The sequence below is a fragment of the Phoenix dactylifera genome, chromosome 15, assembly GCF_009389715.1.
Source record: "Phoenix dactylifera cultivar Barhee BC4 chromosome 15, palm_55x_up_171113_PBpolish2nd_filt_p, whole genome shotgun sequence".
Classification (NCBI taxonomy): domain Eukaryota; kingdom Viridiplantae; phylum Streptophyta; class Magnoliopsida; order Arecales; family Arecaceae; genus Phoenix; species Phoenix dactylifera.
This window is the reverse complement of record NC_052406.1, coordinates 5,930,502-6,165,213: the sequence shown is the minus strand read 5'-3', so window position 1 is coordinate 6,165,213 and position 234,712 is coordinate 5,930,502. Positions and strand designations below refer to the sequence as shown.

Here is a 234,712-nt window from a genome sequence, read left to right as displayed (position 1 = left end):
GCAAGTGTGCAGGTGCATGCTTGAGTCCTCATAATGCAACAGGCCAGGATTTTGTTTGGGCTTGTGGGCTGGCCTGACGAGGCTAGGGCCAATGGCTTAAACGTGTGATACACGTGATGGGCGGAGGGAGGAACACTCCGGTTGAGAGTCTTTTTCCTTGTCCGACTCTGGCGGACTCCAGGAGTCCTAGAGTGATCCAAAGACCAGCTCACAATCCCATTCTTCTCTTTTTTTTTTAGAGTTGCAGGTCGCATAGTACTTGGCTATGGTTGAGATTACAAGTGGAAAGAATGAATAGATCGATAGAGTATCACTAATATTAGTTGGACGATTTAATTTTGTAATTGGTTCAGCTTTGTTATTTGGTATGAATTGAGATCATTATTGTTTAGTGATATTGAGATTGAGATAAATTTTCAGTCCTTGCATATTCTTTGGGGCTCTACCCTATAGAGTGTGCGGCTGTTTTACGTGCTCGGACCCGAGTGTTGGGTTCGAGGCGTGACACATAATATATCAAATTGTTCCCTTTTACGAAAAATAGATAATTAGAAAAACAAGTTAAAGCGGAGAACGGGTTTGTGACTCTAAAATTACATTATCTTGTGAGAAAATATATATACTCCAACCCTTTAATTTTTCCTTTTCTTTTAAATAATCAGATATTCTCAATTTTGTAATGGTGAATAACATCCAAAAATGGCATTCCTTCTGCAAACTAGAACATCGTGAAGTCATGGGTCCTGTGATGATGGTTATGACTTTCAACTTTCATGAGCAGGTGGATGTTGGCAAATTAAATTTGGTTAGAAAGCGTCAAGAGGACATTGAATTACTCTTATTCAGGCATAATGGAGCTTATTCGAAAGGTCAAAAGGATGTTACCTTCTTGGAGACTGCTAGTTCCTGAGCACTCCAAAGCTGTTAAACTCTTTCCAAGGAAAAATAGAGTGAAACAACATTTGTAGTTGTTTTGCTTCTGCTGGCAGAAGCATATTTCTTTTTTCCTTTTCTCTGTACTTTAAGCTCAAAAAAATCCTTTTAGGCACTGATTTCTCCAAAAACAAAATTATTCTTCCAACTTCTTCATCACCGTGATAGAATGAGGCTCCCTCTCGAACATATCTTGAGATTGATATGTTTTGAATTCTTGCTGCACAAGCAGAGACCCAATTTTGTAAACTCGCAATTTGTAATGGTATCATGCAATGGAGAAAATAAAATACTATTTTCTTAGTGCATCTAACTGCACCCTAAGTTTCAATGAGAAATGGATCTTGTTGAAGCAAATAAATTGATTAAAAAGTTCTTCTTGAGCAGCCAATGGACTTGAGTCCTCTGCTTGGCACACCTAACGATGGAAGAATAATATCGTTCTATTTTACTCTAATAGTTCCAAGAGTCATATAGATCGCGTATGAAAGTGGTTATTGTATGAACCCACAAAGTGCATTCATCCACATAAGCAGATATTTTCCTAGCCATGTCCTGAACCAGAAAAAACATAGGATAGGAGAAGTGAAAAAGCGCAACGTATTAACATGCACAACGTAATAACCAATGCAAGGCCCCTGTATCTTGCAAAAGTTTCACACACTAAACCATAAAAAAGTTTCTTTATAACATGCACAACGTAATAAACTATTCAGAAGACTTTCAACCCAATTCTCGTGTTCTAAGAAATTGTCTCCTAGGTACGAGATGGCAATGTGAAACGACAAACTATGCTCCATAAAATTTCTATGTGGGCACATAGAAGTTTATTCAAGCCCATACATGTCTGCATGCATGGTTTGTTCAAGCCCATGTACAGTTGGAAAAAAGAGTTTCTTCTGTAACATTATCACATGCACGCCGGAAAGCACCAACGTGACCCGAGTCTAATTGGTCGGTAGGTAGGGTGCCATCGAATTGGGCTGGTCGGATATAGATCGGGTCGAAACTTATATTTATATCAACTTAGGAGAGATATTGTAATAATGGAAAGAGAAATTATATTCGATGCTATATACATTACATCAACGGCATCAACGGCGCACCATACCAATCAGATTGAGTTTCATTCACAATTCTATGGCTTTAGGGATGTCTTGGATTATCATTTTTCTTATCTTATCTTGGATTATTTCTGTGGTTTTATCTTGAATTATTTTTGTGGTCCACTGCAGGTATGGTATATGTGGTGTAGGGCATAATTTGTCACTGGAATTGTAGGCAGGCATGGGCGGTTGAGTGAATCCTTGTCACATTGAATTGGAACGGACGAAAGCCCACGTGATTAGACAACACATCTTCCAACGGCTCACATTCCATGCTGGGCTTGGTCCTCACATTTTGCCTGATAGCATTCACTTTGGATTTTCATCCTACAGTTGGCGGCACGATAAGATATAAAATATCAACTTTTATTATCTTACTTGAATTGAGGTAACGTATTTTAAGGTATTAGTTTATGCAATATAAAATTTGGTCATTTTACTTACTACAAAGGAAGATATTTTAAGTATATTCGAGGTTAAATGGAAGTCCAAATATGTTGGTTAATTACTTTAAATTTTTAGGCTAGCTATTTTGATATTTTATTTACTGCACATTAGTTATCATTCAATATACGTGCAACCACTACCAAAATGGTAGCACGGTTGGAACAGAGCTAAGATTCCACCAAAGTGGCCCAGGTTCGAAACACCCGTGCATCGATTAAATGCGGAGATCGGATGCCCTTCGCCTGGTTTGCCCGGTGGAGTTGCCATCTGGTCCGCCGGTACTGAGGTGATGCTAGGGTGACGTACTCACACGTGAAAGAGCTGCCATATTGGTGGGGCTCTCCACGGGTCGGATAGGGTATGATTGTATTGTCTACTTGCATCGAATATTCTCTAGTGGAAGGGAGGCCCAATAGGAACTGCTATGCTTGTGGGGTTAATTCTTCTCCCCCGTCCTTTAGATATATATATATATGAGCAACTCGGTCTATTTATAAATCTTTGGGCATTCCATCTCAACTCTAGGTAAACTGATATCTCGGCTTAGATGCTCCATGTTTAAAACCCTTGATGTGTGGAGGTGTGTTTCACACATTCAAATATATATATATATATATATATATATATATATATATATATATATATATATATATATATATGAGCAACTCGGTCTATTTATAAATCTTTGGGCATTCCATCTCAACTCTAGGTAAACTGATATCTCGGCTTAGATGCTCCATGTTTAAAACCCTTGATGTGTGGAGGTGTGTTTCACACATTCAAAAAAATATGGGTGAGGTTGTTGGAAAAGAATCTCTCATGGAATTCCATAAATTAGGGGGAAAAAAATCAGCGAGTCTCTTTCACCACAACCTCCAAGGTGTTCTTCGTAGAAGGTGCTCTTTGTTTTATTGACTCATGTTTGTAGTTATTTTGACCTTTGTGCCTAGTGTTAGACATAAGTGGCGATGTGCAGTTTCCATGTACAGGAGGAAATAAAGACTTGGGACTCACATCATTGACGCCAATTTCCAAGAACTTACTGGTTACACTAGCTAACCTTTTTCACCTACTACAACTTTCTTTTTATTATTTTTTTTGATGTTAGTAGTAGTTATGTTAAGTTTAGGGAACCATATCTCTCCATCTTTATTTTGAATTTAGAATCTCTCTGTATAGCAAGCATTGAAGAGACGAGCATCAATCAATGGACCAAAACTTAAGGGGTGCCAATTGGGTGGCATTAGACAATATACAGGATGGATTAGATAAATTAAAAATTTATCAATCCGAATATGATCTATTTATTAAATATGTCAAAAATCTAGTAACGAGCATGACTCTTTTATTAAACAAGTAATAATGTAGCTCAATCTACAATAATCTAAAACAAATTAAACTGGTGATATGCTGCTTATTTAACGGTAAGCCATTATGACATCCAAAGAATATATTTTGAAAGGATGTAAATTGTAATCTTGATTTTCATGTTGCAACTTGACACATAGTTTAGGGTTGAAGGGTTGTTTTTTTTAGATAATTCAAAGCATTTTTAGGGTCAAAATGATCCATTTCTCATTAATTGATCACCTAAAACCTAATTGTACGTTCTTTTAGAGCATATTTTGGATATATGCAACATTTTCCGTATCTAAAACATTCCTAGCCGTGCATGTTGCCATAATAAATATACTTGTTCCTACAAGAAGTTTACTCAAACACAAGTTCTAACAAATTTACTCCCTCAAATTCTCAAATGCATAAAGTAGGAGCATATCAGTACGCTAATCAATCTTAATTGTACCATTTGTTTGAATAAATTGCCTGTGATGCTTTATGAGTTGGGACCCTCGATCTCCAATATTCTAACTAAGACTGAACAGGAAATTAGATCCAATTACTGACCAACAGCCATTCATATATGCATTGCAAAATGGCTCATGATTGAGCGACCCAAGGATTAAGATATTGAACCTCTCTAGGTTTTTTTGGATAAAAACCTATCTGGTTCAATCACAGAGACAACGAGCAACAAAAAAATGGAAGCGAGACGGGATCCTCTCCAGTTTGGGATGAAGGGATCCGTGTCTTCTCGTCCATCCAAGAGTCCGACCTCTAAATTTCCATCCATATATCGCGCGGAGGTGGTAATTGAGACTCCCTACGCAGTTCAATAATACGCCATGACTCCCGGAAAAGAGTTCGCATCTTCTCATGTGCGGGTCAAAGTTTCTTCCAGTTCGCCCACCCACCCGAACTGTGTGCCATGAATTCCAGGAGATGGTTCGATCGGCATCGAACTGGACAAAACTAGCACAAACTTTTTAGCCTTCTTGGTTGACATTATCAGTCCTTTCTTTGTAATGTTATATCACGTAGGACAAAAAGCTAAGGGCGACGTCGCTCCTACCATAACCACGTGAACCGATCTCATTATATCTCCCCCAGCAGCCAGAGCCAGTATTCTACTCCTTTCCCTTATTTATTTAGCAAAATATTAAAAGGATTCCTTTATTCGAGATAAAAAGAGATCAAGCTTTATCCCTCTCTCTCTCTATCCCTCTCCACCTTACTCTCCTTTTTTTATCTACTCGTCTGCAACCTGGAAATAGCTTTTGTACACTACTACTGCATGCTACAGAGTACCCATTAATTCCAACAGCTACATACATTTCCAACTTCACAAAAATTCCAACCCGGCCCCTTCCTCAGTCAACACTATTATTCTCCTCCTGCTCGTCCTCCTCCTCCTCCACCACCTCCGCCGTTTAGGTCCAGTGCTCGGAATAGTACCAACTGAGAGTGGCCGCATGGTCATCTGAGAAGAAGCTGCTGCATGGCTCCTCGCCGCTAAGAAATTCTGTAAGAAATAATAGGACAGTTGAATAACTAGTTTGGCTAACTCACCAAACCTTACACTGTTCATTCAAATATATAGAGTTTCAGAGAGAGAAAGCTTTAGTGTTTCAGAAAGAGAAACAGTTTAAAAACAAACTACTGTTACAACAGAATATTGTTATAACTGGAAGAAGCTGCTCGTGGGAATACTCCTCAGACAACTCATGGGAAGAATAATCCAGTGAGTAGCCACGTGAAGGGGAGAACCTCGAAGCTGCTGAGCCGTTGGGAGGTTGGGAGGAACTGCTCACTAGCCGTTGGAAGTCTGCTGAGAGGAGGAGTCATCCGACGAGAGTAATGGTTCTAACACCCCCCGGCAAACTGATGGGAGGGGACAAACCATCAGTTTGGATCGCAAGAGACCGAACCGAGAAGCTGAAAGACCTTTTGTAAAAATATCAGCCACCTGATCTTGAGTGGCAATGTAGTGAACATCAATGTCTTTGTTCACAACCTTTTCTCGGATGAAATGATAATCAACTTCTATATGTTTGGTCCTAGCATGGAAAACCGGATTGGATGCCAGAGCTAGTGCACCGATGTTGTCACACCATAAAGTAGGAGGGGATGGCAAGGAAATTCGAAACTCATGAAGCAACATCCTGATCCAGTAAAGCTCAGCCGTAGCAAGAGCCATGGACCTATACTCCGCCTCCGTGCTGGATCGAGACACCACAGATTGCTTCTTAGCGCTCCAGGAGACAAGATTCTGACCAAGAAAAATGCCATAGCCACTGGTGGAACGTCGATCATCAGGATTGCCAGCCCAGTCAGAGTCACTGTAAGCATGTAAAGTGACAGATGAAGGTGAATATAGTAAACCAAAGTCAATGGTGCCTTTGAGGTAACGAAGAACACGTTTGGTAGCAACCCAATGTGGTGTTCTTGGAGCATGCATAAACTGGCAGAGCTGGTTGACTGCAAAGGAGATGTCTGGACGGGTGATGGTGCAGTATTGTAATGCACCAACGATCTGACGATACTCAGTAGGATCAGATAACAAATCACCATCAAGAGCAGAAAGCTTCTGACCAGACGCGAGCGGAGAAGACAAAGGCTTAGCACCTTCCATCTTGGATCGGAGCAGCAGATCAAAGATATACTTGGATTGTTTCAGATGTAACATGGTGGAAGTTCGTGAAGCTTCAACACCCAAAAAGTAGCTTAAAGTCCCAAGATCCTTTAGAGGAAAGCAGGATTGTAAGTAAGTAAGTAAATTCATAATGGCACCAGAATCAGAACCGGTGACAAGGATGTCATCAACGTAAACTAACACAAAAAGAGAAAACCCCATAGAATGAAGAGTAAAGAGGGAGTAGTCCACAGAGGATTCAGTAAACCCAAATGCTAGTAGCTGTTGAGAAAGCTTTCTGAACCAGGCCCGGGGAGCTTGTTTAAGGCCATAAAGGGATTTGTGCAAACGACAGACAAAGTCTGGATGGGAGGAATCAACAAATCCCCTCGGTTGCTCCATGTATACCTCCTCATCCAAAACACCATGAAGAAAGGCATTGGAGACATCCAATTGGCGAATCGGCCAATTAAAAGAAACAGCAAGAGCCAAGATAAGCCGAATGGTGGATGGTTTGATGACCGGACTGAAAGTCTCATGATAATCAACTCCATCCTGCTGGTCAAAGCCCTTGGCAACCAACCGGGCTTTAAATCTCTCCACAGATCCATCAGGGCGTCGCTTTATTTTGTACACCCATTTGTTTCGAACAATGCGATGATCTGTAGGCCGTGGACATAAGGACCAAGTGCCATTTTGCAGTAAAGCATCAATCTCCATACCCATAGCAGCGCGCCATTGAGGATGAGAAACTGCCTTTGTAAAGCATGTGGGTTCAGAATCATGGACAGTAGAGAGAGCATGTAAGGGATAACGGGTGGAATGAAAGACTTTGTAATCTGGGAATTGTTTGGGTTTGGAGTTGCCGGTTTGAGAGCGGGTTACCATGGTGTGGCGAAGTGGGAGATCAGAAGAGGTATTGAGTGAAGTAGAGAGTAATGAGTCTGGTCTGGTGGTAGGTGGAGAATAAAAGTTGGTATCAGCCGGAGGAGTAGAAGCCCCTTGTAACAAACAATCTGGACCAGAGGTGGGTGAATGTGGAGGGAGGGAAATATCTACCAGTGAAAGAGTTGGGGAAGTAGAAGGAGAAGTAGCAGGATGTACCACGTGGTTGGGAATAAGAAGATTACTAGTAGGAAGCAAGCTCCGTGGGTTGGCTGAGTGCAGATCCACCACTGATGCTGGAAAAGAATGCTCATCAAAGATAACATGACGAGAGACAAACACGCGACCAGTAAGAAGATCAAGACAACGATAACCACGATGATTGCTAGAGTAACCTAAAAAGACACAGCGTTTGCTTCGAAATGCTAACTTGTGGGCGTTATAAGGTCGTAAGAGAGGATAGCAAGAACAGCCAAAGATTCGTAAATCAGAATACTTCGGAAGCTGCCGAAAAAGCAAAAAATAAGGAGTGGTATGGTGTAAGACTTTGGTAGGTAAACGATTGATTAAAAACACTGCGGTTTGAAAGGCATCTACCCAATATTGTGGTGAAAGATGTGATTGAGCTAACAGAGTAAGACCCATTTCTTGAATGTGGCGATGTTTGCGTTCAGCAATCCCATTTTGCTGGGATGTATATGGACAAGTTAAGCGATGGTAAATGCCATGATGAGCTAAGAACCCAGTAAACTGGGTAGACAAAAACTCGCCACCATTATCAGTTTGCAACTGTTTGATGCAACAAGAGAATAAGTTTTCGACAAGAGTTTTGAATTTCACAAAAGTAGGAAATACATCAGACTTATGACGAAGAGGATACAACCAGGAGAAACGAGAAAAATCATCAACAAATATGACATAAAATCGACAGCCACTCACTGATGGTACTGGGGAGGTCCAAACATCTGAGTGAATAAGAGCTAAAGGGACTGTGGACTGTCGTGTAGAATCGGTAAAGGGTAGATGCTTCCCTTTGCCAAGTTGACAGGAAGAACAAAACCCCAAATGCTTAGAAGATTTATTGACAGAAAGAAGTTTGAGACGCAGCAGATGTTCTAGAACACTGTTGGAGGGATGTCCTAACCGTGAATGCCAAGTATCAAGGGATGAACTGACACCTAAATTGGCAGTGAGGCATGTTAACTTGTTTTGAGAGCTCTTTTGATCAGCAACTGGGTAGAGTCCATTCTCAACCTGTCCATGGAGTAGTGTTCGGTTTGTTTGATTCTCCTTCACAGTAAAATCACACTCAGTGAGTACAAAATAACAATCATTGTCTAGGCAAAATTTGTTGATTGACAGTAGGTTTGTAGAAGCAGTAGGACAATGTAAAACGTTAGACAAATTAAATATGGAATGTCCAACGTGAAGGAAGGAGGAACCAATGCTTGTTATTGGCAAACCTGAGCCATTTCCCACAGTGACAGTATCACCTCCTTGAACCTGCTGTTGGTGTATGAGATTAGAAGCCTCAGGGGTAATATGTGCATTCGCCCCACTGTCTGCATACCAGACTTGATGTTCATAAGCAGAATTAGCCTCAGCGACCATTGCTGCAAGATCAGATGGTGGAAGGCGACCTTGATAGGAGTAATCAAACCTGTGGTAGCAATCAATTGCAGTGTGCCGTGGTTTGTTGCAAATCTGGCATACAGGAGTTGTAGTATTCATGTTTACATTGAGTCGAGATGCAAACTTTGGTGAGCGATTGGTGGGACCTCCAGTTGGAGTTTGTTGTTGTAGCCGAGTGATATTGTTCTGAGGTTTTGGCTTTCTTATGAAATTTGAAGGCTTTGATTTCATAGCTGCCATGGCAAACTGAGCATTATCAGAATGAAGAGAGACATTCTGAATATCAAGCATGGACTCATAACTCAACAGCTCAGCTTGAAAATCTTCCAATGAAAAGTCTTTGTCTCGGGAGGCAAAGTTGAAGGAAGTCACAAACGGATTAAATGTTGGATGCAGACCACCAAGAACATATGAGATCAGATCTTGATCATCTACTGGTTTTCCAGCAGCAGCAAGTTGATCTGCCAAAGACTTGGCGTATTCAAGGTACTCCATGCAACCTTTGTTGGTTTGAGAAAGAGTTTGAAGTTGACGCCGGATATGGGCAAGGCGAGATCTAGATTGAGAAGAAAAACGGGTTGCGAGAGCACCCCATACCTGCCTGGAAGTATCCAAGCCATAAACGGTAGAGATAAGTTTTTCTGAAAGTGAAGACAGGAACCAACTCAGTAAGCATTGGTCCTTCTTATTCCATACTATAAACGCCGGATTTGATGAGCCATCAGGAAGAATGCTGGGAGGACATGCTTCAGAGCCATCCACAATACCCAACAAATCATGGCTTCTAAGCACCGGTAGGAACTGAGATCTCCAAACAAGATAATTGGAGCCATCCAGTTTTACAGAGATAAGCTGTGCAATATTGGGCATGAGAAATGGTAGAGAGGAATCTCGTGGGGTGAAGGAAGAAGTGGTTTCTGAGGCAGCCATTTGTGAGAAGTATGGAAGCTTATACCAGGATCAAGCGTGAGCTTTTTAGCTCTGATACCATGTAAGAAATAATAGGACAGTTGAATAACTAGTTTGGCTAACTCACCAAACCTTACACTGTTCATTCAAATATATAGAGTTTCAGAGAGAGAAAGCTTTAGTGTTTCAGAAAGAGAAACAGTTTAAAAACAAACTACTGTTACAACAGAATATTGTTATAACTGGAAGAAGCTGCTCGTGGGAATACTCCTCAGACAACTCATGGGAAGAATAATCCAGTGAGTAGCCACGTGAAGGGGAGAACCTCGAAGCTGCTGAGCCGTTGGGAGGTTGGGAGGAACTGCTCACTAGCCGTTGGAAGTCTGCTGAGAGGAGGAGTCATCCGACGAGAGTAATGGTTCTAACAAATTCATCGTCTTCGGTCTTTAACAGCTGGTGTTGAAATCCCTTTTGTTGCCTCGAGTCGGAATTTAGTAATGAGGGTGGTGAGCATGGGAAGGATGTGGAGTTTTCGAATCCGATGGCGGCCGAGAACATCCCGGAGGCAGTCGACGACGACATCCTGCGATGGTCATGCGGGCTGTTCTCGTCGTTGAGGACAGCGCTCGAGTCGCTGTCCGACGACCCGTCTTTGTACACCGGAGCCGGTGGCTCCCCCGAGGCCTTGTTCTCGGATTCCGACACCAGCGGTTCCTCTTTCACCGAGGAGAAGCTCGCGCTCTCCTCCTCTGCTAACTTGTCTTTCAGCATCTTCATCTGCAATCCATCATCAATCCATCACACGATACAAATAAATTCAATCAAAATTCCAGTCTCTGTCTTTTCAATTGTCTTTAAATTTACATATACATATATTTTAGTCACGGACCTCGGCGAGGAGGGCCTCTTTGTCCCGATGGAGGCTGTGGAAGTCGAGGCGGAGCGCTTCATAGCTGCCCTTGAGGGCGGCATAGTCGCGCTCCAGCTGCTTGGTCTTCCACCGGGCGCGGCGGTTCTGGAACCAGATGGCGACTTGCCGGGGCTGGAGGCCGAGCTCGCGTGCCAGCCTCACCTTTCTATCCGGCTCCAATTTGTTCTCCACCTCGAAATTCTTTTCCAACGCTTTAACTTGATACACGCTCAGGCGGCGCTTCTTCTCCCGACCGCTGCCGGCGGAGGAGCACATCTCCCCGTCACCGCACTCCTCCTCGTCCAACCCGTCTATTATTGGCTGGAATCCTCTCTCATACATCCCCTTCGCTTCGTCTAAATCATTTCAAAACGTACATATAGTCTAAATCTAAAAGTTTAAATAGCTTCATCTAACTTGAACTGTAACAAAAGATGCAAGAAAGAATTTGTAATGTACCACCAGTCGGACAGATGGGGATCAGAGAGTCTGAGGTGCTGAGCCGCTTCATGGTTGCCGGTATGGTTGGTTTTCAGCCCAATACCAACAATAGATTTGTGATCTGGATGTGTAAGAGGTTCGACGGAATAGAAATGGTGCAGATATATATCAAAGGCTTCACACACTCTTTCTCTCTCTCTGCTGAAGATTATTGTTGTTTGTGTTCTCAGCGAAGGTGGCGAAGAGAAATTCTACACAGCGGCTGGGGAAGCAGCTGTGTGGGGGTGAGAGAGAGACTACAAGAGATGGAGGGGTAGGAGGGTCTGTTCCATGACCCATCTTTTTTCTCCTTCCCCATCTTCTTTCCCACAGAGCCCATCACCTTAGATATGTCGACCCTCAGTGGGAACCTCCAAACATCCTCATAGCCCAAGAGGAAGAGAGAGAGAGAGAGAGAGAGAGAGAGAGAGAGAGAGGTTTGGAGAGGGAGCTAGGAAGCAGAACTGAGAGCTCGGGGGTGCGGAATCTCCAGAGAGTATAAATAAAACTCTCACGGGTTGGGGTTAGGTGGGGCCGGGGTTGGGTAATGAAATGTGAAACGAGATGAAATTCGGCGCAATGGAGCTTGTTTTATTCGTATGTATTATTTGCTTTTTCAAGTTGTTCATAAATTTATAAGCTCGCATATTTTATATTATTATATTACATGGTTTGGGCGTTTTGGGAAAGAGGATATTTTGATGAAAGCAAGGAGTCGCAAACTCCATTCCTTTGCAACACCCTCGTTATGCCTTCCTCAAGCTTCAAGGCTTTTGTTTATGCAGACAATACCTTTATACCCTTACTATACATTTAGCCTACATTTGAAAGCAAATTAATGAATTTAAACAAAACTATGCTCTAACCTTTTCAATCTAATTATTACAAAGACATTAACTTTAGCATACATAGAGTATGTCATTTGCTTTTCCTAACATATAACCGGAATTTATCCTGGTTGTTACACTTCTGTACTCAATAATTAGAGATTATAGACTCGATTCTTGAATGGTTTTAGATGGAGGGTGGGACAAGAGATGGCCAGGGTTTAGAGGAAATGAAATAAAAAACGAAATAAAATTTGGTAATTTTATTCATATTATTTATTTATTGAGTTGATTATAAATATATAATTTTGTATTATTACATTATTATATTATATGGATGTGGGCGATTTAGGAAAAGAGGAGATATTTTTGATGAAAACGAGGGTCACAGTCTGCATGCTTGTGTAGCATCCTCAATGTGCCTTCCTACATTTTAGAAGTACCTCAAAAGGCTTTTGTATATACATAGGCAAATATCCATTCTTGCTTGTCATTTTATTTTCAACTGGGTTCTTATCCCTTACTACACATTTAACTTATATTTGAAAGTAAATGAATTTAAAAGAAACCTATGCTCTATCCTTTTCAGTCTAATCACAAAGACATTGACTTAGTCATGAATGGAGTATAACATTTAATTTTTTGAACGTATAACTACGGCTTGTCTTAGTAGTCATACTTCTATACTTCATAATTAGAGATTTTAAACTCAATTCTTGAATGATAAATTTCTAGATATATGAATCTGAATAATTATAATCTGAATCCCCCCCCCCCCCCCCCCCCCCTTTTCACTCTACTTGTTTTAATTAAAGAAAATCTTAATAAACTTTAATGTTTAGTTATGACATTACAAAATTATCCTTTTGAGTACTTTTTTTAAAAAATGGTGAGGCTTTCAAGTCTTTTAAGGAGAATTCTCAGTTCCATACCTTCTTGAACTAGTTAGTCTACAAATAAATATTTTTGTTTTCAAGATACATCAAGCAAAATAGAGGTGAAATATGTACGATAAAATTATGTTTTTCTAGAGTTTGGGTTGCACTATAGATATATTAAAGTATTGAGCTCCTCTACATGTTATATATATAATAGGTGCATGAAAAAATAATCATGTTAATATCCTAAATACTTCTCTAAGATAAGGCTTCTCACTTAAAGTCGCTCATATTTAATGAACTCTTAATCTGTTAGTTTCTTACAACAAGTTAGCTTAGATGCATTTATCAAATGTTGCCCCTTATGGGTAAACCTTAGTAACAAAATAGAAGTTCGCTTAACCCAACAAGAATAGTGGAAGGACGCTATTTGCTGCATCTCAACCAACAACATTCAAGGTAGCAACTTGGTTGGACCACTTTGCATTCAAATTGACAACATTAGAAGAATTGATCCTCCTAATTAAAGCAAGCAGTAGGTATGACAAAAATGTCATAATTAATGTAAACTATTTTCCAAATGGTGTATACAAGTGGAGAATACTATGTTTTGCTCTAAAGAACTTTGTCACCACTGTAAGCAAGAAAAAATTTAATTCAAAGTTATCAACAAATAAATCTTGATGCTATATAGCCTTGATCAATAAAGAGTAATATAAAAATCCAAAGGCGAGTTGATAAATGAATAAGTCGTAGAGCAACAAGCTCCTTATATTACATTAATTATATAGCTTAAAATAATTATGCATGATTCTTTCTCAAAATAAAAGAAAAACATTCTATATGTCTTGCAAGCAACATTAAACTTAAGCTGAAATCTATTAATGTAAAATACAACATCTAACTGATATATAGACCGAGTGATTTGCACATATCGTGTTTCTTAGGTCAAATGAAGAGCTTCCTAGCTAAGGCAGATATTAAAGCATCTCTTCACAGAAAATTTTATCATTACATGTGTTGGATGAAGAAAGATTTATCTATACAGATATATAAATAAATAAATAAGGAGTGTAAAATAAATATCAAAACTTATTTCAGTTTTCAAACAAGAATTTTTGTATAGGAAAGTACCTTTAAAGTCAACCATCACCTCCTAACACACCAGGAAACTTAATAACCAATCCTTTGTTTGATTTCCATTTTATATTCAGCCCTTACACAATTATACAGCATTATATATTTACACCCCCAATACAATTAGGCTAGTGTCTTGCATACAGTTATATCTGTTTATGTACATAGTTATACACACACACACACACATGCAAGTATATAAAGAAACAAAGACTAAGCACACACATAAAATGGCCATCAAAATCAAGAACTGAGAACAAAGTTCTTATCTAACAGAATTAAAATTAAAATTGTAATGAAGAACAAAACAGCTCGAATATTGCACTGATATCATACTTACTTTGCTTGTGCAACTTAAGAAAAAAGATGTAATAAATGTAAGATTGTGAGATGGAAGATGAAGAGAAGAATGGATGGCATCAATTTTTACATACACTACCAGAAAACACGCGTATAGTGACGGAGATTCCCGTCACTATACCGTGTTTTCAGTTACTAATATGGAATTTGTGACCGGAGCTCCCGTCACTGACTTCGTTACAAAAACACGCGTCGCTAAATTCTCCGTGACGGCGGCGATTCCCGTCACTAACCTCCGTGACAGAACCGCCGTCACTAAGCCGTTACAAATTTAAGAATTAAATATTTAAGAAATTATGTATTTCCCGTCACTATCCAGTTGCGGAGTTAGTGACGAAGGCAACTTGGTCACTGATTTTGTCACAGAATGCGGTCACAAGTTTGGTCACTAATCTGTCACGACCTTTAGTGACAGATTTAGTCGTCACAGACATGGTCACACATTTTGTCACTACATTTGTCATTAATCCCGTCACTGACCTAGTGATAAGTTTACGGTCACTAATTGGTTACAAACGCGCTGAGCAAAATCAATTTTTATTGACCAAAATCCTGTCACTAAGTTTATGACTGCTCGTCAATAGTTGGTAAACAATTTAGTAACCAAAATTTGGTCACCGATCACAATCTAATAACCTGGTACATTTGGTACATTGATTGGCACATAATAATAATAACAATAATATCATTAATAGCAAAGGCATTCGACATTACGCAAAAGTCATTTTAAATGTCATTCAAAATTGGCATCAACATGTCCTGAATCCATCAAAATCAAAGTCTAAAAATATGTCATAAAGATCAACAGAGATTTCATTCCTCCTAGGAATGCAAAGACCTATCATCTAAGGCAAAAACAATTATAATGAAGCATGATCAGCAGAACCAGAATCACCATTACTCCCCCGATCTGCATACCTTGGTCCAAAGCCAATCTCTTCTCTCATCTTTTGAAGAACCTCCTCTTGCCATTTTTTCTTTTCCTGCTCAAGAATACGTAGAAGGTCTTCATGAGTGTACAGCTCTGGAGCTTGACTTGTAGAGGTGGAAGCAGATGATGATTGCCCAATAATTCCAGTGAGATCCTCTAGGGGACTAAAGCCATAGACATGGCCATGAGTTGGGACACCAGTTGCCTCAAACCACAAGTCATAATCACGTGGAGGAGCATCTGAGGTGGAGGCATCACCATATTTTTTGGAGTATTCAGCTGAATACTTTGCCTGCCAGTTGATTTAAAAGAAGAGAAAAACATTATGGTGGATCAAACAAGAGATAAACATGAGCAAGCTCAATAATATTTATGAATCATAGAAAAATTATACTTACCATGACAGCTTCACTTCTCTTATCTACATATCCTCCCATGCCTTGCTTTGTCTTATGCATCCGATTAAAAGATTCAACTATTGTTGGCTCCCTGCCTAACTTTAATTTCTACAAAAGAGAAAAGAAAAAATTCATTAACATATAATGGGCTAATTTAAGATGACTGAACAATAATATAAAAATTATTATAGAAATCTAATTGAATAAAGATATGTACCAATCGTTCGTCATGATTGACAAATGTGATTGATCCTCCACAGTGTTTAGAGATGCTACCGTTCTTCATGGTGTTTCTATTATTTTTGTTGGCTTCTGATTTCTTCTTCCATTTTGGGGAGATCCAAATATCAATTAGCTTATTCCAATTTTCTCTAGAGATCCAATTAGGGGGTTTATCACGGGCTTTGTTTAAATCTCCTTTGATTGATCCAATTATTCTCACAAACATCAATACTTGTATACTCCAACCCCAACTTCCGAAGCATCTTCTTTGATTGATAGAAATCAGAGGGCAGCTTCTCACTTTCCGGCAACATATTCTTCACTATTTTCATGATTCGATCATAGCAAGATATACTCATATTAAATTCAGACTTGCAATTTAATAATTGACTAATAGCAGATAACTTAGAGTGTTTTTTACACCCTTCCCACAAAGGTACTTCTGCATCTTTCAACAAAGAATAAAAATCTGCAGCATCCTTGTTTGGCTCTTCCTCATGATTAACTTCAAATGCACTTCTCAAATGAAGTTCCTCTTCTGGACCCATAGCTTCCATCACCATGGTTCTATATTGCTGACCATGTTCACAACCAACATCCATTGATGTGGATGCTTCTACTGCACTTGTACTTACAGGAGCAACTGCACCAAGTAACTCCCCATGTGCAAACCATGTTGAATATCTCGGTGTAAACCCCTTTCTCAACAGATGAACATTGACCGTATCACGGTTAAGAAATTTCTGGTTGTCACATCTTATACAAGGGCATCTAATCTTATCACCACTACAATACTCTAACTGAGTAAATGCAAACTCAAGGAACCCTTTAACTCCATCACAGAACTCAGCTCTTATATAACCATTTTCACTAAGTCGGTGGTACATCCAATTACGATCAACTGACATAGTTCCTCTAAAAATCAAAAAAATAAAACAACATAAGAAAGCCTAGAAAATATTAGAGAGATGATAAAAAAAGAAAACAACATAAGAAAAACCGAACCATTAAAAACACGAAAGGCAAGATCGTAAAAAATGTAAAAGAAACAAAAACTGGTATGATATTTATGAAGATGAGAAGTTATCATAAGCATGACAAAAATAAGTCATTCAATCTTGTCCCAGCATCATTGACATTAAGAAGGCATTCAATCTTTACAAAAAGCTGAACATAAGGAATTAACCTTTACAAGTTATCTGTTCATTCATCTAATACCAGCAATATTCAAAAAGCATTTAATCTTTACAAAGACAAGGAATACAAGTCAAATCATCCAAATTTACATATGGAATACTATCTGCTTCACATAGAACAAATGTGAATATACATGATCGCCTCTGATGCTAGGAAAGCATGGTACTTCTTAGCAAGCTTTTTGACCAGCTTCTTGATTGCACACTGGAAATAACTCACAACCATGAAGCAACACCACTTTCCACCACTTTCCATTATTCCTTGCAGATGAACAATGATTGTAAAAATGAATAACATGACGAAAAAATTAAAATCCATGAACTTTACATAATCCCAACCCATCAACCCTCAAAATTACAACAATAATCAGTGAAGCAGTCTAAATATATGCAAACCATTGGTAGGACTAACAAATGTGTCAGAATAAAAATGCATAATATTAAGGAGCTCCTCAAGTACAACATTATTTTTGTCTATTTTAGCAACAGTAAATTCGACACAGTGCCCGTATCATGATTTACCCAACCAAGTGATGTGTCCAAGTATCATAATAAAAGCAGCTACTCAGATATATCAAAGTTTCTTTCGTCTATTTTAGCAAAAAAAAAAAAATCCCTCCTCTCTTTCTCTGTCTCCCGTCTCCACCCAAAACAAAACCACTGTCCCCACTCCCCACTCTCCCACTGTTCCGAGCTGTCTCGCTGCCCCACCACCTCTCTCTCTCTCTCTTTCTCTCTCCGGGCTTGGGCAAAATCTACCGGGATCGAGCTTGAAGAGGAGGAGGAGGAGGAGAAAACTCTTACCGGTGACTGTGAGTCGGTGACCGGAGCCGCGGAGGTTGCCGTCCGGGGGAGAAGGACGCGAAGAGCCGCCGGCCGGTCGTTGAAGAGGCGACGACACCGAGAGGAGGCGGCTATCAGGCTCTCAGCGAGGGAAAAGGGGGGGCGGGGGCGGCGGCGGCGGCGGCTCTCAGCGAGGAAGGGGGGCCGGCGGCGGCGGCTCTCAGCGAGGGAGGGGGGGTGCGGCGGCGGCTCTCAGCGAGGGGGTGCGGCGGCGGCTCTCAGCGAGGGAGGGGGGCCGGCGGCGGCGGCTCTCAGCGAGGGAGGGGGGGTGCGGCGGCGGCTCTCAGCGAGGGGGTGCGGCGACGGCTCTCAGCGAGGGAGGGGGGGCGAGGGAGTGGGGGGGGGGGGGGCGGCGGCTGCTCTCAGCGAGGGACGGGAAGGGAAGGGAAGGGAAAGGTTAGGGTTTTGGTATTTAAGTCGGTTTGCAAGCCAAATTGTATATAGGCTGATTTGGGCTAAATCGTGATTTGGGCTAAATCAGTTTGCAAGCCAAATTTCATATCAAATTTTTTTTTTATTTATAAGGCTGATTGGATGGGACTTGCAAGGCAAAAATATTTTTGAACTATAAAGTATGGTAAAAAAATTCTATAAAGCAGGAAACTTGCAATAGGGGTGCAAATGGGTCATGGCCGACACCATGAGATTTTAAAATGAGAAGAAGAAATTTGAGTTTTATAGAGAGCGATTGGAATTTGGATTATCGAAGAAATTTGGGCGGAACGGCGGGCACACTTAGTTTCATTTTGGATATTCCTCCTTTTATTTTTTCTTTTAATTTAGGTTTACTCAAAAATAATATTTTTAATATTTTTGGAATTAAAAATTAAATTTGGTGACAGAAATTTTTGTCAATAATCTGTTACTGCCAAAAATAATCTTTTAAAAATTTATAAATACTAGGGTTACTATATTTGTGACGGCTGCATTTGTCACTGTCTGGTTGCAATTTTGGTTATCATATTACTGACAGATACCCCGTCACTATGATGGTCACTAAGGTTTGGCGCCCATCCTACCCGCGCATTCTGTGACCGGTCTGTCACTAAACGGTCACTAAGTTTACACCACGGTGACCAAATTTCTGTCGGTCACTAATCCGTCACAAATAGTAACTGATAACGGTCCGTCACTAATTTTCCGTCACTATACGCGTGTTTTCTGGTAGTGATAGAGATCTATCTAGAGAGTTGAATCAGATTGTTTCCCCAAAACCATGTTGCATCCATGGTTGATGTTCTTGCTATACCTAAGATTCTCTTAAACTTTGTTTACGAGTTCTTGAGAAGAAGATAATTTATGGCATCAATTTTTGCATAAAGATCTTTCCACGAGAGCCGAATGAGATTTTTTTCCCAAAATCATGTTATGGCCATCACTTTTGTTATTGCTATGACGAAGATGCCCTTAAACTCTTAGTTTATGAGTTCCATTATAATCATACACTTCTTTAAGAATTAAGAAAAAAATTGTTGTAATAGTTTTTCTGATTCATAACATATAACGCAAGATATGTATGTCAGCAGAAGGTAGATTTATCAATTCCTATTGCATGTTAATTAGTCACATGCACCTCCTATGCACGAACTGTTGTTTTAATTATTAAACTAAAAAGACTAAAGCAGCTGGTAACTCCAACCAAAAACATTTATTTAAATAGCATGCAATATATGAGCTTAATCTTAATGATTTTTCTTTTTAGTTTGTTACTGTAGTAACATACGAGCGAACAATGATTGATATTGAATGTAAAATAGTTCAAAGCAGTATAATCAAGTAAAATTTAGCAAAAACATGTCAGTACAAAAAGGTGTTTTTCGAATCTTACAAAAAAATTAATTGACTGGTTTAAGATAATTATGTTCTTGCTTATATGGTGAACTTTATTAACCCAGTATTAATTAGTATGTTTGTGAGCTTAATATCACTTGGAGGTGAACGTAAGCGCACAATTTGGGATCCAGTACGCGGGCGTCTAGAAGAAAAGGACGGAAAGGAGCGCGATGGTGGAGCTGATCTTTTCCCTTTTTTTATTCAGTTAATCGCCGAGAAGATTATGTACCCAAAAAAAAAAATCGCCGAGAAGATTCGGAGTGGTGTCAGCGGATCGCGCCGTTTCACAGAGGGGAAGAGCGGGGAGTTCGGCGCGTCGGGTTGTGAAAAAATCCTAATTAGTACCGTGTTTATCTTTCTAAAAGCATATTAGCAAAATCTAATCACCATCGCATGGCATTTCCATTTTCCAAACTCATCGTTCATTAATAAATAAGATATATGCATGGTGGGTGCCAGGTGCCAAATGTCAGTCTTTTAAGCATCTGATTTTGATCTAATGGATCAAAATTGCCCGCTATTGTTTATTTCTTAAACAGTATATATATATATATATATATATATATATATATATATATATATATATATATATATATATATATATATATATATATATATATATATGTATGTATGTATGTATGTCAATTTTTTTATATACTTAGGTATGGTAGTATTTGTATTATACTGGAAAATGTCTATAGTACTTGCATGTCTATAAAAAGAAGGAAAGCTGTTTTATTTTAGAAGCCTTTTTATTTTTTAATTTTTCGGGTTCATGAAGATCTTTTATGAGCCTTTTTTTTTTAATATCACGGTCAGTGCTAGTGGAGTCTATAGGTGCAAAAAAATAACTATAAGTTAATAAATTAGCCGTTTACCTGCTTCTATATTGAAGCCTTTGCATCTTTAGTTTATGTGGGAAATTAAACACAGTTTATGCCCAACTTTTTTTTTTTTGCTTCAATAATATTCTATACTTTAAATATTAAATTACGAAAAATATAGATATCTAAGGTTTTATGTGGCAACATTTTTTTAATAGAAAAAATTGTAATAAAGAAAAAAAATGCACCTATGCAATAATTTAAAATTTATCTCGTAATCTCTGGTCACTTGGGTTTCGTTTGGTTTGCGGAAAAAAAAAGAAGAAAAGTGTGGTCAACGAAAAAGTAATGAGATGCCTCTTGTTTGGTTGGAGTTTTCAAAGAAGAGATGAAAAAATTATATTTCTATGGGAATATGATTCCCACATTTCATAGAAAAGTCTTTCTCATGAGAAACATGGAAAAGTTACTTTCCCATGAGCCGGAAATCATTCCATTTTTTCTCAAAAAGGCCCTTCAATATTAAAGAGGCATTAAAGACCTACTTTTTATTAAGGTGTAATAGGAATTACACATAACTTTTTCAGAAAAGTGGATGGTCAACCAAATATAAGTACTCTGGAAATCTGTCACTTTTCATGGTCAACTAAACATGCCAAAAGTATTCTTCCAGACATCCTCTTTCTAGAAATCTGCTTCCTAAAAATCATTTTCGTAGGAGGAAAAATGCTTCCCGCGAACCAAACGAGCCTTTAGAGGTTAATGAAAATTTTGTGAGGCTATCTAGTTAAGTGTTTCTCTAATTCTCTCACACAAAAATCAAGAAAAAGCTTGGAAAACTGGATTTTTGTGAATGCATTGGATCTGGCAAGAAAGAGCATCTATAGGAATGGAAACAGGCTGGGTATGGGATCTGGCACAATTTTTTGTTAACTGACATCCCTGAAGCTCCGCCAAGGTGATCTTGTCCGCTTTACTTATTTATCAACCAACCATTAAATTAAAATAGAAAAGAGTTGTACTCCTTTTTTTTATTTAAGCATCAAAATCATCAATGTAAATCAAATTGAGCAATTAAACAGATTACAAGCCATAAAATGTAGTGTTTCTTTCCTACGTAATATTTCCATGCACTACCCCCGTCTCGAACCACATGCATGCTTCCTTTACTTGAGGTGTGCTGTATTGTTAATTCTTAAACTGACGCCTAAATGGAGTCAATTATAATGAGAAGCTTGCCAAGTCCTTCAATGTTAAACATTGAAACATTTTATGAAAGGTATTCATGCCTATTCTGTAGACCTGCATTCCTTGGTTGTTGTGCTTGTCTTAGTTTTTTTTTTTTTTTTTTGCCACTTGAATACGGTCTATATCTAACATGTAAGTAGTAGATAGGAAGGAAATGGTTTGTCTAGAACGGAAAGGTAGGAGGAGGAAGTTGGGTGGTGAGACTTGCCAAGGCCAAAGAGGAATGGTGTGGGTTGGAGCTTTCTTGAGTGGTTCCAACTTCCGACACCCACTCACCTTTGTTAAAATTGACATGGGAGGTGTCCGTAGTTCTCCATGAAAGGGCTCCAAGAACAAAAAAAAAAATAAAAATGGTGCCTTTAATAGTGATAGGTTGGAACAAAAGCTTTGATCAACTATTATATACGCCATATTAGTTTACATGCATGCATGTATTCAAATGAATTTTCTTTTTTTTTTTTTCTCACTTTTTCCTCACTGTTGGTTCAAGCCTTGTTGTTAGTCGATTAGAAATTAGAGCATGTTAGTCATAAATTGATGAACCCTCATCTTTGACATGTAATTGCTCATCAGAGAAGTAGCTCTCCCAATCTCATGGCTTGCAATAATATTTCTGTTTTGCATGTTGGCAATTGACTCAAAAAACTATGTAAGAACTTACATTAGAATCTTCAGACATTCGAGACGTCTAGGTTCTGTTTTACAAATATTAGTCAGCTTTAATTATTAACTGTTTAGATAAGTTTTATTTGACTGGATATAGGTTTGTAGCATCTTGAATGTAATTTGTATGTGCCAAAAAGAAAAAAGAGGCTGAACTTAGACTGAACTAATGAATGGAATTACAGCTATTTCAGTAATAGCATCCAAGCATTATTATTAGATACATCTTATCTCCTATTCATGAATCTACAGCGCTTCGGCATTGTGATCTAATACATGATTAATTATACAGCATTTATATTTGTGCATTTTAGGCCATCTGTTTTATGGTCAAGTAGTGATGGAGGATGTGGACACAATATTTTGTATAATTTATTTTTGAGTGTTTTGCATGAATACCCTTCTAAAAATTCAAATTTTCGTGAATACCTTTTTAAAATTTATATTTATTTATGTACCCACATAAAACACTGTTTTTGCACAAATGCCCCTAATATAATGGTTTTTCTAATACTATTAATAAAAACCATATTTATTTTAATTAAAAATAAAATAGAATTTTAAAAATATTTTTTTGTCCTCCATCGTGATCGTCTTATAAATATTTTTTTACACATCTACCCATCAAGGGTATTTTAGTCATTTAAATTTGAATCATTAATTTTTTAAACAACGTTAGATGACATGGTTATATAGGCAAAAATAAGGAAAAAAAAGGTAGAATGGTAAAATAAGTGACGAGGATATACATGTAAATATTAATTTTAAGAGGGTATTCATATAAAATTTGATATTTAGAAGGGTATTCATAAAAAAAACTCTTTATTTTTCACCACGTCAATCATTATTGATTGGGCATCAAATCTATCTTTACAGCTGTCAATCGTTCACGTTGTTGTTTCTCTAATCAACATGAAGCTTTACAAGCATAATTTTTTAAAAAGAAAAGTAGCCTATGGCCCATAGTGCTTGGAAGGTGCATATCACAAAGTATTCATTAGTAGCCTTCTATATGATCAATGTGCATTATATAACTTACTACAGCTTATATTGTTGTCCGATCAATTCACTAAGGGATTAAAATGATCTTGTTGTGTGTCCCTACCCCTAATTACATGCATATTTAAAGTAAGCAAAAAGTAAAATTACTCGTTCTAAATAGATAGTGACTTAATAGAGTGGATGCCCCTTTAGACTAAACCAACTCAAATTTTTACTCTTGTAGTTAGAGTTGGGTCGCGAACCACGAGTTAGTTCCCTATCTTGGTCACCCTTCACCTTTTCTCCAAACTTCTCACACTTTGTCCTGCGTGAATCAAGCAAAACTGGACTCCACCATCATAGATTTTCTACCAATTAAACCCAACAAAATCTAAGTGACGTGTTGTACATGGCATTTAAATCCAATCTGAGCTCAATTTAATTTAGACACAACCTAACCCGAATCTATCAACTGGATGTGTCACTTCCTAGCCCAAAGCATGAACGACTTTGGACCATATCTAGGCGTCGTGGCAGCAAACTCTGGACATTTGCAAACGAGTTGCATAATGTTAAATAGCTGTTAATTATTAATCCAGCAACTTAATATTAGTCAATCACTTGGTGGGGTCTTTTTCTTTTTTCCAGCTCACATAGCCTACCATCTTTTACCTAGTGTGTGCTTGGGAAAACTAGATGCTATAGGTGAGAATTTGAACTTTGGTACCATCATGGCTTCTCTTTGTTGAAAAGCAAAGGACGATGCTTGAAGAGTGGTGTGGAACTCCTATACTACGTTTGTTGGGGCAGGTAAGGCATCGAGTATTCTTTCTTTAGTTTGTCTTCTTCCACATATGGCTTTATCTTTGCGTGTGTACTTTTGGTTTCCTTTCACCATCTTTAAGAAAGTGAGATTCTTTTTGAGTTTAGGTATCATGAAATATATAAAATTTAGAAAGAAAAAAATGGGTCAACAAAAAAATATAAAAATATTTTTATTTGGTTAAAATTTTTAAAAATAAAGATGGAAAAGTAGCATTTTTATAGAAATAAAATTTCAATATTTTATGAAAAAATCATAAAGGATATTAGAAAGTTACTATTCTACCGGTTGTGAATTGTGGTCTTTTTTTTCAAAAAAATACACTTAAACTATCCAAATCTATGGATAAAGTTTTTATTTATTTATGGCATAATAGATATTTTATATAACTTTTCTAAAAAAATAGATGCTCAACCAAACATAAGCTATTCTGAAATATGTTATATTTTCATGATCAATCAAATATGTTAAAATCATTTTTTTTCAAGCATCATATTCTCAAAAATTATATACTCAGAAAAAAAAAAGTTTAGTAAAATATTTTTTTTTCTGTGAATCAAATAAGTCCTAAGTGGTTGATATAGCTGTAGTCACATTCCTCGCAGCTCTAAAGACTATAGAGAACCCTTGATCACCACCACAGTCGAGTCCCCATCTAATGTTTGCAGGCCATGGGGGTTTTGTTTGGGTTCTACTTGGTTCCGGATGTGGGTGTGGGCAAGTTGTTCCATTGCAATTGATTGCTAATACTATGTGACAGCATGAGATGGGGTAGACGAAAAAATGGGACCATAAACGTGTCATATGAGTATGGCCCTCATTAAATAGCGTATCTGACTTGGACCATGGTGTAAGCTGCCCCTTTCATCTTTTTATTGCTTTCTTCTAAGCTATGATCACTAGTCCAACCATGTTGTCTGATGGAGTCTCACTATGTGGGTAATAATTTCTTTAAGGGAAAGGACATGGAAAATTCATGAGCTTATGATATGTTGCAGTCCATGATCCTATAGTGCGAGACTCCACATGCTGAAGATAACTTTCAGTAATTGGCCAAAGGGGTCAAGAAAAAACTTAGGAGTTATATCAAATTGATAATCAATATTGAACATGACTTTACAACGAAGATATCGAGACATGGATAAGAAGAAGATCTAAATTTATATTGACGGGTCAAGAAAAAGGAGAATGGTGAAAACAAATTAAATTGATGTTCACAAAACACAAATATCTAATTGAAGCTGGGCACGGAGCATCTTAGAGCATTTAGGTTTAATGTCCAAAAAGAAATAAATTAAAGGCATGCACCCCCACTCTAAAATCTTGGAGATTACTTGTTTGCCATAGAATCTTGGTTTGTAATTTCCCACTCCCTCAAAATAAAGGGATCTCATTGCCAATTTAGCTATAACAACTTTGATGTTGTGACTCCTAAATTTAAGATAGGGCTTTTTGCATGTATACCCTTCTAAATATATGAAATAACATGAATACCCTCGTAAAAACTATTTGTATGTATATCTTTCTTCTTCTTTTTTTTTTCCTTTTTTTGCATCTAATGTCGTTAAAAAATAAACAGCTTAAAACTACAATAACTGGAATACTCTTATGGGTAGATATGCAAAAAAAAGTTATCAAGGTATACACGTAAATAATAACTTTTTGAGAGTATTCATACAAATTTTCATATCTAGAAAGGTATACATTAAAAAAATATATTAAAAAATATTAAAAATTGGTTGGAACTTGCTAAGTCTTTTATGATTCAGTTGGATCAACAAGTCAAAAAAAAGATTGAGCCACATTGTCAATTTTTTTTTAAAGATCATGACTCCGTCAAATTGAATATCAAGTGATCATTTTAGTAATAATTTTCTATTTTATTTTGATATAATTATCATTATTGAATTTATGATATCTATATATTCTTCATTATTTTTAAAATATTAAAGACTACCAAATTTAAATTAATTATAGTTGCTTAGATTAGTAAAATATTTTTTAATGATTTATAAATATTGAGTTATTATTTGTTTTTGAGGCGAGAATTTTATAAAAGCAGTATGAATCATTCTATAAGAGTTGATATTAATATGAGATCACATAATAATATTAATCTTTCTTTACCACCTTTTCTATTAAAAATAATTAAATTATTTTATTGAATTTTCATCATTTTTATTTTTTTAAGTGTATTTCCTACTAAATGTGCGTAATTGTATGAATACCCTTACAAAGTTGCTATTTGCATGTATATTCTTATAAAGTTTTTTTTTTTGCATATCTATTGTAAGGGTATTTCAGTCATTTCAAATTTAAGTCGTTTATTTTTTAACGGCATTAGATGGTACGGGTATATATATAATAAAGAAAGAAAAAAAAGGATATATAAGTAAAATAAGTATTTATGAGGGTATATATATAAATATCAATTTTATGAAGTTATTCATATAATTCTGTATATTTTGGAGGGTATATATGCAAAAAAAAAATGCTTTAAGATATTTTATTTAAAATAGATATAGATATTAAGAAATGATCGTATCTCAAGCGAAGAAGAGTTTGCTTTCAATCTACCACAAAAGGCTAAACAATTGAAAAAGGCATATTTCCTCTTGTCTCTCGTGTGATGAAATAATTTGTGATGGGCAATCTTTAGTTAGCATGAAGATAATTTAGGAAATTAACTTTTTATATTTCTTCCATACCTCTTTGTCGGCCTTCTAATCGAACCATGGGTTATATGGATCAACAAATATTTGAAAGTATTTCTCATATATTTATAAAAACATTTTTATTCAACATCATTAAACTATGCATAGAATTTTTTTAATATAATATATGGTCACTGTTTGCTGAGAACTTGCATAGTGGCATAAGAATATCAACTTTCTTCTATATGAAAAATACTGAGATGAGATTTTATTACTGTTTTATCTCAAATTATTACATTTTATATGCATTTTGTGTTGCCCTCCCCTCCTCGCCTGTCCCTGATTAAAACTAGTGTTTACTGCAAAGCTCAACCTTGTACCAAATATTTGGCTAAGAACATCTAAAAGATTGTTGGGTTACCTAGGTATGTCCATCTATTTTGTTTTGTTAGTTACCCTAGCAATGAAATACCATAACATGAATCATTTTCCTTCATGAATTATGAGATACTAGTCAAACAAAGAGGGCTTGACATTTGAACTATGGGTTTTGAACTTTTGATATAGGGGTGATTTGTCTCGTGAGAGAAAAAGTGGACCAACCTTCAAAGAAAAAGCTATCACCTTGTTATATTTTTTTGAGTTAGCGTATGAAATTTATGAATTGCTGGAGATTCAGTTACAAGCTCTACCTTTTTGCCAAGTGTATATCCGGTCAACAAACTAAGGGCTCGTTTGGTTCGCAGAAAAAGGAGACAAAGTGTAGTTAACGAAAAAATAAAGAAATGCCTCTTGTTTGGTTAGAGTTTTCGAAGAAGAGCGACGGAAATGTTGTATACCCGTGAGAATATGATTCCCATGTTTTATGAAAAAATTATTTTTCTGTGAGCCGAAAATCGAAATATTTTTATTTTTTTCCAAAAAGGCTCTTCAGCTATCCTTATTTGATCCAAAACATTAAAGACCTAATTTTTATTAAGGGTATAATAAGAATTAAACATAACTTTTTCAGGAAAGTGGAGGGTCAACCAAATATAAGTACTCTTAAAATCTATCATTTTTCTCTGATCAACCAAACATGTCAACAGTACTTTTCTATATATTCTCTTTCCAGAAATCTGCTTTTCAGGAATCATATTCCTATAAGAAAAAATACTTTCTGCGAACCAAACGAGCCTTAAAAAAATTCCAAAGCGGAAGCCTCGCCATTAAAAGTGACGCGCATTAGATCCTTAACAACAGTACCTCTGAAGTGGGAAGCTATAAAGTCTCCTCTTGAAAGCCACATTGAAAGGTAGGTGGGGGGACTCTTCTCCTTTGAGAGCAAGATGTGGTTGGGAATGCGAGATTTATCAACATGTAATCATTTATACATAGATATATATATATACACATTGGACAATATCTATCTATTTTTAGCCTCTGCAATTACATTAAAAGGTGCAACTGTTGAAAGCTGGTATCAACCTCATCAAAGACGAACTCAAGGATTTGAAGACTCTGTTTTCAGCTCGCCATACATATCCATAGGTTCTGATACTAAATAATAACTTAATAATGCCTATAAAGGTGGACCACTGGACTACATGATAAGACCACTTCAAGGGACCACCAGCACAACCTACCTCCTTCCTCTTCTACCTGTTAGCCTTAAAGGTGGAGAGACCCACATCAATTGTGACTTCGTTCAGGCCTGACAACAACCCCACATGCATGTCCATCAAGGCATCAACACCATATATCGCTTTCAGACAAGATATGTCTTAAGGCCTCTTAGTTTAACTAATGAAGGATATCATTGTGCTTCGCCAGCCATTATGGAGGCCACCTAGTAGTACATAAAAGCCTATATCCTGAGGGAAACTGAAAACTAGGTAGCATTGGCAGAGGCAGAGGATTACTTGCTTGCTAAATGGAACCTTGGGAAGTTTTAGCTAATTCAATGACTATCTATTTGAATAAGTTTATGACTTGCTCTTTATTCACAGAGGCAGAGAATTACTTACCCATGTGGAACACCAAGTCTGCATGGATCTGAGCATGACAAGTAGGATATGCTGAGTGTGGTCTATACAAAGAATGGCAAGATTCCCACTCCAAATGAACTGCAGTATCACACTTCCTATTCTTCCGTGCGCTCGCACGCTTGCAATAGCATTTGTATTCCTCTGAAGCAAATCAGGTGACCATGAGACTCAAGTTTTTTTCTTTGACATGAAAGAGGTAAAGACCGCACAGATCTCAAAATACTCTAAACTCCATCATTCATCCACCTGCTTAGATCTCAAAGCAAGCAGTAGATATATCTTTCGCGCGAACGATACAACCCGAGCCTCTAACCATGTTGCACCTTTAAGTTAACTAAATAGGATTCTGTAACAACCCAGGACCTCACCCAAAATGGCTAGCCGGAAGGTATTATTTGGGTTCCTTGATCCTGTATAAGTACCCAAGATCTACCCAGCGAATAACCGATGTGAGACTAAACACACGCCTGCACGGGTCCTCACATACTCCCCCCGTTCAAGCCCTGACGTTCTCATCAGGTTAAGGGTTCAAATCCATTTAAATCTAATCACAAACACCACGATCTGTCTGTGGTCAGCCCCAATGGATCCGTGCTGCAGTGTTCCCTAGTCCATATAAGTTATAGGCTGCGTCCGCTCTGATACCATTTGTAACAACCCAGGACTTCCCCCAAAATGACTAGCCAGAAGATATTATTTGGATTCCTTGATCCTGCATAAATACCCAAGATCTACCCAGCGAATAACCGATGTAGGACTAAACACACGCCCGCACGGGTCCTCACAAATTCCCTATCTGTTGGCTTGGTAATCTACCACCTCATATTTCACCTGCACCATGCTGCAATGCTTGAAGCCATCACCTGCAGGCCACAGTCATTTTCTTCCCCCAAACCCAAAGAACCGAGTTCATTGCATCCGAGCGCATTTAGCTCATTTACAGAAGGCGCATTTCTAGGGTGATGACCACTAACTTTAGGGAGACAGACCTAAAAAGCTATGGCTGCTTCACAAGTATAGTTTTGAACCTAACCTCCATTTTGGGTCCATTTGGTTACAAGCAAGTAATTAGATTTTCATATTGCTACAAAACAAAAAAAGAAAAGAAAAGAAAAGAACAGATTTTCGTCATCACACATGGTAAAGCAAATGCGATAACTGTACTCATATGCAGTTGTTTGGCTAGCTAGTTGTAGCTTAGCTTACAATGCTTAATTGGCTGTCACCAGCTCTCATTACATGTATGCAATGCAATCCAAATGCCATTGAGGCAATCTTATTCCCTTCAGCTTAACATAGAGGATTTTGATAAATTGAGTTACAAGAATTTAGGTATTGCACTGCAGCAGCAAGACTTTTGGCGACTGCATGATACAATCGAGCTGTGCTGCACCGTACCAGACTGCTTAGTACACTAGGCACGTATACTGTATAGATACACATAAACCAGTAAGGCTTCGTATGGTAGATATCATGCTAGGAGTTTGATCAATATTTGAATCCATAGTTAAATAAATATTACTAGACTAAATCAATTGTATATCTATGCAGACATAGGAAGTCCCTTAATTACACTAATAGGTGCTACTGCCATTCTTAGTTACATATTAAAATAGTCATTTAATATGTTGTATAGCCTCACTTAAGCTCTCCACTTTAAAGAGCAATTATTCCTTTTACTTTTCATTTTTGTTTATGCCATTCTATTACAGACTTTATTCCATTCATGGAGACCATGGTTTTAAATAAAGACAGTCAAAATAGATCTTAAAGCAACTCCATTCTAACAACCATCCAGGTGATGATATCACTAGGCTGCAAGACAAGCACGATAATTGCGAGCAACTTGTGTTCAGCTTAAAGTCTAGGTTGTACAAGCTCTCTTGATTGGCGGAGTCAAGCTTAAGCCTTTGCCTAGCTTGTTTTAGTATGGCTCAAAAATGTTTAAAATATACATAAATGAAGAATATGTATTTATGTAATTTTCATTAATTTAATATGTATATATACATATTTCATTGTAAAGTATATATTGATTATAATTTATTAATTAAAATTATGTTAAAAAATATAAATGATGTTTATATTTATTTATTAAATAATAATACAATTTATAAAAAGAAGAATATAATTCAACTAGGAGACTAAGGCATACCATGATATTTACTCAATTTATATTAAATGAAAGACTTGGTGGAGCTCAGTTTCTCAATAAATTCCTTAAATGAGCTCTTCATTAACATCACTAGTTCAGCTCAAAATTTTTTTAGCTTGTTTTATTTGAACCTATAACTATAACTGATACACCGAAATTATATAACAATCATAAATAGCATCCTTTAAATATATCTTTTTTCCTTTTATGTAATATTAGTTTTCTTTGAATCAAATCTGTAATGTTTATATATATGTATGTGTGTGTGTGGTGAAAGGGCTAAATGAAATAAATGTATAATAACGGACAGCAGCGATTAAGCAGGACAGAAACCACAGTGGATAGAGATTGTTCTTGTGAAGATTCCCAAAGAAAAGCTCATCTTTACCTTGGTGACCGGACACTGCTATGAAAGCAAAAGCTCTTTTTCTCTTAGCTCCGCTTTCCAAGCTGGCAGAGGAATCCAAGCAAAGTTCACAAGCAAAACAAGATGTCCTCTCTCTGCCCACAAGCAATCGATTGCGAGCCAGCTTTGGAACTCCATGCAGCGCATCTACCCATTCTTTCTTTCCACTATCTTTATAGGTTTAGGAAAGCGATGGCTTGGTCTTTTTCCCACGTCTCCTGCTAGAGCTTGTGTTAGCCCCCCACCTAATGGAATCCTGCATAGAAGAAAAAGCTGAAGCAAAGAGAAGGGGAAAATAAAGAAAAGGAGGGAAGGAGCTATTTGGTTTACATGGGTGTGTGTCATGTGGCCAGAAAGCCTAAAAAGAAGGGGAAAGATGGACTACCTCTCCATGTCTCTCTCACCTTTCTTTCCCTTATCATACAAAGCACAGCCAAAGGTATTTGGGTGTCAAAAACTTTAGAAAAGCTTGGCCGGTGAACGAACAAGGTTTGGTTGGAATTCTTATGCCATTTGATAACAGGTAAGGTTGCCCGCATGCTTTGCGCAAGATAATTTCTTAAAGAACAGAGAAAAGTTCCTGAGCAAATGAACAGAGAAACAGGTTGAGCAAATGATACTTTGCGCAAGATCATCATTTCAATGGCCTTGATTTCCATCAGTAGAGGGTGACTATGTAGATGTCAAAGCATATCACCTAACTCACTAAATAACAAGCAAACCGTGAAATGGCAGAGACGAGTGAATTCAGGCTTCTACTTGTGAGACTGTCCTTCATTCCCATATGTTCAGTTTGTCTTTATCCTTCAAACTATATCATAAAAATTTCGTAAATTATTTACAAATTCAACTCAAACCATCTCATTAGCCAACTTTACTGTAACATACAAGAAATTTTAACATCATATTACTAAAACCAATTAAAAAATAACTACTGTGTCCTAAGAAACCTTATTAGGAGCTTCTAGTGTATTATAAATCTCAGCATTAAATGAAAACCAGGTACCTTGTTGAAAACTCCATGCCTACTAGACCACTGATCCAAAATGATGAGATGTTTCAGGAATCATTTTTTGGGGTTGTAATAGTCATTTGATGAGCAGAGACTTGGTGCGCCCATCGTAATGACTGCCTCAGACCAGCTTGTCCAAGGCCCTTAAGATAATAATAAACATAAATAGAAGAAAGCACTCAACAATGACTATAAAGAAAATGTTTTGTGCTCATTGACACCAAAAGATATGCAAATTCTTATGATCAATCCAATGAATAGAACCACTTGGCAGCATGAACATGTTATTGTGCAGCAATGGGATCTAGGCTTAGATATATATCTTCTGAAATGTTTTTCACTAATTATAGGAACCAAAGGTGAACAGATAGATAAATGAAGTCATTTGAAACTTTTTCCAGAGCCCAAATACAAAAATTCTTGAATCGTTTTTGTGAAAGAACTGTGAAAGTGCCACCATCCTCAGTCAACTGAGGAACTCTTCATGGAAGAAAAAGTGACAAACATTAATACCATTTCAATAGTCCGCTTCTGTCTATAATCCACGTCCGAGAAACCAAGGTAGCAGCAAAAGACAGTGCAAACTAATGACTGACTAAATTTTCAATTTTTACAGTTTCAAGTGATATATGTATTAAGAACAGGAGAGCAGCTGTAGGGAACAACCTCAAGGCGTGTAGTTAAGATGTGCTCAGCACCATAGCACAGTAATTTCTGCTCCTAGGATCTTTATAAAAATATTCTTTGCAGAACTTGATTATTAAGATTTAATATATACATATATAGCATGGCTAGGTTTCCTTTTGTATAGGGAGTTTAATGCATGACAGCAGAAAAATGCATCGATTGTTGTTTTTGCGACCATAGTTTTTTTAAAAAAATCTTCTAGCTCCAGCATCTTGTTTTTAATAGGTTTTTGAAAATAGTCTATGTTAATGTTTTTCACGTTCATATTTTCTCGCAGACATGGAATATAAATCACCCAACTGAATCATCCTTTGAGGTCGTTTCCCACAAACGAAACCCTTTCACCTACAACACATATGTTAACTTTAAAGAAAGTTGCATGTAATTAAGCAAAAAAAAAAAACAGAAGAAGAAAATCAAAAGATAAATGAAGATAAGAGTGTATTTTGCTAAAAGAAAATAATGGAGATAGAAGTGCTGCTTCGAACAAATATCAAGAGATGCAAAGCTCTCTGAAGGCCTACCAAAACAACATTCATTCATCTGAACCTTCAATGAATGCTGCTACGCATGCATCATCATTTTCCTAAGTGTTTCTAATGACAGGCATAAAAAAATGATATTACAAATAAGAAGTAACTATTCTGTAAAATGGACCCTTGTTAAACTCCAAACTGCATTGCTGCTTGTTAAAAAAAACCTGGACCCCTCCCACAATCCCATTTTCATGACTAATTTCCAAATAATTATTGTCTAACAGCCACAGGCTCCTTGAAATGTCTAAGAGGCAGAAAAAACATGACATGTTACTTTTGCAAGTGATTGTGACAAGATGATGGGAACATAATACATGTAACCATTGCGAAAGGAGTACCAGCATTACAAATACAAAGAATGACTTCATGTGTTTTCGCTTCTTTTCCTCACTCTTCAAATTCTACTACCATATCCAACTGACAATAGGAATTAGATTTCTAATCAGTTGCTGAACTGAAGAAAAAAAAATTACAGTAGGAAATAGATCAACTAGACTAAGCCTTTCAATGTTTACATTGTGTTGTAATGGGATTTGCTGACCTTGATTTCATCAGCTCCCCTTCCATTTCTGTATCAATCACTAGGAAATAACAAAGTTCACTGACAGATACATTATGCATTTCAAGGAGACGATCTAAGAAAGAGCTCAATCAAGAACCTTCTCAAACTCAGTCAAAACTTTGCTCAGCCATGTTACCCAGGGCAGAACATGAATCAAGATAAGCATTAAGGAGCAAGTTGTCCACAACATTGGTGCCACATCAGCCCTTCATTCAATAGACTTGCTTGGAAAAAGATGCTTTAATTGTGAAATGGGATTAATGATTATCCAAGTCATTTTCTCCACTATTGTAAATATCCTTGACCGGCCTCATTCTGCAATTAGTGTCACTTATATTTTTTCACATTATTATAAAAGCATGAAAAACAAATATTATAGATTTTTTTTATTCCAATCACCTGAAAACTAAACCAACCATAATGTTAATTTAACACCACTGCTTACCTTCTGGTGTTTTTCTAGAATCTAGTCTGTATATGACCAGATTGCTGCATCCAGTGTATTATGTCGTGTAAATATGGAATATAGCTTATCAGGACTAATCATAACAATGTAAACCTATGAAAATTATCATCTACTCAAACTAATTTAGATAGTGCGTGGGATAAAGTACAAAACTTATCCATTATGACACATGTAAGCAACCAAGCCACGCAACTTTATGACGTTTATTTTCAAGTTCCCCCAATATAAAACTCTTATCGCTCATATGTTCTCTTCTTTATTTTTCCTTCTCTTATGTACAACCTGTTAAGTTTCCACTATTTTATGTGCATACTTTAAAACAGAATATTACCTATCTATCAAATAAACATGATTCACTCATCCGCTGTGAGTTTACAGGCTATCAATTGCCCTCTCATGCATAATTGAAACAAGAACAAAGTTCATCAAAAGACAAATTTCATTATGTTGGTCTAACACATACAAGGTAGGAGATTAGACTGCCGCTAGAAATATGAAACAATGTGAACCCCATTGATTGTTTCATCAATAATTCAGATAATAAAAAATTGTTCTAGTCTAGGTAGAAAAATATCTCATGGAGCCATGATAAACATCGCCAATAATGAGGGTGTGTATAGATATGGGGAAAGCAGAACCACAAATGACATAAAAAGCAATTAAAGTTCAGATTCCCATGTCATCAACTAGGAGGCGCGATGATCATATGACTCAATTCCTTTCCATCATCAAAACTTTGAAGACCACAGAAAAGAAGATAGAAATGCTTCCAGAATAAATTATGGAGAAAAATCCTTTGGTTTTGGCACGGAGAAAACTTCCTCAACTTACAAAATCACGAACCTCAATACATCCCCAAATATTTCCACTAGAAGGTTCTGACAACTCCCCCAGATCTATTAATCATGACCGTCATCAGGCCCAGCCTGAATACATCAAGAAGCTCTACATATCCCACTGTGAAAAACAATGAAGAGAGGTTTTGAGAGTCATTTCACCCACATATATCAGCATGAAGAACACATGCACATAAGACTTTTTCTATAAACACAATCAGCAAACTGATGTCAAAGGATCTGATTCAGGGTATCAAATTAAAAATATAGAAAATTTATCTAACAGATATTGGAAACATTAATTTAAAGCTTGTTTTCCACATTTTCTGCACTTCATTTTAATATCTATGTACAAGTACCAGTAACTAAAATACTAATTTTCCCATGCCTCACCAAGTTTTTCAAGATTGAATGATGATTTTGAAAAATACATGGTTTTTTGGCAAGTTAATCATAACTTTAGAGAGCAAATAGCAGTGTACAAAAGTTAAAAAACAACATACTTTCTTGAACTCAATATAAGAGAACAGGAAAGGAGAGTACCTTACAGCAGCCTGACCACCATTATAATGTGTTAGTGCACCAAAAGATTTGTATTATAGGCTACAGCCAGTGCTGCCTTCATACCAGGAACACCAGCTGCTAAGTGCATGGCAAGATATGCCAAGTAGAAGGCTCCTACATGCCCAGTCTGACTTGCAAATAGGTAGTGGATGAGAAAGTAGGATGGCTGAAGAACACAGAATGCTGCTGTCCGCCTCAGTGAGACAGACTGATGAGACTTGGCCACACAACCAGACATCCATGTCACCAATCCCAGATTTGTAAGCTGGCCAGCCATTCCAACTAGAATTGCAAACCAAGCCAAAGTATCCCATTCAGACTTTTCACTTAGGCAATCATCCCAATCCAGAACACCCAGAAGCAGAAGGAAGGATAAGCCAAGCACTGCTGCAACAACACTTGCTGCAACAAGAGCCTATATGTGCAATAACTTCTACGCATTGAGCTTCTTAACATAGCAAATATGCAGCAAAACTTTACAAAGTTATGTCCTCTGGCCAAGTAATAATTGAAAAATGTAAGTATATTACTTACAAAACTATATTTAAGTGAAGGCATCTCAACTTCACTTTACAAGTGCAATAGACTTCTGGTGCCTATTACCATGTGACTAACATTTATGCATGAGTGCTCCAAAATTTTTTATGTGAAAAATAGCAAGACATTTCAAAAATATATTTAACCAATGGAAAAGTAGAATCCAAAAAGTCAACCTCAACCAGATACTTGTGGCTTGTTCTTGTTTACCCCTAGGCTGGTCTTTACCATAATCAATTAATGAACTTTGATTTCATTCATCTTATATTAATTAATAGAAATATAAATATATAAAACTACTATCCCTAAATAGTTGGGAAGGGCTAGATGATTATGGTTATGGTATAAAGGGAAGTCTTGTCTTAACATCATCAGTATCATCGTTGTTCACAAATATGGAAAAACTTGAATTTCTGTCTTTAACAAGTTTTCAGTGTTGACCAGAAACTATGATCACGTAGACCAACTAACAATCTAATATTGATAAGTCCAGCGTGCACGGTGCCAAGCTGGGGATAACATAATATCATTAGCTGACACCAATCCACACAACTAATAGAATAAAGCAACATTCTTTTGTACCATATCAAAGGATTCCATCAATTAAATAATATCATAATTAGTTACCCAAATACCCAAAAAGGAACTGCAAGAACCACTGTCCCAACCATGACCCATTCATTCCTTGTTCCAGCTTTTTTGCAGCCAAAGCAGGTGCCTCTGGTGTAACTGTCACTTGCAGGGCAAAAAAATTGTATAAGATATATGGAGTAGCTAGAAGAGAAATGATGGCAAGTAAACTTGCAGTTTCGAAACATGATATTCATGGACTTTCAAACCTAACCCCAAATTCCTCAGTTAATTTAAGGCATAACAGGTTCCGAGCTGCAGCAGTTCAGAAAAGGGCACTTGAGTTACCAGCTAGCTGCCATGCACCAAACAGAAGACATGAATAAGTTGTTAAAAATAGTACAATAACAGCATCATGAAGAAATCCAAAAAAAATGTGAATGTCATTGCTAGGAGCTTCAATGAATTAACCCCCCTCGGCATCATATGATATATAATAAATAAACATTTTACATCTCTCCCATTATCAATGTGGCCCTCTTCAATGTTGACCACAAAGCATAAATATGCATCTCAAAGTAACATTGCTATTAGAAGATAATAGATGAGAAATGAAATTGCAAAGTACATTGTGGAGTGAGACTTTCTGTTGACAATTTATAATCCAAGGAGTTGCTAGATGACTAAAGGTTCGCAAGGATTGTCACAACTCATGGGAGGACGAAACAGAGATTACTGGCCAAGGAAAAACTTATGAAACCTCCAACATGGCTCATAGCTCTTTGTTATGTCTTTTCCTTCTCTTTTAAAAGACAGAGCATGGCACCAAGGTTACCACTTTAGTCCCTTCAGGCTTTTGTTCTTGTGTCATAGTTAAAAGGCACTCAACTCCTTGTCTCAACCAGTGGAAATATCTTCTAGTTCATTTTTAGTCAGCCCCAAAGTGCCCAAGAGAGGCACAAGACTGCCGCTAGCCTAAAATCTAGAAGAAAGTAAATATGGCCTTAAGCCTATCCCTTCCACCAATTTGAACATGATTTGCTTGGGTTAATCCCATTGACATTGCTACTACCAGCAAACAGTGTATAACCGTCCAAAAGTCAATCAACTTCCTATTTGATCACAAAAGACTCCTAACCGCCCCAAAGGATCCAGTAATAGAAATCAATTCCAAACTTGAAGGGAAGCCTATAAGGACGCAATTCATCTCTGAAGTCATTGACCTCATGTACCAGAGTAGACCAAATCTGAACCATAGTAGAAACAATATATAGATAAAAAAAGCCATCTAACAATTGTCAAATCATTTAATATAAAAAAATTACAATGAAAATATATGGTTAGTATAAGTGCTTAAGTCATCTCTCATAACATGTTTTTCTTTTTTATTTTGTTAATCAAGCAACTGATTAGTTGAGTTGGTTAGGCACCTTGCCTTTCAAACCTTTACAATGTCACAGAAAGGAACTTTGAATGTGGAATTCACTATAAATGTGGACAACCGCCGCAAGTGGTTTTGTTTCTGGTGCAACTGTGTGGGTTTGGGTGAGGGCATATAGCATGAGTCAGCCTATATGGCTTGGATGTGCAACCTCAAAAAAAAAAGGCCCTGGGAAAACACATGCACAACTTCTTCTTCTTCTTTTTTTACATATTATACTGGACATAAAAGGACTTTCTACAACAAAAGGGACAGCATATAATTTGGTAGCGAAAAATAAGTCGTAGAAGCTAATATGAACTCTGAGATTATAGACCTTAGAAGTGAGTAAATTGCTCTTGAGTAGAAATGTCAACATCTACAGTTTGGCTGTGCATTTTGAAATGTTCAGTTTCTGATTAGACCCTGCAGCAACTACATTTTAGACATAACGTGAATCTTGATTAGTGAACTGCGTCATAGCATACCATATCATATGCAATCATGCAGTGTTTATCTACTCTTCCAAGCCTTAAAGTTCGAGACACAAAATTGTTATCATTTTTGGATAATTGAAATGACGATGAACAGCGAGCACTCTGTCAATTACGAAAATAAAATCAAGAATATGGAAAAAAAAAACTTTTCTTTCTCTTTTCTGTATATCACAATCAAAGGAAGAACCCCATGGTCATAACTAAAACTGTGGCATTAATGCAGGTGTCCCTATGCAAATAGTAGCCTTTTTATAGGTTTTGCATGTCAAACGTAAACCTTGATCCCCGGAAAGCCTAATAATTCACAAACAAGCAAGATATTACTGTCAAGGAAAGTATGTATCATTACTGTAATACATGCCAAGAAAAGACCCTAACCTGAAACATGATCAGATAGGAACCGAGATTCTTAAATGAAGAGTCCCCAGGCCTGCTTTTGGCGACCCAGGAAGTCGGTTCTGGAGCATCGCCGGCGCAATGAAGTCCTCACTGATAGTGAGACTATGCCTTTGCTGTGGTGTCCCCCCCAGTCCACATCGGCCAGGGGCCAGGTTCCCTCCGATACGATTTGTAACAACTTGGATTCCTTGGCCCTGTACAAGTATTCAAAATCTACGTACTGCATAGCCGATGTGGAACTAACTACACGCCTGCATGGAGATCACTTCATTTGTGAAGGCCCGAATGCCGCCGAGAAGCTTGACGTTTTGGTGACGACAGAGGCAGTGAGGCCGAGGAAGGCCCAGATTCCCACCGGCAGCGAGCTCGGAACGAGTCCAGCGATGGTGGACAGGAAGATCGCGAGGAGATGCCAGGCCTGCGGGCTGACCTCGACCGGCCCGGGGCGAGGGGCCGGACTGCGAGGCCGATGGCAAGGGAGATTGCGAGGGTGGACAGGTTTCGCCCCTTGCGGCCACGCTGGCGGCGGGGGAAGGTAGGGTCTGGGGCTTTCTCCGGCGAGGAGGCGCCGCGGACGGCGTAAAGGGGGGGTTTTGGGGCTCGGCGTTGGTGGAGGTGGCGGGGCGGGGGCGAGGAGAGCCATCTCGCACACCTTAGGGCCTATCCTAAACGTAAACCATCTGATCTTCATCGAACGGCGACTAGTAGACCCAGGGAGGCGAGAGGGTCCGCATAAAGGGTCTATGCGGACACAATCGCATAGTTCTAGTTAGTTATTATGCCTAAACAGTCCGCATAGTTCTATATAGTCATTATGCGGAAACAGTCCGCATAATGCTTAATAGTTATTATGCGGAACCCGTCCGCATAATTCTGCATAGTTATTATGCGGAAACAGTCCGCATAAATACTATATGAAGAAACGTCGCATAGTTATTATGCGGAAACGGACCGCATAAGTCTAATATGCGGAAACAGCCCGCATCAATATTACATGCGGAAAAGTCGCATAGTTCTACAAAGTTATTATGCGGACATGGTACGCATAAATCGAATATGCGGAAATGGTATATGGGAAATATGACCGCATAAACTATTATATGCGGCTCTCCCCGCATATAATAATTATGCGTACTGTTTCCGCATAATCACTATTTTGAACTATGCAACCGTTTCCGCATATACGATTTATGCGGACTGATTCCGCATACTACATGCTGAACATGCGTACATGTCTGCATAAAATATTATATGCGGATCCGTCCGCATAAAATATTATATGCTTGCTGTGGCTGCCTCCACATAGATTCTATGCGGACTACTGTGCCGGGGCGATGACGTCGCGGCCGTGGATATAGAATGCATGATTTGTTTCCAATTGCTGTCAGTTTAAATTTTCTGAATTAAATTCGTTTTTCGCAGATATTATGTGATCTAGGTGCCAGGACAATGAAGCTGATGACCAACAACCCTGCAAACTATATTGGGCTTAAAGGCTATGGTTCGTGCGTGGCAGGCTGGGTTCCCTTGTAAACTCCGAGACAGAGAGCTAAAATGGGGCACATCTATAGTTACAGATTACGAAGACGCAACCACCAACAAATACAAGGTCCTTTCGTGCAAGCAGCAAAACTTGAAGATAAATATTGGCCATACTATTTTATGGTGGTCAACCAATATTCTGTACAATTTCCTACGCAGTGGATGTGTAACAACTATCTTATTAAATGAGCTTCATGACAAAAAGCTAAGCTGCAAGATACTCAAGGATACATCTGAATGTCCAAGTATTACATGATGTTCTAAAATTTTACATGGCTTTATAATTTATTTATCAGTCAAAATTTGTCGCATTAGGTGTTTGGTTGTGCGGTAAAATTTCATAAAAATCCCTGAAACCATGAGGTTAGAATTCTACTTAGTCAAAATTTTCAAGTTAATGTTCTTCACTCTTTGTTTATCTTCTAACTTTTTCCCCCAAATTTGAATCTTCTTGTCAACAACCAAGCACTTTCGAGAAAACATTTTCAAATTTTGAAATAAAAAAAAAAAGAAGAAGAAAGGCATGATCTGCTACAGTCCTAAAGTAATAAAGAATGAAATTTGCACATGGTTTTCCATAAAAAAGGAAAAAATACAGACTTTAAAAGCACGTAAATGTGGTTAAACATAGCTCTGTGGGAACTCTTAAGATTGACAGTATAATTACAGAAACCAAAAAAGGAGCTGTGAAGGAAAAAGAAATCAGCAAGTAGCCAGCGGCATGTCTGCATAAGGGTGCATGGCTATGTTCTAAGCTATTTACTTCTAGACAACTTGATGTCTTCTGGGCATTCAACCATCTCATCCTTGAGCTTAAGGCGGGGTCAGCATGGAAGAAATTGCAAGCAATTCCAAAGCACCAAAATTGCGACAGAAAGAAACAAAACTGAAGAACTAGACATGCAATGCAAGTTTCTTTCCCAAATTGCGTCTCACTTATAGTCCTTTGCTTCAACAAAAAAAATATAATGCCACTTGGTATGAGTAGCTGATAATCAACAGAACAATCCAAAAAAAAAGGACAAAAAAAGGGTATTCCTACTCAAGCAGCATATTAGGAACAAATATATGCTGCCATCTACGTATCCATGAAAGAATTGCCTTTTAGATCTTCTCTAGATTGAGGAATTGCTAAGCTGTTAAATGGTTGGTCTTGTATCAGAATACTTGCATCTAATTTTGGGATGATGGGTGGAGCACACAGCAGGCAGAGATGTCGATGCCAGCAACCTCCATGGCATTGCAAACCCACTTTGGGACATCACCCTTGGGGAACTGTAAGAAATTCCCAATATCAATCATTTAAAAGCTAATCAAGAAAAAAGGATAAATAAAAACAAGAATCATGAAATTTGGCACTACTACTAGATTTTGTGGATGGGCTATTGCCTTATCATTCATATGAAATCACGAGTAATCTGAATAAGTTTCACAAACCTCAAAGTTCACAATGATAGAAATCAACTTTAGAATGATTTTAAGAAGCAAAATTCAGAGAACAAACTATTTAATAAAGCAAAATATGGACCGAGTTTCCCTCGCAACACTAAACAGTCTCCGTGGGTGAATGGGTCCTTTTTTTTTGTGGTGGTGGTCGGGAGGGGGGGGGGGACACAATAACAATTTCTAAGTATTTTAGACATGACTGATACATTAGAAAAGGAGGACACATCAATTTGATCACATATCTATTTTTTGAGTAATAATGAAGTGAGATACTTCCCAGGAAATACTCAGATGTGGCCAAAAGCAAACCTGTGCTCGTAAAAATCCTTGCACGAACCTACAACACAAAATCAGATCATGAAACAAAGAAAATCAGTCATCGGTATGGACAATTACAGTTTAGGTAAAATAAAGCAAGCACGCAGGGAACATACTGTGGGAAGCATCCCTCAACTATTGACATGTGAAGGTCCCTGCTAAGCTGCAAAAGAATATTGGAAGCTAAAAATTATGATGACTGAAGTCCAGAATATGTGTATCAAGATGAGTTGCAACTTTACCCTCATCATGTATGATAAATTATGATATGACAGAAGTTGGGAACCCATAGCATCTTTTGTGACAAGGCAATGTATGTAAGCTCGAGTGTAATTTTTACAAACCTGCAGAGAAGATTATATGACATACGATAGCCAATATTAAGGTAAGCCAACATGCTATTTTTAACAAGTTAGATTAGATAAAGGCTTACCATACATGAACATGTGGGATCAATAGGACGTTCATCACTGGCCATCACTTTGTGTTTCAGCTTCAGAACTCCCTAATTGGGAGATAACAAAATTCATTATCACAAGTGAACAACCAGACCCCCCTCATAAGATTGAGGCATAAAAGGGGCTCCAGCTAGCCTCAGAAATCATTGATAGAACTTGAAAAACAACTATCAGAAATGAAATTGATGAAACTTGCATTTAGATGTACAAAATGTAACTTCAGCTTCTAGGACCAGTGCTAGAACTAAAGAGGCAGTCACATTTTGCAGTCACAAGGAGTGATATGGATTCTACCAAAACATTTGCATCACCAATAAACTCAACATGAAAGGGTATCTTGAACTAAGCTAGAAATCCTACATCAATATGGGGCCAATTAGTGAAAAATATTGAACCCACCAATGTCTGAGTGCATAATTTATCGCTTTCAAAATGATGTCAACCCTATTTAAATGGTGTGAGCTTTTTGCTGAAAAAACTTAATTTGCAGATAATCATTTGGAAGCCAAGATGTGCCTATGATCTTTGGCTAACGGCTAAAAACCTGTTTCTCAATGATGAATGCAAATATGCAATTAGCTATTATTATAACTAACCCTCCTCCCTCATCATCTAGACTCTTTTTGAATCTACAGGAATCTTGGTGGGCTGATTCTTGGTCGAATGAATTTAGATTGCTGCAGAAGTAGGTTTTTCTTCATTTTAGCCAACTAACTTCCAAGGACCAATGGTTGGACCGTAGGACTGTCTGCTTGTATAAGTTGCCCAGACACATGAGGCCAAACGAGGAAAATTCTAAAAATAATTGAGAGCTGTGAAAGGAAAAGTAACATAAAATAGTTATGCAACCCACTTTTCTTTAATTTGTTATTCTTAAATTCTAGAATTGACCACCAGATTTAACGGGTAAATATCTGTATATATCTGATTAAATCTGCCTGAGAACATCAAGTTGAGCAGCAGCCAGCAGGCATCTCGTTATATTAACAACAAAGTCTTACTAGGCAAAATAGACTGACATCCATTTGTGTGAAATCTACTCATGATCTACAGAATCTAAAATATCTTCTCATCCCCCAGAAAAATAATTTAAAATATCTAGAAAGCAAAAATCAAATGTTTTAGACCTTTTACCTACTAAAGTGGTGGCTCCAAAATGCATAGTGGGCCATATATATTGAAACCCACATTGTTGACCATTAAGCTGCGCAGTCTTAAAACAAATACAGCTCAATATGCAGTGGGTACACAGAAATTCGACCAGACCATTTGTCTTGTTATTGAAATTGATGTATCCTGTTGCAGCTGGTGTGGGGCTCAATTCCTACTGGAAGTATGGCAGCTCAACTTCTCCTTATATATTTAAGCATATGTATGTTGTTTTATACATATTTTGCACGTATATGGAAGAGAAAAAAAATGCTCCAGCCAGAGATTTAAGCATTTTTTTTTTGAGAGAAAAGTTGGGAAGCCCACCTGCACTACAATTACCCAGGCCCAAATTCTTGGAGATGCACCAAGGACTCAAACCTAGAAGCTTTGGTTGCTAAGCCAAGGGGTACAACCATTGTGGTAAGGCCTAGTTTGCAGATTTAAACAACATGTCATTTGTTATTAAAAATGTAGAAAAATGTCCCAGTGCTCTTTTCTAGTTTCATTAGCATTAACTTCATTGAGGGAAATATGCCATCACTGCCCTAAAAGTGCAACAGGGAAAAAAAAGCGCCAAAAGTTGGCAGACTTTTTCCTAAACTTTTGCCCGAAAAACATTCCCCAGATGCAAAGTTTTTGCCGATCGGTTTTGAATTCAAGTGGACCCACGTTTTAAGTGATGATACTTATCAAACAAATCTTACATAAGAATATACCAAAATCCATTGCTTGCTATTTTTATAGTATTTCATTAGGATCTTGATGAAGCAAATCATATTTGATGATAAAAGAGTTATATGCATGCCTACCTCAGGTACTAGTGCTGTACCAAAGCGTGCAGTACGTGTAGGATAAACACAGTCATACATGTCTGCACCCAAAGCACTGCAAACTACGATATCAAGCGGATAGCCAACACCCTGCAAAGTATGTGCATTTATATAAAGAAGAAAAAAAAAGCTCCAATATAAATAAATAATAAAAAATAAAAATATGATGTGTATACAAAATTTGCACCATCACATAGCGTGGTTTATTTTCAGGAAGTGCAGCAGCGCACTGGGCAACAACACGCCAGAAAGAGTCTTTATCTTCACCTCCTAAAAGACCACCTATAGCATAGCTGTCATAAAAGCAAGTTAAACAAATCAGCTCCTTGATTGTCAAAAAAATATTTTTTTGGTAAAAAGTAAAGCATCTAAGCAGAAAAGAAGATAATTTGCAAGATCTGCATTTTAACTCTTGATAAAATGATAAATGGATTCAGAAGAGTAGGAGTGGAAAATTCAAAACCCTAGCGAAAACGTTGCCCTCATGGAGATGAGTCTCCATGAATAATATAAAGTGGTGGATTGCTGTTGTCTATAGATTTTCTTCTTAAAAAAGAAATAGCATTCGAGTGTTATAGAATAAAGATGTTTGGCTTAACTAATCAAAGCATGAGCACAGGAGTTTCGATACTTTCCACAACCAACTCTCAACCCCATGTCAGCTCTTTTTGTTGAACTTTGTACAGGCAGCCTCCATAACCATCCTAACCTAGGTAGTGTAGATAAAGACAAGATTTTCTATCTGAGATGCTTGTGAAAAGAAAAGAGATGGATAATCATGCTATAGAGTATCAAAAATGCAACATCTGGAACCACTTGAACAGAAGAAGCAAAAGGCACTGACAAATGGGACAATGACATGACTAAGGCACAAGAGATCTGACATAGAGTTTTCAAGTAAAAATAGAGATGGACTCCTTGTTAGTAGGATGAATGTTACAAGTATCTCTGAAAGTATCAGCTGTGTGATAGTTGATGATCCAAGTATTTTTAGTTACATTTGAGGTTTATGTCTGTCTAACTTGTGATAACATGTATTAGAGGCAATAAGCAATATTTTATCTCATAAAAGTAGTGAAGCAGCCTCATCCTTATCTCTAACTAATGTTGAGATACTCAATATTAGAAGGTCAATGAAGCATTATCTACCAAGTTCGACTTCCCCTCCTTCAATCCCAAATCTCCTAAAGAACAGATAAAGGACCTATAGGCAAAAAAATGAAATTCTGCTAGCATAGGCATGCTGGCTAGCGGCTAGCATGGCACATGCCATGCCATGCCATGCCAAAGCTTATCAAGGACAAAGAAAAGACTTTTGGCTTGGTATTGAGACCATACAAACCAGCATGGGTCGATACAGGTTGGCATGCTTGGTATCCAATACTGACCTAAGGTTGGTTGTTGGTATTGACCTGACATGATGTGCCAATTTGGCATGGACCAGCACACCTAGATCTTGCTTATAAGATAAAAGAATTACTGATAATTCATTGAATCAGCAACATAAATTAGTTATAGATGGAAGAAAAGGTGATCAAGTCAAATTCACTCCTATGTAAATGAGCAACTAGCTCAAATTACAGAGTAAATATGAAAATGAAGTTCTAATTACTAATGTAATAATGCCCGACAACTCCAATACCATCAGTACATTAGACTAAAATACCATAAGATATAAAACACCACAAAACTATTTTTTCTCTCATAACACTTCAACTAATTTGCTAAAGAATTTCAAAGAAAATTTCCATAGATTATAATAGGCAGGAAGCAATGGAATATGGGAGGTTATCGACATACCCAGCTAAATTCCGTTCGACCAAGCCCCTCGCACATATATCTCTGGAAATAAGGGTTAATTAGTCATGACATTATAAGCTTCAATATCTAAGGATACTATATGCATCTTGCTACTAAAATTTCCAAAGTTTTCAAGACATAATATAACATCATGATCAATAAATATTCACCTGAGAACTGGATCTAATCCTCCTTGAACAATTCCAAATAAATTCTGCACATCAGGTTTCTGATGAGCTGCCCTTCAATATAGCCAGACAAGCACCAAGAAACACCATTTTAAAACTAGATGAGAGATTTACCTTGAATGATTAAAACATCCTTAACATTTAGTTAATAACTTAATATCATATTCTTGGTCAAAAATCTAGTTTATCAAGAAAAATGAATACATTTGGCAAACTATACATGATAATATGCATTGAGAAGATCTTATACAAAGGATAATGAAGAAAGGATTAGAAAACAATGATTGCATGTAAAATGTGAAATATCTTGCGCTGATGAAATGTATATTGAAGTAGAGGTACTATGTAAACATTTTTCTTTGTTTCTATTAACAATAGATTAGGTGACTTTTTTTTGAGTAGAATGGGAGAGTGAAGCCCAGCCAATGTGATAAATGAAAAAAGTGGAGATATTAGAGACCAGAGGGAATTGGCCATATATCAGTTTCAACTAAAATGGGCTTGTCCATACTGGGAAACCTGAATCATACTGGTGAATGGCTGTCCCAGCTACCCCGGATCAGACCAATGAGTTATCAGGCCTTGGGATGGGCCTGGGACTATGGTACATGAAAAACAAGGTTGTCTGGGTCTGTACCTCCTAGGATGCACCAAGACGACCAATACCCAACTATCCTAATACTTAGGATGTCCTGGCATCACAGCAATTCATCAGGGTGCCTTCTTTTTTCCCTTGTGTGTTGTTTTTAATGGTTTTTTAGAGTTCTTTCAGCATTTGCTTATGTCATACTCTAAGATAATGGGATGTTTTGAAGAGTTTACTGTTTGCAGTTTGGTCTTAGTCTCCAAGCTAAAGGCTTGAGGAGAGACCCTGAGGAAGAAAGTGCTCATACCAAGGGCATTACAAAGCCAATAGCAAATTTGTATTTTATCGATACTTGAACCATAAACCCAATCATAGAATCAAAAACCTCCTCTAATCCTAAATTATGACAAACCAGCCTTAGAAACCTCTAAACAGTCATTAGAAAAATAAACAAAATCAAAAAATAAAGAAATCTAAAAAGCTTAAAAAATGGCATCCTCGTGAATCATTAGGACCGGAATCAATCCCTAGTGTCGGGATGGTATCGTTCCAATATGGTTCCCCATCGAAATTGTCTGGGATCAAGAGATAAAACCTTGCATCACAAGAACTATACTTGTTCAAACTAATATTCCGTAACTGAAGATCCACATTCTTTTTCCATAAAGAAAAAGAAAAAATTACCAAGTTTTAGCACACCCTCCAAGATTCAAATATTCACCAATTTATGTATCCATTCCTTTTTCCATTTGTTCCTTTCCAACAAATTCTATTGAAAGACAAGCAACTTTTTATTGATAAATAAGGTTTGCAATCCTTCAAACAAAAATTTCCAATTAAGGATCCACATTCTCGTTCAAACAATGGAAAAGAAATAACTTAGCTTCCAAAGGCTATCATACTTCTGTGGCATTCTATATCTTCAACAATTTGACTATATGCTACATATTTATTTGGAAATAGCAAATGGTTTCTGATTTTAGGCCACTACTTTAGGTGACTAACTATATAAGGCCCATAATCATTTTCACTTCCTCTCTTCTGTTAGGTTGATCAACTTCTTGTTTTTTGCAAATGCCTCCCATAAGCACATCCTCCTCACTAAGACATAACCACCTTTATAAAACTATTGATATTTCAGTAAGCACCTCAATATACTCCAGCTTTTAGGAATTTCCTGCATCCAAGGTTGTTGAAGCATCGAACTATCTATGCACACGTACAATCCTGCATGAATGTTAAGAGAGCATGATGTTGGGAGTATCAAAGGGGTATATGGAAACAACACCCCCCCCCCCCCCCACCGGTGCAAAAAAAAAAAAAAAAAAAAAAAAAAATTGATAGCAAATTGGCTCATATATACAAATCCATCCTTTAAATACCCTTCATATGTCTCATGCATTGCCCCCCTTTATTTCCCTACTCTTTTCTCCTCAGTACAAATAGCATGTCACAAAATGAGTGGTTAAGGACAGTTCAATGCAGTGCCACCAACCACCTTCAAAGAAACTAGGTGCTTAACAATGATGCACAATTGTGCCTGAAGCCCTGAATATAAAACAAGAATTCACAAACTTTCATTTATGGGACCACTCCAAACATTGTACTTGAATAAGTTTTACTCTCTGGATGCAACTTTTGAAGACTTATCACAATCCATGTTGACAACCATGGTATGTCATGGTGCCGAATTGGGCATTACAGAATGTATCGCATCATACCGATTTGGTATCAGTATATGGTACAGAGAGTGTACCGATACTCGATACGCTAAACTGGCCTCTGTACCGAGCATATCGACATAGTGACACGGTGGCATCAATATGGGGCACGGTACCAAGATGGCATATCTTGCTGACAACCATCCTAGAAGAAGATGAGGTCATCTCCAGGCCCAAACCTAGAAATATTTCCAAATAATTTCCACCAAAAGATATATAACTTTTCAAATGCATGCATTTGCTAAAAATTCAGATTAGGCTCCTATTGTACAATATAACATAACGCATGCAAAACTCCCATTCCCTCTCAATGAAACAAACATGCCAGAACTCATGGAAAGAAGGAAAAAAACTATGAAAGTCTTCCATCTAACAAAAAATTGCATAAGTAGAATAGAAATACTAAAAAGAAGCAACAACATCAAAGTCATAATAAGCAAAAAGAAAAGCATGAACATTGAAACAAATTAATTAACTCCATCTATGGCATCAATTTCATAAATGATTATACCAGCTATACATCTGTCTATCCAACGAAGAGTTCGGTACATAGCCTCCTCAACTCGTGGACCTGTAGTGGTGGTCTTCACAACATCATCAAGGGCCATGATAATATCAGCTCCAATCTTATTCTGCAAAAGTAGTTTACAAAATATATAAATATACAACCCTTGTGAAAGGTGAGAATAGACGAATAAAAATAAAAAGATAGATTTTCTTTAAACAATGTCTAGTTAGGATTGGCAATGGATCCCAAGTGCTTGTGTAACTCAATCAAGCCTGAAACTTAAATTAGTCACAAACAAGCCAAACTTCCTGACCACAGGTTTTAGATTTGAAATTATCTTTAAACCAAGGCTTGTAAGAACCCTAGCTGCATTTGTGGATGGCTACTTGGTACCCAGGGAACAACCAAGTTAGCTATCCTAGTAAGGAATTACAATTTTACCCACACTACAAAAATTCATTTAAATGATATTCATGTAATTAAGCTCAAATGTCAAAAGCTTGTTTGCTGTTTAGTAGCCTGCTCTTTTCCTAGCAGTTTCTACCTTCCAATTATGAAGAGAAAATAAAAACTTTGAAGGCCATCCAAGTGGTAGCGGTACTAGCAATACTGCTCAATTCCATGTCAGAAGGCCATTTTTGATCTGATATGTCCAAAGACAAGCAATTAGGCTTGACTTGGCCATTCTCAGGGCATACCAGCCCTTATGGTATTGGCTTAAGGCTGGTACGGTGCGCCCAGCTGGTATGGAGCTAGCACAACCAAGTTTTGATTCCTTGGTTATAGTAAGGAATATAAATGGTTATCTTGTATCTGTATAGAGGCATATAATTGAAAAAGAAATGCGATGAAGAATTCATACTTTATAATAACCAGGTAGGATTATTTGAAGCACTCTCTCTTCTTGCAACTAAACACATTCAATTTCCAGCATCAACATTCAAGCATTATATGAGATGGTTTATTTTCTAACCAAGCATGTGTTTGGTAATTCAGAGTCTGACAACTATGATCCTTAGCATACATTAAAGAAAAAAACAAGTGACTACTCAAATCACAGGAAACTAAGAGTATGATCTCAGTCTCAAAAACAGTCACTGTGAGGGCTTATTTTAGGTAGTTCAGTTTTGTGGATGATGGCCATGAGATGGTAGACCATGCTTTCTATCTCTGGAAATAACAATCCACATAAATAACTGGGTGTATTATTCCACATTGACTAATTCACCTATGAGAATATCTGGTTGAAACTGCTCTATTAGGATGATCGTTGGACATATGACAAAAATAATTTCCCAAAGTTGGGAGGTCGATGTGTATCTGTATCAATTATTGACACTTTAATGGTAGGGATACATAGTCTCCAAGGTATGGGATTATCTCTTACCAATGCGATGATCAGTAGCTGGTCCGAAAGGATAATCAGCCACACAGGGACTGAGACATGGTCCATATTCCTGTGGGAGGCTAGATGATGATAATATATTTCGATAGAATAATCATAAAATAAATATAAACTATCTATGCTTTTCGCCAATGTTTTTCATGGAGAACAAGTTTCTTTGATGTGAGATGGACATAAGCTTATAAATAATTTACTATAAGGGTGGAGAATTTGTACTTGGTTGGCAGAAACAGTTATCTTAATTCTTAAATAGTCAGTGGCATACCAGTACATTGCCCACCAAAGAATTGCCCAAATCATATAATGGAAACAAAAGGCCAACCAATTTTTTTAAGAATTCAATATCAATGCTTGTCAAAGCACAATGAGTACACTTGCTTATCTGATTGTAGTGAGAAATGTGGGTCGTGATATTCTGTCATGCACTATATTTGAAGTCAGGAAATCATATCTACTCCTACAAGTGCATGATACTAGCCACATTTCCTGAAGCAATTGCAAACTGAAGCCTTCCACTGCCTCTAGCAATCAAGTTTTGATATCATTTATTACTAATGCAACTTGCCCACTTAATCCAATTTTACCTACACCTTATTTTTGAATTCACATAGACAAGGGAAGCATCATATATATGCCTACACATTTGCCACCATCTTGACAGAATAAAGGTTGTGACTGTGAGACATTACACTTCAAAATAAAAGTTACCAAGTTTAGATGAAGGTTTTGTTTTAGAGTAAAACTATGTAGAAGAGCCCTCCATTTCAAATTTTCATAAGCAGCTAGCATATGCTCCTCTTTATATAGTACTGCATTGTAACTACAATATGGGAAAACCAATCTCTAACTAGATAGGATCATCACTGAAGAGAAATAGATGAAAGAAGGCATATAGTAATATTTCTGCAGCTTTCAAGACCTCCAATATCAAGCAAATAACAGTATCATGCAAAAATATACCTACTTGAATCTGGATTGACTCTTCAGGTGTTAGGAGCATGGGTTTCCCATCAACAGGAGACTGTCATGGAGGGAAATTTCAGATCATATATGAGCACAAAAGAACCAGAAAGGAAAATCATCAAAACAACTACAATATGTAACAGAAACTTGAATTCTCTTTGATAGGAGATTGCTAAAGAAAGCTTACGAGTCCCAGATCATAAATGATTCTAGAACAGAACCATGACAGGAGACCTTGTTACTTCAAAGAGGAATGCAAAACTGTTCAACGGGATGAATAATTATATTAAAAGTGATTATAGTGCTGAAGATTATGATGATAACACGATCACTAAATTATTCTTTCTCAAGACAATGAAGATGGACATTCTATGCTATTGCAATGTATAAAGAATCTTGTTCAACTTCAGCATTGAGATTTCAAAACATATATTAGCTTCCTTTCTTTTTGAAATATCTATTTTCATTAGATATTTAACTAAATTTATTGATATAAAATTTCAAAACAACATAAAAAAGGAAAGGTCAATTAAGTCTACATTTTCCATGGGTGGCACAATGTAGTGAAATTTATCTGACATTAATTTGTTCATGACTGGAAAACGAATTCATTCTCTGGAAAGGTGTTTCTGAGAAAACAAAGTTGATAGATTAAGTACTAAAAGAGCTTTCCAGAATTACCTGAAATGTCACACCTTTCTCAGTGATGTCAGCTAAATGCAACAAGGAAACCTGCAAAAGCAAATGCAATATAAGTTACTATTTGAGGTGATTAATGGCATATATACAAGCTGAATAAAGTTCAAAGTTGAACAACAAAATCCCAGTAAGCTAGCTTAAGCTATCTAGAAACTTGGAATTTCTTATGCAGTGTAACAAGTTTGTTTCTAGTTGTTTTAAACTTAAGATGTGTAAAGCATAAAATATTTCCAGTTTAATTATATGCCTATCAGCCTAACTTCCAAAATTTTTTTTCTTGCAGATCCATCATACCCCATTTCTAGGTGTCCAGTGGGAGTACTTTCAGGTAAACTGAAGGGTCTAGGTAACATAGACATACATGAATGGATTATGTAGAATCTTCCGTCTATAGAGAAAAGAGATGAGGGAACAAGGGAGGAAAGGAAAGGAAGATGAAGAGGAAGAAAAAGTAATTAAAAATTTCCCCTGAATAGTCAGCTTCAAAGAGTAAAAACTAAACATTGTCATTCAACATAACAAGGGATTGGATTAGCAAAGACTTTCACTGAGTTCCAGTTAAAAAATAAAGCTACTACTTTGATGGATAGGGTCCTCATCCAATTAATTTTTTGAGAATCATTGCATAAGCTGGCTCAAACAATTAATCTATAAAAAAAAATTGACATCCTGAAAATATTGAGACAACATCTGTTGCCTTGCCCATACATAGGTAAAGCAATAAAAAGAATATAAAAAATTTCTTCAATCATGTAAGCCTTTTATACCCTCCCAACAGGTATAAAAGAATGTTTGTACCGTTTATTGTGATCTAGGTATGTTGGATGACCATTAAAAATGACCGTATGCACGGGGAAATCTCAATGGTTAGAGGAATGGTTTTAATGAAGAGATGATCTGATTGACTTGTTAAAGGAGAAGAAAGAAGAAACATGCATTTTTTGAATATAATGATCACATGGGTCCAAAATTTTGATTGTGGGATATTATGAAAGGTTGGTCCAAGAAATCTTGCATTGACAAGAGATCTGGAGATACCAAATAGTTGGTATGTAAGTGATGGTCAGGTCTCTAGGGATGTTTTCTGCAAAATCTTTAATAACAACTGCAACTCAAATATATTCTTCAACAAGATCAGCAAATAAATACTGAAAATGGTAGTAGCAAAGCTATATATATCACAGCAAAATATGGATGCAATTAGATGAAAGAAGTTAACAGATGACAACAAGAAGATAGCACATAGATCAAAGACAGACCAAATCTCGCCCTTGGTTTTCTTTTACCTCTTCTCAGCAACCCAGCACATAATCACCAAGGTGGCATGTCTTAGGGTTCATTTGAGGCTTGGTATAGTCTCTGCTTTAAGCATCTTCAAGTCCTATGAAGACCCCAAACCCTAGAAAGCCAAATTCCCTTTAAATAACCTAGCAACTGATTCGTCTATTGTCCTTTGTATGTTACATTCCAACTAGGACAACAAGCAAGAAAAGAAATCAGCTATTATCGATGCCAGGGCCCTATTTGTGATAGAGTAGCATGAACAATGTCGTGAACGGTAAAAATCCAAAAGGATGGGATTCAAATACAAAATAGACTATCCTAAAACTTGTACGTTGCCCTTAACCTTCCAACCTCAGCTGTCTACACCAAAGTCTACAGTGTTGGTCAGTATCAATGTGTATTGATGTACCGTACGATACCGATATCGAACTGATATGCGGTACAAAGGGCGTACCAATACTCGGTATGCCGAACCAGCCCCCATATAGAGCATACCGGCAATGTAATGGAAAGGTACTGGTATGGGGTACAGTACTGAGAAGGCAAACCTTGGTCCACACCTTAAGGGATAATCCACTCAAAAAGTTCTCGTAGTAATGAGGGCCCAAATTGACCTTTGACATATCTTTAAGAAATAGGAGCCCTCCGTCACTCAAAATCTTGCTTTGGGTACTTCAGTGGCAGATTATTTGCAACCACCATTGTTTATTAGCAACTGGTCTTTGATGACCATTGCATCAAGGTGGCTTACAAGATCGGTCTCAATTCTAACTTTACTAAAGTCCAACAAATTCAAAGTTGATTGAAGGGTCGAATAAAGATGTATCTATAATAACTGCTTAATGTCTAGCCAGCAGTCCAGACTCATATTTACTTAATGTGGGTATGTATAAGATATACCTATACTTGTACAATGGTTATATGCTTTTCCAGGATTCAAGTAGTATCTTAAACACAAATGTCAGCATTTTGTGCACAAATGTCAGCATTTTGTCAATATTTAGGAAACAACTTGAACCTATTATGTAATATGATTCAGCAGCAAACAGTAACTTTCACATGAAGATTTATGAGTTTAATCTTGAATTGTCATCTAAAAAGTATGCTGCAAGTATAATTGAGCTGAAAAGGTTGATTTGGATGAAACTGGGTTTTGATTAAGTGCTTTTAGACCTATAATCAGAACATGATGACTCAATAATTAAAGTCTAAAAATAATAACTGCCTTAATAATATTTCTACTCATTTTCATTATAAATTAAACCTTCAAAACTATAGCTCCATGTTTAGGCTCCCCCCTCCAACCAAAAGAAAGGGTCATAAAGTGCCTCGATTTTCAAATATAAGATCACCATTATTAGAGCTTTCTTCACACAATATCCTTCATTAATACATTTTTCACAAGCAAAAATCACTCTTCAACTGATCATAAAAAGCAGTTAATCAACTTGAAGACAAAATTAATGTTGTTCTCAAAGGATTAATATTGATGGAACAAATGGACCTTTGCCACCGAAGACCAAACTTGGAAATCAACTCTCTTGTCTTGGTTAGCATCATGAATGGTAGCTTCATGGTAATGAAAACATGAGATGACTTCAGTTTCTTAGCAAGCTTTCAACCAGGTGAACCAAGTTGTTGATTGGCTTGCCAATAAAGCAACTAACATGGTTCATGTGTACATTCTAAATTAGGATGCAGATATTGGTCTTCCAAGTGAGCTTAGCTCCACATTAGAAGTTCATACCCAGAATGCATAATTTCTAAGATTATGGAACTTTTACCATCAAAAAGAAAGTGATATTTTTATATTATGTCCGTCTTACGCAAATTAAGTTTTTATGCATCAATCAAGTTTTGATATACTTCACACATGTATTTTCCTCGAGTTAACAATAAAATTTGAACTGACCTCACCTCTTAAGGTACTTTCTTTTATGCATGACTCTTATATACCATGTCAATTTCTCAATCAAGATAAGGGAATAAGATGCCATAAAGATAGAGATATAGATATATAAAATATTAGTTGATTAACTAACATCCTAGCACCAAGCTTTGGACACAACATTGTTTTCTCTTCAGGGTTTTTTTTGCTTCCATTACACATGTCTTCCATTAATTTTCTAGAAGCACAAAGGTAGGCACAAAAAGTAAGAGATTTTTAAGGAACAGACATTATAAGTTGCTCAAAGGTAAGTTTATAACCAGTTTGGAAATTTTAAAAAGCATAAGCTTTGCATGTGGTAAACAATAATTTATGTTGGAGGAGGTGAATAGTCAAAAAAGGATATAAGGAGTTGAAAAGGATATATTAAAATATATGTATTCAAAGCAAGATAAGAAGTTCAACTAAAAGAAACTCAAACAAATGGAAAAATGGAAACAAGAATAGAACTGCTGTAGCAAAAGATATACAGTAGCATTAGAAAATAGCCAAAGAAGTGCCAACCATTTGAAAACCACCCGAGTCAGTAAGCAATGCTCTTTTCCAATTCATAAATTTGTGCAGACCACCTAAGTCATCAATCAGATCAGCACCAGGACGAAGAGCAAGATGGTATGTATTGCCAAGTATTATCTGGCAACCAATATCTTCCAGCTGGTTATTAGTCAGACCCTTTATAGTACCTATCATAATAAACCTAAACAAAAAATCAATTCCAACATATCATCATGTAATAAATAAGGAAAATGGGTAATATCGAATAAGTTACAAAACATAATGAGTCATTTGATAATATTTTCAACTACACCATATTGGGAACAGCAAAGATACTTATATCATATTGTGATTTGTCTGTCGATCAAACTTGCACTGCCACTGCTACCAAGGGAAGTTATTCATGGGAACCCACTACCAAAGGATGTCATGGATGCAGATAACTATCGGGACTCTTCATTACTCAAGTTCAAAGAAACTATCAGTGGCTTCATATTCATACAAACACTTCACCGCTTGATGACTTCAAAAAAAAAAAAGAGGATTCTTAGGCTCTTTTATATTTTTATGTTGGACTAGACTACATGATTAGAGTCCCAGTTATTTGTTTCTTTGCAATATTTTAGTCTATTCAAGAAGTCCATTGTTTGCAGTAGTTAATCTTATGTTGTTCTTAGTTGTAAGCTTTTATTTTGTTCAATTCATAGTTGAATCTCTCATTCAATTGCCAATTGTTTGATGAACACAAAATTCTTGTTTTGAGGCATGAAGGACCCACAAAAGGACCAATCGATGGGTCCCACTCTACTCAATTCTCAATGTCAGCAAGCACTGCTTTCCCAAGAAAGTCCTTAGGAACTGCAATCTTATACAATTATTAAAAAAAAGAGTGTTTGAAGATCATAACCTTGAGTCCCCACAGGCATAAAAAGTGGTGTTTGGCAAACAAAGTGAGGAAGTGTTAATTGAGCTGCACGGGCACGATTGAATCTCCCTACCACCTGGAAGTACAGATGATAACTTAAAGATCCAGTATCAAATAAGTAAAAACAAATGTACAGAATAAGGCAAAACTTGTGAGCAGAACTCTTGTTTACATTAAAATAGATAATATGAAGCTGCCAAAGCATATAGAGAAAGTTTAAGAGTCTTTTTGGTTACAAAGAAAGTGAAGAAAAGAAGATTTATCATGGAAGAACCTTCTTTTCTATTGTTTTCCGGTAAAAAAAATTAAGGAAGAGAAAATCAAAGAGAAAATATGGGGCTAAAAATTTTCTTTGACAAGCCTAACATTTTTCTTCTTCAAGGGCTAGCGGATTTGAGAGACAATAAAATGTAGGCAAATGGCTTAAGATAACTTAGGCCCATAAATTGCTGCTAAAGCATATGTAGAGAAAGTTTGAAGCTCTAGTTGGTTGTGAAGAAAGTGAAAGAAAAGAAAGTTTGTTAGGGAAGAATATTCTTTTCTATTGTTTGGTGGTTAAGAAAAAATCAGGACTAGAAAGTCAAAAAGAAAATATAAGGCAAAAAATTTCTCGAAGAAGCCCAATTCGCTAGTGATTTTGGGAGAATAAAACATATGCAAGTGGCTTAAGATAACTTGATCGCATATATTTTAACCACTTTCTCAACAATTTACAATTTTTAGTTTAACCAGACATGAGAAAATGCTCAATTTTCTTTTCTTTTCTTTTCTACAGCTGATTTGTCATTCCTTTCTTTCACTTTCTTGTCAACCAAACCGAGCCTAAAGAAATATGAGAATTCAATCCTTTTCTTCCTTCAAAACACGTAGCATCTACCTGGGCATATTCTAGTCTAACTGCATGCAGTTAAATTCAACAATATTTCTATCTTTTGAGAGTCTCAGAAAACACACACCCCTTAAGAACAAAAGGCAAAAATTGCTGCTCCTTATGCAGGTTCCACACTAATATGATAGCAAATTGTAAAGAAAAGATTCTCACAATCAAAATATACAACTTACACTAATATCTGTAAGAAATTTAATTTTAGGTTATCCATAAAAAAGTCATAGATAACCTGCCATTTCAACCCAAAGAATAACAAATCCACTCAGATACTATGCATCTCGATAAGAAAAACCTCATGGCACAGATGGCACAGATGGTTCATTTCATCATAAAAACAATATGAGTGATAATAACTCCAAAAATAATTTAACAAGAAACTGTTCCATACCTCAAACCTCAGCGCCATTGAAAGAAAAATCCTCAAACCACTTTACTCTGCAAGCACATTGTGCATTATTAGCTCATGAAGAAGCATAAAGTGGAGTGATTACCATAAAAGCAAAAACAACAAAAAAATTTGATTCTCATGCTTGCTAACTGAAGATAAAGAACACTACAAAAAAAAAAAGCATGCCACTTACAAGATAGACCATTCCAAAAATATACATCAAACATATCATTCACTCAATCCGAAAAAAAAACAAAAGAAAAAGAAAATAAACTCAATTATACACCAAACGGAGGGAGGAAAGAAGGAAGTAAAACCAAAACCAAGGGAAAAAGAAACATATATAAATCAAACATTTCAAAATTTATTAAAAATAGCAAACTTTTCTGAAATATATGCCCGCTAAGGCGCTAACCGAAGGATAAAGAAAATTGCAAGGAAAAAAAATGTAGTTACCATGCTCAAAAACTATGCACCAAACATATCCTTCGCTCAATCCGAATAATCACCACAGAACAAAATAGCTCAATAAACTCAATCACACACCCAAGCAGAAGGAGGAAAGAAGAAAAGAAATCAAAATCAAGGAAAAATGAAGCATATATGAATCAAAAATTTCGAATTTAATCAAGACAGCAACCTTTCTGATTCTAAGCCCAAGTTGGGACAAGACAAGCAGGTAGACCTTGTAGTCTTTGGAGAGGGAGAGGGGGCGAGAGAGACCTAAAACCGAGGGAATGGAAGCTGAGATGCCCTAGAGGAGCTTTCCCGGGTGTTTGAAGTCTCTTGCGGCGGCTGAGGAGAACAAGATGCGGAAAGGCAACGGCAATGGCGGAAGGTACCCTTCGTCCGCCCATTTCAATTCCACGTCGCAGATCGGGGAGAAGAGCGGATCACAGCCGTCCAAAAGTTAGGTTCGCCGACCGCGGCCCACGGTCGGTCGTCGGGGCGCCGTTCGTTTCCCCTATGAACGGCTGAGATTCATGATTCTGGATTCCATATGGGCCAGCAAAGATGCTGATAAGGAATTTCGGTTGAAATCTTCAGATCTGCCGTTAAATTTTCTAAACCAAGTTCGCTCGACGCGCGTCCGCCACCATCCATCGACGTTAGATGACGCATATAAACTTCTATATGGATATCCGTATGGGAAGTCTCCCATACCATGCAATACGATATATATTTTTTTTAACGATTGCTACAAAACTCTAGCAAAAGTACAGCCAATAAAATTAAAGTTGTGTCACATTGCAAACAAATCGGAATCTTTTATCACAGTATATACTACGCATATGATCCATAAGAATAGATCCGTTTCTTAATTTGGACATTAGCTTTCAGAATGTATGACTTTATTTGCATGTTGTAAGAATTTGTAAATGGTGGCTTTGTATAAGCTCAAGAAAAGCACTTTGCCCTCCCTCCCATGTAATTTCACCTGACTTGAGCATTTTAGTATCTCTCAATTAGAAAATGCTTTTGGCATAGGAATACGGGCCTACAGCCCAAACATTGAGCTTCTTGGTGTCGCGCCCCGCATGAGTAAATATTTGTATTATTACATTATGCTTTTTAGTCTCTTTGATTTGGTATCTTGAACAAAATATTTACATACACTTAGGGGCACCTATGCATCCATTTTAAAAATTTTGCATCCGCGAACAAAATGTGCATGCTGAACAGTAGAAGCTATGCACCATGTGAAGCAAAAATGTGTATCGATTACTTGCAGAGTATCTATCAATCTAAAACCTTAATGTATTTGTCACCCCATGTTAAAAGCATGCACATAGTTCTATAAGCGTGCATTGAAAATTGTGAATGTATACTGGCTAACGCTCGTGAAGATAGAAATACGCAGATTTTATGCATTTTTTGGATGTGTATCGTAGTTACAAGCACTCTTGGTATTCAAATCTCGGACCAAAACATTTTTTTCTCTGAGAGAGGGTAATATCTAATTTGGTGGAAATAGCATTGGACTTGAAGATAGAGGCCCTTAAAATAGAAAAGGATTCACATAATTGATTACATGATGAAATAATGAGGAGGTAGAGTAGGATATAGACAACAAAAGATTTGTAGAAGAAATAAATATAAGGTGGATATGGGAGGGATGATTTATAGAGTACTTTTCGTGTAAAATACTATGAAAAAGATTTCAGTTTAGAATCTATTTAGATAATTAGGCTGAAAGTTCTACGAGATTCATAAATTATACTATAACAAACAGTAAAATCATAGGGTTATAGGTCGAGCCAGATCTATATTCATAAATACCTAATAGTAGTTTTGGAGTGGGCCGGTCGAAAAAAAAAAAAAGGATTAGTTGGTCCTCTGTAACAAGGTTTCATCAAATCTTCAGTATATCACCCCACAATATGTTTTCTTCTCAATATTCCAAGGTTTCTTCACTTGTATTTTTATCTTTTTTCGGGAAAATTGGCCAGCAAGTTCGTCAAGAAAAGTGCCGTATAATATACTACAAAGATGGGATGTTTCTAGAATTTGCATCCCGCCCACCCATCAGAGCCACTTTAAAAAGTCAAAATACTTAGGCCCCACCATTCCTTTTTTTTTGGTAAAAAAAAAAAAATCTCTCTGCTTTTGGTGGCGTGCTCCTTTTTTTTTTTTTTTTTTTTCGCTGAAGCGGGTGCTTCATACAGTGCATGTATGAATACACCCAATAAGATCAAAATACAATATCTCGCGGAGTGCCAGTGGCAGCTCCCCCTCCTCCGACCAAAGGGCGTAACCCGAGTGGTGGGCCGCATAGGCGGCCACCCAATCAGCCGCCCCATTGGCTTCTCGAAATACATGCTTGGTCTGGATGGCCCCCCTATCTCTCATCATCCTGACTATATCGCGGATCAAGGGGTGGTCTAAGCTCTCACCCCTCAACCCCTTCTGAATCCATCCAATGACAGTGGCTGAGTCGCCCTCCAAAATAATCGAGCTGGTCCGCATCATCGCCCGTGCATGTCGAAGACCCGCCCAGGCTGCGCGCAGCTCTGCTCCCGGGACTGATGTAACGAACAACTGGCAGCCGCCTGCGGCCACGACCCTGGAGTGCGGGTCCCGTATGACAAAACCTGCACCGCCTCGTGTGCCGCCATCCAGCACAGACCCATCAAAGTTGACCTTGAGGAAGCTCGGGGGTGGGGGCTCCCAGGTGAAAAACACCATCTGAGGAGCTGCCGGAGCAAGGGGGAACCCCAGGTGTCCCGAGCTGTCAAAGGTCTGTCTAAGGAAGGGATATGGCTGATCTCCGCGGCCTGTGCTCGAGCAAGCTCTGCTGCAAACCTCGGTGACACCCTGCGCTTGCCGAGAGTACGAGCATTCCTTGCCAGCCAGATCTGAAGGGCTGTGCAAGTCGCTCTGATGCCCTCCTCATGAGTCTGCTGACTAGCTAGCCACTGCCGCGTCACCCTAAGGAACTGTATCCGCGCACTTCGGGCCCCCTGCGGGATCCCTGTCCACTGCCATGTCGACCTCGCCCAAGTACACTGGAAGAGCACGTGGTCCACTGACTCCTCAGCTCCGCACGTCCCTCACTCCGCAGGGATCCCCCAGCCACGCCTGCTCAGCACTGCTCTCGTTGGAAGGCGGTCCCAGAACACCTTCCACAAAAAGAGAGCTGCCCTCGGGTGGAGGCCGGACCTCCAGATCCAAGCGCAATCTGACCCCGGCTCGTGCTCTGGCTGAATGGCGCGGGAGAGGTCTCCCAGTCTAACACCGGCCCGGCTCGAGGTGCCCCATACTCTGACATCCGGCCCCCCACATCCTGGTAGCGGGAGGGACCGAATCCTCGCAGCTAGGTGTACCCAGAAGAACAGCCGTAATCTGGCCTCGTCCCACTCTGCCCCTCCTGGTACTAGGAGATCGCACACCCGTAGCCCCTCCACTGCCTCTGTATCAACCATGGTCGGCCAGCAACTCAGGGGAAGGGTGTCCACCCACGAATCACTGGTCACATCAATACTCCGGCCATCGCCGATCAACCACCTGGTATGTGCCGCAACTGATGGCAGGTACCTCCCGATCTCGCGCCACATGAAGGAGACTCGACGACCGGTCCGTGCTACTGCTGAGGCCTCCCGACCATATCTGGCTGCCATCACCTGACTCCAGAAGCCGTGTGGCACTAACATAAACGGAGCCGCGTGCCGAGCAATGAGTGCCTCACGCCTCTCTATGAGGGACTTGATGACCCAAAGATTGATTTAAAGATTGATTTTGATGATCACAAAACCTTGAAGTATAAATACTAATGTTTGTGTTGCAAGAAGAAAGATTATTTATTTTGCAAGGAACATAGCAAGTTGGAAGAATTCAAGAAGGCCTCCAAAGCTCTCAAGAAAAGTTAGAAGAAAGCCACACCTCATTGGCCCAAGATTCAAGTTCAAAGGCTTCAATTTAGAAGAGCAAGTTTTAAGAAAAATTCAAAGGAAAGGCACTCGAGTCGACTCCTACAGTTCCGAGTCGACTCCAAGGAGCAACAGACAGCCGGACAGAAAGATTCATCTCAGAACCTGTCAACGAGTCGACTCCTGAAGAGCGCGAGTCGACTCCGATGTTCACCGAGTCGACTCCAGGGTAGTATGAGTCGACTCCTAGGAGTCACAGGCAGAAAAGTCTGAGAGCAGTTTTCGGGTCTGAGATTCGAGTCGACTCCAGTGGAACGCGAGTCGACTCCGATGGTTGGCAAGTCGACTCCAAAGAAAGTGAGAGTCGACTCTCAGAGGAATACAAGGAAAAAGACAGAAGACCAATTTACTGACTCTCAGATTCGAGTCGACTCCCGCAATACGCGAGTCGACTCCTAGACACCGCGACCCCAAAGAAGACAGAAGACCAATCTGCTGTGTCTGAGAGCCGAGTCGACTCCCACAAAATCCGAGTCGACTCCGAGGCAGCGCAACCCCAAAGACAGAAGACGGTATTTTCGTCTCTGAGATGCGAGTCGACTCCAAGACAGTTCGAGTCGACTCCAAGGCAGCGCGACCCCAAAATACAGAGGATCAGTTTTCGGGCTCTGAGAGCCGAGTCGACTCCAAAAGAATCCGAGTCGACTCGAGGAAGAAAATCAGAAAGTATGTCCTCTGAATTCATGGGATGAGCCGACTCCGAAAATGCCAAGTCAGCTCCAGATGTTGGCGAGTCGACTCCGGGTTAAGTCGAGTCGACTCCCAGTCAAGGATGCACAATAATTCAAATTTGGAACAGTGGCCGAGTCGTCTCCAGTAAAGCACGAGTCGACTCCTGCAACAGACGAGTCGACTCCTGATCGCGCGAGTCGACTCCGATCCCAACGGTAATATTGTCAGGAAGTGCAGACTGTGTCCAACGGCTCTATTTTTATCTCTAACGGCTATATTCTTGTTTCCACGCCATCAAAAGCTATAAAAACAAGAGGAGAGCTAGGGGAGAAGTTATGGAAGTAGGAAAGAACATTTAGGAAAGAGATTTCAAAAGATTATAAGAGAAATCTCCCATAAGCACAAAAGGGCCATTCAAAGCAAAATAGAGAGAAGAAGAGCATCCAAGTGAATCACAAAGCTTCCTCTTCATCCGTGTGCTGCCTCGGTGATCCTCTACTTCGTGCCAAATCAGAAGAGGGTCAAGTAAAGAAGCCGAGCTCCTTCATCTTCAAAACTCGGTTGAGGGCTTCTCTTTATACTATTTTGTTTATATTGTTATATTTGCTTGTTTAAGAAGCTTTGATTTGTTTTAAACTTTGTTTTTAATATCTTGTAACTTGATTCAATCAAGGGATTGAATCAAGGGGTTAAGGTTTGTTGGTGAGCCAAAGGAAAACCAACGGTGTTAAGGTTTGTTGGTGAGCCAAAGGGAAAACCAACGTTGTAAGGTTGTGGTTGGTGAGCCTTTGGGGAAAACCAACTGGGTTGATTGTGAACCCGGAAAACAATCGTTGTAAGGTTGTGGTTGGTGAGCCTTTGGGAAAACCAACTGGGTTGGATTGTGAGCCCGTGAAAACAATCGGTAGGTTCTAGTCGGTGAGCCTGTGAAAACCGACCGAGTTCGTTGTGCGCTCGTAAAACAACAAGTTGGGTTGTGAGCTTGTAAAACAACCGGCTGTAATCTGTAGGATTATAGTGAAATTTCCAAGAGGTCTTGGGGAGTGGATGTAGGTGCTGGGGTGCACCGAACCACTATATGTTTGTTGTATTTGTAATGCTTCTTGTTATTGTCTAACGTACACACTTACTCACTTAGATAAATTGTATGCTTAACTATTATCCGCGAATTCTTTAGTAGCAAGCATACTCAATCAAGTCACATTTTATACATCAAACTGTTGCTAAGTTTAACTTTCACTGTGCATCTATACAACTTAGCATAATTAATCAAAAACTTTTAGAAGTAGGTTAAAAGTATTAAAAGACCCAATTCACCCCCCCTCTTGGGTTGTATCTACTGGGCAACAGGACTGCACCCCTAGACCACCCTCGCTAGTAGGAAGGCAAACCTGCTCCCAAGCTACCAGGTGCACTCCATGGCCTCCACTATATGACCCCCACAGAAAGCTCCGAAGAAGGCGCTCGATCCTCAGCAGAATCGTCTTCGGTACCACTGTGTTGGCCATAAGGTACACCGGAATGGATCCCAGCACTGATCTAACCAATGTCACTCTCCCCATCATGGATAGGGAGGACGCCCTCCATCCCTCCAGCCTGCTCTGGACCCGCTGCACCAAGCCCAAGCACTCGGCCACCCGTAGCCTCCGACCCGTGATAGGGACGCCTAGGTAGGTCAACGTCCCCTCCTGCTCCGGTACCTGCAGTATCCCTCTGATCTCCTGTCTGACTCCGCTCTCTGTGCTGGGGCTGAAGAAGATGGCAGACTTGAGAAAGTTCACTCTTTGACCGGATGCCGCACAATAGTCTGCCACCACCCTGCGTAGGACCCGTGCCTCTGGAATCCGTGCCCTGGCCAAGAGAAGACAGTCATCAGCAAAGAGTAAGTGGGAGATAGGTCAAGCCCCCGGTGCTGGAACATAGGCCTCCAGCTCCCGGCTGGCACACACTCCCTGCAAAGCACGGGATAAAATATCAGCACAGATGATAAACAAATAAGGGGATAAGGGACATCCCTGTCGTAACCCCATCGTGGACTCGAAGAAAACTAATGGAGTGCCGTTGACCAAGATAGAATACTTTGGCCCCCGGACACACCCCATAATCCACCCAATCCACTGCATGGGGAAGCCGTACGCCTCCAGTACCCGCTGGAGAAAACTCCACCTGATCCTGCCGTAAGCCCGCTCCATGTCCATCTTGACTGCCATCAGGCTGTGCCGCTTCGATGCTCGCCGAAGATCCCACATCATTTCCTGGGCTAACATAACATTATGAGAAATATTTCTACCAGCTACAAAGGCCCCCTGCTCCTGGCTAATGATGCCAGGTAAAAGGGGCTTCATCCTGCCCACCATAATTCTTGCCACAACCTTGTATAAGGTTGTGCACAAGCTAATGGGCCTAAAGTGACAAGGCTCAGCCGCATCCTGGCGCTTAGGCATAAGCGTGATGAAGGTGGCCTTCCAATCCTCAGGCATCGCTGCCTGGGTGAAAAAGCACTGAATGGCCTCCACCACTGCTGGTCGGATAATACCCCAATACCGCCGGAAGAAGAAAGGGGGGAAACCATCAGGTCCCGGGGCCTTGTCAGCTGCCAAGGCCCAGACCGCCTCATGCACCTCCTGTGCCAACACCGGTCGGATCAAGGATGCACACTCAACATCACCAATACCCACGTCCACCCATAGAGGGTAGTGACCATCATGGGCCTCCTAATCCTCTGTCCATCTAGCGCGGAAAAAATCAAGCAAGACCTGTCGAATGGCAGGCTCACCCTCCACCCGATGGCCAGACCCATCGCGCAGGGAATGGATCATGCTCCGTCGTCTCCGAATGACCGTCGTCCGATGAAAGAAGCTAGTATTACGATCACCCTCGCTTACCCACTGCACACGAGATTTCTGTCTCCAGAAAACCTCATGTTGCCATAGCAGCGAATGGTGAGTCGCAAGTAGGCCCCGAAGGTCGACCATATCGTCCTCCGGAAGCACGCCCCCTAGGTCTTCCTTCCTTTGCAGCTCAGCGATCGAGGTCTCTATCCCCTCCAAACGCCGGAAAATGTTACCCACAACCTCGCGGTTCCAACGGCGAAGGCGCCTCTTGGTCAACTCAAGTTTGCGCGAGACCCGCTGCATGGCATCCCCGTGCACCGGGATCCGCCACGCGTCGCGGACAATATCCCAAGACTGGGGGTACGACAGCCAAACCTTCTCAAAGCGGAAGGGGCTGTGGTGGGTGGGACTCAATGAGGTAGAGAGTAGCAGAGGACAGTGGTCCGAGGCAATCCGAGGGAGGTGACTGACCCTATAGGTGGGGAATCGAAGGATCCAATCTGGGGACGCAAAGGCCCTATCTAATCTCTCCCAAACCCTAGCACTGCCAAGCTGATTATTGCACCAGGTAAACTGTGGTCCAGAAAAACCTAAGTCTACCAGGCCATTCCGCGACACAAAATCACGGAACTCCCTCCTATCCACTCTATCAGTAAAGGCAGCGCCCCCCCGCTTCTCATTCTCACTCTGGATACAATTGAAGTCACCAACCACAACCGTCGGGATACCCTGGGCGGCCAGGTTGGTGATCTCCTACCAAAGGACTCTCCTAACCCTGTGATCCGTGAAAAATTTGGACCATTTCTTGATTTATGCGTGTCATCCTTACGCAGGGGCCATGCTAATCTACTCTGTATCGTTCCAATTTTATCGGATGTCTCCGAAGAGACTGGTGGCGTGCTCTTCGTCGAGGAATCTGATAGCTGTCCAACAAAGTTACACTTCGCTTTGATTGAATTTTTTTTTTTTTTTTTTGGTAAAGACGGCTACTTATTTTATATAACTCTAACGTGGGATGATCATCATCATACCTATTCGCCCTCCGGATCCAATCGATCACTATAGATGAGTCCCCCTCGAGGTACACCCGCTCGACACCAAGTACCTGCCTAGCATAGGATATACCCTCTCAGGTTGTCCGCAGTTCTGCCCCGACAACTGTAAGAACTGGCGTGCGCCGCCCTCTTGCTGCAATCATCCTACTAAGGTGGTCCATGATCACAACTTCAACCCCTCCAGTCACACCATCCACTGATCTACTGCCGTCGAAGTTTATTTTGAGATAGCCAAGGAGTGGGAGTACCCAAGAAACAAGGGCAAAACGGAGCGCTGAAACAACGTGAAGAGTACCTCAGATGTCCTTAACCATCCCAGAAGAAAATTGGTAGGGAGTAAACCTTGCAGTTCTCCTCCAAGAAATGTTGAAGTTCACCTTGGATCTAGCTTTTGCTATTTTTCAGAAAATCAGTCATAATTAGTATAAGCTCCTAAAAAAACAAAAGTATTTATAACTCCAGCTTCTTCTTATCAATAAATACTTGATGAGAAGATAGTACATTATTAACAAGTTATAAAACAATTTGGTGCTAAACTACGTGAAGCTGTAGGTAAAATTTGCCTTTTTTTTTAGCCTCCATCACAATCCTGTGCATGAAGCAAATATAAGCTTAGAGAAATCGTCATGTATACATATATCAGAGTAACAAATGAGAAATGAGACAGCAATCTATATATCCAAGGTTGTCTACCGAGACACAGCTAGGCTATAGAAGTAGCTTATGCTCAATTCCATAATTGACTCTATTAGAACTTGCTTGTTTGCAAATAATTCAGGCTTAAATCTAAAAACTTTGCTGAAAGTAAAATTACGTAAATTGCTCGTGTTTGACTAAATGAAATTTTGATCTAAAACTTACAGTATAATATATTTATATAGACTTTTATCGTAAAAATGTATTATATAGAATCAATATTGATCTAGTTGCAAAAGTATTTGTATTCTGGCCATGAAATTGAAGGTTCAGATCATCTCAGATTTAATATGCTAGAGTCTTATATACCCCAGTTCTGAACAGCTTCAGTCCAAATCAAGTTGTTTTGGGTAAAATGAGCTTGGATTGAAAATAAAATGAAAAAAATTAGAACAACCGAAACAACAAGCACAAAAATTTGCTTGATCGAGAAACAAGCCTAGAAAGAGCATAATCAATGCCATTCAACACATCTTTCTATAGACCATAGCATCTTAAGGTAAACTTAAATAGATGTGAAATCAAAACAGCCCTCTTAAATTGAAGGTGGTCCCAAGTTCCAAACTTTGAAGTTGAAAATCGAAATATTTACACCAGATAATTTACATTTGATGTGTCTTTTCTCTGGAAATGAAAAGAAAAAAATATGTATTGTTTAAAAAATCTTTGCATTTATACCCTACAAATATGTGATATTGTATATTTTTTTCCTAAAATCATCATTTACTCATATTCACCTCAACTCTTTATGTTTTTGCAACTATACTTCTTCCATTAGATTTTTGGCTAGTGTGAACAAGTATCCATTTTAAGTATAAAATGATCTTATCGCTCTTTTGCATTAATACTTCTCAAAGAAATTTGAACATTTATTTTGTATTGTAAAGAGATATTTTTATGTAAATATTTAAGAGGTATTGACGCAAACCAATGATAGTCACATCTTTTACTTAAAATGGTTATTATCTAGCATCGTCGATTTAAAATTTAACTGAAGGATACCATGGGAAAAATTGAATTTATTATATAAAAATATTTGAAAAATAAGAGAAAAACAAAGAAAAGAGAGAGAGAAAATTGATTTTATTTTTTTGTTCCATCACATTTCGTACATCTCAGAGGTTATATATGCTCATGTTCATGCTCTATATAGAAAAAACAATATAGAAAAATAATACTCACTAATATAATTTGTTATATGATCCCTAAAATTACTTTAACAAAATCATGCTGACAAAGTAAAATAATACCAACCGATATAGAATCATACTAACAAATAAAAATAATACTAATGATAGTGGATCATGCTAATAAAGAAAAATAATATGAGCTAATATGATTGTTACGTGATCCCTAAAATTATGCCAACATATTCGAGAATAAAATAAATTTTGAGATATAAACATATAATATCCTATATTTATAGGATCGCATATATAGGTATATATGTATGTATGTGTGAGCATATATGTAGAGAGAGAGAGAGAGAGAGCGAAACTTATGTTGTTAGTCTAAATAACACATCTAATAATAATATAATTAAAACATTCAACATGAGATATTGGATAAGAAGAAGATAGACGAGGACATATCATTACCTCTGTTTTGGGATCTCGACTCAATGATACCTGGGATCAGGGCAGGGGCTTCGGCCCCCCTCCACCCCCCATTGCTTGGAAGCTTCGCTGGTGGTTGCAATGGATTGTCAGAACTGGCAACTCCTGAAGACTTTAACCTTCTCAATTATTCAGGCCTCTACCTTCCAACAATTATCTTCCATGTGGTTGGTGCTGAAACTTAAAAAAATTAAGAAAACAAAGAAACCCCTACCTTCCAGGTTCCAGCCTCGCACAGTTTACTCCTGATAAATGACATTCTTTAAGCTTCTCCCACAATAATTAGTGGCCCCCATTTCCATCATTGCAGGTATTGTTAACATCCACCCTTACATGCCATCAGATGCTTTATGGATGGCCATCACCTAGTCATTCTTACATAAGTTTTTTTCTTTTATTCTGAGCTTGGTGACATGCTAATTATACTAATCCTAAAACTATATCATGTTACATTCAAATCATCTTGAATGCTGACAAATCTTTCCTAAATGGTGTGGTTCACATCTATCTTGAACTTGATCCTGCCAACTTTGCACTTGCAGGTCGAACTGCATGCTAACATCCACTACCATACTAGTTCCTAAAAAAATCTATTGGTGTGTATATTTTGCTATCAAACTATTTAGTATTGTGCTGTAGATTAATCGTGGATGACTCTAGTAAATCAAAAAATTTCAGTAAGCATTGGCAAAAAAAAAAAAAAAAAAAACGCAAGTTATATGTCACTACAAAATAGGGTAAATGGCTCATTTCCAACTACCGCAAAATACTTCCAAAAATAGTAGTTTGCATCCTAATTAGGATTATGCTAGTTCATGCTTGAAAGCTAAACTGCATAGTTAATATACATGTATACGTATATGCATACATGCATATATATATATATATAGAGAAAGAGAGAGAGAAAGAGAGAGAGAGAGTTATAATTTGCCAGACTCAAGAAGATCTTGATTTAAATCTGATCATGTTTAGATTGGACGATAAAATCTACATATTGATATGTGATCTACTATTTTTAAACTATTTACACATAAAAAAATTATATAATTTGTGGCCACCAATTCACACGATTTTCGGTATATAAGTAGTTTAGAAATAGTTAATTATATGCACCGACTATACCAGACTAACTAGAAACTAAAAAAAGAAGCTGGATTAATAAAAAAATTAGACCCATAGGTGATCCATTTCCAACACTGCTCGAAATATTCCTTGTCAAGTTAGATACGATCCTTCTCTACCATGAATACAACCTCATGGGACATTTTTGATGGCACAATGGCAGCAGTATCCTACAGAACCTTACCCTTAAAGAAAGAAGGGCACACATCCCTCCATGCTCCATGTGCTCTTCACGTTATAATGCTAATGCTACACCAACCCCAAAATCAGAACACATAAAATAATAATCAGACATAATTGGCCAAAATTAATTTATGATTTGCCCCAAATAAATTTTAAAAAAATCCTGTTCACCCGTCACGCTTTCTGTCCCCCTTAATCAAACTATCTCAACATCCAACAATACCAATTCTCTCTCTCCCCATAAACTTTCAGCTATTAGAAACCAATTAATAAATACTAGACCAAGACCCCACAAACGGCCAGCAGCTTCCTGATAAGCTTCCAGCTGCGGCAAACGCGACCTTTTGTGCAAGTCCAACCCTCATGAAATTATAACCGTTAGATCACAATCAGATGGCAAATGGAGAACTATTTTTCATAGGATTTAAGAAGAGATCAGGACCCGTTAAAGAAGCTTTTGAAGTTTCCACCTGCGGTAAAGTGTAGCTATCTGTGCGTGCATCAATCGTCATGAAATCATAACCGTTAAGATTACGCTCGGAAGACGGTTTGGAAACTAAATTCTAAACGCGGAGACGCGAACGTGGGTTAGTCCAAATTAAAAAGAATGTTGTATGACAACAATGACCCATCACCATCCAATCTAAATCGGACGGGCAAAATAGCTGTCATTCATTATCATACACTCCAACCGCCGTTGCCCTACCATCCAAAATTATCACAAAATATAATATAAATACATACTAATTATGGATCAAAAAATAAATTTTAGTAAGTATGAAGGAACAAGTTGCCCTCCCTTTTATTTATTTATTTAATTCTTTATTTATTCCAATGTATAATAATTACTTTAATTAATAAAAAAATACCCTTTTGCACGACTTTTCTCTCCCTCTCCCCCTCCCCCCTCTATATACCCTCCTGGCTTCCCTGTGCCCTTCCCACTAAACCGTAGTCCTAATCTCTCTCTCTCTCTAGTCGGTTGCTCTCTGAGGCTGAGATGGCGGTCGCCGGTGCTCGTTTCTCGCTCCTCGCGGTGGCGCTGGCGTTGCTTGCTGTGAGCTCCTCCGCCCAGGCCCCTGGCGCCGCCCCCATGGCCCCTCCAACTCCGGCCCCCGTCCCGTCGCCTCCCCCCGTGTTCCCCGCCCCCGCCCCCGCTCCCACCCCCGCGGCTCCGACTCCCAGTGCTCCCGCCCCCTCCTCCACGGCCCCCACCCCGGCCCCCATGTCCTCTCCCGCCCCCACCCCCTCCCCCACCGCCCCCGTTCCATCTCCCACGGCCCCAACCCCGTCGTCCACCTCCCCTCCCGCCCCCAGCCCCATGTCTCCGATCAGCCAACCTCCCACCACGCCCGCCGACGGCGGCAGCTTCGCCACCGGTCTCCGCGCCTCCTGGATCTCCGTCGCTGTGGCCGCCGCCGCCGCCGCCGTCTACGCCTTCTAGATCGATCTCTCGTTGCGGCGGATGCTCGATCGGATGATCGGACGGTGGTCATCGTCGCTGGATCTGTTCTCTCTTATTTTTCTGACCCGATCCGTTGTTGTTTTATCATCCCATCATTATTCTTGTCATTACCTTTTTATTTATTTCTCCCCTTTCTTAGTTTTTCCCTTTTTTTAATTTTGTGGGTTTTTCTTTTCGCTGTGGTTGTAGGCATGACCGAGTGCGTCTGAGTAGTGGTGGTGGTGGTGGTGGTTATCATTGTTGTTATATCATTATTATTTTAGTGATTCTTTTTCCTCATTATTCCAAACCTACCCTCCCTCTCTTGCTCTTTGCTTAAATCGCGTACTAATATATATGAGGGCAAGATGGGAAATTGGATAACGCGGAGATTGGAGCGGGACGAAAGAGGCGGTTCGTGCTTCGTGGTGGATGCCGACTTTAGTTAGTGGAGAGCTTTTCTTAGTCTTCTGCATCTCTCCAAATTTTTTAATTAATTAATATATTTTTAGGAATAAAAAAATAAATAGGTCACGAGGGGACGCAGGCCAGCTGTATGGCAAAATGGACCCCAAGGCCATGTGCGTGGGCTTCGGAATCCCATGGCGCGTGGTTAGAGATATTAAAAAAAGTTAGACATGGTGGCGACTAGGGAGAGACTCAAGAGAGATATCTCTAGAGAGGGGGGAGAGGCGGTGGAAGCCAGGTGGCTGCACGTGTCGGTGGTCTAGGTGCGGGGGAAGGGAAGGGATGGTTGAGATTTGTCGTTGACGAGGGAGGGAAGGGGATGTGGCCGTGCGCGCGTGGAGAGAATTATGGTTTGGTGAGAACGGGAGGGAGTTGGCATTTGGTTGTATGTGTGATGATGTGATCTGTTTTAGGAGAAAGTACTAGGGATGGTCGGTGGAAGGTAGCAGCTAGCCTGGATTTCTAGAACCGTCGCGGGCCGGGTTTTCCATCAAGTCAAATTTTTTCCATTTGTAAAAATGTTGTGGTTGGCTTCGCTGGGCATATTGGAATCAAATAAGCATCCTTACAAGTTATATCTCTGATCAGATATTATTTTGTGCTGTAATGAATGATGAAATTGTACTATTTCTACATACCAAGTACTTTAATTTCGATGATGCATTAGTATATTTCGGTGTGTTAATGTTCTCATACCATCTGTTTGTGCTATCCCACTCAATGACGAGCAAAAGGTAGCCGACCGTTGATTAATTAGGCTGGATGGGATTGCTCTCCATGGAGAACTTGTCCTGACTGGACCTTCGAGGATAGTAGGGTGCATCCAAGAACAGTAGTGGATAAAGTATTGGTTTATGCTGTTGAGGCAACCAGTATCATTGTTGTGATAGTGTCTGGATTGGCTAGAGACATCTGGAGCTCTTATTCAAGTTATGTAGTGGCCATGATAGTTTTTGTTTTTTGGGAGTCTCCCACCACCTAGCTTACTAAAAGTAAATTTTGATGGTAGTGTTTCGGAGAGTGCAAGTAATGGGGAGTGGGCTTTGTGATTCGAAACTACGAATCCAGGCTCGTAGCAGTTAGCAGTCGATGCACCTTCGATGAGTCTGTTAACGGAGTAGAGTTGAGAACTACATGGAAAGGCATAGCGCATGCGAAGCGTGTGTTGGGTGCAGATAGTATCTACTTGGAAGTTGACCCGACTACAGTGATTGACTGGATTCAGGAATGACACAACAGTGATAATCAGTATCCACTGCTTCAAAATATCTGTGGGATTTCGAGGGGAGGCTTTGACGACTTCCAAATCACTCATATTTTTCAGAAAACAAATAGTGTCGCCGACTGGATTGCTTATTTTGCTGCGCATCACTCGAAAGAATTTTTTTGATACTGTTTGTGTCACTCTTCGTCAGCTTTTTTTTTTTTTTTTTTTTTGTCGGATAATTCTAGATGCCCTTACGGGACGTCTGATGTGAGCCGTTGGTGTATTAAAAAAAAAAATTTAAAAAAAAAAAAAGAAGGAGAAGAAGGAGAGAGATAACTTGTCCTTGCGGGACCTGGTGGTGGTATATGAGGGCCATTTACTTGAGTACTCCTGTAACTTAGAAAGCTCTTTTTCCGCATGGTACCAGGGATTCATGTGAATCGTGGGAATTGGTGCCCTACCGAGCACTGTTGAATGTTGACTTGTCAAATTTGATAGAGTTTATGTGCAGTAATGCGAGTGCCGAAGCGTACGTAATTGCTGAGTTAATACTCTCATACTAGAAATTTAGCAGGTGATTGATAATCCAAGGGTAGCCGACAGCTGTTCGTTTACTTAGTATGGTACTTCTCATGATGGCTTGCTGTTGGGGCAGGTCGAGGGCTCAAATCTAGGTCCTCGATCATATATTCTTCTTAAAAAAAGACAAAATCTAAGAGCCAAATTATTTTGGGCATACGAGATTTCATGTAAAAACCATGGGAGTTTAGATTTGGACAGGCGGATATTCTCATTGAAAACTAAGGTGGTGGAAGTTGTAACGAAAGAAGCCTTCAGATTGTTCTCACCATGGGAAGCGGCAGATAGGAAGCTAGCTACTTATCTAAATTAAACCCACGAGAAGAACATGCATTGATTCGGTTTGTCTTCTTGTTGTTTTATGTTGCTCTGCTATGGGACTCTTGTCTTAGTATGGCCTCTGGCTAAGGAGGGCTGCAAATAGGTCGGATTGAATCGGAGTATGCTTGAATCTGACCAAATTAGGTTTTATGTACGGATCTTGATATTAGATTCGAACCCAGTTCGGTAGACAATTAAGTTGGATAGGATCGGGTCTATGGAAGATATTTTAGATCTAGTGGGCCATTCGAATTGGTTGGTGTCATCTATGACCGGACCAAATCCACAATATTCAACACTAAATTAAGGCTGATTCGGTCTAGATTTATATTTGTTTAATAATAAGATTTTATTAAAAAATCTTCCTACATCTGGATCAAACTGAATTTTGACTACTATAAAATTGTTTACTAATACGATTAAAACTCAATGAATTAATATTTATCTTAAAACCTCAACGGCTAGTGTTTCTTAATGTATTGTAATTAGTTTTAGCACTTTTCTCTTGAAAGAGAAAAAGAAGAAATAACTTCAAATATTTTTTTTTGAGTCAATTCGGATCAGGTCGGATTATGGATAACTAATAAGAAGTCTCAAAATTGACCCATATAGTGTACAAATCAGGTCGGTAGGATCAAGTCAAAGTTTATGAAATCTTAATCTGAACCGAAATGTGGAATGAGTCTAATATTTGAACCTTCTTCGGCTCCACGGCTCTTCAAGAATGGGATTGGTCGGGACGAATCATAGGTCAACCTGATCCACTTACAGCTTTACAACTAAGTCGAGTTCTTCATGGTAATTTCTATTGTCTTTTCATAATCTCTATTAAATCAATGGGTGGGAAGACTAACCAATTGACCAGTAGTGTTACTTCGGCTCTTAGCTAAGTCCCCCTTTTGCGAAGTTCTTCCTGGTTGCTGCACTATCCTCTCATGGGAGAATTCGAAATCATTATCTCCAGAAAATCTGAGCTTTGATATCATATTAACAAACAAATTTATCCCAGAAACTTAAACCAATAGAGAAACAATTGACAACGTCTACCGGTCTTAACTCCCTTTTTTGTTGATTAAAAAAAATTAATGAGACGAGTAGATCCACCTATCACAATGTAATACTTTCCACGGACTCACGGATAAAGGATCATGACATATTTGTCCCTTTTGGGGTATCATTTCAGATCATTTGCCATGTTCCTGTGAAACGCCATTGCATACCTATCTTGAGTAAACGGACCCTCTCTGTTTAGTTCTTTATTTTTTTTTATTTTTTTTAAGGGAGAGAATCATGAAAGCTGAGCTAGGTAAGAGAATGGGTTCTTTTTATTAGGGTGGGGTTCACAGTCATCCATGCCTAGTAATCACATGGATGGCACTTCCATTAGTACCAAATCCTACCAAATTAATCTCATATTATTTTTTTATGCACCTCTTCTAATAGAAGATCGTCTCAATTTAAATCTTGCTACAAACTTTACTTTTATTGCATGAATAATGCTTCTGCAGTTCAACGAACCTGACTTGCAGGTCAATCACAATAACTTAAAATCACAAATCATCTATAGACCCAGTCATTGTACAAATGTGACATTGCATTTGGCAGTTGGCCATAACGACTAGGGTGGCCATCTGGTCTCTCAGCAACATGGCTTCAGTAGCATCCAGTAACCTAAACTTGAGACCCATTCTCTCTGCCCTCCCTCTCAGCTGCTTTTTGAACTCCTCCACTTTGTGTCAAATAGAGCTCAGGATAGAGCCCGTCGAAATTATATCTTGCACCATATGCATCATATGGCTCTACACTATGCCAATCACCTCGGCTCGTTCCTGTGGGCTCCACTCATTATATGCTCGTCTCGATGGTTGACCCATAGGAACAAGCTGAGGTGATCTTGGTCGTCCAATTGGTTCAAGGTAGAGGTTGCAGAAACAGGTGAGTGTTGGGCATAAGGCAGACCAGATGTTGGCTAGGCTGAAGTTGCGAATGGGATAGAAATGGCACCTGGACTTGTCATCCAATGTAGCAGGTGAGACATCGGCGAAATGTGTCACCTGAAAATAATGGATGAAGGAAGTGCATGGTCAAGATCTCACACATTCGTGTAATTAATTCAATTTTTTTTTTTGTTCCAACTACTTGGATATCCTTAAATAAAATGCCATGGTTCTGTAGTTTACAATATTCTTTTATTTTTTATTAAAAATTTTGCAGAGAAAATTTTCAAAAATAATTCCAACTCCCGCATCTGTGAATCGATGCATTATTGGTGATTTACACGAATCTTGAGCAATGCAAGAGGCATATATTTTCCTAAGCAAATAGTTAGCTGGATCCACATATGGTCTCGGACTTGAAAGCTGTTTCAGCCAAGCTTCAAATTGACTGTTAGAATAATTTGGGTACAAATGAGTGGCGCTGGCATTAGTTCAACCACCAGGAGCTGAGCTGATCTGGATTCAAGTTTAGGAAAGTGTTCCAGGCTTAACCCTAAGCTGAAGTGCTACCACGGCCAGGATAGAGTCTAAATTTTTTGTGACAATAAGTTATTAATGTTTGGACCAAGCTGGGTATCGTTGCCACCGTCGTATCGGAGAGGGGTTGTATCTTTTGCGCCAAAGAAGAATTTATTTTCCTCCATGCCAATCTACCATTAGATCGTGCAACAGTCGGTTTGAGATCTATGCAAGTGAATGAATGAATGAATGAGTTCATCTGCATAGGACACAATCTGTTGGTCAAGAAGATCAATCATTCTTTCCTGTGGAAGATTCGATCTGAATCGATCTTCCCAAATATTCTTCTGATACTCCGGAGGAGTCGAAGATACCCCACGATCCCACCAAAATGGTTGAATGGCATAACTTAAACTTGAGATTAAAACATTAGCAGCTGGTTGCCTGGATTTCAAATCAAAGAACTTACAAAATACATGGTGGGGGCTGTAATGCTCTGTAGATAATTGCCCTTTTGATTATCATTTAAAATGGTCAATTTTTCAAGTACTTCATTGGGGTAGGCAACGTGCCACAGGAATTCAAAGTGTCAGCAATACTGTTTTTAACTTGCTGAAAAGCTACAAGCATGGTTGAAGAACCTAACGTTTCAATTTCATACACAGTTAGTCATCTAGCCCACTCGAATAGCTCCATCTCCATTTTCCATGATGCCTAACCACAAAAAAAGCTTAAATACATAATTCATATATGACCATCCACATCCAGGCCTGGTTCCTTATGTCACTAAAGCTACATTGATAAAAAAAAAAAAATCGAAATAAAGATTTAGAAATCAGTCCTAAATGCAGCATGAATCATTTTTACAAAACCCATAACTGTAACAACCGGCTTCATGCAATTTCCACATCTTCTTTTGAGAAATATGATGCAATTATCTCATCACCATGAGATCATCAGGAGTTGATAATATTAATATTTAAAATTAAGAAAGGAAATGAAAATATTATCCTGTTACTAGTCGCAACTCGCTCCCCTGACTTTTTTTTCTCCAGGGTTTGGCGTGTAAACGCGCATAAATCACCATCAAAACACCCTGCATTTTAGTATGCAAATAGATGCTCCAATGGGGTCTTCTGAAAGAAGTAGTATATGCCTGGCGTTTTTATGGCCAAAGAAACAAGGAGGACCATTCCACCCAGCCACCTTCCACCTTACACCACTAGCCAATTACTCCTCTTCTTCTTCTTCTAAGAAACGCTTTGAATTCAGTGGCGTAACAAAACTTAATCAGACTTGAAGGGTAACTCTCTGCATTCTTACCTGGCCTGAAGGTCAGTTTTCTGAGTAGGTTGGGTGAGCCATCAACTTGATGTGGATTTTTGTCAGCTAAACAGAGCAAATAACTTCAAAACAGAACAAGACATTGTGAGTCGCGATCGACGAGAAGAAAAGACGAGAGCGCGTTAGGTATAGTGACTTTATTCTACCAACTGCTTCCTCCGCTTCAGGTCTTCTATTAAATAATTTTAATCTATCAATCTTGTTTTCCTATTTCACGTTTTTTTTTCTCACAATCTTCATCTCTTCCTCTTGTCACCTACCATTTTTTTTTTAATTTTCCTTTCTTTTAAACATGCTGCTAGAAGCTTTGATTTTATTTATGGATGTCTTTTTTTCGCACTATGCATTATCTACTGCAAGGTTTTGGGATACGGCAAGCCCCCGTCAAGGCTTGTAACTTCACTACTTTCGCACTATTCGAAAACTAATTTACTACTTAGCTTCTTAATATGCATCCTCAAATGAGTGCAGGGAACTTGAGTTAATCTCCCTCTTGATGGCTGTTGTTTTCTAAAATTACTACGTTAAGCACCATGCCTTTCTCTCTTATCATGTCAATGAGGCCTAAGGAAACCATGCCCTTTTGCACCGCTTCTGCCTCTGCCATGAAGATATTAGAGACCTGAATAGATTTGAAAATCCTGAAAAGATGAGTTTCCGTTTACCATCTTGAAGTATACTTCCAATTTCTGCATTGTGACCTGTTTCAAAAACTTTATGGATCAGCATTTTTTTTGTGGTGATAATGCGGTTTGGGTTGTATCATTTGTGTGAAAGAAAATTCACCATCACATATCCACTGTTTGGTTGCGCAATAGCTACATTGAGATCTGTGTAGGTGGATGAATAAATAAGTTAGGAGTGTTTGAGTTATGTGCGCACAAGATGCCATCCAATGGATGACATCGTTAAAGATCGATCGCTCGGCACAAAAGATGCAACCCTAACCTGATTAAAGGAGGTGGTGAGGTGATTCACATACACTAGCCTTCAGTCTTCACACATTTGACCATACCTCCATCACCTTAAATCAAGACCAGGAGAAAGAGAACCGCTATGAGGCCCAAATGTGGTCACCCGCTTCTATCTAACGTTTCCAGATTCAAAGTGATTTGTGTGATTTGGGGGACATTCAAGGGGTAGCACGTCGTATTGGAAATCACTTCCGTGACTAGTTTCCCCCGCATAGTTTTTTTTTTAAAAAAAGAGAGAATATCTTGTTATAACTTGATTTGGATTGTGGTGCTACCAGCAGTGATGTAACCTCATTAGTTATCATTTTTCTTGGATGTACGACATGTGAAGCGTTCAATTATTCAGATCTCAATGATATGCCGCATTCAAATAAAAATAATTGAACTGAATAATTATATTGTGAGTGAATGCATCTTCCCTTCTTTCAACAAACTATAACGGAAAAAAACTTACAGCTAATTAGCATGGAAAAATTTTATAGAACTTAGACTTGGTGCTAGTTTTTAAAATTTCACCATACTAGAAATCATAGGTATATATATTCTCAAGCTTTCTTACACTACTACCATTTATTTGTTAATTTTGAATAAACGCGCCCATGCTTTTCGAGACTTCGACACCTCGATACCTCGGTTCCGGAAGCTGAGATGAGGGCGATATAGACCGGCCTAGGCCATGCTGGGTGTGTGCTAGGAATAGAGGGTGATTGGGCTACGGTGATTGGCTGAATCCAGAAGGGCACTGACGGTATGGGTGGGTGCCACTTCTTGCTTCAAGACATCCGGATCATGGTTAGTGGCGGCATAGCGTTCCAGGCCAAGTATGTTTATAGAGAAGCTAATAGAATCGTGAATTGGGTAGTTTCGTATGTGGCCGATCACTCTAGAAGAGCCCTGTGAGTTGATGAGAGAGAGTTGCCTAGAGCGCTCTGTGATCTGCTGCTTTTTGACTATTTTGGATGTATTTATGCTAAAACTACATGAATCATCCATTCTAGTAAAAAAAAAAAAAAGAAAAAAAAAAAAAGAAAGAGAGAGATGCCCGCGAATAAAGGTCAAGAATTATACTATTCATGAACACCACCGAATCTATTTTCTAAGCTGTAGGAAGTTTCTACAAGGTTACAAAGAAATGATTCTCCAGCCCCGCGCATCCAACGAACGTCAGCAAGTAGAAAGGCTCAAAGGGCAGCACTTAATTCTTTGCAAGAAGAAAAAGGGAATAAAGCAGCCACGATTGGCCATATATATTGCTTCTGTCTCAAGTGATGGCTGCATAAAATTTCCCCAGAATCTCATTCCCATCCCTACAAACTCTCTCCATTCCCTTTTTTTTAATGTAAAATTCAATAAGGATCTCTCTCTAGCTCACATCTTCTGAATTATTTGGCATGAAATTAAATACTACAATGATAACTTCACTTTGGCTCTTTCACCAACTGCATGTGCCATGTTCTAACTCACAAAAGTCCCATGACCATTCTTTCATGTCCATCCATGCATCATCATCCACCAAATCCTTTAACCAACCAAAGCAACAAAAGAAAACGTAGAGCCTAGAAATTAACCTTAAACCATCACAGCAGATGTCCAAATTGTACAGGCTATCACACTCAAATAAAGCTATAGTCATGACGATACATCAATAACCACCATGTTCCATGAGCATTCTCCCAACACAATGATATCTAGCCACCTAAAATACAAGAAATGACTCAATAATAGAGCAGGAGCACTGTCTCTACCCTGGCCGGGCCTAGAAGAGTAGCACCGCCAGCCCAGTGAGCGCCACCATCGCCGATGCCGGTGCGAGGCCTCCAGCGCCAGAACGGCGGGTGCCGGTGGTGGTGGTTGTGGGCGGAGTGAGCGTAGGCGTGGTGGAGGTGGATGGAGGGGAGGGGGTGGTCGGTGAGCCGGAGGACGATCCTCCGACCGTGACGGCGAGCTTCATCCCACCGCTGCAGTGACCGGGTATTGCGCAAATGAAGTAGTGCGTGCCTGGCGTCTTGAGTTGGATCGTCGTCGGCCCGTTGCTGTCGTTGCTGATGGCGTTGCTTGACGAGCAGGAATCGTAGTCGCTCGAGCTCACCTCGGTCACGGTGTGAGCCCCACTGGCGTAGTTGAACGCTGCGATAACCAGGAGAGTGAATTGGATGAGATTTGGAAGCTATGGGTATCTCCTCTGCATAATCTCTGACGTCAAATTTGATGTATGCTATATGTGAATGCAAGTTGTTGACGCTGCTTTATTCCAGTTCCTTTACAAACAGAAATTTGGCTATGCAGCAGCACTAGTCTAGCGATGGAAAGTCTAAAGAATATAAACAGATGATTATGAACTGCTATCAGTTTGAGATCAATATCGTAAGAATTGATCCTGAATTATTGAAAGAGTAAAAAGGCCAGCTGCATGACGGAAAGTCACGGGGGACCATAGCAAGCAGAGCTATCATAGTCAAAATCTCACATGAAAGTAGTCTCTTTTTAGCTGGCGCGATTCAACTTTTCTCTTGAGGTTGATGTGCTACTGAGGTTGAATTAAACCAACTACTTCCTTTATTTTGTTGAATGCGTACAACACATTCATGAAGCAATAACTTTGTTAATTAGCACAAGTATTAGATACAAGAGGAGAGATTAAAGCTAAAATACTTCAGAAGGCCATATACTCAAGACATCTTTTGGGTTTTTGTTCAGATATCAGCCTTACAAACATAAAGTTGGAGAAAGGGACAGAGACTAACCAAGGCTATCGCCAACCGCAAAGGATTTGCCACTGGTCCAGGTAGAGTAATCGACGCCCGACGTCCAGCCTGATGTATCCCCGACGGTGTAAACGGTGGCCGAGCCCCATGCGACGCAACTTATGAGGAAGAGAGCACCCAAGGCGACCGAAGTGTAACCAGCCATTTTGGGCCCTGTTCAAAAAGAAGAGAGGCAAGGGGGGAGAAGGACGCTTGAGAGGAGAGGAAAGGAGAGGAGGGTCATTATAAAGAGGTTGAGGGGTGGAGTGGTTGGAGTGAACAGGATAAGGTCCATTTTGTCCGATATTCCTCTAAGCTTTATGAGTTCTGTAAGTCTGAGTTCGATGAGAATGCCTTAGGAAAGACTCCATGCCTACCACGTAGATGACCACTTCTTTTAGCTTTTTTTGTGTCCCCCCAGCGTTTAGGTCCCAGTATCTGGCATGATGCCGACCCATGGTAGGGTTTGTCAAACGACTGATTATATTTGCATGAACCTAAAGCAAGGGTTTTTATTATGTTGTAACATTAACGCCGGTTGTGAGTCGAATTGATCATTAACGAGGGAGAAACATATTATGAAAATGGGCAACCTGGTAGCGCAAATAGATGATTTGGCCCCCCTAGGACATCATCTTAGGATTCGCTCCAATTTTAACTCAATTGTTATAAGGCCAATTGGGTTACTTGTGAGACCAAGTCTTGGCTTTTTAAGAAGTTTTCTTGTCTTTCTTCATATAGAGGTGACAATTAATAACATGACCCGTCAACCCGGTGCTCATTTTAAGCATAATTAGATTTATCATAAATGAGTTCGGGTCATAAATAGGCTAATCCGTCTAGACTCAGTTATCAAACGAGTTAGATTCAGGTTTACACCTCTAACCTATTTGAACCATTTTAATCTGTCTAATAATTAGGTCCAATTATAGATCGCCTCATTTAAAAGGTTTTTAACTTGTTTAAAACTAACTCAACTCATTTTAGACCTATTTTACGACCCACTAAACTCGTTTTAGATCTGTTTAATATGTTGAGAACCTACATAATTTGTTTAACTAGTTTAACTTGATTTAATTTGTTTAGTAAACATATTACGTGGGTTGGAGCTGTTTATAAAAAGATGAGGTTTGGATCTGAATTTTCGATCTATTTAATAATCCGATTTGGTTGATAAATTGTTGACCAAACAAATATGTAACTTGGCCCTCTGACCTGGCTGCCACACAATTGTACAGCCCGGTAAAGGCATCTCATGGTGGGATTGATTGGCTCATCAAGTCAACAACTTGGACCCACCCGGCTGTATCAGAAGTGGGATCCTTTTTATCCGCGCGGAAGTGACTGCACAGGGAATCTTCGTGTGTATGGGCATAACTTGGTCGCCAAGGCGTTGCTTTCGCTTGGAATAGCTGCCACCAAACGCACTTCATCTCTCTCTTTCTATGGCCAGCTTTCATGGATGCTCTCTCGCTTGTCCCAGATATGCTTTTCTTTTACATTTGGGCAGCACAGGGCTTTGGGAAAGGAATAGAACTTTCAGGGTAGAATAATGATGATGGGCTTGCTAATGCAAATCAAACAGGGCACAGGTTTTCCACAAATAGGACTGTGACATGTATTGGCTTTTGTTGAAAAAGAAGAATAAAGGAAGAAAGTTATATTTCTGCTTGTCTGTGACAATGTACAGTAGTAGCCTTTATATAGACTAGGAGGTTGACGAAGTTTAGTAAGGTCGACTAAGTTTGGCACAATCAATCACAAATCAATTAAGATGAAGTTTGGTAAAACCGACTAAATTTAGCATAATTAATCAATCAATGAATTCTAACCGCTTTGATTTCGTGCTTCTTTCTTCTTGTGATCCTTTCCTCGCAAGAGTTGGCTATAATTGTGTAAACCAGGAAGTTCTGCACTACTTCTTAAAGAACGTTTCAAGAGAATGGATAAACTCTTGGTTGGCAAATTGATGCAATACTACAAACTTCTGAATAAACTTTGAATCTTTTTAATGAGCTTATTCTTTTCTTAAATGTTCTGAAACTCGTTTGTAAATTCAAATAGTAGTTAACTCAGAAAGCATCATTGCAAATTGTAAATTTAGGTGACTCCCCAATGGAAGCATATATTACATTGTCCAAAGAAGAATGCATTGGGCAAATGATGTATTTATAATTTTTTAAAAGTGAATTACACTCCCATGTAGTACGTACTCCCTTTCTTTCTCAGTAACAGAGGAAATTATGGTGTTTTCCATAAGGTTCCTGCAGTGCTAATCAGGAACCAACCTTATCAAGCCAAGCCATTAAAGGCCATGTATATATAAGTGATGCTTATTCCATGCATGCAAGATCACCACCACATGCTATGAATGATCCCTAGCTAGGTTTGTAGATGTTATTATTTGGCAGAAGGTTTGAGGATGTGCACAAATGATGTTAATGTTAATGCGACTAGCACGGTATTTAGGGACTTATTTGTATATCTTTGACCCTTCAATCTGCGATATTCAATCTGGATCATATATACACTAAGTTCAGTAAGTGTGCATCTTTCTTCATTATGTTGTTGCACATTTGCTGAAAAAGAGGCCAATGGAATGCACATCACACAGGTGATCAGAGTGATGATGAGTGCACACATTTTGGAAAAAATAAGACTGATTAACCATAAGATAATTGGCTAGCAGATCATCAACAAAAAAAGAGAAAGGATAGAGAATGGTCTTCAATTGAAAAAAAATGAAAATTTGATTTCTTAACCCGGAGATGAGATGTCGAGGGGCGGCAAAGCTTCAGTTTTGTTGAATCTGTGTTGAACCTATTGCTGATTTGTTCTTTTCCTGTCATGATATGGCTGGAGACTCTAGTGAAATTCTAAGGTTCCAATACTATATTTCCACCTTATTTTAATAACATACATTTGTTATTCATCTGATACTTCCTTGTAAGCATGTTCATGGTCTGGTTTTTTATTTGGCTATCTGGTTTTCAAACTTGTGTCTGAGAGGTAAATAATTAAGCTGTGTAATCTGGTAGGCAAGTCTCACTTACCAAAGACCTAGATTTCATGTCTGATTCTTTCTGGCCCAAGGTTGCTTTTGCAAAGAAATTGATGCCAAGTTGAAGGGTTGACTTCAGGTTGAGAGTCATAATAAATGTTCCCAAAACTGAACAATAATAGCTTGATTAGAACTGACTGCCCTCCTCAGTATAGATGGGACTTGGATTATTAGTTTGGTGCAGATTAAAGCTTATGCTTAATGCTTCAACTTTAATTTTTAAGTTATGTTGATCGTTTTCATGTCTGGTTTTCTTTATTTCTGATTTCTTCTTTATGACTTGGAATTATGTCATGGAAAAGCATGATGAAGTTTTTGATTATTTTTGAGTTCTTCATAAGATCCGATACAATTTAATGTACATTTTGACTCTTAGAATCAACAACATGGAGTATAGTTTTGGGCGCTTTAGGTTATATGTAAGATCAAGGAACATTTTGGCAACCATTATGCTGAATTTTTCGATTAAATGAAGTTGCTGATTGGAATAGTTGATAAATCATGAGGCATCATTGCACCATATTTTGAAATAATGGGCCTAAGTTGCATGGAAGTGTTGCTTTATAAACTGCTTAGTAATCTTAGGGGTTCATTTATCCCCAATTACTAGTCTTCTTTCCAACAGTGTCGTCCTTTTATGCCTATATTTCCTTGTTGTCCTCATGATTTTCAAGTTGATAGATCTGTTCATACAATTAATCTTCTTAATACTACTTAACTCTAATTCTGTGAGTATATTTTTCTAGGATTTTTTTTTGTTCTCCCTAGAGTTGTTGTTGCAGTGGTCCTGTATCTAACAAAAGGCATGATTCACTGAGAATTTTTTAGCTACTCTTGAGAATTAGTTCCACGCTTACGAATCTTAGTTGCTAGGTTCAAATCAAGGTTTTAAATCTCGCGGAATGGAGTATCCCAGCTTCTGTATAAAACCTGATGTCTGCTGTTCTGTCCGTCCCGCGGCGGTATCCCGATAGATATTCTCATCTCTCTTTCCTCTTTTCTTTTTTCCTTCCTTCCTGTTTTTTTTTTTGCTTTTTTTCGTTCTTTTGTTTCTTTTTTTTTTCTGTTACCTTCCTTTATTTTCTTTCTTTTTTTTTCTTCTATCTTTCTTTTTTCCCTTTTGTTATTTTTCTTCTCTTCCTTATTTCTTTGTTTCTCTTTTCTTTCTACATTTTTTCTTCATTTTTTTATTCTCTCTCTTTTTTTTTGTCCTTGGCCTTTCACTTTTATTTTTTCTTCATGGTTCCTCCTCCTCTTTGGAGTTCTGAACCCATCCAGATCTCGTTTTCTCGTAAATATAGGACGGAACAGGGACTTAAAACCTTAGCCCTAATTGTCATTCACTTTTTTCACTTCCAAATAAAAGTTTGTAATCACCCATATCACAAAAGAATTTTCACTTAATACATCTTGCGATCTTCACTTGACGTAAACGATGAAAAGGAAGAACTGTGTAGTAAATGATTCTGATGTTGCTTTTCTCCTTTTTTTCTCTGTCGAAGTGCATGGTTATGAGTCTGCAATGAAGGAATCTGCAGGCAGATGTCATCTGTAGCTGCCGCTCAAATAATTCGTTACATGGAATACAGATATGACCTTTTGAATCCACCGAATCCTCACTCTATTTGATACAAACGTTAAGATCCCCACCACCTAGTTTTAGGACAAAAGAAGCATCAAAATAAGCATCGGCCTAATGCAAAACCCACTCCACCAACTCCCAAGCAGAGGGCCAAAGCCAAGCACCACGTCGCCGACGCCGGCACCGCATCACCTTCTCCATGTTCCTCTGTCTCCGACCACAGCATCTTTTCTTGAAGCATCGAGACCTCGACCTCGAGCAGCGCCACCCACTGCCGATGAGCCGAGAGTCTCAATGACTTCTCCAGGAGCAACGCGGCCATCTGCTCGTTTCTCGCATTTGCCAGCGACGCCGCCTTCTCGGCTTCTCTTGCTCGTGTTTGCGAGCGCCGCAGAGCTCTCAGCAGGCTCGAGTTCTCACCCCCGTGATCCAGTCCCCATTCATCATCCCACTGGTTCGCCCTGCTGCCAGGATCGATGTCATCCTTTGTTAACCAAAGCTATAACCAGAACAAAATCTTTGAGAACTAACAAAGCTCTGCTGACTAGCCTGGGAGCTGGGGTCGGCAGTGAATTCTGCGGCACCAAAGGGGTGGAGATCTTATTCTTCTTGTCATCATCTTCAATGGACGAGAAGAGCTTGAGTGGAGGGGGGAGGTCGCAATTCTGGAGGAGGTCGGCAGCACCGGAGGTGCGATTCGAGAACTCGAAGCCCATTAACATCTCCTTGTCATGGTGCTCGAATTGCCAATCAAACCACCCTTTCTTGGTGGGTGGACGAGACGCTGGCTTCTCATCCATTGGCTCAGGAGAACTGGTTTCTTTCGTGGGAGGGAAGCAGAGAATGGCTGAGGAGAATGGTTCCTTTCGGGGGTTGGTGGGGAAAGGATGGTTGGAAAAAGCGTGCCGCAGGCCATGCGTTTTCCTTGTTTAAAGGGTTGCTTGCGTTGTTACGATTTTAATTATCCGGTGGGTACTTCGGTAGCGTGCCTGAGCAATCTCCTTCGCGTCACTCCATTGGCATTTACGCACTTCGCACCTTTGGTTGTCAAATGCCTGTCTAACCTTTGGATGGCGTGCGTCAGGGCCGTCGAGATGATACGCTTCAGGGATTTTCTGAAGGAAAAAAAATTAAGAGAGAAGCCTTGGACCATGCAGATGGTTCTAAAATAGTGATGTTACTCACAGTGACATATTGCCTGATTCAATCTCCTTCGGCATCCTGAATAGGATAATCCAAACTAGATTTTGATGTAGTTTGACATTTCCTAGGTATTCCAAACAACGATAGCTCTTAGACAAATATGACTGACTACCCTTTGATCATTCAATGGCAATGCATACAAAAATTATTTTGCAGCTCGGAGCAAACAGGTTGACGAGCTGACGAGCAATGTTGCTGTGCTCGACCCGGCTGGAGAAGCCTGCATTGCGTAGGCTTCAACTCGCGACCAGTGAAAAACAACCAGAACATGTCTGGTGGAAGGCCTTTTGATGTTTAAATCAGGAGAAAACAATAGAGACTTGAGAGAAAGATGGTAGAACTGGAGCATAGCAGAAAAGTTTCTCATACCTAGAACGTCCCTTTGCCTGATATTTATAGAGAAGCTCATGATGATCTATGCGATTAGGACTGCCTGATTTCTGAACGGGCAACTAAGCTCTTTCTTTATATGCCAATTTAGAGCCACAGAAACACCAGCTTGGAGAAGATGTAAATAAAACTATGTAATACCTAAGGTAGACAACTTTATTGGATTTATTTTATATACTATTTAGAAACTATAACATTGAAGTCGGACTCAACTATAGAGTCCAAATTAACCAGATGTCTGCCACAAATGCAACTATAATATCGCTATGATCTTCAACAATAATAATAATAATAAATCATCTACAGGTCCCATGTTGGGTAATAACAGTTGATATTGCTACTCATTCACCTGGAGTACAAGACGAGGAATGCATGTAGCTGTCCACGTACCATAGTCTCATATCCGTCCACCTTAAACCTTTAAAATAAAATTAAGAAAAAAAGTTGTGAAACCGACTAAAACTGGAATAAAGACCCCGTGTCCTCTGCTTTGGAGCTTTGAAAGACTCGATTTGGAGCTTTCGGAGTGCACATCCTTGGGTTGTGATAAAAGTTGCGACTAGGAGCAACGTACATTCCTTCCTCACTTTCAAAAGCAGCCATAGAAACTCGAGAAATCCTTCCAATTGATCAATCGTGTCCATCCGAGGGTCCAATACAAGAAGAACAGCAAATTTGCTGTTCTTGTTGTATTGGACCTTCGGATGGAGTTTGTCAAATTGCACCTTTCTCTCTCGACAGAGAAGTTTTAACGAGTCGGGGTGAAGAGAGGAGGGGAGAGGGAGCCATCTCTATTTACAGGACGGTGGGATGATGACGGTGAACGTCAGACTCCGATACGGAGACGCAGATCGAGCAGAGGCCCCAGGCGACCAACCAATTCCGGTGAACGTCGGAGGAGATCGTGAGTGGAACGGAGACTTGTATATATGACAGTGTTGTCAAGCTTCATAGAAGGATAGATCATAGATGTCAGCGCGTCGTGGGAAATGCTCCACTACATCCCCTTGCGCGAGTGCATGTAGTCTTCGCCTACGAGTTAAAGCACTAGTGGTTCTTGTAGTTGGAAGAATGGAGCGTGTGTACGATGGTCGAAGTGGCTTAATTATCTAGAGATTTTTACTCCCTTCAAATATTTGGGCCTTCCTCTAAGTGGTGCCAAATCTTTCAAGTCGGACTGACTTCTTCTGGCATCTTCGAAGAGCAAGTATCTTTCTTTTGGAGGTTGACTTACTCTTATCAAGTTCATCCTTACATCGTTCGCTCCATCTTTACTGCATGTCTTTATTCAAGCTCCGAATCCAAGTCATCAGGAGAATTGACAAGCGCAGGAGATTCTTTTTTGGGACTGGTACCTTTTAAATGCTCGTGGTTTATCATGCAAGATTAGCTGGGAAACAATATGCTTGCAGAAGGACGAAATGAGTTTCGAGGATCAAGGATGGCACCTAATTTAACAATGCATTGCTGGATAAATGGGGATGGAGGTAATGCAACCAATGATCCCGATATTTGGAGAAAGAAAATAGAGTTTGCCTATCATAAGAAGGTGAAATTGTGCATGTGTTGGAAACCACCTTGGAAGTGCTCTAATTTTTAGAAAGATGTCGTTCCAACCATTTGGAATAGAGTTCACTTCCAAATCGGAAATGGCAACGTCAGTGCGCCACTCAAGGTGAAAAGTTTCCTATAGCTATGCTGGAAGAAGAACCTCAACACGTGAGAAACCCTTGGTAGGAAAGCTTGGTAAAAATATTGGCGAATGTGTGAGGACCATGCGAGAGTATATTTATTCCTACATTGATTATTTACTGGATAGATCTTGGATATTAATATAGAATAAAAAAATCCAAATAATACAACTTGTGATTATATTTGTATAGATTTAAACTTTTAGCCTGGCAACAAATTATTGGCTTGGCGGATCTTGAATGATGCTTGATAGTCTCTGCTTCCACCACACTCTATTGTTCTCCCCTGCTTCGTCTGATACGCATTTGGCACAAAGTCTAATCTTTGGAATGGATACTCGGAAGGAATTTGCAAGTGTCTTCTTGGGTTTTGACTGGACCTTCAGTGATCCGGCTGTCTCTCAACCTACTTTCTGCTTTGATTTGAGGGAACCATTACCAAATTGGGAGAGCCTACATAGGAAGGATTGCTGCAGATAAGAAAGGACCCTACGTACCAAATTGAATGAACCTTCTTTACCGCATATTTTGTTCGTTCTTCTCTTAACTTCACCGCATATCTTGGAAGCTGGATGTAATGTTTCACTCATTTTCTTGCACTCTCTCTTTTTGTGCTTCACTGCATCGTCCTCTGTAAATATAGTTCCTGAACTCCAATAAAAGCCAGGTGGCTCCTTTTCCGGCCTCCCTTATCATCAAGAAAAAAACGTATATCACGCCTTTAGCAAAGGATTAACTGGCAACATTTCAGCATAGAGATGGATATAAGCTTAGAACCTTACAAGAATATTTATATATCTTCAGCCAAGTTAATTGAAATAGTTTTCTTAAACAAAAATGTGATGTATACATTATCTTATAGATCGCCATATATGACAATATCTTCAATTTGTATGAAATCTCAAGATTAGGTTGACTGGCATTTGTTGGTTGGGTTTGGTCAAATATCAAGGTGGAGAATCGAAATGCCAACCCAAGCTCGAACCAGCTTGACCTTGGGCTTGTTTTCTTTAGCTCAAACTAATCCAATATTCGATCCAAAGTTATAGTCCAGCCTAACCCTACCCAACCTAAAAGCCTACAAAGGGGACAAAAGATGATAAACGGGTGTAATTGGTATGTGCAAATAAATTAGGGGAGGGGTGGCCATTAAATTGGATCGATGCAAGTAGGGTCAAATATTTATCAACCCTAATCCATCTTATTTATTAAACACATTAAAAATCTATTTTTTATATTAAACAAGTAATTGAACCCGGTCTTCATAATTGGTTTAGAAAATTACTTGAATCATATTAAATAAGTCTTAAACATATTAAAATTTTAAAAAATGTTAAATGTGTTGGGTTATAATCCGTTTTAACTACTAAACAGGTTAAGACTCTAAATATGAAATCGACCTAGTTAATAAATAAATTAAGTCAGGTTGACCTCTTTAAAACCTGGATATGTTTTATGCCAAATCTGAACTCGCTTAAAGTTGAGGATTAAGTTGGTAGGCCGGGTCATAAATTGCCACCTATAATTAGAATAATATTTTGATATAAACTAATATGTTTGGGTAGATGATATAAATACTACTTTAGAATTAAAAATATTCCAATAATATATTATATATTTACATCAACTGTCCTTGTAAAATAGTATGTTATCATCGATTTGGGCCAAATTAGATCAGCTTAATTTTTTGTAAATCCAAGCTTGGCCCCAATCTCAATGGGTCGAAGAATTTGAGCCCAGTCGGATTTGTCAAGCAACAATTTGCTGTCCAAGTCTCTTCAGAATTTTGTCCTAGTCTATTTAAGATCATGGATGGTAAAGAGAGAAGCAGAGATGAAGCTTCCTTCCATGAGCCGTGTTCAAGTTTCCAACCATTGGGCTCATAAAGTCAAATGGAAAACGAAATACATCACATCATATGGTAAATTTCCACGCGTCTTCCAGGCCATCCCACGGCGATCCACCCATTTTAACCCCACGAGCGTTTCACGATCTCATCATCCCGGCCCCCTTGCACACTGCACCCATCTCGATGAACACCCAGAACTATACCTCGATGCAACTACAGGGGGACCCACACAGACTCCACCAACGTGTGGGCCAGTAGAATCGTGGGTTAGGGGGCCAAAAAATGGTGTGCGTTTCCTTTTGCAACAAAAAGGGCAAAACCGCCCGCCCCCGCCATTGACCTCCCGATTAGAAAACCGAGTTCCTTCCCCCTTCCCTTCCATTCCCGACCGGCGGACGGAGAGATGAGAAGAGTCCCGGCTTCCGGCACTCCTCCACCGCCCGATCCGTGCTAGACCTAACCCCCGATGGATCTCCACCGTCGGATCCTCTTACCCGGCGACGACGACCGTCCCCGCGACCCCGCCCCGCCGTCCCCAAGCGCCCACCGCAACCTCATCATCATTGTCGTCTCCGTAATCGCCGCCGTCATCTTCCTCTCCCTCGTCTACTACTCCTTCCTCCGCCGCCGCTGGCGCCTCCGCCACCTCCTCCTTCCCCCCGCGGCCGTCCCCGCCGGCTCCGGCGCTGCCTCTCCCCCCTCCGATGACGACGGGGCCGCCGAGGACGGGGAGGGGCCGCACCATGTGTGGTACATCCGGACCGTTGGGCTGGATGAGGCAACCATCGGGTCCATCGCCGTCGCCGAATACAAGGCCGGCGGCGGGCTCCTCGGCGCCGCCGACTGCTCCGTGTGCCTCGGGGACTTCCAGGACGGGGAGCTCGTCCGGCTACTCCCAAAGTGCGGCCACGCCTTCCACGTCCCCTGCATCGATACCTGGCTTCGGGCCCATGTCAATTGCCCCCTTTGCCGGGCCGGCATCATTGACCCAGCGGCGGATCTCGCCGGCGCCGCTCCTCCTCCTCCTGCTGCTACCACTGTCGGTGCTGTCTCGGTCGACGACTCGAGTTCCTCGGTTCCTGTGGACAATCCCGACACTGGAATCCAAGCACTGGAGAGCGATAATGGGTTGCAGGATGTGGAAGAAGAGGATAGAGGAACGGAGAGTGGAGTTGAAATTGGAATTTTGACTGACCAGTTGCTGGAAAGCTCTGAGCTTGCGGTACCGAGCGAGTTGGGGGAAGATGGGTTGCAGCCGGTTCGCAGGTCGGTTTCAATGGACTCGCCATACTTGGGTATTCTTCCCATCAGAGTGGAGCCGGAAAAGAACTCTGCGGAGGAGCAAAAAGATCCCTACTTTGGGGAAGAGCAGACAAGTAATAACCGGGGAAAGCAAGGAAATTCTTCGAAACAGGGTTCATTGCGGAAGGGTCATTTAGAAATAGAAAGATCTCTGTCGAGCAGCGGCAGGGGGTTCTTCTCAAGATATGGACGGGTGGCCAGAAACTCGATCCTCCCCTCGTGATGGTGGATACAGGTGGTTTGTTTCGTTTGGTTGCCGTTAAAACAATGTCCTTTCGAGTTTGTAGTGTCTGTGAATTTTGAATATGAAGTGTTCTCAGCAATGTGAGAGTTACTCACTGCTGGTCATACATTTAGAGATAGTGAGGAAGGTTAAAAAAAGTGAACTTCCATGTCACAGATAGTAGGCAGTTCACACTTATATCGTAATAAATAGAACTTTGTTCTCTTATCAATGAATGTCTTCACCTGCTAAAGTAGCTGCATCGATGTTTCAATTTGATCAATGAAAAGCAAATTGCAGCAGAAATTAGTGCTTACTTCTCTATCCATCTTTCTTTATGTTTACCTCTTTCTCTGGTATTGGATTCATTCTATAGATTGCATTATTTTGTTTCCTTGTTTTCCAGTTATCTTAGTTACAATATGTAAGCAGGGATGTGATTTTGGAGGAATGTGTGTGGTTTATGGTTATGGTACATTCGTGCAGGCAGTGTAATATTTTTATAGCAATGCTTTTCCATGATCTGAAAATCTTATGGATGGCATAATTTTATTCTTGTAGCTGCTTGCTGTGTTTGTTACTGATCACCATGTTCTCTGGTAAACTCCACCTTACCTGGAAATAGGGTCCTCGTGTTTTTTTTTTTTCCAGCTGACAGTAGATGATCAGTTAAGCATTACCACAGAAGTATCCTGCAACTTAAAATTTGAAGTAGTGTATTGTATATTACTCCCTTTTATGTAGCTTCATTAGCTGAATTCTTTCTTCAACAGCTCGGGGGGCCTTTTTTTCTGATGGCAGTATTGATGGCCTGGATCAATTGAAGAAGTTATCATGATTCAATTGCTTTGGTTATATACACTGAAAATGGGCAGAGTTAAATCTTGTGCTATGGCCCATCTAGGTGTAGTGTTAGAAGCTGGCAGCAAATTAAATATTCATAGTAGCGTTAGATGGCAGTGGTCAAGTGTGCACATACATATCGGTGAAAATACAAGAAATATCTTGTCCATCTAGGTATATGTTTTTCGAAACTTGCCTTCTGATGTAGAAAAGATCAAGTTACTCCAATCTGCAAATCCCTCCATTCTAAAATCAATTTCAGATCCTAATGTTTATATTAAAATCTGAATCTTCCATGAGAATTTACACAGGAAAATTTGCATAGGACAAATCCATATACTGGGAGAAATAATACACATCCAGGAGGTGATCTCTCTTGTCTGGAAAGAAAAGATGAGAAGAAGAGAGGAAAATATAGAAAAAGAGAATCTAACTTATTCATTCATCATAAAAATGTGCCCTCTTCTTTTTTCTGATTTAATAGTTAAAGAGATAAAAAGGACTTGCAAAATGGAACTTCTCCCACTAGGACACCTGTAGACTTTTTCCTTGCTGTCGTACAGTCTGATGGGTCGCTCCAGTGCCTCATGATCAGTGGTCCTGAACTCCAATTGCTCGAGTGATGCTGAACAATGCTGAATCTACAATGTAGGAATGGATCGTCATAATGCTAGGACTCGATCATGGTTGTTGATTTAAATCAACTGCTAGATCTTGTAATTGCTTATTTTATGGATCTTCAAGGGTTGAATCATCCTTGAATGGTTGGATCTTCCACAATCAAGTTGTCTGCTGAAACCTTACCTGTCAAATCTCTGGCCGCAGGGACTTACCCAAAAAAACTTTGGCTGCAAGATTCCTGTTGGCTCAATTGATCTTCAATTTTGATGCTTTAGTCGCTAGATCTTTGACTATCAAACCTTCTAGTTTCCATAAAATTGATTAATATGTAATCATGGTTTGGTTTCTTCACTCTTAGAATTGTGAGAATCTCCTCAAGTATGTCTCCATATGATCAAATGGAGCATCCTTGCATTATCATGTGTCCTTTGGATGTTGATGGCGCCCATTCTTTTGGTTTTGCCATGTTTCTTATCATGTACTGCCATGTGGCTGAATCAATAAATTCTGCTCTAATACCCTTTCTTGTGGAATAAATTAAGTTGATTGGATTTGCAAGATTGCATGATCTAAATTAGTTTCAGATCTATTTTTTTTATTCAATTTTGAAATAATGTTTTAGATTTTGTATAGAAACTCGCGTGGAATGAATTTGTATCTATAGCCAAACATATACTTATCCTGGAAGTAAATTCTTATCCTAAAAAGATAAAAAAAGAAGAGGACAATAGCTGAAGAAATTTTCTCCCCATCCATCATGACCTAGTATACACCATTGTTTGATATTTCTGCTCAAGAAGGTTAATTTGGATAATGATGAGCTAGGTTTGGATGGCACCTGACTAAAATTGACTTGTAAATTTGGTTTTAGTTAGTTTTGGCTAATTTCATCAGTTTCGGCTGAAACTAAATAGTTTAGGCCCAATATGGTTTCAGCTAATTCCAATGAAATCTGGCCAAAACTTACCATGTTTATCTTTAAGTTTTAAATAGCTAATTAGTTATCCAACTTCTCTACATCGACACATCCATTATATATAGGTATCTCAATTGTACTTCAATTTTCAAAAGTTGGAGAGGGGGATTTTGGGTACCTCTAGGTTGATCCTCCTCTTTGCCGGATGACTAGTTGTCATCACCAAAAGTTGGACATAGTTTTGCGATAGGAGTTCAGGGTGTGAGAATTAAAGCCTTCAGTCAAACCACAAGCTCTATGAGTTGTATGATCTTCTCCTCCATTTAACCAAGATAACTCTGCATGTCATTATACATTAAGGTAGAAGCCATCCTTGCCTTTCCCCTTCAATGTGCTTTAAGCACCAAAAGCTTTTCTATTGTCCACTCGTACGGCTTGAACCACAAACTATGGCTCCTAGAGATAGGGCCCTAGCCTTTGATATGAGCTTGATCTGATTAAAGAGAGAAAGAAGTAATTCTTTCAACCTATTTAACTCGGACTTCCCAAAGAAAATAATAGAAAATCTAAAGAATTGTGAAAGTAGGGTTCTAAGCCCTTTTTGCTTTCATTATTTGAATAAGTGATTACACTACCTCTTATTTATAGGGAGGTCCGACTCCCCCAATCCTGGTCTTATTCCTCTCTAATCAAACAAGGTTAGAATATTTTAATGCAGTAAAAAATATATTAAAATTAAATTTTTCCTAAGCTATATTGTAATTTTTATATCAATTTTATCTCCTACCATGTCGTCAACTGGATTGGAAGTTATAGGTGCTTAAAGTCTTGCTCAAAATGGAAAGTTTTACTTTGACTGGCCCATTTTGAACCCAAAACATTGTTGAGGATCCATGTCAGTGGGGTGTGAAAACCCCCTTTAGGGGCCATGGTACTGTCATAGTACTCACTAAGATTTTCTTATATTGTCCGGTATGTCGAAAACGGATACTAGGTGAGAAAGTTATAGCCTCCAGAAGTTAAACTTGGCAATTGAGTCTTGGATGTGGCGTATTTTGCTTCCAACCTCCCAACCTCCAAATTCTCTCCTTTTGAAGCATTTGTTCTTCTTTCCACGTTGTTTTCGGTTTTACATTCATTCTTCCATGTGAAAATCAAATTTCTACTGAATAAAAACTTGTTTTCTTATGATACCTCTTCTATTCATTCTTTCTATAAAATTGATCGTTTGGCTGATTTTAGCAAGGAGATGCTTACTTCATATGTACTGCTTAGCCACTTTGCATGGCCACTTTGATCCATAGTTGATATGGTAATTGCAAATGCATTGCTTAATCCAGGTGATTTATGATGTAAAGACAGCCAAAATAAGGTTTTTTTACAAAGCACTGCATTTATTGAAGAGGTAGAAAATTATTTCATGATGGAGGATTGCATGAAATCTAATGTTGAGTGGATTTACCATTTTGGCTTTGAAATAGGGAATTTCTTGCAAGTATTTTAATGTGAAACCAATAGTAGATCAGGAGTTTTACAATGACACTCTAGTATCTTAGTAAGTTAATTGAATGGTCGGTACATTCTTGGAATTGCTTTCTTCGTATTGTGCAGGGACCAAATTGCTGTGCACAAAATCATACACTGGTCAATTTTTTGTTGCTTTCTGCTTTTGACAGGTCTGTTTGTGCCCCTTCAATATTTGCATGGTAAACACAAAAAGACGGAGGATTTTAATGCTGAAACCTTGAAATTTGAACTTCAATAAGTGGAACTTAGGGCTTACTTCAAATTTTCTCTTTTGTTCACTTCGTTTGGTATAGTGGCACCTTTCTAGTAACATCAACTTGGATCAATCCGACCACTCATGTTTATCAATAACATCATATGTCGCATCACATGCTTCAACTCAAATGTTATATAGCCATTTATCGTGCCACCTCTGACTTCAATTGTTCAATTTTCATTATCAGACTCCTATATTATAATCATTTGAACCTCTCTTGGGGCTCAATCTATTTTCAGAAGAGCTTTCATATCCAGTTAAGCATTCTAGAGAATGTTGGGGTTTGGTGAACAAGGTTCCAAAATTGTATAGTGATCAGCTGCAGCAGCCTATAATATGCTTCAGCATTTGCTTTCCTGAATGTCGAGCTCCTTTGGATATATTTGACAAGAAACTTGCATGATGGAAGCAGGCCGAGGGAGGTTGACAATAGTTAACAATAACCCGTTGGCCTTTCTTTTTAATTATATACCTTCCTTCTCCCCAAGTGGGTGATTGAAAAAGATGACTGGTCTCTGGAATGCATTATTTTGGCAAGGTTATTAGAGAGTAGCCATGGGTGCAGGACTAATTAATTGGAAAATGGTTTGCAAATCGAGGGTGCAGGATGGTGTTGGTGTGATCAACTTCTTGATGTAAACAGTGGTCTACTTGGTAAATGGCAGTGGAGAACATTTTGAAAGGGAATCTCCCTGCTGAAGGAATCGACTCTTGAAGGACTGACTTCTCTGACATTCCTTGACCCTTCCCTCCATGTTCCTGTCCTAGGAAGGAGTTCTCGACATGTTGAATGCCTTTAGTAATGAAACCTCGTTCAGGTTGGGAGATGGGAGGTTATACTATTCTAGATGGATAGATGGTTTGGAGAATTGTCCCCCGAACCTTTCTCCTAATCTGTTCCCTGTTTCATCCAATTCCAACTTTTGGGGAGCAATATCATTAGGAAATTTTAAGCAATGAGGGTTTGTCTTGCCTTTTTAGAAGATTTTATTTATTTGAGAAAGAAGGGGAGGAAGACCTGCCCTCTCTATAATTATCTCGGCCCAAATTCTTGGAGATTCACTACCCAAGACTTGAACCCAGAATCTCTGGTTGCTAAGCAGAGGGGTGTTCCAAACTTCTCGTCTTACTTGGCTAGGTTCTTGAAGGACCTTCCTCTTCTCCTGTATGTCCTTGTTGTCAATGATAACCAGTTTTGGAAGACTCCAGTTGAGAAAAAAAGGAATTGTTTGGTGATAACTAATTGCGCCAGACTGATATACTTCTCTTCTTGGCTTCGCTTTAGTAGAATAGTTTGATTGGAAGATACGAAGATTTGATATCTTATTTGTCCAGTCTCTGTACATGTTTCTCAATTTTGGAGGGATTGTTTCCCTTTATTCCAATTGTATTTGAAGTTGTTCGGTGCCCCTGCAGGGTTAAGATTTTTTCTTAGTTGTGCATCAACAGCTAGATCTTTATGAGGGAAACAGGACTGGATAGCACCACCCAGTCAGGTGCTCTACAATGTTCTAGGGAAAATTGTTATCCTTCTTATTCTTTGTCCATTTGTGGATTCATATGGAGAAATATGAGAGAGGACTGGTGATCCAGGGGACACTGGTAGCTTTGTATCCTTGTGATCAGAATGGCAGATTAGGAGAGTTAAAGCTTCCCCGGAACTGGAGGGATGTTCTTGTCCTAGAGGTCTAGAGATGCTTTTGGCTGGAAAGAACTTATGGAATCTTTTGCTAGGCAGTCTTTTTGGAGAGGGTCCTTACTAAATGTTCAGAGCTCTTTCAGTTTTGGATTTTGAATATATCCGAAAGGGCTGAAAGAAAGCTGACGGGTGTGGTGCACTTTTTAGTGGTTGACCACACCTAAGATTTTTGCCTGCTGACTGTTGGTGTCCTCTGCTAGGGGTGGTGCCATGCTGGCATATCATTTTGTGCCTTATTTTTTTTTTTCTCTTTTTTCATTCTTCTCTATTTTTTGCTGCTCTTTCACCTTCTTTATCAAAAGGAATTCAGATAGGCTTCCATCCTTTACTTCTCCCCCCCTCTCTCTTTTAAACAAAAAAGAAAAATAAATAAAGAAAGAAAGAACAGATTAAAATCTGAATCTTCTGGGAATGGATTTGATTCATCTCTTGGAATAGTGGAAATAATAGGATTTGTTGTTTTCAAATTTATAATTGATTTATACTTTGCAGTATTGCATTATTTAAGCAAGTGAAGTACTTCTTTTGTAATGTTTGAAACTTGACTGCACTCTGCACCTTTATAGGAGATGCTACATAGGTCAACAATTGAATTTCACATTTCAATTATATTAATTACTAACAACTAGAATAATTAGGGTGAAATCACATATGAAGCAGTTGCTCTTAATCTTCATTGTCTTTGTTATCTTAGTCAATTAGAGAGACTACCATGTTTCAATATGATTTTCAGGTCAACAATAGTGTCAAATGCCAGTTGTCACAGAACAAATCTTTTCACGTATGGTTATAGATGCTGAAAATAGGTCAAAATTTTTTGATAGATGAATGCTGTCTTCCTGCGACAATCCCTCAGTTTTCCTCTTTGGAGCACTAAAGCATAGGGGACAAAATCATTGCCAAACAATTCTCTGTTTTGGTACTGCCATGCTAGTGAGTCATATCTCATCTGAGAAAACTATTATTTTCAGCATTTTTATCAGTCATATTTTGAAGTATTGTTGCAGTATATTAAGTTTCTCAGCTTTTGAAATACTTACTAGTCTTATCACTTGTTCCTCTGTTTTTTTCACATTTACAGTCATTTTTGGACAACATACATACGTACATACATACATATATACTCTCTCACACACACGCGCGTATACGTATACGTATATATGTGTGTATATATATGTATATGTATATGTATATATATGTATATAGTTACTCCCATGTCTCCTCATTTTATATTTTTATTCAGGTATTTAAGATCTTATAATTATCCAACCGTTAAATGTTTCCAGTTTTTATTTATTATACCTTGATCTCTAAAGCCAACCAAAATGGTTGGGAAAAGGCTTGTTCATTAATGTTACTTCCAGATCTTATGAGTCATCAAAATACGTGTCATTATTCTTTAACATGTGTATATCTCTTTCTTTTGGATATGAAATCACTTGAAAACCAAATTTGCTAAAATATTGGCAACAAAAGTGTAACTACAAGTCTGAAAGTGGAACTTTCTAATCTTTGTTCCTTTTTGTATGAACAAAAGTGTAACTACAAGTCTGAAAGTGAAACTTTCTAATCTTTGTTTCCTTTTGTATGAACAAATAGACAATGAAATGAAGATGTTGCACCAGCTGTATCTTGCAGCTAAATTATACTTGTTCCCATGATATATTTCCTTACAACATTATGATAATTTCTAAATTTCTAATTATCATGTGCATGACAATATGATGATATGCACCTTTATAATGGCTATATTTACAATTGTAATGCCATTGATACTCTTGCCACAAGCTGCTTAGCTTGATGGTGGGGGCATTTAGACCATACTGCCTTTCTGGTGGAGTTGGTGGGATTTAAGCTTTCATAGGTAGTGGAATTATGTAACTGAAAAAAAAAATCATTGGAATGCTGTCATGAGCTTCGAATCCTGAGACAATCTGACATGAACCATCTCTTTGGATGTGAATATGATGGAGTTAAATATCTAGCATGAAACCAAAGGCTGATGTAAGCTCCTAGAGGTATTGAGTATCACTTGACATGGTTCAAGCAGGCACTGTCTGATCGTCTGGCATTTTACCTCTAAAAAGTGTTGGAAGAGATTGTTGTAGTAAAAGTAAACGTAAATCCAGTGGCCTTAGTGGATGCCACTGTTCGGTTCAAACACGCACAAATTAGTAGTTTTACAAAGGCTACATGTTACTGCATGAAATTCTGACATGCTGCTTCGAACTCAAGATCAATCATATCATCATACACCATGAGTTTGCCTTGGGAGGATGGTCAAGTAATGTGACATATAGCAAACCCACTATAAGGAAATATGAGGATGAGAGATATGGTATAGCAACCATGGCACCGGATAAACTTAGAATGCTGGCCATTATTCTGTCCATACATGAGCTGAAAAAGGATGTAAAAGGCCTAATGGTAGTTTATCAACATTCAAAAAGAAGGTTGTAAATTAGATGAAGAAAGCTGTCAAAGGCCTCAAGCAGGTCTCTTAAAAATCAAAGTAAAATACAATGATTCAAACTGTATGAGAGTAGTTCAGATAAAGATGGGTTAATGGTTAATTGCTTCATGAAAAAATGGAAAAACTTCTAGCATCTCCTAGCATGTGTCTAGATGTACAACATGTTATATTCTTACCTAGGTCTTTGGTTGTGTAATAAATTTCATAAAGCTCTAATTTCTTTTTTATTATAATTTTCCAATTTCATATTTTTTCTTCAGAAAAAACTCAAAATCCTTAAATTTTCAAAATTTTGAATCAAGAAAGAGGATGGAATCATGGTTCTGAAATGCAGAAACTTATAACCTTAGTGAAAGTGAGGAAGGCCCAAACATAACCTATATCAATTTCCAAGGATTTGCTGCTGGAAAAAGCCAAAAATTATTTCAAATACTATTCACGATAAAAAAAAGCGTGAATGTAACACTACATGACACGACAAACAATTTTTGGCCTTCCCTGCATTTGCACGCTCATAGGTCATGCCTGTGCTTAAGGCTTGTTCCTACTATTTGAGGTCAGCTCTATGAATCCTCATTCACCAAGCATTCTTTTTTTCTCATCCTATGTAAATTATAGCTCTACTCTACACACACACACACACACACATGTATTCATGTACTAAACCATCTCTAATTGTACATGAAAAAATAACAATCTGGAAGCATCAACTCCTTCCATTTATAGTTTCACACTGCTTCAATATCAATCGTGATGAATAGCATTAACGTAAACAGTGTAATCTGGAAATTTAGGGTAGTAGTACTGGGTTCTGGAAAGCAGAACTCATAAAATTATGGGAGCAATATAGCTTATTGTGTCTAGTTTCAGAACAACTGACCTTAAGGCTCATGCAGCTGGGAGTAAGATGTCGATTATGTTGTTTGTCTTTCCAGTTTTTAAAGATGTTTGATGCCATTTGCCACCAAGTTGTTAGTAACTATAGAAATGACTCCTTTAGAATCACAGACTTTAACCTGGCAGTAAGAAATATTTAGCCTACCTTGCTGATTGAAAAGGCAATTTTCTTTCATCAGTTTTTAACATTCAAAAGCATTTCCTGGCTATTTTTAATCTAAAGAAACCTTATATCTAGATGATTTATCCTATATATTAAGGGATAAGAAGAAACCGTGTAACCATTCTGGATTTATAGGGTAAAGCTAGTCATTCATAATTTATTTATTTCATTGGTTGATTGCAGTGCATTCTGGTTTTCTCTTAGAATATCCTTAGGACAATAATTCCAACTTCTTCTTGATATTGTCTTACGCAACTTCAGCATGCACTTCTTTTAAGAGAAGCAACTTCATTATGCACTTCATGTCTGCTACTTGACAAGTTTAGCAGATTAGATGCATGGAAAATCACATGTTAAGCATCTATAACATGTTTGGTCTAAATGCCAGCCTTAGAGTGGCAATCTTATAGAATCATCCAAGCAAAGAATAATGCTAAAGGCAAAGGCCCATGTCCTGGAGAAGATAATGAGGGCATGAATATTTTGGAAGCCAGTAATTGGCCAAAAGAGTCGGCATTAAAACTACTATAGTGGACCATTATACTCGTTATCTAACTTGCGGCTGCATACTATTATATGTTCAATGACAGCTGATCTCTCCAATTAAGCTTGACTTTCCGACCCCTGTAGTTTTGTCAGCTTCCTGCACTGAAATTTCCTTCTTTAAACAATTTTCTTTTGATTTAGAAGGGAGAATGCATGAGGTCATGAACTTATATTACTGTCCGTTTTGTTTTGTACCGTTAGAGGGGACCATAACTCTGCATCAAATGTATATGTCCACAGGTTGTTGAAAATGCTTTGCCACAAATATCTTATACATGATCTAGCTGGAAATTGATGTCCTTATTTGCTAAAATCTAATTGCTTACTAATGGTATATTGTGGTCCTCAACATCTATTCTTAGCTCTATTCACCAACGCAACCTGCACGTAGCTTCTTGAAAATAAATGTATAAAACAAATAGGGCTTTCTGAGGTATGTTCTTAAGCCATGAGGCTGGAGGTTGAACTGCATTACTTGGGATATTTGTTGGTCAAAAAAGGCTGAGTTCAAAAGAATTGCAACGTGAGGGTGCAAATACTATTCGTTCTACTCCCTGTAACACTTCGATTCCAAAGTTGAAATGTTGTTTGGTTTTAGAAATCCCAGTGCTTATTATTTATTTTTGAGAACCATGAAATATCATAAATTATATTTTATAGTAGTACATTATGACATCTCCTACCTTTCACAATTATTATGTTTGATTTTGAAATCTGTGGTGATGCTGGATTTTTTTTTCTTTCTGTCTTGCAAGACCTACTATAGGCTGTGGAAAGATTTAAAATATTGCTTTTGTTTCTCCAACTACTCTGATTGAATTCCTTCCGTTCTCTTTTGTGACATCAATTATAAATTCTAACCGGTATACATCTGAATATCTTTCCCATCTATATTTTGTTTAGCATGATTACATTTCTTCCTTGAGCAGCATTCTCCATTAAAGAATGGTAAGTATAATTGTACTGGTTTAAAGTAATGCATGTCTGTCTGCATACTTTGCTCCACTAAGCCAAGAAATTTCAGCAATTTAATTGGCAGAATTTTCTCCAAATTCATTGTTAAGATTAACCTCATTTAAACATCAACCGTTTACAGCTGGTCATCATAATAAAATGGTCCCCTTGGATACAACAAATCGATCAAGTGAGTGCAAGTTTTTAATTCCTTTAGCTAGCTGGTAAGAGTGAAATATTATGTGCTTTCTTCTCTATTTTATCTAAAACTGTTTTACGTGCAAACATGATTTCTTGGCCTTTCCATTCTTTTCTTGTTGCTTCTTTAACTTTTAAATAGCAAATCATTCAATTGAAAACACTAATTTGACACAATCTGCTCCTCTGAAGAGTCAGGAGGAAGGGAGCAATAAAATCAAGCCCATTTTTCAGGCAATGTATTTGGTGGCTGGCTAGGCAAAAAACGCATCAAATTGTTGCTATCTAAAGTCCTGTATACCAGAGTGCCTTTGGCTGAGACAGAGAAGATACCTTGGATTAATAATAGCAAAAACAAGTGCAGCCAAACATCTGCAGAGGATAGTCAAGAGATACAATGACATCATTGATTTTCTTTCAGGCCTTGAAGTTCTAATATTCGGTCATTCTGATCCTGAAGATCCATCTGATGTATCAGTTCTTGGCATCTTTCTCCAGTGCAACGTCTGGATCTTTTTTTCTGTGAATTCTTTTTGAATTGCAATGGCGCAGTTTTGAGTGTCAAGACAATTGATTGTCTTTAGAAACTCAAGAATTCTTCAGGACCACTTGAAATCTTCCATAATTTTTTTAGAAAATACTATTAAATGACTATCTGAGACAACTGCATTATTGAATTTTTTTGTTATAAAATATCAAATGCATACTTCAAGTCCCATGAGCTGTCTTGATGGATCTGATCATCACCTATTTCATTGCCATCTAATGATGCTTCTGGCTAACCTTTTACCTTGTATACCATATGTGTCAGATATTTTCTCGTACTCTGTTAAGATGCAGAAAGTGAAAGGTCATAATTGAGGGTGTAAATATGGATGATCTTACAGTAATCTTCAGCATAGGCATATTAGAGACCTGCATTTTTAACGTTTTACATTTCCTTCATTTCCCAGTTAAACATACAAAAACCTTACTTGTCTAGACTCTCCCCGACTCTTAGAGATCTAAAACAAATTATCCCTGTTTTCATGACCTTAAACTGTCTAAAGCGTGAGAAAGGTTTCTCTTCCTGCCACCTGGTCATCCAGTCATCTCCAAAGGAGTCCCATGAATTCTGTGCCAACTTTTTTTCAAAAAAGAACTCTGTGCTAATCCGGCCGTGATTGATTGCAGAAAAAGAGCTGGCTTTAGATAATTTCTGAATCTTGTTTGGTCATTCTTTGATTCATAAATCTGGCCTGTCTGTGGACAAGACTCCCAAGAGATGGAAAAACCATGCTGGTTATGGATGTCAGAAGGTCAGATTCTCAGGAGTCTTTTTTTTTCCCAAGCAAGCTAGTTTTATATGTACACTCCTTCAGATTATCATAGTATTGAATATTGCATCGCATTTCACCCTATAACTTCAGCTTACATTTCTTCGAAAAGAACTCTGCACACACGTGTGTGCATGCGCATTAAGAGCAAGTGAGCTAGTTGTTCAAAGGGCTTAGCTTGCACTGCACTTTTTTAGTCTTGTGCTTTGTAGTCATTGACCCACAGGATAGCAATGAAGTGAAAAGCAGCTACAAGTCAGAGTATCTTCTGGTCCATCACTGTGAGGTGTACACCGAATATGGAAGACCAAAAAATAGAATGACGAACCAATGAACAAAATGATCACCTGGAAAATATGGGTCTTCGCATGAGGGGCCATTTGATCATTATCCTTAGATCAACGACCATTAGAAGGAGGATCACTTACAAGAACAGCATGGACCTAAGATCGAAGACTTGCTCTTTTATTTTTTTCCCCTTCCTGTGCATTAGTACACTGCAAAACTCCTCTTGCAGTATTATTCACGTCTTTATGGAACCGCATGATAGTAGTTGTCCCAGGCATTTCACCTTCTAATCATTCATCTAAAGACTTGGAAAAAGACCCTCTTCACAGGATCTCCTCACCTAGTCAAATGACACGGGAAATTGCACTGCAATGCGATGCCTTTTCCTTTATTCAGTGTTTTATTTTTGTCCTTCTTTTCCCTTTATTTTGGTTGGTCTCGGTCTTTTTGAGTCCCCATCTAGACCCATGGGATCCAGACATGATCACAAAGCTCTACCTTTCACTGCTGAATCCCATCATCATAACTCAAAAGCTCAGCTTGGCCGCTCCTTCTAAAACTTCAATGGCAACTGTTCTCATCCCTCAGGTGGCTTTCATTGAGAAGGAAGTGAGAGATCCTTCCTTATGATACACCTACTTCATTTCTCCTGCACCTTTGGTAAAATCTTCGAATAAGCTCTTTCACCAGACATGAAAGTAATCAATTGAAAAGGTTCTTTTTGAATCGGTTGCATATGGGCAAATTTTTAAAGAGATCTCATAGGGCCCCCTGAGTATGTCTCTTCTATTCAATATAGATTTGAGTACCCTTTCAAGGTCTAGGCATTACTGGCATTCAAACCATTAGCATTTAAGCAGCAAACATGATTCTTAAAAACATATCAGAACCCAAGAGACTGCAACAATATGTCATGATGGCTAGGATTACATGAAGATAAGATTAGTTAAGATCGGACTCCTCTTGAATCTTCCCAACCATTTGATGGACTGCAGTAGCAATTTCATCCACCGATGTGTATTGGCAATCATCTTCTACCTGTACCAATCAGAAAACACCCAATAGAAAAGTGTATAATCCATCAAACTGCAATTCATGGCATCAGAGGTAAACAATTGAGACTAAACAATTGCGAGCTAATGATACCTTGAGACTAAACGAGTAGAGAACCATTTGATCGATGGTGGTCACATTGAGGTGGAGCGTTGTGAGCTGCAGGTTCTGCAAGCCCACCACTAACTTGAGCAGCTGCTTGGGCCGCCGTCGCGAGAGAACCTTGAGATTGGCATGGCTGTCGACCATCATTACCTCAATGTCAGCTATGGCCGACCGGTTCTCAGCCATCATCTCAGGAGTGTTGGTGTTGGCGGCGGCGGCGGTTGCTGTGCTATTTCCACTTTGAGAAGAGCATGACGAGTACTGAGGAAAGGTGAAGAAATCAGCAAATGGAACTGTGTCGGATCTTTGCTTAAGTCTCTTCTGAACTTCGAGAGATTGGAGAAGTTGCTCAAGCTCTTTGACATAATTTATTGCGCCACCAATTATTGATGCTTGATCACCCTATCCATATAGAAATCAACAACTTCAGAGCTTCAGACTGAGGGAGACTCACAAGAATTAATTACTAGAAGTATCTTTATAGATCAAGTAATAGAGCTCGATTAATTATTGATATGGCTGATGTAAGGGCCTGGAGTTGTCAAATTTCAAATATGTTAAACAAGAAGATGCATCTTTTCAGTGCACTTATGGAGATTGACAAGAGCTAATTGCAAGAAACCACCACTGGACATTAAGTAATAGAGCTCAATTAGTTCTGTGAGAGAGAGAGAGAGAGAGAGAGAGAGGAGAGCTTGGCTAGTTAGTGATCGTTTCTAGGCCTTGAATGTACGAACATGTAAAACAAGAAAGTGCATCTTTTCAAGCATTTCTGCATGAAATTTTAGATTCTTTGCTGGTGTAGAAACTGAAGGACACAGACCTTCACCAGCCTTTCTTGCAGAACTGCCACAATGTCCCTGAAAACTTTGAAACAAACGCAAGACATTTTTTGAGGGAAAAAGAACACATTTTAATTCAGAGCCAACATAAAACCAAGGCTGGTATGGCCAAAAACAAGATCTATCATATTTGAATCGCCAATAGAAAGAACCAAAAAAATGGTGAGGTGCAAGTGGGGAAGAAATAATTCAATATTACAATATTTCAAATCTAAGGGGATGAAGAGGAGGAGAGGGTGGGGGGAGGGGTTGTGGGAGAGGGGGGGGGTGGGGGGGAGAGAGAGAGAGAGACCCTTTGCGCATAGGAGGGAGGCATGAGGGACCGGATCACTGAGAGGTACTCGTTCATCTGCTTTCGCCGGTTGCGCTCCACCGCAATGTGGGTCATCCTCTGGTTCTCCACCTCCTCCTTGTTCTTGAAACTCCTGGTGCGTCGCCTCTTCCTCCGGCCCCTCACCGCCATCTCCTGGGCACCAGTCTCCGATGGTGGCGAGGAATTCACATGCCACTCCTCAAGGTTCTGCATCAAGGAGGAGCAAGAGGAGTCCCAGTTCCCATGCACTCCATCAACCACCCCCCTTCCTTGGTCTTGCCTCACCCCACCACCAACACCACCATCCATCTTGCATTCGAGCACCACCCCCTTCCCTTCCCTCCCACCAAAACCGTAGCTCCATGCTCCTCCTCCTCCCATGGCGTAGAACTCCTTCATGGTGCAACCGAAGGGGTCTTGTGGGAAGACCACAGCATCTAGAGCCATCCTTCTCTACCCGTGGAGCTATCTATGGATACCCACCCCAAGAAAAGCTCACAAAGACTCAAACACACACAGCCCCAACTCACCTTTCCTCTGTGGGAAGATGAGGAAGAGATGGGATTTTAAAGGCATGAGAGAACAAAAGCAACACAAGGTTGCCACGTGAGGGCAACGGGGGGAGGGAGGGCAACAGGTAACAAGTAACATGGTGCTGAGTTGGGCGGTAGCGTGTTTTGTTTTGTTTTAGCATGGTGTAGGGCGATGGTAGATTACGAATAATACAAGGACTGGTACGTAAAGTGAGCGTTTTGGTTCTTGTTCGGTTATAATTTGGTCGGGTGCCGGGGCCCAAAGCGTTGCGGAAAGGGCAGTAAAAGGGCTTGAAGAAAAAGGCTGACAGCAAACGCAGTTGGCAGCACGGTCAGCAGCTAAGCATTTCGCGGTTGTATCCTTCGTGCGAAAGAAGGATTTCACCTTCCTTCGCGCGAATCCTCCGTTGATCATCCACCTCACAGATCTCAAAGCGATCCGAACTCGCCATCCATCCTCCTACACAGATCCGAAAGACGATCCAACGGTGGATCCGCGCGAAGGATAAGCTACGATCCTTCTCGACGGGTCTTCCTAGAAGACAAGGGATGAGGTGAAGTGCAGGAAGCATGTGTGGGTGCAATGGCTATGAAACGGCCATGTGACCACAATCCAGGACTTGGGTCTGGTCTCTTCTTCTCTCCTGCAATTTTGTGCCATGAAGACAAATTTCCCTAGGAGTCCTGTCACCTCTCAGTTCATACATATCCTCACATTTTTATTATAATAATATACTAGCTTTGTTTGCAGGTTCCTTCGGTGGGTCTTCGTTGCACTTTGGAATCCAGGATCAAGAAAAGGAGGTGATCAAAGGAATGATAAATATTATGTTGTTGTTTATTATTATTATTTTTTTTGATGTAAAGATGATATCATGATTTAGCTATATATCCTTGCTTTGAAGTAGGACTATGATGCCAAAATGGTGGCGGCCGGGGGGCTGCGGGTTTTCGACTCGTCAGTAGTATGCGCTGAGCTTCGAGCCATCTGAAAGGAAATCTCCTACGCGAGGCAGATACTGGGCGCGGATGTCATTTATAGTCTATCTGTTTCTATATATTGAAAGTTAAGAAATCATCATATAATAATCGATAAATTGCAATAAAAAAAATATAAAAAAAACTGCCTTCTTTCTTCTCGAGGGGACTCGACCACGGTGATTGAGTGGAAACAGAGCTGGAGGTGCTCCACGACATTCACAGAGTACTGAGGGAGTGTGGCTCCTACTAGGTCATGCACGCTTATCGGAAGACGAATGACGCTGCAGACTGAATTGTGTCCTCCACGGCTCATCACTCTGGAGGCTTCACCTGGACAGACCACGTGATTGTGCCATTGCCTTTATGTTGTATTTTGTTTTCTGATTTTGTTGGCCGTATTCACACCTGTCATGTATGAGCCGCTGTTGTACCAAAAAAAATAAAATAATAGTTTAGTAATTTGTATGAAGTAATTCAAAAAAAAAGAAAAAAAAGTCCTTTGCAATGCGTAATTGACTCAACTTTGTGATGACAGAAATTATCAAATCTGAGAGTTGATCTCGGTGCACTAATGCTTCTTTTTCTTACTTCTCCGAGCAGTATTACAGTATTTTTTATATTCAACAAAAAAAACATGGTACACATTCCGAAGATAGACAAATATTGCAAATGTGCTTCATATCAGCAATCCATTTCCTAAAGCTTGAAGGTGCTCACTGGCTTTCTGCAGGTCTCTTGGTGGCCGAACCAGAGATACGGTTGAATCCTAACTTCGTCGGGCTCGGATGGTTTAGGATTATTTGCCCAAAATTGTCTACGGACCTCGTTTATAGAGAACAATAATAACTCCTATACATTTGGTAATGCAGGTTACTAAGTATAATTATTTTCGCAACCAATCACATGTTACATGCTACTTAATTTTTGAACTAGCAAAACCATGCCTTCATAAGTTTTTTCGTTTTAGCAAATCAACAACATATATACGTTATCTTTTTGGTATTTTGAGAACATGAAAGTATCAAAATATAGGTTAATTTGTGTTATAACAACAATTTATTTTGAGCAGCTATGCATTGTTTTCTCTTTATCTTTTTGTGATAATAATACACATTGTCTTCAATTTAAGTTTGACGGGTGAGCTGCAGATACCTAATAGACTAGGCCGACACTAATGTATTTTGATGAGCCACCCCTGGGCACCCAAAAAGAATATGGTTGGTTGTCTCTACCACCTCCGAGCACCACACACATACCGGGGGACTCTACTCCTTTCTTAGCTAATACTTCTCTAGTCGGCAGACATCTCCATGCTACCTTTCATACAAACAAGGTGAACGCGGGTGGATGTGTAATCTTTAGATTCAGCCCCTGTCGATCCATCGGGCCGTCCTCTCTCTGTCAAGGTCCCGTTGGTCTCGCGCGCTGACCTTTGATCTCCCAGTCCCTCTCCATACTCTTATGTCCGCAGACTTTTCTATGGGTATCGGCATAGCCAGAACTTTCCCCGCCAACTGCTCCCCGAAGGCCCAATGAACTAGGTCCACGTCCCACTGCCTCTCATCCGGAACGAACAAGTCACATACTCTAGACCCCGTTAGGCTTCATGAGTCAACCATGGTGGGCATCCAGGCAAGTGGCTGTTCTATCGGCCATCTGTCCTCCAAGATGTTAATAGTTCGACCATCCCCAATCACCCTCCATAGCGGAAGCTTGTAACCCGGGTGGAGGCATTGGGTGGTTCGGAGGCTGGGTCATGCCCAACAGTCTGGGTGCAGATCCTGCATATGGTTGGGTCGCCCGTTCCAAGTTGGGTAGTGCATTGCATGGCTCGGGCGAAGGTTTGGGTTGCGCCTCTCCTGAAGTGAAGGGGACAGCGTGAGGCTGGTTTTCCAACTCCAGCGTCTAGCTTCAAGTGCATGACTTCGGAGTAGACGACGTATAAAATGGCAGTAATGGCATCATTCAGCGGCAGCAACTGGAATTAGAGTTGCAAGGTGGCATAGACACATTATCAACAGCTTATTTTAGAGAACCAATTCAGAGTTGCAAGGTGGTAATTGGTATTCCAGAAGTTAGAGTTGCTGCTAAGTGGTCTTGGTCCTATTGAAATGTTTTTATCACTAATCTCCCTTGTTTAAGCGATACGGAAGAAGAGTGAGTGAATGCAAGTAGGCTTCCTCTACCATCCCTTCCCTCCCTACAAGCTAATCCACTTGGACCATGCCTGCAACTTGACACTACTGTTGCATTAATAATTGTATGATACGTACACTGTAGCGCATGTAAGCGCTTGTAGGTTTACCGAGGGACTGCGTATAGCTAGGGCCGGCCATGGCTGTCAGGTAAAATGGATCGTCCTACCTCAGCATGAGACCACCCAATTCCAGTCAAATAGACCTCAGCACCGAGCAAGCCAGACCCCGGTCCCACTGAGTGCCAGTCCGACTTCGGACCTTATCAAAGGCCGAGCCGACCTCGGCCAGATCTCTCTGCTGTCATGAGCCCGATCGAGCGTCTTGCAGGATCGACCAAGAGCCGAAGAGGCCTCGTCGATTGTAAGTATCTACAATGATGCCCTTTGAGCCGGGCTTGAGGCGCCCTGCAGGATCGACCAAGAGCCGCAGAGGCCCCGTCGACCGCAGGTATTGACAATGATGCCCCTCGAGCTGGGCTCGGGGCGCCCTGCAGGATCGACCAAGAGCTGAAGAGGTTCTGTCGACCGCAGGTATCGACAATGATGCCCTTCGAGCCGGGCTCGTGGCACCCTGCAGGATCAGCCAAAAGCCGAAGGGGCCCCGTCGACTACAGGTATCTACAAGGACGCTTTTTGAGCCAGGCTCAGGGCGCCCTGCAAGATTGACCAAGAGCCGAAGAGGCCCCGTCGACCGTAGGTATCGACAATGACGCCCCTCGAGCCGGGCTCGGGGCGTCTTACAGGATCGACCAAAAGCCGAAGAGGGTCCATCGACCACAGGTATCGACAATGATGCCCCTCGAGCTGAGCTTGGGGCACCCTGCCGAGCTGGCTTCAGAGTCGAAGAGGCCGGGCCGACCTCGCTAAACATACTAAACGACCGCAGAAAACGACGCCCCAAGCTGAGCGTCCTACAGAGTCGACTAAGAATCGAGGAGGCCTGGCCGACCTCAGAGTCTGCCGAGCCGACCTCATTGAATGTATGTGCTTATCAAGCTGACTTCACCAAGTAAAGGTTGCGGCCCCAAGCGAGCCCGATCTCGTCTACGACCGCATACACGTATGCACCTGTGTGCGCCCCTATGCCTGCATACATAGCTGTACATTATAACCTTATTGCGCCATGCTTTGCTTGCTGGCCACTCTACGACATGATGACCAAGGGCCATACCTTGCTACCAAGGGTCATACCCTGTTAACGTCTGTAACACTATACCATGCGTGGGAACAACTCGAAATCAGTACCTCAAGCAAGCCATGGCCATGCGCCACCTGGCCTTCACCATTCCCTCCCATAATGGAGACAGACCATATCTCCGCCACCTGGGTACCTCCGAGGGGACTATAAATAGCTCCACCAGGTAATACTTTAAGACTTTTGGCCGGACCACCTAAAATCTACTCTAACTTCATCATCGGAAGGCCTTCACCGGAATCCCACCGACGAGGCTTTGTGCAGGTCCGTCGGCGCGCAGGAAGCGACTCCCTTCTCCATCCCATCCAACAGCTTCCCCCGGCTCCTTCGACATGGTTACCCTCGGGCCGAATTTGAACCACAACAATTGGTATTCCAGAAGTTAGAGTTGCTGCTAAGTGGTCTTGGTCCTATTGAAATGTTTTTATCACTAATCTCCCTTGTCTAAGCGATACGGAAGAAGAGTGAGTGAATGCAAGTAGGCTTCCTCCTCTGTCCCCTCCCTCCCTACAAGCTAATCCACTTGGACCATGTCTGCAATTTGACACTATTGTTGCATTAATAATTGCATGATACGTACACTGTGGCGCGTGTAGGTTTACCGAGGGACTGCATAGGGCCGGCCATGGCTGTCAGATCTCGATCAGATGGAGGTTGATGATTAGTGAGGCCCGTGGATGCAAGCTGCATGGGGATTCCACACGTCAAACAGGTGGATCAGAGTTCACCCAATCATTCCTCCTCCCAGCCAGATGATTGGGGCTTGGAGGTTGGGAGATTTGGCTCTCATTTCAACTTCAGTGATCCTCTTTTGATGCTCGTGTGTTCCTCAGAAGAAATAAACAAGAATAATAAGCAAACATATGCGATATTCTCCAAAATTCCTTTGGAAGCCCATTTTCCCGAAGGCTGAACAAAACTATTGACATCGCACTTCTCTTCGTTGTTGGCGCATAAAGAATTAATGCTAAATGCAAGAAAATTCACACTGAGAGAATGCATCAAGCTACATGAGAATAAAATCCGAGAGCTATAAAATTATAGTGTCCATGCTTGCTAAAGTGCAACACGATCATTAATAGCTAGCTTCTCGCGAGATATAATGAAGCAAGTCTAGAAGCTACAATTTTATTTACATTAGCAGTGTAAGATATAGAAAAATGTGTCTCCAAATCATACATACATATTATAAGCCATGGAGTCATGAGTAAGTACAAGCCCTACTGTAAATTAGATGCAACCTACATAATAGTGAGGTGGTGCATTTCCTAGCACGTAGGTGCCCTTTACCTATATGCATATGCTTGGCAATGTCGCAACCTTGCTCAGAAGTCAAGATTGATCGGAATATTAACACGATTAACTATATGAAGCACAAATCTTATTAAATTAGGCAGCGATAGGAGTGAGCCTTTTTCAACATTATGTCGCCATTACACAAGATGGTATGAAGAATAGCCACATAGCACAGCCTGCTAATAGTGACGGTAACGATCTAATTAAGTGGTAGCCTCTTTTTAATTCACTTTTAAATTAATAAGACCTAATCATTCAGTTCCACCCTAGGCCACCTTAATTGGTCACTCTCATGGAATCTAAATGAGAAGCCTAACAAATTAAACCAGAAGGTGGGAAAAGGGAGAAACCCAATTGGGATGCTCTTCTATAATCCACAAACTCCAAACTCTTCCCATGTGTGAGTATGGAAGTTTTGTGGGGCTTGGACAAAGGGCTACCAGTTTCTTGCAAGTTTGCTATTATTAAGCATAGGGAGGGAAATTGCTTGGCTGGATTCAGTGTTAGGCATGGCTTGTCTCTATATCAACTTGCAAGTTATGATGTCCCACAGCTCATCTCCTCCACGTCCAAACAAAACTTTAGGCCATTAATTCACACATTCGCATGCATGTATTTTCCCATCTCAGCAGACAGGTGTCGGCCTCCTAGATTGTGATGGTCGGATTTTGTACCTGACCTCACACACTCGAGGCTACTCGGTCAATGACCTCAGAGCAATAGTAGTGTATAGTGCGTATTGGGAATGGTTACCCCAAACACTGTTTTTGAGTGCTTTCCATTTGTTTGCCGAGCCAACGGTGCTGTTTTTGTCCACTATTCCAAGTTCCCTTGCCATTTCTTAATTACCAATGTTCTTGTTGAATTTTTGGACCACTTGGAGGTCCTCTGTGAGTAGAGATTAGGATACTGTGGTTTTGATGGAGTCTTTAGGTTAAAAGAAAGAAACAGAGTTTTTATCAGACAAGCAGTATGGAATGGATCGAGTTCTCAACTCAATCCTTTTCCTCATGGTATACTGCGTTAAGGTGACACCAAGAACAAGTTACCTTTGATTATACCAGTGCTTCGGACAACTGCTTGTCCTCCTTTTAATTGCTCCCTAGGATTCTGGTTTTTGGTCTTTGTATTGCTTTTATTTGTTCTTTCTTGTTTAATTTTCTTGAGGAGTTTTATCTTTCTTTGATTCTCTTAAAAAAAGTGGATTAGATTTCACCTACTGACTCTTTCTCAAAAAATAAAATAAAGTAAATAAAATAAAAGCAGTTTCAAATACTGCAGAGTAGGTAGTGAATTCAAAGTACATTGTGTGTGATTTGTTGATAGCATACATGGCGCTATTGTGAAAGACACCAAATGTTCTAGTTCAAGACTCTGAATGGTAGATCATGAAATATTTATACATAAATAATGATAAAATGGATGGATTTCTCTCGACTAAAATAAAAATAAAAACAAAAATTTCTAACTAATCTGATTATATTGGACCTAATCCAACTTGGTTAATTTAACATGGAGCTCTCAACTCTACCCAACTTGATTTATAGTTTCATACAAGTAGACAAATCAAATAGTGCCTGACTGTTGACCTTCTTAACAGGTGGGATTTACACTTAACTTGTATATGGTGCCTTTGGATAGAGGATAACAGTCAATCTTCAACAGCCACCTCTGAAACTATGGAGTCAGTAACCATCATCGAACTTTTCAAAGACTGGACAAGCCCTCTTTGCCCAAATGTGCACTATGTTTTCTCTTTCATGTCAACCAACTCACTCCCTCTCCCCCTCCCTCTACTCCTCTGTTACTTGTTTTCAATTGCTTTAGGAAATCTAGGTGGGCCTAAAAGCCTTTCTGTCTTCCTATAAAGAATGAAAAATCATTTCCTTTCCTTTCTTGTGTCCTTAATTTCTCATATTCTTGTTTTGATTCGAAGACAACGTAAGGCTGATGGAATGGGAGAAAGATCGAACGCAAGTCTTTAGGGGCATCTATGTCATCAAAATTGAAAAATTAAGAATTGTTCTAACTTAAACTGTCATTAAGCATTCCAAACTGCAAAGAATCTCCTAGTCCCTCCTCCCAACGTAGTTCAGGCAAACGGCAAGCTCTCACATCTTACACAAAGTTGACATGAAAAAAGCTTCAAGTAAACCAATTTACCTCAACTTATATTGCGTTTGGGTTAGAGTTATTTTGGTTTCCGGGATCTCTAGTTACAAAAAAAAAAATCATTAAAACTATAGAAATGTAGTATTCCAACAACAAATAAATTAGAACAAATTATAAAAAAATAGAAAATTCATTAAAACTATTGCTTAATATATGTGAAAAAACTACTAAATAAACTCCCAAAATTCTTTAGGCACATGCCATTGCCACGCTTTCTTCTTCTCACCCTAACTAATTATTAAAAAAAGGAAACCAATATCATAGCATTTCATGCATCACCCAGACTACAAACTCAGGTATATACCATAATAATAAACAAACTGGGACTTAAATTTAAAAACAAAAGGCCGTACCTCTGCATCAGAAGAGAGAGAGTGCATGGTAATCTGATCTGCATTCCGACAATATATTTCCTATGACAACGTCATGTGTCATGTTGAGCATTGATGCTACGTCCAAAGTATTTTCTCGAAATGCATGAACCTTTAGCGTGGATTTTAGAAGCCACGTGAGCGAATAAATCATACTTTGCGCGAAAAAACGACAACGTAGGGCACGAAAATCCCCGCATCAGCCCCTTTTTTTTCTACCACCAAAAACGACTGCCAACTCAAAGCCATGAACACCACGCATCCCCACAAACACAAGCAGCCAACGTTTAATCAAAAAATATCTAGACAGAGACTGATGAGGGCATGGTTGGTTCAATGAATGAGAGCCTCATCAGTCTCCAAACCGAAGATTTTCTACTTATCAATCAATCTTGCTACCAAAAACTCCTGCCTTTTCTCAATGAGGACATCAAGTCTTTTCATTTACCCTCTCCCTCTTTTTCTTGTTTTCTCATGGGTTTGAATTGACAAACCATGGAGTCTTCTGGGTGCTTTTCTGTGGTTGCAACGGTGAAGCAAGTTCGGAAATAGGTTTGTGTTTGTAATGTATACTCAAATCTGGCCCAATCGGTTCTAATTTTAATAGGTGACTCATGCTATGTTTAATAGGATATATTCAACTCCGACCAGATATATTTAATTCAACTTCAAAGCATGTCTAGTAGCTCTTAAACCCTTGTTGTTTTTCTTGAATTAGATATTGAGTTGGATAACCCGGATGTTTGGGCGTAATCAAATCCATTTGGTTTTGTTCAAATTGTGCTTGATTCTACCCTCTATATGATTAAATTAGATCTCATGTCCCAATTTCGAACTTGCATCGCCAAAATGACCTACGTTGGTTTGCATTCTTATAGTAAAAGAGCATTACCAATTCGTGATCTTGGTAATCTAGAATTCTAAAAATGATAAATTAGAAACAAACCTAATTTTTGACTCTTATTATTATTATTATTATAAAGCTACTACCTTAGCACTTGGGCTCATTCTATTGTATCTGTCGGTCTAAGTCTCTTATCATTGCACGAAGCAATCGGGGGTGGCATTCTTACAGTATTTTTCAAAATTTATTGGAAACTTATACTAATCCATGTGTTCAGACTCAAATAAGCCCAAATTGCATTATTATAAACTAACGCATGTCTACCTAGTTGCCTGCCCCTCTGGGTTCTTGTTAGATTGTGTCGCTAATCTCAATGTTGGTAGGGTGGGGAGTGTGATGTTGGCCTTTCTGTCCCTCCCCCCCACCCTAAAAAAAAGGCCAAGTGGACGGGAGAATCTAGGGCCTTATAATATTCCACGGGCACAAATGCAAAGAGCAGGGAGTTTTGTCTTGTGGGGTCGGGTTTATTGGGAAAATCCATAGAATCTGGAATCCCTTGAAAGTCGAAACCAAAGCCATGTCAAGTCTTGTCCCCACTCCTTTCTTTGCGTAGTCTATTATATTATGATAGAAATAGAGGAGGTCAATGTGCCAGGCCCACCATCAAGCCCGACCAGTGCATGGTGTGGCCTTGGACTAGGGAAGAAAGGAGGGCATCTTGTAATTTGTTGCCTAAAGACAACTCAATTCAAATGAGAAATAGTATCCAAAAAACCATAATAATGCATAACTCAATTGGCTATCAATGACCGTTTGCTTACAACATGATGACGTGGATTTGATTGCAAAAGATGAAGTTGTTTTTTTCTTTTTTGAGATTGCAAAAGGCTAATTTCTATCTTCCATCCTATTCTAAAAGGCGATACTGTCCAGAATTGACTCTTCATATCTTTATCCAAATAGCAAGAGAAAATATCATCCTAACAAGTACCCGATGGCTTTGTGATAAAAAATTGCAAAGTTTCAGTCATATATCTATATGGTTTGTTTGGATAACCGGCTCATCTAGCTCATTATTGGATATTATTGCAAACTATCCTATATACGTACCCGACTAAATACATCGGTCAAAAATTTAAAACAGATTCAAAATCAAAATCAAAAGGATGGACCGATACTATTTATTTGCAGCATATTTTCCTCACAATAGCGGCAATGATTTAGGGGCACTAATGGATGAGTTATTCTCATGAATATTTGGAAACTTGCTAGCTTTCGAGCCATCTCTATACCTTATAGACCCATAGGCAATTGTAATTGTTGATTCCATTTCTGGCACATCGAGCTAACGACAATGTAAACACCGTCTTGTTTGCTTGTACCAACTATGCTTAGATATACAATCTCCTTCTTGACATGATTATACAAGCAAATCATCCGGAAAGAGTGCAGTACAATTAGATGAATCATTGATTTCAGGATTTATTGCACAACAATTGATGTCTTTGCTGGTTGGTTTTCTTGGCGTGTCTCGTAATCGCTTATACGCACATAATTCCTCACTTGGTAAGGCTCAATCAATCAGGGGTCATTTAATCCATGATCCTACCAAAAGTAAAGGAAAAGGGTACAAAGAAATTGGAATTTTGCATGGGACGGTTGCGGAGCAGGTACGAACGTGCGGCCATGATTTGACGCGGGCACGTCGGTCACGTCTGGACGAGCACCAGGAACGTCATCTCCGAATCACACGTGGCAACACATTGACCGATTGTACCGGTGGGCTCCACCATGGGGCCCGATGGATCCCTTCCCCCTCATCAAAAGCCGCTCGATCTCAAAACCACCAGCCACAACCGCAGTTTCTCTTGGGAAACTTTTGCTCGAGTTTTTCCCATCGCAAAGAAGACCCTCAAATTTTATATATTTTGGCATATGGATATATCACATGGCGTCTTGAGATACGTGCAGAGGGACCCAATCTAAAGGGCTACCATAAGAAAACAATGAACCTTTTAATTTACGCAGGAAACCCCTCGCATGGTTCCAAATATTCTATGTACCCAAATCATATTAAGCCCTTTGGGTATACCCGAATCACAGGGTGAAGCATCTCCACGGGAATAAATGTTTCCTCTCCTAAGTATGGTGTCGGAATTCTTTATTGCTCACTGGGAGTTAGATCATTCCTATCCACGTGGGAGAAACGTGGTGGGGTGTTTTTTTTTTTTTTTTGTAATGCATGGCTTTGACATTTGCGGAAATAAAATTGAGAGATTATCCTTCCTTAATTCAAGATTGTGAGATAATTACTCAAAATTAAAAGGCCGCGAGGTAATTGCTCGGGCTAACAGATCAGCTGGTTTATTAGATTTCATAAGGTAATAAAATGCAACTTTGAGAGTGTCATTGGACCATCAAATTTCTAATCTTGTTAAGGATTGTAGCAGTTCCTGTCTATTTTTAATTAAGCTCACTAAAGCTTGATTGTTAGCCAATATTTCCACCTAATTCAATTGTGAATCCTAAGTTGTTTGCAATCCTTGACATAAGGCCTCTCTTAAATGCTCATAACATCTGACCTCGGCAAGATCTTGTAACTCCCCACAAATCTTGCTTGACCATGTACATTGATCGATGATGCATCAGAACACAATTGAACAAATCTACTAGATGATGGATACCAATGGGACACTCAATACTTCCTTTGAGTTATTGTACCAGTCCTAGTCCAAAATATGTTCACTATCCTTATGAGCCACATTATTAGGCTATATATTGATATACATGTACATTATTGTAAATAGAGATACATGATATAGAGATTTCATCATCATCTTCTTCTCTTTTTTTCAGCCTTTCTTCAACATTTTGTGTCTAGAATCTTAATTTTTGACTTGCCACTGTAGAAGAAATCGAGCATCTCTTTAGCACCTAGCATTTCTTGCCCTAATGAGGGCTTAGATGTTTAATTGTAACGGTGAGCTCGAAGAGCTAAAATAGGAATTGGAGTATGCTGGGATGTGATTGTAAAATTAAGGTTTTGGAAAAAAATTGATATCTTTTGGAGGATCATATATATATATATATATATATATATATATATATATATATATATATATATATATATATACACACACACACACACACACACATATACATACCGGCTTCATACCTCGCAAAAGCTGATGTGCTGCAAGTTGTGTTGATATCCGTTTTGGAACTTGCAGAGAAATTTGGCATCCATTAACTTTGGCGAGTTAAGTCGGATCTGTTCACAGGTCACAAGGGTCTAGATGCAAACTTTGGAACTAATGCTTGTGGCAGCAATTTGGCCAGGCCTAAACGTATGTGATATCTAGTAAACGTAAGACGTAGGTATGGGAATGCAAAAGAGAGACATTCTGGAGCGATTTTAATATATACATGGATCAAGTTGATTTAGGCTCGATAACGTGGCACCTTACGGGCTGGAGTTGCTCTTTGTGGGCCTCAACCAACACCCCCCACCCAAACATTGAAGCCCAATAGTTTACCCAACTTACATAATGCAAGGTATATCCCTCACTAGGAACTCAACATATGCAATGCACATTTAAAGTTATATATAAAATAAAAAGGAAAAATATAACTATTTGTAATTAAATTATACGAATTATATTGTAAACAAAAATAAAAATAAAAGTATTGCATACATGAAATTAAAATTAGGCAGTAGTTTAGAGACATGGGCTTGATGGATTGGAGATAGAGAGAGTACTTTCGAAATGTCTAGAGTTGAAGTTAGTAGAATACTTAGAATTAGTGGAGGGATTGGTTAGATTGGAGAGAGAATGGTTTGTATGGTTAACAAAATATAGTATTTTAAATATCTATGAAAAATATCATTGATGATATGATTTTGAGATGATGTTTCTCTATAAAACAAATAACATATTGGTTAGTAAATTTTCTAGACAGAATTATATTCTACTTTCATTTATAATATAGTATAATTTTTAAAGAAAAAAAAACTAATTGTGCTTCAAAAATAGTTTATTATACTTTGGGGGTATTGGAGAAATTGAGCTTATCAAATAATGCTATTTGTTTGGGATGTAAACCTAATCTAATCCGTATGCGGTGCAAACACAATGGATGTTGGGTAGGATATAGGTTTCAACCTGCACGACCCGAGCTAGTTGTTTGATAGGTATGATTTGGGTCAAATTTTAGACTTCCCGGTCTGGCTTCATAGCTAATCAGGCTCAACCTGACCCAGTAGTCCTCCTGATATGCTCTCCAGCAGTTCAGCTCTATGGGAATATGATGCTCTTCAACAAAATGCTTTAGGTTTTGAAACATGTGGCTGAGCTAAGGAGCACCTGCTTTTCATTTCTCAATATCACTTGTTCAGATTTTTTGCAACGGAAATGTATCAATGTTCAGTCCTTTATTGTGCTTCAAGTTGAGAGAAAAGCAACAAAACTAACCCAGTGCAAATATCTTTTACAACCTTAATTTTCAGAACCTCTTATAATTGGGGTACATGATTTGGATTCTGCAATGTCCAGCTGCATCCAATTTCTCGAAGAGAGCTTCTTTCTTTTTGAATAAATTATAAAAACCCTTTTGAGATTAGAAATGAATTGCACTTATACTCAATAGTTTGAAAAATCTATACTTACCCCTCTTGAGATTTATTTTTATCCTACATTTCAACTCATAATTTAACGGAACATTAGTCAAACCATTAATCTTAAATAGAACCCAAATGACACATCAACATGATAAAAAAACCAAAATAACCTTAAGTGGTATAACATTCATCTAAAGATATAAAAAATATGTGTATCCTTCTCTACCATCAAAAAAAATTTCGACTTTTTACATGAGGTAAACAATTTTGCTAACATCGTATGTATAGGTTTTACAAGTAATTAGGTGTAAGTGTAACAAACGAAATCTTTAAGAAGGTTTTTGTAATTTTATTTTTTGGTTCAACCACTACAGAAAAAGTGGGTTTTTTTAGCCTAGCGTCAACATTTGCCGATGCTTTTAACAAGCGTCGGCAACAGACGACGCTAATAAGGGTCGGTGTAGTCGCGGGCCTAAGACGACGCTAAAAAGCGTCGTCGGAAGCCAACGACCTCTCCAAAGGCGTCGGAAGCCAACGAGCTCTCAAAAGGTGTCGGAAGCCACCGCCCTCTCTCTCTCATCCCTCCTCCCTCAACCCATTCCAGAGATCGAAGAGAACGGAATGCAAGCATCTATTTAACCCTCCAATCCGTCGCCTCAAACCCTCCTCCTTCTTCCAAAACCCTCGACTACTGCGACCACTTCCCCCCTCCCCCTACCCCTGAAAACCCACCTCCTTACCCCCCCGCCCGACCAAGCCGACAGCCAGACTTTCGCCGCTGCGGCCGAGAGGCCGCCGGTCTCCGAGAACGGCCTGGTTGCCGTGACCCACAGTGGCACCGACAAGGATGTGTCCGGCGGGGAGGAGGAGATCAATAGCCGCCGCCGCCGCAGTCGCTGGGACCCTCCGGTGTCCGGCGACAGCGCTGGCGATGGGTCTTCTGGTGGCCGAAAGCGAAAGACCCGATGGGCCGATGAGGAGCCCAAGCCGGTCGTCCAGCTCCCTGACTTCATGAAGGAGTTCGTCGCCGACCTCGACCCCGAAGTCCAGGCGCTCAACTTAAGGCTTCTTGAAATCAACCAGCTTCTTCAATCCGGCATGCCCCTCGACGACCGGCCAGAGGGCGCCCGCTCCCCCTCTCCGAAGCCAATCTACGACAACATCGGTATCAAGATCAATACTCGGGGGTATCGAGCAAGGAAGCGGCTGACGAAGGAGCGGCAGGAATTCATCTCCCAGCTCATCCGCCGGAACCCAGTGTTCAAGCCCTCGGCCGACTACCGCCCTCCCAAGCTCCAGAAGAAGCTCTATTCTGGATCCCGACTCCGCCCCCCTCTCCCCCGAACCGCGGATCCTCAAGTCCCGCCTCGTCGCCGGCGAGACCCTCTACGGCCTCTTCCTCCTGCGCTCCTCCCCGACCCTCGCCGAGATCGCCGGCCTCGCCGGCTACGACTACATGGTCGTCAACATGGAGCATGGCTCTGGCAGCATCGTCGAGGCCCTCCCTTGCCTCCACGCCCTCGCCGCCGCCCGCACCCCGGCCATCCTCCGCCTTCCGGAGCTCTCTGCCGCCTGCGCCAAGAAGGCCCTCGATCTTGGCCCCCAGGGACTCATGTTCCCCGTGATCGAGTCCCCCGGCGCCGCCGAGCTCGCCGTCTCCCGCCGCGCGGCGTCCGCGGGAAACGGCAGAGTATGAAGATGAGAGGATATCATATGGTAACAGGGGCAGTGGATGTGGGGATTTTCCGGCAGGCGGCGGTGGAGGACGTGCGGCGGTGGAGGAGCGCGGAGGTGGACATTGGGGAGGAATCGAGGAAACAAGGCTCTGATTCAAAATAATTTTTAAAATATTTTTTTTTAAAAAAAATATTTATAACGACGCTTTAATGTGTCGCTAACTGGGTTTTTAGCGACGCTTAAAAGCGTCGCTAAAAACCAACTTAGCGACGCTTTCTAGAAGCGTCGGCAATTCTTTTTTCCACTCTGACATAGCCGACTCTTTGGTGATGCTTTGGAAAGCGTGAAAAGGACACAGACCGACGCTTATAAGCGTCGGTAAAGGTATTAAAAAGTGTCCGATTTTATTGGGTGTATCCGTACACGTACACGTGTTGTATAGATCGCCCGGTTTAGCCCAAAAAAAAAAAAAAAAAAGGTATTAAAAAGCGTCGCCAAATCTTGTTTTTCTTGTAGTGAACAGAAAAAGAATCTCATCTAGATTTTTTTTTTTTTTTTTTTTTTGAATTGTCAAATCTTTTATGTATCAAAATTGTAGGAATTTACTAGAAGTTGGCTTATGGAGGATCCTTTGCCTAAGAACACAGGCAGCGTTTAATTATTTCCTAATGTGCCGTTTGGTCCTCTTTCCTCTTTGCATGATGTGCTTTGGGTTACAATGTACGTCGAATTTTGTTCCTCAGCTATTGCCTTGTGCTTTGAGTTATGATGCAGATTAATTAGGAGTTATTTTCTTAATATTATTCTTTCAACTTTCTTATGCAAGGCCGTTGTCGTCCTCTGTGTTTCAGGTTGTGTGAAAGGTACCAAAATGAATATGGAAACGTTTGCTGTTCCTTAATATGCTTTCTTCAACATTCCTGTTTCTTTAAATGATGGGGATTTGCTGATGTTATTGTTCTCCCTTTTGGTTCAAGTGTTTGATACTGGTAACATATTTTATTAGCTGCTTATTAATATCATTTATTCAGCTTTGTTATGATAAAAATATGTTGCTCTTCATGTCCTACATTGTGCTTTAGGGTCAGCTATGTAAGACTAAGGATATTCATTTTTCTTCGTATCAATTTTAATCTTCTTGCTTTCTTGATTGGATTAAGCTGCTATCATTGTGATTACACTTGCCTCATATTGCGTTTTAGGTGACTGGTGGAGTATTTGGAGACAGTCTGGTATGCGCTAAAGATGAGAACGAAAAGGAGCAAAACTAATTGCCGGAGGAAGAACTTTATAGATTGTAGTTTTAACAAAAAAATATTATAATGTAGGATATGAGTGAGCAAGAGTTAAGAGATTATATATCCATTGTTTCTGCAGACAAACTAGATATTAGAGAAATTATTTCCCCCAAAATATGTTATAAATTTAGTTTATATGTAAAATAAATTATTATCGTAATATTTTCAGTTGATCACTGGTAGATTTATTTTTGTCTAGTTAATCTTTGCCTGAGTTAGTTATTTTCTCAATACGTGCAATGGGTGCCTTGCTGAAAATCTCATATAATCTTAGTAGTTATTTTAATTGATAAATATTAAGACATTAAAGTTTTCTCGATAACTAATGATCATAAAATGTGATTTGTAAGATATATACGAAACAAAAAAGGCATTTCATGTTTTTTTTGTTGTAAATTGTCACAATTTTTTTTAAAAAATATGATGTATATATATATATATATATGAATAATTACCTAGCAAACTTTTCTTTGCCGAAAAACGCCAGAACCAAATTGGAAGGCACCTAACCCTTCCAAGGTCATAGTTACGATGGCATTCAACGCCAAAAATTTGCTAGGGACTATCCTGCAGTGCAACTAATTAGCCAAAAAATAAACTAAGCTAAAAATAGAAGCCGTTGTCTAATAATTATAATACAATATTTTAATATTCATATAAATAATATTAAACAAATATTTACTATTTAATAAATTGATACAAGCAAATAATACTCTTATTTATTTTTATTGTCATCCAATTTTCTCATCTTAGTACCGAGAATAATTAACATTTTCTTCTCTAAACATATTTCGGTGGGAAAGGACTTTTTTTTTTTTTTTTTGCTCTCTCCGTTACGACGTTATATATAACGGAGGGGTTTATTATCTGGAGACATCATTTTATAATAAGAATATTGACCTCAGGCTAGCTCGGTCGCGAAACGGAATACATTAATGTTAAACTTTCACCTAAATTATTTAATTATATCGATAACGAACAAATTAATTTGGAAAGAGCATTTGACCGAACGTGCCGCCTCTGCGCGACTCGAAGAGACCAATCTAAGAAAAACAAAAAAAAAAGACTGCGGGTCCCGCGACGTTCAACAGTTTGACTCTGTCCGTTTTCTCGGGCGCCTGCACCGCCGCATGGGTTCGGGTAGTATCTTTCGCGAGAAAGGATGTCTGATCTTCTTCCTGGACGTCGACCGGTAGATCGCACCATGCGCAGATCTCGAAGTGTCTTTTGCTCGATCCAACGGTAGATTCGCTCGGAGGAACTGAATCTATCTTTCGTGCGAAAGATACAGCTCTGTCCCGACACGTGGCAGATGATGTCAGGATTCTCCATTCGTGGAAGGTGCGCGCGTCCGATGGAATATGTCCTTCCCCCATTACGCGATGGCTTAGGTCACGGCCAAGTCGAGTCACCACAGAGTGAACGTTACCTCCTTTGCTTGGATGGATGGCTCTTTGCGTACAATTAGAGAGCCAAAGGGAATGAGCGGACAAGCCAAATCAGGGAAGTGGTGCCACTATAAATTAATTTGTTTTAGAGAGCCTTGTTGATCTAATAGAGCATGTTTCCCTTTTTTATCTCCTGCATGGATTACTTAAACAGAAATCTCATCACGTAGCATCTTGAAAGAATGAAATTTAAATAAGAATAACTTCATCATGGTATTTTGTAGCAACAAATTAGACATTGTCATGGATATTAATTAGTATACTTATTAAATTATGGTGTCCAATAATCCAGAGTTCGAATTTCCTTTTTTACATTCAAGTAACTCCCGTTCTTTAATGAAAAAAATAATGTCATCTTGCATCTTTTCAGCATCCAACTACGAAAGTTGGCTAAACTTTTAAACAGCAATGTAGCTAGACAGCAATTTTTGGTTACATTAAAGTATAGCTTAGACAAAGGATATAATCTATAGACATCTACACCATTATATGGTGGTGGAAGCTGAAATTATAATAGACGAGTTTCTTGCGAGACTGAAAGAAGCTTCTCAACATAGGATGGCATTCGCATTTATTTCTTCGCCAACCGTAACCATATATTATCGACACTGGAACCCAGTAGCATAGGCAGAGGCCCACGCCACCATTAATAACTTAGCAGGATAAGTAACAGGATGCTTTATTCTTCCCACTACTGAAGGACAAGAGTAGACTGGTATATATGCCATCCTGTGTGCTTGGTGCTGGCTGGGCCCTTTGGGTGCCATTTAACTCAGACCTTATACATATACAAGTTTCTTTAAGCCATCTTGTGGAATGCTTTTTGGCTTCGGTAAGAGGAGAGGATTGATTACAAACCGTTTGTTAAAATGGAAGAATAAGAAAAAAAAATTGTAATTCTACCTCTGTTTATAATGTAAAGGAGCAGCCTTTATATAGTATCAGAAGGTTGATAAATTTTGGTAAGATCGACTAAGTTTGGCACAATCAATCTTTATGAAGATCAACCAAGTTTGGCACAATCAATCAACAATAATTCAAACACCGTTGTTGGTAAGGAATGAAGAGCATTATTTTGTAAAGATAATTTCTGGTTACACATGTGGTTTGATGATGCTATTGATGCCATATTATTGGAAGCAAGAGGGGAAGCTGACCTATTTGGTCGTTTCACGCTTCTTTATTCTCTATTAGAATACTCTTCTTTCTCTTTTGCTGATGGCTTCCCTGCCAGATAACCAAATCTAGTGATGCTATTGTCTGGGCAATATCAAGATAACAACGCTACACATGCGGTGCTGCACTTATAGAGAGGAAGAAAAGGGTGAACGTAACCTCCTTTGTTTGGGCGGATGGCTCTTGACCCAGAATTAGAGGACAAAAGGAAACGAGCTGACAAAGACAAAACAAGAAAGTGGTAACGCTATAAACTGTAAATTTTTTTTTAAAAAAAATTTACAGTTTCATCCCCTTCAAGTTTTTGGGACTCTGAAACATCCTCTCATCTTTAAATTTTTTTTAAAAGGCCTCTTTAAGTCTCCAAATCATTTTAAATTCCAACATAATCTTATCGTCCACCTTGGTTAGTAGAATGGTATCACATGACCTTCATATGATATTATAAATTTATTATTTGACTAAAATGTTTATATCATTTTTTTCGCATTGAGTCGTAGTTTTTAAGAACCAACGGAAAGCGGGTTGTATCTTTTGCATGAAATTACAAATCCAAAAGCACTTCGAATTCCCGCATTCATCCACCTTACTTTATAGGTCTCAAAGTATCTTTAGTATATAGTTCATAGTTGTAGATCAGAAAATACACAGTTCTTAAAATATTTCAAACCTTTTCATTTATCTACTTGTGATCTTATTATATGCCCATAACCGAGAATCATTCATCGCACATATCTCAAATAACACTAAACTCTATTCATTTGCTTGCATAGATCTCAGAGCCAACACCATCTAACCGTGACCCTCACCCTCCTTTGCTGCTTGCCCAACCCCACTGCAGGTAGTTTTTCCAATCGCGCTCCTCTAGAGGACCACAAGAAAGTCATGATCGCCGCTGCTCGAGGGTGGTGCTGGCCCTTTCCGCCGTCTCGCTTCATCCGACTCCAATAGCGAGGCCCAAGCCAAGGCTATGGTGGCGATTACTCAGGTCATCATTGTCGAGAATTGCAGCTGTTGGGGGAGTGCAGCTCCCCCCCCAGTGCATGAGAACCTCGTCATCAGAGGACTGCACGACAGCCGACCTTGGACGGCCGAGCTCGGTGTCCGACCCCGGAACGTCCGACCCGAAGAGCTCCTGACCTCGGAAGTCCGTCCTCGCCGCCCACCTACCGCGGTTGCACCCTTCCGAAGTCCGGCCAGGGGCCATACCCTGCCACCGCCTCCAGCATTTAATACGCATGATCTCTGCAAACCCACGGCTCACTCAACAATTAATGCCTATCTCCGGCTCACTCAACAATTAATGCATATCTCCGGCTCACTCAACAATTAATGCATATCTCCGACTCACTCAACAATTAATGCGCGTGGCTCCTATTACCTACGGATCTTCAGCCCTCCACGGCAAATCGGCTCGGCAGCGTCCGGTCGGCCGTGACAACTCTCTGATCTCGGCCTCACCTCCGACATCAAGGCATTAATTCACCTGATCGCGCACCAACTCAAGCAACGTGCTAAGTCGTACGGCGACCTCGCCCTATCACATCACAGGTAATCCGACCCCCCAATAAAAATGGGACCCTTCCTTCCCAGAGGGGGTTGGACTCAGAAAACTCAGCAAGAATATATCTTCCTCCTCTCTTCTTTTTAAAACTAAGCCCCTCTCTGACTTAAGCATCGGAGGGCCGGCGCCGGAAACCCCGGCCACCGGCTTTTTGCAGGCCCCCCCACGGAGGACGTCGCTCGCTGACAGATTGTCGCCCGCCAGTGTGCCACCGGCTTTTTGCAGGTACTCCCACGGAGGACGTCGCTCGCCGACAGATTGCCGCCCGCCAGTGTTCGCCGGAGCTCCTCCTCCTCAGCCGACGGCCACCCCCGGGTCCAATTTCCAGCAACAGCAGCTATATGCAACTCGTCGAAGGTGTCTCCTTCCTGCACCACCTCATCGGTGCCCTCAAGTCCACAGGTGGCAGTTGGCAGCACCGCTCGAGAGCAGGACTTTGCCGCTAAATCTTCTTTTCCCTCCTCCTTGAGCAATGACTTCCCACAACTGATCTTTCCTGCCCGGTCTCTCTCCGCGGTTGTTGATGTCATGCCAACCATAGCCAGTTGAGAGGAGGGAAGGACCTCCTCTGTTTTTCTTGGAAAAAAGGGGAGCCAATCCCCTATTTCCTAATCCACCATTGCCTAACCTAGCCATTCAAGCCCACCACTAATCTCTGCCCTCTTCTTTCACCAAACCCAGCCAATAAAGACCTTGCCAGATGTTTTTCCTTCTTTGTATTTGTTACTTTTCCATAATTTGGCAAGTTGTATTCACGTTAGAGTTATATGATATGAGTAGCCACTTTTACAAAAAAAAAAAACAAAAAAAAAAGACCTTGTCAGATTCTGATAACTGGTGTAAGACTAGCTATAGGTGAGGCCCCTTTTGCTCTATTTTTTTTGTTTTGTTTCTTAACCATTGGCCACCTCTATATAGGGGTGGCAAAATATGACCCGACCCGCCAACCCGACTTAAGTTCGACCCGCCATAAATAGGTTTGGGTTTGGCCTAAACAAGTTTGGTTTGTAAACAGGTCGACCGGTTTAACATGTTTATTAATTAGATCGGATACGGGTTTTAAATGTCTGATTCGTTTAAATCGTTTAACCCGTTTAACTATTGGGTAGGTTAAACGGATCTAAACAGGTTAAACGGGTTAAACATGTTAAACATGTATAAACAAGTTAAACGGGTTAAATATGTTAAACAGGTATAAACATGTTAAATGGGTCTAACAGGTTGGATTGGGCAGATTAAACAGGTTGGGTTGGGCAGGTTAAACAGGTCTAAACAGGTTTAACAGATCGAGTTTGGCAAATAGGTTAAACAGGTCGGGTCGGGTTGGAAAAACAGGTTACCTATTTATTAAACAGGTTAAACAGATCGAGTCGGATTACCTGTTTATTAAACATGACAGGTTTAGGTTGTAATTTCTGACTTGTTTAATAAACAAGTCGGGTTCAGGTTTATGATTTTCTGACCCGAGATGCATGTGACCTGACCCGATCCAATTGCCACCCCTACCTCTATGGATGGATCCGGTCCCTGATGTAGTCACCTCCATCACCGATCAACCCTATGAGTGCAGCCATCACCGGCCACAACAAGCCCCTCCATAGATCGAGTTTTTTTTTCCCCTCTCTCCTCTGTTTCTCGTCTATTCCACAATCGCAAGAAGTCTCGGCTCCCTTCCTCCCTCCTCCTATTCTCTCTCTCTTCTCTCTCCATCGCAATCCTTACCACTGTCCATGCTAAGCCACCACCACTAGCCGACACCTAGCGCTCTCTCTCTCTCTCTCTCCCCTCCCTCCTTCCTTCCTTTTATTCTTCTTTTCTTTCGCCTCCCTTAACATGGTGTCTGCATATCAATTTTTGGTCATAATTAAGTATAACTTAAACAAGGGATATTTGCTATAACTTCATAGACATCTAACATCAAATTGTTGCACGACTATTTCCATATAGCATGTTGGTGCAAGTTGAAACGGAAGGGCCATCTTATTACCAGAGGTGACTGGATCCAACCTTAAAATCATTGCGAGACCAGAAGAAAGAGACTGATGCTTGAACCAGGTTCTGAAGACATTATCAGCGTAGGATGAGATTAGAATTTATTTCTTCGCCGACGGACACTTTATGGAAGCCGCTTGGAGCTACCGGAACCACGTTACATAAACAGAGGCCCAGGCCACAATTAAAAACTTAGAAGGATTAAGCTGTACCAAAAAACTTGGGAGGACAAGCAATAGGATGCTTCATCCTTCCCACTACTTGAGGACGAGAGTGAGTAGGCGGGGGTATACGCCATCTTGTGCTTTGCGCTGGTTGGGCCCTTGGCATGGCCATACTAACTCACACCTTCCATATATGTTTCTTTAAGTCGTCCAGGAACTCTTTGGCTTCAATAAACGGAGAGGATTGATTGCAAAGGCTTTAGATTTCTAATATGGTCCTTGGCGGTGAGGAATTAAGAGCATTATTTTCCAAGGATAGTTTCCGGTGATGCCATCCTTAAACACATTTAATCAAATGTCTTTGTCGATTCGTATGACCTCCTTAATAATTTCGTTAGGTGGCGAATTGTTGTGCATGCATGATGCATGGTGGATGCCTGTTTACGTATTGAAAGATGTGGTTGGATGATGCTACTGATGCCATATTATTGGAAGCCAGGGAGGAAGCTGACCTTTTGGTTGTTTCACCCTTCTTTTTTCTTTGCTGCTATTGCCTGGGAAATTTCAGGATAACAGGCTGGTGCATATAAGGAAGAAGAGGGTGACTAAAAGGGGTAACCAAGGGCAGCCAAACTTGACTTGGGTCCATTGGTAGGCACCTCCCTCCTAACATTTCATTTTAGAAGAAACATCAGAGTTTGAATCTTGGTGGTGGCATTCCCACCGTTGTTTCAGATCAGAGGCTGAACCTAAGTGATGTGAAACAAGATATGGAAAGTTGCACCTCCGAGCTAATAAGCCAGAGGATTTTATCAATAAAGATGTCCTAATCATAAAAATATTTTATGAAGAATACTAGCTAAAATAATATATAAATTACAACTAAATCGAGGCTTAATGTTGCAGTAACTTTTTTTAAAAAAATAAATTTGGGTAAGTAATGCTACAATAAACTATTTGCTCGTGCAGAGAGTCAATATAGGAAGTTTGTGCTTATAGTATTGTTTCCCATTTTACTAATGAAATGGGATCAACATGCAATCTAGGCTGCAGAATTGTTCCATTAAATAATAGGTTGGTTTCTATATACTATTATCAATGTGTGGACAGCAGCTAGTTCCAACAATATGGATTAATTATACTATTGCGTATTACCTTAAAAGTATGCATATATGGGTTACGTACGTATTTACCCTTGTTTTCTTAGAAACTGTGAGAACAACATTATAACTGCTAATGTTATAAAAAAAATTTATTAAAGAATATTACTTGGTACACAATTGATAAATTCATTAAGCAGTCATGGAATCGAATAGGTTAATAAAAAATGACTGCATATTAGTAATATTAATTGACAAAATATTTAAAAAGTCAGCTTGTTAAATTGGAAGGTACTTATTTGAGACTTGAATAGGGAAACAAACATAAGAAATCAATCACATTTGTTTAGAATAAATGATATTTGAAACTATGGTGACTGCTTGGTTAAATCTGTCAAATAAATTTATGGCACATGGAATTTGGTTAGGAGAAGTAGCTAAGTCTAGTTCAAATTGTCTTCTAGAAAATGTTTTTGATCGTTGACTCAATTTGTCAATATTAGAAAGGAAACTGAATTAAATTCAATTTGGATTGTAGCATCATTAGGTTAAATTAAACTTAATAAATATGTTATCTACACCTGTAATAATTGAGATGATGTGTATCTATATGAATATTTTTCACGATCATTTAGAATCTATAATTGTTCAACAAGGGTCTCCATGTCTTGGATCTATGCTACTCGCAAGCAAAATTTTCTGGTGAATTTTGCATAAGGACTTATTTAATTTATAATTTTACAAGAAAAGATTTGATCATTTTTTAATACAATAGTATATATTTAGATATTCTCGAATGATTTTACCTTTGGGTCTAACTACGAGATGGGTGATATGCAAATTTAAAATATTTGATACGTATTTATTGAATATTCAAATATTCATTACAAATTCATTCACACAACCACATCTTCTATAGAGAAATAAATCTAAGCTTTTTCTTGCAAAATTAATAAATTAGCAGATTCTTTTATACCAAATTGAGTATGTTTCTCATGTAACTTCCTGATTAGAAATAAAAAATAGGAACCTCCTGACTTCCATCTAAGATAACCTATATTATAGGAAAAATTATTTGTGAAATTAACTTGATTCCATAAAAATGACTACATAAGAACTAACTTATGAATAATCATAATGAAAAAAAAAACAACTTATGAATAATAAGTGATGTAGAGTTATATTTTGAATGAGGGTCACCGACCTTATTTTCTTTCCGAGCTTAGCCACAAAATAGCACCAAGTAAACAGCTGCACGTCTCTAGCGTACAAGCCATAAAGTTTACATTCCACTTCGAAATTGTGCAACAGCCTGCAGTCCATACTTTGACATGCATGAGCTGCAGCTCTAGTTCGAATATACGTGCATACAAATTATGATCTACCACTTTCCAAATTCTCACAAATATGAACTTGTAGCAAGTAAAGCAAGCTTTGCTCCTACAAATTTCAATCTAAGTTGATGTTTACTTTGGCACGAAAAAACGTGTATATACCTAACCGCATCCATTCAAGATAACATCCCTAGGCAACATTGAATGTATGTGACGCAAATTTTTGTGCATGAAATAGTTTGAAATATTTTCTTTTTCTTTTTGTTTGATACCTTGTTCACTGAATCCGGCATCAGCGATGCAGGAGACGGTGAAGCGACCCAAAGGCCCGCCTCCAGGTGAGCAGCCGCAGCCTAACGCTGCTGGCTTCCGGACCCACGCCAAACCCGGCGCCTCGGTCACCCCGCTCCCATCTCGCGGTCGCGCCACCACCGGTCGCCCCAAAGTAGGCTCTTCTAGAACCCATCGCCCCTCCAGAAACCCGGTGGACCACCACAGCGGTCATCCTTGACTAAAACACCATCAATGCACCTGCACAGGGGTACCTCAGCATCACCGTTGATTTAGAACCCACCTAAGCTCATACGTGAGGGTCAGCCGACGCCCGCGTGACAAACACGAACCGGTGACCGGACTGCTCAACTGGTTCGCCACCGAAGACTTTTGACCCACCAGAGCGTATCTTGACGGCTACGGCATCGCTTCTTCCCCCTTCCATCTCCCGTTATAATCACCTCCCCTAGCTCCACTCCCCGACCCAATATTCTCTCTTTCGTGGTGCAGCCACCCATGGCGCCGACAAATCATCGCCGTCCGATCCACGCGCCCGGAGCTGGGCGCTCCATCGCTGCCCTTCTCTTGCTCCTCCTGCTTCTCCTCATTCCCCGGTGCTCCCTTGCCCAGTCTGCCCCCCCCTCCGCCGGTGGCGGCGGCGGAGGCGCCAACAACAACGACAACAACAACAACAACAATAACAACAATTCTTATTTGAATGCGCAGAATTTCAACCCTTCGATGGCGATCGTGATCGTGGTGCTGATCAGCGCGTTCTTTTTCCTGGGGTTCTTCTCAATTTATATCCGGCAGTGCGCCGGCGAGGGGGCGGAGTCGGTTCGCTTCCCCATGCGCGGGGGCGTGGGCGGGGGGCGGTCGCGGCGCCAGCGGGGGCTGGATCCGGCGGTGCTGGAGACGTTCCCGACGCTGGTGTACTCGGAGGTGAAGGGGCTCAAGATCGGCAAGGGGGCCCTAGAGTGCGCGGTTTGCCTCAGCGAGTTCGAGGACGACGAGACCCTCCGACTCCTCCCCAAATGCAGCCACGTGTTCCACCCCGATTGTATCGACGCCTGGCTTGCCTCCCATGTCACCTGTCCCGTCTGCCGCTCCAATCTCGTCCTCGATCCCCAAGCCCCCCCGACCGACTCCACCGATCTCCAACTGCCGGCGCAGGCCGCCGTAGAGGCGACGGAGAGCGGCGGCCAGAGGTCTGATGCGGCACCGGCGACGGAGTGGGCGGCGTCGTCAGCGGAGCAGGTGGTGATAGTGGTGGACGAGGAGACGGTGGCGAGTGAGAGGAGGGAGGAGGCGGCGGAGCTGGATAGGATCGGGAGCAGGAAGCGGGCGATGCGATCTAGGTCGGGCAATCGGCCGGCGAGGTTCGCGAGGTCTCACTCCACGGGACACTCCGTCGTGCAGCAGGGGGAGAATCTCGACCGGTTTACGCTCCGGCTTCCGGAGCATATCCGGCGGGAGATATTCGCCTCCAGGAAGCTCCACCGGTCGACAAGCTGCGTCGCGTTCCCGACCGCGGCCGAAGGGAGCTCGCGGCGGGGATACCGAGGCGGCGGAGGGGGTGGATGTGAGGGGAGTAGCCGCGGGGGTAGGAGCATCCGGCTGGGGCGGTCGGACCGGTGGCCGTCGTTTTTAACGAGGACGCTCTCGGCGAGAGTTCCGGCGTGGGCGACGGGAAGGAGGGGGGAGGGGGAGGGGTCGGTGAAGAAGGGGGACGGGGAGGGATCCGCGAGGGGGAAGCGCTCCGCGGTTATGGCGCCCTTCGACTGCCTAGGCGGCGGAGCCGCCGCCGGCGGGAAGGCCGAAGGCGTCGCCGACGTGGACGAATCGTCCTCTGCCGCACTCGCCCGGCGGGTTTGACCGTATCGAATTTTCTCCTTTCCTAATTTATTATTTCATTATTATATCAAAAAAATCAATTCAAATACCCATGGGTGACGTGGCGGCGGTAGTGCCGCTCGCCTTAAGTCCTCTTCTATCAAAGAGCTGTTGCCTGTTTTAGACTCTTTCGTTTCAAAGATGTACATAGAACGTGTTGTAAAATTGTACAATTTTTGGTTCTTCCCTAAATCCTGACCGTCGGATGACACCTAGAACCGGATGGGGGATGTTTTTGGCTGTATTTTTTTTGTGCAATGGAAATGGGTTTCTCTTTTTTTCTTTTTTTGAAAGTGATCTGGAAGACGGCCATTGCCCGGCTCTCTTTGTCAGTGACATGGGACCAAAAATAGATAAGAAGAAGTCACGGTCTAAGCGTGGTTAGGTTTTTTTTTTTTTTAATACCAAAGAAAGGTGACGCTTTGATTGTGTACTATAGTTTAAATCTGAAGTGGTTGTTGATGTCATGTGTTAGGTGGGTGCCTGGAAGCTTATCATTTTCCAAGGTGTTTTGACTTATGATTAGCTACTGCAAACCGTTCAAAGTCCAGCAGAAGGCCGGATTTAGTTTAGATGATTACATACATAAAATTAAATTAATCCTCTGCAATGGATGCATGTGACCCCTGAAAGCTAAGCGTACGATGGAATCGCTGTCCAAGTAGGTGGGTCGGAAGGAGGGTGTTAAAAAGGAGGGGGAAAGAAAAAAAAAAAAAAGGAAAAAACTAACAAGCATAACCAGCGGTTGAGGATATGAAAGTTACCGTATTACTGTGCGAGGGATGGTAATATTTTCAAAATGCGTTATAACTACTGTGAGCTAAATAGAGCCGTGTGTTCTGTTCAGTCTGGCAAAATATTATAGTTGAGTGCTGCAGCTCTTATGGATATACTCATGCTGGACTTGTATATCCCGTCTGTATATATATATATATATATATATATATATAAAGTTACAACTTGATAAAAAATAAATAATTACCAAGGAAAGTGGATCATTTTTCACCTAGAAAAAGTTTCTATTATAACAAAATTATTTATGAACGCTAAAATATGCCAGGTGCTAGCCAGTAAGACAGCGTCTCATCCTACAATAGTTGTGACTCTCGAACGCTAGAAACTTATATGTAATCTCTAGGATGTATGCCACGAACTTAGGTGCCAGCCAGTATAAAAGCATCCAAGTCCTATACGGCGATCACTGATTGATGCAATATGAGTCCAATGATAGGCCATTTTGCAAATCCCATCAACACCTCATCAGGAGCAGCGACATTTAGCTTTCTTTTTCCCCCGAGAGAGAAGTGAAGGGAGTGGGGTACCCGTCGCGCGTTCTTTATTGAAAATTTAGTATTTTTAATAATACAAACAACGGAAATCTATGGAGTAGCTTGAACAGCTACCCAATTGAACTCTGGACTCTGCCATTTGTATTTTTCTACTTTCTTTCTGTTGCAACTTGCAGGAGATACAAGATATATATATATATATATATATAATAGAGTAAATTGATTTTGGTTTAAACTGGTATTCCTATAATAATTAAGTTAAGTTAATATATAATTGGCATGGCGCCCTAAGTCGACTTGGACTTGATCTTTAGGATTTATAAACTCAAGACATACTCAACAACTCTCCATCTTGGCTTGAAGTTTACCAAATCTACCATCTTTTTCGCACCTGCCCTAAAAATGTCAATCTCTACAGATAAGTTAAGTATCCCAATCTTGATGAAAAATCAAGCAAATACATCAACAACTTCTATTCCTGACGTGAACGGTCGCTTTCTTTGCTCTCAGCTTTTGCTCGGTCCGAATCTAACCTACAATAAATGGATTGTCGAGAAGAACCATTTCATGAGACAAGTTCAATCTACTGCGTCTACTAGTCCCATTGCTTGAACTTGTCAATTGGAAGCAGCTCAATCTTTTCGTCTATGGCTATGATTCTATCACGCTCAAGTGATTTTAAACCTCAATTTTTGATGCCACTTATGCTATGGTCCTAGTGGCCTTAAACTTTAAGCTCTAATACCATGATACTCAGACTGTTGGCTTGCTGACTCTGACTATACCATATGGGATGCTTTGTAGGATGCTCATTTGTCCTATCAGCATGGGACAAAACTTTTCCCCCCTCTCCCTGATGCTACCCAATTTCCCGTCCATTCGATGTCCTCATCTTGTTGTCATTCGAAGACTTAGCCTCCATCCGGCCATCTCGTCGCTTCCACACCACACCTCCACCTCCATCTTTTTTCCCATCTGGCCATCTCCAGCTCCTCCTTTCATGGCCCCTCCAATTCTCCCACACACCGCTCCCATACCCTCCCCTCCCCCCAGCTCCGTGAAAGAGCTCACCAACTCCACATCCCTTGGCTCCGTTCCCCCCCAGTATGCCATCCGAAACCCCGAGACCACCATGGACATCGAACCCATCATCGAAGAAGAAATCCCAACCGTTGACTTCTCTCTGCTGACCGAAGGAACACCTGAGCAAAGGTCTCAGGTGGTTCGCCACCTCGGCAAGGCTTGTGAGGACTGGGGCTTCTTCATGGTATGTTTTAGCTGTTCTATGCTCGAGCCGGTCGTATTCTACTGCTTGTTCCTTCTGATCTTTGATTTTAGGTCGTGAACCATGGTATACCGGAGAGACTAAGGGAGGCGATGCTGATCTCGATGAAGGAATTCTTTGATCAGACGGAGGAGGAGAAGGGAGAGTACACTGGCAAGCATGTGATGGATCCCATCAGGTATGGGACTAGTTTCAATTTAACGGTGGATGATGTCAGGTACTGGAGGGACTATCTGAAAGTTTTTGTGCACCCGATTTTGTATTCACCCGCTAAGCCTCCAAGTTTCAGGTAATACTAACCTTGATCTGAGTTCACCCGGTTTAGTTTTGAGCTAATTCGAACATGTCTTTAACCTAGGCTATTTCGATCATGGCTTCGGGTCGTATTTGCCAGTTTGCTCTTTCTTGATGAAACTACTGGGTTCTGACTTCTGAATGGATGAGAAATTTTGTTTAATTTAATTCTTAATTTATAGTTCAATCAAAAAAAGAAAAATTGATTTCCTGCTTTCTCGATCTCACAATGACCCCTTTTTTGTTTCTTTTACATGTCATAAATGGAAATTCGGTGCATTTAAACCTTCTCTCAAAATGAATTCTTTTTGTTAAACAGTGTTTAATTTAATTCACACCACTTCGCTTCTTTTTGCCTTTTGCCCCTTGTATTTTTTTGCTCTGCTTCATTTTGTGCAAGTAAAATGCGAACAAGAGGGCACTTCGCAATTCACTTATTAGCGAATCAGTGGATTGACTACCATCACAGCAAAACAGGTATTTAGTGATGTTCATTGTAGGGAGATATCAAAGGAGTACGCTGCGTCCACTAGAGCAATGGGAATGGAACTTCTGAGAGGAATATGGGAGAGCTTGGGATTAGAGGAGAATGACATGACCAAGGCCTTGGACCTCCATTCCTGTTACCAGGTTCTCGTGGGCAATATATACCCTCCGTGCCCACAACCCGAGCTGGCCATCGGCCTCCCCGCTCACTCGGACCATGGCCTTCTCACCATCCTCCTGCAGAACGGCGTCAACGGACTCCAAGTGAAGCGGAGAGGCAGCTGGGTCCGTGTCGAACCCCTCCCTAACTCGTTCCTCGTCAACACTGGCGATCAAATGGAGGTAACAGTTTCCTTAGCTGCAAACCGATCGCTTCTAATTTCTTGCGTTGAATTCATGATCGTTCTGATGGTATAAATTAAGTTCGGGTGATGAAAGGTCGTCAGCAATGGAAGGTATAAGAGTGTGCTGCACCGGGCTGAGGTGAATAGCCAAAGCACGAGGATGTCGATAGCAACCGTGGTGGCACCATCGCTTGATACGATTGTCGAGCCAGCCTCTCAGCTGGTGGGCGATGAGCACCCGATGATGTTTCGAGGCATGCGGTATGGAGAGTACTTGGAGTGTCAGCAGGCCACCCGGCTCAAGGCCAAGTCTGCGCTGGATCCTGTAAGACTGCATGCCGAGTAGCATCACCCTTCTCTGACATGTCAAAGTGTTTCACCTGAGTATTAGAACTGGTTCTTTCTGTACTAGCGCGACGTTAGTACTCTATTATTATAGTATAGTATGAGATCTTTCAGTATTATGTATGCTATTTGTATCAGAGATAGATACAGTTATACCATCCGATTTGGAATTATGCTATCTGATTTGAACTGATACAATAAATTAGATAGCATAATCGGCCGGTTTGGATCGGTATGGTAAATAAGGTAGCACCAAGAAAGAACTCAAATATCCACCCTATATAAAAATATCGTATGTGCTATCTTTGTTGGCTTTTGCTAAAGCAAAGCTTGTATGATATTGAATGAATATTGTATGTAGTTAAAAAGAAAGGCCTTATCGTCACGAATCGAGTCTCCATTTATTGCTTGTTTTCATTTAATTTTTGAGTATAAGAAACAGATGGAAAAGGAATAGTTTGTCCATTATGATGATTTTTTTTGGGGGGGAGATAGTGTTCAATCCGATCCGATTCGATTTTTTTTTCTAAATTTTTAATTTTGGATTCAGGTCCGATCCAATAGAAAATCGGGTTGGAATGATTCAGGTCTAGAGTAAATTTAATTGATCATTCAGATCGAGTTAGATTCACGTATAATTTGGTTTTATCTAAAAAAATTTTGAAACTGCAGATTATTTTTATTTTATTTTTTTTAAACAATGCATCAACAACAGTAGCCGCGCATGTCGGACATGCCGAAGAAACGTGCCAGCTTGCTGGAGATGCCACGTCGTGCTGCAGGTGGGTGGTCGTCACGCGTGTGGGGTCAATTTTGTATTTTTGTCACGTCTGATGGACGTGACAACGGTGGTGGGCCCCCACCCACGAAAATCTGTGTCCCTCGGTCTTCCCCTGCTCCGCCGGGATACATGTAATTTGATGCGCACGCACGCACCGCATGCTGCAATTATGTGGCCCTGCACCTAATTAATGGCCGCCTTGCCGGTGTGTATTTTTCAGAAGAAAAAAGAACAGATACATCTTGTGATGGATGCAGCATTACCTGCTTACTCAGTTAGATTCTTTAACGATGCGAATAGAGTTAAAAGATTCGTAACATACAAGACCATCTTGGACGCCACGCTATGCATTTATTATATTATATGTAATAAACGGTAACTATAAATAGTAACATTTATTCCATTACATTTACCAACTAGTGCAGATTGAACGGTAATTATTTATAGTAACATTTTAATATTTTTTTATATAAATCGTTTGGATCATGTCCTGAATTTGGTAAACTTAGACATAATCCAAAAATAGAACAAGTCCAATTTTAGAACCCGATCCGACCCTACAGATTCTCCAAAATAGACCGGGTCGGATTACGGATCAATCCGACCCATTTGTAGCCTTATGAATGGTTATTCCATTTATATTCCTGATTTTTTTTTTGGGCGACCCTCTTACGGCCGACGGCCCATGCATGCTGACGACGTGCCATGCCTAGCGACAGCCGGCCGAAACGGAAAGAAGAAATACCGAAATTGATAAAAACATAAAAAAAAAAATTTATAAAAAAAACAAGAAAAAAAACTAATAGAGGATTCCCAGCAATCCAACAAGTCACTAAAACCTAGCTTGGCTCAAACTAGTTCAACCATCCATCGCTGAACTAGCTGAGCTTCTTGCATCCAGACCATCGTCAGTGTTAGCTCTGGATGTATGGTGGGCTCAAACAATAGAGCTCTAATACCACTATGTTGGTAGTAATAGAAGCAAAATAGGACACTAGTTATTCTATCTTAATATTTGAGGTGGAGAGTAGGAAAGGATAAAAGAGAACACTCACGAATATTTCCATTCAATTTTTGCCCTTACCAAATAGAAAAGTAGTCATTCTATCTTAATATTTGAGGTGGGGGGTAGGAAAGGATAAAAAAGAATACTCACTAATATTTTCATTCAATGCTTGGCTGCATACAAAGTGGTTAAGTACATACAATATGATCCTTCAAATACTCTTCATATAAATACATCACTATAGCCCAAGAGATACAATTAATACAAGACTCTAAGAGATACCATATAATTAAAAACCTAAAAGGCATGACTACTTGGAACTCCAATCATATTCATTACTAATCACTTCATTACATCGCTCATTTGATCCCTTACTTGCCATGATACTCAGACTATTGGCTTGCTGGCTCTCTGATTATTTGCCCTATAAGCATGGGACAAAACTTTTCCCGTCTCTCTCTCTGATGCTACCATGCCAACTAAAATTGCCAACATTTTCTCTCTCTCTGTCCATTCGATGTCCTTATATTGTTTTTTTTTTGGTGAAAATGTCCTTATATTGTTTTTTTTTTGGTGAAAATGTCCTTATATTGTTTTTTTTTTTGGTGAAAATGTCCTTATATTGTTTTTTTTTTTTGGTGAAAATGTCCTTATATTGTTGTCGACAGCCTCCAAGCGGCCATCTCGTCGCTTCGACGCCACTCCTCCACCTCCATCTCCTTTCCCATCCGGCCATCTCCAGCTGCTCCTTCCATGGCTCCTCCAACTCTCCCAAACACCGCTCCCATACCCTCCCCTCCCCCCAGCTCCGTGAAAGAGCTCACCAACTCCACATCCCTTGGCTCCGTTCCTCCCCAGTATGCCATCCGAAACCCCGAGACCACCATGGACATCGAACCCATCATCGAAGAAGAAATCCCAACCGTTGACTTCTCTCTGCTGACCGAAGGAACACCTGAGCAAAGGTCTCAGGTGGTTCGCCACCTCGGCAAGGCTTGTGAGGAGTGGGGCTGCTTCATGGTATGTTCAAGCTGTACTATGCTCGAGCCGTCGGATTCCACTGCTTGATCCTTCTGGTCTTTGATTGCAGGTGGTGAACCATGGCATACCGGAAAGACTAATGGAGGCGATGCTGATCTCGTTGAAGGAATTTTTTGATCAGACGGAGGAGGAGAAGGGAGAGTACACTGGCAAGCACGTGATGGATCCCATCAGGTGTGGGACTAGTTTCAATTTAACGGTGGAGGATGTTAGGTACTGGAGGGACTACCTGAAGGTTTTTGTGCACCCGATTTTCTATTCACCCGCTAAGCCTCCACGCTTCAGGTAATACTTATAACCTAGATCTGAGTTCACCCGGTTTAGTTTTGAGCTAATTCGAACATGTCTTTAACCTAGGTTATTTCGATTATGGGCCTCATGGCTTCGGTTCGTATTTGCCGGTTGATGAAACTACTGGGTTCGGAATGGATGAGAAATTTTGTTTAATTTAATTCTTAATTTATAGTTCAATCAAAATAATAATAATAACAATAATAATAATTTATAGTTTCGTATGAGATTTTGTTGTAGCAATGAATAATTTGTCGATCAAATAACTTGATTATAAATTGGGGTCCGAAGATGCCAACTAGTGTAGTTGCTAAAGTTGTCAGTTGGCACTGATGATCTAGATTTCATAAATCATATGATGAGAAAAGAAACTATGTACCTAAGAAAAAAATACCATCTGATAAATTATATAAAATTCTTGATTTATGTGGATGATGTCGGTTCTTATGGGGAATTGCTACTTAAATTGTTTTCCCATCAACATTTCATTTCATCTATGAATTGTGATACATCCAAACAAAACAAATGGATATGTACGTAATATTCCACATTCTTATAATATTTAGGAGGCACAAGCAGCCCTGGAATCTTTTTTGAGCTGGTTGGTTTGGTGTATATTTTGTCTGGATATACGGTTTGATTTCCTGCTTTCCCCATCTCACAATGTCCCCTCTTGTTTCTTTTAAATGTCTCCTCAAAATTTAAATTTACGTGAATACCCTCTTAAAATTTATATTTATGTCTACACGCTCATAAAATACTGTTTTTACACAAATACCTCTAATATAACGGTTCTTCTAACACCGTTAATAAAAACCATATTTATTTTAATTAAAATAAAATAAAAATTTTAAATTATCTTTTTATCCTCCATCATGATCACCTTATAAATATTTACTTTTGCACATCTAACCATTAAGAGTATTATAGTCATTTTTTAATTTGAAACTGTTAATTTTTTAAGGGCGTTAGATAGCATGGGTACATATGCAAAAATAAGGATGAAAAAAAAGGGTAGAATAGCGAAACAATTGTTTTACAAGAATATACATGTAAATATCAATTTAGGAGGATATTCATACAAAATTTAATATTTAGAAGAATATTGATGTAAAAGAAAAATTACACTATTGTTAAACTGTGTTTTAATTCACACCACTTTGCTGCTTCTTTTTTTTTTCTTCCTTTTTCCCCTGTATTTTTTTGCCCTGCCTCATTTTGTGAAAGTAAAATGCGAACAAGAGGGCACTTCACAATTCACTTGTTAGCGAATCAGTTGATTAGCTACCATCGCAGCAAAACAGGCATTTAGTGGTGTTCATTGTAGGGAGACATCAAAGGAGTACGCTGAGTCCACTAGAGCAATGGGAATGGAACTTCTGAGAGGAATATGGGAGAGCTTGGGATTAGAGGAGGATGACATGACCAAGGCCTTGGACCTCCATTCCTGTTTCCAGATTCTCGTGTGCAATATATACCCTCCGTGCCCACAGCCCGAGCTGGCCATCGGCCTCCCCGCCCACTCGGACCATGGCCTTCTCACCATTCTCCTGCAGAACGGCGTCAGTGGACTCCAAGTGAAGCGGAGAGGCAGCTGGGTCCGTGTCGAACCCCTCCCTAACTCGTTCCTCGTCAACACTGGCGATCACATGGAGGTAACAGTTTCCTTAGCTGCAATCCTTCTAAACCGATCGCTTCTCATTTCTTGCGATGAATTCATGATCGTTCTGATGGTGTAAATTAACTTCGGATGATGAAAGATCGTCAGCAATGGAAGGTATAAGAGTGTACTGCATCGGGCTGAGGTGAACAGCCAAAGCACGAGGTTGTCGATAGCAAGCGTGGTGGCACCATCGCTTGATACGATTGTCGAGCCAGCCTCTCAGCTGGTGAGCGATGAGCACCCGATGATGTTTCGAGGCATGAGGTATGGAGAGTACGTGGAGCATCAGCAGGCCAACCGGCTCAAGACCAAGTCTGCAATGGATCCTGTGAGACTGCATGCCAAGTAGTATCACTCTTGTCCGACATGTCAAGTGTTTCATCAGAGTATTAGAACTATTTGAAAAAGAGGTGTGGACTAAATCAGGTGGCACCCAGGTTTGTTATTTTGGTACGTACTAGTGTGATGCTAGTACTGTATTATTATAGTATGGTATGGGATCTTTTAGTATTATCAAATGACGGTATGCTATCTGTATCAGAAATAGATACGGTTATACCGTACGATTTGGACCGATATAATTATACTGTCTGAGTTGGACTGATATGATAAATCAGATAGCATAACTAGCTGGTTTGGATCGATATGGTAAATCAGATAGCACCAAGAAAGAACCCAAATATCCAACCTATGTAAAAATGTCGTATGTACCATCTTTGTTGGCTTTTGCTAAAGCAAAGCTTGTATGATATTGAATGAATGTTGTGTGTAGTTGAAAATAAAAACTTTACCGTCACGAGTTGAGTCTCCATTTATTGCTTGTTTTCATTTAATTTTTGAGTGTAAGAAAGAGGTGGAAAGGGAATAGCTAGTCCATTATGGATGGTTATTCCATTTACATTCCAGATTTTTTTTTTTCTGGCAAAAAATTCTAGAATAACTATAAGCTGAAGATGTTCTGTTCGTTAAAAACAAAAATGGGTATTTCCGAAATAAAAAGATCTAATCAGAGTAACCGTTCCTTCTTTCTTCATACTTATTTTGAACTTGTTTGGCAGGCATAAGACTTATTCTCAGGTCTTATTTGTTCTTTAGTTTTAAACCAAATACTTCAGTTCTTATGAGTATAAAATGTGGTAAATGTCCACGCTTTGACAGTAAAACCTTAACCCCCGATTAGATTAAAGAGATGTGTAATATATTTAAGTTGTTGGACTACTACATGGAGAATGGGCCATTTATAGGACGGGCAGGGGATGACCGACTAGATTCGGCCTGTATTCAGACTAGATTCGGTCACCTGCCTCTTCCTCTTTTTTTTTGGCTTGTTCTGTTTTTTTTTTAAAAAAAATATTACTCTTGCCTCATTTCATTTAGGGTTTAGCAACAGGTCAGATTGTTCTGATCCTTGTAATAGGCCAGCTATTTGCTAGGAATCTAATTAGCAGCCCTTGTTTTAGTATAGTTTCTCACAGAAACCTCCGGAACGAGTAAAGGACTCAAGGATTGTTTTCCAACAAGGAGCGAAGGAAAACAACCTTGACAGCAGGGAAAAAAGGGGACTCAAAAGATAGGGAGGATAGAAAGGATTAAAAAAGAGGGAAGAAACTTGGCTTCCTTTCTTCTTGCCATGGGCCCAAAAGCTTTTGGTTAACCTAGTTGGGCATGAAACATTTCAAGCTTGCCGGAGCTGATGGGCCCAAGCTCTTGCCCAAGTCTATCAGACAGGCAGACATTTAGCAGACAGGTTGGACTAGACCAAATTTGCACATCTACTTCTCATACACTTTGGATGAGGTCTGCCTAGTGTCTTTGACTCATGGTCCAAAAGCTTAAGTTGCTGAGAGAAAGGCCATGTTGAGGCTAATAAACCCATTTGGCATCTCTTTTATTAGCTAATATGGGACTATGATACCATATAAGTCTTCTGCTCATATCGATGCGGAGTGATGTTTGCAAAACTTTAATTGCACTAATTGATCCATCTAGTATTTAAATCACATCTTAACTTGCATTCATGCACTTTTAAAATTTGTTCGTACCACATGTTGCACATGTTTTGCAATTTGGCCTAATACAGGACATAATAGGTGAAAAGTTTACCCACCAAAAATTCTATTCTTTGGTCCTCCAAAGTTTAAATCAGTTTTTTAATAAATCCATAAACTTTTAAAGTGCAAATTTGGCCTCTATTATTTTGTAAGTATTCTAATAGAATCCTTCTCCCCAATTTTGGCTACTTTCTCTCACCAAAAATTCCTGCCAACATTAGCCGGTTATTATGTGGCAAAAATCGCTTATATAGATGATTAAATGGCCGATTGATGATACTTTGACATATGGGTGATGACGTAGCATAATAGATATTTTTTATTTTGATGACGTGGCATATAGATGATGGCATGTTATATGGATGATGATGTGACACATGTTGTGAAAATTTTTTGCTCAAAAGTATCATGTGCTACGTCATCATCCATATGCCATATCATCAACTATATACCATAAATTATATTTTTGGTCCTCTAAGTTTTATAAATATTTTTGTGAGTTTTTTATAGTTTAAAAGTCTCTAATTCAATTCTTTGATTTTTAAGTGTGACTCAATGTAAAACTAATATGAAGAGGACAGTTAAAACTCAATGAAAAGATGTGTGCGTGTATATATATATATATATATATATATATATATATATATATATATATATATATATATATATATATATATATATATATATATATATATATATATATATATATATATGTGTGTGTGTGTGTGTGTGTGACTATATATATATATCACATTAATAATACATTATTATACTACTAATTCTACTCCATCTTTAATCATACCTTTAACCCCATCTTCTTGTTCCTCCTATATATGAGGGGAAAAAAAATCTGCACCACCATGACACCCTATCACACGTTATTCACCTAAATTGCAATTCCATACCTTGATCCTGCTTTTTCTAAAACTCTAGCCGGAGCAAATACTTGAGATCCTTAATCTCATAGTCCACAATTGCTGACCCATCCTTCTTCAAAAAAAAACTCAACAACGACAGTGAGCTCGGCAACGGCGAGACTAAGAACATTGAGCATGCGTACTTCTCATTCGTCATTGTTGTAGCCACAGCAGTAATCTTCAGATCTCCGAACCTAATTTGCTTCAGTATTATCTCAGGATGTAGCCCCAACCTCCCCATTTTGAGCACCACCGCCGTCTTCGGCTTTAAAATGCATCCAATAACTCACCTCGCTTTTGAATCATCACTTGCCCCATCACTAGGCTGAAAAAGCTACATTAAATCACACTTGAAAAATCAAGAATCTAATTAAAGATTTTTAAACTATAAGAACTATGTAAAAATATTTGTGAAACTTGGTACATGAGTAATGACATAACAAATGCATGATCATATGGCACTTAGCGACTGGATACTTTTAGGTAGAAAACTTTACAATACATGCCACATCATCATCCATATACTACATCGTAATCTAATACCATGTCACTATCCATATACTATCTCATCAAAATAAAAAATATCATCTCTTATGCCATATCATCACCAACCACATAATCACTAGTTAATATCAGTAGGGATTTTCGGTGAGAGAAATTAGCCAGAAATATAGGAAATGACGATATTAAAACAACTGTGAAATAATATAGATCAAATTTGAACTTTTTAAAGTTTGGTAACATATTAAAAAATTGATCTTAAGAACCAAAAGCATAATTAACTTTTTTCTCCTAAAAGCATGACGGCCGAGCCCCAGCAAAAAGTAGCCATCTTCTCCATGGTGCTATTTATCTCACACACACATAAAAAAAACCTCTATAGTGCAAGAACCCGTGCATCTCAACCCAATTGTACCTTGGTTTTAAAAACTTATATTATGAGAACCCAGATTACCTGAATTTATAGATCCAAACTCAACTCAGTTTTCTCCAATAATAAGGACCCAGATAGTTTCAGTTTGCAATTGCCTTAGGCTTTAATTTGTATTTGTACAATATTCTTTATCCTTTTTCGAGTCTCGATTTCTGGTATATGGCCATATGGAAGGATTCAATTCTTCTGGGACAGATCAGCTCGGCCACACAGGGTGGACAAAATTTTGACGCCCATAATTGCAATGGAATATAAGCAGTGCACGGAGGATATTATTGAAGCAATTATTAGAGCAAAGTCTTGAAAGGATATACCCATGCAGTATCTTGCTGCAATCCTTAGGTGTGGAGGGCATCACCGAAAACAAACACTAGTCTTGTCAGATCGCTAGATCTTTCTTCAGGTTTTACATCAAAAGTTGGAATCCTGCTAACGACCAATCCAAAGCAGGTCCTTTGCCTCAATACTTTCAGCTGGGCCCTCACATGGACCATTCCAATCCAAGATATCGGAGTGCAGTACAAGCCCTTAGTTATTTGTCTTTTGCAGTAACGCCCCTTTCTAACCGATGCAAAGATATGAATAATACTCTGTTTTACATTTTTGGATGCTGCATGGCTCTGCTTTGCAGTTGAAATTTAGCGGCTCTCTTTGCTTCCGCTCCCCTCCATCATCACATGGCCGTCTTAACTCGTGTGCTTGGTACATCAAAAGGTGGTCGCCGAGCATTTGAAGAAAGCTCGATCAATTGTACGAGGACATGCGTCCTGCAATGGACATTGGAAAAGGCTAGATCATATATTATTAGCTTAGGTCGTACTTCAATCTAATCTTAACTGCAGTTAACTAAATGATAGTGTTGGGGGATGGATGGGGGATCCGAGACTTTAATCCCACATTGAAAGAATAGCGGAAAGGATTGTGCCTTATAAGGAGGGGCCACCCCTTTCCTTACAGAGGGCCCTTTTAAGAAGAACAAAACCGTGAGGAGAATATTATTTATTAAGAGCTACACACGACATGCGTCGCGCGATACGCACGCACTTCCCCAAAACGGACAATACCTCTGGTCGGAACGCAGTCACTTTTTCGCTCTAACAGATGGCGTTAGAGGAAGGGCCCCGCCGAAACTTCTCCGCATGAATCCTTCCCGCTGGAGGGTAGGTTGGGGTGCGGATGGGGGACCCGGCACTTCAGTCCCAAATTGGAAGAATAGCGGAAAGAATTGTGCCTTATAAGGAGAGGCCACCCCTTTTCTTCCAGAGGGTCTTTTTAAGAAGGACAAAATCATGAGGGGAATATTGCTCATTAAGAGCTGCACACGACACGCGTCGCGCGATATATACGCACTTCCCCAAAACCGACATTACCTCTGGTCGAGACGCAGTCACTTTTTCGCTCTAACAGATGGCATAAAATGGGAATATATAATAGGCTGTGTTAAATTTTTTTGTGTTTTTGAAATATTTTTTTTGAGAAAAATAGAATATATTGCGTTATTGTTTACCCTTTTTTTTTTAAAAAAAAATTGCAGATATATTCTTCCAAGTCTGAACCATTTACGTTTAGACCCCAAAATTTAAAAGCGTTAATTAACTACCAAATCTTTAAATTCGTCGCAATGTGGCCTAGCTGTCTATTTCCTTTATCTAATGTTATCATGCGAGGGTCACCTGATAACTAAACTTTTATAAAATTCTAGACATGTTTATTAAATATGTCAAAATTTTAAATCTGAATCCACCCTATTTATTAAACAGGTAAACCAACCCGACCTACATAACCTATTTATTAAATAGGTTAAATGGGTTTAAATAGATTAAGCAGGTCGACTTAAACAAGTCAGAAATATATTAAACATGCTTCAAATAAGTTAAATAGGTTAAATGGGTCTGGACCTAATTATTAAACGGGTCAAAACGAGTTAAATAGGTCAAAGATTTAAATCTGAACCCAACTTATTTAATAAACAAGTTTAGATAGGTTAACCCATTTACAACCCAAACCCGTTTATGTCAAATCCAAATCTGCTTAAAGTAGATCATTCGCAGGTCGGGTTGACGAGTTGGATCATAAATTGTCATTTTTAGCCACAATCCAGCCTCTCTTAATTAAGAATATTTTGATTTTGTTCTTACTCCATTGATGGTGTTAGGATCCGGATAAACAGCTAAGCTATATTATGATGAAAATAAAGTTTTGCTGGCTAATTAAAATTTTTTAAATTTGGGGGGTATAAGTATAATCAAATTTGAAAGAATATCTCTATAATTTTTTTTGTAATACATATATTTTTAGTTTTCAATAAAATAAAAAATATTTAAAAAAGATATTAAATGTTAAATGAAGGACTTTGTCTTTGTGGTTCATTAGCTACACACCCAACTAATTACCTTCCTGGGTTTTGACTGTTTGATGGGATGGGAGAAATGCAGGGAGGGGAACACGAAAGAAATTAATGCAAAGCGCTGATAGAGTGGGAGACACCCCTCGCCCTCGGATGCAGCGGGAGTTGGCATTATACAGTGAAATAGATGACAATTCAACCCCATATTTATCATTCTAAACTAATCCCTTCTAAATACTTCATGGCAACATCACCATATCACCAAGTGCTTACAAAATCACTGCAATTTTTGTACATGCAATTAATGATGCTTGTTAAACTAGAAGAAGAAGTTCCTTGTTTTGTATGAAGATTGTTTTTTCGAGCTTTCCTTGTTAAGTTTGCTTCTTCAAATCTTGCATACATGCTGATAATTTTTCAATCAAATATCAAATCATCCCCTTTGCTTCTAATTTTTTTGACCGTTCCTCTACTTCAAGTTTAGATTGGAGATCTTGGAACAGTGTAGATTTATTCATATATTTTATATATTTTTTTTTTTACATTTGTCTCTGCCGTTCGGAGTGGTCAAGCCAGCCAGCCCCTAAAGTCTTCCTTCATCTAAGAAAATATATAAAACAAAATCTATAAAAAAGTAAAGTACACAGATAATTTTTTGTAAAAAAAAATCGAAAAGAAGAAAGTCCTTCTCAATGATTCCTCCAACTCTGATGGCTTGTGAGCCACAGCCCTCCCACCTAGAAAATAACAAGAGATAAGAGACATTAATCAGAAGCCATGGAGGTGGAATCACAGCAGCAGCAGCCACCAGCCACCAAGAACCAAATAAGCAAACACTTGAGATGGTTCCTCATGGCTCTGAACTTCGCCATCATGGTCATCGGCACCACCGGCGGCCCGCTCCTCCTCCGCCTCTACTTTCTCAAGGGCGGCAGCCGGAAATGGCTCTCGAGCTGGCTCGAGACCGGGGGGTGGCCTCTTCTCTTCATCCCCCTTGCCATCTCCTATGCCCACCGCCGCGGCGGCGGCGGACCAACCAAGCTCTACCTCATGACGCCACCCCTCTTCCTCGCTTGCACCGTACTCGGCCTCCTCGTCGGCCTCGACGATTTCCTCTATGCCTACGGCATGTCGTGCCTCCCGGTATCGACAGCATCGATCCTTGTATCGACTCACCTCGGTTTCACAGCTTTGTTCGCTTTTTTAATAGTGAAGCAGAAGTTTACGTCCTTCTCCACGAACGCTGTGGTTCTGCTGAGCATCGGGGCGGTGATATTGGGCTTGCATGCAAGCGGGGATCGGCCCAAGGGCGAGTCGAATACGCTGTATTATTTGGGCTTCGCCATGACGCTGGCTGCGGCGATGCTGTATGGGGTTGTTCTGCCGCTGGTGGAGCTGACCTACGCCAAGGCAAAGCAGGTTGTTAGCTATACGTTGGTCATGGAGATGCAGCTGGTGATGGGATTCTTTGCCACGGTTTTTTGCACTGTGGGGATGCTGGTGAACAAGGATTTTCAAGTGAGTACTCTCTCTCTCAATCGAATTTTCTCACCTTGTGTTACTAGTAAACCTAGGTTTTGTTTTTCTCTTTTAGTGAGGTGTGTTGCATTTTTTCAGATCGCCAGAAAAAATTTCTGAGTAAGAGTTTCACGCACTGTTCAGGAATTCACGCACTGTACAGGAATTCACCTTTAACAGGAGAATAGATATGCAAATAAGACTTGCCTCAATGATCGTACCTTTTTGTTTAACAATTAGGGATTTTGGATTCGATTTTTGAACGATATATTCTTAAAAATATGGATCCAAACAAGCACCGCACCGCATCCATGTGGCCCCTGCGTAGCCTAAACTCAAGCCAACATGTAACTTTTCCCAATTTTGACTTCACCTTTGCAGGCCATTCCGAAAGAAGCCCGGGATTTTGGGCTGGGCGAGGTGAGATACTACGTGCTACTAGTCTGGTCCGCCCTCATGTGGCAGTTCTTCTATTTGGGGACGGTGGGTGCCATCTTCTACGGCTCAGCCCTGCTCGCCGGCATCATCATTGCCGCCATGATCCCCGTGACGGAGGTCCTCGCCGTCATCTTGTTCCATGAGCCCTTCAGTGGAGGGAAGGGAGTCGCGCTCGCGCTGGCGCTCTGGGGCTTCGCCTCCTACTTTTATGGCGAGTTACAGGAGAGCAAAAAGAAAAAGCCAGCGGTGGAACCCGGATTTTTGGATTCTGTGGATGATTAGGACTTGCTTTGTCTTTTCCTTTGTTGAATTCCATGCTTAGCCGGATACAGATGTCAAGTTGTGAGGCGCGTGGGAAAGAGAAAGACAGTGGTATAAAATATTTGAATTAATGTCGAGTGATATCCCAATCAAAATTTGATTAGATATGTGATGGCTTCTTTGGTTGATGATTAATTTGGAAGTATGTGAAAGCTGCTAATATACTTCTCTCTTACGTCTTCCATCTGTTTCCAAACTTCTCTTTCCATCCGATCTCTATCTCCTCTCCCCCCCTTTGGGACAAATGACTGTTATACTTGGAGCTAGAATCCCGACGCATGTGATTGGTGATTATGGCTCTCAAAATCGGTATCTTTGATATTGTAAATGCGCAGACTTGGGATTCTTGAGCTGTAAAACGGGGACGGAAGACTAGTAAACATGGCACTTTTAACCACTAAAATTAGGCTATATGGTCGATAAGCTTAGTTATAGAGACAGGTAAATTCGGCACTCTCAATTAGTAAAACTAGAGTAAAAGACTCACAAACATGGCACCTGTTGCTGGTTAAACTAGGGTGGATGACAAAATAATCTTAGCAACGAGGTTTGGTGGAACCATCTCATCTGCTTTTGTTAGGACTGTAGGCGCTGCCATTCCGGTGTTCGATTGCGACTTGGCCCACACCGGCCTCCGTCGCGAGTGAACTTTGCTGACTTGGCCCACACCGGCCTCCACCAACAACCTCCTAATTTGGGTGGATGGTTGCGTTTGGCCCGATCTGTAGAACATGGGTGGTCCAATTCGCCCTTAGGTGCCACTTCCACCCCATGTCATCGGAAAGTTTCCTTTCAGAACCTCCTCACCGTCGTCTCCTTCAGGCGTTAAAAGCTTTAGCTGGTCCACTACTCATGACGACATGCTCTACTGCTTGTCTCCTTGTCAGACTCGCAACCGCTCCACTCTCTTGCTGCAACATGTTTTAGACTCTCCCTTCTTTCTGGTCTAATTATTAGATGGATCAGGTCCAGTAGGACAGTCGCTTGACACTAGCCATGCGTATTCAAAACCCAAGTAATATGGCATCACAGCCATTTCATGATGCATCGCATGCTCAACGCCAGCTAGTTGTTTAATTACATCTAACGACAAGGCAACAGAGGGTGGAGAATGATTTCGCAGAGCAACATAACCACCCATGACCCCTAACAAATGCAGTAGTCACAGACATCGACAAGTTCCGACAATTTTTTACGTCAAATTGCATGTGCTCCAGCCATGCAAAAAATATATTAGAACAAAAAATACTGATTTACTGCAGAACACTGGAGCATTAGATCTCCCAATAAGTAGCCTGTTCACGTCCTCAACTTCCCGCAGTAAAGAAAGTTCATGCAGAAAGAAAACTAGTAGACTGTTGAATGATTGATCCAAGTAATGAGGTTTATAGCTAGATGATAGGATATGTTTAGCTATCAATAAAATTATTTTGGTTTCAATACAAAGAAGGAAAGCAAGAAAAAAGCAATCAGAAGTAAATTAAATATATAAGAAAGGAGTCTTTAGCAACAGGCAGATTGTTCTGATCCTTGTAATAGGCCAGCTATTTGCTAGGAAACTAATTAGCGGCCCACGTTTTAGGATGGTTCTCACAGCAACCTCCGGAACGAGTGAAGGACTCAAGGGTTGTTTTCCAACAAGCAGCGAAGGGAAACAAAACCTTAACGGCAAGGAAAAAGGGGCACTCGAAAGATAGGGAGGATAGAAAGGATTACCCGGACTAACTCCGGAGGGTCCAGCAAACCCGGCTTCCATTACATAAAGAAAAAAAAAGACAGAAGAAACTTCCTCAGCTTCCTTTCTTCTTGCCATGGGCCCAAAAGCTTTTGGTTAACCTAGTTGGGCATCAAACATTTCAAGCTTGTCGGATGTGATGGGCCCAAACTCTTCCCCATGTCTACCAGAAATTTAGCAGACAGGTCCACTTCTCGCACGCTTAGATGAGGTCTACTTAGTGTCACGGATTTATGGTCCAAAAGCTTAAATTGTTCGGAGAAGGACCGTTCAGGTTAATAAATCCGTTTGGCATCTCTTTTATGAGCTAATATGGGACCATGACGCTATATAAGTCTTCTACTCATATCAATGACTTGGGGAGTGACGTTTGCAAAAAATTAATTGCACTAATTGATCCATCTAGTCTTTAAATCACATCTTAACTTGCATTCATGCACTTTTAAAATTTATTCGTACCACATGCTGCACATGTTTTGCAATTTGGCCTAATACAGGAAGTAATAGGTGAAAAGTTTACCCACAAAAAATTCCTTTCTTTGGTCCTCCAAAGTTTAAATTAGTTTTTTATTAAATCCATAAACTTTTAAAAATTCAAATTTGGCCTCTATTATTTTGTAAGTATTTTAATATCATCCTTCTCCCTGATTCCGACTACTTTCTCTCATGAAAATTCTTGCTAGCATTAACCAGTTATTATGTGGCAGAAACCACTTACATAGCTGATTACATGGCCGATTGATGAGGCATATCGGTGATGACGTAGCATAATAGATAATTTTTATTATTTTGCTGATGTGACATATAGATGATGGCATGTCATATGGATGATGATGTTGCACATGCTGTAGAAATTTTCTGCCCAAAAATATCTTCTCGCTGAGTGCCACATCATCAGCCATGCGCCACATTATCATCCATATACCATAAATTATATTTTTGGTCCTCTAAGTTTCATAAATATTTTTATATAGTTCTTATAGTTTAAAAATCTCTAATTAAGTCTCTTGATTTTCAAGTGTGATTCAATGTAAAACTAATATAAAAAGGACAGTTAAAACCATGTCTAATAATATATTATTATATTGCTAATTCTACTTCTATATATAAGGAAAAAAAAATCTGCACCGCTATGACTCTCATATAACACCCAATTCTAAAACTCAAATGAAGAGAAAATTCTATCCCTTGATCCTGCTTTTCACGTAACCTTCAATTCTATCCCTTGATCCTGCTTTTCCTAAAACTCAAATGGAGAGAGTCCGATCAGAACCCAAAAAGAACAAAAAGCAAAAGAGAATAAAAAAATGATTTCTATTTTTAATTTATTTGTTCTTTTGGCTTCCTAATTCCATTTTAGTCGGAGCAAATGCCTGAGATCTTTAATCGCATAGTCTACAATTGCTGACCTATCCTTCTTCAAGAAAAAATTTGGCAACGACAGTGAGCTCGGCGACGACAAGACTAAGAACACCGGGCATGCGTGTTTCTCATTAGTCGCTGTCGTAGCCACAATAGCGGTCCTCAGATCCCTGAACTTGATTGGCTTTGGTATTATCTTAGGATCTAGCCCTAGCCTCCCCGTTTTGAACACCACCGTCGTCTCCGACTTTAATATGCGTCTAGCAACTCACCCCACTTTAGAACCGTCACTTGCCCCACCACTAGGCTGAAAAAGCTACATTAAATCACACATGAAAAATCAAGAATCTAATTAAAGAATTTTAAACTATAAGAACTATATAAAATATTTGTGAAACTTGGTACATGAGTAATGGCATAACAAATGCATAATGATATGACACTTAGCAACCAGACAGTTTTAGTCAGAAAACTTTACAACACGTGCCACATCATCATCCATATACTTCATCGTCATCCATATACCACGTCATTATCCATATACCATCTCATCAAAATAAAAAATATCATCTATTATGCCATATCATCACTAACCACATAATCACTGGTTAATATCAACAAGGATTTTCGATGAGAGAAAGTAGCCAGAAATGTAGGAAAGGACAATATTACAGTTGTGAAATAATATAGATCAAATTTGAACTTTTTAATGTTTAGAAATTACTTATTAAAAAATTGACCTTAAGAACCAAAAGCATAATTAACTCAATTATTTTTTCTAAGAGCATGACGGCGGAACCCTAGCAAAAGGTAGCTATCTTCTCCATGTTGCTATTTATCTTACACACACACATATGTATGTATGTATGTACATAAAAAAAAGCCCTATAGTGCAAGAACCCGTGCATCTCAACCCAATTGTATCTTGGTTTTAAAAACTTATATTATGAGAACCCAGATTACCTGAAGTTATAGATCCAAACTCAACTCAGTTTTCTCCAATAATAAGGATCCAGATAGTTTCAGTTTGCAATTGCCTTAGGCTTTAATTTGTATTTTGACAATTTGCTTTAGCCTTTTTCCAGTCTCGATTTCTGGTACATAGCCATATGGCCAGGATTCAATTCTTCTGGGACAGGTCAGCTCGGCCACACAGGCTGGAGAAAATTTTGACGCGCATAATTGCAATGGAATATAAGCAGTGCACGGAGGATATTATTGAAGCAATTATTAAAGCAAAGTCTTGAAAGGACATATCCATTCAGTATCTTGCTGCAATCCCTATGTGTGGAGGGAATCACCGAAAACAAACACTAATCTTGTCAGATTGCTAGATTTTTCTTCAGGTTTTACATCAAAAGTTGGAATCCTGCCAACTTGCAAGGCACTTTTGCCTCAATACTTTCAACTGGGCCCTTGCATGGACCCTTCTAAGATATCGGAGTGCAGTATAGGCCCTTAGTTATTTGTCTTTTGCAGTAACACCCCTTTCTAACAGATGCAAAGATGTGGCTCTGCTTTGCAGTTGAAATTTAGCGGCTCTCTTTGCTTCCGCTCCCTTCCATCATCACATGGCCGTCTTAACTCATGTGCTTGGTACATCAAAAGGTGGTCGCTGAGCATTCGAAGAAAGCTCTATCAATTGTACGAGGATATGCCTCCTGCAATGGAAAAGGCTAGATGATATATTATTAGCTTAGGTCGTACTTCAGTCTAATCTTAGCTGTGGGCAAGTAAATGATAGCATAAAGTGGGAATATACAATAGGCTCTGTTAATTTTTTTTATGTTTTTGAAATATTTTTTGAGAAAAATAGAATATACCGTGCTATTGTTTACCTTTTTTTTTTAAAAAAAAAATGCTGATTGATTTTTCTAAGTTTAGACTCCAAAAATTTAAAAGTAACAATTAGCTACCAAAACTTTACCTTCATCGCAATGTGGCCCAATTGTCTATCTCCTTTATAAAATGTTATCGTATGAGGGTCACCTGATAACTAAACTTTTATAATATTCAAGAGCCGCCCGTTTCACTAACTTAGCATGAGGCTCTTGTTTTGGCATGAACCGAAAGGGAGTGCTTTGAGATCTATGCAACCGGATGAATGATAGAGGATGGAGCATTTTGAGATATGTGCGGCTAGATGGATGATAGAAGATAAAACACTTTAAGATCTGTAGAGGTGAACGAATGGCAAAAGATAAAGTGCTTTGAGATTTGGGCAAGTAGATAAATTATAGAGAATGGGGCACTTTGAGATCTGTGCAAGTGGATGGATAATACAGGATGGAGTGCCTTGGGATGTAGTTGGATGAATGGATGATGAGAGGATAAATTGCTTTGAGAGATGTGCGGGTGGATGGATGGTAGAGGATGAAGCGCTTCGAAATTAGTGTAGCCAAATGCATGAGAAATGATGGAGCACTTTGAGATTTGTGCGGGGATGATAGAGAATGAAGCACTTTAAAATCTGTGCAGGCGGAGGAATGACTGAGGATAGCATGCTTTAAGATCCATGCAAGCGGATGAATGATTAAGAAGAGAATAGAGCGCTTTGAAATTTGTGTACGTGAATGAATGACAAACAACATATTTTGAGATTTATGCAAGTAGATGAATGATAGAGGCCGAAACACTTTGAGATCTGCCTGAGCGAATAGATGATAGAGAATGGAGCACCTTGAGATATGTGTAGAAGGATGAATGATAAAGGATGGAGCGCTTTGAGATCTGTGCAGGTAGATGAATCACAGAGGATAGAGTACTTTAAAATCATATGAAAGCCACAATTAGGGGTGACAGTCGGGTCGGGTCGGATCAGATACAGGTAGGGTTGGATGCGGGTCAGGTCAAAAATTCGTCAACCCAAACTCGGTATGTTTATTAAACAAGTCAAAATTTCAAATCTAAATCCAACACATTTATTAAATAGGTAACCTAACCCGACCTACATAACCGATTTATTAAACAGGTTAAAGAGGTTAGACAAGTTTTTAATGGGTTAAATGAGTTTAAATAGCGGGTTGGGTTAAACAGGTCAAAAACAGGTTAAGCAGGCTTCAAATAAGTTAAATAGGTTAAATAGGTCGATCGGAACCTAATTACTAAATGGATCAAAATGGGTTAAACAGGTCAAAGATTTAAACCTGAACCCAACCTATTTAATAAACATATTTAAACAGGTTGATCCATTTACAACCTAAATCTATTTATATCAAATCCAAACCAACTTAAAACGGGGTCAAATTGACAGATCGTATTATCATTTGTCTCCGCCGTTCAGAGTGGTCAAGGTAGCCAGCCGCTAAAGTCCTCCTTCATCTAAGAAAATATATAAAACAAAATATAAAAAAATAAAGTATAAACCAAAAAAATTTTAAAAAAAAATCGAAAAGAAGAAAGTCCTTCTCAATGATTCCGTCAACTCTGATCTATTTAAGGTTGTCATCATAAGGCTAGCTTCTGAGCCACAGCACTCCCACTTAGAAAATAACAAGAGATAAGAGACATTAATCAGAAGCCATGGAGATGGAATCACAGCAGCAGCAGCAACCAGCCACCAAGAACCAAATAAGCAAACACTTGAGATGGTTCCTCACGGCCCTGAACTTCGCCATCATGGTCATCGGCACCACCGCCAGCCCGCTCCTCCTCCGCCTCTACTTCCTGAAGGGCGGCAGCCGGAAATGGCTCTCAGGCTGGCTCGAGACCGTGGGGTGGCCTCTTCTCTTGATCCCCCTTGCCATCTCCTATGCCCACCGCCGCCGCGGCGGCGGACCAACCAAGCTCTACCTCATGACGCCACCTCTCTTTCTCGCTTGCACCGTCCTCGGCCTCCTCCTCGGCCTCGACTGTTTCCTCAATGCCTACGGCCTGTCGTACCTCCCGGTATCGACATCATCGATCCTTATATCGACTCAGCTCGGTTTCACAGCTTTGTTCGCATTTTTCATAGTGAAGCAGAAGTTTACGTCCTTCTCCACGAACGCTGTGGTGCTGCTGAGCATCGGGGCCGTGATGTTGGGCTTGCATGCAAGCGGGGATCGGCCCGAGGGCGAGTCGAACACGCTGTATTATTTGGGCTTCGCTATGACGCTGGCTGCGGCGGTGCTGTATGCGTTTATTCTGCCGCTGGTGGAGCTGACCTACGCCAAGGCAAAGCAGGTTGTTAGCTATACGTTGGTCATGGAGATGCAGCTGGTGATGGGATTCTTTGCCGCGGTTTTTTGCACTGTGGGTATGCTGGTGAACAAGGATTTTCAAGTGAGTACTGTCCCTCTCTCTCTTCCAATCGAATTTTCCCACGTGGTGCTGCTAGTAAACCTAGGTTTTGTTTTTCTCTTTTAGCGAGGTGTGTTGCAATTTTTCAGATGGCCAGAAATAATTTGTTAGGGATCTGGCGCTTGGAAGAAGAATATTTGAAAATGGAAGCAAATCGATTTTGATGAACCGCTATCTCGATAGAGAAGAGTTGGAGGCTCCTTAGTATTTGAAAAATAAATTATTATGGAGTCCATAATGAAGTGGTGCCCTAGTATAGATATGCGTTCCATCGTTGACAAGGCAGCATCATTGACAAGATGTTGTTGCTGCTCCTTTCTAAATTTGCAGCCACCTGCTATCCTTTTCTATGTTGGCCTTGGACTTCTTAACAATCCTTATAACCTTGGGACAAGTTTAGCATCAAGATCTTATGATTTTTAGAAATCAAGATGTGAGAATTTGTACTGGCATATATTTAATTCCATATCAGCTATGTACTAAGTAGATTTTAGATATTTATAGAGGACCAAAAAATTGAATTTTTTTGGATGAGATTCTGAATCATTACAAATAATATCAAAATGAATCTGACCCATAATCTATACAAACTAGAGGATACTGCAATACGAGTCTACTTAGGCTAGCCACAAGCTGATTATAATATTTGTGATTGGATTTGTGGTATTTGTGACTAAATTTAAATGGATTTAAATCATTAGCCTAACATTGGAGCTTAAATGGAGGGAGCATGTGAGGATCCGTGCTGGCATGTATCTAGTTCTATATCAACTGTACAGATCTTGGATATTTGTACTAGGTTAAGGAACCTAAGTAACACCTTTTAGTTAGCATTTTTCGATAAGTTCCTAGGTTGTTATATATATCATGAATCTAAGTTAAGAACGATATATGGATGCAATTAGTAGCCAAGGTTACCGGTAAATGCTACTATCGTGTCCTATCAAAAAGAAAAGAAAATGCTACTACTTTACTGTATCTAAATTGTACGCTATATATGTGGCTGATTGATGCATGTAGGTTAATAGTTTGAAGGTGTCATCTTATCATTACTAGTAAATCTCTTGATGGTTGTACAATCCCATCTACATCGGAGATTTGGGAGGGTTAAAACTATTTGGAGGAGGGTCATTTTCTTTTTGTTACATGGGCTCCTTCAATTCGTTCAGAAAAGAAAAAATATTAATTGGTTGATACCTGAACGGGACGTTTCTTGGATTTGTCATGTTGTTCCATGTTCCGTCTACCATACCAAAGGAGATTAAGTATGCTAAGAATAATGGATAGGAGGGTTTAACAATAATTATATAAGATCTTGAGCTTTCTTCCTGCTTGTAGATGCCATCTTTCTTTCAATAAATAAATAAATAATTAGTTGCCTATTAAATATATAATGCTGAGTCAGGTCAAAGTTGCTGCTTCACCATACTCTCTCTCTTCCAGGGTTCGAAAAAACTTTCTACTTGACCATGATTGATAATGTAGGGTTTAAATATGAAAATTATGTCTATATATATATATATATATATATATATATATATATATATATATATATATATATATATATATATATATATATATATATATATATATATATATATATAAAAAGTGATCATTCACTACTATTCAACTTGAGACCTCCCATTTAGGTTGAAAGGTACCAACCAGCTAATGATCATTCACATAATGATCATTCAGTTCAAAAAGTGAAGGAGAAGATAATGCAGTATGTTCCTTTCCCTGTCTATCACCAATCAGGCTCTATACCACCATGTGGTTAAAAAGCAGAAAAAAATTCCAACTAATGGATTATTATGATCACAACCATCCATCAAACATTAGTTGCTAATAAATTGACTAAATACAAACTAGTGGGACATTTTAGAGAGAATGACATGCATTTTGGTGTTATGGTTGTGCTTCCTTTATGTTCGGAAGGATGCTTACTGGACCATTTTTAGGACTATAATTCCTTGGGACTGCTTATAGAATATTAATCTCTAGCCTGCTTTGTAAGAAAATATTGTCTTTAAAGTCTAATCGAAGTCAATCAACAGGACCAAGATCTGGTGGTTGGCATCACCATGTGCTAGGGTGGTTTTGGGTCATAAACATGACGGCGGCCTTAGTCACCATATTTCTTAAAATAAAAAGATCTAATTGATCTCATGTTGATTAGAAAATGATGCCCAAACTGATGTTTTATGTGCTTCTCTCCTATGTAGATACTACAAAATATTGACCTCTCAAGAAATTTAGGGTATGTTTAGTTGAAAGGAGTTAGGTTGGAATGGGAATGAGTCACTCGTATTCTAGCCGTTTGGATGGAAGGAGTCCCACTCCCATTCAGATTCCAAAGAGAAATGGTAGTGCCCCAATTTTTCCAAACCCAATCCCAGCTCTTCTCTAGTATTCAAGTCCTATTCTAATTTCGATTTTGGTTTCAATCATAAACCAAATTTATCAGAGAATATGGCTATTCTGATTTACATTCCAATCTTATTTCGATTCCGATTTCGGTAGCAAAACAAACGCACCTTGAGTGCATTGCATAGGGTTCAGATTGTATCCTTTGCACGGAAGTAATGCACCTTTTTTTGTAACATCAATCATTGGATCGCACAATAACTACCTAGGCGGATGGAAGAAAGAGGTTGGGATACTTCGCGAGTGGATGGGAGAAAGAGATTGGAATGTTTTGAGAGTTACGCAACGCGTGATCCAACGGTTGACGTCGCAAAAAAATAAATCATTCTTTCGGGTGAAAGATACAACCAGAAACCCCATTGCATATGCATTATTTATATTTTATAATAATTACATGCAGTACACATGCCATGAAGATATATAAATTCATGAGTAAAAGTTTCACACACGAATTCACCTTTAACAGGAGAATAGATATATAAATGGAGACTTGCCTCAATGATCATGCCTTTTTGTTTAGCAATTAGGGATTTTGGATTCGATTTTTGAACGATATATTCTTGAAAATATGGATCTGCCGCATCTATGTGACCCCGAGTCATTCCGAGTCATTGTAGGCCATTCCAAGAGAAGCTCCGGATTTTGCGCTTGGCGAGGTGAGATACTATGTGCTGCTCGTCTGGTCTGCCATCTCGTGGCAGTTCTTCTTTTTGGGGACGGTAGGTGCCATCTTCTATGGCTCAGCCCTGCTCGCTGGCATCATCATTGCCGTTCTTATCCCCGTGGTGGAGGTCCTCGCCGTCATTTTCTTCCACGAGCCCTTCAGTGGAGGGAAGGGAGTCGCGCTCGCGCTGGCGCTCTGGGGCCTGGCCTCCTACTTTTATGGCGAGTTCCTGGAGAGCAAGAAGAAAAAGCCAGTGGTGGAACCCGGGCTTCTGGATTCTGCGAATAATTAGGACCTGCTTTGTCTTTTCCTTGTTGAATTCTATGCTTAACCTGATACGGAGGTCAAGGTGTGAGGTGCGTCTGAAAGGGGAAGACAGTTTTCACAAAAAAAAAAAGGGGAAGACAGTGGTATAAATATTTGAATTAATGTCCAGTGATATAGTATTGCAATCACAATTTGATTAGATATGTGATGGTTTCTTTGGTTGATGATTACTTTGGAAGTATGTGAAAGCTGCTAATTCTTCAAGCACGTGCACACAAAATAAATGAGTGTAGGAGGAGGTCATATCTCCGTCCATGTTTCCGGCCGAGGTGGAGAAAAGTTTATTTTAGAAGAGGGGGAAAATATTTCAATTAGGTGAATGGTCAAATTTTGAGTGCCGAAATTACCTTTATTTACTAAACATCTCCATTCTAGAATCCCCCTCACCCACCAAAATTACGTGTGCCAAGAGAATCTCTCTCTCTATCGCGTCTCCATCTGTTTCCAAACTTCTCTTTCCATCCAATCTCTATCTCCCCCTCTCTCCTTTGGGACAAATGACCGATATACTTGGAGCTAGTGTCCCGACGCATGTGATTGGTGATTATGGCTCTCAAAATCGGAATCTTTGATATTGTAAATGCGCAAACTTAGGATTCGTGAGCGGTAAAACTGGGACGGAAGACTAGTAAACATGGCAATTCTAACCACTGAAATTAGGCTATATGGCCAATAAGCTTAGTTATAGAGACGGTAAATTCAGCACTCTCAATTATTAAAACTAGAGTGAAAGACTTGCAAACATGGCACCGGTTGCTGGTTAAATTAGGGTGGACGACAAAATAATCTTCGCAAATCGCAATGAGGTCCGGTGATTGCTTATCAAAAAAAAAGAAAAAAGAGGTTCGGTGAACTCGTAATTTAGGTGGATGGTTGCGTTTGGCCCAATTCGCCCTTAGGCGCCACTTCCACCCCATGACAGAGGACTTAGCTTTGGAACACCAATGTCAGCCTCCGAAGCTTCCTCTCAGAACCTCCTCACCATCATCATCTTCTCCAGGCGTTAAAAGCTTTGGCTGGCCCACCGCTCGTTGTCGCGACATGCTCTACTGCTTGTGTCCCTGCCAGACTTGTAGCCGCTCCAATCCCTTGCTGCCACATGTCACGGACCCTCCCTTCATTCTGGTCTAATAATTAGATGGATCAGGTCCAGTGGACCCGTCCAATAGGCACTTGCCGCATTACCGCTTGTATTTAAACAATTCAAGATCTTAACCCCCGTATCTGTGCTCTGGGATTTGGACTGCTCCACTGGACCTGGTCCATGTAAAAATAATTTGTCCCTCTTCTGCCGTTCGGTGGCAACCGCTTCCTACTCGTCGAGAGACCCGGATATTGCAGTCCCTCAACAGTCAACACCGGCCATGCGTATTCAAAACCCAAGTAATATGGCATCACAGCCATTTCATGATGCATCGCATGCTCAACGCCAGTTAGTAGTTGTTTAATTACATCAAACAACAAGGCAACAGAGGGTGGAGAATGATTTCGCAGAGCCACATAACCACCCATGACCTCTAATAAATGTAGTAGTCACAGAGACATCGACGAGTTCTGACAATTTTTTACGTCAAATTGCATGTGCTCCAGCTATGCAAAATATATATTAGAACAAAAAATACTGATTTACTGCAGAACACTGGAGCATTAGATCTCCCAATAAGTAGCCTGTTCACGTCCTCAACTTCCCGCAGTAAAGAAAGTTCATGCAGAAAGAAAACTAGTAGACTGTTGAATGATTGATCTAAGTAATGATGTTTATAGCTAGATGATAGGATATGTTTAGCTATCGATAAAATTATTTTGGTTTCAATACAAGGAAGGAAAGCAAGAAAAATGCAATCAGAAGTAAATTAAATATATAAGAATGGGGTCTTTAGCAACAGGTCAGATTGTTCTGATCCTTGTAATAGGCCCACGTTTTAGGATAGTTCTCAAGGGTGGTTTTCCAACAAGCAGCGAAGGGAACCAAAACCTTAACGGCAAGGGAAAAGGACTCAAAAGATAGGGAGGATAGAAAGGATTACTCGGACTTACTCCGGAGGGTCTAGCAAACCCGGCTTCCATTACATAAAGAGAGAAGAAACTTCCTTAGCTTCCTTTCTTCTTGCCATGGGCCCAAAAGCTTTTGGTTAACCTCGTTGGGTATCAAACATTTCAAGCTTGCCGGATCTGATGGGCCCAAAACTCTTGCCCAAGTCTACCAGAAATTTAGCAGACAGGTCTCCTTCTCATACACTTGGATGAGGTCTGCCTAGCGTCATGGACTTAAAGGACCGTTCGGGCTAATAAACCCGTTTGGCATCTCTTTTGTTAGCTAATATGGAACTATAACAAGTCTTCTACTCATATCAATGACTTGGGGAGTGACGTTTGCAAAACTTTACTTGCACTAATTGATCCATCTAGTCTTTAAATCACATCTTAACTTGCAATCGTGCACATGTTTTGCAATTTGGCCTAATACAGGACGTAACAGGTGAAAAGTTTACCCACCAAAAATTTCCTCCTTTGGTCCTCTAAAGTTTACATTGGTTTTTTAATAAATCCATAAACTTTAAAAAATTCAAACTTGGCCTCTATTATTTTGTAAGTATTTTAATATATATATATATATATATATATATATATATAGACATGTACGCACACATAAAAAAAGGCCCTATAGTGCAAGAACCCATTATCTCAACCCAATTTTAACTTGGTTTTAAAACCTTATATTAAGAGAACCCAGATTACCTGAATTTATAGATCCAAACTCAACTCAGTTTTCTCCAATAATAAGGATCCAGATAGTTCCAGTTTGCAATTGCCTTAGGCTTTAATTTGTATTTGGACGATATGCTTTAGCCTTTTTCCGGTCTCCATTTCTGGTATATAACCATATGGCCAGGATTCAATTCTTTGGGACAGGTCAGCTCGGCCACACAGGGTGGAGAAAATTTTGACGCGCATAATTGCAATGGAATATAAGCAGTGCACGGAGGATATTATTGAAGCAATTATTAGAGCAAAGTCTTGAAAGGACATATCCATTCAGTATCTTGCTGCAATCCTTAGGTGTGGAGGGAATCACCGAAAAAGTTGGAATCCTGCAAACGACCATTCGAAGGTACTTTTGCCTCAAAACTTCCAGCTGGGCCCTTGCTTGGACCATTCCAAGATATCGGAGTGCAGTATGGGCCCTTAGTTATTTGTCTTTTGCAGCAACACCCCTTCCTAACGGAGACGAAGATATGGCTCTGCTTTGCGGTTGAAATTTAGCGGCTCTCTTTGCTTCTGCTGCCTTCCATCATCACATGGCCGTCTTATCTCATTTGCTTGGTACATCAAAAGGCGGTCGCCGAGCATTTGAAGAAAGCTCGATCAATTGTACGAGGATATGCCTCCTGCAATGGACATTGCATTGGAAAAGGAAAGCAATGTCCCAGCTCATGAAAAAGGCTAGATGATATATTATTAGCTTAGGTCGTACTTCAGTCTAATCTTAACTGCGGTCAAGTAAATGATAGCATAAAGTGGGAATATACAATAGGCTCTGTTATTTTTTTTTTTTTTGTGTTTTTGAAATATTTTTTGAGAAAAAAAGAATTTATCATGTTATTGTTCATCCTTTTTTTTAAAAAAAAAAAAGCACATAGATTCTTCTGAGCCATTTACGCTTAGACCCTAAATGTTTAAAAGTGACAGTTAGCTACCAAAACTTTAAATGAATCGCAATATGGCCCAGCTGCCTATCTTCTTTATAAAATATTATCGCATCAGAGTCACCTGATAACTAAACTTTTATAAAATTCTAGACCTGCCTATTTCACTAACTTAGCATGAGGCTCTTGTTTTGGCGTGAATTGAAAGGAAGCGCTTCAAGATCTATGCAACTGGATGAATGATAGAGGATGGAGTGCTTTGAGATCTGTGCAGCTAGATGGATGATAGAGGATGAAACACTTTGATATATGTGGAGGTGAACGAATGATAAAAGATAAACTGCTTTGAGATTTGGGCGAGTAGATGGATAATAGAGGATAGGGTGCCTTGGGATGTAGCTAGATAAATGGATGACAAGAGGATACATTGCTTCGAGAGATGTGCGGGTGGATAGATGACAGAGGATGAAGCACTTCGAGATTAGTGTAGCCGAATGGATGAGAAATGATGGAACACTTTGAGATGAAGCTTTTTAAAATCTGTGCAGGCAGATGAATGACTGTGGATAGCATGCTTTAAGATCTACGCAAGCGGATAAATGATAATGAAGATAATAGAGTGCTTTGAGATTTGTGTACGTGAATGAATGATAAACAAAATATTTTGAGATCTATGTAAGTAGATGAATGATCGAGGACGAAGCACTTTGAGATCTGCGTTAGCGAATAGATGATAGAGAATGGAACACCTTGAGATATATGCAGAAGGATGAATGATAAAGAATGGAGTGCTTTAAGATCTCTGCAGGTAGATAACTCACAGAGGATGGAATACTTTAAGATCATATGAAAGCCACGATTAGGGATAACAATCGGGTTGGATCGGGTCAGATACAAGTAGGATTGGATGCGGGCCGGTCAGGTCAAAAATTCATCAACCCAAACCTGACTTGTTTATTAAACATGTCAAAATTTCAAATTTGAATCTAACACATTTATTAAACCGGTAACCTAACCCGACCTACATCATCCATTTGTTAAACAAATTTTTAATGGGTTAAATGAGTTTAAACAGATTAAGCGGGTTGCGTTAAACAGGTCAAAAACAGGTTAAGCAGGCTTCGAATAGGTTAAATAAGTTAAATAGGTCAGGACCCAATTATTAAAAGGATTAAAATGGTTAAACAGGTCAAAGATTAAACCTAAACCCAACCTATTTAATAAATATATTTAAATAGGTTGACCCATTTACAACCTAAATCCGTTTATGTCAAATCCAAACCTGCTTAAAGCGGATCGTTCGCGGGTCGGATTGACGGATCGGATCATAAATTGCCACCCTTAGCCACAATCCAACCTCTTTGAATTAAAGATATTTTGATTTTATTCTTTCTTCGTTAATGGTGTTAGGATTCGGATAGACAGCTGGGCCATAAAACAATGAAAATAAAGTTTTGGTGGCTAATTAAAATTTTTTAAATTTTGAGGGTATAAGTATAACTGGTCCAAACTCGAAAGAGTATCTCTATAAAATTAAAAATATTTAAATAAGATATTAAATGTTAAATGAAGGACTTTTGTCTTTGTGGTTGATAGCTACAATCCAACTAGCCTTCCTGGGTTTGAGTGTTTGATGGAATGGGAGAAATGCAGGGAGGGGAACACGAAAGAAATTAATGCAAAGCGCTGATAGAATGGAAGACACCCCTCACCCTTGGATGCATGGAGGGAGTTGGCATTATACAGTGAAATAGATGACAATTCAACCCCATATTTATCATTCTAAATTAATCCCTTCTAAATACTTCATGGCAAAATCACCACATCACCAAGTGTTTACAAAATCACTGCAATTTTTTTTGCATGCAATTAATGATGCATGTTAAACTAGAAGAAAAAGTTCCTTGTTTTGTATGAAGATTGTTTTTTCAAGCTTTGCTTGTTAAGTTTGTTTCTGCAAATCTTGCATACATGCTGATAGTTTTTCAATCAAATATTAAATCATCCCTTTTGCTTCTAATTTTTTAATTTGTCGTTCCTCTTCTTCAATTTTAGATTGGGATCTTGGAATAGTGTTGATTTGCATTTAACTATTTAAAATGAAAATCCTCAACCATGCAAGATCCATCCCCATCCAGAAGTTGAATTTGAAATGATACGCACATATATATTTATACAAAATGTACAAGTTTTTTTCAATCTTCCAAACCAAACCCTTATTATATAATACTGCTGGTCCCCAGTGCAACCAGAGATTTAAAGAGCTCCCACTTGTTGCCGTGTTACAGAATACGTAACCTGATTTCTTGTTACCACGGCATCCTGCCACTTGGGACCAGCCCTTGGAACAAAGGAAATCCGGAGCCCTAGAAGGACAAATATCTCGATTTTGTTACCGTTATCTATGAGGACTCCCTCATGTCCGCTTGTAGTTTCTTTTTGTCGCAGCTCATCATTTGTCTCTGCCGTTCGGGGTGGTCAAGATAGCCAGCCGCTAAAGTCCTCCTTCATCTAAGAAAATATATATATTAAAAAAAAAAAGGTATAAACATAAAAAAATTTTTAAAAAATCGAAAAGAAGAAAGTCCTTCTCAATGATTCCTCCAACTCTGAATCTATTTAAGGTTGTCATCATAAGGCTGGCTTCTGAGCCACAGCCCTCCCCTGCACCTAGAAAATAACAAGAGATTAGGAGACATTAATCAGAAGCCATGGAGATGGAATCACAGCAGCAGCAGCAACCAGCCACCAAGAACCAAATAAGCAAACACTTGAGATGGTTCCTCATGGCCCTGAACTTCGCCATCATGGTCATCGGCAGCACCGTCAGCCCGCTCCTCCTCCGGCTCTACTTCCTCAAGGGCGGCAGCCGGAAATGGCTCTCAGGCTGGCTCCAGACCGGGGGGTGGCCTCTTATCTTCATCCCCCTTGCCATCTCCTATGCCCACCGCCGCGGCGGCGGCGGCGGCGGCGGGACCAAGCTCTACCTCATGACGCCACCTCTCTTCCTCGCTTGCACCGTCCTCGGCCTCCTCATCGGCCTCGACGATTACCTCTATGCCTACGGCATGTCGTACCTCCCGGTATCGACATCATCGATCCTTATATCGACTCAGCTCGGTTTCACAGCTTTGTTTGCATTTTTCATAGTGAAGCAGAAGTTTACGTCCTTCTCCACGAACGCTGTGGTGCTGCTGAGCATCGGGGCCGTGATGTTGGGCTTGCATGCAAGCGGGGATCGGCCCGAGGGCGAGTCGAACACGCTGTATTATTTGGGCTTCGCTATGACGCTGGCTGCGGCGGTGCTGTATGCTTTTATTCTGCCGCTGGTGGAGCTGACCTACGCCAAGGCAAAGCAGGTTGTTAGCTATACGTTGGTCATGGAGATGCAGCTGGTGATGGGATTCTTTGCCACGGTTTTTTGTACTGTGGGGATGCTGGTGAGCAAGGATTTTCAAGTGAGTACTCTCCCTCTCTCTCTTCCAATCGAATTTTCCCACGTTGTGTGCCATCTTATCATTAGTAGTAAATCTCTTGACGGTTGTACAATCCCATCTACACCGGAGATTTGGGAGGGTTAAAACTATTTGGAGGAGGGTTATTTTCTTTTTGTTATATGGGCTTCTTCAATTCGTTCAGAAAAGAAAAAATATTAATTGGTTGATACCTGAACGGAACGTTTCTTGAATTTGTCATGTTGTTCCGTGTTCCATCTACCATACGAAAGGAGATTAAGTATGTTAAGAATAATGGATATGAGGGTTTAACAATAATTATATAAGATCTTGATCTTTCTTCCTGCTTGTAGATACCATCTTTCTTTCAATAAATAAATAAATAAATAGTTGCCTATTAAATATATAATGCTGAGTCAGGTCAGAGTTGCTGCTTCACCATACTCTCTCTCTTCCAGGGTTCGAAAAAAACTTTCTACTTGACAATGATTGATAATGTAGGGTTTAAATATGAAAATGATGTTAAATATGAAAATTATGTCTATATATATATATATATATATATATATATATATATATATAGTGATTATTCACTGCTATTCAACTTGAGACCTCCCATTTAGGTTGAAAGGTACCAGCCAGCTAAACTTGTTATTAGCAACAGCATATTGAGATATTAAAAATATTCACATAATGATCATTCAGTTCAAAAAGTCAAGGAGAAGATAATGCAGTATGGCCCTTTCCCTGTCTATCACCAATCAGGCTCTATACCACCATGTGGTTAAAAAACAGAAAAAAATCCTACTAATTGATTATTATGATCACAACCATCCATCAAACATTAGCCGCTAATAAATTGACTAAATACAAACTAGTGAAACATTTTGGAGAGAATGACATGCATTTTGGTGTTATGGATGTGCTTCCTTTATGCTCGGAAGGATGCTTACTGAACCATTAATTTATAGGACTACGATTCCTTGGGACCGCTTATAGAATATTAATCTCTAGCCTGCTTTGTAAGAAAATATTGTCTCAAGTCTAATTGAAGTCAATCAACAGGACCAAGATCTGGTGGTTGGCATCACCATGTGCTAGGGTGGTTTTGGGTCATAAACAGGACGGCGGCCTTAGTCACCATATTTCCTAAAATAAAAAGATCGAATTGATGTCATGTTGATTAGAAAATTAATGATGCCCAAACTGGTGTTTTATGGGCTTCTCTCCTATGTAGATACTACAAAATATTGACCTCTTGAGAAATTTAGGGTATGTTTAGTTGAAAGGAGTTAGATTGGAATAGGAATGAGTCACTCCTATTCTAGCCATTTGGTTGGAAGAAGTCCCACTCCCATTCTGATTTCAAAGAGAAATGGTAATGCCCCAATCTCTCCAAACCCAATCCCAGCTCTCCTCTAGTATTCAAGTCCTATTCTGATTCCGATTTTGGTTTTAGTCATAAACCAAATGCATCAGAGAATATGGCTATTCTGATTTACATTCCAATCTTATTTCGATTCCGATTTCGGTAGCAAAACAAACGCACATTGAGTGCATTGCATAGGGTTCAGATTGTATTCTTTGCACGGAAGAATGAAACACCTTTTTTCGTAACATCAACCATTCGATCACACAATAACTGCTTAGGTGGATGGAAGAAAGAGGTTGGGATGCTTTGAGAGCTGCACATTGAGAACCGTGCAAGTGGATGGGAGAAAGAGGTTAGAATGTTTTGAGAGTTATGCAATGTGTGATCCAACAGTCGCCGTGAAAAAATATCAATCATTCTTTCAGATGAAAGATACAACCCGAAATCCATTGCATATGCATTATTTATTTTTTATAATAATTGCACACAGTACACATGCTATGAAGATATATAAATTCCTGAGTAAGAGTTTCACACACTGTTCAGGAATTCACCTTTAACAGGAGAGTAGATATGTAAATGGAGACTTGCCTCAATGATCATACATTTTTGTTTAGGAATTAGGGATTTTGGATTCGATTTTTGAACGATATATTCTTAAAAATATGGACCTGAACAAGCACCGCACCACATCTATGTGACCCCGAGTCATTCCGAGTCATTGCAGGCCATTTCGAGAGAAGCCCGGGATTTTGTGCTTGGCGAGGTGAGATACTACGTGCTGCTCGTCTGGTCCGCCATCCTGTGGCAGTTCTTCTTTTTGGGGACGGTGGGTGCCATCTTCTACGGCTCAGCCCTGCTCGCCGGTATCATCATTGCCGTCCTCATCCCCGTGGCGGAGGTCCTCGCCGTCATCTTCTTCCACGAGTCCTTCAGTGGAGGGAAGGGAGTCGCGCTCGTGCTAGCGCTCTGGGGCCTCGCCTCCTACTTTTATGGCGAGTTCCTGGAGAGCAAGAAGAAAAAGCCAGTGGTGGAACCCGGGCTTCTGGATTCTGCGAATAATTAGGACCTGCTTTGTCTTTTCCTTGTTGAATTCTATGCTTAACCTGATACGAAGGTCAAGGTGTGAGGTGCGTCTGAAAGGAGAAGACAATTTTCACCAAAAAAAAGGGGAAGATAGTGGTATAAATATTTGAATTAATGTCCAGTGATATAGTATTGCAATCAACATTTGATTAGATATGTGATGGTTTCTTTGGTTGATGATTACTTTGGAAGTATGTGAAAGCTGCTAATTCTCCAAGCACGTGCACACAAAATAAATGAGTGTAGGAGGAGGTCATATCTCCGTCCATGTTTCCGGCCGAGGCGAAGAAAAGTTAATTTTAGAAGAGGGGGAAAATATTTCAATTAGGTGAATGGTCAAATTTTGAGTGCCGAAATTACCTTTATTTACTAAACATCTCCATTCTAGAATCCCCCTCACCCACCAAAATTACGTGTGCCAAGAGAATCTCTCTCTCTATCGCGTCTCCATCTGTTTCCAAACTTCTCTTTCCATCCAATCTCTATCTCCCCCTCTCTCCTTTGGGACAAATGACTGATATACTTGGAGCTAGTGTCCCGACGCATGTGATTGGTGATTATGGCTCTCAAAATCGGAATCTTTGATATTGTAAATACGCAAACTTAGGATTCGTGAGCGGTAAAACTGGGACGGAAGACTAGTAAACATGGCAATTCTAACCACTGAAATTAGGCTATATGGCCAATAAGCTTAGTTATAGAGACGGTAAATTCAGCACTCTCAATTATTAAAACTAGAGTGAAAGACTTGCAAACATGGCACCGGTTGCTGGTTAAATTAGGGTTGACGACAAAATAATCTTCGCAATGAGGTTCGGTGATTGCTTATCACAAAAAAGAAAAAAGAGGTTCGGTGAACTCGTAATTTAGGTGGATGGTTGCGTTTGGCCCAATTCGCCCGCAGGCGCCACTTCCACCCCATGGCAGAGGACTTAGCTTTGGAACACCAATGTCAGCCTCCGAAGCTTCCTCTCAGAACCTTCTCACCATCATCATCTTCTCCAGGCGTTAAAAGCTTTGGCTGGCCCACCGCTCGTTGTCGCGACATGCTCTACTGCTTGTGTCCCTGTCAGACTTGTAACCGCTCCAATCCCTTGCTGCCACATGTCACGGACCCTCCCTTCATTCTGGTCTAATGATTAGATGGATCAGGTCCAGTGGACCCGTCCAATAGTCACTTGCCGCATTACCGCTTGTATTTAAACAATTCAAGATCTTAACCACCGTATCTGTGCTCTGGGATTTGGACTGCTCCACTGGACCTGGTCCATGTAAAAATAATTTCTCCCTCTTCTGACATTCGGTAGCAGCCGCTTCCCACTCGTCAAAAGACCCGGATATTGCAGTCCCTCAACAGTCAACACCGGCCATGCGTATTCAAAACCCAAGTAATATGGCATCACAGCCATTTCATGATGCATCGCATGCTCAACACCAGTTAGTAGTTGTTTAATTACATCAAACAACAAGGCAACAGAGGGTGGAGAATGATTTCGCAGAGCAACATAACCACCCATGACCTCTAATAAATGTAGTAGTCACAGAGACATCGACGAGTTCTGACAATTTTTTACATCAAATTGCATGTGCTCCAGCTATGCAAAAAATATATTAGAACAAAAAATACTGATTTACTGCAGAACACTGGAGCATTAGATCTCCCAATAAGTAGCCTGTTCATGTCCTTAACTTCCCGCAATAAAGAAAGTTCATGCAGAAAAAAAACTAGTATTTTTCCATATGGATGTTATTGTGCTATACTTGCAGTATGCATGGTACAATCTGGTATTCTACCAAACTCATCAGAATTCTTTCTCGGTCTTTCTGGAAAGCCTTCCTACTCTAGCAGGAAAGGAAGAGGTCAGCTGATCAATGTCTCATCCATTCCAAGGCCGATTTGGTGAAAAGCGGACAGGATTTCAATCCGTCAATTCAGTGAAATCCCCACATTCGCTTTGCTCTCTGTTGAGCCCCAATAATTATACATGAAACAATGATGAGATGACACTTGAGTGCTCCTGAGGTCCAGCAAGATAAGATTCCTTGAAATCCTGTGACTTAGCTGATGACACTGCCTAGCAGAAATGTATACCAGCCAAGGAGGAATATCTCTAATGTATAAACAATTGGGTAGAATATGACCACATCTACCTGTCTCCATTGCATGTGCTCGTCTGTCATCTTATATATCAGCACTTAGCTCACACTTTTGCTCAGAAGCAAATGAAGCAACAGCAGGAAGGCGATGCCAAGCATGAACTTGGGACCAGTCAGATGATCGATTATTTGCAGCCACCTGTAAGTTCAACCAGTAGATAGCTTCTGATAAAGCCTGTTATCCATTTCCAACATCTTAATTACATTCATAAACATCATTATATAGTAAATGATCTGCAGGAATCAAACCAGAACAAAATGCTATCAAAATTTTCCTAGTGTTGCAATGTAATAAAATGCAGAGGCACAGACATGAGAATCAGATTTAGACATATGTCCAAGTGTATATAACCCAGTAAGAGGTAAAAGAAAGGAAATTCAGGGATACATAAAAAGTATAATTTTAATTGAAATATACATTAGAATGGTATAAAAGAAAATATTAAAAGATATTATATATATTTTTCTCATCCAAACTTCCTAATCAAAATCCAGATTTCAGAAAATTAATATTTTATAAATTTATTTTAATACCTGCACTTTGACCAATCTAAAAAGAGCAAAAGCTAACTTTTGACATTATTATAATGTGTTTGAATTCATTGTTGGAGTCCAATTCGACCAATTTCGAAAAGCTGCTATTGAAATTTGACAAGTATCCTAGTGTCTGAAACATATCCAATGAGGGTATATATGAGTCCAGGAGCTGCACATAATCCAGGTGACAAAGATGATCAGTTTATTTCTTGGCAGTCCGGTATCTGAATCTCTTCCCTGTAAAGCATAACATGGACTGAAGAGAAAAATATACATATTTATGACTCAGAGAAATCAAAATGAACTAAGATCTAAGTCTTGCCTAGCAGAAGCTATCTGATATAAAAAATGTAATAATTTGGGGGTTATGGTTCAAACATGGCCAGCTCTACAGTGAATTAGATTGTGTTACCAAATTGGCTTTGGAGAAGGTGTTTACCAGCCTAATGTGATATAGTTGATTTTTATATCCGTCTAACTTCTTTAAATGCATAGCAACTAAATCTTGGAGTCAAGATGATACAATTGTTTTCTTTCCACCTCTAACTCCTCTTGCAGGCATCCTTTGCAAGCATTTAAAGCATGGAGTATTGGAAGTTTGAGAAAATGCAGTGGGGAAAATATCAGTTGGATACTCATCATCAAAAGTAAACGATAGCTGAAGAGTGAGGGGATTAACCATTTCACAACTATAACTGAGAGTCCTCTGCAGGCATCTTTCAAAAACATACAAAGCCGAGAGCAAAGGGGAGCCTTCAAGTTTTGAAATACTGAATTGGTGAATACATCATCATTACAAGTATATGATAGAGTGAGAATAAGGAATCCGCCTTTTTTAATGAATATAATTGGTCATCCATTTTTCCTCCAGGTAACTTAGTTGCATCCTGATTATAGCTAGATAGCTTGAATGATGTAAGACGAATAACTAAAAAATAGCGACATTTGACCTTCCACATTTCAGCAAGTATAGCTACAGGAGAATTATACCTGCTTTGATGATTTATCAATCGGTTATTCTTTACCATTTATGAAGAAGAAAGTTGACAAGAAAAATAAATATCTAGCAACTAATTATCCTGTATCAAGTCTGATGACAAAATCAGATAGTTATTAACCATGCAGCGAAATGAGGGCAGCTTTGTTCTAAAAGTGAACTAGACCCTAGTCGCTCGCATAGTAGTAGTATCAAAGGATTGTTCTACTTGCTTGTAAAGGAGAAGCATAAGAAGCTTGTAAACGACAGTTTTTAGTGACTAGACATTGTCGAATATAGACAAAGATTAAAGACTACGTTACCATTTTTAAAGTTGACTAGAGCAGGTGCTGTCTGGGTTCATAGAAAACTTAGCTACAGCTCCTAGATGTACTCATTGACATCTGTCCAAATTCAACTTGGACCATGCAACACTATGGTTCACATATCACTGGAGATATTATATTGCCATCAGTTATTGGCACCAACTATTGAAGTTAGCTTATGTTTGATCGCAAATCTGCTAACAGGAGAACAAGAGAGTAGCTAGGAAGCCTTTTAATAAGATTATATGGACGACCTCCCCAGTTCACAAGAACAGGGCTGCCACTTCCTTACAACTAGCAGGGTAAAAGCCCTCCTATGTGGCCTTGTCCATCTTTAATCCTTGCCAAATATAGTTAGGACAGGCCTGAGACAATACTTGGTCTTTCCTTCACCTGAGTTGGAGACCAAATGTTGGAATTTCTACTTCTAATTTATGGCATGGCCATACCTTTTAAATGCGTGGGTTGTATCATGGTCATTTAGTTTGATATCAAGCGTCAAATGATGGCAACTCCCATTCTTTCAATATAGAAATACATATAATCATGACCATCTGATGAACAGCAAGACAGTTGTAGCAATAATTAATTTCTTACAACCCCAACCCTTCAAATAATTGCTGGATGGAATTCAAACCCTTCTTTTGACAGGTTTCCAATTGATCTTACCTCTTCATAAATATTGCATTTCAAATTAAACTGCATTGATCATTATCTGAACCAAGTTAGTTAAACCCTACTCTTCACATTTCACATTGTGATCCACTGTGGCCATCAGATAGAGTTAAACTCCAATATATGAACAAGGTTGGGTTTCATTCTGGCTGTTTGACCTTACCAGTTAGCAGCAACTGTAGAATACGCATGAAGCTTAGACAATACATTCAAGCACAAATGTTGACCCTTCATTCTCTCACCAAAAGGGACCGATACTATAAAAATTTAGTGGCAGAAGCAGGCCCAAAGCGAGCATGGAAGGTTTGAATTCAAGGTATAATGAGAGTTTATCTTAACCATCAAAACTTTTATGGGCCATATCAAACTATTAAAGAGACAAAGCCCCTTTAACTAGATTCTCATTACTCAAATCCACAATAATATGATCTCTAGCCACAGGAATGACTGTCTCCTTTGCGTCAATTATAATCATCATAATTTTGAATGAGATTAGGATGAATCCTTGCTGTTTGATTTTTATTAGACTAGATCTCAGCCTTTGCAAAAGTTAAGCCATACTAAATCAAATTTAGCTTCACATGCTCGTTATTTCCAATGGGTTATGACCCATGGAACCTCTGCATGAATGACCATTTTCATCATTATTTTTAAAATTGAATTGAAGCCAATATCATTCGTTTGCTCTTTGGAGAACAGAATCTGGCCATCCAATCAAAGTCTCTGTGATCTAATCATGGCCATATTCTCCTTTAAGCAAGAAACTCATACAAAAGAAATCTTTGGTCTAAAATGAGCTTGCCAGAACTAGTACTCAAACACCTTGGTAGCAGGTATAGGTAATTAATATTCCAAATCAAGGTATCCTGAACCAGCCCGTACCGGCCGGGTCAGCACATGCCAAACCAGTATCGGCGCCGACCGGTCCGGTTCGCTATTCAAAACGGTTCCGACGTTGTGGGACCAGAACTACAGTGTTACCGAGCCAGAACCGGCCGGTACGAGAGGCGTACTAGACGGAACCGGTGCAAACTAGTCGGTTCGCACCGGTTCAAATTTTTTTTTTTTTTTTTTGCCACAGCACGTCCGCATTATGGCTGATTTGACCACAACACGCTTGTTGTGGCCTGATTTGTCCACAACGCTCTGCGCTGTGGCGCGCTATGGCCACAACGAACCAAGGTACCGGTCCGAACCGGTACCGGCCGGAACCGATGCCGACCGGTATGCCGACCGCTACCGGTTCGGCGATCCTTATCCCATATGATGACTATTTTAGCCCTCACGTCTTAGTCAACAAGGTTTTTGTTTTCCACCAAACTCATACACTTTCTTGCAGGTTTTACCATTTTGTAAGTTAAGTCTCAGTTTCAACTGATCTATTCTGCTCACACCCATCTTGTCCAGATGGCTGCAAAACTTCATATTTTGCGTAGATTAAGGACGTCCTGTACATCATAGGAAAAGTCTTTTCAACATTTATAGATTATGTAAGTGCATCTATTGCGTCTCTTTCTTAGTTGGTATTCTCTTAAATTCCCATGCCAAACTATTAGATATTATCAATCATAAAGAGAAGATTTATTAGAGGATTATATTCATTCAAAAATGAACACAAATAAAAGCCAAACACATTAACCAATAAACTAACAAAAGAAGCATGTGGTCTGCCCAGACTATTACTATGGAATCAACAATTAAATGTTTCGAATCTAGAAGAAATTTAAGGTTTTAAGATAAAATCATCTACTGAAACTTGTAGAAGATTCAACGGTTTTATAAATAATATATACAATGTTAAAGGAAAAAATTAGAACTGATCAGAAGGCCTGTCATGTAAATAACTAATCATGAACTAATCCAAAGGAAACGACTTTGCAGAAAAATAACACTAGTACTATGATGATCATAGTCAATTAAAAGAAAAATGAAAAAACAATCATATTCTTGAAGCAATAAGGACCCATACGTTCTAATTTGAACTTATAAATGTTATAGAAAAACCTACCTGTTTCCTTCAGCTGATCCACTGCTTTCTTGAATCGCTTCCTCCTTAGCAAATTCTTCCAACAATTCTCTTTGACGTTCATTGACTGACCTAAAGATAATGAAAAGGCATAACTCATTTACTAACCGAAAAAAAGGAATGATTTCTATATAATCTTTTAAAATTGGAGTCAAACAACTGTGAAGGAAAATGATTTGCTAGAAAATATAATTTAGCAAAATATTTTGAACAGGAATAATCTTGTGCACCATATAATTCTTTTATCAACATACTAAATTGAACAACTGAATACCCACTATAGTCAGCAAACTTTATGAGAAAGACCATATATATTTTGTTGCTAGGAAGCATATTTCTATTAAGTTTATTCAAAGAACAAATCAAGAAATCAAATTTCTTTCAGCCAAGGTATGCTGTACCAATACCGGTAGGCATATCGGTCACCTACCGGACCGGTACGGTACCGGTTTTGAACCTGTGTGCCGTAGGGCCACGCACCTGCGCGGTTCCCAGCGCGTGCCCTGCACTGCCCATCGTAGGGAACCACGCGCGGCACGCTGGGCAGCGCTCGCGGGTGCGCTTCCCAACGTGCGTACCACTGCGAATACTGGTACAATACGGGGATCGATTCGCACCGGTACGCGACCGTACTGATCAGTTCCAGCCCCACTGGGGTCGGAACTGCTTTCCACGCTTGAATCGGACCAGTCCGGTACGTGCCGGACCGGTCTAGTACGTGCTGAACCGGCCGGTACGGGCCAATTCAGCATACCATACTTTCAACTAAGTTAGCTATTTGAAGAGTAAGGGACATTTCTATGTCTACCTAGATATTTTTTTCAATAAATGCTAAAGCCATGAGACACAATGTAGAGCCGATTGATCATGCATGACAATGACTTGAGGAACATGGTTCAAGAGCATTTAATAAACAACCACTGTTTTGATAATGTAATCACATCAGATTTTGTAACCACTTCTAAAATATAAGGTAAAAAAAAGTTTACTGTAAGCTATATTATTCTGAGTTTCATTAGGAGTTTTGTGCTTATGAATACCACTAGTCATTGAATAAAGAATTTAATAAGTGCATGCATGTATTAATTATTTATGCAAAATGATCATAACTATCAAATCTTTTTTCAACTATTTGAGTGTAAGCTCTGAATCCACACTTGCCAATCATTCCTAGTAATAGCATGGTTTCAAGTGTTGGACCATTGCAGCCAGCATGTACTATGCCAGGCTGGTACCAGCGCCAGGCATTGGGTTAGCATGGCACCTGTGGATTCTTTTATTAATTTTTAATTGAAAAGGAACTAATTCCTTTTCTTTTTGTTTCGGCGAGGCATAGCTTGACACATGTTGTACCAACCACTAGCCAGAAGCCAGTACACCCCAAGCCAACTTTTAAAGCCATAATTAACGGCTACCTCTATTGCTATTGAAAGCTTTTTAATATCCTTTTCTTACAACTTCATTTGATGCTAGCATAAACCTTCCTCTTTACTTAACCATTCAAATGTGCCTATATTAAGGGGGAGCCAGCCCAGTTTAGGCCCTCCTTTATTGCTTTCTCACAGTTAATTCCATAGTCCTCTCCTTTCCGAGTTCAATTAGGAGAAAGAGAGGTTTTAATGAAGTATTACAACTCATCTTATGAGAACTAGGTTGAAGGCTTGAAGCACATGCTAAGGGCAGGGAAAGTATGGGAGAAAAGGGGGGAGGGAGAGAGAAGGGAACAAATATCTTTATGGTTATTGGATGAGATTTTCTAGTTTCTCCTTTCTGGAGTTTTGCCACCCACCATGTCATTCATCTTGGCTTTTCTAATGGCACAACTATAGTCTGGCCCCATGCCTTAGTTTCTTTCTCACCAGTACTTTCTCATTTACTTTACTACTGTGTTGTGTCCTACTTTTTTTGCATAATGTGTTTTCCTCGAGGCATGACCAATCAGCTTAAGATAGAAGTCAAGTAGGGTAACCTTATTCTCAGTTTTACTTGATTAATGGATTCATTTTCTCATCACCTGCGATTTTTCCCTCTCATCAAAGGGTTCTTCCGTAGAAACCTAGCGCATACTTTTATTTATTTTTGTAATTCAGCATCCCATCAATAAATACACAAAATAGAAAGGCATCTTCTCCCTACAAGTGGTATCAAAGCTCAGGTTTGGGTTCAAATTTCGTGTGTGACAGTGTGAATCATGGAAGAACATAAGCCAAATAATCAGCCAAAATGGGAATCAATTGTTATTATTTGCTAGCCAAAAAGGAATAAATTACTGAGTCATGTTGAATGAACCAGAACCATATGTATTGCTGAGACAAAAAAGAATACAAAAAGATCAATGATTAATAAGCAAAAACTTACGATGGAAAATTCACACGGAATCGAACATATTGGTCGCCATGGTCTACTAAGCCAACTTGTTTTGGTAATCCTGACAAAATCACCATATTTCTTAATATGTCAAGGAAAGAAAGAAAAAATAAAAACATTTTATGAAAATGTTTATACCTCTGCCTCTTAAAACCAAAAGTTGCCCTGGCTGCACTCCTTTAGGTATCTGACCAAACACAAAGGCTACATTAAAATGTTACCAGAAATCTCTCAGAGGCATCCTGTTCTGCTTGTTAGCTTCTAAATAATATCAGAGATAACCATATATAGGAATGCCTGCTGAATGATGATTCACAGAACCAACCACAAATAGTTGGGATATGTTTGATGATTATGACTAAAGTTATGCATGCAGTAATGCTAGTCAACTTTGAAAATAGAAGCCTGAGATGTTGTAAAAATAACTTAAACTGAAGTATTAGTGCAACATAAGTAAGAAAACAGAAATCTGCAATAAGCACTTATTTAGTTGATATTAATGAAATTAGAGTATATATGAAGCAAAATAGAGAATTTGTGTGATAATTTGAAGCACAATTTTAAATACAGGTACTGAATTTCGCACCATTTTTTCATCAAAATAGTATGGTATCAATACGGTCAAGGTACTAAGTACTAACAGTATGTACCGAAACTAATATATTCTAAAAAATTGAAAAACCATCCATATTGACCGGTACACTATCACCGATACACACCGGTACAGACCAGTACAGCTGGTACTTACAAGTAGAACAATTTTAATGTCCTGGCACCAATGCTGGTCTTGTGCCAGAATGGTATAGTACCCGTCATACTATCCCATTTCAGTAATTTTGGAAACCATGATTTGAAGTATTCGCAAGGTAGATATTGAATACCAAAATTGAAAGGATATCAAAAAGCTTGAAATAATGTTAGAGACAGCCCTAAATAGGACTTATTGGAAAATGATGATTCATAAAGCTGACAACAAATAGTTGAGAGAAGGATTGATGGTTAGTTATGGACCTTATGGTTATGGTTATGTAAGTTTATTACAACTCGCAAGCGTCATGATGTAACCTCAAATTGGATTAGAGGTTACAGCAAGGTACATAGGTTCAGATCAAATTTCAGATCTGAAAATCTGTGGAAAACTAAATGCGCAATCAGTGGAGAAGAGAGGGGGAAAAAAGCAAAGATTTTGTGGAGAATAGAGAATAGAAAAGAGGATAAACAGGAAGTAGACTAGAAGAGAATGGAGAAAGAAGAAGGCCTTTGGCCACTGTTCAATCAAAGAATAAATAAAGCAATCCCTTCGTGTTTATCCAGCAGCTTCCACAATTATTTAACCTCAGCGGCTCAGCCAACCCCCTATTCTAACCCTATTAGAATTCTTTTTAAAAGCAAATAAACCAATCCAACAACTACTAAAACCCTTAGGAACAAAACCAGCTGATCTACAATTTAGCAACAAATAGGACTCACAAACAAGAACAGAAACAAACTAAAGTAGTGACTAAAGACGCCAAATTGAACCAAATATTTTTCACAGTCCTGTAGCATGAACAGTACCATTGAACAGCAAGTGGGGTACTTTTAGCCTTCTTTTGGCTTCTTCGCTGCACCAATTTGCTTCCGCTGCACATAGGATCGCCCTTGAGCTTGAATTTTTGCTGAATTGGTTTAGCATTCAGGATAAGGCCCAAAAATTCCATCTCCTACACTTCGGATCATTCTTCATGCAAGTCCTAAACTCATGTGCTTCAGTAGTGCTGCTTCCAGCTTCTACGGACGCATGATCAATTGCTTCTTGTTATAGATGAATAATAGGTGCTGTTGTATTCAACATAATTGACCTTCCTATTGAACATTCAAGGACTCCCTAGCAAAACATGGGTTGCAGACATTGGAACAGCATCACAAAGAACCTCTTCAATGTAGTCATGCCGCAATGAAAACATCAACAAACACTGATCCTCACAACAACTCTATCATAATTGTCCAGCCATGCCAGCTGATATGAATGCTCTATTCATTCTATTTTCAGATTTACCTTTTCCACAAGTTCAGAGGAGACAACATTCTCCATGCTGCCATAATCAATAATTAGCCCACATAATTTCCCTTGACAAGTATCAGTCATTCTGAATATGTTGTTCCACCTCCAATCAAGCCCTTCCTGTTGTTTTTCTGTGTACAATCTGTGGATAAATAAAACTTCATCTCCTTTGTCACCTTCAAGATCTATCTTTGGCATCTCATCATCTTTTTATTCAGCCCATTCTATTTAATTTTTCTTCTATCTGCAAGGCAACTTTGCAGACATCTTCTACCGTCCAGGACTTTTGGGCAACAAGTTCATCCCAGATTCCTACTCTGAGCCCTGCATGATTTTAAGCCGCCAGGATGTAATAGTCTTATCGATACCTGTCCTAGAGGCTAATTCAAAGAACTTTTCAGTGCAGGCCGTCAGAGACTTCTCTTTTTGCTGCAACTGATGGAATCTGATGTACAATTGTGGGGTGTAGTCAACAGGAAGAACACTCTTGCCTATGTGATCTTTCATCTCCAACTAATAGCAATCTCTCCTCGACCAATGTATCGATTTGATTCTTGCAATCGATTCCACCAAATATGAGCAACGCCCTTCAATTTTTCCCCAGCAAATTGAACGTTTCCTTTCTCACGCAGATGATACCATGAAAAGATTTGATTACAACTAGGAATCCAATCAAGAAAGCTTTTGGGATTCATACCTCCATAAAAAATGGCCACTTGAAGCTTAATCTCCTTTTCAACCTCCAAGGAGGGATCGTAAGTTTGATGAGGACAATAAGCATGATGAGCTGACACCACAGGAACATAAGAAGCATCTTGCTGTCCCCCTTCTTCATGTGCAAACACCCACTGTCCTTGTAATTGAATCAAGCATCGTGCTATCATGAAAATTTAGATACCATATTTTGCTGTCCCAAAACACCCAAAGTAGGTATAGAATGCAGCAGATGATCCCTATGAGGAACCCGATCTCTATTATCTTCTAAAATTGTATGGTGTGACGAGTTAGATGCTTACCTATGTGGATCTCTAGTCGAACTTTAGAGCAAGGTTTTATGTCCCGGCGGGACAGGGGGCGTCCTGGCCATTCCGTCATGTTCCTATGAGAAAACGGACCAGGACGGTGTTGGGAGTCTGAAACCCATCCATGGAGGGAGAGAAGAAGAAAAGGAAAGAAAGAAAGGAAGAAAAGATGAAGAGAAAGAAAAAGTGAAAGGAAACAAGAAGAAGAAAAATGAAAGAAAGAAAGGAAGGGTGAAGAAAAAGAAAGAAAGGAAGGAAAGAAGGAAGAAAGGAAAGAGAAAGAAAAAGAAAAAGGAAAAAAAGAAAGAAAGAAGGGATAAGAAAAAGAAAAGGAAACAAAAGAAAGGTAGAAGAAAAAGAAAGAAAACAAGAAAAGAAATAACAAAAAAAGAAAAAGAAAGGAAAGAAGGGGAGAGAGATGAAGGATATCTATCAAGATGCATGACCGGGACTACTGTCGAGACGGGACTGGCTACTGCCGAGACGGGACTGGATAGCGGGGCCTCTCATTCCATGGAGAAAGCACGATGCCTCCATCCCACAGGATTTAGAACCTTGCTTTAGAGTTTGTTGAAGTAGATGCTTTGCCATGATTGAATAGCTGGCCCTTAATTGATTCTGCTAGACATGTAAACTCCACCACTAAATCAACTATCTCCTTCTCCAATCGATCAAATCTATCGTGATCTTGACGCCTCCTCTCAATAGTGTCTAAGCATGCTCCGTTGGTCGTTCGCTTCTCAATTGTATAAACCGAAACCACCCACCAGATCGGATGGCTCTGATACCAAACTAACATACCCTCCAATTAGAATTAGAGGCTCCAACAAGATAAATAGGTTCAGATCAGATTTTAGATCTAAGGGATTGTTTGGAGCCCTGTAAGTGGTGTTGGAATGCAGCTCAAGTTGCATAACTTGAGTTGCAGTTTGTAAGGGCCAAGAAGGAAGAGGGTGGCAATGGTGGAGGAACAAGGGCCAAGGCAAGAGGCAGGGAAGGTGAAAGGAGTGGTGAAGGGCAAAGGTGGCAGGGAGAGGGGGCCAGGTAAGGCGAAGGGGGCAGCAATGGGCACCAGCAACAACAGAGGGGGGCCGGATAGAAGGCAGGGGAGTTGAGAGGGTGGTGATGGGCAGTGGTGGCAGGAGTGGGCTAAGGGAGGTAAAGGGGGCAGCGACAAGCAGGGACAACAAGGGGAGGGGAGCCAAGGTAGGAGGGAGGGGAGGTGAAGGGGTCGGCAATGAGCAGTTGGAATCAAGGATAGATGGAGTTAAGGATTATTGGAGAGGTTGAAGGGTAGAGAGAGGGAGAGTGGGCGAGGGGCCTTGAAAGCCCATTTTGGAGATAGAAATCACACAACAAGAGCCTTGGGGGCGTTTTGGAAACAGCTGAGAGGCTGCAGGTTGTCATGCGCCTGTTTTGGCTGCAAGTCGAGCTGTAGCATTTCGGCCCCAAGCTGCAGCCTAACTGCATCTCGACCTGCAGCATGTGTTCCAGAAACAGGAGACCAAACAAGTAGGCTGGACCGCACCAGTAGGTTGACTTGCAAGTAGATTGAACTGCAGGGGTTCAAACAGCCCCATAATATTGGAAGAAAATTAGCATGAAATCAGTGGAGAAAAGAGAGAAGAAAAAAAACAGAGATTTTGTCAAGAATAGAGAGTAGAAAAGAGGATTAAGAGGAAGAATAATAGAAGAGGAGGGGGAAAAGTAAGTAGAAGGTTTAGCCCCTAGATTCAGGATTAGAGCTTCATTTAAAAGATAAAACAATCATGTCTAGTTCTCCTTTATCAAAAATTTGTGGCTATTACAAAGTATATTTTCAAATATACCCTCTTAAAACATCTTTTGGTATGTAAAACCTTGTGAATTTACTCTTTGCACATATACCTCATTTTTTCCTTTTTTCTTCTTCAAAAATGCCCCTATAGTTGGATGGCATATTTTCACTTAAGAAATGATGTCTATGTATTACATTCATGTAAATGTCAAACTTATTAGATCTTAACAACCATTTACATGTGAGATCAGAATCAAGGTTTGACCCTTGAGGACTGAATCGCGCCTTAACCATACTCAAATTGAACTCATAATATAAAAAGAAAAGAAGCACACACACGCACATGTGCAGGCATGCAAAACTATGCACATGTGCCAACATGAGTGCACATAGAGAGGGAGAGATGGATCGAAAACATTCAACTAGATGAAAAGCCAGTAGGTTATACCTTTACTTGTGTTTTTCCAAACAAGGTAGGTACTTCAATCTTACCACCAAGAATAGCCTGCAAAACTCAAACAACTAGAAGATCTTAGAATTTAGGAAATGTTAGGCAGTTTGTAACTTTATGTCCAGAGAATAAATTCCATGACGTATAAAAACCAATTAGGTGCAAATGCATTACAGCAGGACAATGTGCAAACTCTCAGAGGAAAACCAGAGAAAATGCTGACTGAAGAAATCATTATGTAGATATTCTTTACAAAACATAGTCCATACAGACAGGAGGTAATGCTAAGCATCTGGAAAGAACCAAAGTTTTAAGATATTATGAAATTGCTAACTTCAAGCATAGACTTTTTTCTATCCAAACACCTCCTTTTCTTGATCTAGTTTGCTTTGATAGTTTATCACCTAAAACCCATGGGGGCTGGCCAGCATGCTATACCTATAACCACATAGTCTCAGGTAGGAAACTCTATTCATGAAGGCCAGAGTGTCACCACTCCATGGACCAAAACTCAATGAGGTATTTCTGCGATATAGCATATCACAGCATTACAGCCTATATGAGTCGAAGGCACATGCATACGGATAAAAGTTAGTGCCAGGTACTTACCTCCTTATGCCTCCTTTTCTTACACCAAAGTGCTTACAGATAATCCCAAAGATGCACTGTCATGGTATACTATTTGCCATGGTTTTTTCGTAAATAGGTTCTTGGAAACTAAACTTGACCATAAACATTCACAAGTAGTCCAGCATTTTAAAATTAAGTAATCACATGATAGGTAAAAAAATTCATTTGAACTTCTTCAATATCAAATATTGTTGTTTTGAATTTTCCATAAAAATTACCATACACACATTTAAGGGTCTCTGGATACTTTTGCCCCTAAGTACAAAATGGGAGATAGACATTACTAATGTTTGATATACATTTATTGAGCATCCAATGCATATATTTTGAATATCCAATATACATTAGTTTAGACTACTGCCCGCCTCTTACTTATAAGCAGGGACAAAATTGTCAATGACCTTTAAATGTGTATTGTGTTCTGCAAAAATAATAATCTGACTTGCAGAATCAATAATTAAGAGGAAGTTTATGCAAAATTTACATTGTTGTGAAAAGTAGGGAAAAATTGGGAAAAGAATCAGATAATCACAATGAATGGCAAAGAACCAAACACAAGAGAGAAATGATATAAGAATTGATGATTATTTGAAAATAACAATCCAAAGATTATCTGTCATTAATAAAATCCACATCCCAGCAAAAGGACTCTTGACATACTTTAACTCTTGAAAGCACTCTAGCTGAACCTATTAGATGATCACGTCTCAAAATATCTACTTAACTATGATATCTAGGGATCTTAAACCCTACCAATTTTAAATTTCCATAAAATCTTCCAGTATACCCTTCAGTTTTTAAACTGCATCAGGAAATATCTTTATGAAAATAACTTTTTTAAAAAAAGGTGACCTATGCGAAATCCTAACAAACCTGCACAGAGCTCATAAAGAGCTTCTCAAAACTGGCGCCGCAAGTAGTCTCATAAATTATATAAAAAGTGGATAGGATAAAATTATTACACTACCTTTCCCATAGGCAAGAGATGAATATGCCTTCTTTCTAGATATTACTGAGCCTGAAGTACTGCATGATCAATTAAATGACTAGAGCTAGCAGTGCAATCAGCATTGTTTAGGCATACAATGCACAATGTGATTATGCAACTCTGAAGTAAAAGCTATATCACAAGAGATTTATCAGAACAACTTAAAGATCAATATAATATCCAAAAAGCATTTAACGATGTGGCTCAAAGTTCACTAGTCACACATTGTAAAGAGAGAAACTGAACAAATAGTTCTATTCAAGGGACCAATGCAGTTTAGGAATTAAAAAATGTTCTCAGGGAGCAGAAACAACAGAAGACTGTCATTGCCTGTGTGAAGCGTATATGGGTGTCCACATATATATCAGCACCATCTCGAGAGAAAACAGGGTCCTTGGCTACCTGCAAACAACCCACATCCACCCAAAAAAAAAAAAGAAAACAACAACAATAATAACAACAAATGTAAGAACAAAAATTACAAAATAACTCAAGCTGCATTGATATAACAAATTTGGTACTCAAATTATATATCAAATGCTGTAAGATAACATTACAAAGTCAAATAATTAGCCTTTAAATCAACTTATGTGGCAAAGGATTCACCAACCCAAGATCATATAGGCAAAAACATGATCCAATGAGGAAGACAGAACCAATTTCAGTTGTTCTACCATTTGTCAGTCGTGATAACAATTGATGCAATTCTATTTCCCAGAGGCATCAGAAAATCTGCATGCACCAACTTGCAGACTGCAAAGACCAAACATCCACCACAATATGCAGAGAAAGCTTAATGATTTATACAGCCTCCCATTGCTTGAATTAGAAAAAGGGGAAAAAATTTATACTACTATCACTTGCTTCAGTGAAAGTGAGAATGATGAATAGGTCCATGAAATCAAATCACAATGCTCTTATATAGTGAAATGAGTACTTTCAGAGGTAATTTGTATCAGGAGCAACATCGGCGGAACCGACCCGAACTGGCCGGTTCCGCCCGTTTCAAACCATACTGATGGCTCACCGGTACAGTTCCGGCTTAGAAAACGGAATGTGTTCCCGGAGCCGGAGAAGGAGAAGAAAAGAGAGAACGAGTGGGGGAGGGAGGAAGAGAGAGAGGATGCCGGCGGAGGACCGGTGGAGTTTTGAAACAGGGGTCGGCCGCTTAGGCGGCCCTTCTTCCTCAGCGTCAGCCCCCTCGCAGCCTCCGTCGGGCTCCGTCAGCCCTCCGCTGGCGTCCCTTCCTCCCTCCTCCACTCTCTCTTTTCCTCTCTCGTTCTCTCTCTCCCACGTTTGTTCAGCCGTGTTGGTATAGGCCCGGCATGACACGGTGCGGGACCGTACCGAGCCGTCCCGCCGGAAAACCAGTACGGGGTCCAGTACTGGTTCCTCCAACCTTGATTAGGAGGTCGCTTATAAATATAACTAATAGTATTTTGAGATGAGCCACCAAAAGAGACAATCCATATCTGCACAATCTCATGTTTGTATCCCAAAATGAGTTTGTGGCATACTTCTTGAAAGGTCCTTTTTTAATTGAAACATGATAAGATTTTCATGAAAATCAAATCCCATATCAAGCAGAAGATCATAGATTGCCCTCCTAAATAATAATGAATGAGATTTTTTAAGAGGATAAAAAAGAAAATCATAAAATGTAACCTACATGGCTTATGAGCATTTGCCACTTTAACTCGCTACAAGAAAATGTTTTCTTGTTCTGTCAACATGATAAACTGTAGGCAATGTCAAATTGTCATGAGGCCACCTATAATAAGAGTATTTTCAGTAGGTGTGCATTTAACCCTTATAACATGCAGTGCTAATAGGTAGTAGGTAGCGGTTGAGTGAAAAATTCTGAGATGGTGGGAGAGGCTAAAATGATACCTACATAAATCTATCATTTTATGTGATCCTATCAGGTCATTGAAGATTCCAACTGCAGAAATTTATATTTTACTTTTTTCTTGACTTTATATTTTATTTTCTAGCAACTTTCAAACTAATCTTTGTGTTAATTCTAGAAACCAAAACCAAGTTTCCAAACCTTGGTTCCTTGGAAATACAAAGTTTGTCTGGAGGATCTTTCTTATCAGGAATTATGCATAATCTGCCCCAAGCTCGGATAAAGGAGGGTTGCAGTTGGTTGACGACTAGCATAAAATTATAGTCACATCCTGTGAACATGAATCTATAAAACTATAAGCCTGGATTAAGCAGGGTGGAAAAAATAGAGAAGTGCAACTGGGATATTTTATAATCGTATGGTACCCACTGAGTTTAAGATTTTAAAGGACAGCCATACAACGAACTATGCTTTATGGTACAGAATGTTGAACAGTGAGAAAGCAACATGTGCACAAGATGAGTATGGCCGAAATGAGAATGTTAAGATGGATATATTGTAATACAAAGAAAGATAGAATAAGAAATGAAGTCATTTATAAAAACACAGAGGTAGCACTTATTAAGGACAAATTGAAAGAAGGACAACTTCAATGGTTTGGACATGTATAACATACGGCAAGGGATGCACTAGTATGAAGGAGTGATTTGATACATGTAGAAGAAAAGAGAGGGTAGAGGTAAGACCAAGAATCATTTAGGATTAAGTAGTAAGGAAAGACTTGATATCGCTACATCTTTCAGAAAGTGTGGCCCTAAATAGAATAGAATAGAGGAAAAGGATTCATATAGCTGACCCCAACTAGTTTGGGATTAAGGCTTAATTGAGTTAAGTTGTATTTCTTATTAGGAACAAGAGCACTTTTGAGATAATGGAGTCTTAGATTGACTAGAGGTCCAATTTTGACTGAAATAATGTAAGTTAAAACCCTACAACTAATATAGATTAGTTCAGAGTTCTTTTGAGACAAAAAAACATTGTTTTTTGGAGTTGTTTAAGGGTCTAGAAATAAGGATCTATCACAAGCATAATTTGCAGTATTGAACTGTACGAGTCTGTACCGGGCATACTGACTCATATCGATACGGAACCAATACTTGGTATGCCACCCCTACCAAGTGTTGGTACCAACAATCAAATCATACCAACTATACCAATTGGGGTACCAAAATCCACACTATAAACTTTGATCAAGAGTGAAGTAATTTTTATACTATATGCATTATTTTGAATGAATTAGCTCATTTGTCGAGATTTTTCCTCAAATCTTGTCTCTCTCTTCTCAACTTCTTTTCCTCGAAGTACTCCGCCCTCGTCATTTTGCTTTCCTCTCTTAAATTACCTTTTATTTAGTATAGTTTGTTCTTTATAAAGAGAATTATTAGATCAACATAACAAAAGGGTTGCATCAGTATGGTTACTGTGGTATACAGAAACAAGTTTCCATGGTTATTTGAGTTCTCTAGTTCACAGATCCATTCTCTATACCTACCATGCTTCTCATATCATTATTCCTTCTCACCATTCATTTTTATTAAGTGTTACTTATGTATGACAGCCATATTACCCAAAGTCTTTCTAGCAACTTCATAATATCTTAAGTCTTGCCCCATCCAAGCCCTTCTCTCTATAGAAGCTTGCCAAGATTTTAATTGGACACCCATGCAATTATCAAACCATGCTTAGTCCTTATTACTGAAGATCCAAGATAGAAATGATAAAAATTGAGGAAAACTGTACCTGCAGATTAATGTATAAATTTCCAGGTTGGGCACCACGTCCCCCCTGATTTCCGGCCCTTGGCACATGGATTGTATCCCCGGAATCAACTCCTACATCAAGCAATATGAAATTCAAAAATGAATCCAGAAGGCATCATAGTGTATATGACACGAGAAGAATTAGAACAAGCAACAAACATGTTGATAAGAAGAAGAAGAAGAAGAAGAAGATACACAAAGTGACTGAAAATTTTAAATCTGTCAAAAACAGAAAGTGACAGACCACAAAATCATCAAGAAAGGGTAGGAAGTGTTAGCCTATGAATTGTGCTACATATAATAAGAGGAATGATGAAAATTGAAAAATCTATCATTACTGAAGTAGGAGCTATCTATTTATTTGTGGCCTACAGCAAAGTTCTAATCAGACTTATCTTATACTTGTCTTATACCCATCTTAGATATTGCAATTAATTTATGAGATTCTTTAATTTGTGAAAATGTAATGCTAATCTATGAAACAAAATAGAAGGGATGTCAAAGAATAGAAAAACATCAACCATGAAACCAAATTGGTCCTATACTAAAACTATTCTGAAGCTAACCCTCTTAATAGCCAACCTTATGCTTTTAGATGGGTCTTCAGTTTATCTGTTTTTTTTTTTTTTTTGTACCTTGTTTATCTACACCTTCTCCCTGCAATCAGATATTGCATTAATGATGAAGATTGATGAGGATACTCTCAGACTCATAATGCATTATAGATCCTTTATGGATACCTCAGGCTGAGCTGCTTCCTGATTTAGAGTGCTACAGCTGAAGACATTTATCCTGGTTCATAAAATATCCAAGCTACAGGTTGTTCTTCATGTGCTTTATGTGTTTAACAGCACTAGGCTATCAGAATGATGGGACTGACGATATGAAGGTCAGCTTATAGATCTGGAAGATGATTGATTGCTCAAGTAGTGTCATAATTTCAGAACAATTTGGAGGGGGCTAGTTCAATCTATTCAACAATATGAAACTTTTCAGATAAACATGGAAGAAAGTTGATGGTTTTAGAGCACCACCATGATTTTTGGTTTGGGTGTATATCCATGTATATATGAAGAATTCTTGCATCTGTGGTTGTTGAATGCATTCAAGTATTCCAAACAATAAGTTATAGTTTTATTGATCAAGGAATAGCTAGATATGCATAAACAATCTTTAGCTATTTGATTGTTTTTTATCGATCTATGATGTTATAATCATTCCACTTGGCTCATTCATTTAGTAAAAATAGGTCACCGGGGATGTAATTTGAAGTCTCTGTAAGCCAAAATTCGTAGGTCCTGATATCACCCAACTCAAACCTGGATCCTTAGGCGTTCTGGTTCTAAATTTTACACATTCATCAATCAGATTGTGTCTAGGTCTTGGTTCGAGTAGGTATTAAATTGTAAAATTTGTTGTGTATATGGGTTTGGTATAGATGGAGTATGGATCAGCTGTAGGTTTGGGTTTCCAACATGTCCATGGTTGAAAAAGCAAAGGTAATGAGTAAAAAAATAGAGATGAAGATGTATGATGGCAGAAGGTGAGACGGCTGTAATGGAGCCTTTGCATGGAAGGTGACATGAGGAGCCAAAGGGTAGTGGTGAGAGGTGAACTTAGGATTTTTTTTAATATACTTTATATGGAAATTAGGTGTAGAGTGCGGTGCATTATATATAATAAGTTTTTAGCACTGGGTATGTCTGGACCTGGACTTGAAATTCCTTATGGATTCAGCTTTAGACCCACCCATTGCTGACCCATAACAATAACCATAACCGTCTAGCCTTATGGATCGATTTTATGGATCTTCATCACCATGTATTCGTATTTTGCTCTACCTTTGATGTTATTCTAATTTTCTCCATATCCTTCCTCACAACATTCATCTATGCCATCTTAGGTGTTCCTCTCCTTTTCTTACCACGTATCATACAAACAAAATTACCTATCCTTATTGGAGCCTCCTTAGATCTTTGTTGTCTCTGTCTATACAATCTCAATCAATTTTTCATTATTTTGTCCTTAAAATGTGCAACTCCTACGGCTCCTCTAATATTTTTATTTCTTATTTATCTACTCAAGTTTTGCCATATATCCATTTCAACCTTCTCATTTCTTCTATGATTATTGTTTTCATGTACTTTTTTTATTTTACAGCACCGAGCCATGCAACATGGTGGGCCTTATTGTTCTATAAAATTTTCCTTTAGGTCCTTAGGGTATGTGCTTATCACACAATATTCCAAATGCACTTCTCCACTTCATCCAACTAGCTCTAATTCTACTATATATATGTGTGTGTGTGTGTGTAATATATACAGGTATGTATGTATGTATGTATGTATTCATCTATCTCCCATGTTATTGTAAATAATAATAATTTCAAAGTAACAAAAATGGTCACTTTGTGGTATTTCTTGGTCACCAATCTTAATTGGTATCACATCTTCATCCATAATTAGTGAAAAAACATATGGGTTTAGTGCTGATTCTTGCTCAAGTCTATGGTAACTAGAAATACATATATCATACCATAGCAACTTTAAAAACTTGTTGATAAGGGTGAACTACATGGTCGATAAGGTGGGTTTTGGTACTTGCCAAGCAGCTTCTTTGGTTTCACGATAGGTCCTCCTTGACCATGCAAAACAACTATGAGTGATAGTTTTTGTAGTCCTCAATTTTAACTATAAGAGCATTCTATTATAACAAAATGCAAGAAAGATTTCCTTTGGATTGGTTGTCATCAATGAGTGAAAATTGCTAACAAGCTAATTAGACTTTGATTTACTAAAACCATTTCCAGCATCAATCTATCTAAATCCAACAGCAAGCTTCACCTATTCTCAGTTCTCACTATTGCATAGACATGTCTAACCTAATATTCTATGGGAAAAAAAGTAAATTTTTGATCATGCATATGAAGCAGCAGCACAGAGTAGTGACCTATAATGTGGGGAGGAGTAACCAAAGAGATGGGAAAGCAGCTTAGCCTTACATAATTACACTTTGTCTATTGAACAGCTGGCATGACAGGAATGTATTGCAAAGGAAGACTTACATCCAGTGAAATGGCTTTCAATAGTAATAAGTGAACTTGAGGAAATGAGACTCAGAAAAAAATTAGCTCAAGTTGCAAAGATACAGGGAAATATCTAACCTGCTGGAATGGTAACATTAACATTCTTCACACCATCAACCACACCTGACCCTTTGCATACTAGGCAGTAATCCTTCATGCATAAATGCTCATTAGTGGTACTCAGGACAAAATGAAGCCATATGAAATCAGCTATTATTTTGCACCAATTTCAACCTTAATTATTTTCCCCAATCCTTTGCAGGAACGGCATGTAGATGTGAATGGAAAAACTGTAACCTAAATCAAGACAATATACAACATGAATAAGAAAAGACAAATTAAACATCTTTATGGTTGGAAATCACTCTTAAAGTTGTTATAAGAAAGGTAGAAAGGAGGAGCTCACTCTTCCTACACCATTACAAGTAGGACATTTTATTGGCTTTGCATTTACTGAATGACCCCTTCCATCTGCATCTCATAACAAGCCAAAAAGAAAGATCAGACCCTGCGGAAAAGATAAATAGGAACAACTCTACCAAAATGAAGAAGGTTTATATCATATCACATTCATATACGACCGCCAGCAAGTGGCCCAGGAAAAAGGAAATGGCCAGCTACCTGATCACGTAGCAATGCAGTCTTATCAAGAGTTACATCATCCTAATTAGTTTCAAATCCTTAATTCACAACCATCATCTAAGTTTTTTCAGTTTTCACATCCCTTATTTGATCCTTCCAAATTAATATCAGGCCTATGCATAACCTCCCTCATGCATTTACTGCATTGAGCATGCCACCTCAGCAAATGTGATGTCTACAATATATTTGTGCACAACTAAGCGCATATGGTATACTCATTTCAACCATATCTTTTTCACAGTTTTATCCAAGGTTTGCAATCACAGTTCAATTTTAGTTTAAACCGAGCTGGTTGAGTTTCAGTTTCAACAATTTCAGGTTTTTGATGTTTCAATCAAAAAAAGATAATTTTTGAGAATTTAATTGAAATTTAAATAGTAGAACATATAGGATAAAAATATGAAGAAAACACATGAAAATATATATTCTGTTACTACATTTTTTGGTGTATAGTTTTGATTGTTTCTGCTAAAACTATTGATAAATTATGAAAAGAAATTGTTACAAGTGCTAATCTCCATGTTTCATAACATCTTGGGTTGTTAGTATATCATTCAAATGTTTTTAGACAACTAGGCATATCCTCTCATGAAACTCATGTAAATGCCCAAAAGTCTAAAGCCTCTCAAACCATGAGAAATTTTTATTTTCTTGAATTTTTTTCTACCATACCGAGGTATGTACCGGCCCATACCAAAGCATACCGACTTGTAACGAGGCGTACCAAAATAAAAATTAAGAAAAATGGTTAGAGAGATTTTGGTACAGAGGTATAACGTGTCGTACCATTCCGAATCGATAAAGTACCGATATAGTACCCGGTACCGAGATTGCGAACCATGCTACCAAATATATCAAAAGATCCCAATTTTCTCCAATTTGCAGAATCTATTATTCATATTAATACAATATTTCTTAGAATTCAAGTAAATGTATAGATGACCAAAATTTGTCCTTATAGACATTCAATTCGGTCCATAGGTCAATTTTAGCTAAAACTTTGAAATGGATATCAGTTTTAGATTAGAAAAATTAAAACATTTTGTTTTCAACTTTGGAGATCAGGCTGAACTTGCAATCATGGTTCTATCAAGACCTGTTCATGGGCCGAATAGCCAGCCCGGACCGCTCGAGCCTAAAGCATTTCGGACAGGCCTTGGCATTATTTTAAGCCCAACAAGCCGGGCCAGACCTAAAATATGAGCCTACCTGTTAAACGGGTCAAACTTGGGCTTAGGTTAGACCAGCCCAAGCTCGGATCCTATATAATATATATAATGTCTTAGTTGATAAGCGAGAGAACTCAGAAGATCTCGAGAGATCTAGCAAAGTGATAGATTTGGCAGAGCGATAGATCTAGCGGAGACTAAGAGAAGCGGGTGGAGGAGATTGAGAGATCTAGCAGAGCGAACAGAGCTGAGGAGCTTCTCGCCAAGAGATCTCAGGCAAAGAGATCTGAGGAGCTGAAGAGATGCGGAGATTGAGAGATCATCGAAAGATCTAGCCTCAACTTCTCGCCAGCCATCCCTGTCGTCCTCGCCGCCTTGCCCTCCTCTACACGGCCTCCCTCCTCCCCCACTCCCCTCCCCAAACTCCACAAACCCTTGCCACCCCCTCCCCCTTGTGGCGACACTGCCGCCAACCTCCCTACTAGTCAATGGGTCTGCAATCCCCTACATTCGGCTAGATCCCTCTATGATGGGACATGCCCCTTCCACTGGAACGCATGGAACTGCCTCCGAAACAAGCAAGAGGGCATGGATTCAACCAACTCGTGGGCTTGGTACCCTAATCACTACAAAGAAGATGCTATTCCTAGCATCGATCTGCATGCCTTGTTGGGCTCCATGCGGAGCTACCTGATCGGGTTCATGGGGGACTCGCTGAAATGAGAACTTCATGGTGGCATTCCACTAAGGTCGACAAAGAGACTTAAGCCATCAGGAAGCCCAAGGACCAGCCCAAAGCCCGAAGCCCAAGCAAGTACCAAGCTCAGGGGTAGGACGTAGGCCAGAAGGCTGGGCCAAGTTGGGCTCAAGCCTAACCAATTTTGGTTATACCTTGGGCTAAACCAGGCCTGGCCCGTCCATCGAACAAGTCTAATTCTATCCACCCCTCACATGCCAACTAGTCCAACACTCAGTTGCTCATCTTGTGCATCTAGAGGCTTTTGCATGCCGCAGCTAGAAGCTCACCAAATCGAAGCATCAATCCAGCTTACCAAATTGAAGCATCAATCTAGCTTACCAAATCGAAGCATCAATCCAATCACCAAATCCAATACTAGACTGATCCAATGCAATAGTTCTAGCATTTGAATAGTCCAAAACTAGTAACTCAATATTTGAGCACCACCAACAGCACTGCATCAGTTTATATTAATAGGACAGTTCAAGACAGTCATAATGAAGTAATGTATGAAGTCTAGCACTAGATACATTTGACACCACTTTGCATGTGTCTGATACATTCAATTCATGTTTAGCTAATTTTCAGATGGAATCTAGTTGTTTTTGCTTCTTGTATAAGTCTTATGCACTGAATGGGACCGCAGAACCTATTAATATACTATTCGTGATTTGCTACATCAAACAATGAAGTTAACTCTTTCTCGCTTGTGTGGTGCAATGCGATGTGAGAACCCATAACATCAGGTTATAATTTGAGGAACTTGGTGGAGGTCAAATTCCTTCAATTCGGGCCATGGATGACCATATATAAGAGGCCAAATGTTGATCAGGAAGCAGAGGTTTGAGGCTTTCTAATTATCCAATGGCTATCCCTAGCCCTGTACCCTACTTCCTATTTTAGTTCTTTTGATTCCACAGCCTTTACTTTGTAATTGTTTAATATTGTATAATTGAATTCTGTTTGGCATGCTCTGAATTATGCAAGAAAGGATTTCCATCCTCTACCATGAATGCACCATGTGTAGGTCAATGTTCCAACACATACACGTCTAAGTCTCAAATGCATATAGTAGCATGCAGCACTCAAGAGCAGTTATCTTCTTCCTCTTCCTTTATCTTTATATTAGAATGGCTTCATCAATTACTCTATTCTCTTGTTGAAGTTAATAAAGAGTATGGTTTCTCAAAGGTATATTTTCATAAAATTTTTTCAAATTATAAAAAGATAAAGTATGTTTTACGCACTACTTTATTTCTACATTTCTTTAGGCCCCTTTCATATTCTTTCTAATCAAGTGTCAAAAATAAAGAGGGTGCAGGAGTTAAAGGGCACTCTGCAACATTGATCAAAGTTAGATTCTCCCTCAAGCTACGGGAGAACATTCAACAGTAACTCGAAAGGAAGAGATGGTTTGTGTTGGACCTTGCTTAAGTACATCAGCTGCTTCATCATCAGAAGGAACATATGAGAGGGGGGGAGCGAACAAGAGAGAGCGAGAAAGAGAGAGAGAGAGAGGAGAGAGGTAAAGAGAGCTCCTTCAACTAATCAAAGATAAACTAGTGGTCAAATTGTACTTGACCAGTGCCAAACATGAAAGAATTGAGTGATTTGGGTACTATGGTTATCATAGTAGATACAGTGAGTGTGATGGCAAAAGGAAATGTTGAAACTTGAAACCATGGAATTTCGAACCGGTCCATACCGGCCGGTTCAGGCCGTACCGAACCAGTCCGGCCTGTAAACAGTACGCCGGACCTGTGGAATTCCAGGCCATCTCGGGCTAGAACCGATCGGTACGCATGCATACCGATCGTGTACCGGCCGGTTCACACCAATACGGTATTTTTTTTACTAAAAGCGCCGCGTGCTGTGGATTTTTAAACCACAACGCGGCACTGTGGTGTCAAAGCACGTGGCCCTTTTAGCCACACGCTCCCTCGAGGAACAGCGCCCCGCGCGCGATTCTCCACCCCCGCGCGGTTCCGCACGCTGGGAACCGCGCCCGCGCGTGGTTCCCCGTGCTGGAAACTGCCCCACGCACGGTTCCCCCGCCCGTGCCACATAGTGGCATTTGGTATTTATTGGGGGGGGGGGGGGCCAGCGCGCGGATGAGGAAAAAAAATTCGGTTCGTACCGGCCAATTCCGGTACGAACCAAAATCGTACCGATCCGGTAGACGACCGATACGCCTACCGGTATAGCGTACCTTGCTTGAAACCATACAATTTCAGCAATGATCATTGAAAGAGCTAGATCATCATGCTGAACATTTAATCCAAAGAAACCTTAAGGTCTTGGTCAACATTAGTGAACCTGAGATGGAAGATCATGCAAGATAAGTACCACTGCTACCCATTGGAGCATCAAATGCTAGGTTGAAAGACCCAAGCAGATTTGACATAAACATGGAAGGGAAAAAATGTTGAAAAGCAGCTCTCATAAAGTGTCCCATGGAGATTATGTAAGATGCTTATATGGTATGAAGGGGAAGGTGGCAGAAATTCTACAGAAGCCACATTCAATCAGCTTTGCAAAATCATGGACAGAAGCAAAGGATGACAAGCAGGCACCCATGGATTGCCCTATGGAGACTGTAAGATACATATATGATAAGAAGGAGAAGGTGATATAGACTGATGCCATAAACTTGGTTTGCAACATAACTAACACCTAGTCAACTAAATACCAAGGGGCTGTAAAGCTTTAAAGTTGTTGCAGGAAATAAGTATATTAAAGAGGGTATCAAGTTCAGAATTGAGATAAGTATTTACAAGATTGGGTATCCATGGCCTTAGATTGATCCAGATGAATCAATAAAGAGCTCTTTTCATTATTTGATCCTGCTGCAATGTTAGTTTGACCAGAAAACATCACCTTATCGAGGGACTTTCACGTGTAGAAATTAGTGAAATACCATTTTGAGCCATATAAACTGAGGAACCACAGCATTGATCATAATTTACAGGACTTAAAAACACAAATGGACCGATGTTCCGCAATTTCTATGCTTCCAAACCATAAATTAAACCAATTTATCTTAGCAATAGCTAAATGTATTTTAGTCCTCATGTATTTCAGTATGTGTAATTAATGAACAATTTTTGTGCATTCTCAGTCTTTATGTCCACCATGCATTTCGTTTCTTGCCTCTGCTAGTATTTTCCATTTCATGTTCACTAAATGAAAAGGTATAAAATTTTCAAAATATTAGATTTTTGGTGACTAGGCATTTTGAATGCTGCATATCATTACCAATCGTGTTTATTTGAAATATGGTCTGAGCACATAGGAGGAGATTGGACTACAAACTTTTCACTAATTTTGACAGTGGATTTTTTTTTCCATAGACGTGCATTTGTTTGAACAATTTAATCACCCACACCCCACCTTTCTACAAGGAATCTCTTGTGGAATTAAACTTGATGCACGTATCTGGATAAAAATGTTACTTAGGATTGATGGAGTATTATCTCTTATAACATTAAATCAACTTTAGGTGGTCAGATGGTCGCTCATCATAGACTAGAGCAATACCTTCATAGTTATCCAAAATGCAGCTATCATGGAAAAGAATAGCAGGCTCTATGATTAGCAAAATAATAACAAAAGGGTCATCTTAATGTAATACGAAAACAAAAAAGGAAGACCAATCTGATATCAAATGACTACATTTGGATTGGTGAGAACATTTTTACCAAGTAAAACTAAGATCCAACTACTGCATGTTAAGAAACTAAAGATACAACTTCAACTAAATCACTGGATGCCATAGCCATAATATAGTCAATATTGTGGCCGGAGAAAAAGAAGTGAGAGGGTTAATCCAAAATGTAGCTATCATGGAAAAGAATAGCAGGCTCTATGATTAGCAAAATAATAACAAAAGGGTCATCTTAAATTCTTAATGTAATACAAAAACAAAAAAGGAAGACCAATCTGATGTCAAATGACTACATTTGGATTGGTGAGAACATTTTTACCGAGTAAAACAAAGATCCAACTACTGCATGTTAAGAAACTGAAGACAGAACTTCAACTAAATCACTGGACGCCATAGCCATAATATAGTCAATATTGTGGCCAGAGAAAAAGAAGTGAGAGGGTTCAAATGTAGAATATCTACTCACAGCATGAATCACAAGGAACTTGTGCACTAAAAGAAACCTTTTTCGTGCACCCTTTAGCAGCTTCAGGAAAAGAAAGATTCAACTCAACCTGTATGATATGCCAATAAAGAAACATAGGTTTTTCAAAGATTACATACAGTTGCAAGTCAAGAAATTGATTGCAAATTATAGGTCCAGAAGAGGAAACCAAACCTGTATATCAGCTGCATATATGTCTCTCTCATTTTCAAAGACCTAAAGCAGGATCAACAATCACATCACTTTCTACTAAATGATTTGCAGAATGATATTAAAATAGCATATAAAGAGGATAAAATCACCTCTGAGAATATTTTATAGAATGTATCCGAGAAAGGATCTTGATTGGCTCTATAGAAACTAGAGAAAGGATCCTGATAGGTGCTGTGGAATCCACTTGCATCGTCAGCAGCATATCTAACTTTCTCTGCTCCTTCAGAGAACTCCTTCAATCACAGTACAAGGAGCAACAGTGAATAAGTTTCTAATATATAGGCTGACTTCTAATTTAGCACTCAAATTAGCAGCCTGACAATATTGAACATAGGGATGCAAATCAAGCTGGGTTAACCTGAACTTAACTCGTAGTATGAGTCAGGTTGAGTCTATCAGACTGAGATGTATCTAAAGTCTAAACAGAATATCTTTAGGTTGGCTTGTGTTGGTAACTGTCAAATCCAATTTCAAGTTGGACCAGGTTCAGGAAAGAGACTTGGGCAGCCCAATATTATCATTCATCACGTATGTCTATAATAGGGCTCCTAATCCAACCCAACCCAAAACTAACCCATCTTAAGAACTCTAAACCTGAACCTAACCCATATTACTATAGCAGAGCCTCTACCATGACCCAACTTAACACTCATTTGACTGGCAAGACCTAAACCTGGGCCAACCTAAATTGCAGGGGTCAAAAATTTTGCAGTTGCATTGTATATCGGTTTAAATTCTCAAATTCATTATCAAGTTGGGCCAGGTCCTGATCAAGTATTTTATCTAACCCAATCTAAACTGTCCAACTTGCACACATAGACCATACTTGAACTGGACAGCTTGTAAAATATCAACATAATAATTATTTAAAAAGACAAAAAAAAGTCACTAGATCTTCTTAAAAAAGAAAAGTTGAAACATGAATTGTTAGCACTGCACTACTTCACAGAAAGTGATTAGAGGCACAAATGGCAGCAACAGTATAAAAAAAAAAAAAAACCAAACAAGAAAGACTATTACAATTTATATATAGTAGATAAGCAGTTACCTTGTCATACTGTGCTCTTTTCTCAGGATCCCGCAATGTCTGTTACACACCTTTCACATAAGATAAATGAATTGTTAATCCTAACTAAATCGCAAAAAAGATGTAAGCTTTTACTGGTTTTAGTATAACTAGCCTCATACGCATCTCTTATCTCCTGAAATTTTCTCTTTGCAGCAGGGTTATTTTTGTTTGCATCTGGATGGTATTTCTTTGCAAGCTGCAAATTGATAGTGGAGTGAAAAAAAACTGAATTAAACAAACATTCAAAAAAAAGGATAAAACAGGAATGCGCATATATATATATATATATAAAACTAATTCTTCTATGCTGGCATAAAATGTTGACATAAGGCTTGTTAGGAAGGTTTAAAATTAGAACAGCCAGTTGATCTCTGCAGCTTGAGCTCATGTTGAGCTTGGCTCCAAATAAGCTCAAACCGGGCAACTAAGCCAACCTTGAACCCAGTTCAAATTATCAAAACTAATTTTTTAAGTCAAGCCAAGAAAGAGAGAGGGGGTGAGAGAGAGAGCTCAACCAAGCTCGGAATAAGGCTTGAAATTGGTTAGCATATAATTATACACACTATCAACTGTCGGATCTAATCCAACAACTGATCTTGGGTTAAATTTGGGTGAGAAAGAAGAATGGACAAACCCTATCTGGCCCCTTCTCCATCCCATCAAGATCCCTCATCCTCCTCTTCTCTTGCCCTCTCTCATCGCCCACCCCACCAGCCCTCTTCTCTCTCCACCGCAACTGGGCAGTAGCTCTCTTCTCATTTGCTCCTGCTTATTCTCACATCCTCTCCTCTCTCTCTCTTCAAGAAGTCTCCCCTTTATTTCACCGATGACCAAGGAATGCTGAACCGGCCCATACCAGCCGGTTTAGCCCGTACCAAACCGGTCCGATCTCTGACCGGTCTGGTTCGGCATTAAAAAAGAGTACCAGCCCGTACCAGCTAGGCTAATTTTTTTTGAGCTTTTGGAGGCCGAACCAGTGATACTAGTTCAAACCGGTCCGAACCGGTCCAGTAGCCGACTGGTATGCCTACCGATACCGGTTCGGTGATTCTTCCCGATGACCACAACCGCATGACCCTTTTCTCATAGAAATTCCCACCGGCCACCACCACACATATCCTCTTTTGTTCATCTCTACTCTCACATCCTCCCCCTCCAAGTATCCCCAAGCTTGAATTAATCGTAAACCAAGTGATACCTTTGCTAATCATTGGCAAATTGTGAAGAAATGAAATCCTCATGACTACAAAAGAACTTCCATTTCCATGACTAAATGGGATGACTAGGATTGCCTTAAGCACCTTGGTCATGTGATGATGCCCTTCGGCATATCAAGAGCCTTGACAAATTTGACGAATGATCCACCAGGCATCTATTTCTCATAACAGTCATGGAATGAAGTCACTACAACAAAACCTGAAACCTGACAAGATAGGCCATAATGCTACTTAGAAGACATGGAGAGGGCTTTCACGAGGATGTGGCCTAAAAGGTGATGCTATCGTGACAAACATCATCAAGAATTCATGATCGCCACACTTACATAGAAAATGATAAGGAAAACAAGTTCTACGATATTCAGACTTATAAAAAAGACTGCATTACAGATCCCCTTCATCTATTTACCTAGCAATTTTCTGTGACAAAAAAAAAATAAAAAAAAAATGAATGCCTTATTTTAAAGATATATCAATAATACAAACCTTAGCAAAAGAAAGAGAGGAAGATGACTTTAAGAACATCATGACTTGGGGAAAATGCTGTTTATCATCTGGTAGCATCATTGATCAATATTCTCACAATAATTCAAGATTTTTTTTTCAGATTGAGTTTTTTAATAAAGCCAGAAATTTAAGCTATTTGCTGAAGATTCAAGCAATAGGAAGAGAAGCATACTTCAAAGTAAACTACAGCAAATCTTCAAAACAGAATTACTCAATCATATGAAACCACCTTTAAAAGATGTTAAACATTGTGATATAGAAAAAACATCACTCAGCCATTGTCTGCCACAGCTTCATCGAGCCTCTCCTATATCAAGCTAGAGGAAGATCTTCAAGGTCTAGGCCATCAAGCATTATGGATTTTGGATTTATTTTGCCACTACATTTATTTCAAAACACTTAGAAAGCCACATAAAAAATTAAACCATATATCATCAATTGCATAATTGTTCTACACAAACTTAGAATACAATAGGAGAAGAGTTTCTATTTTGCACAAGTTATTCTCCTGAAACTTCACAAAATGCAAACACAGCTAAAGAGTAACTAGATCATGGCACACATAGACTTGTACAACATACTTACTGCATGAAAAGCCTTTTTGATGTCAACCCATGTGGCATCTTTAGGGACACCAAGAACTTCATAATAGTCTCTATCTATCGCATAACGTAATGCTGCAAGGGAAAAATTTTGAAGGCCAACCTTAATGTATATCTTTAATCATGGAAATTGTGAATGATGAATGGCTAACAAAAAAAGAATACCTGTAGCATGAAAAGACCGGTTTAAGGAAAATGCTCTTGATGTATAGGTATTGTGAGGTCTTTCAACAATGTCCAAATTGCAACCATATACTGGGAAGTATAGATTGTTAAATCAAGATCATGTCATCAAAGATCAAGAATTTCTATCCAGAAATGATATAATTCATAGAGAAAGTAGAAGAAAACATTTAAAGAACAAACCACAATCATCAAGAGGGATGAACCCAAACCATCATGGAGAATGGAACTTCTAAGATATTAAATGATCCAAAGTAGATGAAAGACCTATGAGTAAAGACTATCAATTTGCACCATTATCGATCATTTATGGTTAGTTATACAACGCTCAAGCTTTAAATAAAGAATTTTACATGCAGCACTCAAGGTGGACATTTTAATCTTGTAGAGGCTTTCAATAAAAAGATTGTTTTCTTTTAAAGCTTAGGAAATCCTCATTTTCCAATTGGATTTCTTCTAAAACTTCATTACACACAACAACCGATGGAAGCAGAACTATCAGCATTTCACCAAACAAATATAATGGAATATTGTTCCTCTTCAGACAGGGAAAAGACCTGCTACCTTTATGCCTTTACGTGAGTGAACAGGTTACTAAAATAACTTCTGCTCGAGCACTTATAGATTTCTAATCTTAAGCTGCCATCCTTAATGATCTTTCATTAAATCCAAACTTGTTCTTGACCTGGTTTATCACTCGACACATGATGTATGACACCTTCAAAGAAAGGTCCTTGTGCTTCGTTTAGAGTTTAGGCTTCTTACTCAACCTAATGTCAAAATAAGCTCCGGAGAAAATTTGTCAGCTAACTGTTCTAGCCATTTCCGCACCTCGTAATCGAACTGGTGTGTCCACTCATTGCGCGATAGTAATTCAAGAAATGCAACAAAATCAACGTCTTGGACATCTAGAGAGAAAAAATTACATAGTGATAGGTGAGAAAATGATCTTAAAAATGGCAAAGCATCTTCGGTCCTCCCCTTGATAAGATCGGATCGCGAGCCCGTGATCGGCGAATTGCCACAAGACTGCAAAAAAGAAAAAGTATAGAAGGAAACATAAATTCATCGATCAGTTGGAAAGGGCTTTGAGAGCAGAGAGTCATCGATCTCTACCCTCTTGAAGCGCAGCAAGAACGATCGCGGGGAAAACCCTATCCAGCCGATTCTGCCCATCCGCGATCGACGAAAACAACCGGTCACCACCGCCACTGCATGCCCGGATATCCTCCGAAACCAAAAAGATTTAGAAAGGAGAACGAGATTGGAGCAGAGAGAAAAATGGAGGCCGGTGGTGATGGAACGCGGATTGGATCAATACTTTTGGGTTGTCTGCGGCGAACTTGGGAGAAAACTTGGCGAGCGGTCTATCTAGATTTATACCTTTGTCTGCCGCTCTCAGCACAGGAGGAGAAGCAATGTGGCTCACGGACCGGATCCGACAGGAGGGTCCAAAGTCCGAACCGCTTTAAGCCGCTGTGGTTTAGTTCGACCGGCCGATCCGGCCTCCATCTTCTTCCGCGTCTTCCCCGAGACCTTCCACCAAACTTGGGAGAAAGGAAGTTTTATTTGAAATAAATTTCAAGTTTCTGATCTAACACGATTTGTTTACCACCAGTGCGTCTGAATTTCGCTTCAAACTAATTTGAATGCGAACCTAATTGATCAATTTGGTAATCTCTGAAATCAAATTAAATTGAATCAAGCTCAATTTAAGCTTGAATTATAAAGCACTTCAAGTTGGTTTTGAAATTAGTTCAGGGTTGAATTAATATTTAATTAATTCTTAGATGAATTAAGACTGCTTTATCTTTCAACGGTTATATCTATCTATCTTAAACAAGTGGAGATTTTTGGTCTGAGTTATAGGATTGAATTTTAGAAATTAGTTTTTGACTTGATTTGAAATTAATTTCAAACTTAGTTTTCTCTTCTTTTTTCTTTTTTTTTCTTTTTTTTCTTTTTTTTTTTGCTTTGTTTGACTCTGAATCTAGCTATTTTCGAGCTTAGCTCAGGAACAAAGTTAGACCGTAGTATTTATGAAATTAGAAATAAAATCATTTCAAAATTTTATGATGCATTCACTAATAAAGATTAATTATGAAGGAAATATTTGTAGAAAATTTTTCTCCTTTTTTTAATTTTTACTTTTTTGTAAGTAATAAAAATCTCCAGAGGTTTCACGGGTATTTTGACAAATAAAACGTTTTATAATATTGTTAGTTTTATATTTTTTTCGGATTTTTGAAAACGAAAGCATAAAACATAAGCAATACCAAACGGTGCCAAGATCCAAACGAAACCTTAAACGGCAATTGGTACGCAGATTGCGGCCCGGCCATGCCATAGAGCCCCAGCGCTCCTATCTCCAGCTCACTGGTAGAGCTCGGAAATGGCGACGGGCTCTCTCTTGGCCGGTCTCCTTAGGCGATCGTGCCATGGAAATCCCAGGGCTCCCAACCTCCGGGCGCTCCCCTTCTCCCACCTCGAAAGCCTTAGGTGCTTCTCCTCAGGCCCCTCGAGGGGCGAAGCCCTCGCCGTCGAGGAGGAGCCCACCGGCCCTCCGGATGATCTGAGGAGCCGCCTCTTCCGGCTTCGGTTCCCCAAGCGGAGCGCGACGGCCGCCCTTGACAAGTGGGTCGGCGAAGGGAGGAAGGTGACGACCACGGAGCTCCGCCAGATCGCCCAGGACCTCAAGCGATCGCAGCGCTACAAGCATGCTCTCGAGGTCGGGACTCGTTCCTCTTTGCTCTTCTTCTTCTTCTTTTGACTGAACGCTTCGCTCTTCTTCCGCCTCCGGTTTTCTCCGGTTTGTGTTCGGGTTTGAGTTTTTGCGTTCGAGCAACTTGGATTGAAGTGAAAAAAAACAACGAAAATAGGGATTTTTAGAACAAGAGAACATTTAGAGCAATTTTGATGAAGTTGGTGCCTTTTTTATCATTCTGCCTTGCCATTGAGAGGGCTGCCAGTCTTTGAATTTCTTGTCATTCTGGAATCATGATTTTGTATTGATTTAACCTTGGCCACTGATTCTTGAGCATATTTATGCGTGCCCCAGTGTATGTGATAGTAGTTATGCATAAAGTTATGTTCTTGAGTGAGAATTACATGGAATCATCTATATATCCAATAGCATGAAAACCAATGCAAAAAGATGTGGGATAAAGAGGAGTTGGCTAGCATGTAGTTAACCTAGAGGATGCCCTAATTGTTATTTTATATCATTTTCGCATCTTCTTGATTGTTGACTCGAGAAGGTCTTGTTAGAACTGTCAAAATTGCTTGATTTAACAAGTTTATGAAGAAACCATAAAATTTAGATGCTAGCTTTGTAGCACGTGTTCCTTGACTCTAGATTCATGTCTAAACCTGAGCAATTATGCAAAGTCAAGAGGTGGGTAAAAAGGGACTATTTTCACATTGACAGGGGCTCTGGTGATGTGCTGGGAAACATTGGCTTTGGATTTGCTAAAAGATATTAGTAGGAGAGTGTGCCTTCATTCTGTAACTTGCAAAACAATTTGAAGAGCATAAAGTTGTTTGAGAGGATAAAGAATGATAATGCTTGTGCCACTAGAATTTACCTTTAACCATGCTAACATTTCTCATATGTTGAAATAAAAGATTGCCAATTCTGCTGATGTATACACCAAAAGTACAAGCAAATCTTAAAATATACATTTCAAAGATTTGGACATGATGTGTATTGACATGAGCTCTATTGCCAATGTGTTATATAAAACTATGCATTACGGAGAGTATTAGCATATTTTCGAGGCCAACCTAGATATGTTTCATTTGTCATGGTATTGTCAGAACTAAAAGGGCATCCGAATACATGAGGCTTATGCCACTGCAGGATTTGATGAGGGTCAGATGTATGCAGCCTGACCGTGTGCGAAAAGAGTTTTTTCATGTTTCAAACTTGTGACGTCAAAATCACAATGGAATAACCATACCATTGTGCCAAGGCTTGCTCTCTTGTCATGGTATTGTAAGAATGGATACCTTAAAATTAGGTGGATAAATGTATTTACCAATAAATAACCGGTCTATTGTATTTTAGGCCTTCGATGTCTTTAGGAAGGAAAGGAAATTTGTCTGTTTCCATGCTTTGTGTTTTTAAGCCTCTGTCCCAATGTAGTCATATGTGATTGACTTTTATGTCGAAGAGGTTTCATTGCTAAGACCTAAGGATTTGTCTTGTATTTAGTGAATACAGCTGTTTGTTGATTGGTGAGTGTGACATTTTCCTTTCCCTTTGTTATTCTATAAGGTATTTGTGAGGGAAGTTACATGGTTGAAGTAGGGTTGGATTTGAATTATGTTGAGCACAATGAGAATTTGTCTCATATTAAGGAATCCAAGCTGTTAAGTTGATTTGGGTGTGTGTTTTCATTCGCTAAAACAATATGGGGAGGGATATTAGGATTCATAAAATCCTAAAATTAGGCAAAAGTTTGAGGGAGATGTGTTTTAAGTCCATCCTCGCAAAATGGTCAACTATATGGATGTTTCTTTTGATAACATGCTAATGAAATGTTGGACTTGTTTATAGGTAAAATATTTAGACAAGATCTCAAGGGAAGGGTTATTAGCTGATAACATGGCTGGGCATTAAAAACGAGATCCATTGAGGGTTATTAGATAATATGAACTTTTACTTGTTTGTGAAATGACATATGAAGCTTGTAGAAGATTATATATGAATTTGTAATATTTGTACATTGAGGCATCTAGCATGAGGGTAAATATATGGCTGGAACACATTGCGCAGCGGTTTCATGACTATTTATTCTCTAGATTGCATGATATAGCAATTTATGAAAGATAGTATGAAAATCAAAAACTTGGAAGATGATATGCTTGTTGGAAGAAGTATCAACAATTATAAGGTTGTCCAGATCATTAAGTGATGGAGATCCATGAAAACACCCATAATGGTGAGGCAGTCAAAAATGAAGGGAATTGAGATCAAAGACAAAGGTTTTGACTGACAATGCTTGATAGGTTCATCAAGACTTCACGAATGACACGGATAATGTGAAATTGTTGCATTGATTTGGTGCTTGTAAAAATTAAGATAGGCATTAGATAGTTATTTCCATTTCTTTTAGTTGGAATAACAAATGAGACTGAATCAATTGTAACAAAACATGCAAAAAGAGCTACTACATGTTAGTCTGGATCTCTTTGGTATCCATTTCTCTGAAGTGAAGAATATGATGAACTGATAGTTTTGCAGATTACCTTAAGGACATTGCACATAAAATTTTCTTCTTGTGCTATTTTTTTCAGGTGATGCAGTAATAAGAACATTATTCTCATTTAAAAGAAGTTTGAAGTTGTGGAGGTGATTGTAAGGAAACACCTTTGAAAGCTGGTTTTTGTGGTAGCTGGTCCGGAGTTTGCATAGGTGGATTGGGTGTTAACCTTGTTATGTTCTTGACATGATATAACCTTGACACTGGAAATATATATCCTTATTTTTAGAAATCATCATCTGAAGGTGAAGCATATGGTTTTCTCCTTGGATGTTTCTGCCTTCAATTTGTTAAATAAACAACTAATGAAATCATGCCTTTCTTGAAAAAGAATGCCTCTTAGTTTAACATCTCTTACGCTTAATTTTATTGCCTCTTTGAATACATGTAACAGGACATGTAGTTGCACCACTTACTATAAGTGAGCCACTTCCTTTGTTTAGGTTGATGTAATTCGGTTGTAATCAAGTAACTGAAATTTTCAAAAACTTTTAACTAGTCCTATGGGCCAATTTGGCTGGAGGATGATTTCCAATGACTAAGACTGCAAAAATGACCTCTGACCTCTGAGATAGATGATGTAGGTGTTTTTATGAGCCAGTTACAGATAACAAACATGTAAAATTGAGTTCCATAAACCAGTTGCATATGCAGCCAAACAGCTGCATACAACTGCATTTGCTGAAATTACTGCAACATGCAATTCCAGTTGCATGAAAGCTTATAACCAACATGTCCTTAATGATTGTTAACTTGATAAGTCTTGCATAGTTGACATTGTGGAGGAAGAATTGCATAGCACTTATACTGACCTCTGTTGGCTGGTATGTTGCATGGTACCATCAGTATGCCCCTGACCCCATACTAACCCCGTAACACCCTCAACTTCCGGTTCCGGGTATCTCCTTGTGCTGATCTTGTACCGTTTGATACACCTTTTTTGTTTTCCTTTACTCCTTTAAGGTGGTCGGGTACTGGCTGTTATTAACCTCATGCTGCATCCATTCCGAGGTAGGTACCGTTTTACCAGTGACCAATATAGCTTTATACCTTGACTTTTAAATCCTCTTTGTGGCGTGAACTATAAAAGAATGAAGATGCTAGAGACGTTCTTCTCATATCGTGCGTGTGGCTGAACCAATTGAAATAGACATATAGCTTAGTTAGCTTGCAATGAAGATCTTTCTGCAATAAATTCTTGGTCTTGTTATAATCAAAGGTTACACAAGAAACATCTGAAATTGGATTTTCAAACATAAGATTTGCTCTGTAATATGAGATTTTTTTAGATACTCTCAACTTGGGTGCTGTCCTATTCACATCTCAATCCAACAATTAGGACAAATTTCAATGAGGATACTAGAGTACTCTGTATTGGGTGGTTTCACCTGCATACAACAATGGTCATGTAAGTTTTGGTGGTCGCATTGTATTGAATTGGATACTTTGCTCTGTAATTTTTGGCTTGTTAGTCTATATTTGTTATATTGAGTGAAATGTAGTTTCTTATATCAAATCTTTCCTTCTCCTCTCTTTGCCTACGTTGTTTTTGAGTTTAGGGAACTTTCAAGGGTTGCTCCTCAATTGCATGAGCTTAAGTTGCACCAGCAAGAAGCAAAGAAAAATTTTAGTGTCACAACTTTGTAAGGAATATATATGGAAAAAAGAGAATTTAATAGACAGAAGAGGAAGTTATGGAGAGCAAGACTTGTGAAATGTTCCACAAAATAAGCAAAGAGAAATGTTTTTGTTAATTCATGTAACCAGTTAATTGACTTAAAGTGGAATTCTTCATGGTTATAACAAATTATGGTTAAATGATATTTAGCTTTATTTAATAGAGAAAACATAGGGCTATAAGAATGATTGCCGATATTCCCCATTCTCTTTGTATAACATAAGAAAGAAAAATTTTCTCCTGTCAATTTCCTTTTTATTTCTTCTATTTCTTATGCCAATATGTTCAATACATCAACCTATGCCATCTACTGCTTGCCTCCCTTCAAAATTTAAAAGAAAAATCTCTGATTTTTAGAGACGCTGTTTCTAATAACCACCACAATTCTGTTAACCGTCACCTTGGAGGTCACCATGTATGAGCCCAAGAGTTGCTAAGAGTTCTGAAGTCTTGACTTTCTCTTGCCTATCTAAGATGAAGTCATGAAAGTAGCCTTGATACTTTCCATTTGTCTTTTCTTGTACGGTCTGTATATGACTTGCTCAAGCCTGTGTCAAAGAACTGTTTGGCTAAAGCTAAACATCCTACAGCATCAGCTGCCCTTGACGAAGCTGAAAAACTGCTATGTAAACCTTATCATCAATTTTTTGCTCCAACCACCATGTTGGACGTCTGATATAGAGATACTGGTGAAAAGGTAAATCATTCTTCTCGCAGTCTCCATTGGTGAAAGAAAATGCTAATAATTAAACTACCAGTCCCCAGATCACAGTCTGTTGGCCACTCTGCTGTAAAGTAAATTGCTATTAATCAAGGTAAATATATCGCTAAATTGCCTGATCTTAATTCTTTCTTGTTTTATCATGTGTATTATCTATTTATCCAGTGTACTTGATTGACATATCTTGAGCAATAAGCATGATCCATATAATGATGCAAAGTACATTTTTCTTCTTCTTTCTTTTGTGTGGTTCGATAAAGCATGCTGCATTTATTTCATCCTGAAAATGATATAAGTTTGCAGATATCAGAGTGGATGAAAACTCATCAAGAATCTGAGTTATCAGATAGTGACTATGCAATGCGCATAGACTTAGTAACTAAAGTTTTTGGTGTTAATGCTGCTGAAGATTTTTTCCAACGGCTCCCACCAACTGCAAAATCCTGTGAAGTATATATGGCCCTCCTCCATTCATATGCTGCAGCAAAACTGACAGAGAAAGCTGAGGACCTCTTTGAGAAAATCAAAGAATCAGATTTCTCTGCAAGTGCTTTGTCCTATAATGAAATGATGACCTTGTATATGTCAGTCGGACAGCTGGATAAGGTTTCCATAGTTGTTGAAGAACTGAAAAGTCGAAAAGTTTCACCAGATCTATTCACTTATAATCTCTGGATAAGTGCATCTGCTGCAACCATGGATATTGATGGTGTAAGAAGGATCCTTGATGAAATGGCCCATGATTCAAACTCTGATAAAGACTGGATAACCTACAGGACATTGGCGGACATCTATGTTACTGCTGGTCATCTTGTGAATTCAGATTTTTCTCTCGTTGAGGCTGATGCAAAGATTAGCCAGAGAGAATGGATAACTTATGATTTTCTCATCATTCTACATGCTGGTCTAGGGAAAACACAAAGAATAAATGAAATATGGAAATCTTTGCGAATGACTTCGCAGAAAATGACTAGCAGAAATTACATCTGTATTCTTTCTTCCTATCTCATGCTTGGGCAGTTGAAGGAAGCTGGAGAGGTTATTGATGAGTGGAGAAACTCTAAAGTCCTGGATTTTGACATCTCTGCCTGCAATAGGCTTTTCGATGCATTTATGAAGGCTGGCTTGGTGGATACCGCAGAGACATTTCAAGGACTAATGCTACAGAAAAATTGTGAACTCAGAAGTAGGGTGTAATTTGGCTCTCATCTGAGGAAACCAAGTGAGAGATATTACTCATCAATGTTTTTATTTTCCCTTATGTAACAATTATAGCCGAAAACTTTAGACTTCAACTCCCGCTTTTAAATAATTTAATGAAATCTTCAATGCTATATGTTCATTCTGACTGTTTTATGAATTATCAATAAATATGCATTCTCTAGCATCTTAATTGCAATCGTCTTCCAGGTAATTATTGCTTTTGCTTTTGACGAAAAAAGGATTGGACATTTGTTAGTGAAAGAGGAGGGAGTACAAAGAAGAGCTCATATGATTGAGCTCAACAACTGAAAGAGAATTACAACGCTTTCGGTAATACAGTTAATTTGTCTGAATTTCTTTTCACCTGCCCCACTTGGCCAGCTCCGTGTGTTACATGTGTTCGAAAGAATGCAAGAAGTTTAAGAACTTGGAGATCGCAGAGAAAGGGATGGAGAAAGTTTTGAGCATGGCGATTCCAGCCTGCTAATGTGGTGGCCATTGCCAAATATTTTGAGGAGCAGGAAAATATTCGGGATAGAAAGAGGTTTGTGAAGGTTCTTCACCATTTACGACTCATGAATTTGCTGTTATACAAGTCTGATCTTAGAGCATGCATAAATGCTAAAAGAGCTTCTCCTGACATCCTAGACAAGATGGCAAGATGGCAAGAGATTAAATTAACTTGGATAAGGAGTCGGAGGATTTTTTTTTTTTTTTTTTTTTTTGATGAAAATGGAGGCTTATGAGGTAATTCCCCCACAAGCTACCAATCGTATTAAAATAAAAGTATGTACATGGAGGAACTTATTCAATGTGTCATCAAGTTCAGTAATATCAATGCTTAAAGATCTTACTACAAGTTCCATGATACATTTGCAAGATTCTGGAATGCTCTGCAAATTAGTTTCTGTTAAATCCACCATGCACAACACAAAAGCCATCCTGTATAAGTTTTCTTTTCTAAATTACAAAGGCAACTACATTACCAGCCATCAAGCTTTCTAAATTACCAAGGCAATCACATATACCCAGCCACCAATAAAGGATATCTGTCCAGAAAGAAATTGATTTCTGCAACCCCTGGTAAGAGCATAGGGCTTAATCTTTAGGAGGTAACCTTTCCTTCGCCGCTTCCAGACCAAGGAAATTATCAAACCATGCATTTCTTCAAGGCAGGATGTTCTCATTTACCATAATAACACCGATGATCTTTGATAACAACGCTACCGTGACAGGGGACCAAACTGATTCTGATCCTCCAAATCTTCATCAACTTAGTAAGAAATCAGACAAATCCTCTATGATTACAAGAGATCAAAATAATTCTCCAGATCTTCATTAATTTGGCAAGAAATTATGCAAATCTTCTACGATTACGTAACTGTTACAGCAACATAAGAGATTCTTTTCTCTTGTACTGAAAAGATTTTTCTATTATTTTTTATTTAAGTTTTGAATGTAATATTGTTTGTAAGCTTGATGATATACAGAATCATGTATCGTTGTTATAAATACAATGATATGCATGCTCGATTCCCACGTTGAGATTGAGTCACCAAAAGCCTATTGTCTTTCATTTTTTTCTATCATCTCGATCATTTGGGCCCAAGGAAACCAACCTGCTGCGATGTCTCGAAACCGTTTGTATACTCTCCAAAAAAAAAATTTATTGTGGAGGATATAAGAAAGATCCCAAGTAATAACTGCAACAAAATAGAGTTGTCAACACCTAGCTGAAAGCCACCAAGGTGGTAGCACAGTTAGAATGGGGCTTTGCTTCCACCGGCGCGGTCCAGGTTCAAAATGCGTGGGCGTCGATTAAATGTGGGGACCGAATACCTCCCGCTTGAACACGTACGGTGGAAGCGCTATCTGGTCCAGCTGGCACTGAGGTGGCGCTGGGGTGACGTACTCACACGTAGGGTGACTCACGAGTCCGGAAGAATATGAGCAAAATTTCTATCCGCATCGAATATTCCCTGGTGGAATGGGGGCCAAGTGGGGGCTGCTGCGCGGGTGAGATTTCCTCTTCCCCCCTCCTATTTGTTGTACAAAAAAAAAAAATTGAAATACCCCCCCCCCCCCCCCCCAAAACACACACACAAAAAAAATAATAATAATAATAATAATTAACAAAGATTTCTGAAAAAACAAAACCCGTAACATGTAACACCTTAGTCGGTATCTCTTGTCAATTGCCAATCCTTTTGGAGGATTTTGTGAAATAAACCCAACCCAACAATTTGTTAATATTCCTTCGAAATATTATTTTCTAGACTTTTCTTGGCCATCATAATTCATACCCTGTGCTCATTTCTAGACGACCATCATGTCCTGTGCTCAGGACTATACAATGGACTGTTCCTGCAGGAGGGGAAAAAATCGTTTTTTTCCAAAATATGAAAAAAATAATGGAATGCCTTCATAAAATCCTTTTTTTTGACCTTTATTGCTATTGAATTTTCTTTCTGCCTTCTCTTATTTTCGGAAACTTGTCGTGAAGCCCAAAATGAAAGCATATATATATGTTCTGGATTGCCTATGATGTCAGCTGGAAGAAACTTTTGCAATACTATACATGGAGCTGACACATGTACTGCATCAAATGTTACGGTTCATGCAGTGGTGCATTCCGATGATGCGTTAAAAGATGCTGATATTCTCAAATGTCTAGACTCCAATCTTTAGAGGGTAGAACGTACTTGATCGCAATAGGCAAAACAGAAGTCATATGCTCGGTTCATGACCTTTCCATGTTACAAAAGGTGTAAAGATATGAGTCTGCAGACCATTGCCAGATTGAGAGCTTCGTCTCGACGCTGCATGCAGAATGTAACGATATGAGCATGATTTTTTGTTTCATATTTTTGTTTGTAGCGCTAAATACGAGCATGATTTTTAAGAATTATTTGTATTCCTAGGGCTCTAATTTCTAACTCACATTATCTTTAAATCAAAAAAAATATGAAATTAGTATTTATTTATTTCATGAGTAATGTTACCAAGCTTCACTCTCTTGCTCATTTCAGATAGTCATACCGGCTATTGGTATTTGACGTGTTAGGCGGTGATTGATGGGAATGATGTAAGATGGAATTCGTTCATGTTTATCAATTCATATTGTTTTTGTGTCATTTCAGCAGAACCTGAACATTAAATTGGAAGCGGATAACAAGTCGCACTGTAAATGCTCCTTTTCCGTTGATATTTTCTGTAGTAAGCAAATTTGGAACTTCCCAACTAGAAAAATGTCTACATTTGGATCTGTTATCGATATAAAATATTAATAATATCAATATTGTGATGAAAACACTGACTCAAATTATTTTTGTAAAAAGAAAAATACAGTAACTCGATTAACTTATAGACGAATTTGCCCATTATTTTAAAAGAGTCCATGGCTTACTCATTTCAAATATAACCAAAAAAAAAAATCATTAACGACATAGGAGCATATCCCTCCTAATTTTATTTATTAAGCACTTTCTAGTTTTTATTAAATACATTACTTAAAATACAAGCACCAGCAACAAGTTTTATAGGAGTTTTGTCATGCAAGAAATTGTTCGCGGCGAGCCTTGTTAAGAGCATAGAGCTTATCTTTTGGGGGCAAGCTCCCCTTCACCAATTCCAATGCCAAGAAATTATCAAACCATGCATTGATTAAAGGATGGATGTTCTCGTTCACTATGCTGATGCCGACGATCTCCTCGATCATTCGAACCCAACAAGGCAACCAGCCGGCTGCGATATCTACGAACCCGATCTTCTCCCCTCCAAAAAACTTCTTGTCCTTGAGGGCCACTTCGAGAGTCTTGAAGCTCTCCTGAGCTTCTTGTAAGGCCTTCTGTTGCTGCTCTCCGGTCGTGCAGAATACTGCATATGTTGGAGGGGTTATCTGTGAAGAAAGAAAGTTGTTAGCAACCTGCTAACCTATTTTCCCTCAAAATACCTTAGTAAATATTAATGAATAACCCCAGATATTATCTAAGTGGATTGTCATCGTTTAACATTAGCAACCTATTATATAAATTCTTATTGATTGATTAACTGCAGACTTATTAGTCAACTATCTTTCTGCATGCAGACATCTCCGTATCAATCATATATAGTATGACCAACCTACCGATATATTGCAATCATTCCTTTTTCATTTTTGGTTTTCATATGATCGGTTAAAATTTATTTCAGTGAAGTATAACAAATAAGCTTGAAATTGTTAATGCTAGAAAAAGAAAAAAAATGCTTTGTGATGCCCTCTAGTGCAAACCAAAAGTTTCTTCAGCCAACAAAATGTTGGCTTAGAAACTTAGCAATCAACTAACCCTTATATATATATTGCACGACTTTTCCAAGTCTTGCACTAGTTATCCTATGCCATATGATATAGTGATCTTTTTGCATGCACAAAGCTAGTGGTCAAACGAAATTGTAGGTTGTTATAGAAAATGCAACTTAAACATTCAATCAAATGTTAACATGTACTCATTCAAGATAATAAAGGCTTTTATATATCATATGAGATCCAATCAACTACGGCCATCCCACAGTATACAAACAACAGTTATTGAAAGATTAAACCTCTCCCTTTCAACCCCATCCTAGCTAGGGAGGATCCTGGCTCCTTAAGGAATGCACCCGCGTCCATTGGTTATCAAGGCTCAAGTAATAAAGACCTACTATAGTAGTTGATTGGAGGAAAAGGAGCTATCTATTGGGCTCCGGCTGTATCTTTCACGCGAAAGGATAATTCACCTTTTTTTTTGCGATGTGCACTATTGGACCGCGTAATAGCCGCTACGAGATCTATGCAGGCAGATGAAAAAGATAGTTCTAAGTGCTTCGAGTCTGTGTGAGACATGATCCAATAGTTGATGTTATGAAAGAAGATCTAACCGATCTTTCGTATCAAAGATACAACCTGAGCCCCTCCCTATTATAGCTAAGCAACCATCGATGGAGCACTAGATATCACCTTCTAATCCATAATTTGATCTTCATGTATCAGCAGCACTCCCTAGATTTTCAAAATTAAATTATCATTGATAATATTGTTCCTTTTCAGTTCCATAGAGTTGTATAGGAGAAACATGATGGTTTTGCTTCCCGACAAGATTGCATGGCCGACTTTGACTACCAAAATTTAGCGAGCCCTATAACAAGCTGTTCTTCTAACTTGTTTTCATTAGAACACCATTGATGCTCCTTTGTCCGCCAAATATGAAATATACATACAACCAAGTAGCTGAGAAAGAGAAATACAATATACTTGCTTTCATAAAGTTTTAAAAATTCCAAGCAAGATGAAGGAAAGAAGTACAACAACTATCATGGGAGAAATTAAGAAGGAATCTTTCATGAAACAGAAATCTTAGGGTTCATCATGGTACATACCTTATCTTCTACAAACTTAGCCCAGAACCGAGCCTGCGCCCTTTCATGGGGGTCCTTGGGCATGATGGGGTAACCATCCTTCCACACCTCATCGACGTACTCGATGATAACGAGCGACTCTGGCATCGGCTTCCCGTCATGCACTACGAGAACCGGAACCTTCTTGGTCACCGGGTTGTAGCGAAGGAGTTCCTCGCTCTTGTTGAGTAGATCCTCCTCCACATACTCGTACTCGACCCCTTTCAGCTTAAGGGCCCATTCATGCACGAGAACCGGAACCTTCTTGGTCACCGGGTTGTAGCGAAGGAGCTCCTCGCTCTTGTTGAGTAGATCCTCCTCCACATACTCGTACTCGACCCCTTTCAGCTTAAGGGCCCATTCATGCACGAGAACCGGAACCTTCTTGGTCACCGGGTTGTAGCGAAGGAGCTCCTCGCTCTTGTTGAGTAGATCCTCCTCCACATACTCGTACTCGACCCCTTTCAGCTTAAGGGCCCATTCATGCACGAGAACCGGAACCTTCTTGGTCACCGGGTTGTAGCGAAGGAGCTCCTCGCTCTTGTTGAGTAGATCCTCCTCCACATACTCGTACTCGACCCCTTTCAGCTTAAGGGCCCATTCATGCACGAGAACCGGAACCTTCTTGGTCACCGGGTTGTAGCGAAGGAGCTCCTCGCTCTTGTTGAGTAGATCCTCCTCCACATACTCGTACTCGACCCCTTTCAGCTTAAGGGCCCATTCATGCACGAGAACCGGAACCTTCTTGGTCACCGGGTTGTAGCGAAGGAGCTCCTCGCTCTTGTTGAGTAGATCCTCCTCCACATACTCGTACTCGACCCCTTTCAGCTTAAGGGCCCATTCCGCCCTCAAGGCAAGGAGCCCCAACGACATTCCAAATAGCTTCACTCCCTTCTCAGCCATTGTTTCTGCTCCTCTCTCTTCAATTCCTCGGCCAAGGACGCTTCATGTCCGCTTCTTGCACTAATATAGGGCGTTGCAACCAAGTCAAAAGTACATATCTAGAAGAAAGAAGGAAGGGGAAGAGCTTCTTCCGATAAGCCTGCGCATTTCGCGCGTCGAGCGTGGCTCGGGTAGGTATAGGGAATTCATTATTTGGAACTTGGAGAAATGTTGTTATACAATAGCATGGATGGAACCGATACGCGTACATTATTTTGAATGTTTGAATCATTTAAACTTTTCATGGTTGATGATGTGTCACGTGTTGAATGGTGGGTTATCTAAGAATGGTGAGGTATGCATGACTTCTAAGCCAAATGCTTGGCGTCACTGATTAGGTAGATGGGGTTGATAAAATAATCTATAATTTCAAAAAAGTCAATGTCCTATCTCATGGTTTCCATACAAAATATCCCCAAAAATAGTGCCTGGAATAGGTGATAGGTTCGCCCATATCTAAGGGTTCGTTCCCAAATTTGACAATCTTTTAAAATAATTTGTCAAAAAAAATAATTGTGGAAGAAAATAAATTTTATCATGTTTGGTTGATAAAAAATTACTTTAAAAAAATGACATCAAAAAAAGATTATTGTATTTCGTTAGAGAAAATCTTATATAGAAATATTACCAAATTTTTAATAATATTTTTGATAAATAATTGAAGCTATAACATTTTTTTCTTGGTCCATTTGTTGGGCATTTATGGCCCAGTTACATAAACGCCACAAATATTAGCTATTTCAAATATTAAAATATATTTACATGAGTAAACAAATAATTTTTAAATTAATTATATATAAATTAAAAAAATATATTTCTTATTATGAACAAATTTTAGCATTTTTTGTTATAGAAATAAATATATTAATTACAATAAATCTTATGTTATATCTAATGATAATTAATAAATATTTATTAGTAATTAATTATTTATTAATAAATATATTAATATATAAAATATGTTATTATTTATAAATATGATTAATTAATATTTATAACAAATTAATATAATTTTAATATAATGCATAAAGATAATTAATATTAATTATATAATATAATTAATATAATATTGATATAATATAAGTGAGGGTATTTTTGTCGACAAATGATTTTTTAGATTACCTCCACTTGGGCTAAAATCATATCAGATATTGATATATTCATATCTATATTTATTTTGCTTGACGAATACAGAAATAAATACAGATATTAGTCGGATGCAAATATTTATATTTTATATATATTTGTTTTAAATGAATTTGGGTACAAATTGGATACTGAAAGTATGGATGTAAATACGGATATAAGCTAGATAATTAAACTTTATGACTGTAAAATCAAAAATATTCTTAAGTGAATGGTTAGTCACGTTAATAGCATGTTAGTGCGGTCAATTATTTTTATCACTGAGAATCATTTGGGCCCAACAAGAAAAGCAACCTGCTGCAATGTCCAGAAAGGCAGAAATCAAATTGTATATCCTCCAAAGAATTTCTTGTCATGGAGGATATAAGAAAGATCCTAGATAATAGCTGCAACAAAATGAAGTTGTCAACTATTCATTTCAAATATAACCCAAAAAAAGTTCATTCACAACAGAGGAGTATATCCCTCCTAATTTTATTTATTAAGTACTTGCTAGTTTTCATTAAATATATCATTCAAAGTACAAGCATCCTTCCATAGTCCCAAATAAGCTTTAGTTCAGGCACAATATATAGCCAACAGCAAGTTTTATAGGAGATTTGTTATGCAAGTAATTGTTCTCGGCGAGCCTTGTTAATAGCATAGATCTTATCTTTAGGGGGCAAGCTCCCCTTCACCAAATCTAATTCCAAGAAATTATCAAACCATTCATTGATTAAAGGCTGGATGTTCTCATTCACTATGCTGACGCCGACGATCTCCTCGATTATTCTAAGCCAATAAGGCAACCAGCCGGCTACGATATCTACAAACCCGATCATCTCCCCTCCAAAAAACTTCTTGCTCTTGAGGGCCACTTCGAGAGTCATGAAGCTCTCCTGAGCTTCTTGTAAGGCCTTCTGTTGCTGCTCCCCGGTCGTGCAGAATACTGCATATATTGCTGGGTTTATCTATGAAGAAAGAAAGTTGTTAGCAACCAGTTACCCTATTTTTCCTCAAAATAACTGAGTAAGTATTAATGAATAACCCCAGATATTAGCTAAGTGGATTGTCATCATTTATCATTAGCAACCTATTATATATATTCTTATTGATTGATTAACTGCAGGCTTATTAGTCAACTTTCTTTCTGCAGAGATATCCGTATCAATCACAATATGACCAACCTACCCATATATTGCAATCATTCCTTTTTCTTTCTTGGTTTTCATATGATTGGTTAAAATTTATTTCAGTGAAGTATAACAAATAAGTTTGAGATTGTTAATGCTAGAAAAGAAAAAAAAACTTTGTGATGCCCTCTAGTGCAAACCAAAGATTTCTTCTGCCAACAAAATACTGGCTTAGAAATTTAGCAATCAACTAACCCTTATATATCGCATGACTTTTCCGAGAGTTGCACCAACTATCTTATGCCATAAGATATAGTGATCTTTTTGCATGCACAAAACTTGCGGTCAAAAGCAATTGTAGGTTGTTATAGAAAATTCAAATTAGACATTCAATCAAATGATAACATGTACTCATTCAAGATAATAAGGACTTCTATCATATGAGATCCAAACAATTACGGGCATCCCACAGTATACAAACAACATTTACTGAAAGATTAAACCTCTCCCTTTCCACCCCATCCTGGGGAGGATCCTGGCTCTTTAAGGAATGCACCAACGTCCATTGGTTATCAATTAAGGCTCAAGTAATAAAGAGCTACCTATAGTAGTTCCTCAGAGGAAAAGGAGCTATCTAGCGGGCTCTGGCTGTGTCTGTAATTATATTGTGCAATAGCCGCTATGAGATTTGTGCAGACAGATGAAAAAGAAAGTTAGGAGTGTTTTGAGATCTGTGCAAGATATGATTCAATAGTTGACGTCATAAAAGAAGATCAACCATTCCTTTGTGCAAAAAATACAACCTGAGCCCCTGCCTACTATACTTAAGCAACAACCCATGAAGCACTAGATGTCACCTTCTTATCCAGAATTTGATCTTCAAGCATCGGCGGCACTCCCTAGATTTTCAAAATTAAATTATCACTGATAATATTTTTCCTTTTCAGTTCCATAGAGTGGTATAGGAGAAACATGATATATAGTTTTGCTTCGCGACAAGATTGCAGAGCCAACTTTGACTATCAAAAATTAGCAAGCTCTATAACAAGCTGTTCTTCTAACTTGTTTTCATTAGAACACTATTAATGCTCCTTTGGCTGCAAAATATCAAATATTCATACTACCAAATAGCTGAGAAAGAGAAATACAATATACATGTTTTCATAAAGTTTTAAAATTTCCAAGGAAGATGAAGGAAAAAAGTATAACAACTATATATCATGGGACAAATTAAGAAGTAATCTTTCATGAAACTGAAATCTTAGGGTTCATCCTGGTACATACCTTATCTTCCACAAACTTGGCCCAGAAACGAGCCTGCGCCCTTTCATAGGGGTCTTTGGGCATGATGGGGTAACCATCCTTCCACACCTCATCGACGTACTCGATGATCACAAGCGACTCTGCCATCGGCTTCCCGTCATGAACGAGAACAGGAATCTTCTTGGTCACCGGATTGTAGCGAAGGAGCTCCTCGCTTTTGTGGAGCAGATCCTCATCCACATACTCGTACTCGACCCCTTTCAGCTTGAGAGCCCATTCCACCCTCAAGGCCATGGGGCTCAACGACATTCCAAATAGCTTCACTCCCTTCTCAGCCATTGTTTCTACTCCTCTCTCTTCAATTCCTCGACCAAGGACGGTTCATGTCCGATTCTTCTACTCGTATGCGGCGTTGCAACCAAGTCAAAAGTACATATCTAGAAGAAAGAAAGGAGGGGAAGAGCTTCTTCCGATAAGCATGCGCACTTGGCTGGGGATAGGTATAGGGAAGTCATTATTTGGAACTTCGAGAAATGTTATACAATAGCATGGATGGAACCGATACGTGTACATTATTTTCAACGTTTGAATCATTTAAGCTTGGCATGGTTCATGAATCATGATGTGTCAGATGTTGAAAGGTGGGTTATCTAAGAATGATGGGCTATGTATTACTTCTAAGCCAAATGCTGGCGTCACTCGTTAGGTAGATGGGGTTGATCACAAGGACCATGCAGCGCAAAAAAAAAATCTACAATTTCAGAAAAGTCAATGTGCAATCTTGTCGTTTCCATACAAAATATCCTTGACAATAGTGCCTGAAATAGGTGATAGGTTCGCCCATATCTAAGGGTTGGTTCCCAAATTTGACAATTTTTGAGAATAATTTATTTTAAAAAATAATTACCGGAAGAAAGTAAATTTTATCATGTTTGATTGGTGCAAAATTATTTTAAAAAATGGCATCAAAAAAATTACTATATTTAGTTAGAGAAAATCTTATATGGAAATATTTCTAAATTTTTAATAATATCTTTGATAAATAATTGAAGCAATAACATTTTTTCTCAATTGGCCATTTATGGCCTAGTTACATAAATGCCGCAAATTTAGCTACTTCAAATATTAAAATATATTTACATGAGTAAATAAATATTTTTGAATTAATTATACATATATTAGAAAAATATTTCTTATTATACACAAATTTTAGCATGTTTTGTTATTTAAATAAATATATTAATTATAAATACATAATTATTTTATTTGACTAATACATAATTATTTGAGTGTTCGAACAATATCCATATTTATATTTATTTTATTTGACTAATACTGAAATAAATACAGATATTAGTCGGATGCAAATATTTATATCTATATTTGTTTTAAATAAATTTGGATACAAATCAAATACTGAAAGTATGAATATAAATACGGATATAAGTTGGATAATTAAACTTTATGACTCTGAAATCAAAGATATTACCTAATGGATGGTAAATCAAGTTAATAGTGTGTTAATGCGATCATTTATTTTTTAAAAAAAATTTATGAGTACTATATAAAATTAAGTAGGATTATAAATAAAATTGAATATTCGGATATAGATGAAGTAGTTGTATATCCATATCCATATCCATTTTTCTTTGACAAATATGGATATGGGTATGGATATTGTTCGAACGCTCAAATTTCTATTAATAACTAGATAGATTCGGATATGAAAATGGATTCGGACGGCTATTATTCGATCCACTTTCATTCCTAACATCCACTCGGTAATCTAGCATGGAAAAACAAATATCACCTTCTTGGTAGTATTTATTTTACATTCTCTTTCAAAAAAAAAAAAGATATGGGTTCCACCACTATTTATTTTACTACATCTTTCATCCACTTTACGTACCAAAAATGATGATCGAACATGAGATTTATTTTTCTATGTCATATTACCTCCAACCAAATATATCCTAAATTATACAAGATTGGTAAATCAGAACATGAAGCAATGCAATGCACCATAATCATAAGTTTGGCACTTTAAAATAAATCTACGGAACAACCTAATGATTCCGCATTCAAATGCATGAAATTCGTCAAGAACTTGAAAAAGTTAATTGTGTATGCTTGGCGGGACTCATTAGGTAGATGGGGTTCAAAGGACATCTCGTGAAAAAAATTCTATAATTCCAGAAAAGCCAATATCCAATTTATGTTTCTTATGCAAAATTTTCTAAGAACAATGCCTGAAATGGTTAATGGGTTCTCTATGGGGCATAGTCACAACATATTACTGATCCGGCTTTCAAATCCATGAAATTCATAAAAAAAAACTTGGAAAGTTAATTTTGTAATTAAAAAAATTAGCGCAAATGGTAATTTGTTACCAAACATGATTGGATTTAAATTTTTTTTTTTTTTGGTAAAAAGATAGGAGGGGAGGGGAAGGGACCAGCCCATCCACGTAGCAGTTCCACTACTGAGCCCCCCTTCCACCAGAAAATGTTCGATACATGTCACAGGTTTTCGCGTATCTTCTCTGACCCGTGGGCTCATCCCACTGGGTTCATCGCCTCACGTGTGGGTACGTCATCTTAGCGCCACCTCGGTACAGATGAAAGAAAAGCATATCCGCCAATGAGACGTCCGGGCGTAGCGCATCTGATCTCCTAACTTAATCGACATCTGCGCATTTCGAATAACTCAAGTGGAATTATTGTTTCCTTACCACCAGGCTACCACCTTGGTGGCTTGGATTTAAATTTTTCATGGCATTTCGGGGATGCCTCGAAAAGCATGTAGCAAATAACCATCATATCTTTTTATAATTTCGATGACTTACAGGTCCATGAACCAAAACGCCAATATAACGAGTCGTTGGATCTAGATCTAATGGTTCCCAAGCCCAATCCCTTAATCCTTCGATCCATTATTCTCATGTTCCCATTTCCCAATCTCCCTCCCGTGTTACCTCTTTCTGCTTGCCGGCGCTGGCGCGGCTGATGGGGCTATGGCTTCAGCCTCTCTTCCCACCTTAAAAAATTCTCTCGCCATGGCGACCTCTATACGCCTCTCTACTTCTCCTCTCTTAAATCCTAAATCCAGATCGTTTCCTCATCTTCTAAGACCTTTCTCTTCCAAAACTCTTGCCTTGGCTCGTTTCCCTCCTCTGAAGGCCTCTCCAACTCGGATACGTTTGGGAGCTTCTCCTCGAAGAGAGCCAGGATTTCTGTCCCGTGTTGCGAAGAATGGGGGTGGAGCGCCGGAGAGTGCCGCCGAGGACGAGGCCGACTCGGCGAGGGGGCAGAGCACGATGCCTGAGAGGTTCCGGCCCCTCACCAAGGAAGCCCCCGATCGCCCGGTGAGGTGGCCGTGGGTTATAGGTAACTAAAGAGACATAAATATCAAGAATTTTTGCTATTTACTTATGTTGGAGCAATCTTGTGTTTTTGGTCTCAAGTATTGCTTGTGTTTGATGTTTTGATGCTGTTGAGCGAAAGGTGGTGTCTTTAGGATTTGTGACATTCTATATGCTGGATTGGTGCATTCTTATGTTTATTTGGTTTTTGGTGGGCTTACTGTGTGAGTGTTTGGTGGAATTATCTAGCTTTTTTTGATGTTTTGATGCTGTTGAGGTAAAGGTGGTATCTTTAGGGTTTGCGACATTCTAAATGTTGGATAGTGAATTCTTATGTTTATTTTGTTTTTGGTGGTCTTATTACGTGAGTTTTTGATGGAATTGTATTGCTCGTTCGGTCTTGCTAGTCTTGTTATGGCAACGACAAATCCCCCAGATTTACTCGAAATGATTGAAAAGATTGGGTTTCTTAGTGGGATTGCTCTTATGAAATGCTATAAGACTACTTTCTTAGTGGTTTCTTATGAAATGCTATAAACTGATGAATCTTTTATTGGACACTGTTGGAATGAATGTCTAGAGATTCAACAATCGTTTTTGTCATAGGAAATGGGATTGGATGGATATGTTGAAAAGCCTGCACAGGAGTTTATTGCTTCAATGTCTCATCTTTCAGTCAATTTTAGCTTTTTTTAATGGTAAAGCATTTCCTCTAATTCATGCATGAACTCCATGTCTGTTCTTAGGAATTTTTCTGAATTTTTTTTTTACTGGCTTGCATTATTTATGGTTATGACTTTAATTCCAGTATTCACTTCAGGTTTCTTCGATCCTGATGACATTTACTGGTTAATTGGAAAAATAAATTAATCTAAACCTAGCATTAGAATGCTATGTTAGTTGCTGATGGCACCAATTCTGTTTATTGCTTCTGATTTGGTATCTAGTTTAACCAATCTTTCATTGAAATGCAATGATAAGGTCTCTTTGTTGGTATACTGGTAGCAACCTATGTTTGTTGCTTACATGTGCCTGTTTCCTTCCATGCTGTATCTCTTGGATTTTGCCCTTGTCACAAGCTATCTCATTCATAGTGTTAAAATTGTTCTCTGGGTCTGGAGTTAGAAGTTACAATGCAGTCTGCTCTTAAAAGGTCGTTTTTTGGACATGAAGAATCAAAAGAACTATCTGGAAACCAGACTCTATGTCAGTAGGATTCAGTCAGATCTGCAATAATGTGAAAAACTCATGTGCTTCATATCCTGCCTTCTTCACTAAAGGCTGCTTGTTGACATGCTGGGTGCCTACAGCCATGGCATTTTTCCTTCTATCATAAGCTTTTATGCCTCAAAAAAATCGCATTATTTATGTGACTTTTCATTAATTCTCCTGGATCATATTTTTTGAATGAGTTATTTTTGCACGTGCAAACTTGTATGTCCTTAAAAAATGTTGGAAATTCGGTAGTCTTTGCCTTTTACCCCATACCATTTCCTTATGGTATGCTACCATTGTGTTGAGCAAAATCATTTTTTTTTTAATATTTTGTTCAATAATTTGCAGCCCTGGTTTTTCTTGTTTATGCTTGGCGGACTGTCTTGTGGGAACTTACAAACTGGAAGAAGGCAATGCTAGCCATCATAGGTTTCTTTGATTACCTATTCAAGCTTATACTGGCTTTTGTTTTTCATTTCATTGGTGAACCGATCACTGTTCTCATAAGATGCATCGAGTTTGCTCTCTATTCTGCTAGATACATCTACTCCAGCGTTGTAGCATTTGCTCCTGTTCCAGAGCTGACAAGAATAATCTTTTTCACATCAACAATAATGGCCATTGCTGAAGCTACAGTTCCAGACTCTGTGAACAGCCAACAACATCTTCTCACATTAGCTGGGATTATTGGGTTTGGGGCTGTGAATGGCTTTGTTCCTGAGCTTCTCTTTTGGTTGCTTCTCTCTGGCATGTTCTGTTACTCACATTTTATCAAGAAGAGAGATGGTGTTTCAGCTGCTTTGCCATCCACTGTTGTGTTGGCAGCTGTAGGGGAGCCTTGGATAAGAGGCCTGGCTATAGCTTCATACCTGGCTCTTGCTATTGTTCAATATTCTAAGTTATCAGAAGAAAGTGTGAGGACAGATACACCAGTTATCGGTAGAAGACTTCCACTGCCGCTTCTGCTTGCTGCTCTGTCTATTGGAATCCATCTTGCTGCCAAGTGGGTTCGACGCAGGCACTTGACGTGGATGATAGTATAAGTAGTTGGATGGGTTCATTTTGTTTTTCTTGTCAAGTAGTGTAACATTGTGATTTTCTTGAAACTATCATGAAAAGTCAGCAAATTTTTTCCTTATTTGGGACATCCAGTTATAAATTTGTGTGTGTGGTATATTAATGTTAGTGGTAGCAGTACCAACATTCTATCAATTGAAATAGAAGGCATTTTTATTGATGATAACATAAGAATATCTCGAAGCTTTGTTGGCTTCACCACTTTGATGCTTTCTGCCTATTATCATATATCTGTATTATTGATGTTGAGAAACTTCACACCCTTTCTTTGTTTATTATCTCCTTTAATGTATGTTGGAAGTCAAATATATGGTGTTTCTACTTTGAATTCATAATGCATCAACTAGTTGGCTATCGAATCTCATATAATTTGCTTCTGGTTTTTATGGATACGAAATTAAGCATTACAGGTGACATTTCTAGGATAGGGCTAAGAAAGAATTTCCTTTAGATGATCTTGTGAATAAACTGGTTTCATTTTGGTGGCTGGAACAGTCATTTTGGATTTTCTTATTAATTCTTTTAGCAACAGCACTGTAGCCTAATAGGATAGAGCTTAATATGGCTCCAAATTTTTGTCATCTGTTACTTCTTTACTCTTGCTGATATTAGTAATAAGTTTGATTTCTAGTGTCAATTCTTTTATGATCAGTTGTTTGTTATTTCTTTTTCATTATAATACTAGGTTATTGCTGCAGAAAGAACATGAGCTATTAAAAAAGATATCTTATTTTGTCGCAAAATAAAATCTTAATACATAATATTTTGGAGGCCTCCATTATTTATGATGGATCTTGCTGAAATAGTTATTGGCCATTGTCGTAGCTATTATTTGCCTCAAAAGTAGTATTTTTAATTTTTGATATTAAAATAATTGTATTATATCTATTGAATTTTGTAGAAAATAATGAGTGATAACAATTTTTTTATATTAAAACGATAGTATTATATCTATCGAATTCCATGAAAAATAATGGGTAAGAACATGAAAACTCACTGAGCCACTATTAATCATTATTATAGTTCTATTCTCTCTGGCTATTATAATGGTCATAATATCATTATTTTAAACCTTGAATTAGAGGAGGGTTTAAATTATAAAAGAAGGCCTAAAAAAGTGCATGGTCATGATGTTTCTTTGTGGATTGTTAAAAGTGAAATATTTTGATATATTAGGTCTTATGTTGTACTCTGTGTGTACAATATTTATTTAAATGATAGCTTCTTTCTTACCACTCTTAGTAAAATATAGATATATAAAACTACTTTTAAATATTTTAAAAATGTTTGTCATAATGTCAGAAGTTTTATATAAAGAGCTACCATTATGTTATATTTTAATAATAGACATTTGAGTGATATTCCATTATACTGATTGTTAAATAATGAATATAATGCCTACTGTGTAATATTTGTACAACACAGCTAAAAATCTTTTTAATTTCAACATTCATCACAATGTTTCTTTTAATTTGATAAACAATGATTTGTGCAAAAAATACTA

The 234,712-nt window shown here is 39.3% G+C and overlaps 19 protein-coding genes, 1 long non-coding RNA gene and 1 other non-coding gene across 43 annotated transcripts; 11 read left to right on the top strand and 10 right to left on the bottom strand.

Annotated features, from left to right (window-relative positions):
• Positions 1-4,967: 4,967 nt before the first annotated feature.
• On the bottom strand, positions 4,968-11,745 carry LOC103707964 (homeobox-leucine zipper protein HOX20-like). Its single transcript, XM_039134224.1, has 4 exons — positions 11,252-11,745; positions 10,772-11,148; positions 10,311-10,659; positions 4,968-5,343 (listed from the first exon to the last, which is right to left on the bottom strand). The coding sequence occupies exons 1-4, from the start codon at positions 11,301-11,303 to the stop codon at positions 5,255-5,257; spliced, it is 867 nt and encodes a 288-aa protein (XP_038990152.1). The 5' UTR covers positions 11,304-11,745; the 3' UTR covers positions 4,968-5,254.
• An 18,513-nt stretch (positions 11,746-30,258) lies between these two features.
• LOC120113269 lies at positions 30,259-40,448 on the bottom strand. Of its 11 annotated transcripts, none has more exons than XR_005515141.1 (5): positions 39,744-40,448; positions 37,506-37,803; positions 36,321-36,834; positions 31,661-35,898; positions 30,259-30,544 (listed from the first exon to the last, which is right to left on the bottom strand). It is a non-coding gene; the product is annotated as an uncharacterized LOC120113269 (long non-coding RNA). The 11 variants fall into 11 exon arrangements; XR_005515132.1 differs by having other exon boundaries at positions 31,661-31,934; positions 32,064-35,898; positions 36,321-37,803; positions 39,744-40,447; XR_005515134.1 differs by having other exon boundaries at positions 31,661-31,934; positions 32,083-35,898; positions 36,321-37,803; positions 39,744-40,447.
• Positions 40,449-42,193: 1,745 nt separating this feature from the next.
• LOC103707981 (queuine tRNA-ribosyltransferase catalytic subunit 1-like) lies at positions 42,194-60,209 on the bottom strand. Of its 6 annotated transcripts, none has more exons than XM_039134220.1 (16): positions 59,995-60,209; positions 59,310-59,356; positions 58,015-58,108; positions 57,117-57,295; positions 53,363-53,413; positions 52,683-52,739; positions 50,317-50,437; positions 47,481-47,547; positions 47,311-47,352; positions 45,698-45,803; positions 45,490-45,600; positions 43,504-43,575; positions 43,313-43,414; positions 43,187-43,233; positions 43,062-43,089; positions 42,194-42,581 (listed from the first exon to the last, which is right to left on the bottom strand). In XM_039134220.1, the coding sequence occupies exons 2-16, from the start codon at positions 59,325-59,327 to the stop codon at positions 42,480-42,482; spliced, it is 1,197 nt and encodes a 398-aa protein (XP_038990148.1). In that variant the 5' UTR covers positions 59,328-59,356; positions 59,995-60,209; the 3' UTR covers positions 42,194-42,479. The 6 variants fall into 6 exon arrangements, with proteins under 6 accessions (XP_038990148.1, XP_038990147.1, XP_038990145.1 ...); XM_039134219.1 differs by having other exon boundaries at positions 60,033-60,207; XM_039134217.1 differs by having other exon boundaries at positions 59,950-60,205.
• A 7,820-nt stretch (positions 60,210-68,029) lies between these two features.
• LOC113463503 lies at positions 68,030-68,132 on the bottom strand. Its single transcript, XR_003387838.2, has one exon. It is a non-coding gene; the product is annotated as a U6 spliceosomal RNA (small nuclear RNA).
• Positions 68,133-72,826: 4,694 nt separating this feature from the next.
• On the top strand, positions 72,827-73,668 carry LOC120113268 (vegetative cell wall protein gp1-like). The gene has a single exon (XM_039134216.1). The coding sequence runs from the start codon at positions 72,915-72,917 to the stop codon at positions 73,356-73,358; it is 444 nt and encodes a 147-aa protein (XP_038990144.1). The 5' UTR covers positions 72,827-72,914; the 3' UTR covers positions 73,359-73,668.
• Positions 73,669-82,163: 8,495 nt separating this feature from the next.
• LOC103718736 (blue copper protein-like) lies at positions 82,164-83,736 on the bottom strand. The gene is made up of 2 exons (XM_008807686.4): positions 83,452-83,736; positions 82,164-82,834 (listed from the first exon to the last, which is right to left on the bottom strand). The coding sequence occupies exons 1-2, from the start codon at positions 83,615-83,617 to the stop codon at positions 82,464-82,466; spliced, it is 537 nt and encodes a 178-aa protein (XP_008805908.1). The 5' UTR covers positions 83,618-83,736; the 3' UTR covers positions 82,164-82,463.
• A 4,452-nt stretch (positions 83,737-88,188) lies between these two features.
• Positions 88,189-88,894, bottom strand: LOC103718746. Its single transcript, XM_008807695.1, has 2 exons — positions 88,679-88,894; positions 88,189-88,593 (listed from the first exon to the last, which is right to left on the bottom strand). Exons 1-2 carry the CDS (start codon positions 88,892-88,894, stop codon positions 88,189-88,191), a joined length of 621 nt encoding a protein of 206 aa, XP_008805917.1.
• A 4,640-nt stretch (positions 88,895-93,534) lies between these two features.
• Positions 93,535-95,068, top strand: LOC103718737 (RING-H2 finger protein ATL52-like). The gene has a single exon (XM_008807687.4). It carries the CDS (start codon positions 93,694-93,696, stop codon positions 94,750-94,752), a length of 1,059 nt encoding a protein of 352 aa, XP_008805909.1. The 5' UTR covers positions 93,535-93,693; the 3' UTR covers positions 94,753-95,068.
• Positions 95,069-108,172: 13,104 nt separating this feature from the next.
• LOC103718747 (transcription factor bHLH94-like) lies at positions 108,173-110,378 on the bottom strand. The gene is made up of 3 exons (XM_039134215.1): positions 109,742-110,378; positions 108,596-109,009; positions 108,173-108,487 (listed from the first exon to the last, which is right to left on the bottom strand). Exons 1-3 carry the CDS (start codon positions 110,207-110,209, stop codon positions 108,392-108,394), a joined length of 978 nt encoding a protein of 325 aa, XP_038990143.1. The 5' UTR covers positions 110,210-110,378; the 3' UTR covers positions 108,173-108,391.
• Positions 110,379-124,980: 14,602 nt separating this feature from the next.
• Positions 124,981-125,808, top strand: LOC103723178. Its single transcript, XM_039134484.1, has 3 exons — positions 124,981-125,156; positions 125,209-125,654; positions 125,693-125,808. The coding sequence occupies exons 1-3, from the start codon at positions 124,981-124,983 to the stop codon at positions 125,806-125,808; spliced, it is 738 nt and encodes a 245-aa protein (XP_038990412.1).
• Positions 125,809-135,649: 9,841 nt separating this feature from the next.
• Positions 135,650-138,173, top strand: LOC103723164 (E3 ubiquitin-protein ligase ATL31-like). The gene has a single exon (XM_026799996.2). It carries the CDS (start codon positions 136,512-136,514, stop codon positions 137,868-137,870), a length of 1,359 nt encoding a protein of 452 aa, XP_026655797.2. The 5' UTR covers positions 135,650-136,511; the 3' UTR covers positions 137,871-138,173.
• Positions 138,174-140,043: 1,870 nt separating this feature from the next.
• On the top strand, positions 140,044-142,316 carry LOC103723165 (protein DMR6-LIKE OXYGENASE 2-like). Of its 2 annotated transcripts, none has more exons than XM_008813993.4 (4): positions 140,044-140,444; positions 140,516-140,640; positions 141,257-141,584; positions 141,681-142,316. In XM_008813993.4, exons 1-4 carry the CDS (start codon positions 140,178-140,180, stop codon positions 141,930-141,932), a joined length of 972 nt encoding a protein of 323 aa, XP_008812215.2. In that variant the 5' UTR covers positions 140,044-140,177; the 3' UTR covers positions 141,933-142,316. The 2 variants fall into 2 exon arrangements, with proteins under 2 accessions (XP_008812215.2, XP_008812214.2); XM_008813992.4 differs by having other exon boundaries at positions 140,050-140,444; positions 140,516-140,751.
• Positions 142,317-144,378: 2,062 nt separating this feature from the next.
• On the top strand, positions 144,379-147,509 carry LOC103723166 (protein DMR6-LIKE OXYGENASE 2-like). 2 transcript variants are annotated; one of them, XM_008813994.4, is made up of 5 exons: positions 144,379-144,738; positions 144,809-145,044; positions 145,117-145,146; positions 146,378-146,705; positions 146,811-147,509. In XM_008813994.4, exons 1-5 carry the CDS (start codon positions 144,472-144,474, stop codon positions 147,060-147,062), a joined length of 1,113 nt encoding a protein of 370 aa, XP_008812216.1. In that variant the 5' UTR covers positions 144,379-144,471; the 3' UTR covers positions 147,063-147,509. The 2 variants fall into 2 exon arrangements, with proteins under 2 accessions (XP_008812216.1, XP_008812217.1); XM_008813995.4 differs by lacking the exon at positions 145,117-145,146 and having other exon boundaries at positions 144,380-144,738.
• A 5,989-nt stretch (positions 147,510-153,498) lies between these two features.
• Positions 153,499-155,412, top strand: LOC103723167 (purine permease 3-like). Its single transcript, XM_008813997.4, has 2 exons — positions 153,499-154,480; positions 154,862-155,412. Exons 1-2 carry the CDS (start codon positions 153,740-153,742, stop codon positions 155,198-155,200), a joined length of 1,080 nt encoding a protein of 359 aa, XP_008812219.2. The 5' UTR covers positions 153,499-153,739; the 3' UTR covers positions 155,201-155,412.
• Positions 155,413-161,784: 6,372 nt separating this feature from the next.
• Positions 161,785-166,178, top strand: LOC103698856 (purine permease 3-like). The gene is made up of 2 exons (XM_039134214.1): positions 161,785-162,599; positions 165,662-166,178. Exons 1-2 carry the CDS (start codon positions 161,859-161,861, stop codon positions 165,998-166,000), a joined length of 1,080 nt encoding a protein of 359 aa, XP_038990142.1. The 5' UTR covers positions 161,785-161,858; the 3' UTR covers positions 166,001-166,178.
• A 6,069-nt stretch (positions 166,179-172,247) lies between these two features.
• LOC103723169 (purine permease 3-like) lies at positions 172,248-175,772 on the top strand. The gene is made up of 2 exons (XM_008813999.4): positions 172,248-173,140; positions 175,237-175,772. The coding sequence occupies exons 1-2, from the start codon at positions 172,394-172,396 to the stop codon at positions 175,573-175,575; spliced, it is 1,086 nt and encodes a 361-aa protein (XP_008812221.1). The 5' UTR covers positions 172,248-172,393; the 3' UTR covers positions 175,576-175,772.
• Positions 175,773-177,152: 1,380 nt separating this feature from the next.
• Positions 177,153-210,193, bottom strand: LOC103723171 (chaperone protein dnaJ 1, mitochondrial). Of its 5 annotated transcripts, none has more exons than XM_026799997.2 (20): positions 209,931-210,188; positions 209,741-209,843; positions 208,797-208,886; positions 208,615-208,706; positions 206,418-206,501; positions 206,285-206,323; positions 205,326-205,469; positions 205,198-205,239; positions 205,006-205,093; positions 198,732-198,796; positions 198,560-198,622; positions 198,404-198,476; positions 195,221-195,312; positions 191,902-191,973; positions 189,951-190,007; positions 184,798-184,846; positions 184,651-184,720; positions 182,275-182,364; positions 177,747-177,891; positions 177,153-177,646 (listed from the first exon to the last, which is right to left on the bottom strand). In XM_026799997.2, the coding sequence occupies exons 1-19, from the start codon at positions 209,988-209,990 to the stop codon at positions 177,792-177,794; spliced, it is 1,473 nt and encodes a 490-aa protein (XP_026655798.1). In that variant the 5' UTR covers positions 209,991-210,188; the 3' UTR covers positions 177,153-177,646; positions 177,747-177,791. The 5 variants fall into 5 exon arrangements, with proteins under 5 accessions (XP_026655798.1, XP_008812224.1, XP_008812225.1 ...); XM_008814002.4 differs by having other exon boundaries at positions 177,153-177,613; XM_008814003.4 differs by having other exon boundaries at positions 177,153-177,927.
• Positions 210,194-211,068: 875 nt separating this feature from the next.
• LOC103723172 (pentatricopeptide repeat-containing protein At5g09450, mitochondrial) lies at positions 211,069-217,864 on the top strand. Its single transcript, XM_008814004.3, has 2 exons — positions 211,069-211,542; positions 216,781-217,864. Exons 1-2 carry the CDS (start codon positions 211,207-211,209, stop codon positions 217,672-217,674), a joined length of 1,230 nt encoding a protein of 409 aa, XP_008812226.1. The 5' UTR covers positions 211,069-211,206; the 3' UTR covers positions 217,675-217,864.
• Positions 217,865-221,117: 3,253 nt separating this feature from the next.
• LOC103723180 (glutathione transferase GST 23-like) lies at positions 221,118-224,155 on the bottom strand. 2 transcript variants are annotated; one of them, XM_039134211.1, is made up of 3 exons: positions 223,354-224,155; positions 223,075-223,233; positions 221,118-221,578 (listed from the first exon to the last, which is right to left on the bottom strand). In XM_039134211.1, exons 1-3 carry the CDS (start codon positions 223,993-223,995, stop codon positions 221,231-221,233), a joined length of 1,149 nt encoding a protein of 382 aa, XP_038990139.1. In that variant the 5' UTR covers positions 223,996-224,155; the 3' UTR covers positions 221,118-221,230. The 2 variants fall into 2 exon arrangements, with proteins under 2 accessions (XP_038990139.1, XP_038990138.1); XM_039134210.1 differs by having other exon boundaries at positions 223,075-224,155.
• Positions 224,156-225,619: 1,464 nt separating this feature from the next.
• LOC103723173 (glutathione transferase GST 23-like) lies at positions 225,620-228,073 on the bottom strand. The gene is made up of 2 exons (XM_008814006.4): positions 227,577-228,073; positions 225,620-226,130 (listed from the first exon to the last, which is right to left on the bottom strand). Exons 1-2 carry the CDS (start codon positions 227,892-227,894, stop codon positions 225,783-225,785), a joined length of 666 nt encoding a protein of 221 aa, XP_008812228.1. The 5' UTR covers positions 227,895-228,073; the 3' UTR covers positions 225,620-225,782.
• A 2,408-nt stretch (positions 228,074-230,481) lies between these two features.
• LOC103723174 lies at positions 230,482-233,374 on the top strand. Its single transcript, XM_008814007.4, has 2 exons — positions 230,482-230,941; positions 232,480-233,374. The coding sequence occupies exons 1-2, from the start codon at positions 230,569-230,571 to the stop codon at positions 233,172-233,174; spliced, it is 1,068 nt and encodes a 355-aa protein (XP_008812229.1). The 5' UTR covers positions 230,482-230,568; the 3' UTR covers positions 233,175-233,374.
• The last annotated feature ends 1,338 nt before the right edge of the window (positions 233,375-234,712 follow it).

Coding starts and splice junctions, on each gene's coding strand:
- LOC103707964 (XM_039134224.1), bottom strand. CDS start 11,303: ATGAAGCGGCTCAGCACCTCAGACTCTCTGATCCCCATCTGTCCGACT. Junction 11,149..11,251: donor CCCCATCTGTCCGACTGGTG/GTACATTACAAA, acceptor GAAATGATTTAG/ACGAAGCGAAGGGGATGTAT. Junction 5,344..10,310: donor AAAGACCGAAGACGATGAAT/TTGTTAGAACCA, acceptor TTCTTACAGAAT/TTCTTAGCGGCGAGGAGCCA.
- LOC103707981 (XM_039134220.1), bottom strand. Junction 47,353..47,480: donor GGATTAGATCCAGTTCTCAG/GTGAATATTTAT, acceptor CCTTATTTCCAG/AGATATATGTGCGAGGGGCT. Junction 45,601..45,697: donor ATAAACCACGCTATGTGATG/GTGCAAATTTTG, acceptor CATACTTTGCAG/GGTGTTGGCTATCCGCTTGA.
- LOC120113268 (XM_039134216.1), top strand. CDS start 72,915: ATGGCGGTCGCCGGTGCTCGTTTCTCGCTCCTCGCGGTGGCGCTGGCG.
- LOC103718736 (XM_008807686.4), bottom strand. CDS start 83,617: ATGGCTGGTTACACTTCGGTCGCCTTGGGTGCTCTCTTCCTCATAAGT. Junction 82,835..83,451: donor TGCGGTTGGCGATAGCCTTG/GTTAGTCTCTGT, acceptor TGGTTATCGCAG/CGTTCAACTACGCCAGTGGG.
- LOC103718746 (XM_008807695.1), bottom strand. CDS start 88,894: ATGGATGAGAAGCCAGCGTCTCGTCCACCCACCAAGAAAGGGTGGTTT. Junction 88,594..88,678: donor ATAAGATCTCCACCCCTTTG/GTGCCGCAGAAT, acceptor TTCTGGTTATAG/CTTTGGTTAACAAAGGATGA.
- LOC103718737 (XM_008807687.4), top strand. CDS start 93,694: ATGGATCTCCACCGTCGGATCCTCTTACCCGGCGACGACGACCGTCCC.
- LOC103718747 (XM_039134215.1), bottom strand. CDS start 110,209: ATGGCTCTAGATGCTGTGGTCTTCCCACAAGACCCCTTCGGTTGCACC. Junction 109,010..109,741: donor CTCCCTCCTATGCGCAAAGG/GTCTCTCTCTCT, acceptor CTATATGGATAG/GGTGATCAAGCATCAATAAT. Junction 108,488..108,595: donor TCTACTCGTTTAGTCTCAAG/GTATCATTAGCT, acceptor TGATTGGTACAG/GTAGAAGATGATTGCCAATA.
- LOC103723178 (XM_039134484.1), top strand. CDS start 124,981: ATGAAGGAGTTCGTCGCCGACCTCGACCCCGAAGTCCAGGCGCTCAAC. Junction 125,157..125,208: donor ATCAAGATCAATACTCGGGG/GTATCGAGCAAG, acceptor TTCATCTCCCAG/CTCATCCGCCGGAACCCAGT. Junction 125,655..125,692: donor CGCGGCGTCCGCGGGAAACG/GCAGAGTATGAA, acceptor ATATGGTAACAG/GGGCAGTGGATGTGGGGATT.
- LOC103723164 (XM_026799996.2), top strand. CDS start 136,512: ATGGCGCCGACAAATCATCGCCGTCCGATCCACGCGCCCGGAGCTGGG.
- LOC103723165 (XM_008813992.4), top strand. CDS start 140,178: ATGGCCCCTCCAATTCTCCCACACACCGCTCCCATACCCTCCCCTCCC. Junction 140,752..141,256: donor GCTAAGCCTCCAAGTTTCAG/GTAATACTAACC, acceptor TGTTCATTGTAG/GGAGATATCAAAGGAGTACG. Junction 141,585..141,680: donor ACACTGGCGATCAAATGGAG/GTAACAGTTTCC, acceptor GGGTGATGAAAG/GTCGTCAGCAATGGAAGGTA.
- LOC103723166 (XM_008813994.4), top strand. CDS start 144,472: ATGGCTCCTCCAACTCTCCCAAACACCGCTCCCATACCCTCCCCTCCC. Junction 144,739..144,808: donor AGGAGTGGGGCTGCTTCATG/GTATGTTCAAGC, acceptor CTTTGATTGCAG/GTGGTGAACCATGGCATACC. Junction 145,045..145,116: donor GCTAAGCCTCCACGCTTCAG/GTAATACTTATA, acceptor TCTTTAACCTAG/GTTATTTCGATTATGGGCCT.
- LOC103723167 (XM_008813997.4), top strand. CDS start 153,740: ATGGAGGTGGAATCACAGCAGCAGCAGCCACCAGCCACCAAGAACCAA. Junction 154,481..154,861: donor TGGTGAACAAGGATTTTCAA/GTGAGTACTCTC, acceptor TCACCTTTGCAG/GCCATTCCGAAAGAAGCCCG.
- LOC103698856 (XM_039134214.1), top strand. CDS start 161,859: ATGGAGATGGAATCACAGCAGCAGCAGCAACCAGCCACCAAGAACCAA. Junction 162,600..165,661: donor TGGTGAACAAGGATTTTCAA/GTGAGTACTGTC, acceptor GAGTCATTGTAG/GCCATTCCAAGAGAAGCTCC.
- LOC103723169 (XM_008813999.4), top strand. CDS start 172,394: ATGGAGATGGAATCACAGCAGCAGCAGCAACCAGCCACCAAGAACCAA. Junction 173,141..175,236: donor TGGTGAGCAAGGATTTTCAA/GTGAGTACTCTC, acceptor GAGTCATTGCAG/GCCATTTCGAGAGAAGCCCG.
- LOC103723171 (XM_026799997.2), bottom strand. CDS start 209,990: ATGGGCAGAATCGGCTGGATAGGGTTTTCCCCGCGATCGTTCTTGCTG. Junction 205,470..206,284: donor AAAGAGCACAGTATGACAAG/GTAACTGCTTAT, acceptor CTGTGATTGAAG/GAGTTCTCTGAAGGAGCAGA. Junction 177,892..182,274: donor GGATCAGCTGAAGGAAACAG/GTAGGTTTTTCT, acceptor TTGAACTTACAG/GTGGCTGCAAATAATCGATC.
- LOC103723172 (XM_008814004.3), top strand. CDS start 211,207: ATGGCGACGGGCTCTCTCTTGGCCGGTCTCCTTAGGCGATCGTGCCAT. Junction 211,543..216,780: donor GCTACAAGCATGCTCTCGAG/GTCGGGACTCGT, acceptor ATAAGTTTGCAG/ATATCAGAGTGGATGAAAAC.
- LOC103723180 (XM_039134210.1), bottom strand. CDS start 223,995: ATGGCTGAGAAGGGAGTGAAGCTATTTGGAATGTCGTTGGGGCTCCTT. Junction 221,579..223,074: donor CTAAGTTTGTAGAAGATAAG/GTATGTACCATG, acceptor CTTTCTTCACAG/ATAACCCCTCCAACATATGC.
- LOC103723173 (XM_008814006.4), bottom strand. CDS start 227,894: ATGGCTGAGAAGGGAGTGAAGCTATTTGGAATGTCGTTGAGCCCCATG. Junction 226,131..227,576: donor CCAAGTTTGTGGAAGATAAG/GTATGTACCAGG, acceptor CTTTCTTCATAG/ATAAACCCAGCAATATATGC.
- LOC103723174 (XM_008814007.4), top strand. CDS start 230,569: ATGGCTTCAGCCTCTCTTCCCACCTTAAAAAATTCTCTCGCCATGGCG. Junction 230,942..232,479: donor GAGGTGGCCGTGGGTTATAG/GTAACTAAAGAG, acceptor AATAATTTGCAG/CCCTGGTTTTTCTTGTTTAT.